Source organism: Plecotus auritus (assembly GCF_963455305.1).
Source record: "Plecotus auritus genome assembly, chromosome: 1".
NCBI lineage: Eukaryota > Metazoa > Chordata > Mammalia > Chiroptera > Vespertilionidae > Plecotus > Plecotus auritus.
The window spans coordinates 149,974,094-150,178,608 of NC_137770.1; the positions used below are offsets into that span (position 1 = coordinate 149,974,094).

A 204,515-nucleotide genomic window follows, 5' to 3' on the forward strand; every position below is an offset into this window, starting at 1 on the left:
TGTCCATTTTGTCTTTTAGTTGTAGTTTTGAAATTGTTGTGCGAGGCATCAGTTTATGTGTTTACCTATGCCGCCATTTTGGTTTCTCTCCGGCCTCATCTCTTTGTTTCTCCAGAGGTTGTCCTCTGTGAGCTGTGTTTCTCACCTTTCAATCCTGCCTCTTCCAATCAAAAGGCACACTGGGTAGCTGGCCCTGTGGGAGCAGCTCACGCTCTACCTGGGACCCAGTGCATTTGTTTATCACAGGGAAGGAGCAGCCAGAAGCCTGCTTGGCCACCGGTGCACACACAGCCATGCCGCTCATATGTGATCCCCACCCTCCTGTGTATATTCTTAATCTCCACTCAGAGGAGAGCATAGTGTCATTAATTGGTTCCTTCAACCTCGTTCGTAGCAATAACTCACAGTTGAAAGCATCATAGACCATATGAACAGAATGTTTTCACAGCAGGTGGAGCATGAAGAAAGAGCTGTAAATTAGTCCCTCAGAAAGATTGTCTTCTGGCAAATTCTTGTGGCTTTCTCTGGTGGGGCCCAGAGAAACTGCTTTATGGTAGCCCAGTCCCTTGCTCCTTTCCTCGTTTTCCCCTCCTCTCCCAGATGCACAGGGAATTTCTTCAAGTTCTGGATGTGATCATTTCTCCCTGGGACATGTGGAAAGGAAAACAAATGTCAGATTTTAAAATGTACTTGTACATTTTTAAAAAATGAAATTTAACCCAACTTTTCTGATCATTGCAAAAAAGGCAAAAATTAAATAGGCCTTTGTTTCTAACATTGGAGATGAACTGGTGGCCAACTGGCCCCTACCTCCAGAATCAGCGTGGAAAATCTTCCAGCTGGAGCCTGGTCACAGGCTTCAATGGCAGGGGAAGGCTCGCTCAGATGGAGCAGGGAGTGCAGGAATTGGATCGACGGAGTGTTACTGGGCTTAGCATCTGTTAAGGGCAGGGAGCAAGGTCCGACAGAGTGTGTGAGTCCACCAGACTCACTTTGTACCCCCCAGCCTTTCAGAAAATGTGGTTGTTGAAGAGAATTTGGACAGAATACATTGAGGTGGTGGCTGGTGTGTATATGCAAAAAATGAAATACATGCAAATGAAGTAGAAAACCTAGGTAAGTTTAGAACCTTAGGGTGACTAAGTTTCTGTACACAAATTCTTATTCTCCTTTGAGAACATAACTCTTCACAAGGGCAATATTGCCTTCAAGGTAGGGGACAGGGATTGGTTCTTGAGGATCTAAAAAATCATACTCCTTTTATGAATAAAGCAGATGTACATAAAGTGCACAAAGAGATATGCAATATATCTGCGGTATTAAAACGTCATGGTGGGGGTCTTTAGGAAAATATGTCTAAAAAGGGTCTTTATGGAATGCTAATGAAAAAAAGATTGAGAAATGCTTTAGAATGACTTCTTAAGTATTATCTTTGTATGCTTTTTAAAAATCATGGAAATGGCATTGTTGCATTTTCTTACTGTAAAAAGAATACATTTCCATTAGAAAAACAAACATGAAACAGGGAAGACTGGCGCTTTCCCTCCCAGGAGTATGCCTATGCCTTCCTTCCCTCTCAGGCATGCATCTCCTAAACGCTAAGGGTCCCCAGGGTACTGCAACCAAGGGAGCAAAGGGCAGTGGCAGCTGGTCCCTGGCTCACCCCCTGAGCCAGTCTCCAAGGCCCCCTTTTTCTGACTTTTCCATGAGCTACAGCAGACTGGCCTTGGTTCATTTCTTTCCTATAGCATTTTTAGAGAACCAAAGCAGCCAAGCCTGGACTCCCCTGTTGCTTCTTCTACTGACCCAGTTTTAAAAAACATGCTCTCAAAATAAACAAATAAATAAACAAATAAATAAAAGTTTGCTAAAAGTTCCACCATCCAGAGATCACTAATACACATTTAGGGTGTGTATATATGTACACATACACACAAACACAATTTTTCTATAGCTATTTTTACACTTACCAAGATGGAATTACACAATATTTACTATTTTATACATTTTTTCTACTTAATATTACAGTTAGCATCCTGTGCAACAAAGATAAATTACAGCATAGTTTTAATGCCTGCATGATATTCCATGATATAGTTATAGCTACACTAATAAAAGAGAAACATGCAAATTGACTGTCCCTCTGGTACGCCCACCAACCAATCAGGAGCGAGTATGCAAATTAACCCAACAAAGATGGTGGTTAATTTGCATACACAGGCACGGAACGAAGACTAAGGACAGCGTAGAAGGAAGCCAACCACTGCAGAAGGGGGCAAAGCAGTGGAGAAGGGAGTGAGGCAGTGGAGATGGGAGGGAGCAAGGCACAGGAGAAGGGAGGGAGCGAGGCAGCAGAGACAGGAGGGAGTGAGGCAGCGGAGAAGGGAGCGAAGCCCGCCTCATCAGGCTTCGCTCCCTTCTCTGCTTCACTCTGGCTGCAGGAAGCCCTATTCTTGCAGGAATCTTCCTGCAACGGGCCTCTAGTCATAATATATTTAATCAGTCTCAGTTGATAGAACTTCATGTTACAGCAATGTTTGTAACAGTAAGCTTTGTACAGTCAACACTGCTGTGCTCAATATCCTGTACTTTTATTATTTTTGAAGATAAATTTCTGAAAGAGGAAGAGTTAAAGTCTATGTACTTTCTTCGAAGCATTGATGCATGTACCAAGCTAAATGTATCTCTTTACATCAATAAATAGTTTTCCACCACCATATTAATGTCTTCATAATATTCCATGGTATTAAATACCATCATTTATTTAACCAACATAATATTTAAATTATTGCCAATTTTTCTTCTTTGCTATTATAAGCAATTCTGAAAATACCATCCTGGACTTGACTGATTATTTTCACAAGAAAAATTCCTGAGAGAACTTAGTGGATCAAGAATAAATTAAGAAACAGACACACACAATTTTTTAACATCCTTGAAATGCTGTTCCAGTTTACCCTCCCTTTGAAGGTAATGAACCATTCACAAGTCACAGCATTTCTGGCCTCCTCACTCGTTATGTCTCTTACAGAATAGGCCTTCGGATCCCCCTGAAGACCACCTAGTTCGTGTTCTGCTTCCTCGTGGATCATTTGGGAAGGCAAAGGTTTCTTACATTGCTGATGCCTGAGGCTTCTGCCATTTCCAGTGTTAGCAACAGGTGTCAAGGGGGAAGCCTGTGGAAGCCTGTAGCTACTCTCCATAAAGACGTGTCAGAAAATAAAGTATGGGCAGTTTTCAAATTGGCTTCCTGGTCTGCTATTACTTTGGTTTATTTGTTTTAATTTTTAGCTTTGGACCTGCCAGGATGTGAATCATGTGTTATACATCACCTATTGACACAGGATTTGGGACATTATCTCTGGCCAAAGTCTTTAATCCTGCTCCCAGAGTGTTCACTTGTTTGCTTTTGCTTTCGTTCAACAGTGAAACCATTAGGGGCAGGGCATCCAAAATATGAGCCTCCAGAGTCTGTAAAAGCCTGGTAAGTCTTCCTATTGTCCAAAATGCAGGAAAAATCACTGCAAGTCACATCATTCTGTTATGGAAACGAATGCTGGATTTTTTTTTTTTTTTATTTTAGACTAGGGGTCCAGTGCATGAATTCGTGCACCTTGAAAGGAACTGTGGGTTGCCAGGCTGGGTTGGGCACAGGGGCAGGTCTCAGCCCATCCTCTGCATCCCCACCTGGCCCCTCCTGCCGCAGCTCCCAGTCCCCTCTCTGCCGACAGCTCCCACGTGCTGATGGCACCGGCCCCGCTTGCACCCACTGATGGTGCGGAGTGATTAGGGCAGGCGCCAGCAGTGGGTGTGAGCAGTGGCTGCTGCCCTGATTGCCCCTCAGGAGCCGGGGGAGGTGGAGAAGCCCTCAGGGAGATTGGGGCCGCAGCTGCTGCTCGCACCTGCTGACAGCGCTGAGTGATCAGGACTAGTGCTGGGCGCCAGCAGCGGGTGCCAGCAGTGCTCTAGTGCCAGCAGTGGATGCAAGCGGGGCCAGCGCTAGCAGCGGGTGTGAGCGCTGGGTGGGACCACGGTACACGGGAGCAAAGAACTTTCAGTAACCACCAGAGGCTTGCCCCAATGACAGCAACCAGCACCCCACCTTGGTCTGGTGCCCCCACTCACCTATTCCACCGTCCCACGGTGGCCGACGCCCACCATGTTCTGTGCTCTCCCGCCTGCTGCTGACACCCACCATGTTCCACGTGCACCCCCTGGTGGTCAGTGCACATGATAGCGACTGGTTGTTTGGTTGTTTGGTTTTTCTGTCGTTTGGCCTATTTGCATATTAAGGTTTTATATATATAGATTTCTACATGTCTTCCCCCCTCTATTTCCTACTCCTCTCACCCAGAGCCAACCTGAGGAATGAGAAGTGAGGCTATTTGCCCTGGGCCAGAGGGTTTGAATGCCTGAGGGTGGTATAAGGAAGCTGGTGACAGAAGCTGTGATGGAGACATCACCTGGGCAAGAAAAACATGAGATTCAGAAACACCTCTGCTTCCAGGCCACCAGACAAGGAGTCAAAATAGTTATATCAGCATTCATTGACTTCAGAATCTCTTCTCCCATCCTCTCAAAATCTCGCCCCAGGTTATCTCATTTTATTAATGAATAAATATAGGAATCAAAGGTGACTCATGGGTTGTTGTTTTTTTCATAATTTTTAAAATGGTGCCAAAATACAAATTACATAAAATTTACCATCTTAGCCATTTTTAAGTGTGCAGATCATCGGCATTAAGCACATTCACTTTCTTGTGCTACCATCACCACCATCCATCCACAGAACTTGATTCATCTTAAAAGACTGATAATCCATGCCTATTGATCAATAACTCCCATTTCCCCTCCCTGTAACTCATGAGTTTTGGCCTGAGCAACTGGAGGGATGGTGGTGCCCTCCCTTCTCCTACACTTATCACAGCCACTCAGCATTTGATGACATCCTCTTTGCTTGACCACACTCTCTTTCAATGCTTATTTTCACCTTATACTACAAATAGTGTAGCTTAGCACCTGGTGGTGTGTGACAGCCACCTAAAGATGGCCCATGGTGATTTTTAGTTTTAGAATTTTCCTGATGCCAACTCCAGGGTGCTGGTGTTTTTAATTCTATCAGTGACCAATGTTTAGGGTCATCTACTGTAAATTGAGCACCTACTCCTTAACTTTACTCTAAAAATCATAACCCCATGGATGTGACTCCATGAGGACAAGGTCAAATTCAAAATATTAAGGAGTTGACTGTCATTATCATCATTTGTTTAGAGCTTTCAGGTTATAAAGTGCTTTGTTTTCATATGCAGTCACATTCATCACCTCCACAACCCTGTAAGGTACTTGTGATTTTCATCTGGTTTTACAGAACTGAGGAAAGTGAGTCTGAAAGAGAAAGTAACTTGGCAAAAGTTATGCAAATAGTCAGGGCGAAGTTCTTTTTTTCTTTTCTTTATTGATTAAGTTATTACATATGTGTCTTTATCCCCCCTTTGACCCCCGCCACTCATGCCATCACCATCCTGGTGTCTGTGTACATTGGTTATGCTTATATGCATGCATACAAGTCCTTTGGTTGATCGCTCCCCCTTACCCCCACCCTCCCATACCTTCCCTCTGAGGTTTGAGCATCTGATTGATGCTTCTCCATCTCTGGATCTGTTTTTGTTCATCAGTTTATGTTGTTTATTATTATTCCACAAATGAGTGAGATCATGTGATATTTATCTTTCTCCAACTGACTTACTTTACTTAGCATAATGCTCTCCAGCTCCATCCATACTGCTGCAAATGGTAGGAGTTACTTCCTTTTTATAGCAGCGTAGTATTCCATTGTGTAGATGTACCACAGTTTTCTAATCCAGTCATCTGCTGATGGGCACTTAGGCTGTTTCCAAATCTTGGCTGTGGTGAATTGTGCTGCTATGAACATAGGGGTGCATATATCCTTTCTGATTGGTGTTTCTAGTTTCTTGGGACATATTCCTAGAAGTGGGGTCACTGGGTCAAATGGCAGTTCCATTTTTAGTTTTTTGAGGAAACTCCATACTGTTCGCAGTGGCTGCACCAGTCTGCATTCCCACCAGCAGTGCACAAGGAAGGGTTCCTTTTTCTCAGGGCGAAGTTCTTGAAGCTGTAGAAAATCCTGAGTGTTGTAATGACTTCATTAAAAAATAATTTCCAATGTACTAACCAGTAAAGCTTTGGCTTCTACTCGGTTTGGTTAGGGGAGGTCTAAACCTAAATTTCTTGTCTCAAGTCTATTTATTTGGAAATTTGAATTACTGCAATCTCAAAAACTTGCTTAAATATTTTTGTTTCTTTTTATTGTTTTCATTCTCTTTCCATAACTCAGTATGCGTTGTCATCTTCATTCCTATGTATAAATGTAACTGCTTTTAGGTCAGCTACAGAAAACTAATGCTCTTCTTCCTCCCAAATGGTCCCAGTGCCACCAGGCCCTCTCCAGTGTACCTGCATCTTTCTGCGTTACTGGCACAGCAATACATTATTAAAGTGGGAAAATCACAGTTTGTCCTTGTTCTTCTTCCACTTTTCCTCCAGCCCCATTCTCTTTATAACCACTCCCCTTGCAGCTCTCAGGACGTCAGCACGCATGGATATTTTAGGGACAAGTTAAATTTACAGGAAATATTTTGTTTTTATGCCTCTTCACTTAATCCGTCTTTTAACATGACCCAGCTCAACATGAAGAAGATTTTTTTCTGGGCTTTACTCCTCCTAACTGGACCTCAGAGTCCTTTGTGGGGCTCTGGCTTTAGCAGCTCCTGATCCATGAGGCCTCCCGTGTCTTTCACAGCACAGATGGTGCACTCAGTGGGGGAGGCACCAAGCAGATGTGAGCAGCTATCTTCAAGTTGTGTGGGAGAGGCGCAGGGCCTGGGCTCCGGGAAAGCAGAAAAGGACCCACTTCCTAATCCCAGCCTCCTCACATCCAGCAAAGGGCAATCTTGTTCTCACAACCAACAGCCGCATTGCAAATGGCATGTGACCGTGTGGGATTCTAGAGAGTGGTGAAAAGAGGTGGCCTCTCCTTGTTCACGCTCAGCTCACCCATCATTACGTTTGGGAGATTCGGTGGTAGGGACAAGAGCCTTGGCTCTTTGGGAAACCCTGTGGAAATCTTCCATCCACTTTCACACTGAATCTTTTTAAGTTAGTACAAGTCTCGTGCTGTTTACATCTGCAGAGAGCAGTGCATTTTGTTTCTTGGTTTCTTAAAGGAGTTGTCTTCAACTCTGTGGCTCAGGCAGGAAGCCTTCTCTTTTTAATGTCCCTCCACCTTCTCCTTCTCTCCCTCGCCTCATCCCCTACTTTCTCCACACAATACCTTTCTCTGAATTTTTTTTCAGTCTCCAGAGTTCTCTGACATATATTATATTGTCACCAAAAGTATTTTAGTACATCTACCTGCAAATCCCACCTGTAACCATAATGTCATGTTATGTGATGAATTCTGTAGGTAACTGATCCCAACAGTTTTTCATCCCCTGCCTGCCAGAGGCCAAAGCATAACAGTATTAGCATAAAAGACACTGGAAGGCCAATGGACCTTGATATTCAGCAGGGCTGCAATCAGCACAAGTTTGCTCCTCCTGTGATTGCGATGGCTCCAGGCGATTTCCTGACCTGATCATCTTTACATTGTATACCAAACTTTACCTTTGATCTGCCTGTATGCATTGCTAAAGGGCAAGTGTGTCTTCACAGTGAATAAAAAGCAGGCGGACCCAGACTCGTGGTGCCGCTTCATGAAAGAGGTTTTCACCTGGCCCCCAATGCCCTCAAAATTCATATTTCTTGTATAGTGTATTCACTGTGTGTCTTGGCCCTCCTGCAAGTTATCCTGAACTCGCAATGTAGGTCGTGGCTCCTGCCCCTCCCCAAAAGCATGAGATGAGAACCACCAGGGATTAAATGTGTGACTTTGCTTTTCTCCAGTGCCAAACACTGAGTCCTTGTATGAGTCTCCATTCTTCTCATGTTCCTGACTCTTTGCTGATTAGCTCTTCCTTCCCCTGTAATAGAAGCTTTGGAGACGGGAAAAGTAGCAGTTTCCTGTTCCGCCTGGACTGTTTATTATGTTTAATTAACTCCTCTATGGTGATTTCTATTTTTGTTGGCCAAGATAAAATTCATATGCAAAAATTTAGTCTCAGCAGTGGTTAAATTCTAAACTATTCACCAAATTAGGTCTGGCCTTTGTGATTCATCCCAGAAAACGACTGCCACACCCTTTCAGCTACCCCCAAGGGTGGTGGGATTGTGAATACTTGCTCACCAAAGACATTTAAGTTTCCACGATGGAAGTGAAAAGGCAGATCTGCCTCCATCAGTGTCTGTGACTAACAAAAAGAGAAAATGATGGGGTAGGCAAAGTAAGTTTCAAAACATAATAAAAATTTAGGGTCCAATGCACAAAGAATTAATAGGATTTTAGGGACTTTCTTTCTTTTTTTTTTTTTTCTTTATTGATTAAGGTATTACATATGTGTCCTTATCCACCCATTGCCCCCCCCCCACCCCCACCCCCGCTCATGCCCACACCCCCCTGGTGTCTGTGTCCATTGGTTATGCTTATATGCATGCATATAAATCTTTTGGTTGATCTCTAGCCCTTACCTCCACCCTCCCCTACCTTCCCTCTGAGGTTTGATGGTCTAATCGATGCTTCTCTGTCTCTGGATCTGTTTTGTTCATCAGTTTGTTGTTCATTATATTCCACAAATGAGTGAGATCATGTGATATTTATCTTTCTCTGACTTATTTCATTTAGCATAATGCTCTCCAGCTCCATCCATGCTGCTGCAAATGGTAAGAATTCCTTCTTTTTTACCGCAGCATAGTATTCCATGGTGTAGATGTACCACAGTTTTCTAATCCACTCATCTGCTGGTGGGCACTTAGGCTGTTTCCAAATCTTAGCTATTGTAACTTGTACTGCTATGAATATAGGGGTGCATATATCCTTTCTGATTGTTGTTTCTAGTTTCTTGGGATATATTCCTAGAAGTGGGATCACTGGGTTAGGGACTTTCTTTACCCGGTATGAAGATTTAAAGAAATGATTGACCGACCAGCATGTCCAGAGTTTCTGGTTTGCTCCTGTGTATCTCTAAGATGCTCAGCCACATGGGAAATATCCTGAAAGTGCCTTTCTGAAAGACGCTAGTGTTCCAGAAGGTTTTCCTTCACTGTGAAAACAGCCACAGTCACAGGCATCGGGAAGTTAGGCAGATGCCACCTCATCCCGCAGGCAGCATCCAGAACCAGCAAATCAGAGCCATCTACTGTCTCAGTTCAGCTGTTTGAGGGAGATTCTTTTGGTTGTAAATTCAGAAAGCCCAATTCAAGATTGCTAAAGGGGAAGAAGAGTTTATTAGCTTAACAGGTGAAAGTTCCAGGGAGAGCTGGCTTCAGTTACTGACTAGATTCAAGGGCTCGTCTCACTCTCTCTATCTCTTAGTTCTACTTTGCTCTGTTTTGACTCCATTCTTAGCTTCTTGCCTCATGGGGGCAAGATGGCTGCCAGAAGTTGGTGGCTTTTATCCTCTCCTCTCATTAGTTCCAGTTGAAAAAGCCACCTATCTCTCAAGAGTTTCAAACTTTTAAAAAGTTCTGGAATTGAATCATGTTTTTAGTGAAGTACTGATTTGGGGGTGAGTGAAGGGAAAGTCTCTAGGAGGTTGTGAGGTTTTTTTAGTCTGTGTGATGTTTATGGGAAGTTTGGGACTGTTACCTTTTATGTTACTGCAGGATGCTTTCCCACCAGGATTCCTGGGAATTAGCTGTCAGTGTGTGCCAAGTTGGGTGACTTTAGGTTGGCCCCTTATTCTGCTATAATTTTCTGCTTTCTTAATTGTGAAACAGAGAGGATGGACCAGTTATTTCAAATTTTTCTGAGTTCTAGCATTCCATTTCTACTAATGCATTTCATATTTTAAAATGCAGAAAAGGTACTGGAACCATTGTGAAGGGGCCACTGACTGTTTTCAGTTATCCTTGAACCTAGATCGGGGGTGATAGCCATGCTCCGTCATCCAATCACTAGGTTCTAGGGCTCTGCAGTGACGTGGTAAACTGGCAGTCGGAATCTATGCCTCCTCCTTCTGGTACACTATGATAAACGCCTGAAGTTGGATTTTTTTAAAATGACATTTCCAGACTTCCCCGCAGCCAGGCTTCTGGATGAATTAGGTTCTGCTAATTAGATGCTCTTGGTAGAGATTTTGGAAGCAAAAGTGAGACAGGGCTGTCTCCCTGTTACTGGCCTGGAAGTTCTGGGCTTTTCCACAGGGACAGCTTCCTTGTGTCTAGGAAGGAGAAGGCAGAAGGGCAGAGAGAAGCCCTGCTGCCTAATCCCTGGACCCAGCAACAGTGCAGGTTCCTGAATGCAGCCTCTGCACTGCAGCTTCCGTCCCTCAGTTTCCTGACTGGGATGGAGGATGCAGCTCCCCGGGCATAGTGCTGCTCTGGAGGCTTGTCCTGGAGGCCCAGCCTGGAGGCCCTCCTCTAGTCCAGCCACAGATATCATGAGCCCCTCATTCCTTGTAGAACATCTGGCCAGAAACCTAGAGAGATTTCTCTTTCCATCATCTGAGCCCTTAGTGGTGGAGCCCCTACCAGCCGTGGGCAAACTACGGCCCGCAGGCCAGATCCAGCCCGTTCGGCTGTTCTATCCGGCCTGCGGAGCCGAAAGAGCGGAGGGTTCTCTTGCTCTCCCCTCCGCTCCTTTACTTTGAATTTATATTAGTTCACACAAACACTCCATCCATGCTTTTGTTCCGGCCCTCCGGTCCAGTTTAAGAACCCATTGTGGCCCTCGAGTCAAAAAGTTTGTCCACCCCTGCTAACCTATGTTCAGATAAAGGGAATGATTATTAAAGTTTTTAATTTATTACATCTTTATTCCAAATCATTAGAAGACCCATAGTTCCTGAGTGTATTATTTTTTTTAACATATATTTTATTGATTTTTCCACATAGAAGAAGGGAGAGGGATAGAGAGTTAGAAACATCGATGAGAGAGAAACATCGATCAGCTGCCTCCTGCACACCTCCTACTGGGGATGTGCCCACAACCAAGGTACATGCCCTTGACCGGAATCGAACCTGGGACCTTTCAGTCCGCAGGCTGACGCTCTATCCACTGAGCCAAACCGGTTTTGGCCTGAGTGTATTATTGAGAGAGAGAAAGAGAGAGAGAGAGAGAGAGAGAGAGAGAGAGAGAGAGAGAGAGATCATGAGGGATTGCCACACAGTTATGCAAGCAAAGATCTGCTGTCTGGAAGCTGGAGTAGCTGGTGATGTAGGTCAGTCCAAACCTGAAGGCCTGAGAACCAGGGACCCAAGGCCCAAGAACCAGCAGCCCTGATTACTGAAGGCAGGGGACGATGGGTGGCCCAGCTCAAGCCAAGAGCAAATTTGCCTTTCCTCTACCATTTTTGTTCTATTTGGGCCCCCAAAGATTTGATGATGCCCACCCACATTGTTGAGGGTCATCTGCTTTACTCAGTTCACCAATACAAATGCTAATCTCTGCCTCCAGAAACACACTCACAGAGATACCCAGAAATAACACATTATCAGCTTTCTGGGCATCCCTTGGCCCAGTCAAGTTGTCATATAAAACTAACCATCACACTAACCTCTCTACATAAAGAATCTCTCTTCCTCTGCCCAACCCATTACTCTTAGGACTAAATATTCCTTTAGCAAAAGTATAAATAGGGCTCAGGCATACTAAAATTGAAACTATTTGCCCTGCATTCAGACACATTACTGGGCAGAGGAGTTAACCAGAATGTATAACATTAAGTGAGTAATGTTATTGACTTACAAATCTACATTTGAGACACAAAATGCATTTGTAAAACCAAGGACTCATATCTATACTAACAAAAGGGTAATATGCTAATTAGACCGGATAGACCAGACGTCTTCCAGACGTCCTTCTGGACAAAGCCACAATGGCTGCGAGGGCTGAGGAGGGCCAGCAGCCCCAGCGGCTGGCAGTGACAGCAGCAATGGGATGATGGGGGTGGTGCCTTCCCCTGATTGGCCCAGTCACCTCCCACAGAGGGAGGCCAGACTGTGGGGGGCAGGCCTAAGCCACCAGTAAGACATCCCCTGAGGACTCCCGGACTGTGAGAGGGGGCAGGCCGGGATGAGGGACCCCCCACATCCCCCGCCCCCGCCAGTGCACGATTTTTCATGCACAGGGCCTCTAGTTTAGACATAAAACCAGATCTTTCAAGGATTACAAAGGAATGATTTTCCCAGCCTCTTCACTTTTTGAAGAAAACCATTGGTTTTTACCCAGGAGTTTGAGCTTATTTTTGTTTGTTGTTGTTTTTGGAGGGGGAAGGGCTGTCGTTTTTTAAATTTATTTTTTGAAGATTTCAGAAGAATACAACTATAAAATATTTGCTAAAATTTTCATGAAACTTTATAGACCAGTGGATTTCCTTTTGTCCACAAAACAGTGAGAAGAGAACCCCAACAGTCTAGGTAAAGACTCTTCAGAGAATTTCAGACACCTGTAGGGCAACACAGTCCATTCAACCCTTTCATTTTATACAGAAAGTGGTCTCCTAAGGCGGTGTGCATTCAAAATGGATGCATCTAAGCCCATTGTACTATTTGCCCAGACAAATCACCTCCTCACCCCCATTTCCAAGTTTATGGAGCTTGTAATGAGGAGGACTATTGGGAGAGACCCTTGTTTAATAATTAAGCAGGATTAAAAGAAATGTCCTGGCAACAGATGGCTTTGGATCAAGTGCCTCAGGAGTAAACAAAGAGGAAATGAATGGAAAGGAAAAGAAAAGAATAAGAAAGTGCCATTCAAAGAGTTAGAGCCTCCAGCACCAGGAAGCTGTTCTACCTTTTCAGGTGCAGAACAGCCACAAAACAAGAGTTTAATTAATGCTCCACTTTCTCTGTGTTTTTTTTTCCTATTTTCTCCCCAACTCTTTAAGTTTTCTCTGAAGAAAAAAAATTAAACATACACACAACAGCAAACAAACCAAACTTTCTATTTTCTGCCTAACTGGATTGATGTTCCCTTTGAACTCTTTGAAGGCAGATTAAGCAGTCACAAATAAACATTTCTTCCTGTTAGAATGTGGAGGTCACTTTCCCATTCTCTTTGAGTTTTCCTTGTCCATGACAATAATTCAATGGCCAGCAAAGAGTTGTGCTAGGAACTTCCCCTTGCTCTAATGGAACAGTCCTAAAATATATCTCTGAGCAACTGGATTCTTGGTGAGCCACTAGCTACTGAGTATTCTTTCCAGCAGCCGGATTTGAGATGTGTCCTGGGTGCCTATAGTCACAGTGGGGCATGCAAAGGAGCATAGCCACACAGGGGATCTGAAATTACACTACCGGAGAGTCACTCTTGTGGCTAATGTACACTTGCAATGTCTCACATGAAGCTGACATCAGACATTCATTCACTCAACTATTTTTTTAAATAAGATACTGCTTGGGGCTGAGAACCTGAATGAGCGAAAGGAGGTTGAAGGGGAAAAAGAAGAAGAAAAAGAAGGATGTCTTTGGAAGAAGGATCCTGTAGGAAAGTCATAGAGATTGACCTATGGGTGCTGAGTCACAAATAAGAGGAGAAAGTGCTGGAGTATCAGGGTTAAAAGAAACACAGCAATTCCTTTTTAATAATTTATTTACCATTTCCTTTTTCTTTTTCAAATGGATGGCAAACGGGTTCCGAAAAAATGCTGAGCCCTTATAATTTCTATCTATGGCTACATTTTATCTAACTTTAGTAAAAGCAGCAGCTAACAGAGTGGGAATGTCAGTGACACTTCCTGATCTGCACAAACCTCATAAAAAGTTTGTTGTTCACAGGCAGCTTTTTAGGGGGGCGGGGGGACAGGAGGAGAGAGGGGTGCAGGAAGGAAAATGCCTCTTGAAATAAATTCAGACAATTAAAATTCCACCACATGGGCACCAACCTCAGGAAAGATTTCAATAGAATAAATAATCTTGAGCTCAGAAACCTTGACGCAGAGCCTGTGAAATCAAGGTCTGGAAAATTCAGACAGGAAAAGTTCTATATATGGCACCACTGCTTTTGGCAGGGAACTTGCAAATTAAAATCAAATGCTGCACAGACAGGCAACTTCTAAGCAATTTCAAATTCATCTCCAGTCAAATTGTGAGATTTTCATAAAAGCAACAGGAAAAGTTCTCGAAGGAAAGAGCACTTCTAACTTCCATTGTTCTGCAGACACTCCCACTCAGGCAGCGATTTCCCCCCACAGTTACTAAGTGGGAGTCTGTTTACGGAACTCGGGAAAAGGTAAGCCATATTCTTTTATCCCTGTAAAGAAGAAGTGTGATTATTTAATTATTATGTAACTCTGGACAGATGATATGAAAGTACACGTGTATGTGTGATTTAGCAGAAGTTGTGCTTTCTTAGCCTCCCATCCAAATAACTGGGAAACAAATGCACATGGGGGTCCCAGCTCTCCTCTTGGCATTGAGACTGGCTTGCAGGTTGAGGACACACCGTGCAAAGTATTCATTTTGTTTCTGTGTCTAAATAGGCATCTGCAAAATAAGGAGGGGGTTTTGAAACTATTTATACAAACCTGGATGTTGCTATAAAGGTACATAAACTTCCCCTAAACTGCTATGTCATCCACAAAAATTTTGTGACACACAATAATAGCAACCATTATACCAGAGTATCTATAGTCAATGACTGTGACCCAAACTTGATCAGACTAATCATTTAATGTTTACTAAGGCTACTCCCACTTCTATAAGTTCTAGAACTTCAGATTAGGTCACAAACACCAGTGTTTTAAGTAAACAGTAAAGCTTATAAAAAGTGGTACAGAGCAGGGTTTTATGTGTTTGTTTTTTTTTTAATTTTGAAATAATTATGAACTCACCAGAGTGAGTTCAAATATAGTAGGAGAGGTCCCTTATACCCTGCACCCAGCTCCTCCCAGTGATAACATTTTATATATTATCAAAGCCAAGAAACTGACATAGGCACAATCCCTTTCACTAGATACTATTAACTAGATCAGACCTTACAGGGATTAGAACAGGTTTAAAACCATTTGAACACAGCTGGAGGTAACTTGAATCATTTGCATGAATTTATCCTTAGGGTAACATGGTATAGAAAATTGAGGTGACTGCATCAGACCTAGATTTTTGGGCAAATTATTTTTTCACTAAGCCTCAGTTTGTTCATCTGTAGGATAGAAATAATAATACAACCCAAGTAAGTTGGATACATTTCCAGTCCAGTGAGAGCGGCATATTTTAGAACCCCCAGCTATAATAGTGTCCTTCGTTCCCTCATGAGATCTTATGCTTCTGTTCTCAGGATTTTGTAGTAGTCCCCAGGTGATCTCAAAATCAACCTGGTTCTTGACCCACACACACACCCCAGCCCCCAGGCCTTCTCAGGCTGCTCCTGTCTCTTGACAAAGGTACATCCTCAAAATATTTGAAGCATGAAGTTTCAACTCCCGTATGCACTTAATGCCTCCTCTCTTAGAAGCAGCTCCCTAGGACAAGAAAGTGACTTGAAAACTTTGGGACCGCCCTTCTCCATGAAGCCATCCTCCACCCAGCCATCTAGCTTGCCAGGACTCTATGCAGTTGGCACCCGAGCTGCAACTGAGGGCTGAGCTGGACTACCATCCCGTTCACTTCCCTCCCCTGGCTCTGACGCTGGAAGTCAGAAGGAGGAGGAATCAGGTAGTTCCTAATTGTGGGTTTTCTTTCCGCCCTTCTGGCTACTTGCTACCATGTGCAGGTGTGCCATTTGCAGTGATTGTAGCATTGGTTATGTTGACAATGAAACCCACATGGCCTTCTCCACCTCCCATTTTTTATTGCGTCTCACAAATTTGTCTATTACAAGTCAACTGGGCAAGTTCCACCCTTCATTCTCTTTTTGGTACAGTGCCTGCCATGTCTTAATGCCTGATTAATAAAATTACCGTACTAACCCTCCTCTGGCCGGCAGCACTGGGCAGAGGGTGGATCTGGTACGGATTTCCTTAGGGCCTTGGTCCCTTGCAGAGGTCCTGGGGTTAATGCAGTGCTGGTTGGAGATGGGGTAGAGAGAGTCAAGGGCATCATGAGGATTGTGAAGGAATGCACAGACAAAAGCAAGTTGAGAGAATGGGAAGTTGGGGGAGGGGGTGAGTGTGCCTCTGCTGAAGGGAAGCCTGAGGTGTTTGTGAAGAGCTTCATCCTTGAGACCAGCCTGTTTTATTTGCACCTTAGCTCTGCCACTGACCAACTGTGTGCTAATGACAAATTCCTTAACCCTCCTTAGATTCTATTTTCTCATCTATAAATGGGGATAACAATACCTACCTCTTAGATCATATTATAGTGAAGTTAAAGTATCTAGGGCCTTAATCAAGGCAAATTTCCTGCCCACTCTAACCTTCCAGAAATATCTAAGCACAATTCAGCCTAGAGATGTTCATCTGTCAACTCAGGCACTGAGGGCCTGAGGACAGTTTATACAGGTTTAGGATTCCCTTCCCGCTGACCTCCAGGTTGGGTGTCAAACCTAGCCTGGGAGCATAGGTGGATTGGGACAAGAATGGCTGCAGGATGGCATTACACTGAGGAAACCGAGGCAGGTCACACCCTGAGACCCTCCGTTAACGAGGTGTGAAGGCCTCAGACTTGAGAGGCAGGTGTGTGTTTTTCCACAGCGGCGGAGAATGGGGGGATGCGGGCTGTATGGGCACCAGCAACAGCTCGGATCGCGGGAGCACGGAGGTGTAAGGGGAGCCCGGCTCTGGGCGCACGATCTTCCCCGCGGCGCGGCAGCCGCCAGGTGGCACCAGGACCCGGGAACTGGCCGCCGCCCGCGGGCGGGGCAGGGCGCGGAGGGGTTAACGGGTGGGCGGGGCCGCGGCGCCGGCGCTGCGGGGAACCCACCGGGGTGCGCGGAGGAGGGAGCGGCCGGGGGCTGCGGAGCCGGGCGCCGCGCCGAGCGGGGGCGCGGCCAATTGGACGGCGTGCCCGGCGCGCGCAGGCAGGCGACATGGAGGCAGGCGCGGCCGCCCGCCGCCCCTGACGCGCCACTCCGTCCCGGTGGTCGGCGAGGCCGAGCCGGCCGGGGCCCCTGGCGCGGAGATGGGCAGGTCGGAGGCGCTCCTGCTCTGCCTGCTGGGCTGCCACGTCTGGAAGGCGGTGACCAAGACGCTGCGGGATCCGGGCGCCGGAGCCCAAGGTGGGTGCGCGGCGGCCGGCGGCGGGCTTTTGTGTGGGCCACGGCCTGCCGCAGAGGCGGCGGCTGGAAGCGCCGCGCCGCATTGTGTCGCGGGCAGGGGAGCCGGGCCTGCAGCCCCCGCGCTGCGCTCCGGAGGGGGCGGCGCCACCCGGGGACGCCTGGGGCCTGGAGCCAGTGCTCCCGAGTGTCCGGGGACAGGTGGTGGTGTGGGTGGCACCAGCTTTGCTGCTTCGGGTGGCGCGTTCGGGTGCATCCGAAGGTCTTTTTCTTTATGCCTTGACACGGACACGCGGCTCCATCTCCTCTTTCGCCCTGGCGGCAGGGGCAGCCTCCGGGGCGCGCCGCCCACTCGCCGCTCCGGGCTCGGGTGCTAGAAACCCGGACGCGAAGGCAGCTGCGCTCGACCCTTTTGTTGTGGTGGCGAGGGGGTGGCCGCTGCCCCGGGGATGTCCCCTGTGATTTGGGACTCGAAGGTCCGAGGCTGCTGCCAGCCACCGGCCTGCCGCAGTTCGGGAAAGTTTTGGGGGTCTCCTCCTCCTCCCTGTCCGACGTCTTCTCCAGGCCTTGAGGGATTTCCTCATCGGCCCAGAAAGCGCTCCCGGAAGGGGAGGAAGAATTGGAACTGGGAGACCCTGAGCACTCTAAAACAACAACAATCATTTCCAGGTCTGTATGTCGCCAGCTCCTGCCTTTTGTCTAATCTTTGGCCTCTGCAAATTTGCTCTCCAGCCCTGGAAGTAATGCGGTCGCCTCTGAGAAAGGCCACGAGCCTGTCTTTTGTCTTTAAAATACGATTTTTTTTTGGCGGGGGGAGCCCCGAAGCCTCCTTTGCACTGTGCTTCTCTGTTGCCGGCCTTCTCAAAAGGGTGAGTGAGGCCGCCGCAGAGGAGCATCTACAGGACGCCGCTGCCGGCCTCCCCGGACCTCTCAGATCTCCCGCAAGGGCGCCCTGCAGCCCGTCCCCCCCCACCCCCCATCCCCCTTCCCCCACGCCCCAGCTCCTTGCCATGTCATTTCCTTGCAGAAAGGTGTGTGAACTGTGAAGTCAGTCCTGCCGACAGGATGAACCAAGATCGCTCCATCCAGTGTCCTCTTGCTCAGACCCTGCCTTACCCCCATCCTCATGCTAACTCTTCCCATATAACAAATATCGGAGCACAGAACCTGGATGGCCATTCACGCCTGGTGTTGTGACAGAGAGGAAGGTTCTACCACAGGCTGCTGGGTTTAGTTTGTTACCTACATGTGGAATTAGAGGTTTTCATATGCATCCCTTGCTGTACCATTTGCCAGTATCTCTTTCATGCATTGCTTTTGCTATAGCTATGGTATAATATGACAATTATGAATTGTGTATAAAATTGTAGTGTATGTTATGGAAGGGGAACATTGATACTGTACAAAAAGACTCATGCCTCTTCATGTAGGAAATGAATGTTTAGGACATTAGATCATTGGTGTTCAGTTGTAGCCTCTTAATAATCTACCTCTCTTTGAATCAGCTATTTTAATGAATGTTATTTGCATTTCAAGGAGGCCATTAATTACAAAGAAGGCGTTGAATTTTGTTTTGCACTTGAAATGTAATATATGGAAACATTAAGTTCATGCACTTGTAAAATAGGGGAAGGCTTGGTTGGCTTCAACTGGGGGGGAAAAAAGAGTCATGATAAAACCTACTAGGTGTATGTTGGAGACCACATTTAACAGAGATCTTATTGCTAAAAATCAGATCATGTAACAACTCTCAGAAATGGAATGTTCTGTGAAGTGGAAGAGAAATGATCAACCTGTGAGGATATTTATGCCATCACGACCCACAGGTTGAGAACCGCTAGCAGGGTCGCCTAAGACCATTGGAAAACACAGATATTTACATTACGATTCATAACAGTAGCAAAATTACAGTTATGAAGTAGCAACGAAAATAATTTTATGGTTGGGGGTCACCACAACATGAGGAACTGTATTAAAGGGTCGCGGCATTAGAAAGGTTGAGAACCACTGGTCTATGGGGTAGTTGAGTTGGATATTTTTCTACCTAGATTACTTCCTTGATTGGATAAGGATGGCTTTTTGAGTTGAGCCCAGGAGCCGTAACCGAAGTTGGGTCTTACTACCTGGCTTCTGGATTTTGAGCTAGTATCATTTTTATGGGAATGGACAATATCTCCTTGGACATTCTAAGGTCTCTTTCATCCCACTGAGTTCTTCAAGCCATCTTGACCCTTACCTTTCAACATAGTTTTTAAATTCATGTTTACTCTTCTGGATCACATACTGGTACTCAACGAAGACAATTGCCACATCTGATTTCACTTTGCATTTCCCACAACAGTTTGTAGATTGTTTTGCACATGGTCAGTGCTGCATTGATGAAGGTTTGAAGACAGCTAGTCTATAAACTGTAGTGCAGCAATTTTCAACCTTTATCATCTCAAGGCACACATAAACTAATTACAAAATTCTGTGGCACAGAATCGCTATTGTAGTGAAAACGGCTGTTGTAGTGCAACATGCAGTCATCATTGTTAACACGCATTTTTAGAAGAAAACTTCAATGTTTACCTTCTCTGAAATCTAATTTGTAGGAGTTTTACTTTCATTGTTGAAACTTACTTGAATCATTGTTGAAACTTTAATATGAGTTGTATACACATAGATATTGTATACCAACAGTACTTGGAAATTACTTGGGAAAATCTTAGAGACCTGGAACACACAGCTCATATACTACAGTATTCTAATTAGATTCTTGGGACTAAATGACACCTTTATTAAGTGAATCTTTACTATGTTATGAGGAAATTAACATCTTGCAAACCTTGTTGGCACAATTTTGCTATTTATGTATTCAAGATAAGATTTAAGGTTTGGCTTCAGATTCTCTCTTCTTCCTGTAGCTGCCTCGAATCAGCAAAGGGATTTCAAAAGCAACCGTTAGTTGTCACAGTAAGGCTTTGCTAATCACAAATTTGAACTAGTTCTAGGATATGATTGCATATTTTTATTGTGTCATCTCATTTGCTCTGAAGTGTTTATAGTATCTGTTTTTAATGTTACAGAAGCTGTTATTCTGACGTATGGGCTAATTTTGCCTTTCTCCATCTCTTACCAACTGCATTGAGGCTGGCTTGATAGAGGGGGCTGTCCCTGAAGAGCAGTGAACTGTGCAGATGGGCTCTTTAGGGACGTATGTTTGAAGGCCAGCAATTTTTGCATAAAAGAGGTCAGAGCTGGGTTAAGGAGTTCAGGCTCAACCTTCTACTCTATGATCTTGACGTTACTGCTCATTATCTAATTTTGCAATGATAGGCTAACTTTTTGTTCATCTCAGAGAAGCTACAATCTATCATAACATTTGAAGTGAATGGTTGGCTGTCTCTCTTCTCTCTCAGAGGTCTGTTCTTTGCTAAACTCAAATTTGAGTTATTGGAGCACAGTGATCAGTTGAAAGACCATGAAGCCACATAAGATATCAGGAGGAACCTATGAATATATTACTTGACATGGCAAAGGTACTTCACCGAGTTGATTAAATTAAGGATCTTGGATAGTCTGGGTTATCAGTTGGACCTAATATAATCACAAGGATCCTCACAAGAGAGAGGCGGAGTCTGAGAGAGACCGAGGGTACTACATTGATGGCTGTGAAGGTGGAGGAGGGGCTGTGAGCCAAGGAATGCAAGCGGCCTCTAAAAGCCAGAAAAGGCAAGGAAACAGATTCTCCCCTGGAGCTTCCAGAGGGAATGCTGCCTTGCCGACATCTTCCCTTTAGCCCAATTATACTGATTTTGGGCTTCTGACCTCTAGAACTGTAAAATAGTAAATCCATGTAGTTTTAAGACACTGAATTGTGGTAATTTGTTATAGGAAACTAATACAAACCCTAATCCTCAAGAATTATGAAAGAGCTGCACCTGTACAGTCAGGGTAATGGTGGAGTGTAGACTACTTCTTGGGTCCAAGCCACTAAATGTAACGGAGAAATGCATGAAGTTTTTGCATCTGTTTAACAAAATTCTGCAAAATTGGAGCCATGTTGGGGATCCTTGAGGATTGCCTCCAGGACCCTTACTACAGCCACCAAAATAACTAATTTTTCCCCTGATGAGATCAGTGAGATGTCACTTTTATTTGTAAGCAAGGTGCATGAGTCCTCTGTTCCTCCCAGAGTTGGGATTGTTCACAGCTGAAGAAAGAACGTGTAGCCACAAGCCACTCTAGTAGAAATCTTGCTTGCTTTTAAGCTTTGCTCTAATTATTATTGAAAGATATCTATTGGTAATAAATGAGGTAAAAGAAAGTTGTGATTTAATGTCACCATAGGCCCCCAATGCCTTCATACAATGAAACAGTAGGGTCCCCCCTCCAACTTGGAATGGCCTCCCCCATGTTGTTTCAGTCTCAGCACAGCCCTTCTGATATTTCTCTGCCTCTCTTAGGCAGATGAGTCCAACCAACTCTGCGCCTGGACCACGTGAACAATTGAGGACACCCTGGTGCAGGCAGAGGGCAGAGGCAGCGTAAACACCTGGATTATCCTTGACACTACACCTGATAGGGAATACAGGAAGTGTGAAACTACTGTACTTCTCTTGTGAATTTTCCATCTCAACTGGGAGCAAAGGAATTAAGTTCAGTGTAGTCCTGAGAAGGAAGACATATGACATTTGGGCAGGTCCCATAGCAGCTGAAGGGGTCACTGGCAACTTAGTGTGGGATTCAAACCTTATGGGCTGGGAAAAGGATAAGGAAAATAAAGTGTCCTGGCTCGAGTCTCTTCCCAAGGAAATGAACTCAAGAATGTAGAGAAGTTTGAATCTTCTTTATTTTAGGGCTTTGGCCAAGAGGTAAGTAAATAGTGGAGAAAGGGAAGGGACCACTCAGTTATTTTAAGGCTGAAGACCTTACTACTTGTTAATATATCATACTTATCTTCCCAACGTATCTCATAAACATTCATTCATTTAGTTTTCTTCATTTTCACTACTTTGCATACCTTCATCCTAGAGGGTCCCTGTTTTAGTCTGTCCTTTCAGTCCAACATCTCTTCCGTGATGTCCCTCTGCAAACACCATTTTAGTCATGTTTCTTTCCTGCAGAAACACTAGTATTTTCATGTTGCCCAAAGTATGTCTAATTACTAAGTCTGGCCTTTACAGTCTTCCTGCTTTTTCCAACCATATCTATTCTTCACCAGTTTGAATGGTCTTCTCCAGCTGGAATGTACCACTCCTTGCCCCCTGGATGGCTGGTGTACATCCTCACTTTCTTTCACCTACAACTATATTCTCTTTTCTGCTCTTGAAATCCTAAGTACAGTATTAAGTATCTGCTGTATGAATAAAGTATGCTACTTATTAGACAAAAAAAGGTGGTGTGGAGGGGGGGCAGTATATTTTTGTGAAAGCTTGATTATTTAGAGGTTTTTACCCTGTGATATTTTACAATCCAATTGGAAAAGAAATGGAAAAATAAATTCATAAAGTAAGGGCATTAAGATACTTTTAATGTAATTAGGCAATAGTTTCCTGAGTAAGATAAAACCAACTAATACTAAATAATGAATAAAAATACAACTATTAGTTGTCTGTAATGTTTATTTTTGCATATTCCAAGAATTTATCCATAGTCAGACACAGGAAGTTTTATTTCCTAGAGTGCTCCTAAAAATTGTAAGAAAACTCCTTTTAATGATCAGATATTTAAGCAGTTGACTGCATATATTGGAAAATATTGGTTCTATAATGGTTTCCAATGTCATATGATGCTCTGAATAAAATAATTACAGAAACAATTGTATAAAGCTCATATTACTTAAATTGCATCAGGAGATAAGATGATCAAATATGGCCCTCACCAGGTGGCTCAGTTGGTTGCAGCATCATCCCATACACCAAAAAGGTTGCAGGTTCAATTCCCAGTCAGGGCACATACCTAGGTTGCGGGTTCCATCCCGGGTTGGGGCATGTATGGAAGGCAACTGATTGATGTTTCCCTCTCTCACATCCATTTCTCTAACTCTCTCTCTAAACATATCTTCAGGTAAGGATTAAAGGGAAAAAAAGATGACCAAATATAGATTTAATATGTTCATCAAATATTTCACATTCTTAATTTTATGTAAAACATATAAACACATATTCAAATATTTTCCTGGCAAATGGCATAGGAATAGCTGGCTTAGGAAAAGAAAGCTTGGGAGTTAGTATTGAGTTTATAAAAGGTTGGTTTGTTTTGTTTTACCCTGTACCCCACAGGGATAGAGAAGCATGACTTTATGAGGAAAGACAACTATTTCCAAGTCAGATGAACATTTTATTTGCTTGAATTTACTTTTTTGAACTCAGAATTTGAGGAGAAAAAGTATTGAATTCACATAGAGGGGGATATTTTTAATGTGATTTTTAATGCAGTTTTGATAGAGCTGAACTAAAGACGTTAAAACTATCCTCAAACAGTAAGGTGAGTCAGATTAGTAAGACTTCTGATTTCAAAACATAATTGGTAGCAGAGTATGAATGGAGGAAGTTCACTCTCTTCCTCTCCATGCTATTGAGATTAGGGTATGGTTGTGGTTTGTTTCCTTTGTACCACTTACAGCTTATATCTCTCCTCTTGGAGAGGTCAGCACAATAAAAGCACTTTCTAATGGAAATTTATTTTAGCAGAAATAATTAAAGCACATGTAACTTGGATCTTAATATTTTGTTAACATTTCATTTCTTCTTAATTTCATTTTGTGATTATTATCAGACTAATAATTTATAGTTTATTAATAGTATTTTATTAATGATTTGGATGAGTACATTTCTGGGAAATTTATTATACTTTCTAATGAAACAAAGGTGAAAAGGGGGGGTGTTTTAGTCCATTCAGGCTGCTGTAACAGAATACCATAGACTGGGTGGCTTATAATCAACAAAAATTTATTTCTCACAGTTTTGAAGGCTGTGGAGTCCAAGATCAAAGCACTGGCAGATTTGGTGTCTGATTAGGGTGGTTAATAGATAGCCATCTTTTTTATATGTTCTCACATAGTAGAAGGAGCAAGGGAGCTTTGTGTCTTCATATGTGGTCACTAATTCCATTCGTATGTTCTCCACCCTCACATAATCACCTCTTAAAGCACCACTTTCAAATATAATAACATTAAGGATTAGGTTTCAACACACAAATTTTGGGGAACACAAGCATTCAATCTGTTGCAAAATTTGGGTTAAAAAAAACCACCTCTGTGGGCAGTTTAGATGGTAAACTCCAAGAATGAGTTAAAGTTAACAAAATTTCAAGATAGAAAGGAAGGGGGAGGGGGGTGCGGGGTAAGAGATCAACCGAAGGACTTGTATGCATGCATATAAGCATAACCAATGGAGGCAAGATACTGGGGGGTAGGTGAGGCCGGGGTAAGGTCAATGGGGAAAAGAAGGAGACATATGTACTATTCTTTGTAATGCTTTAAGCAATAAAACAAAATAACATATGCAAAGGAATAAATCTAATTAAGAAAAATAAACTTGGGCACCAATCAAAAAACATAGGGTAATGGATTCGATAAGAAAACTCGACCCATATATCTGCTGTCTATAAGAAACCCACCTCAGAAAAAAACACACACACAGACTGAGGGTGAAGGGATGGAAAAAGATTTTTCAGGCAAATGGAAATGAAAAAAAAGCTGGGGTAGCAATACTTATATCTGACAAATTAGATCTCAAAGTGAAGGACATAACAAGAGATAAGGAAGGCCACTTCATAATACTAAAGGGAGCAATCCAACAAGAAGAAATAACTCTGGTAAACATATACGCACCCAATACAGGAGCACCCAAATACATAAAAAAACTCCTAGAGGATATCCAGGGAGAGATTGACAGCAATACAATCATAGTAGGGACTTTAATACCCCACTATCACCATTGGACAAATCCTGTAAACAAAAAATCAGCAAAGAAACATCAATCCTAAATGACTCACTAGATCAGATGGAATTAATTGACATCTTCAGAACATTTCACCCCAAAGCCACAGAAGATACATTCTTCTCAAGTGGACATGGGTCATTTTCAAAGATAGACCATATGTTGGGTCATAGGCAAAGTCTCTTCAAATTCAAGAAGATAGAAATCATATCAAGCATCTTCTCAGATCACAATGGCATAAAACTGGAAATCAACTACAATAAAAACAATCCAAAAAAATCAAACACATGGAGACTAAACAGCATGCTATTAAACAATGACTGGGTTACCAGAGAGATCAAGGAAAAAATAAAAAACATCATGGCAAGAAATGACAATGAAAACACAACAATCCGAAATCTATGGGACACAGCGAAAGCAGTCTTGAGAGGGAAGTTCATAGCTCTACAAGCCTACTGCAAAAAACAAGAAACAATGGTAATAAATTACCTAACCCTACAACTCAAAGATATAGAAAGAGAGCTACAAGAAAAGCCCAGTGTAAGCAGAAGGAAGGAAATAACAAAGATCAGAGCAGAGATAAACAACATAGAGACCAAAGAAACAATACAAAAGATCAACAAAACCAAGAGTTGGTTCTTTGAAAGGATAAACAAGATTGATGAACCTCTAGCCAGGCTCACCAAGAAGCAAAGAGAGAGGACCCAAGTAAACAAAATCAGAAATGAAAGGAGAAATAACAAAAGACCCCACAGAAATACAAAGCATTGTTAAAAAATACTACGAACAACTCTATTCCAGCAAACTGGACAACCTGGAGGAAATGGACATATTCCCAGAAAAATACAACCTTCCAAAACTCAATCAGGAAGATTCTAAACATCTCAATAGGCCAATAACTATGGAAGAAATTGAAGCAGTCATCAAAAAGCTTCCAGCAAACAAAAGCCCGGGGCCAGACAGCTTCACAGGGGAGTTTTACCAAGCATTCAAGGAAGAACTAAAACCTATCCTTCTCAGACTATTCCTAAAAATTCAAGAGGAAGGAACACTTCCAAGCTCATTCTATGAAGCCAACATGACCCTAATACCAAAACCAGATAAAGACAACACAATGAAAGAGAATTACAGGCCAATATCCCTCATGAACATAGATGCCAAAATCATCAACAAAATTCTAGCAAATCGGATCCAGCAGTATATCAGAAAGATCATACACCATGACCAAGTAGGATTTATCCCAGGAATGCAAGGATGGTACAATATCCGCAAATCAATAAAAGTGATACATCACATAAACAAATTGAATTGATGCAGAAAAAGCATTTGACAAAATCCAACACCCTTTCTTGATAAAAACTCTCAACAAGGTGAGAATAGAAGGATCATACCTCAACATAATAAAAGCCATATATGATAAACCCACAGCTAACATCATACTCAATGGGCAAAAACTAAAACCATTTTCCCTAAGAACAGGAACAAGACAGGGATGCCCACTCTCACCACTCCCGTTCGACATAGTACTGGAAGTATTAGCCATTGCAGTTAGACAAGAAGAAGAAATAAAAGGCATCCAAATTTGAAAAGAAGAAGTAAAGCTGTCCTTATTTGCAGATGACATGATCCTATTTAATAAAAGAACAATATGCAAATTGACCATCACTCCAGCACACAAGATGGCTGCCCCCATGTGGACACAAGATGGTTGCCACAAGATGGCCAGACAGGAGGGCAGTTGGGACGGACCAGGCCTGCAAGGGAGGGCAGTTGTGGGCAATCAAGCCAGCAGGAGGGCATTTAGAAGTGACCAGGCCGGCAGAGGAGGGAAGTTGGGGGTGACGGGGCCTGCAGGAGAGGGCAGTTAGAGGTGACCATGCCTGCAGGAGAGGGCAGTTAGGGGTGACCAGGCTTTCAGGAGAGGGCAGTTAGGGGTGACCAGGCTGGCAGGGGAGTGGTTAGGGGTGATCAGGCTGGTAGGCAGAAGCGGTTAGGGGCAATCAGGAAGGCTAGCAGGCGAGCAGTTGGGAGCCAGCAGTCCTGGATTGTGAGAGGGATGTCGGACTGCCTGTTTAGGCCCGATCCAAGGGGTCCCAAACTGGAGAGGGTGCAGGCTGGGCTGAGGGACATCCCCCCCCCCATGCATGAATTTTGTGCACTGGGCCTCTCGTACATAAAAACCCGAAAGACTCCATCAAAATCTAATAGACTTAATAAAAGAATTTGGCAATGTAGCAGGATACAAAATTAATGCCAAGAAATCTATGGCATTTCTATACACCAATAGTGAACTTACAGAAAGAGAGACTGAAAAAGCAATCCCATTTACCATCGCACCAAAAAAATTAAGATACCTAGGAATAAACATAACTAAGGAGGTAAAAGACCTATATGCAGAAAACTACAGGACACTGAAAAAAGAGATAGAGGAAGACATAAACAGATGGAAGAAAATACCATGTCCATGGATTGGTAGAATCAACACCATTAAAATGTCCATACTATCCAAAGCAATCTATAGATTCAATGCACTCCCCATTAAAATACCAATGGCATATTTCACAGACCTAGAAAGAACTCTCCAAATATTCATCTGGAATAAAAAAAGACACCAAATAGCCACAGCAATCCTGAGAAAGAAGAACAAAGTAGGTGGGATCTCAATACCAGATTTCAAGCTGTACTACAAAGCCACTGTTCTCAAAACAGCCTGGTACTGGCACAAGAACAGACATATAGACCAATGGAATAGAATAGAGAATCCAGATATCAACCCAAACCACTATGCTCAATTAATATTTGACACAGGAAGCATGAACATACAATGGAGTCAAGACAGTCTCTTCAATAAATGGTGTTGGGAAAATTGGACAGATACATGCAAAAAAATGAAACTAGACCACCAACTTACACTATACACAAAAATTAAATAAAGAAGGATACAGGACTTAAACATTAGTTAGGAAACCATAAAAATACTAGAGGAATCCACAGGCAGAGAAATCTCAGACACATGCTGAAGCAATTTCTTCACCGATACCGCTCTTAGGGCAATGGAAACTAAAGAGAAAATAAACAAATGGGACTACATCAAAATAAAAAGCTTTTGCACAGCAAAAGAAACCATCAACAAAACAACAAGAAAGCCCACTGCATGGGAGAACATATTTGCAAATGTTATCACTGATAAAGGTTTAATCTCCAACATCTATAGGGAACTTATAAAACTTAATAAAAGGAAGATAAATGATCCAATAAAAAATGGGCAACAGACCTAAATAGAATCTTTTCAAAAAAAGACAGAAGGCCAAAAGACATATGAAAACATGCTCAAAGTCACTAATTATCCGAGAGATGCAAATCAAAATGACAATGGGGTTCCATCTCACACCTGTCAGAATGGCAACCATCAACAAATCAGCAAATGACAAGTGCTGTTAAGGATGCGGAGAAAAAGGAACCCCCGTGCACTGCTGGTGGGAATGCAGACTGGTGCAGCCACTGTGGAGAACAGTATGGAGTTTCCTCAAAAAACTAAAAATGGCGCTCCCATTTGACCCAGGAATCCCACTTGTAGGATTATATCCCATGAAACCAGAAACAACAATTAGAAAGGATATATGCACCCCTATGTTCATAGCAGCACAGTTCACCATAGCTAAGATTTGGAAACAGCCTAAATGCCCATCAGCAGATGAGTGGATTAGAAAACGATGGTACATCTACACAATGGAATACTATGCTGTTATAAAAAAGAAGGAATTCTTACCATTTGCAGCAGCATGGATGGACCTGGAGAGCATTCTGTTAAGTGAAATAAGCCAGGCAATGAAAGACAAATACCACATGATCTCACTCATGGAAAATAAAGAACATTATAACCTGATGAATAAAAAAATAGATACAGAGGTGGTAAAGCACCGAACAGACTGTCAAATTACAGCGGGAAGGCTGGAGAGTGTTGGGGAGGGGGGGAAATAGATCAACCAAAGGTCTTGTATGCATGCATATAAGCACACCAATGGACACAAGACACTGCGGGGGTGGGATGAGGGCATGCGACAAGGGTTAGGGGAGGCTGGGGGAAGGTCAATGGGGGGAAAAGGAGATATGTGTACTAATATATGTAATATTTTAAACAATAATAAATACTTAAAAAAAAAAGAAAAAAAGACGGGTCTTGTAGGTGACTACAAGATTAACTAAGTAAAAAGTGAGTAGAGAGTATGACTTGGTTACCAACACTGCCAGAGTGATTTTGGGATGCCCTGGTAAATGCCTAGTTTCTAGAAACCAGATTAGGACATAATTCTGTTGTGTCATGTGCTGGTGGGACCATACCTGAAGGATTGTATTTGGTTCTAGATGCCAGATTTAAGATTGATTGAACCTCCACAGCACATTCAAAGAAGAGCTTGAAATCAGGTCACTTGGCTTTGTCATTATGCATGTCATATGATTGTCCATCCAAGATGTTAGTGAATACTGGGCTGGACCACCAGGCCCCTGTGGTCACACAGCCCTCCGACAGAAGCTGCTCCTCGTTAGCCATCACAGGCTCAGCCCCAGAAGAGCTGAACTAAATTGATTGGTTGGAGGAACTTTAGGCATGTTGTTAAAAGCAAGGCAGATCAAAAAGGTGGCCTCAAAGTCTTATTTAGGAAAGGTGGGCCATCCTAGAGAATGCGGATTTAGAACAAAAAAGATGCAGGGAGACCATTTAGGGATCCTCAAATATTTAAAGGATTATTGCATTAGTTCTCTATTGCTGCCTTCACAGATTATCCGAAATATAACAGCTGGAAACAGCACTCATTACTACCCCACAATTTCCATGGGGTGGGAAGTTTGAGCACAGCACGGCTCAGGTCAGTCTCTGCTTAGGGTCTGTCTCACAAGGCCAAAATCAAAGCATCTGGAGGGCCATGCTCCTTTTTGAAGGCTCTAGGAAGAATTCACTTCCAAACTCATTCAAATTGTCAGAATTCATTTTCTTGTGGAAAAAGGGCCAAGGTCCCTGTTTCGTTGCTGGCTGTGGGAGCCTTTCGCTCCTTAGGGCCACCTGTATACTTCGTCACTTTGCCAAGACAGCAGCATCAGGTCCAGTCCTCACATAGCACATCTCTCGGCTTGTCTCTCTGACCACAACCAGAGAAAGTTCTTTGCATTTGAGGGCACAGGTGATTGGTTTGAGCCTTCTGGACAATCCAGGAAAATCTCCCTCTTACACTCTATGACCTTAGTTAACCTCTGCAGTCCCTTTTGTCATTTAATGTAACACATTGGCAGGTTCCAGAAGTGAGGGTGTGGGTGTCTTTAGGGGACTCATTCTGCCTTAATGTGGAGGGTGGGTCAGTCAAGCTCCAGTGGGTTGAGAGGTGGGCAAAGCAGATCTCCTGCCATAAGGGAGGTTGAGGAGAATAGGGAAGAGGACTGCAGAGGGTCCTTTCAGTGAGTCTGGAGAAGGTTTTGGACGAGTGACTTCAGTGTCCCTTCCTGCCCTGAAACTTTAAATGGTCAACTCCATGAACTAAGTTCTAAATTCAATGGATCCATATGCAAGGAAAACCTGAAGCAGCTTATTTGATACCAAATGCTGTATTTAAAGTGGTCCTGAGTTTTTGTATTTTGACCTGAAAACCTGGAAGTAAGGTTTATTTTGGTAACTAATATACTAAACTAGTGACCCGGTGCATGAAATTCATGCACATTAAAAGGGGATTAATTAGAGGAAATAATTTAATATTGCTATTTGCCCTTTCTCTATAATAGAAGTGTCAGACATGAAAGAAAATTAGTAAAATGTATATGAAAATCTTCCTCTTGTCAGAGTCTGGGGCGCACCACGGGACCCAGAATCAAGTCCCACCCACCCATGTGCACCTCAAAATCACGTGAGACCCAGACCTGGCTGGCCCCCATCAATGGCCTAGATCCAGACCTGGCCAGTCCCACCCTTGTCAAGCCCTGCCAGGCAGGGGGCATAGCCTCAGGTCCCTGGCCCGGCGCCAGGACAGGGGGCGTGGTCTGAGGTCCCCCAGCCCACATCGGGGTGGTGGGCGTGCCTTGAGGTCCCCCATCAAGCCCCGCCAGGTGTGGGGGGGGGGGCGCAGCCTCAGGTCCCCTGGCCCAGCACCAGGAGGGGGGCGCAGCCTCAGGTCCCCCATCAAGCCCCACCTGGTGGGGGGCGCAGCCTCAGGTCCCCCAGCCTGGCGCTGGGGCGGGGGGAGCAGCCTGAGGTCCCCTAGCCCAGCACCAGGACGGGAAGCGCACCTTGAGGTCCCCCTTCAAGCCCCATCAGGCAGGGGGCATGGCCTCAGGTCCCCTGGCCTGGCACTGGGGCTAGGGGGGTGGGGGCGCGGCCTGAGGTCCCCTGTCAAGCCCCATGGGGGTGGGGGAGGGCGTAGCCTCAGGTCCCTGCTGATTGCTCGTTAAGGCTCCTTATGGGAACTTGGCCTCAGCTGTGGGTGCAGCCATCTTTGTGACAGAGTGATGGTCAATTAGCATATTCCCTCTTTATTAGATAGAATTCTTTGAATGGTAAATATTTAGGTATCTATGCTATCCTTAATGTTAAATCAGTGTAATTAATACTGGTGCTGGTCCGGGGGACCTGAGGCTGTGCCCCCCCCACCTGGCAGGGCTTGCTGGGGGACCTCAGGCCATGCTCCCCACCAACAGGCACTCTCAGCTTCATTCACCTAGATACGAAGAAATAATATGATTAGCAAACACGTATAGGGTCTTATTGCATGCGAGGCACAATGCGAAGGACCTGAGTGGGTTCCCTTATTTAATCTTCACATCAATCCTGTGGGTGTAAATATCAGGCTCACATTATAGAAGAGGAATTTGAGGCCCAGAGAAGTTACATCACTTTTTTTTAATGCAGATAGACGAAAGTACCCCGTGTGTGGTCCCTTTTGCCTTTACCATAAACCATGGAAAACAACCTGAACAGTTATTTACTGCACAGCTCCAGAGAGCCAAGTTCTGTGCTTGGTGCGGTGTGGGATTCAGATGCGGAGAAGCGATAAGAAATTCACACAAATAACTCTGATGAGCTCTTGAGTTAGGTCCAGTGGAGCAGGGTGGAATTTAGGGTTACACCCAGCTGAGAGTGGGGGAATCTACTGGGTTGTGTTTCAAGTCTGTTAGCATTTGCTTACATAACAAGAGAAACTTGTTAGAACCCATCACTTGGAGAGGTGGGCTGGGAAAGATGTGGTTATTTGTAAAACAGTCCTTCAGGTGTGTTTGGATTTGTAAAGCCTGATGAGATGCCCTTGTTCTCCTTTGGCATCAAGTGAGGGCTTTATTGACTATGAAGTAAGTGTACATATATTGATTTGGTATTTGAACTTACTTGCAAAACTTTAATCTTTTTCACTCAAAAAGAAGAAAAGCTGTTTAGTTTCTCTTTGCTTATGCAGTGATCTCGAAAATAAAAGTTTAAATGATGCTGTTATAGGACTATAACAGATTACTTTTAACTTATTTTGTGAAAATGATTGGCCATATTGAAAAAAGGGGGGAAAGAATTTTACAGTGAGTACCAATATTCACCACTTACATTATACAACTAACATTTTACTTGCTTCATTTCTTACCTATAATTTGTTCATTCTTTTGTCTAGTCATTAATCCATCTTATTTGTTGATGCATTCTAAAGTACATCTCAGCTGTCAGTGGTCTTTCCTCGAAATACTGCAGCATGCATGTCGTTTGTTAGTGTTTAAGGTATTTATTTATGATTTTCTTCTCACAGGGAAATTTACATACAAGGAAACATACACATCTTGTGTTGACAAATGCATACATCTGTGCAACCCCAAATGCCATCAGGAAACAGAATATTACCATCCTTTCAGAAAGTTCCTTATGTCCCTTCTCAGTAAATCTCTGCTTTATCCCTTAGGGCAGTGGTCGGCAAACTGTGGCTCGCGAGCCACATGCAGCTCGAGAGTCACGGTTTGCCATTGTGTTTACTAATGAGTTTGCCGACCACTGGGTTAGGGGCGTAATCACAAGGAACAACAACAGCCTGTAATTATTGGAATCGAGAGTCTAGGTCAGTGGTCAGCGAACTCATTAGTCAACAGAGCAGCAAACTACGGCTCACGAGCCGCATGTGACTCGCGAGCCGCAGTTTGCCGACCACTGCCTTAGGGGAAACTCTGTTCTGATTTTTCCCACGATAGATTACTTTTATGCCTGTTCTAAAACTTAATATAAATACAGTATGTACTCTGGCTTCTCTTAGTCACTATGTCTTTTGAGATCCATCCATTTGTTGCTTTTATCAAGAGATTGTTTCTTCTTTATTGATTAACTAGAGGCCCGGTGCACGAAATTCGTGCACGGGGGGGGGGTGTCCTTCAGCCCAGCCTGCACCCTCTCCAATCTGGGACCCCTCGAGGGATGTCCGACTGCCCGTTTAAACCCGATCCCGGTGGGCAGTCGGATATCCCTCTCACAATCCAGGACTGCTGGCTCCCAACTGCTCGCCTGCCTGCCTTCCTGATTGCCCCTAACCGCTTCTGCCTGCCAGCCTGATCAACCCCTAACCACTCCCCTGCCAGCCTGATTGATGCCTAACTGCTCCCCTGCCAGCCTGTTTGCCCCTAACTGCCCTCCCCTGCAGGCCTGGTCCCTCCCAACTGCTCTCCCCTGCAGGCTTGATCACCCCCAACTGCCCTCCCTTGCAGGCCTGGTCCCTCCCAACTGCCCTCCCCTGCTGGCCATCTTGTGGTGGCCATCTTGTGTCCACATGGGGCAGGATCTTTGACCACATGGGGGCAGCCATCTTGTGTGTTGGAGTGATGGTCAATCTGCATATTACTCTTTTATTAGATAGGATAGAGGCCTGGTGCATGGGTGGGACCAGCTGCTTTGCCCTGAAGGGTGTCCCGGATCAGGGTGGGGGTTCCCTTGGGGTGTGAGGCGGCCTGGGCGAGGGGCCTGTGGTGGTTTGCAGGCCGGCCACGCCCCCTGGTGACCCAAGCGGAGGCCCTGGTATCTGGGGTTTATTTATCTTCTACAATTGAAACTTTGTAGCCTGGAGCAGAGCCAAGTATTCTGCTTGCTCCGCGGAGGCAGCCATTTTTTGGGGGATTTATGTATCTTCTATAATTGAAACTTTGTAGCCTTAAGTGGAGGCCTGGGCCGGCCAGGGTATGCGGAAAGCTTGGCTTCCTCCATCACCGGGGGCAACCCTAGCCTCCTGCTCTTTCCAGCTCCGTGGCTGCCGCCATTTCTGTTTCGGTTTATGTATCTTCTATCATTGAAACTTTGTAGCCTTGAGTGGAGGCCTAGGCCGGCAAGGGCAGATGGAAAGCTTGGCTTCCTCCATTGCCGGGGAAACCCAAGCCTCCCTCCTGCTCTCTGTGGCTGTAGCCATCTTGGTTGGGTTTATTTGCATATTCGCTCCTGATTGGCTGGTGGGCGTGGCTTGTGGGTGTAGTGGAGTGATGGTTAATTTGCATATTACTCTTTTATTAGATAGGATAGGATTCTTCTGTATGACTGTTCTACAGTTTGTTTATCCATTTTCCTACTGATAGACACAAGTTTCTCTGACTGTTGTAAATGTAGCTGCTATGAACATTTTTATGCAGTTCTGTGGACATATGTTGTCATTGCTCTTGGGAAAATGCAAAGGAGAGGAATTTTGGGGTTATAGAATAGGTGAATGTTTAGTTTTATAAGAAACTGCTAGCCCTTTTTCTAAATTGGTTGTATCTTCCTTTCACACACACACACACACACATGCGCGCACACACACACACAGACACACACGAAATGTGTGAGAATTTCTATTGCTCCACATTCTCACCAACATTTGGTAGTGTTAATTTTTTTAACTTTAGCTGTTTTGGTGGGCAGATAGATAGATAGGTAAACAGACAGATAATATAGCACATACATTTATTTTCCAGCTATAAATGGCTCTAGTGTTTGAAGAGTGTTGGAATACTTATAGAAATTAAAATTAAGATTTTACCATTATGTTTATATTTTAAAATTGTTTTAATGTAGAATTTTAAAATTTTTTGATGTTTTATTAAAATCAATCACATAGCCCAACCAGTGATGCTCAATGGTTGAGCATCGACTTATGAACAAGGTCACGGTTCGGTTCCCAGTCAGGGCATATGCCCTGGTTGGGGGCTCAATCCCCAGTAGGGGTGTGCAGGAGGCAGCCAATCAATGTTTCTCTCTCATCATTGATGTCTCTCTATCTCTCCCTCTCCCTTCCTCTCTGAAGTCAATAAAAATATATTTAAAAAATGAGTCACACCCAAATTTTCTTAGTGAATATCCAAACTGATCAGATAGAACCACTTTATCACATACCTACCAGATAAGCCATGGCGGGTTTGTCCGTGTCCATGCCATGTATATGTGTCTAGGTGGAGAAGGAATGGGAAAGAGAAAATAAAACTTACCCTTCTAGAATTAATATTTGCATATTGCTGATGCACCATTAGAGGTTATAGTAGAACTATTTCCACGCCTGTTCTCCTCCTAAAAGAAACCAAAATGTATATGCCAATTGGAAGGTGCAAGAGTCATGCATTCAAACAAGTGCCAGAATCTCTTAACCATTGGTACGCCATAAGCGTCTATAGACGCAAATGGCAGACCTTTTTTAATTAAATTCAAAATATCGTGGCAGTTAACTGGTTAATGACTAAGCAGCTTCTTCAAGTTACTTGGGACACTTCATCAACCCTTTTGAGTCATTCTGTATTGAGTTAATTCCTCAAAGTATCCTAATAGCCTTTTTTAAAAAGTCAAGATAAAGTTCTAAATATATCAATTACAGAAGTTAGAAAATTCAAATATGCATTGAGTTCTTTGAGATTTACAAAACTTCCCTAAAGACTGGGTATACCATTTAGAAATTTAGACAAGATATATATGATTGTTTCCTAAATTCCTCTGCCTATGCCGTTGAGCTACCAGCTGTTGGTAAGTTTTATCCATAGGTGTGTTATTAGAGCAGTAGGCAGTACCTGGTGTAGAACAAAAGCTGATGACACCAGCGCATTTCTGATTTGTCAGTGGTGCTGTTGCAGCTGGAGCCTGCGCCCGCTCCATTTCTCTATCTGAGGTGCAGGTGGAGAAAGAACTAGTCTATTAACAGCGCTTCCCAGGCCTCTTCGTTGTAGGGAGACAGTTGCCAGGCCCATTGTCTCTGAAGGTCACTGCCCTCTGCTTCTCATGCTGAGCCCCTAGCACTATTTTGGAGTGTGGGGAGGGACTGTGAGCACCGTGGCAGGGGTGTGCCCATGCTGCTGTGTCCTGATTTCAGGAGCCTGGTGGGCGAGGTATGTCCCTGCCGTCAGGGTGGCTCTGTCCGCCTCAGTTCCCCTCTACTGTCCTACTCAGAAGGCACACCCCTGTGCTGCCCCAGAAGTGGCTTTAGGAGGGCAAGGCTGGGTGTTGCTAACTCATTCCTTCTGAGTTGCCATGTGACTATGTTAAAAATAAACATTTGGTATTTCAAATAAATGTGCCTGTCCCTGTGTTCATTTCATGGAACTGAACCACATCTGGGATGGGGGAACAAGTGGGTGTTCCAGTCAGGTCCTCTCTTTTCAGTTCTGTTTCTTCTCTCCTGTGGCCTTTTCAGTTTCCCTTTGGTATATACTGTTGCCCTTTTAGTGTCCTTGCCCTTTTAGTTGAGGTACTTCTTAAAAAATACATATACACATACATATACATACACATATACATACATATCCTATATAATAAAGAGGTAATATGCAAATTGACCATCATACCCTCGCACAAGATGGCTGCCCCCATGTGGTCACAAGATGGCCGTGCCCATGTCATCACAAGATGGCCGGCAGGGGAGGGCAGTTGTGCGCGATCAGGCCAGCAGGGGAGGGCAGTTGGGGGTGACCAGGCTGGCAGGGGAGTAGTTAGGGGATGATCAGGCTGGCAGGCAGGTGAGCAGTTGGGAGCCAGCAGTCCCAGATTGTGAGAGGGATGTCCGACTGCTGGTTTAGGCCTGATCTCACAGGCAGTCGGACATCCCCCGAGGGGTGCCAGATTGGAGAGGGTGCAGGCTGGGCTGAGGGGACCCCCCCCCACCCCCCAGTGCACGAATTTCGTGCACCGGGCCTCTAATACACAAACACACACACACACACACACACACACACACACACACACACACTTGTTGATTTTAGTGAGAGAAAAAGGGAGAGAGAAACATCCATGGGCTGCCTCCTGCACACCCCCTACCAGAGATCAAGCTCGCAAACCTCCCCCCCTCCCCCACCGTGTGCTCTAACTGGGAATTGAACCAGTGACCTCTCCGTGGATGGGATGACGCCCAACCAACTGAGTCACATTGGCCAGGGCTTTTGTGGAGGTGCTCTTCCCAAGCCTTTACCGGCCTTCCTTGGACTTTTATACAGACAGAATTTACAGACAGAATGAGTGGCATATATAGCCCTTCTATTATTTATATTAAAACAGAGATTTTATAAAAGGAGAGGATTTTTTTTTCCAACTTAGAATATTTTATTGTTCGATGCTCATGAGAAATGTTTGTTCAGCCTGATTCCTGAAGGCGGATTCTCAGAGCCCTACATTTATTTGTTGTTTAATGTGATAGAAAGTCATCCTCACCCAACCGCGCAGCTCAGTGGTTGAGCGTCGACCTATGAACCAGGAGGTCACAGTTTGATTCCCGTTTGGGGCACATGCCCAGGTTGTGTGCTCGATCCCCAGTGTGGGTTGTGCAGGAGGCAGCCGATCAGTGATTCTCTCTCATCATTGATGTTTCAATCTCTCTCTCCCTCTCCCTTCCTCTCTGAAATCAATAAAAATATATTTTTTAAAAAAGAAAACCTATTGTTAATTTTAAGCTAGGAAAACAGAATAGCATTAGATAAATGCAAGTCTGTTATTCCAAGTATTGCTATACAGATAGATTCTGCTTCTAAAGGATGACATAAAAGATATTACTTGTGTTTAATGTCATTTCATTATTTAAAATATTTCCATCTAAACAGAGGTTGGAGGTGATTGGTTTTCAGATGCCTCCTCGGGAACATGGGATTCCGCTTTTCGCTTGGCTGATGGCTCTCTCTTTGTTACCTACCATCTGCTGCACATGTATAGATGTGTGAAAAAGCATATGGGAAAGGGATAGAAAAGTTAATGCACTCAACCGGTGAGGGTGGAGGACACGGGTCTGCAGTCTGGTCAAGTTTACAGCCATCTGCTGGAACATAGGGCGCCTTTTAGAAGGGGGCTTCGCTCTCTAGGCTCTGCATGCAGACCCTCTCACTCTTCGCATTGTCCAGATGTTACCATGTTGGCTGCAGCGAAATTAAGTTTCTCCTTCCTACACCACTTCACCGGGCACACAGGGCACATGCTCGGTGCACAGTTGTATGGATCCACTTTTTCTTTTAGTATAAACTTAAAGACTACCTAATGAAATTAAACTCAGAAAGTGTTCCTTTAGCTCACTCACCTCTTGGCAGAGCAAACTGTTAAACTGTTTGAAACAGTTTGTGTGTGTTTTTTCCATTTGAACTTCCTTTTCCTCTTCAAACTTAAAGATAAAGGCATTGCCTGTAATGATGTTTCTTTCAGTGTCTTGATGGAAATCTATGCAATGTCAATTAAATATTGAACTTATGCCTCTACAATAAATACATGTTAAAGTACTACAAAAAGCCAAGTAAACTTGAGAAAGGAGTTACTATCTTTTGGACCAGGGGTGTAGTTTATGTGCACTTGTTAGATTATATATCTCATATCTTCCCATTTCTAAATGTGTAATCCTTCCACAGATGTGTACAGGAGAGCATGGACTGGCAAGATGTGAAGTTAGACACTTCCTAACCTTATCTTCCTGTTAGCTGCTTCATGGCTGCTCCATCCATCCATCCAACAGAGAGTCTGCTTTCCTTACCTTTCACCCCTGAAATATTTATATTATTATCTTAAATTCGTATGATCCATTATAAGTTGTCTAGTGCTTTCAGATCCACTATTTGTTTTGCTCCTCATAATCTTGAGAGGTATTCAGAAGAAATTCCTCTTTATACATGAAAAGAAAGTGGCTTGAAGTCATGTGCTGGTATACCGTGGAGGTGGTAACCCCACACACATCCTTCTCTCCTTTTAGCGTGTCTCTTTCAGTGGCTCTAGGCAGGCAGACTCACCGTCTCAGTCGTGATTTCTGCACAGGGACTCCTATTGGAGCCACCCAGTTCCTGCACAGCAGTCACGCTGCCCACCAGGCATGGCTCACATGTTTATCAGTCACTTCTTCTGGTTCCAAGTTATGGGGATCCAAAGATAATTAAGACCCAGCCCCTGCTTTTCAGGAACCCAAGCTCCTATGGAGGAAGCACAAATAAGCAAAAATCGCTATCAAACATAACGTGTCGGGGTGCAGAGGAGGGAATGACTAACTCGGCAGTGAGGGAAGTTTCACGGAGTGGCTTTCAAGCTCGGGTCTGCAGGCTGAGAATCGTGTGGAAATGGGAAGGAAAGGGCTCTGTGAGCTACACCACCATCCTTAGGAATTATAGCTGTTGGGAGGAACAAGAGCTCTTTGGGGGAGGGGTGGCAGCAACATTATCAGTGGAGTTGCTGAGCTTGCTAATAAACTCAAGTCTCAGACCAGGGACATTAGTAGTGGTGTTATTCTAAGTCTGTGAACCAGTTGCCATGTCTGACCTATCTTCCTCTCCCAAATTACTGTAAATCCTCTTTTCCCATTTATTCTGCTTGGTTGGTTAATCTTCAACCAACAGTTCCAACATCAAAGGATAACCAGCATAACCTTCCTCCACCCCAGCCTCCTCTGCTAATTTCATGTCATTTATTTAGAACACAATTAGTCGTCTTTGTGACTGATCTTTACTGTCTTTCCTCATTCTTGTGCCTGCTTTTTCAGTTGGGCTAATGGGGGTGTCCACATCACAGCTACCGAAAGGGTACAGAAAGTTCAACCTCTGTAAAGTCCATTCAGCAGCAGAAGAAAGAGATGTTAAAAGTAACCACTTATACCCAATTTTGGGATATATATATGGCTGTTGAATACAGTGTTTATCTGTCCAAGTCCTCAAAGTCAGGCAGAAGCAGATACTAATTCATGTAGTGATGGGGAAGAGGCCCCTCCAGTGGTCTTCATGGGAGCCATGGCAGAGATCTCTCGGGTGGGGAGTAACTTCTTGGCAATCAGGAATGGGTTGGAGGTTCCTGCCTTTGCAGGAATTGAAAGGGAAGGGGCAGAGTGTTGTAGCATGAACCTGGGTTTACATGCTACTTATTCACCTATTCATCTATGTTTTTTGATCCCTTCCTACTGTTTGTCAAACAATATAAAATAGATCCATGATCCCCACTCTTCAGAAGTTTACAGTGTAGTGGATGCAGTTATGTACTCAGTTAGCGGGACTGCTGTTCCAGCTGGAAACTCGTGTAACATATGGATGTAAGCCTGCTGTGGAACACCTGTCCATAGCATGGCTATGCATACAGCCTTGTCCTGTGCACTCTGTGGCACCAGCCTTGGCCCCTTCTGTGTGGTTCTGACTACATGTCATTTTTCTAGGTAATGCTTTCAGTGACTTCCTAGCTCACTGTGAAACACTGGTTTGCTACCTAGTCAATTCACAGTGGTCACAAAAAAATAAAAAAATATAATAAGATTAAGATTTATAGATAAAGAAAAGGAAAACAGCTCTGTTACTCTAGAGAAAAGGTAAGTAAAACCAAAAAAGGTTAAAAATGAAATGTAATATAATGAAAGCAGTACCTCTGGTTATGGGGTGACCTTACAGAAGGCCAGCTGATCTTGCTCTCCTAACCACTGCTTCCCAAACTTCAATGTGGATACAAACCACTTTCATATTCTGGTTCAGTGGGTCTGGTGTGGCCTCTAAGATGCTGCAGCTCTTACCATGCTAGTGGTCGGTCGTTGGTCGGTGGGCCATGTTACAAGTCTTTCTATCTCCACCCAAATCAGAGACAGGGAGATTGCCCCAGGGAGCTGTCCATCAGATCGAGCTACTGGCATACACCTTATGCTATGCTGCCACCACTCCTGCCAACAGGTAAAGAGCTGCTACTTTCTCCTTATATTTTTAACTTAAGAAAGCTACCTCAAGAATTTATTCTTACCTTAGCCTAGCTTCAAGAGCGGTGGCTGGATTAGTACATTTATGTGTTGTGTGTAAGGGATATGGCTTGTCTTTTTCTAGGTAAGTGTTCACTTGGTTGCACATTTATATAATGAGAATATTTATTGTGTATATAAAACTCTTCATAGCCCTCAGTGATCCTCATTGTGGACTTTTGGTTCCATTATCTTTAATCTGTCCATAGGCCAGCTCCAATCACACTGTGTATTTCTGACCCAAAAAACTATTTCAGGGAGCAACTGGAATACCAATACTGTCCTGGCTCTAGTTTGCATTTGATATTGAACTACTTTCTTATACTATTTCTTTTTAAATGGAGTATGACTATTATAAACTTTAAAGCGTACATGTTTTTTCAGTTTTATGTTAGTGTGGTTTTTAGTATCGTGCAAATGGTATCTTGAATAAGTAATTTATCGCTTGCTTTATGGGGATTGTTTAAACCAGGGGTGGGGAATGTCTGGCCCACGAGCCGTATAAGGCCTGAGAAATCATTTGGTCTGACCCCACCAAGGCATTAGGGGTGAGTTAATTAAATGTTTGACCAAATATAGCAGGCTAATTTTTAAATTGATAATTTTGTATGGTCCTTGAGTGATGTTCTAAATATCCAAATGGCCCTTGGCAAAAAAAAGGTTCCCCACCTCTGGTTTAAAGAAATAATAATTGACTATTGTTACTCAGAGATGTAGAGTCCCATATTTTTTTAAGGAGGAATGAGTTGCTTTATTCAAAGGGCATGGTTTTTCAAACTCATAGACACAGACAACAGAATAGTGGTTACCAAAGGGGGAGGGAGTGGGAGGAGCAAGAAGAGGGCAAAGGGGGTCAAATATATGGTGATGGAAGGAGACTAGGCTTTGGGTGGTGAGCACATAATGCAACATACAGATGATGTATGATAGAATTGAAGCCTGAAACATATACACTGTTATTAAGCAGTGTTGCCCCAATAAATTTAATTTAAAAATTTTTAAAGGAATAAATATTAACAAATAGAAAAATATTTTTAAAGTGAAGATACACAATCCTTAAGACATTAAAAAACACCAAACCGTAGCTTTGCACCACACCCAGATAACAGCAGCTCTGCCCGGAGCTGCCTTTTCTCCCGTGTCCCTGGGAAGGTGGGCCAGGCACCGCCAAGGCAGCAGAATTCCTGAGTGACTCGTAATTTATCTCCCTGGAGATTCCTGGCTGCCTGCCGAGTCCACAAGACCTTCGAGGAACCAGCAGAATAGTGATCTGTGTGAGTGCGTGTCTTTCTAGTTCATGGCAGTTTCTCTTTTTGTTTTGTGTTTTAAATGAATGAAGTGGCATTGAGTCCCCCAGTCCCTTACCTCTTGAAATGTTCATCTCCTTGAATTTGGAAGCAGCACCACTCACCCACGTAACAGCCAGGGCTCTCAGGAGTGGTCCTGAGACCCAGCTGGGCTGTGGCTTGATCGTACTGTAGGGAATTGGGGTTCGTGGAGGGAATACAAGGGAGAGGAAGTTGAGAAAAGACGTCCCCTACTCCTGGGGCAACTTTTAGTCTGAGATGTGCAGTCAGTGTCTCCCTGCTGTGGCTCCATCTCTCTGTCTTACAGGTCTTAAGGCCTCTCCCACCATAAGGACATACCTGTGAAATGGCACCCCTTTGGCCCCATACCCCCCTCAAACTATTCATTTCTTCCATTCATTACCAGAAAAGCAGCTGTCCACACTCATCTCTCCACTCACTCACCCCCCAGTTCACCCTTTAATGCTCTGCTTTCTCTTCCCTTTGATATCTAGAACATCATTCACGGGCTATACACAATTATCAGCTTAAAAATTAGCCTGTTATATTTGGTCAAACATTTAATGAACTCACCCCTAATGCCGTGGCAGGGTCAGACCAAATGATTTCTCGGGCTTTATACAGCTGGACGTTCCCCACCCCTGATCTAAAGCATCAGGCACCAGCGCCTTTGAGGAGCCATCTCTGGTCCCCCAGTTCCTCCCCAGGTCTGAGTGCATACCTTCGCTGTTTATTCAGCAAATACTGATTGAGTGCTTCCGTGTTCTAGGCACTGCTCTAGCTGCTGGGGTACAGCAGAAAACGTTGTCCAAATACTTCCTCCCTGTGTTGAGAGGTTGTGTGTACCCACCCATAACCCAGCTGTCTCTCCTTGAGACCAGAGCTGCTTCTCACTCTGCTGGTCTTTAGCCAGTGTTTGCTGAGAGCACATCCAGTTATGCCCCTTTTCTTCCTCCTCTCTTCCCCCTTTTCTACTCTGTGTCTTTCCTCCCTCTCTCTCAGGAGCAAAAGCAGGAAATACAACTTCATAATTACTAGATGAGCTGGATACAATTTCATCCCTGTTTTTGGTTTCTACGTAGAGTTTCTTGAAATTTTGGGGGTTGTGATGTAAAGTGTGAGTTGAATGCTTGCTTTGTTTGATGAATTTGCTCAGCTGTGGCTAACTAACAAGGAAGTTCCCCTCTGCTGTGTCCTTTGTTCAGAGCTGAAGAACTCCGTTCTTTGAAAAGTCACTGGAAGAAAGGGACATTCTGCTTTTATCTTATTCTAGGTGGTGCCTGTGTCTATGAATGCCAAAGCATGTTGTTGGGGACAAACACAGGGTTTTCAAATGTTCTTATCTCGGAATGCCACCATCCCTTTCTCCAGAAACAAAACAAACACAAAGCGACAAACCTAGACCATTTATTTGGGGGCTAGTACTGGCAGAGTTGCCAGATGAAATACAGGACACTCAGTGTAGTGACACCTCAGATAATCCATGAATACACTTCCAGTATAAGTATGCCCAGTATTGCACAGGACATATTTACACTTAAACATTGTTTATTGTCCCTCTGAAATTCAAACGTCACTGGCGTCCTGCATTTTTATTTGCTAAGTCTGGCAACCCTTATTTCAGCAGAAGGCAGTTGTTGGGAGGAACCATTTTTAGCTCTTATTTTTGCTCATGGCAATGTGTCAGATGAACACCCCCATAGTTGGTGGAAACTGCTGCCTTTGCCAACTTTAATATCAACCCCACTTTGAGAAGGTTTCTCAACCTAAACTGGAGGAACAGTGAGGAGAAGGCCGCACTCTCTCCTTCATGGCACCTCCTTCAACCCGGAGGTGTGACTCCTGGTGTTACAGTGTTGCATGGTTGGGAAAACGAGATCACAGATGGCAACCCATCTTCCATCCCTGAGGTTCTTCACCTGTTATGGAAGTGGAAGTTGTCTGATTGGGACATACATTCAGTTTAGTTCAGCAATAATTTTTTAAGGATTCCGTTTGTAATGTAGATTGTGGGAAACTGACCGCCTCCCAGTCTTGGGAGAAACAAAAGCATTCCCAGTGGGGCTCAACCCTGGGTGGACATTATTATCAGTTGGGAGAACTTTAAAGCCCTACTGATGCTTAGGACATACCCCAGAGATTCCGATTCAGGGGTCTGGTGGGGCCTGAACATGCCTAACTTTTCCAGAGCTCTCCCTCTGGTTCTGGTATGCAGCTGGAGTTGAGCCTGGTTGAGTGTCAGCATCATGTGTTGTCTTGAAGTATTCTGAGTGCCAGTGCAGAGGAGGAATGGTGAGTGACAGAGTCTTTGCTTATGGAGTAATCATATGCAGGTTTAATTCTGGGCCATGACTCACAGGAGGGGCTTCCAAGCTCTCCCAGGAGTGGCCCACGTGATCAGAAACCCGTGTGTGTGCCGACTGCATTTTCAAAATCATTGATGAGTGAGGGTCAGGCTTGGTATACTGGAATGCCTAAAATTAGGGGTGAAATTTTATGGGAGTGGTATTCATACTTATTTTCCATTTGTCATTAATTCGTCATGCTGTGCGTTTGTTGTTGTGACTTTAGTGGTGTTAACCTGGGAGAGTTAAAATGATGTATGAAACAGAGCATAATTAAATGCAAGAACTGATTGATAAAGCCTGTCACACTGCCACTTGCTAATAGTTGTACAGCAAATGGTAGCATCAGGCTGTGATTAGACCTCTTCCAATCGGTGCCATATCATCAGGTTAGCTAATTTGTCCTGCTGCTAGAAGTCTTGAGGGGTGACCCCCAGAGTAGAGTGGGCTCTTTTGGCATGTAGATCTCTCCTAAGGCGTGTAGCCCCAGTCAGGGTATCTCAAATGGCATCAGAATCTCCTTCCTCTTGCTCTGGAATGCTGCCTACACATGCAGACCCCTGGGTGGTGCCTGGAGCTAGGGAAATGGTTCTCTGGGCAAATGGTTCTCTGGGCGTGGGTCTGTGAATCCAGGAACTAACACCTGGGACTGGATACTGGGGTCCAGGGTTAGTCTGAGCAGCGTTTTAACAATGGCATACTCCGAAGTCTGGACTGGGGTAGAGGCCAATCTTCTTGATTACTATTATTTTATTTTTACGGACCCCCTCTGTTTGGGGCAGTGGTGTCTGACCACTTTGCCTTTGCAGAAGAGTCCCTTTAACCCTGTGAAATACCTAGTCTCTCTTGGGTTATCTCCAGCTCTGCATATGGCTGATGACTTGGGCACAGTTTGTCTTTTTGCTCGAATGCAATGGAATAACCTTCCCCTCTTTGATACTTTCTCCCTATTGCTTTGAAGGCAGATAGGTTGTTTTGTGTGTTTTTTACCTTGGCATATTGGGACAATACTCTAGTCCAGTGGTCGGCAAACTCATTAGTCTACAGAGCCAAATAACAGTACAACGATTGAAATTTCTTTTGAGAGCCAAATTTTTTAACTTAAACTTCTTCTAACGCCACTTCCTCAAGATAGACTCGCCCAGGCCGTGGTATTTTGTGGAAGAGCCACACTAATGGGGCCAAAGAGCCGCATGTGGCTCGCGAGCCGCAGTTTGCCGACCACGGCTAGTCTAACCAATTGAACTACCCAGCCAGGGCTGGGGTTTTTTTAAACTATGAGCAGAGTTTTCCACATTTAACTTGTAAGTAATTCCTGTATCTTATAAATCTTCATTAATGCATAGTCGAGCTAAACACAGAACAGTGGCTATTGCCAGTAATTGAAAAAAAGTAAGGAAACTCTTGAATAATGAATTTTTCAAATGTATCTTGTGAAGCCTCTTGATTTTTTGCTAATTTGGATTTTATAGTGATTTAGAGAATGGCCTCTAAAGTATATCCTTCTGTCACCTGAATAAGGACTTGTTACAGATTAGTGCTGTAAGCTAGCAGTTCTCAAATAGGACTTTTTGTGAGCTAAGCAGAAGTGTTTTGATATAAAACATGGAATATTGGGGATTTTTCCCAATTTGTACTAGAAAATAGAATTTAATTTTTTCCCTTCAATATATTTTCTAGCCCATCCATGCTGCTGTTCTCTATTAGAAATTTTTATAAGATGAATTCTGTCTTACCCCAGGTTGTAAACTTATTTTAAGCTTGACACCTAGACATCAGTGCAATTTCACTATTACTTCCAGGTGTTCTACTACCTGAAAAGTTTGCAACCTACTGGCATAAGCAGAACTGCAGATTTAAGAGTATTGGACTTTATTTTTGAAAGACTTTATTTACACTGAAAATATTGGGATGGCTATGAATTAGACTCCACCCCTTTTCTCCATCACACAGTCTTTCCTTGTTATTCTAGCCCCGTCTCAGCTGCCACCACCTCTGAATGGCAGCCTCTGTGGGCTCACTTAGCACTTGGTACAAACCTCCATTATGTCACCTCCATGTTTAGTAGGTGGGTGCCCCTTGCTGCTCAGTTCTCACTGCTTAGATATATTCACTATCAAAACTTGTGGAAATGTTTATCCTAAATTCACTGTCCAGACTGAAAACCCACTTACTGCCTACATCACCATGCCTCAGTCTATGTGAGAGGCTGTAGAGTGGGCTGCCAGTCCTAGCCATTCTCCTGATAGGATACCAGCCCAGGGTGCTTACATGCGTCACGTGTGGTTTTCTGGTTGCTCAGATGGGGGTTGAGGACAAAGGCAAGGATGGGCACTCACATGGGCAGTGGGCCTTTGGCCCGGTGGGCTCAGTATTTGCAGTTCAGTTGCTCAGACTGAGCCCAACGTTCTGCAACACGTAGGACTTTACATGGTTATTGCAGCAGGAAGTTCAGGGTTGTAAGCATGAGCCTGGTGTGTGAGGGAAACCTTCAGAGTTATGAGTGAGGCCTGTGTCCACATCAATGCCTCTGTCCTCCATAGCCTTTGCACACGCACAGGCAACAACAAAAACCCTTCCTGCCTCTTCCTACAGGTTCACGCTAAGTATCCAGGGGCCCATACTGATGTGAATGAGTGAGTGATTGAATGATTGGAGAGACAGAGACAAATCTACGCAGAAGAATTCCAAATAACTGATGTCGATACTCTGCCCTCCAGGAGAGGGGAGGGAATCCCCAACCCTTTACGTGTGTGCCATGCACAGAGAACTTCCTTTCGAAGAGCACAGTGTGGGAAGGGGGGGAAAGTAACTTTACAGGGAAAGAAACCAGACAAGTAGGCATGTGCCCAAAGTCAACATCAACAGTAATAAGCCATGCCTTTGTTATGATGTGATGAGAATGGCACTTTACCTCTGGTCTTCCTCCCCAAACTCATGACCTAGTCTAACCATGATAAAAATACCAGAAAGTAGCCAAATTGTGGGACATTCTACAAAATACCTGACCGGTACTCCTCAAGAATGTCAAGGTTACCAAGAAGAAGGGAAATCTGAGAAACTGTGACAGCCAGGAGGAGACCACGGAGACATGACAGTGAAATGTGATGTGGTGCCCTGGAGGGGATCCTGGAACAGGAACGGACATTAGGGAACAACTAAGGAAATCTGAATAAAGTATGGGCTTTAGTTAATAGTAATGTATTAATATTGGTTCATTAAAACAAATGGATCATTCTACCGTAAGATACTAATAATAGGGGAAACTGGGTGAGAGGTATGGGGGAACTCTCAATACTATCTTCAGTTTTTCTGTAAATCTAAAACTCTTCTAAAATTAAATGTTTATTAAAAAATAAAATAATCTCAAGAAAGAAGGTAACTGTTGGTGCTGGGAATGGAAGTATTTCAGGAGGTGATACATATTAACTAAAAATACAAGTTTTATAGAAGAAAATATATGCCATATTTGAATCTGGTGCTCTTAATACTGTCAGAATATATTCCTCACAAATGTTATTGGTCTCCTTTATTTGGATTTCAGATAAAATGTATATGAAGTATTGGGTCTATGTTGTGAATTTACTTATAGTCATTAACTAAAGTATACTAAAGGCAAAAGATATCAAAACATTATTTAGTCATGACAACAGAAGAAAAGCAGTATCACAATTAATGACTTTGCTAATTGCTGTTTATTAATTGGCATTCATTTTTTTTTAGTCTGACATACACATTGCAAGTATTGTTTCTTTTTATATCTATTGTGAAGGAATATACAAAATAGTGTCTTTTCTCCTCAACTGTCCTAGGTCTGAATTAAAACAAGATGAAATTCTCTAGTGTTTGGAGAGATACCCATTTTAAGAATACAGAACTATTAACAATTTTCCTGTACTAAGTTTAGTGTTTGAATATGTGAGATCCAGGTGAGCACTTGGTTTCTATAGCTCTGAAATGTTCATGAGTAGATCATACTCCTCTGAACAGACCTCAGGGTTAACTCCAAAGTGAGTATTTCAACAAGGATGTCTAATTGAACTGTTTATGTGGAATGCCTGCTGAAAAGAATGTTTTGTTTTTTAAGAAGAAATTTATTTAAAACCATGATAAGTAAACTATAAAAGCCTTGAAAGAGGGTGTTTTTTTCCCCCCTACTGCTAATGAAAGTGCTTCTCCTCTCCCATTTTCCAGAACCTTTGATATATTTATAGGAAAGATACACTCTGGTACCCTGTTCATTTGAAGCCACCAAAACGAGATCCAGTGTGTTAACTCTCTGTGGTTTAGGAATACAGAAAAGTGTGTGGTTCTAGTATGAAGCTAGAGATAAATGTCATTTGCTCACATTATTCATTTATTTATTTATTGAAAGCGGGGGAGAGAGGGAAACGTTGATTAGTTGTTCCACTTATTTTATGCGTACATTGGTTGTTCCTTATGTATGCCCTGCCGGAGGTTGAACCTGCAACCTTGGTATATTAGGATGACGCTCTAACCCAGTGGTCGGCAAACTCATTAGTCAACAGAGCGGCAAACCACGGCTCGCGAGCCGCATGTGGCTCGCAAGCCGCGGTTTGCCAACCACTGCTCTAACCTGCTGAGCTACCTGGCCAGGGCCCCATTTGCTCACATTTCTTCCTAAGGAGTTCATCCAATTATTTCTACTCTTGACTCCTTGAAACACAGACCTGAATTTTTTTGTATAGAGACGGCATCAAGTAATCTCACCAAAGTAAGTATAGCTTTATCAGATAACTTTGGGTCATGGTAAGAGATGAAAGTTAAGTTTATTACTAGTCAACATTTACTGTGTTAAACATATTACATGTAACTTTTCACTTTAAACACTAATAGAAGTCTATACTGCCCCTCTGTTTGCTCATGGAGCCCTGGTTTTGTTTCTGGGTCAGGGTCGGCAGGCTGAGCCTCAGGGCTAGAGCCGCCTGGGCACAGGGCTCAGTTTGGGAGTGTGAGAGCACATCCCAGCTGCCAGGAGCTTCGGGGAGCTTTCCCTCCCTGACAAGAGGCAGGAGGAGCTGGACTGCCTTCTCCGTCCTTTCTGCTTGGACACTGCTGTGATGACGCGTGCCCCAGCTAGGAGGCTTTTGACTAGGAATGACAAAACCAACACGCTGAGGGTGGTTCGATGAGCCCCTGGAAAGAACCCCATCTTTTGACAACACCACCTTGCACCTGAGCCTGGCCAGCAATGGCTGCCTCCCGACTTCTTGTTCTTTGAGAAATATGAACCCCTCTCTGTTTAAACTACTGCTAGCCAAGTTTTCTGTACTTGCAGCCCAGACCGATTCTGCTGTGTTATCGCAGTTTTACCTGGAAGAAAAGGAAGACTTACAGTTGGCAAGCAACTTTCCCAAGGCTGCCTGACTGACTGGCAGGTCTGGGACTCATGTCGCTCCAGCCCCCAAGCCCTTTGTACTTAACCACTAACAAGTGCCGTTCCTCCAAGATAGGCCTTTGAACCTCTTCAGAGATAGGTGTACTTGGAGCAAACCTGATCATTAGTCTAGCTGTGGTAGATTGCAGGAAATGTATTCTGGAAACTGTACTCTCTCCCATCCCGGGCTGTGGCTTCAACTATCCTAATAATTAATATTCTGCCAGCACACTGAACTAGTCTGCTCCGGCTGCTATAACAAAATCCTGTACACTGAGTGGCTTAGAAAACAGAAATTTACCTCTCACAGCTCTGGAGGCTGAAAGTCCAAGATCAAGGACCTGGCTGAGACTGCTTATAAACAGTCTTCTCTCTGTGTCCTCACATGGTGGAGGCACAGAGAGAGATCTGTGTCTCTCTTCATCTATATATATAAAAGCCCAAGCTACCAGTATGACTGGCCAGTAGCTGATGCACACTGACTGCCAGGGGGAAGAGGCTCAACGCAGGACCTGCCCCCTGGTGGTCAGTGTGCTCCCACAGCCAACCTCCCGCAGCTGGCCAACCTCCTGCGGTCCCTCCCCCAGGCCAGCTGGCCAATCTCCTGCGGTCCCTCCCCCAAGCCAGCTGCCCTGGGGGTGCGACGACCCCAATTGGCCCTGATCGCTGGCCAGGCCAAGGGACACCACCCATGCACGAATTTGGGCACCAGGCCTCTAGTTTTCTTATAAAGCCACCAGTCCTATTGGATAAGGTACTCATCCTTAAGACCCCATTTAATCCTAAGCACCTCTTCAAAGCCCTACCTCCAAATACAGTCACATTGGGTTTAGGGCTTCAACATATAAATCGGGGGGAGGCAAATCAGTCCATCCCACACACCCAAATAATGACCCAGGAGAAACAAAGGCTGCAAGAATTCTAGCCAAGCCCAATGCTGGCAGGTTGTCTCCAAGTTTAACACTTTGAAATCCAGCTGTGGTCCTGGCACTCAGACTCAGACCTACACAGAGCAGCCTGGACACCCCTCTGGGGCACCTCAGATTACTCAGTGCTGACTTGGGAACCCCAAGATTGCAGCTCTCATGGCAGTCTTTATATCTTAAAGAAAAGTCAGAGGGAAGTTTTATTTCCAGCGGTAATTGCCCACCTTACCTGTGGGTACGTACTGGGCGTGGACCTTTAGAGCGGTCAGACTGAGCAGGACCCTGGAGGACACAGTGTGGTCTGTGCCAAGATCCCAACCACAACTATCAAATGCGTTATAGGACTGAGCAAGTAGATGGAATTCTGTCCGTTTCCACCATGTTTAGAAAATTCAGCCTTATACAGTGACCCCCAAATCCTTGAATTTGAGAACCTATTTCTTATGAAAACAGTACTTCCAACGTGTAAAACAAGCCCAGCACTTTGTAGCTACCCCTCTACCCATTGCATACATAGCATCATTGAGTAGGGAAGATAGACTGGTCCTGTGAAGGTTCTAACACCTTACATTTAATTCACATTAGTTGACTAAACCGTATTTCTCTAGAGCTGAAAATAATGGGAGGGCATGGAAAGGAGTTCTTTAACTTTGAGGGACAGTATTTCCTTGATTCTGGTCAGACCCTGCCCACACTGATGCTAAAACATATCCCTGTTTCAGAAATATTAATTAAAATGGAGTAGAAAAAAACACATCCTAAAATCAAAATGCTGCATGTGGCACAGGGTTTTGCAGTGCACAGAGAGTGTCTCTGCATATGGCTTTGCACGCTTGCGGACTCCACAGCCCCCTGTGCTGGCAACCACTCACATTTGAGTATCGGCTCGGATTTTTCTCCCTCTTAGGTGTGGAGGACAAACCTATTGTACTGCTAAAACTGCCCTGTGTGGTCCTCCTCTTCTTTCTCTTTTGGGGGTGTGGTGTGGATCTTTTACAGCCCAGACTTGCCTCAGAGGGGACATACACAAAGCACCAGTGACACCAGTCACCCGTGGGTGGCAGAGGGCCTTCAGATGGTCACCTCACATTCTGGCTTATCCCTGTAGGTTTTTCTCTCTCAGCTGTGTTTTTGAGAGTACCATGCTCTGAAGAACATCTTCATTACCATCCCCTCCTCCCTCACAGTGCTGTGCTGTTGACTTGTGTATAAACCAAAGACCTCACCAGTGTCACCCTTAAGGACCTCTGACACCAGACACTGTATTAAGTTCCCAATTGCTGAGTGTAGATCTGAGGGCAACTGCGAAGATTAAAACAATTTCTCTTCCTCACCAGTTCAGGTAAAGAATGAAAGCTTAAACACATCAGAAACTTGAGTCTCGGTGGAAGATAAAAATGAACCTAACTCTTATTATCAGTCTTAGGAATTTATTCCTACTTCCTCCTATACTTTTTAAACTATCTTAGTTTAAAAGCAATATGATATTTATGCGTATATATACACACTGACCCCATTTTGGTGGAAACAAAAAATATTTGTACACACTGTTTCCTTTTGTTGAGAAGCTCACACACATGTTCTGGAGTCTCCAGCACAAATGAAAAAAGACTGAAAATCCCTTGTCACTTTCAGGCTATGAGTCAAAGAAGAGTAGCATTTTAATTTTTCCAATCTCAATATTGTTGCTATATAGAAGCACACATCTTGTAAATATTTTAATTGCTGCTTAAAATTTAATAATCTCTTTTGTCCCATGTTTTGTTTTCCTTCTGTATGAAAATTCTGATGAGGTACTTTAGGATCATGATTTTTTAAAAATCTATTTATGTTTTAGCAACAAAACCTTTCCATTAAGTGAATAGATTTTTAAAGTAACATTTTCAGTATAAGTTTATTTTTTTTAATATATTTTTATTGACTTCAGAGAGGAAGGGAGAGGGAGAGAGACATAGAAATATTAATGATGAGAGAGAATCACTGATTGGCTGCCTCCTGCACACCCCATACTGTGGATTGAGCCCCTAACCTGGGCATGTGCCCTTACGGGAATCGAACTAAGACCTCCTGGTTCATAGGTTGATGCTAAACCACTGAGCCTCGCTGGCCAGGCAGTGTAAGTTTATTTTTAATGTATTTTTCAAGTTGAGCTATAGTTGACATATAACATTGTATTAGGTTTCTTGGTTTTTTTTAATTGATTTTAGAGAGAGGAAGGGAGGGAGGGGGAGAGAGGAGAGAGAGAGAGAGAGAGAGAGAGAGAGAGAGAGAGAGAGAAAACATCGATTGGCACGCTCCCTACCGGGGATCACACCTGAAATCTGGGCATGTGCCCAGGCCAGGAATTGAACTAGCAACCTTTAATGGAATGGGATGATGCCCAACCAACAGCCACACTGGTCAGGGCATGAGAACTTTTAAGATCTACTCTCTTGGCAACTTTCAAATACAGTGTGGGGCAGAAGTAGGTTCATAGTTGTGGTTATAGGAAGCACAGAGGTTTTTCTTGTATGATTATTTATTATTTCTTATACAAATAACTGTAAGCCTGCTTTTGTCCACCCTGTATACAATACAGTATTATTAGCTATAGTTACCACCCTGTGTATTACATTCCCACAACTTACTTATTTTATAGCTGGGAGTTTGTACCTTCTCACCACCTTCACCCATTTCAGACCCTCTCTCCTTCTCCCCCAGAGACTACCAATTAGGTTTATTGTTAGTTTAAATTTATATCATTTTCTCCTTACAGTATAAATGAGAGCACTATTAATGAGGTACCATGTTTGTTGATTTCTTATCACAGTGTAAGAGGTGACACTTACGTTTTTGCATGTCCTGAATCAGAGTTTACAGAATCCCAGTGCACCTTGCAAGGCACTCTGGGAAGCTGTTTGCTGGGCAGTGGTTCTGAGTCCTGCAGCGTTCTAGGAACAGTTCTGTGGCAGAAAGTGTATTCAGGCATTTTCGGAAGGCAGGCAGCTCATTCAACAGTGTTTCAGAATCACAGATGATATGGTACAAACAGCTTTGGACCTGTGCTAAGACCTGTGTTTCCCGGCTCAAGGTAGGTGCCACCTTCCAGAAAATCACTTTTGTTTACCCAGGCCCCCCAGATGTATTGGTGCACCCCTTTCCTTCAGCCCCAATAGCTGTCCATGTCCTATGAACACAGTTTGGGAAACACCATTTTGAGGACTTGAGATTTTACTTTTGTTTGGCCTCTTTAAATATACCTTGAGTGTTCCTTTAATGCACTGTTGCACTTGGTTAATTTGTTAACTATTCCAGTAGATAATAAAAGTAAGGTTAATAACTTAAGTAGTTAACCACCGAATGTTCATTCGTTGGAATTTTTAAGAATCACTTACTTAAGGTTTACCAAATGCTAGCTCCAGACCGCCTGCTTCCTACCTAAAACAGGGCTGAGGAGGCGTTGACCAGGCAGTAAACATCATGCAAGGAGATGATTGTGTCTCCTTTTTGATCACATAACCAAGTTCTAAAATCCAAGTTAGAGGATATTTTCCATTGTTCTAGAGCTGTATTTCTCATTAAAAAGGGGGAGGGACTATGGAAAAGCCTTACTGCAGTTAAACTGAAACCTTAGTCTTGCTGAGGCCAGAATAATGCAGCTGCGACATTTGGGTGAGTTCTTCCATGTGTCCATTTTCAGGGTTGGGAACCCTGGGAAATTAGGAGCTGCAGATCTAGGAGGAGGGACCTCCCTTAGATGAGGGGCTCCGGAATCTAGGAGGCAGCTTTGAAAACCTTGGCTAGCAGTTCTGGTAAGAAGCTAGTGATGAAACCTGGAGGGTTGACATAGGTTTCCCAGAGAGTGGGGAACAGTGACATGTTAGGCTGAGAAGCTGTATGAAGAGCAGGAGAGAGAGTTTTAAAAGCATGAGCAACCCGCAGATCCCGGACCCCAGGGGTGGGGAGCCCTGGAAGGGAGGTGCTGCCTAGAGTAGACAGAGTTCTCCCGGAGCTGATAGGGGTTCAGGGGCTGTAAAGAGTGCACTGGGGACTCTCGGAGTAGATTTAAATGCTACTTGTCCAGCTTGTCTGACGGGGTGGTTGTGATGGTAAAATGGAAAATGTATAGTGTGTGAGCCCTACGGTCGGTTCTGTGCTGAGGATGTCAGGGAAGGTGACATCAGTTTGCTTGAAACATCCCTTAATAGGTTCTGTCCATTTGTTTTTTTAACCATAAATGCCATAAGATTGTGAAGTGGTTCCAAACTGTTCTTTCCTACCCAGACCCAGACAGATTAGCTGAAATTCATGGCTCCAGACTACCCTTCCTGAGATGAGCTTGGAAGAAACCTTTGTGAAGGGGACCGAGGAGAGGACAGATAGTCAGGTCACAGGGATAGCTGAACAGCAGTGGGAGTGCTCCGGCCACTGCGTGTGGAGCAGCGAGTCCCTGGGCCCTGGTTTGTACTAGGAAGGCTACGTGTATGAGTTACTTAGTGACCTTAGTTCCTTCAGGCTGGTAAGTTCTGTCTAGCATGTGAAGACTTTATATTTGTGTCATCACTTCATGCAATAAGATTGGAAAACCACTTAGATGTCGTACAAAAGAGAGCTTTGTGCGAGCAGCCTCACACCAGAACATGCTCGTCTGTGGAGGGACATAGCCCTGTCCCTACTGGAGCCCCGCCAGCGCCGAGAGCATAAAGCTCTCTGCTTCAAAAGAATGAGAGGGAACCATTTGGCATCACTGAAACTGAGGAAATTCCAAGAAAACCACGTATTTTCTCTCATGTCCTAGAAAGGAAAACACCAATCAGTGTTTGGTTGTACCATCTCTAAGAAGTTGAGCTTAAAATACAAATGCCTCAAAATGCTAGTGCTAGTTTTTAGGTATGCTAGATCATACTTGAGCTCTTGAATTTTAACTGTATTTTTAAAAATATAAAAATTAGTGCTATAATCAGCATTTATTTTACTTTTGAGTGTGTGGTATTCCAGGCACCAACAAGCCTTGTGCCCTGGAACTGGGAATAGGACGAAGGAATATGTTTCTAGAGTTAATTTTTAACACAAGATTTTTTGGTGTCTGTCTACTCGCTGGCATAGGCACGAGATACTTCCAAGCTGTTGAGTTAGAAGACCTGGATCTTGAGGACAGTAGTCAGCTTTTGGAGGCTCAGCGTCTTCATCTTCGACAGGGGCTCCACAATGCCTCCCAGTCAGAGTGTCATCTCTGTGTCCCAGGGAGGCCATGCGTGTGAAACAGGCTGCAGGGCTTTACACAGAGCCACAGGCTGCAGGGGAGAAGGCCAGTGAAATGCCTGCGGCTGGCATTGACCTATGTGCCAGGGGAATGAACTGAAAAGCTTTTGGCTGGTGCACTGCTCTTGTTTTATTATTAGGGTGATCTTATTAATAATGACTGAAAGAAGTTTCTGTGCTAATCTGTGGAATCTGAATATCTGTCCACTCCCTTCCCATAGAAGTTTTTTGCTATTTCTCTTTCACTTCCATTTGCCCATTCCATGGCTTCCAAAGAAATGGCTTTGTGTACCTTTAGAAATATTGGGGAATTGTGATTTTTATAATATAGTAATATAACTCAGTCTGGAATAGAATGAAGCTTACTGTTTATACCAACCATTTCAGGTGAAAAATGTGTACCAAGTGAATTATAGACCATGTTCAGCAAGTTGCAATGCCATCCTATGCAATAGAGAAATTGTTGTCTTAAATGCATCCTTCAACAAAACTCTAGATTGCACGTAAAAAGCAACACAACCCAAGGCTAGTTTAAACAATAAAGGGAGCATTAGTTTATGAAACTAAAAAACCAAAAGGCACACTCTCGGTATGGCTTAGCAATGCCACTAGCGGTCTTGGTTTCTTTCCTCTGTCTGCTTTGCTTTCCATGGCGTCAACTTGATTCTAAGGATCTCCCCTGTGGTCCTAAAATAGCTCCCAGTAGGGCATAGGGCCACATGCACCCCTGTTCCCAGCATCCCCATAAAAAGCTCTGCCATTTGTTCTTCCTGGATCTGCTCAGGTCATGTGCCCAGGACAGAAGTCACAGGGGCCAAAGGGAATGGGCTGTGCTAATTGACTTAACCTAGATCATGGATGCCACTCCTAGGGCCAAGTAGAACCTCCACTGGAAATCGGGGACTCTCAGTCAACTGCAGTCCCCATCCGCTCATTATGGCTGGTTGGTCAGGACTCCTATTATTAAAGTCTTAGTAATTTGAGTATGTATACGTATTTTAAACTCATAAATGAATACTTTAACACACACACACACACACACACACACACACACACACACACACACACACACACACCCCCCCTGTGCTCTGATTTCGAATCACCCTGCTCCCTTGGATTGAGATTCTCAGCCTTCTTTCCCTTCACTGCACTTGAGGCTTCCTTCCACCTGGAACCACAGTGGAGTCTTTGGGTCCCGGTGACTCACTTGGTTTTGCCAAGGCTCCTTGTTGGTGGTGTGACCAGGGGCAGATTACTCAACCTCTGAGCCACGGGTTCTTTGTGTAATTGGCCTTCTTTAAAGGTTGTGTTGACTGTTTACCGAGATGCTGTTACTTGTCGAAAGGAGCAGCTCAGTGATGGACCGGTGGTTTCTCACCTCTACCCTGACAGCAAGGCCCCATCTGATGGTACCCTGGGGATACCTGTAGTTGCTGGATATTAGAACTTGGGGAGGAGGTGCTTGCCAGGGCCTGAGCTCTTTGAAAACCAGGTTGCCAAATCTGGAGGCTAGATAGGGATTACAGACAAAAGTTGGTGAGGAAATTAAGGAAGCTGATGAAAGGAGAGTAATGACCTAAACCAGGTGAAGCAGCCAGACTCCTCTGGGTGGTATGTAGCACAAGGAAGCCAGGCTCCCGCCACTCCTCTGCCGTGACAAGGTACAGTCCGATGAGCAGCAGCTTCAACAGTTTTAGGTCCATCAGTGTTTCTATGCTCGCAGGATTAAACTCCAAGTTACCTGCCTACTTTTGTTCAGAATAGCTCCGTTCCTGATGAAAACCAATAATTTAATATTTAGTTTTTATTTTTAAATATGTTTTTATTGATTTTCTTTTTAAGGAGAGGGAGAGAAAGATAGAAACATCAATGAGAGAGAACATCGGTTGGCTGCTTCCTGCAAGCTCCTCACCAGGGATCAAGCCTGAAACGCAGGCATGTGTCCTGACTGGGAATCGAACCAGTAACCTTGGTGCATGGTCGATACTCAATCAGTAATACTACACAGGACTCCTATTATTAAAGTCTTAGTAATTTGAGAATGTATACATATTTTAAACTCATAAATGAATATTTTAAAACACACACACAACCTGTGCTCTGATTTCGAATTGCCCTGCTCCCTTGGATTGAGATTCTCAGCCTTCTTTCCTGTCACTACACAGGCTGGGCTAATATTTATTTTTTTAAAGATTTTTCTTAAGTGCAAACGTACTGGTAGTTTTAAGCAGTGTACACATAGTTATCCCTATGGAGGCTGTTCTGAGTCCAGTTTCCTTACTGAGAGAGAGGGAAGGGCCACTCAGGTCATGGTTGCTCTCCTCATAGAAATAAAAGTAGTGGCTAGGACCCCATGGGCATGTAGCACATGCCAGGCACTGTCTGAGCACTGTGTGTGCATTGACTTGAGCTCCCCTAACACCTGTGCGGTCGGTGGCCTGGGAAGGACAGGTAGCTTGCCCCATTTATGCTATGCTACTTCCTAGTGATTTTATCTCAGTTAATGTTTTTTTTTTTAAGGGATTGACTGCTTCTTCTGAAACTTAGAGCTTGCATTGACTTTTGGTCGGTACTTCAGAGGGGGAGTAGAGAGAGAGAGAGATGGTTAATCATTTCATACATATTTGTTGCTGCATTTTAGTGGTGAAAAACCACCACATGTGGCTGTGTCCTCCTGACCAAAAAACCAAGAATAGTAGGAAGCACTCACTCCCACCAGAGGCAGTCATTTGAGACTTATTTTTAGTTATGTATTGAGCCTTCTTTAACAAACCAAATGTGAATGAAATGGCGTGTGATGGAGGCAGGGAGAAGATAGGTCGTCCAGTTGATTTGTTCCACTTACTAAATAGAACATAAAGTTGAGGAATCTAAACTTGCCCAACAGATAAATTAGATGGTAATTGGCTGCGTGGAAAATGATATTTTTAACTGAACAGTTCATCATAGATTTCCTAATCCTTAGAGTATCTGTGATGGGACTTGGTCTAGATATGTTTCATCTGTGGTGTAGTTACAAGTAGGAGTCTGGAGTGAAATTGGGAAAAAGTGAGTCTGAGAAGATAGAGCAATGGACTGTCAGAGCAATTCCTCTTTCCTTTCTGGGACTCATCTTCCCTGGGTCAGAGTGAAGCACTTTCACCTACAGCGTGCGCACACAGCATCCGCCCCCTCAGTCACTGCCCGGCCCGGCCACTTGGCGCAGAAGCCAAGCCCTGCCACGGGCGAAAGTGAGCATGTCATTTGGAGACAAAGAAAAGAAATGGTCACACATTCTGGGACGGAGCCAGTCTTGTGGGCTAGTTCTACTCGATGGCTCCCACCAAACACAGTAAGCTTTTGGAAACCTGAGTTCCAGCACAATGTAAAAAACTGTGCCATAGACTCTAGTGTTTGGGGTACACAGTGCTGGGGCAGAAGGGCCTGGGAAGGGGACAGATAGAAAAGGGGGAAACCTGAAATGGAAGAGGAGGGAGGGAAGCTCCCTGAGAGGAGTGGGAGTGAGCTGGCTGGGTGGGAAACTTCGGGGTCTGCCAGCCCGAGGAAGCAGTTTAGACTCCGTGCAGAAGGCCCGTTAGCTGCTGCGGGGTCCTGAGCAGAAAGATGAGCTGGTGAGATCTCTTTAAAAAATGGGCATTTTTTATCTTATAAAGTGGACAGTAACCCTTCGTTTCCCCAGTGGTAGATTTGGATGTTATAAGCATTCCACCCTCGCCAGATCCAGTGTGTGCCCACATGGGACCTGGGGTTGGTGCCCGTGGCTGGCTCGTCACAGCCTGCAGCCCCCAGCTCCCAGCCCATTGTGCAGCGCTGGCCTGGGAGCGCGGGGCTAGTTTAGAGAACTCTGTTCTCAAACTGTTTTCGCCAGTTGAACTCGTTTGTAATTGGTTGTTTTTAATTAAATATTGCATAAACCACATCCGTGTGAAAAGAAAGTTATCTTTTTGTGAGGCTGAGTTGAAGTTTTGGAAAGATTCAGTGAAGGCTTGCCACTGAGCAGAGGTTGGTGTGTAACAACTGTGAACAGGATTGGAAGGGGGCAGTCGTTAAAAGCTGGACGGATTCTGCACCCGATTGCTTTTCAGGTGTCTTTAAAAGTTTTCTCTCCGCTTATAGAGAAACAATGCTCTCTGGGTACGTAAATTTTGCAAGAAAGGTGATGTGGAACTCTGCCGGCCATCAGGAGAGGAGGAAAGGAGTGGAGAGAGCATCTTATTATTTAGCTTTAACCAGTTTATTACTAGTAGTCATTGATCATTCGACAGATGTGTTATGTGATGTGCCTCTAACTTTTCTCAAGTCTTGTCACTTCCATGGCTTTTCCATTTTGGTCCACATCCTTGGATGCAGGGCAAGTGCTGGATGGAGGCATCAGTACAGATGTTTTTACTCAGAGCTAATTAGAAATGTAAAGGTCTGCACTTGGTTCGGGTTGGCCTGCCTGCAATTTAGTGTTACATCCATGACTAAATTGTGGTTCCTATCATGACATCAAGGATATTAATGGGCTGGTTTGGGTTCTTTCTGTTCTGTGTGTGTGTGTGGACTCTTTTTTTTCCTCACCCGTGCCTCTAAGTCTTTAATAGACTCCGGTGGTTAAATAGATTTTAAGATGGTCGATAAGAAACCTCTTAACCATTCCTTGGGTAGATGTGTGTAATGTAAGTAAAACCACCACTGAAAACAAACAGTAAATCTCATCAGGGTGTGCATGGTAGTGGGTTGTGCACGAGCCAGAGGTTGGATGGTTTAATGCCACAGAAATGCTTTAGTGCAGTGCAGAAATTGCTAGTTGCCAGGAGAATATGGTTCAAATCTGTAATAGTGACAATACAGTATATTGTGCTGCAGGAATCCTATACAATAAAACCCTAATATGCAAATCGACCGAATGGCAGAACAACCAGAACGACCAGTCACTATGATGCGCACTGACCACCAGGGGGTAGGTGCTCAATGCAGGAACTGCCCCTGGTGGTCAGTGTGCTCCCACAGGGGGAGCGCCGCTCAGCCAGAAGCCAGGCTCATGGCTGGTGAGCACAGTAGCGGTGGCAGAAACCTCTCCTGCCCCCACTGCAGGTGGGCGGTAAGGAGCAAGGGGTCCCAGACTGCGAGAGGGATGTTTGACTGCCGGCTTAGGCCCAAGGGGATTGGGCCTAAGCCGGCAGGCGGACATTCCCCAAGGGGTTCCAGACTGTGAGAAGGCGAAGGCTAGGCTGAGGGTCCCCACTCCCCCCCCGCCCCCCCACCGCTCCAGTGCACAAATTTCGTGCACCAGGCCTCTAGTAAAATATATTTGATTACAATATGTAGAGAATGTTTCCCCCAAAGAAGAAAGAGGATGGACCTCTTAAAGAATGTGCCATTTGAGGGCTGGAGAAGGATTTACACATCATTGGGGTCTACCATTCATGCCCTGCTTGGGGTGGACTCTGCTAAAATAACTTTGCATGGAAGGAGCAAAGGAAGTTGGGTCTCAGGCATGTGACAATAGATGCCTAGGTGTTAAATTCCCTGTTAATCTGAAGCAGACATTATGTCTGTCAGTCTCAAATCTGACACATCTTGGGGTGAAGATTAACAATCAGATTTATCTTGCTGTCATTCACTTTGCTATTTATTTATGAATTTCAAGAATTCTAGCTTGATAGCACTCTTGCAAAATTGGTTAACCACCACCCTGTGTGTGTTTTAAATGGTTTATGCTCTCTGTGGACTTTTTCAGTGTTATATTTTTAGTAGTACTAGAAGTGGAAGCTTTTTCTGACATGTGCATGATTATTACTTTTAAACTCTTTGCACTAAGTTTAAGGATTTTTTAAATTGTTGAAACTAGACTAGGTTCTGTATCACCCTGGAATCCTACTACCATGTTCTTTGCCCCCAACTGTATTACTTCCCACTTACTTTGAGTAAAATCACAACAGAGGGTAGACCATATCATAGTCTCTTTCACAAGACTGTTCTGATTATGGAGGTGTATGCATTGGGTTAAGTTAGCCCAGTGGTCGGCAAACTGCGGCTCGCGAGCCACATGCGGCTCTTTGGCCCCTTGAGTGTGGCTCTTCCACAAAATACCATGGCCTGGGCGAGTCTATTTTGAAGAAGTGGCATTAGAAGAAGTTTAAGTTTAAAAAATTTGGCTCTCAAAAGAAATTTCAATCGTTGTACTGTTGATATTTGGCTCTGTTGACTAATGAGTTCACTGACCACTGAGTTAGCCTAATGCCATTGTGCATTTGAACCCTATAGGTAGCTCTCCTTTATTTAATTCTATATGTCCCACCAAGTAGATTTCTGCTTATAAGTTGGCTTCTTAGGTTGCTATACTGTCCAGAGAGAGAACATACTGGTTAGACTGCCATCTTAAGGAGAGGTGTATTTTTCATTGCAAATTAAGACTTTGGTGTTTTGTTTTTATGAGTCAGTCTCTATCAGCCTGTTAAAGGCAGCCTCTCTGGGGACAAGATTTCCATCAGGGCTGAAGACCAGCCTCAGACACTGAGCTGAATTGACCAGAATTGGCCCCACTCTGGGAGAACACTTGGTGGACAGTTTACTTGCTACTTCTGGAAGAGCTGTCCCATCCTGGAGCTTTTCATTTGAAACATTAACAGTTACTGTTAAGCACATTTGGTAATAGCGACTAAGTGTGTCAAGTAGAGATCAGTGCATTTGAATGAGTATAGTATCCTAATAGAGCTAACTGAAAAGTAATCAGCCATACCTCCCCCCCTGTGTCCAGCTAAAGTTTAAGTGGAATAGCCTTCACCTTAAGGCTATTGCCTTTAAACACACAGTTTATGTTATCTAACATGGGTGAAGCATGATGGAAAATAGTTAAAATAAGAATTGTCTTTTTTTAATGCACTTAAGATCAATAAGTCTAGTTTGAGTGTTGGAAAGCAATCTGGAAAAGAAAACCCTGGTAGCGAACCAAATAGAAATCTCTTGGCAGCTGAATCTCTCTTCAGCTGTATTCAGTTATTGAACAGCTGTCAAAGAAAGCAAAGCATTATTTGTCCATTTAGAACAATTTCAGAAAGCTGTTTTTAACTTGCAGTGGCATTTTTCTGCAGCCTTCTAACCTCTGCAAGGGTTTTAAAAGATCTAATAACCCATGCTTGTATCAGGCCTGAGGTTGCCGCTGGAGCAGAAAGAGACAGTTTGTGTTCATGTGAAAGGAATTATGATCATTAGAGTTTTATTTCCTGCAAAAATTTGCACCTTGGCACATACATAGCTGTCTTGGCTGATAGTCAGCAACAGTATCTACTCTGTGTTTCTCAATGACACAATAAATAACGCATGATAAAAATCAGAGCTATCTGTGTTCCTTGTTGTAACTACAGAGCTGGAACTATCAGATTGGTTCCAGTCTAAACATTCGTCTTCTGGAGGGCTGGGTCTGTGCACGGTGGTTTTATCGCTCCTGATTGAGATAGTCAACCTGGTCTTCCTTTTTGACTTGAGGCACAAACCATCTTGATTTTTACTAGTAAGCCTCAATTTTCTTCTCTCTGTTTTCATTAATGAGTTTAGGTTTCTGATGGGGAATGCTAGTATTTGAATATACCAACATTTTAGACTCAGAGAAATTAAAAATATTATATTTGGCTTTTGTGTGTGTGGTTTAATGTTTTCAAAAAAAGTTTTTATGTTAATGAAAGCCATACAAAATTGTAAATACACTATTTGTGAAACGAAGTCATAGTTTTAGTGAAAAAAAGAAAGTTAAAACCAGCCTATTTGTGGCTTCTGAGCCTCGAAGCTGAAACTGTGGCTTTCTCATTAATAAGTGTTTGTAAGAATGAATACTGAGAAGTGTCCTTTTAGGAATGTGAGTGAGAGGACAGACAACCACCTGAGAAGAAGAGCTTGTTTCTTAAGACCCCTGGACACAGACCTGTGTGAGTGGTCGCTAAATGATGGCCTGTAGGTTCTGCTGGAGTTTCAGGTCACCCCCATTTTCCTGAGCAGAAAGTGTGCAACCGAGAAACCATAAAAGCCACTTTATCTCTTATTTAAAGCACTTAGCTTTGTATGTTGGATATTTGAGAGAGTATCCATTTTCTGGACTACTTTTCCCAAGTAGCAAACTTGAACATACCAGGACATTCTTTTATATGGTGACCTTCTTGAGTCAGCAGCTACAACATGATCAGAGGTAAATAAACCAATGTGAGTGGCAAGATGCCAGCTTTGAATGCCAAGATCTACACAAAACCTGCCCACATCACTTCACCATTAGACTCTCTTTTCAAATATGTTATCTAGAAGCCATTTGTTTTAGACACATTAAAAGTTGGCTGAATTATCTGTCATTGATAAATTTTCAGTATGTCCACTGCATAATATTACTGTAACTATTTAGGTAGATCTAGGACAGTGGTCGGCAAACTCATTAGTCAACAGAGCCAAATATCAACAGTACAACAATTGAAATTTCTTTGGAGAGCCAAATTTTTTAAACTTAAACTTCTTCTAACGCCACTTCTTCAAAATAGACTCACCCAGGCCGTGGTATTTTGTGGAAGAGCCACACTCAAGGGGCCAAAGAGCCGCATGTGGCTCGCGAGCCACGGTTTGCCGACCACTGATCTAGGAGATGGTCTTTTATGGGCTTCACCGCTGCATGGTCTAAAATGGTCTATATAATAGAAAAAGTTAAAGAATCTTACCTGCTGCTCTTAGTTCTATAATCAGAAGTACTCCAGATGCTGAAGAATGTAATTTAAAAATGTTGTGTATATTCTGTGCCTTCCTTTAGTTCTTGGATTAAGGGATTGTTTTTGCTTTTGTTGGTTTCCTCATTCCCACTTTTGAGAAAGTCCTCCTCATATTTGTTCAAATCCCCAGGTGTGTCTTATGTTTTCACTGGGGGCAGGTGTATCCTCTTTCATTTCTGGTGAATATGGGCTTTCTGCTAGAATGAACAAGTGATAGGAAAGAGGCAGGGATCCGATCACTCGGCTCAGTGCTCAATGTCCCATTGTCAGGCTTAGATCTAGCAGTGAACATGAGTGCTAGGTTCCCAGGAGTGTCTTTGCCATCGTGCCAGACTTGAAGCCCTCCTCCCAGCCCTGCTGGTTTTTCCTTTATATAGAAGTAGGGGTGGGAGTGGACGTCCATGGGTAACTTTGTGGTTCTTCTTATTCTTCTCCCCTTTTTACCCCTCTGCAGCCTTTTATCTTTCTTGGGACCACCGAGAGGTTTCTGAATTTTCCCCTATGACAGTCAAAATCAGGATGTCACTTCTTTCTCAGGGATATTTTGGGGGACTGCCTTATCTTTTGCTTTTTGCAAGAGAGAGTATAAGTGTGATCCCCAAATAGTATGGGTTTCTACAACCCCAGTGAGTGAGTTGGGGTGCTGTGTCCCCACAGTAGACTCCCTTAGACCCTTAGAGAGTTTCAAAGGGATGAAAAGGGAATTAAAATATTACGCACGCTTAGGAAGCATGTGAGAGAAATAAAAGTAAGCACACTCTAACAGAGAAAACATCAGACTGCATACACCACAAAACGTCTACACTAAGAAAAGAGAAATATGCAAATTGACCGTAACTCCGCAATGCCCACCAGCCAACCAGGAGTGAGTATGCAAATTAACCCAACAAAGATGGTTGGTTAATTTGCATATGCAGGCGTGGAGTGGCCAGGCGGGGTGGGATGCCTGCTATGAGGGAGAGGGCAGGGGGCAGAGGGCGCTCCAGCCAGAGCAGAGAAGACTGAAAGCTCTGGCCGGAGCGAACACTGAAGGCTCCGGCTGGAGCAAAGACGGAAGGCAGCGGCCAGAGTGAAGGCCTGGGTTCCGGGTGCCAGAGGAAAACCGGTGCCAGCAGCCTGGGGAAGGAAGGCCTATTTCACGAATCTTCGTGCAATGGGCCTATAGTCTAAAAATAACTGGTCAATTTGACATTCTGAAACCCCTGATAGGAAGCAGTTTTAGCAGTTGACAGGGGAGTTAACTCCTGCCTTTTGCAGAGAAATCCCTTCACCTTCTTCCAAAGGGGGAGTGTCTTTGGTAATAGACAGGTGAATGGATCTCTCTGAGAAATGCTGGAGTTCACTGTTTTTCTGTTTAGACCTTCTACCCACAGATATGCAACCAGCTTCCTGACCCTTCTCTGCTTGCGAGTGGGATTTGGCCAGTGATCTGGGTAGTTGTTCCCATCCCAGATGGGCCACCTGGCACGAGCAGCCCCTGGTTTTTCTTTCTCCAGACTCATTGCTCTGGGAATTAAGGAGGAGACGTCTCGAGCCCCTGTTGGCCTTGCTTACAGCAAATTTAATCATGTCACTTTCCTGCTAAGAAAGTTCCAGTCTCCCCATCACCAAGATCATTGGTCTCTGCACTTGTTTGACTGCATGCCTCTTGCAATAAAATGGAGTATGTGCCCTTAATGTGTATATATTTATTTATAAATTGTCATGTGTAACTATAAAATATTAGTACAGCCGGACTTCTTTTTTACATAGAAATGTATGTAAGCAGATTTTACACTTCACTTTCGTGACACCACAAGCCCACAGGATAAATCCAGACCTGACCTATGGCCTTAAGCTCCTCTGCAGCTACCACAGCCCCACCTCTCTAGACAGACTGTTTTGCTTTGTTCTCCATCACCAGGCTATCCATGCAGCTTCTGTTCTGGCCTTCCCAGTCCTGCCTGTCCTCAAGCCTCCTTGATTCACATGTGTCTTCCTTTCTACACACTCCTAATTTTGTCTGCATAACTTTCCTCTCTCCTGCTTCCTGGAGTCTTGGAGGCCTGGATTTCTTCCCTACACAACAGTCGAGACCTTGTAAGTTTTCTTCAGCTTCCCCCAGAAGACATCTGTTTAGACAACGCTCTTACTAGACCCTGAGTATCTCGAGTGTCCGTGGACTGTTTCCTCCTCGTGCACCGGGTGTGCTTCAGGACCCCTGATGGGCAGAGCACTCTTTCTCTTACGTGGTGTCTGAGAATGCGTGAGTCTGTCTATGGGCTAAATTCCCTAAAAGTCCGATCTGGTCACAGCGTATATATATTTGTGACATTGAGTACCCATTTTGCCAGAATTAGGCCAACATAATATATCATCAAACTTACTGACTTTAGCCCCCCACCCCACAATGAAAATTTCAAGTGAAAAATGGTACCTCACAGATGGAGCTTTTTCTGTGATTCTACTCAGAACCTCCCTCTTACTGAGGGTTGGAAAGAAAGTTATTGGGTCTTGGGAAGTAAAAGGGATCCTTTTGGATGGAGTGTCCATCCATCCTGCCTCAGTCACTAAGTGCCGGGACTCCTAACACGGGGTACCACCTTGTGGGGCTGACCAGCAGCCCCTGAACGACAGATGAATGGATTACCCTGACACAGTGTTTGCTGTGAAAGAGAAGGTAAGGGGCTCCTGGCTCTAGCAGCCAAGAGCAGCCTCGATTGCCTACTTTGTTAGCCTTTTATTGCAGTTTTTATCTTTAGATACAATCAGTGGGGTGAGTAATCTTGGAAGGACACATGTGTTCACATTGTCCTCTAGGCAAGGGCATCCAGGGATTAAGCATAAGGATTCCAGTAAACACCGGGAGTTTGCACATGCACAGGCTTGTTTGGAAAGGTCAAGGAATAATTAGGGGCGCCACCTTCGACACTCCCCTAAGTAGGAATTCCGATAAACAGGGCAGGCGACCTTCCGCACACTTTCCTTTTCTCGGAATGCCCTCCTTACAAACTTTCCAACCAAATCTTGTGTGCTCCCCAATAACTAAGTCAGCATCGAGACAGCCAGTTGTAAAGGCTGCAGTGTCTTCTTAGAGTTAAAGGAGCCAGATGCCTGGGTCACTCAGAGCAGGGTCATAAGAAGCCCTTCACCGAACAAATACCAACTTTGCAGTTTGGAAGGGCACCAAAGCTTATCCTTCCAACACATGGAGAGTTAGTGGCCTGGTGAGGAAGAGAGCCACCCTCTGGGGTGATGTCTGTGCTTTCCAGGGGCAACCCAGATGGTCTAAACAGAAAATACAGCTGCTCAATAAACCCAGAAATGCCTGTCATTCAAAACAGGTAAATTATGCACAGGGTACTGGCATTATTTATAGTCATGAAAACCGCAAACAAGTCCAAAACCGGGACTCATTCTATGACATGCATAAGGCAGAATGTTATGTAATCTTTAGCGCAAGTTTTAGTGACAAGGGAAATATTTATATGCTGATGTACATTTAAAATGCAAAAATATACATGTACTACAAGCTTCTTGCTATGTTGAGAAAAATGGCTAAAAAATAACCTGATTGAAAATACACCAAAATGTTAAATTAATAAATATTACTTCCTCCTTGTCCCCAGTAAAAAGGACATCAGTGTTTCTGAAGGCCTGTGCTTAGGCCTGAGGTGGGGGGGCACCAGGTTAGCCTCTGGGGAACCAGAGATGGTTGCCAGTGTGATCAAGGTCTCAGCGATCTTGATTAGTTAGAATAAGTTCTCACTTGAGAGGAGTGTTTCCTCGGGCCTTTGTGAATAAATCCATATTTGTATATGTACTAAGCCTATTGGAATAATGGGATAATGTGGTATTAAAAGGAGATCTCTCCAGGGCCCTGTCACAGGCCCCTCTGAAGTAAAGGACTTTTTTGGGGGGCATCTGAATTATATATTAATAAAGTTCATTTAAAACAAAAGACCTGAAGGTGACTTATTTTCCTAATCCCAATCGAGTCCTAGAATTTTCCATTGTGATATGAGGAAAGGCAAGTTCAATCCACAGCACACACTGACTCTGAAGAAGAGAGAGATGGGCCTGAGGGAGCAGGTGTGCCTACTCCCTGCTGCTGCTGCTGGCATGGGCGGTGGGGGGGACTGCTCTCAGGGTCACGCTGGCCTGTCTTACCTGCGCTCATTGGAGAGAAGAGAGGATCATTGCACCAGGTGCTCCTGATCTTTTTCCCAGACACGCTAGGAAGGTGGGCCACTGGGGGGCCCTGCTCTGCTCTGTGGCGTTGGGATGAAATTCCTTGATCTGCCCAAGGAATGAAGAAGGCTGCTGGGGTCCCTTGAGTTCTGTTGCCAGAAATCACTTGATACTCACACAGAACTCCCTGCCACGTTTGGGCTGTGGTGTTACGTTGTCGGCCAGATGGGCCCAGTAACCATCTTCCTTATACACGAACATGACTCACTTTCCAGACAAATTACCGTTTTCTCCACAGTGCCAGCCTCAAAGAGACTTGCAAATAGGCAAAACTACAAAAGTTAAAATCTGCACGTTCCCACGTCTGCTGTGTGCATTCAGGCCTATGTTGTTTAGCATTGTATGTGGCCTTCTATTTTGAAATATTTTCCAATCATAGGGTAGCCATTTGTCCTGCCATGTACTGTATGATTACTCTTGGCTTGCCACCCTTCCATCATCAGGTTTTGGCAGTGAAAATGGGCTTATCTGTCTGATCAGGGAAGTACGGTGTCAACAGGAAATATCTGCATGAGACAGAGAAGACTTCAGGAAAGATAACGGGAGGAGAGACCAGATCCCCGTGTGACCTCATGTTGGGCTCTGGGCCCCGAGAAAATAGGAGAGGAGCAGTTCCTACTTGCTCAGAGTGTGGACTCAGCAAAGTTCTGCTCTGTTCCAGCAGGAAAGGAATCACACACTACCCTGCAAATCCTGAAGTGGCTTCCATAAACCCATTGTACTTTATTTTCTCCAAATTAAGGATGCCATGTGAATTGTGAATGGAGTTATTTACCCGGGAAAGCTATATTTTTCGTTACTCTTGGGATGTTTGTTTATGCCTCTTAATTTTCCTTTTAGTTTGGATATCCTTTATTATAAAAGACTTGGAAATATGCACAAACACAGAAGTTAAAATTTACAGGTGCCCAGGTCTCCTGCATTTTCAAAATGGTCAGTTCCGTTATGGTTAATGAAGTTGGCAGTCTGTAGTTTAGATATTGGCATCTCTATGTTCTTGCTAGGCGGGGTCTTTAGGAGGGAGGCTAAGTGTTCATCTTTGACTCTGGAGGCCCCAGGTAGGACAGTGGATAGAGATTGCAGAAGGGAAAAGGAGGGGTTTTCTAATACCCAGCACTGTATAGTCATGGGCTGGGCTGCTGCCAGGGGCAGGGAAGCTAGTGGCAGACGTTAGAGGCATTTCAGCTTGGGTGCTGGGACTCTCCCTCCTGAGGCCGCTGGGATTGCCGTCCCCCAGCTGTTGTGTCCTGCAACACAGAGGAGGTTCCACTGCTGTTCAGAGTAGGAATTCCAAGTGTTTCCACAGAGGAAGAAGAGTTCTTATCATGTGCTGTTTGACTCGGCCCTCCGGAGCTGGGTTCCTGGCAGGCAGAATGAAATCCGGGCTGAACTCAGACTGGTAGTTGATTTACATTCTCCTGCCAATTTTTTTTTTTTTTTTAAGTCACAGTTTAGTTTGCAGAGGGCACTTCTGTGACCCTTGGCCTGACTGGTACAGCTCTCCATGTGTGGTGAGGGTCTCCGGAAAGGGGAGGCCCAGGACACATGCTCGCTCCCTGACCCTCGCCCCACGGCTCCAACCAGAGGCTCCGCCTTTCCTTCAGCAGCTGGGTGGCCCTGAGGGCCTTGGGCTGAGGGGGACATGTCAGCAAGAGCATCGCCACGCCACCGTTGCTGACCCTGCTGCTCTGTTTGCAGTTTGGAGCACAGCCTCTCTGCCATTCCTCAGGCGGCCTCTCAGCAGGGGCTTTCCATCTCCTCTTGTGGTGACCTTCAGGTCTGGTCAGATTGGAAAGGCAGGGCCTGGAGTTGAATGGCAGGAGCCATAGTGGAACGAAGTGCCCCGACCTTGCAGATGCAGCTCAAATCCCAGCTCTGCCTGCACTGGCTGTGCACCTTGGGCAGGCCACCTAACCTTTCCCAGTGTATGTCCTTGTCTGTCACAACGGGGTGCGTATCATGTACCTCACAGTAAAAGGAAGTGATAGGTGTGAGCATGCTGTGTGAGCTGTGGGATACCTTTAGGTGTCCCAGGGGCATCTGTACCCAGCACTGTCTAGGCACCGGTTTTCTTAGATTGAGCTGTTATCAAACCATACTTACCACAAGTGAGAAGCAGTTGGAGGCGACTCCTCTGTCCCATGCACTGGAAAGACTAGGACAGAGGAGAGCTGAGTCTTTCTTATAAACAGACTCCTCTCCACCCTGGGCTTCTGTTCTTCCAGGAGGAGACATGGCACCTCCTTCCTGGGGTCAGGAGAGTGACTGCCTCCCCATCCACCTGGAGGAGGAAGAAATCAAAGCCTGGAATCCAGCCTAAGCCCCCAGAGCAGTGTGTTAGGGCTCATTTAAGGAGAGTCCCAGGATGAATGGAGATGAAGCCGTATTTACTACTCATTTTTAATGGCAGGAGGGAGCCCAGATCTGTCTAAAGGAGGAAACAAAATCACATGCACAGAGAAGGCCAAGGTTACTTCATGGGGACTGGATTCAACATCATTACCTACTTTTGCAGCAAGTGGGTCAAAAATAATTAAAAGGGAATATGGGTTAAAATTTCTGTCTCTTCCCCCCCCCCCCAACTCCCAATTCATTGAAATGTTAAATGCAAATGAAAAAATTTGAAATGATACATTGAGATTATACCTGTGTTGGCAAAAAGCATGTTCAAGTCCCCTGTTGTGCTTATAAAAATGCAAAAGCCTGTTCACTCTGAGTGTAAAAGAAATGGCACTGCTTAGAAAAGAAGGCAGTAATTGTAAACGTGTGTTATTTGGGGATACGGGAAGAGCCTTGAGGGCTATCACTACCTGAAAACAGAGGTGAGGCTCAGAAGGGAAGTATGCCAGGGCAGCCTTCCTCATCCCTCAGGCTCCCAGTGTGCAGTGCAGCCTGGCTCTGCCCTCCTTTATCTCACGCTGGGCGTTAAGGTCCATCCTACCAGATGGAGATGGAGAGGGAGAGAGAAGACCTCTGAGGACTGATGCTTAGATCCAACAGACCTTTACACCGGAAGAACGTTTTGTTGTAAAGACGGGCCCACTGGGGAGAGCTTTCAGAGCAGGATTGTAGCTGAGAAGGGTGGCTGCTGCTTCTCCTCAGAGCTAGCCCAGGCGGGTCCCAGGGCTCTACACTGTTGGGCCACAGGACCAGAGCAATTTGCATCTCAACTCTGCCATTTTTAGGGTCTCTTTAAGCTTTTTGGGCCACACTCCCCTTTACTATAAACCCAGAATAGTATCTGCTCTATGTCATTGGATTCTACTGAGATCAAATAATAGAACCTATGGAATAGTTATTTGGAAGCTATTATCCAGTATGTTTATAAGACGTGTTTGTTTTTTTGTTATTAATTTTGTTACTCTTTCCCACCAGTTTCCTCTCACCAAATTCTTTCAGTCAATCTACCCCCACCCCCATTGCAAGCATTGCAACAGAAATTGGAAACTGGTCATTCTTTTTCACGGTGGATCATTCAATGCTTGAAGGAAACTTTGACTATCAGATGCAGTTGGCTAGTTAAGCTCAGGTCTCTTTTACTGTCAGGCTAGTGGGTCTCAGACCCATAAGACAAATTATATCTGTTGCTTAAGAACTGATCCCAGAGACCTACCAAAATTAGAAAAATAGAGTTTGGGAGTTCAACATTATCTTCTATGTTCTTTTTTCATCCTAATTGAAGACTGACTCATTAAGCAAAAATAATTCAATGATTATTAAATTTTCTACATTAAAATATTCGCAGCATTTTCTGTGTTTTCAATTGATAAACTTTTTCACATTACAGAAAAGAAGTCATAGAAAATGCTGACCTCTTAAGTCCTAAAACAAGCATATAGAAGTGAAGTTCTTCACCTCCAAATATTTTGTTTTCTTTGCAGATTTAAATTCACCTGCTCTTGAGTATCTCCTTTAAAACTTAGGCAGTTATTAGCAGCCAAGACTATGAGTACTGTGGTTTGCTTTTTTTGTTTGTTTTTCTTTTAAATATGTTTTTATTGATTTGAGAGAGAGAGAGAGAGAGAGAGAGAGAGAGAGAGAGAGAGAGAAACATCGAGAAACATCGATCACCTACCTCCTGCACGCCCCCAACGAGGGATCCAGCCCACAATCCAGGCATATGCCCTGCCTGGGAATCGAACCAGTGACCTCTTGGTGTACAGGGTGATGCTCAACCACTGAGCAACACTGGCCAAGCTGTGATTTGCTTTTAAATTGTGAGTTGTGACCACATGTTCAGCTTACTTGAATATTGGTTATTTCAGCAAATACCAGTATGTGCATCAGAAAATGAGATAAACTTGGTTTCTGCTTGCCTCTAATTTGTATTATATTTATGTTTTAGTTATCTCTAACCATTAATTTATTAATTACATAATAACAAATTAGCAAGAAAACAGAATGTTCTAAGTTTAAAGCACAGCCAAGTTTGCAGTAAGGAATAGCTGTTCATGTTAAGATTACTAGTATATTTACTTTTTTAAAGTTGAAAAACTAGAGCAGTTACTTATGGAAATATTGATCAAAATAGACTTTGTTGAGAAAACACATCTGAGCTTTTCCATATCTTTAAAAACTAGTTTTTTGCTTTTAAAAATTAAATGTTAACAGATGTGTGTCTATTTACAAGACTTCCTTTTTATTCCCCTAGCATCTATTAATTTCACAATGAGGTAACAGCTTTGCTTTCTGACTAAATACAGTACACCCCTTCCTAAGCAAATCCGACATACTCTGATTGTATACTTGGGCATGGGGCATATGTATTGCATTTGGATTGTGTGCATAATAGCCAGTGATTTTGAAAGATTAATGCTTGAATATGGTCAGCATGAAAATGACAAAAATGTTTACTCCTTCCTAATCATTAAAAGGGAAAGTTTTATCTCCCCCTCCCTCCCCAATTGCCTCCATGCTCCTAAATAAGCACTAAATATTCACTAGTTGGTTGATTGGAAAGGAAACATTACAGTATTGGAAGAATATATTCACATTTTTGTGATGTGGATGTTACTGTTTTGGGATTTTAAGTCCTTTCCTGTTTTAAGATGAAATCATAACTATAATTCTGTGTGTGTCCCATTAACTCATGGGTTTTAGAATCCCGTTTGTGTTCCACCGAGGTCATGGGTTCATCCCCCATATGGCCTATGTATATGGCATCCAACAGCTCCAGGCAAGTGAGTGGGAAGTTGTAGAATTTATGCTGATGCACAAGTTCCTGAAAAACAAGTCAAAGTATTTGCCCTGTTGGGGGAGTGTGGGTGGTGCAGGGACAGCACATGGAAGTAAGGTTACCCCAGAGACCATCTCAACACTACCCTGGATTTCAGTGTGTGTCTGCACCCACCAAATGTCACAACTCAAAGCCCTGGAAGGGCTCTCCAGGTTCACTTCAGAATTCCATTGGCCTGATGGAAAGTCTTGACTTGGCAGGAATGTAGCCATGATGGATGTTTTGCTGCATTTAGTTCCAATGAGAAGTTAGATGTGACCTAATTGAGTGGGAGAATGGGAATCTGGAAGTAATTGCTGGTTCTCGGAGGGCAGATTGCTGTGTTTAGAATGCAGTTTTCTCCCACTGTCCTCATTTCTATATTGGGGTCATCCTTGAGAGTCTTCACCCCAAATCAGATGGTCTTGACAGTCACCTTTAAAAGAATATCTCATCCTAAAAATGGTAAGTAAATCACTGTCTGAATTTACTGATATTGATGAAAGGATAATTTAAACATTTTTTCCTCTGCACGATAATAATATTTTAATATGACTTTTTCAAAGGAGAACCAAAAATACTCTATCTGTCGTAGCCTTAGTGAAACACTTAAGCGTAGATAACTTAAAATCTTTTTTGAATCAAATAGTTTGGATAAATGTACTTCTGCATGTGACGTTAGGGGTTGGCCCCAGTAAGAAATGGTCAGTCAAGTTGCACACTAAGTGACTCCCACGCTGCATTATCAGGTATAAGCATGGGATGTGCACTGCTTGGGTGGGTCCTCCGCCGTGTTATGTCCATGCCTCAGACTCTTCCCCCGTGATACTATGAAATGTGTCCCACCAAGAGCCTCTGCTTGGGCCTCTCTCCTCACCTGTGTTGACAGGCCGTCGGTTCAAGTGCAAGTTTACCCTTCTTCCTATTTCTGTCCCCACCATCATACACACACGCACATATGCACCAGCAAGCCCCTCGCTGCAATCTTGGGACTGAACTTCAGGGACTGAACTTCAACAGGAACCTCCTCATTATTCCTTCCGCCCACAGTCTCCCTCAGTTGCAGCCCATTCTGCATAGTGTTATAAGATGCATCGCTTCCCTGCTCAAAAATCTTCAGTGATCCTCTGAGTTGAAAGTCTGCAATTTCTCATTCACCGCTCTGATGCATTAGGTCTCACTGCTCTGTTAGGTTCATCAAGTCTGATCTCAGTTCCTATTGTTCTTCTCTGACAAGTCATTTTCTACTCCCACTGCCGAAGTATTTTCTGTGATGTGGAACGTACTGTTTATTCGTGCAGCACAGATTTTTATAAAGTTCTTCCTCAGAGCAAGTGTAGCTCTAGTTCTGTACCAATACTCTGTTCATGACTTACTCTTCAGCCAGGAAAGTCCTGAGTCGTCTGTTTTAAAACATAGATTTTATTATTGTTCAGGTATGGCGAGGCCCACAGATCAGTAGACAACTGTCATTGAAAAGACAGTTTGTTACACTCACAGTTTCCAAGAGTTCAGGCAAGACATGCCATGGGGACCACCTCGGGGAGCACCAGGTCAGTCAGGAGGCAGAGGGAGTGAGGGAAATGGGGGCAAGCGCCTTCATTGTTGTTTTCTTGGAAAGGAATGGGCAAGCAGACTAGGTAGAGTAAGGATTGGTGACTTTGAATAATTTCAGTGGACTCTGGGGCATAGAGGCGATCTCTAATTGTCTGATATCTGGCCCTGAGGTGATTGGGGCAGGGGGATAGTGACCCTGAGTGTCAGTGCTTCATAGAGCAGGTGGTTGGGGTGCTGGCTCTGGATGGGTTACTTTGCATATAAAGGCATGCTCACAGGTGAGCCTTCCAAGACCATAGTTTGCTATCTCTAGGAATTAGCTGATCCTGGGAAGGGCAGTTCCTAGAGTCAGCAAAGCCCCAAGAATTGGAACATAAATTAAAAGACGTGATTAATACACCTACTTGCCCTTACAGCCCCATTTTAGTTAAAGATTAGCTAAGGAAGCTTGAATGAGAACCTGGAGTTCCTCAGTCTGTAAAGTGACGGGTTAAAGATTATAGCACAGCCAAGAGCCCACCGTTTCTTCTTTGTGGAGATGAAGCCTCTGATACTTCCCTTCCCACTACTTTCTCCCCATTCCCAGGATCTTTAGGTTCATGTTCCCAATGCGAGGGTGCACTTTCAGCTCAGGAAGTACCCGCGAGTGCATGTGAGTAGACCAGTGCTCTCTCCCTGGCTAATGAGCAGGGAAGGCCAGCCAGCAGCGGGCCACCCTGGAACTTTAATCTCCTTCATCTGTGGACTTTTCTGCCTACACTTGTATTCCTAACTCCTTCAGCCAGTGGGCTCTCTTTGGAACATAATCATTGGCCCTGCCACTCTAATAGCTTTTGAGTTCTTGGTCTAAGCCAAATAAATGGTTTTTCAGTGTTGAATACATGTCTGTGACCCAATTAACAGGTAACATGTAATAATGCCCTTGTGAAGAAGAGCTAAAAGTAGCATTGACTTTCAAGTATAAGATTGAACATGGCAGACCTTCTATACTGCAAGTTAGAAAAAAAACTCTTATTTTTTTTTTTTGTAGAATTATTTGTTGAGTTGGCAGTAAAGAGGAACGTGGAACTCACTTTTCAAAGCAAAAGCAGAAAATAAAATCTCTTAATTGATATTGATGCAAGTACATGATCTATTACAGATTGGAAGGCAAAATGTGAATCCATTTGGCACAAATTAAGAATTATTCAATAAATTGAAACTGGAAAATATTGTGTGTTGGTGTTCACTATGGAGAAAAAAATCACAAGGACCACTACTTTGTTGTTTAGAGTAGTGAGATTTAGATGAAGCAGGAAGCTGAAATTCTGTTGTGAAAAGTTTTAATTTTCTTAGGAAACCCCTATAAATTGGATTGATAAATATTGGTGTTAATCAGAACATTGTAAGGTTTTGTAACATGTAGGAGTGAGCATAGCTTACAGTCTAATTAATACAGAATTTATTCAAACAGATTTAAAAAGAAGAAATGGCATTTCACTAAACTAATGTATATTTTCAACAGTTAAATGAATAGCACTAATAACCCAATTAGCATATACTTTTAATTCTACTCATCAGGTATTGCTTGTGATGACCTAAATGTGGTTTTTCAACTCTTAAGATTTAAAAGGGAACTAAAATGATCAGTGCTTAAAAACAAGCAAAATGCCCACAAATGCTTGGAGTGGAAAGCCCTCAGTTCTGCTTTTTGCCCCTGTTGTCCTGTGGGGAAGGCTGGACATGTGGAACCTACCAGAATGACTGTATTAAACTGATGGAGCAGAGTGGCTCATAGGTGGGAGTAGGTTTGATAGAAAGGGTAGGAGTGGTTAGAATTTGCCAGGATAAGCTCTCCCTATCAGGAGCATGCCAGTGCCTTTTTGCCCCCCTCTTTTTCTCTCAGGCTCATTACCTTTGCCTTTCCCTCTCCTAAGCTTTAAGGGCCCTTCTTTTGCTTCTATAACTTGTTTTCTGAGCCTACGCAGCCCAGCTGGCTCACTTCTACTTTCATTGTAGCTTCCTAAGTAAGCCTTCTCTTACTAAAACAACAACAAAAACCTTGGTCATCCCTGATAGAGGGTTATTTAAGAATTTGAAAATCCAAAATCTGAATAAGCCGAAAGAGGTTACCCAAAACTTGGGACTGTTTTATCCTTATTTTTTAATTCTCTTACTCTCCTGGCCCTTCTCCAGGGATCCCAGCCCACTTTTTTCCTACCTCGGTGCCTTCATTTCCCTGGGACTTTTAGAGGCTGTCAGGCACAGTGAAGGGCTTGAGATTCTGCCCTACTTGTAAGTTAAGTCAGCCTGCCACAGTTGTATAGATACTGGTAGAAGACACAATACTTGCAGGTCAGAGATTAAGGACTGCTTGTTGCTGGAGTAGCTATAGCCAGAGTATCATCATTCTTATCTTCTTCCCAGAGCCCCATTTCCCATAGGGCAACTCAAAGAGGACCAGATGGCCCTAGCCGGTTTGGCTCGGTGGATAGAGTGTCAGCCTGTGGACTGAAGGGTCCCAGGTTCGATTTCAGTCAGGGGCATATGTCCGGGTTGTGGGCTCCATCTCCAGTAGGGGCCATGCAGGAGGCATCAGTGATTCTCTCTCATCATTGATGTTTCTATCTCTCTCTCCCTCTCCCTTCCTCTCTGAAATCAATAAAAATATATTTTAAAAAAGAGGACCAGATGAAACCTGCACTTGCAATGGGTTATGTAACAGAAGAGAAACCCTGAGCTTTGGGAACCCAAGTCTTTTATAATAGGCAGTAAGCATGCCTGCCTATGATATTGTGATTTATAAGAAGAAATATGTATTTGGTCTTCGTCTTCTAAAACCCTTGGAATTTCAGAGTGATAAAGGTGACTTTTTTATATTAATGAAATAACCTCAGGATGGGGCTGGTCAGCAAAGAAACTACCACTTAATCAAAGGGTTGAAATTTTCCAGGAAGGAAGGGAGGCTGGAGGTTGAATCAGTCCCCAATGGTTAATGATTTATCAATTTTGCCTCTGTGATGAAGCCTCCATAAAACCCCAAAAGAAGGAGGTTTGGGGAGCTTCCAGGTTGATTAAACATATGAAGATTTGGGGAGAATGGCATGCCTGGAGAAAGTGTGGAATCTCCATGCCCCTTCCCCATGCCTGGCCTTACACATCTCTTCCATTTGGATGTTCTGAGTTATAGCCTTTTACTAGAGGCCCGGTGCACGAAATTCGTGCATGGGGGGGGAGGGTCCCTCAGCCCAGCCTGCACCCTCTCCAATCTGGGATCCCTCTCACAATCCAGGACTGTTGGCTCCCAACTGCTCGCCTGCCTGCCTTCCTGATTGCCCTTAACTGCTTCTGCCTGCCAGCCTGATCACCCCCTAACCACTCCCATGCCAGCCTGATTGATGCCTAAGTGCTCCCTTGCCAGCCTGTTTTCCCCTAACTGCCCTCCCCTGCAGGCCTGGTCACCCCTAACTGCTCTCCCCTGCAGGCCTGGGTCCCCCCCCCCAACTGCCCTCCCCTGCAGTCCTGGTCACCCCTAACTGCCCTCCCCTGCAGGCCTGGTCCCCCCCAACTGCTCTCCCCTGCAGGCCTGGGTCCCTCCCAACTGCCTTTCCCTGCAGGCCTGGTCGCCCCCAACTTTTCTCCTCTGCCGGCTTGGTCACCCCTAACTTACCTCCCCTGCAGGCTTGATCGCCCCCAACTGCCCTCCCTTGTAGGCCTGGTCCCTCCTAACTGCCCTCCCTTGCTGGCCATCTTGTGGTGGCCATCTTGTGTCCACATGGGGCAGGATCTTTGACCACATGGGGGAAGCCATCTTGTGTGTTGGAGTGATGGTCAATCTGCATATTACTCTTTTATTAGATAGGATAGAGGCCTGGTGCACAGGTGGGGGCCAGCTGGTTTGCCCTGAAGGGTGTCCGGGATCAGGGTGGGGGTTCCCTTGGGGCGTGGGGCGGCCTGGGTGAGGGGCCTGTGGTGGTTTGCAGGCCGGCCACGCCTCCTGGCGACCCAAGCGGAGGCCCTGGTATCTGGGGTTTATTTATCTTCTGCAATTGAAACTTTGTAGCCTGGAGCGGAGCCAAGCCTTCTGCTTGCTCCATGGCGGCAGCCATTTCTGTTGGGATTTATGTATCTTCTATAATTGAAACTTTGTAGCCTTAAGCGGAGGCCTGGGCCGGCCAGGGTGTGTGGAAAGCTTGGCTTCCTCCATCACCGGGGGCAACCCTAACCTCCTGCTCTCTCCAGCTCCATGGCTGCCGCCATTTCTGTTTGGGTTTATGTATCTTCTATCATTGAAACTTTGTAGCCTTGAGTGGAGGCCTAGGTCAGCAAAGGCAGGCGGAAAACTTGGCTTCCTCTGTTGCCGGGGAAACCCAAGCCTCCCTCCTGCTCTCTGTGGCTGTAGCCATCTTGGTTGGGTTTATTTGCATATTCGCTCCTGATTAGCTGGTGGGCGTGGCTTGTGGACGTAGCGGAGTGATGGTTAATTTGCATATTACTCTTTTATTAGATAGGATAATAAGCTAGGTAAAATGTTTCCTGAGTTCTGTAGGCTGCTTTAGCAACGTAATCAAATCCCAGGAGGGGATTATGGGAACCTCTGATCTATAGCCACTTGGTGGAAGCACAGCTGACAACCTGGATTTGAGATTGGCATTTGAAGTGGGAGGCAGTCTTGTAGGACTGAGTCCTTACACTTTGGGGTCTGGCACTATCTCCCGGTCAGTAGTGTCAGAATTGAGTTGAATTTTAGGACACTCAGCTGGTGTCCAACAGTTTCTTGATGGTGTGAGACTTCCCCCTACACACACACACACACACACACACACACACACACACACACACGAGAATTGTGATCAGGCTTCCTTTTGCTTCAGACAAAGGCACTATCTGTCATACAGGGATCTTCACTAAACAAACATCCTTGAAGAGAGTCCACACCAAAGTAGTCAGTGCGGAAATACCAGAGACCTGTGGAGAAACCTCTCCCAACAATGGCTTCTGCTATTCCTCCAGCTCCCTGTGCTCTCGGGAATTGTCAGTGGTGGATGTGAGTGACAGAAGAATCTTCCCTGAACTGTAGCCAGGTGTGGTCCACTCTTCCCAGGAGCCTTTTCAGGAGACCTTTCGTATACTTTCAAAGACCCTGGGTGATCCTCGTGTGAGTCAAATGTTGGGAAACAATAAGCTAATTATAAAATGGCTAACAGTTATTAAGCCCTCACTGTGCTGTGCTATATGCTGGGCACCTTACACTGATTATCCCATTATAGCTCTCTGAGATGTTTGGGGGGCATCACTCCCATTTTTATGGAGGAGAAACTCTAGTTAAGAGCTTTAAGGAGGAAGTGGAGAGATGAGATTCAAATACAGGTTGTCAGAGCCCTATGCTCTGAACATACTATCTTTCCTTTTTTATTTCTCTTTCATTGAAAATCTTGTCCATTGAGAGGTGCTGGTGGTCTTGATATTTTGTTTCATGGGGAAATTTAGAGGCATGAGAGCCAGGAGGCAAGACCAGGAAGGACCTTTGGCTATCAGACCCCTTACAAACATCATTGCCACTAGCAACAAATGCTACAGTGTTTTCAAAGCAGTTGAAATCCCTATTTTATGGACAAGAAAATGGAGGCTTAAGGAGAGTGGTGGACTTGACTGAAACAACACAACAAAACATGAGGAGCCTGGGAGCCAACTCCAGACTATTTGTCCATGAAACATTCTACAGAATGCTTGGTGTACACACCAAGCATGTCAAACTCACGGTCCGCGGCCCACAGCAAATATTTTTGCAGCCCAGCCAATATAACGGTGTGTAAGAAACGTTTTAATAAAAATTTTGTAACTTAATTTTTACAATATCCTGTTATACATAATTATTAATAACAAACTACAACGTTCGCTAACGACTGATTACTATAACCGTGTTGCATTCGTTTCCCTTACCCGCCTTACGCGCAACACCATTTCTCTTCACTAATACTAGCAGCGAATATGTTAGCAGCCGATTGCCATGTCATTAGTCTTGGACTGACTTGTTTGGTGTGCGCAACAGGAAATATTTCGCCTTCAGAGAACAAGAAAAATAGGTTTATTTGCGTTATGCTTATTAATTTGTGCAGTTATTCAGTGTCTGGTAAGTTAAGGTTCAAGAAAAAGAATATTAATTTTTATTAAACTGTTCTATTATTTTATGTTAACGATTTATTCCAGCCCTCATTTATTTCAGCCCTTTGTATTCAGCATGTCTCTATTGAAATAAACCTACATTTCTCTGAAAAATTGAAGCTTTTGTTTTTTGCGGCCCACATAAACTTAAATCTTGTTTATTTGGCCCATGTTAGCCTTTGAGTTTGACATGCTTGCTTTACACACTCCCTTCCCAGTCATCGTGGGTATCATATCAGAGACCCTAAAGTGCTCTCAGATACTTAAGCTTCTTCTGAAACAAAAAATAAGATGTTAATAATAGGTTCACTGTAGCTTGTTAAATATCTCTCTTTATAAAGATAAGTACATATGTATAATTTAATCACATTGACTAAACTTCAGCTGCTTCAAGGACCTTTATCTTCTTTTATAAAACTTCAAGTGCCGAGAGCCGCACACACTTGAGCCATTCACAGCTTCCTACAAGCCACTGCAGCTGGCCCCCTTTGCCCCTTTCTTTAATTCTAAAAGTAATTAGTGAGCAGCTTTCTCACCACCAGCTCCCCCTTAGCACTTTTTATCTGGTTTCTTCCTAGAGAGAGAAATGACTTGCTAAAAATCAAAACAAAAATATCTGATTAGTTTCTTTTTTCTGAGCTTAGTGGCAAAGCTTTGTATGATGTTTGCTGTAGGTTTTTTTGTAGATAGTCTTTATCCAGTTGAGGTTCCCCTCTATTCCTAATTAATGAGAGCTTTTATCCTAAATAGGTGCTGGGTTTTGTCAAATGCTTTCCTTTTTTTGCATCTATTGATATGATCATGTGATTTTTTTTTAGTCTTTTGATGTGATGGATTACATTAATTGATTTTTAAATGTTGAATCAGGCTTTCATAATAGCACTTGATGTGAAGGTTTCTTTTCTTTATTTGAATCCTCATCCAAGGATATATTTTTTAGAGAGAGGAGTGGGGAGGGTGAGAAACAAACTCTGATGTGAGAGAAACATTAATTGGCTGCCTCCCTTACACACCTTGAATGGGGATCGAACCTGGTTATGTACCCTAACCAGGATTAGAAATAAAACCTTTTGGTGTATGGAATGACACACCAACTGAGCCACCTCGCCAGGGCTGACGGTTGCTTTATTCAAAATAAATGCCATGTAATTTTGCTCTTTACCTAGTCCTCGACAAAAAACTATTAAAAATTCATATTTATAGATATACTAGTAAAGAGATCTGGAAACACACACTAGGATTTTTTCCTCCACCAGGTTCCCTTGGCAACCATTTAACTAGCATCTTCCAATAGATCTTTAAAGCTTGGTGAGGTGTGTATGTTAAATATAGATGTAGTTAATATTACTCATTAACTTCACAGTTCCAAGATTCTTCCTAATTCTCCTAAGGGGTCTTTGTGCCTTTGTGAAAATTTTACACCAGCAACAGATCAGAAGCCTTTTACAATGTTTTCTTACAGCAATCTCCATATAACATTTATGTCCTCCCTCTTGTCACCACAGTGTTGCTGTCATCATAATTCTGTTGTGAAGGATATTATATGAAGCTTATAAATGCATTTACCATATTTGCATTTTAATATTATAGTTATTTTATACTTATCTGACTCAAGTGAGGATATTATTAGGTTTATACATATGAATTGGTTTTTAGGGAAAAGTTCTTGAAAGTTGTAATCACAGCTTTTTCTTTTTTCTTCTTCTTCTTTTTTTTTTTTTAGCTATATTTGGCATCATTTTGGTGTCCAATACCCGCTTCAAATTTTACTTTTTTTGAACAGTTACAGCAATCTTTTATGTTAAACTAGAGGCCCAGTGCACAGATTCATGCACCGGTGGGGTCCCTGGGCCTGGCCTGTATACATCCCCCGAGGGGTCCCGGATTGCGAGAAGTTGCAGGCCAGGCCGAGGGACCCCACCGGTGCACGATCAGAGCTGGGGACAGACCACGGGATGGCTCCAGGGCGTGTCCAGCCCATGTCGCCCAGTCTTTATTGGCTGGACCCTAGCAGCAAGCTAACCTACTGGTCGGAGCATCTGCCCCCTGGTTGTGAGTGCGCGTCATAGCTACTGGTTGAATGGTCCTACAGTCGCTTACGCTTTTTATATATATAGATTGGTTTGCCTTTATTGTTGTTGTTAATCCATCTGAGGATACTTTTTTCCATTGGTTTTTAGAGATATGGAAGGGAGGGAGGAAGGGAGAGGAAGCAGAGAGACAGACAGACACATCGATTGGTTGTCTCCTGCACATGCCCCGATTGGTTGGGGATGGAACTGCAACCCAGATACATGTCCTTGACCAGGAATCAAACCTGTGACCCTTCAGTGCCAGGGCCTACACTCCAACCACTGAGCAACACCAGCCAGGGCTGGTTTAAATTTTTAAGAGACACTTCCCCCAAGATAGTGTCTCACTTGCACTTTAGCTACACCTGAATGATTCCTGCTACCACCACATTGAGAGGATTGGAGTAGGGTCCATTTAGCTTGCTATCAGATAGTTATTTTAGGTGAGATCATAAGAACATTCTGTCATTAATTTTGCTTGATGACACTTGGTTATACTAGTATATGTAAATTGTATAGTTGAATGAAGTAAATCCAACAATAGTTTTCAGATTATCCTGGGACATTTACCTAAATATTCCTTGGTTAGTTGCAAGAATGTAGCCACATTATAATTGCTTTAATAGCATAACCTGCCTATAGAACCAGCTCCTGAAAGCTTCTTCTTATACTGAGTTCAATAACAGAGAACTTTTTTTAAAAAAAAAATTTTTTTTTTATTGATTTCAGAAAGAAGGGGGGAGAGAGAGATAGAACCATCAATGATGAGAGAGAATCACTGATTGGCTGCCTCCTGCACAACCGCCTCCTGCACACCCCCCCCCACCTCCCCACCCAGGGCATGTGCCCTGACCAGGAATCAAAACATGACCACCTGGTTCATAGGTCGACAGTCAACCACCGAGCCACACTGGTGGCTTATGCCATTTAATTAATTGGTAAATGGATAGACTTAACAAGATCCTTAGCCAGAAAGTCAAAGCAGGTTGTTATTCAAGAATCACATTTTCTGTTTTCATGATAGAGTGTTTAAAGTGAGGGGAAGAAGGCATCCTGTCACTTAAAAAATGGAACGTCAGTGTCATACATGCTATACATGTATGCATCATGTATTCTATCTGTATATGTCATAGCTTCTGTAATTGCTGTACTTCTGTGGATGTTTACTGTGTATTGCAGTATTCTTGGCAACTTGGTGATGTTGGTTAGAAAGTATTGTTATAGGGATGACTAGCAGTTTGCTCCTCATACAGATTTCTTATGGGAGAGGGTAGGAATCCACTGATTGATGGCTCGGAGATATCCTGGCACCACTGCCAAGACAGGTTTGCGGCGGGGCGGGGGTGGAGCAGGGTTGAGAGAACGTGTCATGTGCAGAGCTCAGGGAGACAACACTGGGGATAAGCACAAAGCTGCAGAGGGTGGGCCAGCCAGCAGGAGCGCCCATGTGGACAGCACTGGGTGCCCGCACAGACCTCTCCTCCTTATTCCAAACTGCAGTTGTAACTCTCAAGTGGACCACGCAGCCGTCTTTTCGTCTTTCAGGAGATTCAGGGGATGAGTCAGGTGCCAGAGACTGTAGAAACACAAAAGACACAAAATGGGATTCTAACTTCCCAGGGGCTGTGGCAGCAAACTCCTCTCCTACATGCTTTCAAGTGTGGAGGACTTCAAATGGGAGTACTGAGATCCTAATCCTCTGCTGAAAATTAAGGTCACAGTGACAAGGAAAACCCCACATGGTGGGAATTCTTTGTCAGCTCTTGTGACCTCAGATTAATGGAGAGACTCTAGGGCAGACCGTTACAGTCAAGAGCATAGGTGTCTAAGCAGCGAATGGCAGCTGAGGGGACCATTGGTGGAACCAGGAAGGACTAGTGCCAGCACATTTGTCCCTCAGAAGTATGTCTACATTGTTCCTGCTCTTCTTGGTGACAGAACTGAAGTCTCAGTCTTTGCAAAAAACCAAACTGAGTATTACATTTAGAATTAAACTCACACAAGATTGCCAAATGCTTTAGTGCAGCTAAAACCTGGATGCAAGGAAGTCCTGGAAGGTACACGTTGTAGCAGGTTTTTAATAGCCAGTATTATTTTATACTAGAGGCCCATTGCAGGAAGATTCCTGCAAGAATAGGGCTTCCTGCGGCGGTCTCCACCGCCCTGCCTGCTTCTCTCCTATCTCCGCCTCCCCGCCTGCTTCCCTCCCTTCTCTGCCACCCAGCCTGCTTCCCTCCCTTCTCTGCCGCCCCACCTGCTTCCCTCCCATCTCCACTGCCCCTCTTGCTTGCTTCTCCACAGCTTCACTCCCTTCTGCAGTGCTTGGCTTCCTTCTACGCTGTGTTCAGTCTTCGCTCTGCTCTTTGCTCTGCACCTGGGTTTGCAAATTAACTGTCATCTTGGTTGGGTTAATTTGCATACTCGCTCCTGATTGGCTGGTGGGCGTAGCAGAGGTACAGTCAATTTGCTTGTTTCTCTTTTATTAGATAGGGTTAGTTTCTGGTACACAGCAGTGTGGTTAGACAATCAAATACTTTACAAAGTGATCCCCCTGGTATTTCCAGTATCTCCTTGGCACCATACATAATTGTTACGATATTATTGACTATGTTCCCTATGCTGTATATATATCATATATACAGGGTGGAGCAAAAGTAGGTTTACAGTTGTGAGTACACAAAACAATTTATTCTTCTATTATTGTGTTACTTTCCATATGAACTACTGTAAACCTACTTCTGCCCCACCTTGTAATATATATAGGTCTTTTTAAGAAAATATGTAATTTGCTTTAAAGACATGATTTACAAATTTTGAAAGAGAATAAAATTGAACAATGTAAGGTACATATGCACTATGTAATCCTGGAGAAAATAAAGGACAAGACTACTCTGGTGTAACAAAGTGCATTCTAACCTCATCAGAATACAAAATAAAGCAAATCTTTCGTATTTATAAAACAAATAGACAGAAAGCTGCCACTAAACACGTTGGACATCTTAGGACATGCCTGTAATTGCTCTATTAAGACATGGAAATTCAGTGAATATACTGATATTGTAAAATATAGCACCAAGTAAAGGGGCAAAATCTCTTACCACAAAGGTCTGGTAACATTTCAAAAATGACCTCCCATTTGGAAAACGTTTTAAATGAACAAGTAATTTTTTATTATTTTACTTAAGAGACAGAAAGACATGTGACTCCTCTGTATTTGGGTTAAATATAGCTAATCACAGGCAGCCATGGGGTTTCCTTTCTTTCTGCAGGGCCCCAATGGCCACCCAGCAACACTGGGTTCCAAGCTAGGTGGGTTGCTGTGGAAACCAACCGCTCTAAAAACCAAGAGGAAAGAAAACCTAAAATCCCAGAACACAGGCCAACTTGAGGGGATATAAAGGGGATGAAAAACGGTCAGAGAGCCCAAAACTTCTCTCTCTCTCTCTCTCTCTCTCTCTCTCTCTCTCTCTCTCTCTCTCTCACACACACACACACACACACACACACACACCACACACACACACACACACACACACACGTGGGAGTCCACCAACTTCATGTGGCCTTCCAAGATGAAGCCAGAGTTTGTAGGAAATGGAGAAGCACTGGGAGAAATCCTGTGCCCAGTGAAGAGCACCGGGGACTGAGCTTCAGTAGTACCAGTTAGCCCATGGTTACAACAGAGATATGGAGAAGGTTGGTTTTGGAGCCTGGATAAGAAGTTATAAAATAAGTGAATTCTGCCAGTTGTAGAAAAATAACTGAAGGTACAAGTTATTTGAAGAGGAAGAGGAAAAAGGAAAGACAAGGCCTGCCTTCCACATGGCCTGTCCGCGTTTGCAGGCAGTTTTGTTCAGTACCAATGGGGTTCTTCCCGGCTCTGTCATTATGTTTGCTCTCAACTTGCTACTTAGAGGTACCTTCTGTCAAGCCAACAATTAGAAATGGCCTTGTTGCTTTTAGTTCTAAATCTGTGGCAGATAGAAAGGAAATGACTAAAAGATAATGCTGGGCTAAAAGATAATGTTTAGTTCTCTACCCACAAAGCAGATGTTCTTTGTACTTACTTAGAATGGACTAGTTTGTGCCCACAGAGCTAAATGCTTTGTGTTTGCCAAGTGCAAAGGCGCTCTGAATCATGGTTGGGGAAGAATTCCTGAGTGCTTGTTTCTTCCTTCTTGATTCTCCTCCCACTGGCAGTGACTGAATTCTTCATCATGAAATAATGTGCTGAGTAAGAGTGTGTAACGAAAAGAGACCTGGGCACACACTCGTGGATCCATCCACCATGAGAAGGCAGAATTGGAACCCGTGATGGATATTGTTATTGATTGTTCTCCAGAAAAACAGAACCAATAGGATGCATATAGTTATATATAGAAAAAGATTTATTATAGGGAATTGACTCATGTGATTATAGAAGCTGACAAGTCCCAAGATCTGCAGGGTGAGCCTGCAGTGTGGATCTCAGGAGAGCTGGTGGTATAGTTCCAGTACAGACGCTAGCAGGCTTGAGACCCAGGAAGAGCTGAAACTTCAGTTCGATTCTGAAAGCAAGAAGCAGCCAATATCCCAGTTCAAAGGCTGCCATGCAGGAGGAATTCTCTTACTGAGAGGAAGGTCCACCTTTTTATTCTTATACCTTCAACTGATTGGATGAGACCCACCCCCATTAGGGCCAATCTCTTTTACTCAGTCTTCCTTTTTAAATGTTAATCTCATCCAAAAACACCCGCCCAGAAAAGCCCAGAGTCATGTTTGGACAAATATCTGGACACTTCGTGGCCCAGTGATGTTGACACATGAAGTGAACCATCACAGATGCTGAGAAGGAAAGCCAGGGGGTGGAAGGAGAACCAGGTGGGTGCAATTTCAAGGAAATGGTCCTTAGCCATATAGTGCTTTGCCAGGACAGCACAGAACCTGAGGAGCGCAACACGACTACCCCTCATATGTTTATGAAAGCTTGTAGGTAGCTCATAGAACTCGGGGAGGATGAGGCTCACAGGTAGAACGCTGCCTAGGCCATATGGCGAGACTGAGCCAGGGATACTCTGTCACCCTCCTGCACTGAGACAGGGCAGCTTACACTGCTATCCCCAACCAGATGCCTCCTCCGTGGCCCCTTTGGTCAGAAAAAGCAACTGCTTCTTTATGTTGCTGTCTTTCAAATCAGAATCCAGCATGAAGGCATCAGATTAGCAGAACCAAAATCCATTCCTGCTTCCTAGTTACCAGAGAGGCTGGGAAGATAAGTGTCTAGCTTCTGCCTTAGGCCAAATGTGTGATGTGGGAACATACTCAAATCAGAAGATGCTGGATTGTCCACCAAGACTCGTCTTCCCATGCTACCCATCCTTCCAGTCTCAGCTTCCCCCAGTGAACTCAGGAAGCCATAATTAGGGCCCATATCCACACAGTATGGACCTGTATAGCCAGTGGCCATTCCACTTTGGCAGAATGGCTCATGGGTACCCGTTTAAATCTTTTATTATCACCCCTAACCTCTACCTCTAGTATACTTTCAGATATTTTTACTTTGTTTGTATTTGTATTTGTTAATAAACTCCAGACCTCGTTAGTCTCTTCTTAGCTATGTTTTTAAGCTCTGTCTTACCCAGTTTCATCCTTTTTGTTCTCTGGAACATGAGTTGGGCCTAACTACCCCTACTCCCCCCTCCCCCCCAAAAAAACAACAACTTTAAACTCCTTAAAACAGGAGCCATTTTTTTAAAAATATCCTACAGTACCTCCTGTCATACTAACATACAGTAGCTGATCAGTAAAGATTTTTTTATTAATTCTAATTAATTAGTTATCTGAATTGATTATTGCTTTTCAAATAAATTTTGATAGTATCAACTTAAGACAGTAATGAATAAGAAGTGGAACACAACAACAACACAACCCCCAGGGATATTTAGATCATGTACCAAATGATATCCAGAAATGCCTGCTAGTTGTTGTTTTTTGTTTGTTTGTTTTAAATATATTTTATTTTTTTAAATATATTTTATTGATATTTTACAGAGAGAAAGGGAGAGGGATAGAGAGCTAGAAACATTGATGAGAGAGAAACATCGATCAGCTGCCTCCTGCACACCTCCCACTGGGGATGTGCCCGCAACCAAGGTACATGCCCTTGACCGGAATCGAACCCGGGACCCTTGAGTCCGCAGGCCGACGCTCTATCCACTGAGCCAAACCGGTTAGGGCAATGCCTGCTGGTTTTAGTGAATTATTCAACACATACATTGAGTGCCCTACTGTATGCCAGACACTGTTCTGTGTGCTTGAGATTCATAACTAAAGAAGAAAAAAGAGACAAAAGAGCTTTTTCAAAGCTTACATGCTGGTAGTCAGTTAATAAAGACATAAATTACAATCATGCCAGAATTGATGTGTCATGCAGAAAAGAAAAAGTAGAGCAGGATAATATCGGCAGGGTGGGGTTGGATCGACATTTTAGATGGGATGGTCAGAATTGTAAAAATGTGTTTTTAGATAATCAGAGAAAATCGAATGTTTGCTGGGTATGAGATGATATAAAGAGGTTGTTATATGTATTGGGTATGAAATGTCATTTTGGGTATGTTTTTTTTAAGTATCTGTTATAAACTGAAATATTTGTAGGGAAATAATGTGCCTGAATATAATATCTAGGATTTGCTTCAAAATGTTCCAGGAAAAAAAAAGAAAAGGGGGAGGGGAGGAAGTAGGAGGGTCAGAGCAAGGAAAATCGAGTAGGGAGAATAGATTAAGCGAAAAGGGTAGAAAGTTGGTATGTGAAATTTGTTTATCAGTCCAGAGGGTTTCCTTATGCTGTTCACTCTACTTTTAGCTGAGTTCTAAAATTTCCATAGTAAAATTAGTTAGTGGTTAGCGTAGGCCTCATTCAGGAGGTGACATTTAGCAGCAGCTGAAAGAAGTGAGGGAGTGAGCTGCAGGGATAGATGTCCTGTGCCAAACAAGGAAATAGTCATTTTGATTTCCTGGAATGGGGGGGAATAAGAAATGAGGACAGAGAGCTATTTGGTTGGGGGTAGAGATCGCATTAAGTCACTGCAGGGACTTCAAGTGAAGGTCAAATCCTTGAGTACTCAGCATCATGCTCAGATCCTTGCGAGTTCTTTGAACTGTTCTGATCCTCTGGTTTTCCTTTCTCAGATTCTGAGCTGAGACTTAGTAATACATGATCTGAGCGTCCAGTAGGACTTCCTGTGGTGAGGGAAATCTGTCTGTGCTGTCCAATGTGGAGCCACCGCCACATGCGGCTGCTGAGCACTGGAAATGTGCTCCTGTGGCCGAGGAGCTCCACTTCTGATGTCATTTATTTTAGTTAATGTAAACTTAAATTTATGTGGCCAGTGTTTTCCATATTGGACAGTGCAGTATTAGGAGACGGTTATTTTCCCTCCGGCATTCATTAATTTCACACACTTTTATTGATACCTGCTGGCTCTAGGTACCAGGCTAGGCCTTAAAGTCATAAAAATTCATTTTAAAAAATGAGAACCTCTGTTCCTGGGGGACCCACAGAGCACACCAGATACTGTGCAGCAGTGGCCAGTGTGTGGTGTGGACCACCCATCTTCAGGCAGGAGCGCCACCAGGTCATTCTTACCTCAGCATTTGCAGCTCTGCCTGTGCCTCTTTGTCTGGCTGGGTCCTTTGTATCCTTCGGGCCTGAGCTTCAGTGACACCTCCTCACAAGGCCTTCCCTGACCACCCCTCCATCATGCTCTCCTGTTGTCCAATATTCCTGTGAGGCACTTCTCTCATTTTTAAATTACACTTGGTATCCACTTAATATCTAAAACTGAAAGCTTCTCAGGGTCAGGATCTGATCACACTGTCGGCCCACGTAGCCTACAAGGAATGCTGACAGAAATGCAAATAGGGGAGGGACAGTGTCATCATAGACTGCGTGGGGATGGAGAGGAGGGGCCTCTCACCCATTTTGGGGAGGGTTTGGGTCCGGAGCAGTTTCTCAAATAAAACTTAACTAGGACTTTTAAAGGATGAATAGGAATCAGCAACATGAAGGTAAATTTATAGAAAGGCATTTCCTACAGAGATGAGACATGGAAGGGAGGGAAGGGGAAAGTGTGGGACCGTGTCTGGGGCCCTGTGGGCAGTATGGGGGATCAGGTGGGGCCTGATTGTGAATGACCTGGGGTACCTTGAAATGTATCCCCCTTACCCCCACCCCCACCCCAGATAGTATCCCATAGGTCAGAGGATGGCAGATTTTTTTTAAGGGCCAAAAATAAGTAGGTCAGGCTTTGCAGGCCATGTGGTCCCTGTCAAAACTTCTGAATATCACCATTGCAATGCAAAAACAGGCTTAGGCAGTGTTAAATAACTAGGTGTGCGTGTGTTTATTTATAGACACTAAAATTTGAATTCCAGATAATTCTCATGAACTATTACTCCTTTGCTTTTTTAAAAAGTCATCATATATATATGGCTAATATGCAAATTGTCTCCTCGGGAGTTCAACTGGGAGACCGGGAGTTCGATTGCTCACTATGATGTGTGCTGACCACCAGGGGGTGGTGTGGAACATGGTCGGCGACCAGCAGCAAGCTGCGGAGCACCGAGGGAGCAAGGGAAGAAGGAGGCAGGGAGGCCAGGAGGCAGGGAACCTGATTAGCTTTGATTGCCGGCCAGGCTAGAGACCCTACCCGTGTATGAATTTCGTGCACCGGGCCTCTAGTTTAAATATAAAAACCATTTTTACCTCACGGACCTTACAAAAATAGGCACATCTGGCCCTCGGCCACATCTTGTTGGGCACTAAAGGGTTTGAAGCAGGACAGGAAATGGTCAGATCGGTATTTCCTATAGCTCCCTCTGGCTTCAGTGGGATTTCAAGTGTCAGGTCTTAGGACAGTGGCAGTTTTTGTGAAGAGGCTGAGTGTCAGTATGGATGACTGATGGCAAGGGCCTGAAATAAGGCATTGTTAACACAATGGGAGAGGCCTGCTCTGAGACGTATATTTTGGAATTAAAACAGCGGAACTTGGTGATGGATGTGCAGTACAAGAAGTAAAAGAATGATGTTCCAGCTTCAATTTAGTAATCAGGTGCCCCAGCTCACTGGCCAGCAGAGGAACATAGGGCATTTTAATGCATATTTAGGCCAGGGGCCTTTTATAGGATTTCCCTTTTATTTGCAAAATGAGAGTAGTGTTAATAAATAGTGACTCACCCACGTAGTCAAAAGGTTACTTCCATGGTATGAATAATTTTATTTGTTATTGAATGGATAATCTAATTCTAAGTGCTACTCTAATAAAATGATACGCCAATGGGAAATTTCTAAAACTTCTGCTCACTATTGCTGTGAACCTAAAACTCTAAAAAATAAAATATTTCTGAAAAGTGAACTAGATCTAGCACGGTTGATCTGGAGGACTGTTCATGATATGCTATCATATGAATAAGGCAAATGGCAAAACAACAACAAAAGGATACCTCAGTGTCTGTAATAATTCCTAGTTATATTGACATTTTTTTCACGTTATGTCACAACAAAAGAAGAAGCTAAATAATCTCTTTCTGTTGGTGGCAGTGAAAACAACCCCAGGTGTTGGACCAATGGGATCAGATCTTGGTTCAGCAACTTCAGTTCTTGAGTTCTGACTAAGAAAGAATTCAGAGCCAAGGCCCAAACTATAAGCAAAAGTTTATTTAAAAAGTCACAGAGGTAGAAGAAGTGAACTGTAGAAGAAATGGGTTCAGGAAACAACTTACAGAGGCAAAAGAAGGGCTCCTGGAGCTTAGGAGGAAGAGAGGAAGGTAAAGGTAACGCCCTGGGGAGGGGGGAGACCAGAGAAAGAGGGAAAAGGCAGGAGTGTGCTGGGAGGGAGAGAGCATGATGGTTCTTCCATCCTAAGGGTTTTGGTTTTTTTTAATATATTTTATTGACTTTTTACAGAGAGGAAGGGAGGAGAGAGAGAAACATCGATGAGAGAGAAACATCAGTCAGCTGCCTCCTGCACACCCCCTACTGGGGATGTGCCCACAACCAAAGTACATGCCCTTGACCGCCTGATGCTCTATCCACTGAGCCAAACCGGTTAGGGCCATCCTAAGGGTTTTTAAGGGTAGAGATTTTAGGGGAGGTCTCAGGGGAGGATCTCAACAGAATATTCATTAGCTTTCCAGCTGTGTCCTTTCATGGTCATGGTTGATGCCACTGATTGGTCGATGCCAGGGCAGGGGGTCATTAATCAATGCAGCTGGTCCTGCTGTCAGCCATGGTGTCACTTGTCTGGTTTTGCTGTTTTTCTGAGCTTGAAGCTGAAACACAACTGAGACCAAATGTTATCCCTAAGGGTTAATGTGTAAGAGAGTAGTTGTGCATAGGCGTCACATCAGGCCACTCTTCAACCCCTTGTTCCTCCTCTAAGGGGGTCTGCCACATGACTAGCGACATGCCAGGGAAGGAAAGGTCCGGGGAGGGTCGGAACCGCATGACTACCAATATGAAAGGTCAGGGGGTCTTAACCACATGCCCAGCGATATTCTAGGGAAGGAAAGGTTACCCTGGGGGCGAGGTCCTTGCTCTCCCAGTTTTGTCTGTTTCTAGGCCCCTGGGGCTTTCCGCCCTGGTGGCCTTCTGTTCCTGGCCTATCGTCCTTGCTTTGCTCATGTTTGTCTGCCTACCACATTTCAAAGTATACAGTTGCAGAACATAAACTAAGCTTCCTATATTAGAAAAAATTCAAGTGGTAGACTAGAGGACATTTATTTCAGTAGAACTTTTTCTTTCTGTGTTTATTCAGAGTCCTTTAGCTTTTCCCAAAGCTCAGCTGCTTTTGCCATCCCAGCAAACAGTGAAGAGAGGGCAAAAATCTTGTAACCCCAATTGTTAGCAAATGTTGCATTACCATAAAATACATAAATCATCAGTGCAGCCCTACAATAAGCCACCCTCTCACTCGCCCTGTTGTAGAGGACTTTGTGAATATTAATGAAAGCTGAGTTAATATATGTTATAACTTGACATGCCACCTGGAGACAAGGAAGACTGAGTTAAAGAAGAAATCATGTGTAAGATACATCTTGAAAATCTGCATTAAAGCGAAGGTGATAAGATTGGAGGTAATTAACTAAATGGGTTTCATAATCCTTGATTTTCATGATGTTGGTTTTATCACTCTCTTGGCCATTAGTTTTTTCCTTCTATAGTATGAAGAAGCCCAGTTCAGTTTCTATAGCACTAATCTATACAAAGGTTTTGAGACATTTATTTGGTACAGATCTATCGTCCCTAGGTCTAGAGTTCTTTGACTGTTTTTATGGTCATCTAGTCCAGAAATGTATTAAGTCAGTATGTGAAAAATTATTGACTAACTTTGCAGTATTGACAAAATTTGCAGTATTGAAAAGGTTGTTTTAGTATCATAAGATAGTTGGCAAGTTACCAAGGTAGAGGTCCTCAAAGCAAAATAAATTCTTCTCAATGTGGTTGCCCCGGTTGTGGAAGAGCTCTGGATACAAGCACCTAAGAAAAAGAAGTTTACTGGAGCAGGATGCACTTCTCGTTGTTCCGGAATGTAGTCCTTTAATTGAAGAACATTGTGATGCTGGGGTCTGGTCCACTGTCATCTCTTCCTGGGTTATTACAGAGGCTTCTTAACTGGAAGCTCAGTCCTCAGTCTTGTCTCTTCCCTAGTCTGTCATTCACCCAGAGCCAGATGTTTCTATAACATAAGTTTGATTTCCACTTCCATGTCTAAGACCTTTCTGATTTCCCATTGCCCTTTGGATAAAGAATGATCTTTTTTTTTATTTTATGATCTCACTCATTTGTGGAATATAATGAACAACATAAACTAATGAACAAAAACAGATCCAGAGACAGAGAAGCATCAATCACACCGTCAAACCTCAGAGGGAAGGTAGGGGAGGTTGCGGGTAGGGGGAGAGATCAACCAAAGGACTTGTATGCATGCATATGAGCATAACCAATGGACACAGACACAGACAACAGGGGGGTGAGAGCATGGGGCGGGGGGCAAAGGGGGGATAAGGACACATAAGTAATACAGAAAGAAAGAAAGAGAGAAAGAGAGGAGGGAGGGAGGGAAAACTAGTGAGAGACCAAAATTAAAAAAAAAAAAAAAAAAGAATGATCTTTTTAAATCGCTTCTAAAGTCTTGAGTGATTTGGCCCCTACTTGCCTCTCTAATATTGTCTCTCATTGAATCATAGACCCCTCAAACTCTTCATCCAGCTTTCAGACCCTCTTTCTGTTTCTCAGGAAGCAATGCTTTTTCTTGCCTCTGAGTCTTTGCATATGCTGTTCCGTCAGTGGCCCCTTCATTCCTGCACCAAATGTCCCCCAGGCATAGCACTTGCCTGTGTATTCACTTTTCTTCACCACTGTAGTTTGCACAATTACTCACAATTCTAGGCATAGAGTAGCAGCTCAGTAAACATCTCTTGCATGAAAAAATGAAAATACTCCATTCTCTTTTAATATGTTAACATTAATTTGATCTGTCCATTTCCCACATTTATTATTTTTTTCTTGCCTGTATTACTGATTCAACTTCTTTTATCTTTTCAAACATGTACCTCTTTTTTTTTCTTCTAACCATCTTCCTCCCACTCTTGGATTCTCCCTTTTAATGATATTTTAGACTATGTTTGGGTCTAGTCTTCATGATTACCAGCACAGTTATCCTGCTTTGCTTATATCCTTCAGTAGCAGCTTGAGCCTGTTCAGGCTGTGTTTATAGGCAGTGCTGGGGAGGATAAAAGAGTACTGTGTTTGCTGCACAATTTCTTTAAGGGATCGAATTTTTATCTCAATTATTTGTTGGTGTGAGTAGGAAGGAGCGAAGAGAAAGCACTTTGTTATATATATATATATATATATATATATATATATATATATACATACACACACACACACACACACACACACACACAGCCAGTGACCGGAATGCTGTAATGACCAGAACAACTGATCACTATGAGGCTCACTGCGGCCAGCGAACCGGCCAGATCAGGGGGTGGGGCTAGCCGGCCAACCTCCTGCAGCCACTCTCCCCAGCCAGCCCCGCCCCTGATTGCCTCCCCAACCCCGCCCCTGATCGCCTCCCCAACCCCAATAGGGGGCAGGCCCAGCCAGCCACTCTCCTGTAGCCCCTCCCCCCAGACGGCCCCATCCCCCCGATGGGCCCACACCACCCCAGTCGGCCCGCTGCCCCTCCTCCTAGCCAACTCCACCCCCAGTCGGCCCCCCACTCCAATCAGGGAAAGGGCTGGCCAGCCAACCACCCATGGCTCTCTCCCCCAGGCCACTGGCCCCCAATAGGCCCCCCCACCCCATTTGGGGGTGGGATGGCCGGCCCACTGCCTGCAGCCCCTCCCCATGGCTGGCCTCACCCCCAAATGTCCCTCTACCCCAATCGGGGGTGGGGCCCGCCAGCTGTCTCCTCCTCCTGACAGGCCCAGCCTCAATCTGCCGATCCGATCTCCGGGCCAGGCCAGCCAGACCCCACCTGTGCATGAACTTATGCACTGGGTCTCTAGTGTAAAATAAAAAGGGATCTCTAAGAAGGAAATTTTCCATAGTTAAAATTATTTGTATTTTGGAAGAAGATGTTGATTTTCTTATCATATAGCACTTTCCACCTCCTGTCACACTGACAGCAGAATTGCTGTGGAAGTGGCCTAATAAACAGCTCTTGTTCTGTGTTGCTTTTTCTCTTCCAGAGGTTACACTGAAGGTCCACATCAGTGACGCCAGCACCCACCAGCCTGTCCCGGAGGCGCTCATCGAGATTTTCACCAACCAGGTCTCCATCGCCTCTGGCACCTCAGGGACAGATGGAGTGGCCTTCATCAAGTTCCAGTATAAGCTGGGCAGTCAGTTGATCGTCACCGCCACAAAGCATGCCTATGTGCCGAACTCTGCCCCATGGAAGCCAATCCGATTACCCGGTAAGGTGCTCTTAACCTTTCTCTGAAACAGAGTTTGTAGTCAGGCCAGTGATAGAGTCACACACAGAAACGATTTTGAAAGTGGAGGTAAGACAAAAGGGAAAATATTGGCTTAGTCTCTGCTTTACCTTGTGGCCCCCTTATGTGAAGAAAGGGGGGATCTGGTATAAAGGCGGTTGAGGCCCCATCTTTTTATACTCACTATGGAGTCAGAGCCTTAGAGTGTCTGCTCACTTCTGCAGCTCCCCATTCTGTGCCTCATTGATTGTCACCAGCCAGATGCATGGGGCAGTGCTTTAATGGAGCGTCCTTGCTCTGCTTCCTGGGCCTCAGAGCAAAGCTGGCCAAAGATGAGGGGAGTCCTGGCGAGACGGTCTGTCTCTTCCCCTTCCTACCTGCTAAGGGAAAACACTTCTGTGTGTTTCCTCTCCTCAGTACTCTACTTCACCTTGGTCACTTCTGATCCCCAATCATGTGGATTTCTTTCACACATCGAGCAATTCTCAGATTCTCAGATACCAGCTGGATGTCCTACAATTGAACTCAATTCTGACACTACCTACCCACAGGCTAAGTGCTTCACCCCATGAGACTGCCCCCGCCAGTTCAGATGCCAATTTAAAGTCCAGGTCGTCCCCTGTGCTTCTGACTGACGGGCTGTAGGTCAGAGGTTCCCATAACCTCTGGTTTGCTAGAGTAGCTCACAGAACTCAGAGAAACAGTCTACTTACTTGACGACTGGTTTATTATACAGACTATCAAAGAAACTGTGAGCTGTAAGAGGTGCATAGGGCAAGGTGTGTGGAAGGAGCACAGAACGTTCATGCTCTCCAGGTGCAACCCACCCAACACCTCCACGTGTTCACCAACTCCAGAAGCTCTCCAAACCTCTCCTTTTGGGTTTTTTTGGAGGCTTCAGTACATAGACATGATGGATTAAATCTTTGGCTATGGGTGATTGATTCAACCTCCAGCCCCCTGGAGGTCAGGGGGTGGGGCTGAAAGTTCCAACCTTCTCATATGTGTTTGGTTCCCCTGGCAACCAGCTCACATCCTTAGGTTATCTAAGGGGCTTTCCAAAAATCAGTATATTAACATAAACTCCAGCATGGTTGAAAGGGACTTATGAATAACAAAAGACACCTTTATAGCTCTCATCACTTAGGAAATTCTAAGGTTTTTAAAAGCTCTGTACTCAGAATGGAGACCAAGACCAGATACATATTTCTTATTTTAAATCACAATATCACTTTACCATTCGCCACCTCAAAGTAGTCAGTCCACCACAAGGGGCAAGAATGGTACCTGACACAGGTTCAGCTTGGGATGGGGTAGGTGGGGAGCAGCAGTTAGGTCTCTTCTGTCCCTTCCCCTAAGGGTCCATCTAGTGCGTGGACCACATCATACTTCACACCATTAGGTCAGCAACAGGGATGGGCTGAGGGCTGGCAGAGATACTGCCAGGGGCGTGGGGGAGCATGGGTTTTGGACAACAACTGACCTGGGTTCTTGCTCCCAGGCTGTGCTTGAGCCCCTCTAGCTTTGATGAGGTGGTATAACAATGGAGCTAATACCACCTCATAGAGTTGTTCTCATTAAAAAATAGTGAACATATGTAAACTAGATTGCAATGCCTAAAACACCATAGGTGCTCCATGAATATATAGCACGCAGCCCAGTGCCCAGCAAAACACCTGTGTTAGAGCTCATCTCTGTGCCACAGAACCCTGGTCACACTCCATCAAGGTCCCTGCTGCCTCTGGGGACAGGCTGCAGCTAAGTGTGGCTGTTGCTGGCCTCTAAAATTCTGGTGTCTACCCTTACAAAGTTCTTTGTAGTTCATTTTACATTTATTAAGTATACATTTATTAAGTATCTACTATGGGCCGGGCCAGGCACTGCCCTGGGCACTGAGAAGATAGATAGAGACACAGAACCTGCTCCTATGAAGTTTATGATTTAGTTGTGAAGTCAGCCACAGGTGGCATTTCCACCTAAGGAGATAAATGTGGATAGATTGTGTGTATACCAGGTATGTACGTAGGAGTACTGGGGAGGACTGATAACCAGTGTAGGTGAGCGAATTAAACCTCCCAGTGTGATCAAGAGGGGAGCTGAGTCTTAAAGATAAGTAGATAATTAGCACCAGGGGGTGCTTGTAAAAACACAGATGGCAGGACTCAACCATTCAATTGGGGAGGTTATTCAGGAATTTACATTTTAACAAACAACCTCTCCCCTATTTATGGATAAAAGTTTTCACTGAAGTTTGAGACTACTGTTTTGTGAGCTATATAAAGTGAGATAGATACAACTGAGGATATCATTTAGGGAAATTTTAGGAAAAAGGGGGGGAAATCTGAGAAACATTTAGCAGTCAAAATCCAAAAAGCCTTGAGGAATGGATGGGAGAGAGGTAAGCAGAAGGACAAATTAGAATAAGTGTAAGTTGTATCTTGGGTTTCTGGCTGGTGAGAGAGCGGATAGATGGATAATGGGATTGGGAGACTTGCCACACTGTGGTTCCCTGAAGTTAAGTGAATGATGCAGTAGTGAAAAGAAGCCCCCCCTCCTCCTTTCTATGTGCATCCCTCTCCCCAAGCTTGGGACTCAGGCAAGACAGATGGAGGTGGGTAGGGAGGGGAGAAGGGAGGAAAGGATGAGTGTTGGGGTCATAGTTGATGTTGAACTTACGGCAGGTTGGATTTTAGCTGCCTCTGGAATGCCAGATGTGTTCAGAGAAACAGTGAGCTGTTCAAATTACCAGATGGCTGGTAATTTAACCTAGTTTGAAATGAGTTTGGAGCTCAAGGGATTTGGAGATAGAGGTATAGTTTGGGGTCATTAGCAGTCTTGCAGTAAAAACCAACAGCAGGAGCTCACCTGAAGAGTGGAGAGGAGTGGGCCTGGACAGAACCCCGAAAAGGCCAACAAAGTAGGAAGCGTGAGCTTTGTTAGTTATATCTAAAGAAAATGTTTGACCTCCCCCACTTTGTACAGTGGAAACTACTCAGAGAAGTTTAAAGTGTCCAGACACCACACTCCACCTTCGCTGGGAGAGCAGTGGCACAAAGCACAGTGGATTCTCATTACTCACATTGGTCAGGTCTGACAGGTCACCGAGAACACTGTTCCTAGGGAAAATGCAGGGTTAGGCTCCTGCAGGCCTCTGATCACAGCATTTTCATCGACTAATAGCTCTGTCACCTTGTTTTATGTGTGTTTCTGTTTAAAGACACTGCATTTAACATATATTATTGGTTCACTAACAGTGAATTCACAGCCAACAGCACTGAAACTCATACCTGAACAGAGCTTGTCTAGCATGTATTTTCTTCATAAGGACCATCACGGTCTTTCTGCCCTTAGGGACCCTAGATAACATTTCAACACTACACCAGGGGGGCTATTTAAACAGTGAAATCACCAACAAAAAGCATAAGATTGCAAAAAACTTGGCCCTGAATAGATTACAAGAAAGGACACTTTCAGCATGAGAGCTAAAGCAAGAAGGCAGTGTCGCCATGTTTGACCTGGGCTGGGAACGTGCACATCAGGAGACCCAAATCTTTCACCAGTCTGTACATGCACATGTATTGACTTGGGGATTGCAAATAAATTTAAGTGCATTGGCACATTCACAAATATGGGATACACAAATAATGAGGATCAATTGTAATTACATATATTCATTTTGACTTTGTTAACATGATCATTTGAGAAAAAGCAGCCATTTCTCTAACGTCCATTGTTTTAAATGAGTCAAATAAGGCGAACAGCTGAAACCGGTTTGGCTCAGTGGATAGAGTGTCAGCCTGCGGACTGAAAGGTCCCAGGTTCGATTCTGGTCAAGGGCACGTACCTTGGTTGCGGGCACATCCCCAGTAGGAGGTGTGCAGGAGGCAGCTGATCTATGTTTCTCATCGATGTTTCTAACTCTCTATCCCTCTCCCTTCCTCTCTGTAAAATATATTTTAAAAAAATAAGGCGAACACTGTAATTTAATTGAAAGAATTTTAGACTAGGCGTGAAGATACCCAGGTTCTCGCCTGCCCCCCTCCCCAACTGGCCCCCACACATGTGAGCCCATCATGGCTTTCTGAGTCCATGTTTCTCATTTCTAACCTAAATTAATAAGACTGAATAATTCTCACCAGGTCTTTGATTATTTTTCTCTGGTTGCCTTGTCAACATAGGAAAGATAATCTTAACTAGACTCTAACAGGAAACATGGCTAAAATTTAGACTGGTCTATTGTGAGAAACAGAGCAAACTGTTATTATCATGCATAGTTTTGAAGGCCAACACTAATACTTTTGGTATTCCAGATAATTAGGCAAGGAACAGAGAAGAGTTGGGAGCCTCTTCTAAAATACAGGGGTGGGAAAAAATAGGTTAAATTACCAGCCATCATTTAAAAGATAAGTCATAAGGATACTAAGTACTAACAATAATAAGAAGAAAAAATACAAATAAATAATGCAAGAATTAATAAATTAATAATACAAGAATAAATTCTATTTTGTATACTCACAATTGTAAACCTACTTGTGCCCTCCCATATGTTTGAAAATTTGAAACAGAAAAATGCTTTCTTTACTACTCGTGCACACGTGGTTTAGTTTGAATACGCATACTTACGAGAGTTTGGAATGGATTTCTTTCTGCATCCTTGACTAGTTCCTGGGAGATGTTTTTCAGTCTTCTCTTTCAAGGAAGTAGGTATAAACTGGGGAGGGGGAATCCAGCTTGGCAAACAGTAAAACAAATTTAGCCATATAAAATGTAACCCATCAATTAAGGATTGTAAACCATCACCACTATCTAATCCCAGAATATTTTCTTCACCCTCAAAAATACCCATACCCATTAGCATTGGCTTGCTTCTTCTTACTCCCTCCAGCCCCTGGCAACCACTAATCTCTCTGTCACTATGGACATTGCAGATAACTGGAATCCTATTGTGGAATACGTGGCCTTTTGTGTCCGGCTTCATTCACTTAGCATAATGTTTTCAAGGTCCATTCATGTTATAGCCTGAATCAGTACTTACTTTATTTCTTTTTATGGGTGAATAATATTCCATTGTGTATATAGACCACATTTTGTTTTTCTTTTCATTGGTTAATGGATATTGGGTTGTTTCCACTTTTCTGGCTATTATGACTAATGCTGCTGTGGGCATTTACATACAGGTTTTTGTGGGAACATATATTCTCTGTTCTCTTGAGAGAGAGAGAGAGAGTGTGTGTGTGTGTGTGTGTGTGTGTGTGTGTGTGTGTGTGTGTGTGTGTGTATAATATGTATATATACACACACTAGAGGCCCGGTGCACGAAATTCGTGCACAGGTAGGGTCCCTAGGCCTGGCCGGCAATCAGGGCCGATCGGAGCCTTCTGGCTGCCAGCCAGGGCCTGCCTTCTGGCTGCCAGCCAGGGCCTTCCTTCCCCCACTGCCAGCTGCCAGCTGGGGCCTCCCTTCCCCCACTGCCAGCTGCCAGCCGACGCCTTCCTTCATTCCATGCTGCCCCCTGGTAGTCAGCGCAAATCATAGCAAGCGATCGAACTCCCGGTCTCCTGGTCAAACTCCCAAGGGGACACTTTGCATATTAGCCTTTTATATATATAGATAAAATGGAATTGCTGGTAACTCTGTGTTTAATATTTTGAGGAGCAGCTAGGCAGTTCTTCACACACCTTGGTATCTTAGCTTCCTCACGGCACTGGCCACATTCTACATATCATGCAGCTATTTTATGTGTCCTGGCCCGCTTCTCATGTGGAGCCCTTGAGGGCACACACTGCCTCCAGCGTTGACCTGCTCCACACGGATAGCATTAGGCCTGGTACACAGTGGCAGCTAAATAAATGGACTCTGTAGGGGGTCACATCCAAGCCAGCTGACTGGTTCCCTCTGGCACTACTAAGAGCCATTTATGCTAAGTAGTCAATATTCTTAGCACATAATGTTTCTGATTCCTAACGTCTGATGTGTTAGGAAGGGTTCAGTAATGTAATGATGATGATTATTGTATAACTAGAGGCCTGCTGCACGAATTCATGCACGGGGGGCGGGGGTGGGAAGGGACCGTGGGAGGTTAGCCAGCCGGAGGGGGGAGGGACCGCAAGAGGTTGGCTGCTGGCTCCAAGGAGGGAGCTGGCCCTCGGCCCCCTGGGAAAGGGTCCGAGTCCGCCGCCACACACCCCCAGTTCCCCATCCCAGCCCAAGGCCCGAAGGCCCTGGCGGGGTTGGGAAAGAAGGCAATGATCGCCAAGCTGGGCGCAGAAAGAACAGACGCTGATGCTGTCCTGCCACCATGCAGTTCCCCACCTCCCTCCCTCCTCCTTCCCTCACCGTGCTGCCATTGCAGCGAGTGGGGGCCCCCAGGGAAGGGAGAGGACGGGAGCGAGACAAACGCTGTGTCAAGGGCTGACTTTCACTAGATCGCAGCGAGGAACCTTCTCTGCTACATACGAAACTCTGACCCAGAAGCAGGTTGTCTATGAATGGTTTAACACCAGGAGCCGATGGGGGCCAGCCGGCCGGGGGGAGGGACTGTGGGTGGTTGGTTGGCCACAGGAGGTTGGCTGTGGGAGTGCACTAACCACCAGGGGGTAGCTCCTGCATTGAGTGTCTTCCTTCTGGTGGTCAGTGCATGTCATAGTGACTGGTCAACGGATCGTTCCAGTCATTCTGGTCGTTCAGTCATAACAGTCGCTTAGGCTTTTATATATATAGACTAGAGGCCTGTTGCAGGAAGATTCCTGCAAGAATAGGGCTTCCTCGGGCCTATTCCTGCAAGAATAGGGCTTCCTGTGGCCGTCTCCACCACACCACCTGCTTCCCTCCCTTCTCTGCCACGCTGCCTGCTTCCCTCCCTTCTCCGCCGCCCCGCTTGCTTCTCCGCAGCTTCGCTCCCTTCTGCAGCGCTTGGCTTCCTTCTACGCTGTCTTCAGTCTTCGCTCTGCGCCTGGATATGCAAATTAGCTTACACCTTTGTTGGGTTAATTTGCATAGCCACTCCTGATTGGCTTGTGGGTGTGGCTTGTGGGCATAGCGGAGGTACGGTCAATTTGTATGTTTCTCTTTTATTAGTGTAGATATATTTATTTGTATTCTCGTAAATTCATGTTTTACTCAAAAACTTGTAGGCTTTGTGAATCTTTTATTGGAAGTACCAGTAGGTACTTAATTTTAAACTAGCGTTAAGTTCATCTTCTTAGTTCCCAGAATAGGGCATGATACCCTTTTACCACCAGGCACACATTAACCTAAGCATATATTTTTGAAGGCTTTCCTAATGTTAATATCTGATGTTACATATTTTATATTTGTATAGTGCATGCATTATAACTTTTTATATATTTCTATATGAAGTTCAGATGATTTACTAAAACATTTTAATGAACAAGAAATAGTTGACTATTGTAGGGTAAACTGTTGTTGTACAAGTGATGGTAGTACTCCTGTGACATGGCGGAAGTCTTGCCAATCATACTTAAAGGAAAAACTGCTTCCTTTCTCTCACACTTCTGACACCAAATGAATGGTGTTTTTTCTCAAACCAATCAATTCTTCAACTCTCTGGACACTGATGGGATGTCCTGCAATTCCATTCAGTCTGACATTAACTACCCAGAGTTAGCACACACCTCACAGGTTAAGAGCTCAGTCCCATGAGACCACCCCCACTTCAGACAGAAGTCCCAGGTTGTCTCCTGCACTTCTGACTGACCGGCTAAAACCAGGGGTTTCAGTTACCACCCCCTCAGGTCCAATAATCTGCTATAATGGCTCACAGAACTCAGGGAAACATTTAATTTACCTTTGCCAGTTTATTATAAAGGATATTGTAAAGAAAGGGGCTGAAAATTCCAAGTTTCTAACCATAGCTTGATCTTTCTGGTGACCAATCCAGGAGCCCGCCCCAAGTCACCTCATTAGAACAAAAGGCGCTCCCACCGCCCCCAGCATTCAGGAAATGACAAGGGATTTAGGAGCTCTATGTTAGGAACCAGGGGCAGAGACTAAACAAATCTTTATGTCACAGTGAGAAAAATCAATATTGTTGATTGATTTGAAATCAGAGAATACAAAAATTAGAGTGGGCATTTTGATGTAAATGAATTCCCTTACATCCATTTTTGTTTCTGCAGTGTTTTCTTCGCTGAGCCTCGGCCTGCTTCCAGAACGATCCGCTACTCTAATGGTTTATGAAGATGTTGTCCAAATAGTCTCAGGATTCCAAGGTATGTTGAATATTTAAAAAGAGAACTGACAGTAACTTTTGGGCTGACTACTCAAATCTTATGAGGGACAGCTTATCAGGTGGTGATAGCAGTGAATTTATCCAAAGCTGAGACACAACAGCCATTGTCTCTGTCAGTGCACAACACATTTGAATTTTGGTTAAACTGTCCATTGGCTGTGATCTTGTTTCTAGTAGGCTCAGCTGCTAGATGTTGAGAGAAAAGAAGGGGCTCCACCACTCTGTCCAGACCACACCTCTCTCATCCCCACAGGACAGAGTATTCACCTCGTGAGGTCAGAGCCAGGACCCTCCCTGACCAGTAGGCAGGGTCACTCTTAAAAGGATTGTAAGCATTCAGATGTACAGAGTTTCAGTTTTGTAAGATGAAAAGGTTGTAGAGATCTGTTGCAGAAAAATATAAATATGCTTAACACTACTGAACTGTACACTTAAAAATGGTTAGGATGGTAAATTCAGTGTTCTAGATTTTTACCACAATAAAGACAACCCAACAAAAATAGGAAAACAGTTCATGAACACTGGAGTGTGGCTCTTCCCTCTCTAGTTTAGTCCATGCCACGGGCAGCGATGTGTGCAAGCATGACCTCACCCCTGGAACTTCTCTTGCAAAGACTTGTACTTCCCCTTGGGTTGGAGTTGGGGTTGGGCATAACACTTGTGTCAAACGTATTTCTGAGATGAGGTTCCACCTAAACTGTGGGCCTTGAGAATGCTATTTCCTGGATTTTAATGCTTTACCAAATTAGTTTTTTATTTATGTCTGTATTTTAATACCATTTTATACTAATAATTCTTCATCTAACCACATTCATGTGCCATCTGCAAACGAGCCTAACTCATTCATTCTTTATCATTAAGTCGCTATGAGAACACACAGAGGTGAATGTGTAGCCTCTGCTCTTAGAAGATGGGTTTGAAGAGAAGATACGTATGTCCAGCAGCATATGTAACTCGAGTTTGGGAGAGAAAACAGTGAAAGCCAGGAGTGATCATCTTTTTCTCCCCCTCAGTGAGCAGACAGAGGCCTTAGTCCTCAGCTTCCAGCACATTAGAACCACACCGTGGCCACAGCCCACTGGCCTTGGTACCTCCAATTTTCCTTTGATTAGCTTTGCTACTATTATTTCACAGCTAAAAAACTAACGGTTTTCCTTTTTTCCCAGTTTCATTACAATGTAATTGACCTTCAACCTTGTATTAGTTTTAGGTGTACAGTATAATGATTTGATACAAGTCTATGCTGTGAAATGATCACTACAGTATGTCTCATTAGCAACTTTCATATGTACAACACAGTTTTATTAACTATCGTCACCATGCTGTGTGTTATATCCCCAGGACTTATTTTATAACTGGAAGTTTGTACCTTTTAACCCCCTTCATCCATTTTACCCACACATCACCCCCTGCTTCTGGCAACCACCAGTCTGTTCAGGGAGATTTGCAAATATACAAATAAACATAACACAGAGCACAGAAAGCTCAGTGCTGTATGAGAGATACAAGTAGAGTTTAGAGCATGGGGTGGGGTCAAGAAAGGCTACACCGAAGAGGTGGCATTTGAGATGGGTCTTGGGTGAGGTATAGGACATGCAGATGGAGGATGGGAGAAGCTGCAGACACGGAGAAGAGCATGGGCACGTGTGTAGAAGCAGAGAGCTGTGCGGTCCCACTTGGCCAGAGCATCTCTTCTGATGTAGGCTTGGTGTACTAGGGAGGGATATGGAGGTGAGAATGAAAAGAATTCAGTTCTGCCTCCTATAAACAGAATGACTTTGAGCAAGTCACTTAACTTCTTTGAGCCTCAGTTTTCTCACCCATAAAGAGAGGAGAGTTCCTTCTTCCCAAGATTGTTGTAAATATTAAATAAAATAATATGTATGCAATAACTTTTTAAATTCTTAAAGCACTGAACTGTAGCTCTCACGGGACAGGTCGAGTAGTAGTTTGGGTCTAGTTGGTCTCTAAATTGTCGCTGCCATTGTTAATTTGGTAAATGGTGTAGATCCATTGAAGGTTTCTGGGCAGGGAAAGGATTTAATCAGAGTGCCATTTTAGAAAAGTCAGTGTGTGAGTAGATGAAAAGGAATAAGTCTGAAGCAAGGGGCCAGTGAAGAGACTTATGCAATAGTTAAGGCAAGGAGTAACATAGGGTTTTGTAGGGTGGAGGCAGAAAGGGAAGAAAAGATGATGCTAGAAATGTTGCTAAGGGGAGATTGGCCAGGCCTGGCATTTGAGCAAATGTGCAGAATAACAGAAAAGGAAAATGATGGTGACAACCTGGAATCAAACCTGAGGTTGGGGAAAATGGGGTGTTGTTACATGGGAGAGAGGATGAGGGTGATTTTCGAGTGCTTAATGGGCATCCAGGTTGCAGTGTCTAGAAGGCAGAGGAAATGCAGACATGGAAGTTGGCAGAGAGGCCCGGGCTGGAGAGGAGGGTAATAGCTGAGGTTGTGGCAGCGGAGGGGAGTCGGCACCACAGAGCCCAGAAACAGCAGAGGTGACTGTGGCAGGAACTGTTTCATCGGAGGTAGGAGGAGGAAGAGAGTATTTGCAGAAGGAAAAGCGGGCTGACTCTGGAGAGGCCAGAGTTCAGGACCATGAATGCCAAGAAGGCGGGGGTGGTGAACAGTGTCGACCATTGTGAAGAGGTCAGCAGGGATGAAGGCTGAGAAGCGGTCCCAGGGTTTGCACATTATGTAGTCACCAGTTGACATTACCAAGGGCAGCGAGTGCTGGGGGTAGAAACCACATCACTGGGGTTGGGTGGAAGGAGAGAAGCCATTTGCTTATGGGAATAACAGTTAAAGTCATGTTTTGTTATTTTTCTAGATGAGGAAGAAATGTGTATATGCGTTGGTTGGGGAGGAAAAGCCTGTAGAGCAGATTTTTGACGAAGGCAAAAAATAGTTGGTTGAGCCACGTCATGCAATAAAACAAGCAAAAGTTACGATACTTGGGTTGACCTTGGAAGAGAGCAGGGAGAGAGAGAAGACGGAAGAAAGATTTTAAAGTGCAGAGAGAGGATGCGATGGCCCCAGTATTTTCCATAGAGGAGAGTCTGAGCATTTTGGGAATGGTGGTTGGAGCCCGAAGTTTGAAACAGTTGCTGTGCGGAAGGTGGGAGAGAGGCATCCAGAGAAGACAGACAGACTGTCCACTGTCCATCTCCCATCCCCACCCAATTACCTCCCTTCCCGAACGGTGGGGAACTTAGCAGCCCTAATACATGAAGATAGGCTTAAGGACATAACGCTCCCTCAACCCCACCCATACCCACTGTAAAGTTTACTTACACCGTGGCTTAGAATAGCCTGGAGCCTTACACTCTTCAGATGTTTCCTTGGTCATTCACCAGGAACAGGTCTTGCCTGTGCTTCGTGGGGTGCATGTTTGGTCCCTCAGCAGACAGGTATCCAGGTCTTGCTGGTCATAGCGTGTGTCAAATCAGCCGGGCCACATCCCCTTGTAGTACACCAGCCCCAGCATGGCCCCTCTGTGGCCCCCACCCCAGCCACAGCAGATAGACCCAAATGTTGGGCCAAGGACCAACTTCTCCTGAACAGGAAGGGAAGGGAGGCAGCAGAGGGAGAGAGGGAACAGGGATGGGGAAGGGAGAAATATATCTCCCACTAAAATTCATAACATGTTAGAGAATAAGAGAAGGTATGAGGGAGACAGGCAGGCAGGCAGGCAGGCAGGCACAGAATTGGGACGAGATCCCAGGGGCCCCTGAGAGCTGGGAGCAGCCTTGGTTGTGGTTCCAGGTCCTAGACCATCCCTGTCAGGCCTGGCTGGGGTGTTATTCTTGGGTTCAGTGTGATTCCCTTGTCCCTGGTCTAGTGTAAGTAGGTTTCTGTTCCTTACATCCAGGGGACCTCATGAAGATCTCATCCCACCCATCTCACAGGGGCTAGTCCTAGACCTGGAAGGGTGCACATATCCTGCCCTGCTCTGGGGTGACCAGCCTGTCACACGTTAGACACATCACTCTTTATCTTAGTGAGTCCTTTGTCTCCCTACTGCATGAAACCCAGGCTTCAGCACCATTTTTAGACTGAAGAACAATAGAGAAAGGGAAATTAAGTCTCAAAAAGTTCACTATCATTGAAAAAAGTATTGGAAGCAATGACTGTTATATGGTTGGGGGTGAGGAGGTGAAAAAGAAAGGGTTGACTTCGACTTTTCATCTGTGAGGGCAGCAGGGAGGAGGTCCGAGGAGGCAAGCAGCACATGTGGGGAGTGGAGGGAGGGGAGCAGGAAAAGCTAGCAGCTCCCAGCCGGGGAAGCAGGTTGATGTGGCATTGGAACTATGCAGACTGAGGCGATGGCAGCAGGAAGACAGCACTGTTCTGTGAAATCAGAGAAAAAGAAGACCAGACTAAGAAGAAATTAAAGTGGAAAGATATACAAATCAACAATTCAAGGCACGTGGATGCTCCTACGTGACCGAAGGCTTGTTTTCGGGATGAGAAAGGGCACCGATGGTCTGCAACAGGACTGGTGCATGTGCCCCTCAGTTCCAGTGTGACCGGACTTAGATGGGGCTCTCATGACTTTGGGCACCTGGCCCTCTTGGGCCCTAAGGCTGGTCTGTTCTATGGAGTGGAGAACCAGCCATTTAAGAAATCTAATCAGTGGTTTTTAGGAATTTGGGGAGCATTGTGACTACCTTCGCCTACCCCACACGTCTATGTGGGCAGTCAATCCATTGGCTTCCATGGCCTCGCCTGTAGGAAGAGAGACGTAGGCTAGTTGATCCTTCGAGCTCTAAAACTCCCTTATTCTAGAACACTTCTAGATAGGTGTAACCCCTTAAAAGTTTGTGATCTGGAGGCAAAAGGAACCCTGGAGTAAGCATTAGACCATTAACTCTGGGCAGGGCTATTGGGCCAGACCACCATGGTGGGGAGAGGGCGCCCCCAGCCAACCACATGGTCCACCTCAAGCTGGGGTAGGATATATGATGACCAGAATGTCAGGACAGAATATTGTCTTTAAGGAACCACTTTATTTTAATGAGGAGAAATGTTGGTAAGTGCTACAACTCCCATTTCTTTCACTTTTGTCTTGAAGTTTTTGCTGGGTTTGTGCAAAATGACTTCACACCTTTACATCTTGTGACTGCCGCCTCAGCATTAGGTAAAAACAGATTCAGGTTTATAGTCAACACATCTAGAGCCAAGTCAATCAGCGGATGATGTCACAAGGCAACTGTCTGAAGGGCCTGTCACCTCAACCGTCATTCTGCACAGAAGAGTTGGCGTTGGTAAGGGGAGCATCACCTTACTCCAAGAGCCTCGTCATAAAATCCGCAACATAATCAGTCACAAATAGGATGCACCCCACCAGCCAGGCTGCGTGCCAGGTCGCAGCTCCCCAGAAGGAAACTGGCTCCTTACTCTTGGGCTCTTGTTTGCAGTTCTTGTCCAGGCAGGCTGCACATTCAATTCCTGCCTCTGCTTTCATTGGGTCTGTGGCGTTCAACCAGATTTTACCAGTCAGAGAAGGATGCGTTTGCAGCAAAATCAAAGGGTATCGCTTGCCTTGTTCGTGTAAAGATTGTCATCTACTTGTTTCACTTACACGGACTTTGTTTCCCAAGATGTTACCCCATCCATAGGCAAATGCTGCGCAGTGCAAAGACTGCTCACAGATAGCACTTGGAAAGCTTTTTGTTGGAAAACATCCTGTGTCAAAACAAATGCGACAATGGGCTATTATTTCTCTCCCCATAATAGCGCGTTGTCACATCTCAGTGTCCTGCGTGAAGTGAATGGGGTGGAGGAGATGTGGGGAGAGCTGAGGGCAGGGGAAGCCTGCTGGAACCTTACCGAAGCACTTCCTCGTTTTGCATGGTCTAAAAGCAGAAATTGCTCCCTCGGGATGTAACTCAGAGGTGAATTCCCGCAGGTGCCCGGCCGCAGCCTCGCGTTCATTTCCAGAGGAGAGCGCTGCGGCTGCCGGAGAACACCAGCTACAGCGACCTGACCGCTTTCCTGACGGCCGCTGGCTCCCCCTCCGAGGCCGACAGTTTTCCATACTTGCGAGGATTAGATGGAAACAGAACAGGTAATTTGAGTCTCTTCTTCGTGCATCCTGGCTTCCGTGTTTGAATCTTTGCATGTGGCTTGAAGTGTTGGTACTAAGTGTGAGAACTGAAGTTGCAGAGGGGAGGGTGCTTTCTCCAAGTCCAAGTGTGTTCAGAGCTGTTCCCTAAGGAATTTCGTCTGCACCACTGCACAGTTTCAGCGACTGTCTCCTTGAGCCTTTCTCCTGGTCGCAGCTGCCTTCAGCACCTTCTCTGAGCTCTCCTTTGGTGGAATGAATATATTTAATTCAGAGAAGTTTTTTAAATTGAAAAAAAATTTTTAAGTATAAAATCAGAGCTAGAAGTTTTCTGCCCCTCTGTCCTCGGCCTTGTCCCACTTGCCCTCAGACCGTGTGTGGTGGGGCAGCCTGTCTGCCTCGCTGGCCTTGCAGAGATGCACAGCCCCATCTGCCAAACCCCGTGTCACAGCGGGGGGTGGGGGGTTGTGGGGGGGGGAGGTGGTTACCGGGGCTGCTCTGAGATGAGCAAACCAGTGCCCCCCACCCCCAATAGATCAGAGAAAGTAAAAGCCACTTTCCAGAACATTTGTAATAAATCCTTATCAGTAAAGACCGGAAACGTGTGCCTTCCACCCCTGCTCACGGCAAGCAGCATAATTCGTCAGGTGCTTGGTGCTGCCGTGGTCCCTCGTCCTTCTGGTGACTGGGGTGGGGGTGGAGGGGTTCTGAAGTCCTGAATCGTTTTCTTGTCTCCCCTCTTCTTTTCCTGGACACTTTAGTCACAACATAAACTCAGAAAAACAGAGGCTGTTCTGGGTTAAATCCTGCTTGGTTAATAAGTTACTGCATCTCCCAGGGACACTTTCATTGAGTATCACCTCATAATGATTATATAACTGATGGTTCTGAAAAAGCTTCTAAACCTGCAACATCTAATCCATTTTGTAGAATATTAATAAATTACTGGTTACAGATCACGGTGACTTGGTGATTGGTCATTTGTTTTCCTTCCCTCTGCAGCACTTGTTTTCAGAAATCTTTCTTTTTCCTTTAATTTTTATGTGATGATAATGCAATTAATAGTCAGTAACCGGAAAAATGCATGGTAGCCATTTTACATAAACATTATTGGGGTAAGCGTTAACTTTCACTTTAAGTGTACAGCCCTAGGAGAAAACTCATATTTCGTGGAGAACATGATAAAGTGCAATCTGAGACCATCGTGAAATCTCCACCCAGTCTCCCTGACAAAATGGTGCGCAATCATAAACCCCAACTTGGAGAAATGACCTCTCTTGAATAAATTATGAAAACCAAGATGAAGGGGGAAGAACACAAAGACATAGACTATTTGAGTAGGTTGTTTTATTTAAAAATCACTGTTGTTTTAGAGGAAAGAGAGGTCTTTGAAAGGTTACATTCAGCTTCTTTTCCACTGAAATAGCTAAGTTGACTCAGGGAAAATTCTTTGAGTGTGTTCACTAGCACCTGTGAGGGTGTGGGAGCATGGACTTGGTGAGGTGCCCCAACAGCTCATCAGCTGGGCATCATTTCCAGGGGGTGCACACAGTGGCTCCTCTGCCCCAGAGTTGTTTGCCTCCTGTTTTATAAACCATGTCTAAGAGATTCAGCTTAGCGTGAGAGCCTGGACCACATGTACCTGTGTGAGATGACAGGTCCTAACTAGAGTTCAGTGAAGGTGAACGGACGCCACAGATGTGATGAGAACGTGCTCTGAAGGCTGGTTTCCTTGGAGCATCCAAAGGGGAGTTGTGTCCAGTTTAGAAGAAGCTTCTGGAATTGTAAATAGAGAAACGCAGCAACGTGGAGACTTCGGCCATGTCCTCGATTGCTCATCCCCTCCCATCTGCTCCCTTAGTGTCCTGACATCACATAGAACCACAGACCATGCCGGCACAGCACTATTCTGTCACGTCCCCAAGGGGCTTTCTAGAAACTACTTGTGCTAGTAACTCCCAGAAGACAGAGGGGAATCAGTAAAACGACTAATGGGTGAAATTGTTCTGTAGTCAGAAAAGCTGGTAATGGGTGCAAAGCCAAACAGAAGCTTAGGTGCTATATGAGCAAAGCCCCTCCTATTCCAAGGGGCGAATCAGGCTCTGAGAGTGGGTAGTGGTGCAGCCCTGGCCCTGCCGCTCGACCTGACACCTCTCTCTTGGGACATGACAGGAGCCAGGTTCCATCAAAACAGAACAGAAAGGGAAGAACCTCTCATACACAGAACTCAGTATTTCATATAGAGTTAAAGTTTCATAACAAGGACTGGAGGAGGAACAATTTAGCCTTTCAAAGTATGAATCTTTCCAGAATAAAGCAAGTGGGAGGGCAGAGGGAGGACCAAAGGAGGACCCTTTGAAAGGCATTTAGTGAGGCCCTGAGAAAGGAGGCCTCAGCAAGCAGATGGAATTGCCTGCAGTGTCTTCAAACAGAGAACTTTCTGTTGTTAATCCTCACCTGAGGATATTTTTCCCATTGATTGTATTTTGGTTTTTGGGTTGGTTTTTTTTTTTTTTTTATAGAGCATGAAAGGGAGGGATGGAGGGAGGCGAAGAGAGAAACAGAAATATTGATGTGAGAGAGAGAGAGAGACACACACACACACCAATTGGTTGCTTCCCAACACACCCCAACCAGGTGCTGGGGATTGAACCAGCAACCCCGGTATGTACCCTTGTCTAGGAATTGGACACTCTAACCATTGAGCAACACTGCTAGGGCAAGCAGGACTTTTAAAAGAACATCGAATCACATGAACTTTATGTGTATTGCATTAAATTAATGTGCCCTTTTCTGTAGTGCTGTACTTACTTCTGAATGTTTATAGCCGAATCTGTTTCTTTCCATAGACTCACAGGAAATCATCTAGCCCAGTGGTCGGCAAACCGCAGCTTGCGAGCCGCGGTTTGCCGCTCTGTTGACAAATGAGTTTGCCGACCACTGAGCTAGCCCAACCTCCTAGTTGTTTTTTCTTTTTCAGATATGTTTTTATTGATTTTTTAGAGGGAGAAGAAGGGAGAGAGAAACATCAGTGAGAGAGGAACATCATCGATCAGCTGCCTCCTGCACACCCCCACGGGGGATCAAACCCACAACCCGGGCATGTGCCCTGACCTGGAATTGAACCAGGTACCTCTTAGCCCGCAACCCAGGGATGCGCCCTGACCAGAATCGAACCAGTGACCTCTTGGTTCCTGGGTCGATGCTCAGTGAGCCACACCAGCTGGGCCCAACCGCCTTAGTTTTGCAGATAAGTAAAACAAACCCGAGGAGTGAAGTCACTTGCCTGAGGCCACATAACCAGTTGCTACCGGAATCCTGCTTCCTATGCCTGAAATGTGCAAGATACTGGGAAGGGAAAATCCAAAGGGCACGGTTGCCATATCTGGGAACCGAGGCTGAGTGGAGCGGGGAGGAAAGGAAGGATGATGCTGTCTGGAGTGCCGTCTGACACTACCTACCGCTTCCCTCTTCAGACTTCCTGCCCCAGGTTTGATGAAGGGGGCAGCACTACCTAACTGAAAACGTTATCTCTGAGTTGTTTAATACAGCGGATAGTAAGTTACTGAATTTCTCTTTCAGTTTTATCTCATCAGAGAATCTAACAGAACCTAGTGGAGAGGTGCACATTGTACACCTGGCTTTGCTTCTGTGTTACCTGTGGGCAATGCCCACCACATTTAGGCCTCTGTCCACAAGCTGTTTTGACCAGAAATCTGGCAAATTCTGGGTTTTGGTTTTCTTATCCTAAAATGAAATGGCCAGACTAAAAGATTTCAAAACCTGAATATATGACTCCAAGATGGACCTTCGATCAAGTCCCCATTTCCATGCTTTCCCTACATTGAAAAACAGATTCGGGTATACATTATAAAGGGTACTGCTGTCAGTAGCTGTATAGAAATTGCTCCATAAAGGGTTTAGCTGTGGTTTGTTGAAACTCTAAAATTCACTAAGAAACATCCAAATTTTTATGAGTTTACTTGAGCCAAACAGATGACATTTGCCAGGAAACAAAATCTCAACAGATTGAGAAAATGCTCCAGAGAATGGCAGCTTTGTGGTTCATTTTATACATTACAGTCAAAGGAGGAGGCGTAGGGGAGGTTACATGAAATTCATTGGTGGCAGACTAGGGAGGTGGGAGAAAGCAAAGCGGGGAAGTCTCTGAGATGGTATAAAGAGTAAAATGAAGCGACAAATACTCCTTTTATATTGGGGCATATAGAATAGTTAACAGTTTACATTAGTAGCACATAGAGATGGTGTGCAGGGGAACAAGATAACAATGAGGAGTTTCATTGCCCTCTGGTGGGAGATTTTGCCCTGAGGGGTCTGGAAAAAGGAAGCTTACTCAGACATTCCAAAGGTATGTTATTTTAAATGCAAAAGACAATGGACAGGCTCAGTTACGGTAAAGATCGACTTTTGTCTAGGAATGACTACCTACCATGACTCACTTTTAGTTAAGTCAAGCATGTCAAGCTCAAAGGCTAACATGGGCCAAATAAACAAGGTTTAAGTTTATGTGGGCCACAAAAAAAAAAACAAAAGCTTCAATTTTCACAGAAACAGGTTTATTTCGATAGAGACATGCTGAATACAAAGGGCTGAAATTAAATGAGTAATCGTTAACATAAAATAATAGACCATTTTAATAAGAATTAATATTTTTTCTTGAACATTAACTTATCAGACAATGAATAACTGCACAAATTAATAAGCATAATGGAAATGAACCTATTTTTCTTGTTCTCCGAAAGCAAAATATTTCCTGTTGCGCACACCAAAAAAGTCAGTCCAAGACTAATGACATGGCAATCGGCTGCTAACATATTCACTACTAGTATTAGTGGAGAGAAATGGTGCACCTGCATGTAAAGGCGTGTAAGGGAAATGAATGCAACATGATTATAGTAATCAGTCATTAGTGAATGTTGTAGTTCTTTATTAATAATTATGTATAACAGAATATTGTAAAAATTAAGTTACGAAGTTTTTATTAAAATGTTTCTTACATACCGTTATATTGACTGGGCCACAAAAACACTCGTTGTGGGCCGCATTCGGCCTGTGGCCGTGAGTTTGACATGCTTGAGTTAAGTAGTTTTACTTTCAGACCACTCTATGTGGTTACTTTGGGTCTCTGAGTTTGTAAAGCCTGCCTTGCAGGCCTCCCCTGAGCTTGTCAAGTTTAGTAAGCTTTAAATATTTAAATTTAGTCCTAATTGGAAGTTTGAATTTGCTCAGATAATTGATGGGTATGTAAATATATAAATAGCTTAATAAGAAATCCTATAGATTGTGTTCTGATGTAACTTAAAATTGTTTTACCATTGGGTTTTTGTCATTGTGTTTAATGAAAGATTTAAAGTTATGACAGAATATGTTTTATGTGATATCATATTTCACTTGAGAAAAGGTTTTCTAAAACAGATTGCTTACGTGTATAAATATAATGCCACTCTACAAGCATTGCCTAATTTATTTGTAAAGTAGATAGTCATTAAAGCATTGGCTTGGATAAAAGGCCTCTAATACAGAATAACTGGTATTTTAAATGCCTTTTAAACAGATCAAAATAGCAATGGCAACTAAAATAACTCATAAATATTTCAAGCCCAAGTTTTCAATAGTGTACTTTTAGTGGAAGTGAATTAATATTTTGAAGAACTCCTTGAAGAAATTTACCTTTTTTTTTTTTTTAAGTGGTCTCTAATTGAAAATACTGATTTCCTTTTGGTGATCTGCCAAGTAATTAACGTGTGCACAGGGCTGTCTTTGTGACTGAGTCGGTTTCGGGGATTTCCACACACACCTCCCTGTCACATTACAGACAAAAAGTCCTTCCCTTTGGAGGTCTTTTTTTAAAGCAAAGCGCAGTAATTAGATTGGGCATCCCGAGTTTAGAGCCCAGCCTTACCACCCACTGTTCTATGCCCTTAGGCCAGCTCCCAGTAGGACCCTCTCTGAGTCTCAGTTTCTCTATGTGTAAAATGGGGATTTTTCCTACCTTAGAAAGTCGAGGTGAGGATTATGTGTGCAAAGTGCTTAGTGCAGTCCCTGGCAGATAGGAGGCATGGTACTTGGTAATTGGTAGCGATTACTATTTTTTTGGAAACCGTTTCCACAGCCCCACGAAGGTCTCTGTGTGCATGTGATGGAGAATGCCTCTTGCTTCCAGGAAACGGCACCAGGTACGACCTGAGCCCAGTCACAGCTGTCAGCGTGCACTTGCTCAGCAGTGATGGAACGCCGGTGCTGGTGGATGGCCCCATTTATGTCACCGTGCCCCTGGCCACACAGAGCAGTCTGAGGCACAATGCCTATGTCGCAGCATGGCGGTTTGACCAGAAGCTGGGTAAGCAAGACATCTGTGCTGATGACCTGCTAACAGATGACTTCATCATGACTGTTTGGTTTTCCCTTTAGGAGGCTTGTGCGAGTCTCCTCTCCGTGCAGGTGTTGCGTGCTGCTGCTCACGGTGTGTTGCGTGGTTTCTGATGGGTAGCACCTACTCCACCGTGATGTTCAGGCGTGTTCTTTGGAGTATTTTTTTCCTTTTTCTTTCCTTTTTTGCACATTTATGCTAATTTACGTGAAAAGAATCTTTAAGAATCTTTAAAAGTTATTAGAGCTAAAATTGTCTTTCTTAATCTTTATGCTTTGATTCTTTAGAAGGTCATATGATCTTTCTTGGTCATATGTGACTTTCTTTTCCTGTTTTCTGAAAAAGGGAAAACGTTGCCAACAAAGAGAAAATAAAAACTACTATTCCACCACCTAGAGAGAACCACTACTAGTATTTTGGATTCTATTCTTTCGGTCATTTCACTATGCACATAGGTATTAGTTAACTATTGCCATGTAACAAATTGCCCCAAAACCAGCAGCTGTAGACTACAGCAAACACCTGTCACCTCACAGTTTTGGAGGTTCAGGAACACAGGTACCACCTACCTGGTGGTTCTGGCTCAGGGTCCGGCAAGGTTGCAAGCAGGCTGTCAGGCAGGCTCCGCTCATCGCAAGGCTCAGTTGGGCCAGCCAGCCAGCACCTTCCAATCCCACTCACAGGCTGTTGGGCAGGAGCTTCAGTTCTTTCTCAGGGGCGACTCCCTAGGGCTTCTCCCAGCACAGCAGCTTGCTTCTGCCAGACCAAGTGATCCAAGAGAAAAAAATAATAAAGATAAAAAAGCACATGTGGGCAAAATGGAAGTCACAGTCTTTTATAATCTAACTAGATTCATGCAATAGGCCTTCCTTCCCCTGGCTGCCGGCACCGGTTTTCCTCCGGCACCCGGGACCCAGGCCTTCGCTCCGGCCGCCGCCTTCCATCTTCTCTCTGGCCGGAGCCTTCAGTCTTCTCTGCTCTGGCTGGAGTGCCGCTCCTGTAGCTCCCTCTGCCCCTGCCCTCCCCCTCATAGCAGGTGTCCTGCCCCACCCGGCCGCTCCACACCTGCATTTGCAAATTAACCGCCATCTTTGTTGGGTTAATTTGCATACTCACTCCTGATTGGCTGGTGGGCGTCATGGAGGTACAGTCAATTTGCATATTTCTCTTTTATTAGTGTAGATGTCAAAGTGGTATGCCATCACTTATTTCTCTATGCTTTTGGTCACAGAGCCCAACACTGGTGCAGTGTGGGGTGGACTGCACAGGCGGGTGAATACTGAGTGGAAGCCTTATTGGGGCCCTCTTAAGAGGCTGCCTTCCACATGATATATATTTAACAGAAATGAGGTTTTGTGTCATGTGCTGTTCTATATGTGCTTTTAAAAATTATTTGTATGTCAGAAACATCTTTCCATAGCATTAGCTATTATGATGCAGGGTAAATATTAGTGAATGCATAGTTTTCCATCAAATGGAAATGTCATAATTTGGTTGCTCAATCCCATACAATCCAGAAATACATTACTATTCTCACCAATGCTGTGATATATGTATCTTTATAGAAAAATCTTTATGCACAGTCATGATTATTTCCTTAGGATAAAGTTTTAGAAGAAGCAGAACTGCTAGGTTAAAATGTACAAATTCTAAAGCTTTAATACGTATTTCCAAATTTTTCTTCAGGAAGTTTTATAACTGACACTCATAATAATGAGGTGGGAGTAGGTGCTTGTGCTTGAGGTTCTGATGGCACGTTGGTTCCTATACCCCTGTGGTTCCCAAGTCAAGCTTGAAAAGACTAGTTTTCAAATAACCCAATTCAGATAATTGGGAGATTTTTTTATATCGAATTTATTTTCAAAGACACCTAATTCCTTGAGTAGTTACTTCATAGAAATGTATATTTGGAACCAAATGCCCATTGGGCTTCCTGGGTTTTGGGGGGAGGGGTTTTGTTTTGTTTTACTTTCCAAATAATTGCTAACAGACTCCATAATTATTCATGTGAGATGCACCGTTTTACTAGATATACTGAACTTGACATTGTTAGATGGTTTATTGGGCTGCACTCAGTGAGAAGAGCACTTTGTCACTGGCTGGCGTGTGTTATCTACAGCTTAGTGGTTATTTGAGGCATGTGGTCACGGTCAGAACATAGAGATTCCTGGGCCTCCAGGAGAAAGCAGCGTGAGGGGAATGTGACTGAGAGAGTCTCTGAAGAGCAGGGGAATCCTGGCCGGAGGAAAGGAACTGGATAGAAGAATGGAGTGAAAGTAGGGAGGAGAAAGGGGAAAGCTGCCTGTTGTAACCTGAAAACCTGGGTTCTACTACTTGAACCACTATGGGTCCTACTTTGGGCAGATCCCTTGTGCCTGTTTTTTCATTTGTACAAGACTGCATTTGTAGATTCTCACTCCTTGTACGATCTGCCTCTCTCCACTGGCCTTCCCAGTGGGCCCCAGCACCACTGGGTCAGTGCTCTGGACAGCAGCACAGCAGGTGGTTAAGAGCAGGGACCCTGGGGGCACACTGTGTTGGAATCCAGCTCTGCTACCTGCTTGCTGTATTGCCCTGGCCAAGTTACTTAACCTGTCTCTGCCATAGTTTCCTCAACTGTAAAATGGGGATTATGATAGTACCTAATGCTGTTACAAAGAATGCATTAGTCAGAATTCCCCACAGAAACAGTAGTGTGTGTGTGCGTGCGTGTGTGTGTGTGTGTGTGTGTGTGTGTGTGTGTGTGAAGAGAGAGAGAGAGAGGGAGAGAGAAAGAAATTATAAGGAATTGGCTAATGCAGTTGTAGAAGCTGCCAAGTCCAAAATCTGCAGGGTGGGCCAGCAGGCTGAGGATTCAGAGAACAAATGGTGTTGCAGTTTGAGCCCAAAGGTAGTCTGCTGGCAAAATTTCCTCCTCCCTGTGGAAGGTCAAGTCTTTTTTTTTTAAGGCCTTCAACTGATTAGATGAGGCCCACCAGCATTATGAAGAGTTACATGGTTTACCCAGTGTACTGATTTATTTGTTATGTTTTAAGGTGTGGGTGTTTTTTTAAGTTCATTAGAAAACAATCCAAGCATTTTCAGTGTTTTGTTTTGTTTTCAATCTTCACCCAAGGACATGCTTAGAGGGAAGGCGGGAGGAAGAGGGGGTGAGAAGACATCAATCAGCTGCCTTTCATTTGGTCCTCCACTAGGTTCAAACCTGCAACCCAGGTATGTACCCTGACTGGGAATTGAACCAGCAACCCTTTGGTGCATGGACGGTGCTCAACCAACTGAGCCACTCTGGCTGGGCCCCAAGTCTACTGATTTAAAAGTTATTCTCATTTTAAATACCTTCACAGCAACATGCAGACATATTTGAACAGATATCTGGGAACTGGCCTAGCCAAGTTGACACATAAAATCAACCATGCCAAGGAGTAAACAAGTTAATATTTGTAAGAAGCTTAGTATAGTGCCTGGTGTACATAACATGTATGCTGTAAGAGTTTATTAAGTAAACAAAGGTCTCCTCGAGCCTTTCCTATACCGTGCCATCCACACTGCTTTCCCGGATTACCCTGGGCCCAGGTTTCTCCAGGATTGCTCCCCATGTGCTGCCTCCATTTCTCTACACACTTCAGTCCTGCTTCCACTGTCCCGTTCTCCTAAAACAATGTCACTGAGTTCACCAGCAGCTTCGTGATTGGGACATCAGGTGACCTCCTCCCCCTCGCGGATGTCTCCGCAGCATTGGATGGTTTTCCGTCCCCGCAGAGGGCCCTCCTCCCTTGGCTTTCTGTCTCAAATCCCCCTGGATCCTCCTCATCTGCCAGTCCCTGGGCTCTGCCCTGCACCCAGCTCCTAACTTACTTTCTCTGCAGTTGCTGGGGCATCGGACCGCTTCTCACACTCCCACAGCTACCCGTGCACCCACGTCTGATTCTCTGCTCTGGGTGTCTCACTGTCTGTTAGACATCTCTTTCTGGATGTCCTAGAGCAGTGGTCAGCAAACGCATTAGTCAACAGAGTGGCAAACCGCGGCTCGCGAGTTTGCCGACCACTGTCCTAGAGGAAACGCAAATTCTACATGTCTAAAACCGAGACTCGTCAACTCCCCGCACTCCAGCCTCTCATTCTGTTCATCTCTCTTGGTTAAGCGTAACAGAAACCTTGGGCCATCCCCAGAGTGTTCTTTTGCTTCACTTCCCCACAGAGTCACATTGAGGTCGGATCAGTGTTTCTCCCAGTTACCCTCCCCTCCCCTCCTCTCCCCTCCACTCCCCTCCTCTCCTCTGTCCCAGTTCAGATGCTCCCCTCTTTTCTGGCCAATTCCAGCAGTTATCTGACTGCCTTCTGCTTCTCCTTAACTCTATAGGTCTTCTGCGTTGCTGCTTGAGCTGTCTTTCAAAACCACAGACCACTTTCCCACATGAGAATGTCTTAGAGCAACTCTTTGTGAGGCAGTCCTCACTCCCTCGCACGGCACCTAGCTCTTCAGAGCCGGCCCTGCCTGAGTCTCCACCTTATTTCCAGCCACTGTCTTCTACACACCCCCTGTTGCTGCCACACCAGTACCCTTCCCGGGGATGCTAAGGTCTCCCTCATAGCTTGTCACTTTGTGTGAGCAGGATCTCTCCTCTCAAATCCCTTTCTCCATCCCTTGAATAGTAATTTAGGCACATTGTACATATTGTGGTGATACTGGAAGCATATAAGCCTTGCAGTTTCTTAGGTAATATCTTTGCCCTCACTGAGTCTTATCTTTGAACCCTTATAATCAAAAACTATTCCTAGCACATACTAGGTACCCAACTAAAATGCTGAATGATTGAATCAGATGAGGATCATTTAGATGTTTTTAAAGTCAGGATAGTTTAAGATATGACACTGTAACATTTATGTAACGTGTGTGTGTGTGTGTGTGTGTGTGTGTGTGTGTGTGTACTTAAATAACTATATTGATAAAATTTATCTTTACTTGTTTATGTGCGTATATGTTTAACAAAAGGATGATACTTTGAGCTCTTATTTAGAGAGTGTTATTCTGTTTCTTCCTACCACCATAATCCTTTTTTGAAGGACTATGTTTGAATATGGATGAGTAGGACTGGGAGTATAAAAGGTTATGTGCCTAATACAGTTGGCCTTTCAACAACATGGGTTTGAACTGCATGGGTCCACTTATACCCTGATTTTTCCCCCGTAAATATACCATTGGCCCACCACATATTCAACCAGCCACAGGTCGAAAACAGTATTTTCAGTCTATGGTTGGGAATCTACGAATGCAGAGGGCTCCTGTAGGCATTGTTCTGCACCATTTTATATAAGGGACTTGAGTTCTGAGGACTTTTGTAACCATGGGGGCATCCTGGAACCAATCCCCCTGCAGACCCAAAGGACAACTAACTTGCAGGAGAGATGAAAGTTATACAAGTGCCCTGGTTGGTGTGGCTCAGTTGGTTGAGCATTGTCCCGTGCACCAAAAGGGTGCTGGTTTGATTCCCGGTCGGAGCACATGACCAGGTTGCGGGTTCAGTTCCCAGTTGGGATGCATATGGGAGGCAGCCTATGGATGTCTCTCTCACATCGATGATATCTCTATCTCTTTCTCCCACCCCTTCCTCTCTCTTTAAAAAAATCAAAGCATATTTTTAAAAGTTATACAAGCATTTTTTTATTGCACAGGGGATCAGGGTCCCTTACCCCTGCATTGTTCCAGGGTCAACTATACAATGAAGTTTTCTCTAGAGATTTATACACATACATGTCATAAAAATATGGCACAGGTCTATAGAAGCACCATCCTTGCTCACATTAGTTTTGTATACAGCTCACAAATAACACAAGTTTATTTTTAAAAAATGTTATATGTGTGGCAGGCTGAATAATGGCCTCTCCGATATCTCTGCATCGTCGTCCTTGGGACCCTGTGAACATTACATTGAGAAGGGACTGTGCAGTGTGATTAAGTGATTAAGGCTTGGGGTGAGGACATTCTCCTGGATTATGCAGGTGGGCCCACTGTGATCACAGTGGTCCTTCTGATGGACGCGGGGGGGTGGAGGGTCAGAATCAGGGGAGATGGCATTGTGATGTGACGATAAAATGGCAGTGACGCAGAAACTGGAGTGGTGCACTTTGAAAATGGAGAAAGTGGCCACAATTTCAGGGAATAGGCAGCCACGACACGCTGAAAAAGGCAAGGAACCAGGTTCTCGCTCACAGCCTCTGGAAGGAGCTGGACTTCTGACCTCGGATTTATAAGAGAATTAATTTGTGGTAATTTATTACAGCAACAATAGAAAACTAACACCAAGTAAAAATCAGCGAAGCCTCTGAAGTGACCTGAGTTAGCATTTCCTCTCTGGAAGTAATCCCCATGGCATTGAGCCTTTTTTCATTGGGAATCTTCATTGTGTAGTTGATCTGTTTCCATTTAAATGGTCTTTTTGACTTAGCATCTACTTCAAAAATTATAACTGCCAAATTTCTGGCTATAACAGATGGTATGGAAAGAAAAAGCCAATGTTTGGATAGTCATTCAAAAATAATCAAATGCTTTAAAATGTGTTTTCTGAAAACTTTAAGATTGGATGGACATTTCAAAGAAACCATATGTTCATTAACTTACTAAATTCAATAGAAGCCTACATATTTCATAAGGCTTTTTTTTTAACTATTATTACATTTAATCAATGATATTATTTAAGTATAATAATTAAATTATTTCAGTTAAATAAAAAGTTCCAAGGTGATATTATCAGATTAGGAAAAAAATAGGAATACATCTTCTGCATATAACACTAATGATTAGCTGCTACTTATGATTCATTCAAGTATGCTAATCACTTCAAACCAATTTAACACTTTAAATTATCTACTTTTGAGGTAAGTGTAAGTCATTACAATTCCAAAGTGCTTAACAGCCAGATATAGCAATTTGTGAATCCATTAAAATGTTTTCAGCTAAATAAGTATCAGCGCCTAGCTGGTTTGGCTCAGTGGATAGAGCATCAGCCGGTAGACTGAAGGGTCCCAGGTTCGATTCCGGCCAAGGGCACATGCCCGGGGTTGCCACCTCTATCCCCAGTAGGGGGCATGCAGAAGGCAGCCAGTCAATGATTCTCTTTCGTCATTGATGTTTATATCTCTCCCCTCTCCCTTCCTCTCTGAACTCAATAAAAATATATTTTTTTAAAAAAATAAGTATCAGCAAACTGTGGCCCAAGAGCTAAGAGTGGTTTTTACATTTTTAAATGGTGGAAGAAAGAATCCAAAGAAAAATAGTATCTCATGACACATGAAAATTATATAAAATTCAAATGTAAGCTTACCTAAATAAAGTTTTATTGGGTGCTATGAACTGAATTTTGTATCCCCCCCCCAAAAAAAAAAATTCATATGTTGAAACCTAACTCCCAATGTGGGACCTTTGGGGGTGATTAAGTCGTGAGGTTACGGCTGCCATGAATGGGATTAGTGCCCTCATAAAAGGGACCCCAGAGAGATGATTCCTGGCTCCTTTCGCCATGAGGACGCAGGGAGAAGGTTTCTATCTTTCATCCATGAACCAAGGAGTAGGTCCTCGCCAGACAAGAAATCTGATAGCACCTTGACCTTAGACTTCCAGCCTCCAGAACTGTGAGAAATGAATTTCTGTTGTTTATAAGCCAGTCGATAGTACTTTTTAATAGCAGCCTGAGCAGACTAAGACCTTGGAACACAACCATGCCCATTCGTTTGTGTATGGGCTATATGAGTGCTTTCTCACTACATCCATGGAGTTGAGCGGTTGTGACAGACTATATGTCCCCACAAACTGAAAATACTTACTATCTGGCCTATTACAGAAAATTTTGTGATCCCTGATCTAAAATACATTCAACAGGGAAACTCTTACCATTCTAGTATACAAATGCAAATATACTCTGCACTCTGTAGGGCTAAACTGGGTCCCTGATTCAGTCATAGTTCCTACTTTATTATCCAGGTAACCCTCCAGCATTTTGCTGGGAGTGATTAATGATGCTCAGAGTGATAACACCTTCTTTATAGGGCAAGATTTCAAACTCTATAAAGATGAAATTCGTTTTTAGTTCCCTGGGACTTCTGTTTGAAAAATAAATTCATATTTAAACACTAACTCAAATACTTCAATTCATGATTGCTAGATAAATGAACATTTACTCTTTTTTTTTTTTTAAATCCTCACTTGATATTTTTTCCATTGCTTTTTAGAAAGAGTGGAAAGGAGGGGGAGAGAGAGAGAGAAAAAAAAAAAAAAAAAACATCAATGTGAAAAACGCACATTGATTGGCTGCCTCCCTCACAAGCCCTTCCAGGGCCAGGGATCAAACCTGGAACCCAGGTACATGCCCTTGACTGGGAATCAAACCTGAGACCCTTTGTTTTGTTTGGTGCTTAGGGCGACGCTGTAACCACTGAGAAACACCAGCCGGACTGAACATTTACTCTTAGAAGAGAGGCTTAGGGGTGCTCCGTTCCAGACACCCTTTAGCATAGAGTCAATATTTGACATTACCGTTGATGTGGTTGTCTTTTTTTTTTTTTTTTAATGGCTACAGTTGTCTTTTAATTTTTTCTTTTGCAAAAAGCAGAGAATTTCCCATTATAAAATTTAGCATCTCCATATTTCAACCCCCATGTTTATTGGAGGGTGACCTATTAGATTAACACTATCTTAGAACATAAAGCTGGGTTCTGTCTAGTATAGTACAACAATATGAATTAGCTAATTGTTATGTGTACCGCTAGGAAAAATGATTTTTTTAAGCGCAACTTGCTTACACTAGAATTGAAACTTTGGCTGCATTTACATGCAGTACTGAAACAATCGTGTTAAAATGGCACTTGATTTATAGTGCAAGGTTCTAAGTCAGCTGTGGGCAAACTACAGCCCGCGGGCTGGATCCGGCTGTTCTATCCGGTTCTCTTGCTCTCCCCTCCGCTCCTTTACTTTGAATTTATATTAGTTCACGCAAACACTCCATCCATGCTTTTGTTCCGGCCCTCCAGTCCAGTTTAAGAACCCATTGTGGCCCTCGAGTCAAAAAGTTTGCCCACCCCTGGTCTAAGTCTTTTCCTTTGAGGCATTAGCCGATGTCTTTAATTTATCATCTTCTACTGGTAGTCTCTCCTTTGGAAAGTGGTACAATGCCAGTGCCTGTGTCCATGGTTTCAAGATGTGTCTGAGGGGCTGGGACATACACACCTTCTAACCAATACTATGCAGAGGACCAGATTGGCCCAAATGAAGTTCTGTTGGTCATGGTGAACGCATCATAGCTGAGGCGTTCTGGGCAGTAAGAGGTGATGTTTCAGCTTGCTTTCCTAAGCATTTACTCTCTCGCCTGCAACTGGGACAGCAGATGGCTGTCCGAGTTGTCACACTGTGATCTGACTTGTTGCCCTGGGGAATGGTCCCTTATGTACAAGCAAATCAGGTCAGTGGTTCGAATTTAAAGTGACCAGCAGACATTGAGTGGCAGAGAAATCAAGAATTACAATTATTTATGTGACAAGTTTCTGCCATTTAACGCTAATGTATTTGAATACTCTAATTCTAATGAGATGACAGAAATCAAAGCGTGTTCTAAGTGAAGTTGCACTGTAGAAACCAGTTTTAACTGCCTTCCTGAAACACAGCCTGCAGAGTGTGTGTGGGTTGCTATAGAAATGGTGGTTACTGAACCAGCGTCTTATCACATATGGCGCATATGTATCAGGCACTAGGGATACCCACTCATAATTGGCCTGTCGTGGATTTGTCTCTGCTTCAGATGGTGGATATTACTGCTGATGCTGGGCTCATTGAACTAGTCCTTTTAGGTAAGTATTGGCCAGCCTGCCCTTGGAGGTGGAGCTTGAGTTAAACTATATATCTAAGATTTTGTTCCACTTTATTGTTTTTTTGTGGGGAGGAAGGGGTAGAAGTTCTTAAAGCACTAAATTATGTTTTTAACTTTAAGAAAATTATTGCTGGCTTATCTTTTTCTCTATATATCATGAGCCATGTGTCCAGATGGAAGGGGACAGACACACTACAATACTGAGATGCAGTGATTGAGTGACAAGGATGAACTGTGTTATATTGGGTGGGCAAAAGTTAGAACAAAAGAAGGGAGTTCATTTCTGTAATATTAAGTATGTATTTACATGTGTGATATTAATTTTAGAACCAGATGCATCATCTTTAATTTTTTCAAAAAGAAGAGACTTGACAGGTAAGGGTATTAACAAAGAAGGAAGCAGACTTGCCTAAGTATAATGTAATGTCAATGCAGCCGTAAGAAGGATGGTCTGAAGTAGGTCTTCTTGCAGTGAAGGCTATGTCTTAGAAACAAAGAAATCACTCGCATGAAAAGTCTCTACTTTTTCCCAGATATGAAAATTGCCCATAAAAGCGAATCAGGCTCCTAATAGATATGTAGGAGGGGAAAAGGTAATTGACATGCAGAGAAAACTGATTGAAGTGATATAACAGAAAAGAACACAGAAGGCATAGGACTTAATTGGGGTGTAAATGATGACAATCCAGTGAAAACATCAGCTTGCCTGAGATCTTGGCTGTCAGGTGGCCACAAATTGTGATTTATTTTTGAGACACAGATTGTATCTTTTTGCCACAACAATGGACCATTAGCATCACAGTTGCGGCGTTCCACCCCTGTTGTCCAAGAAGAGTGGAGGGAGGTGGGGAACACACGAGCTGCCCGTGGGAAGGATGAATGCAGAATGATCTCAGAACATGGACATTTGTTTTTCGATGTTGCTTAGCAACTCAGAAAATAATCTTGTAATGTCAGTCCATTCCTAAGAATTGTCAAGCCTTTCGTGTTTGTAGCTGCACCCCATCACCACCACCACATGAGAATTTATAGAGAATAAACCATCACATTTGCTATATTATAGTTGTGGTTCAGGGCCCTTTTTGTTTTGAAACCCTGTTTGACATATAGCACTGTGTAATTTCAGGGTGTACAGCACAATGATTGGACTTAATGTATTGTGAAATGATTAACACAGTGGCTTTACTTAACATCCATCATCTCATATAGATACAAAAAAAAAGAAGAAGAAAAAAATTTTTCTTGTGATAAAAACACTTAGGACCTTCTCTTTTTTCTTCTTCTTTATTTATATTGTTGACACTATTACAAATACCCCATTTCCCCCCCTTTGCCCACCTCCACCCAGTCCCCCCCCTTCCCTCTGGACATCACCACACTGTTGTCTGTGTCTAGGGGCTATGCATATGTGTTCTTTGGCTAAGGACTTAACAATGTTCATATACCGTGCAGCTGTGTTAACTAGAGTCATCATGCTGTACATTACATCCTAGTACTTACTTACCTTAAAACTGGAAGTTTGTTTCTTTTGACCACTTTGCTCCATTCCCATTCCCCCCACCCTCTCAATACAGAATTTAAAACCATCAGATACTTGTGTTGCCTTATTTGCACTTATGAATAGACTATTTGATGGAATTAGGACTAATGAGAACTGAACAGAGATAGGTCATACATGAAGGACAGAGCCCCACCATATTAACAAAAAACAAAAAGTACGTTAAAAGAGGAAAATGTCATGGTAAGTTCACCTATAGAAAAGTGGTAAGAAAATGGAATCATGGGTACACCAAGCTCAAAAGAAACCTCACCTGGCCATCCATGTCCATGTTTATGTTACAGGCGACAAGTTCCCTTCAGTAACATGTCATCAGGTACTACAGTATATGGATGTTTCTAATTTGAATTTTATTTTGCAACTTTACAGCCTGTTTCTGTTTTTTTACAAGTTTGTTTTGGTTTTATACTTTTATATGAACTATAAGCTCTTTTATATTAGGACATATTTAACACATTATGATTTTTTTAATATTTTTTATTGATTTCAGAGAGGGAGAGATGATAGAAGCTCTCTTTCATGCCCCTGACTAGAGATTGAACTGTGACCTCCTGGTTCATAGGTCAGCGTTCAACCACTGAGCCACGCCAGCCCTGGCACATTACGGTTTTTTAAATAAGGTCAACACATTGTATGGCAATATTTTTTTTCTTTTAAAACTAGTCTTGTATGTTAATCAGGTCTAGAAATCATTGGTATGAAAGATAGTCCTGGCCTGATACCTCCTTTAGGTCACGTTTCATCAACACTTAAGATTTAATCTTGCAAAAATATACATCACAGAAGTATTTTGGAATAAAATTTTACCTCTTAGTAGCTCTGCTATCTGGACAGGAACAAGGGGACGCCCATCTAAGCCCCCCACTTTAGAGGGCCTCGTGCTGGTCCTCATCTAGCTGCACCCTTTCCCCGTGGGATAAAATGTCCACTGAGCCGAAGGGATGTGGCCGCCTGGAAGCTGAGCTTCCCCTTTCAGAGCATCCTCCTGGTACCCAAGACACCAGAATTCCCTGGCTTCCAGGCTCTCTCCCAGGTCCATCTTCCAAGGGCAGGCTTGTCTGCTCATATACACATGCCGTGTGCACACCCCAGGCCAGAGACATTGGGAAGGGGTGGCTGTTGGCTGGGAAGTTAGCTTGGACATGTGAGAAGGGGATAGGTCACAAGCTAACTCCCCTTTCACATGCACTCGAGGAATCTAAGAATTCTACACTGGACCCTGCCCTTTAAGTTACTGTAAGTTTATGGTGGGAGGAGGAGACACATTTACTTAGCAGTGTGATCCCTTGGTTTATAAGTTAAATATGTTTATATTGTATGTGGCCCTTCGTGTGTACTCTTGTCTTGAGTTCCGCCAATATGAGGGGAGGGTCTATCCTTGGGCAAATCAGTGACTTCTCTGCCCCTCATGTTTCTAGCCTCAGAAACAAGACATAGAATACCTACCTTTCAAGGATGTGTAAGACTGCACTCAGCACATTGCCAGGCATGTTTAAGTTCTTAATATCTTGCTTCTTTCTGCCTCCTCCCTTGAATCACCCCTTCCCATGGATCACACACAGGCACATGTATGCACAGAGCACACACATTACACACCCACCCTGCACAGAGAGCTTCATGCTAGGTTTCCGCACAAGCATCCTTGCTTGCTCTGTAATACATCACATGGATATGTAGTATGTGGTGACCCAGCCATTTCAAATGTGCAGTTTGAAGTGTGTCTGAATTGAAGGGAATGTGGATGGAGTCATTGGGCGGGGGAAACCATTTTTTTTCCCAACTCATTCGCAGCTGAGCTTATCCATTAGCAAAACAGGTATTACTATCAAACAACAGTTCTCATCACTGTTTGCAACACAGCCTGGGAAGCAGGGGACACGGTCTTTGTGAATGAGAAAGACGCTGAAGCTCAGCCCAGTGAGGTGCTTGCTTGCACACACGGATCAGAATGCAGGGAGTGAAGAAGGGGAGGCGCAAACCAGGTTTTTCCTTCAGAATTCAACTCCCCTTCCTTCTCTAGTAGGTCAGGTGTTTGTGCATTCCTGCCTCTGTGCCAAGACTTAAGGTGACTTACTAGAATAATGGACTAAATCTGGGAGCACTAAACAACAACCCATTCCCAGATGTGTTCCATTTGGCCCACGTGGTTGATTTGGGCACATTTTTGTTTGTTGTATTTTAATTTCCTGCCAACATTTAGAAGTTGAAAGATTTGCCATGGACTACTATTCAGCAAATATTTCCTGAATATCCTCTCTGTGTCCAACATGTCTCTGTTCTAGGCTCTTGGGATAAAGCAGTGATAAAATGAGTCAGGGAAGGTCCCTGTAATTATGAAGCTTTTGTTCTAAATGGAGACAGGGGAACAGTTTACTTTAGATGCATGAATACCGTGAGGCAATGAAGCAGAGTGATGTCAGAGGGAACGCCTGGATGGGCAGACCCTTGGGAGAGGTGACTGGAGCTGAGATCCTAAAGTAGGAGCCTAACACAGAAATGTCTTGGGGGCAGAATGTTCTCGGAGGGGGGGGGCGGGGGGCGGGGAACATGTCAACACAAAGGTGTTAAGGTTAGAACCAGTCTGGCCACACACCACACAGCCAGTTCACTAAGCAGCCCTGCCCCTTAGGGCACAACAGCATCTGGAGGTGCAGTAAGTCCTCACTTAACATCGTCCTCAGTAGGTTCTTGGAAACTGTAACTTTAAGCGAATGGACGGATAGCAACCAATTGTACCATCGGCCTGTTGACATGAACAAGAGTTAAGTTCTCAACACATCTATCTCATCATCAACAAAATGACATCATTGGAGGACCTGCTATATCTGGTTTGCCAACTCCTGGCCTGTTGTCTGACAAGTGACTAGATTATTTCTTAAATATATTAGAAATATTTCTGAAGTTGCTTCAAGCACTGGTTGCCCAGTTGATACACCAGGGCAACATGGTGAGAAATGTCCTTAGGGTTTTCTGAAAGAATCACCACACCCACAAAAGTGCAAATAAATGAAAGCGTTGCTGCTCGAAGTGTGGTCTGCTGATGGGGAGTCACTTAGAACTGCAGAATCTCCTGCTCTACTCCAGACCCCCTGAATGCTTTCTTTTTCTTTTTTTGGTGTTTTTTTTTAATTGTTGTTGGTTTGTTTTTGTTTTTTTAGAGAGAGAAAGTGGGACAGAGAGAGGGGGAAGGACGGAGGGAGGGAGAAAGAGAGAAACATCAATTAGTTGCCTCCCATGTGCACCGTGACCAGGGATCGAATGGCAACCTAGGTATGTGCCCTGAACCCGCAATTAAACCCCAAACCTTTTGGTGTACTGGACGACACTCCCAACCAACTGATCCACACCGGCCAGAGTGACAATCTGCATTTTAACCAGATTGCCGTTGTAACCAAAGCACTGGTTTAGAGCATCTTATCACATTTGTTCAGATGTCTGTAATTTCTCTTTTGCACTGGCCCTGTTTCCTTTTTCAATCCTCACCTGGAGATATTTTTTCAATTGATTTTTTTAGAGAGAGTGGAAGGGGGGGGGATAGAGAGAGAGAGAGAGAATCGTCGATGTGAGAAAGACACATGAATTGGTTGCCTCCTGCACACACCTGATGGGGGTGGGGATCAAGTCTGCAACTGAGATACCTGCCCTTGACATGGAATCGAACCAGCAACCTTTGGTCCAAGGGCCGACGCTCTAACTATGGAGCAACCAGCTAGAGCACACTCTCCCTCATTTTGAGCAAGTTTTTAAATGCTGGGGATCAGTGGCTGTGCCTCCTGGAATCCTGTTCTGCTAACACCAGTGGTCGGCAAACTCATTAGTCAACAGAGCCAAATATCAACAGTACAACAATTGAATTTTCTTGTGAGAGCCAAATTTTTTAAACTTCTTCTAACACCACTTCTTCAAAATAGACTTGCCCAGGCCGTGGTATTTTGTGGAAGAGCCACACTCAAGGGGCCAAAGAGCCGCATGTGGCTCGTGAGCCGCAGTTTGCCGACCACAGTGCTAACCCATTTGATACTTTCTGAGGTTGAATTACAAGATGAATATTGGATTTACTGGGTAATGAACAAAATTTCTCTCCATATGGGCCTATTAGCCCTGTAGTCTGATGAACTACTTTCTTGAATATTTATATATACCTACTATAAATTCAGAATGCTCTCACTAAATTTTATTAATGCTATTATGTATTCTACTACTTCTGGCTACCTATTTAAGGCACAAGCTTTCTATAACTCTGCCAGAATCTTTATGGTTTCTCATTACTGCTCTCTCCTAAAACTTGTTTCAGTAAGTCTTCTGATAACTCAGCTAAAGCTTAAGGGGGGGTGGGGGGGAGGGAAGATTTAGTTGCTTATTACATTTATTTTGTAAGAATCTGTTTTTAAAAATTATCCTAAAAATACCAGGGAACATGTTGTAGCTGAATACAGATTCCTTTCTTGTTTTAATGTCTTAAGAATTCAACGTATCTGTGATTTTTATGCTTTGAACAGAAGGATGTTGGTTATATAGCAAGTTGCCCTTAGTGTTATTCTTGTTTAAACCAGTCCTAAAATGTACCTGCCCGAAGCTATAAGAATCCAGCTATCTGTATATAACTTTTACTCTTCAGTTTGATTGCTTTCAACAAGAAAGATTAGATAATTGACCACCAGGTAAATGCTTTGCTATGTAATTAACAAGGAATGTTTCTTCCTCACAGATTTCATGGGAAAATAATTCTAAAGAAGGAAATATAGCCACTCAAAAACATAGACTTTAATTTGGAAAAAAAGAAGGCTACTCCACAATATCATAAATGTAGAAAGTGACACCATTTCTGCTACGCTGATGAAGGGGATGGATTCTTATATTCTGATTTTAGTGAGAGATCTTGTCCCAGTTTTGTTAAGGCAACATAAAATAGACTTAGACCTTGCTATTCTATATGTACATCTGGTAGAAAAATATGATAGAGGTTATAGCTTAAGATAATACAGATGAAAGCCAGAAAAGTAAGGCATCTGGTTTCTAGAGGAATTCTGCATATTCAGGGATCTGGAGCAGCCCTGTTACTAAAATTAGCAATAATGATAATAATAATAATAATAATAATAATAATAAAAGGGCAATATGCTAATTAGATCGGATGTCCTTCCGGACAAAGTCACGGTGGCAGGGGCTGAGGCAGAGGTGGTTAGGGGCGATCAGGCCAACAGAGGAGAGCAGTTAGGGGCGATCAGGCAGGCAGGCAGGTGAGCAGTTAGGAGCTAGTGGTCCCAGATTATAAGAGGGATCCCAGATTGGAGAGGGTGCAGGCAGGTTGAGGGACCCCCCCCCCCACGCCTGTGCATGAATTTCATGCACCAGCCTCTCTAGTCCTATATAATAAATGGCTAATATGCAAATAGTCCCCTTGACCAGGAGTTCAACTGGGAGTTCAACCAGGAGGGAGGGCCAGCTGGCCAACCGCCCACAGCCCCTGGCCCTGGCTGTCCCCACCCTTGATCGGCCCCTCACCCAAATCGGGGTGGGCCAGCCAGCCAACTGCCCGCGGCCCCTTCCTCCAGCTGACCAATCAGCCCCCACCCACGCACGAATTTGTGCCCCGGACCTCTAGTAACAATAAAATATGGATGAGAGGTGCATACCTCTTAAGAGTATTCCTCAAACCAGCTAATGCCCACGTCATGCTGATTACTCAGCAGTAGTCACCACAGCCCAAGGGTTACTGGCCATCATCAGCAGCTGAGAGGCAAGGCAACCATAGGTTCTACTGTCAGAGTTCATGCCTGTGTCACGCATGTATGTCTCACCTCTCTCCATAAATGTTGCCAAATAGTTCGCAGTGATATTTACATGAAGGAGTAAAAATGGCTATATTTCAGTGTGAATATTCACCTTTTGATCCATGTAACTTCTTTGAGATGGGTTTTCTGAGTGGGTGTGGAATTTCTTCATGTGTCCCAGCTTACAGATCTAGTAGAACTCACTGCAGCCTCTTTGAGGAAAAGCATATCAGCTGGAGATTGTTAGCTGCAGGAAGTAGAACACCCAGCTGCAGCGCTTAGACCATGAGCATGTTCATTTTCTGCCTGGCAAAAGAGATGTGAAGCCAAAGGCGCTAGGACCGCTCCCTTCCCTCACGACATCACCAAGGACCTTCAGTTCCTCTGCTGTGCCATCCTGGGCAGCTCCTCAGTTCACACAGCCAGAAAATGGCAAAGTTGGAATTCACATGCAGGATTATCTTATGTTGGGGAAGTCAGCCATGTGGCCAGTTTTATGCTGGACTATTTTTTTTTTACCTTCCAAGAGTTCTGAGGTCCCACATGGTAACAAATCTCAATGTAAGCAGTAACTTGGTCCCTGTGCATTGGCTATTGTGCAAGGTGCCAACTTCCATTGTGACGTGGTAAAGTGTGGATTTGCACTTACAGTTTCCTTTTCATAGTCGCTCCTGCTCCTAATGTCAGGTGTCTCTGCTTGTTACCAAGCACTGAGATGAGGTAGCCTGGCTTTATGCTAGCAGGGCTTCCAGACAGGGAAAGCCAGGGAATCAGAGCCCTATCAGTGGTATTCACATTAGACATTGCATTTGGGGCCCTTTTTCATATTTTAGAGTTCTTTTCCCTTTTGATGGCCATTTTGAATTCATTTTTCTTTATATTTTGCAAATAAAAACTGATTTTATTATTGCTTGGGAACCAAGCAAGACAGCAGCACCCTGGAGATGGCTCCTCAGGTCTTATAGACCAGCAAATGCTGTATTTTTTCTGCCTGTTAATTATTGTGTGCAGTAATCATTGTAGTTCAATGTAACTTCCAAGTTAAGAACTCATGGTGTTTTATACACAATGATCTTTGCCAAATACGTACATACCTAACTCAATTTCAAAAGATGGGGACAATTTTTCAACCAAGTATTTATTCTCGAAAATATCTCTAAATCTTTCCGTTGTGTAAGGTTTCACTCTAGAGAATGATAACACCAAACTTGGATTCAGAATACCACTTTTCCATATCTGGTTTTGTCCCCCAGTCCCACACACACACACTGCCTGCGGACATTCTTCTAGAGGTGGTTTAATGAGGTGCTTTACTGCTAGTTCCCAGTAGCAGACCGCGCTGGGTGGGACTCCGGGTTGTCGGTGATGAGGGAGCAGAGCTGATAATAGACACACTGGTGACAGCACAGAGGGGGAGGGAAGAAGAAAGGGAAAAAGGAGTGGGGGGGAAACAAACGTGGGCATGGGTGGGGGTATTAAGTGTAGAAGCAAACAAGTCTATGTTCCTCAGTAGGGACCTGAGGACAGCAATATTTTAGAGCCTAGCATTGTAGTTCATCATAATCATGACCCTGAGTTATCATGAAAAATCAAAATTATATTCTATCCTATAAGGCAGGGGTGAATGATACGTTCTAGAATTATATAAAACTGCTTTTTCAAATTTTGGCAAATAAGACCCAAGTTGTACAGAAGAATAACACTCCAGTCACGCTCAGGGGGTGTCTCCACCTTCATGCAGAGAAGCTTATCTTTGGTCTGTTTGATATAAATCTCTGCTAGCCCTATCCAGCTTGGCTCAGTGGATAGAGCAACAGCCTGCAGACTGAAGGGTCCCCAATTCTATTCCGGTAAAGGGCACATGCCTGGTTGCAGGCTCAATCCCCAGTAGGGGACATGAAGGAGGCAGCCAATCAATGATTCTCTCTCATCATTGATGTTTCCATCTCTCCCTCTCCCTTCCTCTCTGAAATCAATAAAAATATATTTCAGGGGGGAAATTTTCTGCTTAGGGACACACTAAAAAGCAGCAGCATTAGAAAGTTCAGATGCTTTTTAAACTATTTGAAAGCCACCATCCTAGAAATTTCTGTAATGCAGAGTTTCATTCCTTGATGATGCCAAGAGATTGCTATATAACCTTCACACATGCAGTTCCAGTAATAGACATGCCAACAGCCTTGCACAGAGCAGAGAGGCACTTGTTGTGGCCACCAGCCTGCTCCCAACTGACCCACTGAACAGTTGACCACCCCTGCTCTGCAGGAGCAGCTGTGCATGAAGAAGGTGGCAGCCAGGCCGGGCATGAGGAGGCACAGGGTTCTGCCTGCACATCTTCACCAGGTGACCCGCCTGGACACTCAACTTGTGCCCAGGAAGAGGACCCTGGCTGAGTCAGTAGCGAGCCCTCAGAAGGGAGTGGTGGGAAGAGGCTGGGAGGGACTAGCTCGGAGCAGGGAGGAGAAGCACAGGAGCGAAGTGAACGGAGGAAGCAGCTGCTGGGCTGTTGTGTCTGGACCACAGAGGAGACACTCACTCAGGACAGCCCTTGGGCAGTTGTTCGGACCAAGGAGCATCCCGTGGCTGCCCCATCCAGCCGACGGGGCGGGCAAACAAGGAGAACAGAGGAGGCCTCGCAGCTGGAGCTTTCCTTGGTCCCTCTCCTGCTCTGAACTGTGCCTGAGGCCCCCAAGGGGATGAGAGGGTTCTCACTTAGCACCCTGGCCAAAGGTCCAGCAGTCACATAACGTCATCGAACCAAAGAGACTGTGTGGAGGCCTGTGCCCTGCTGCCCATAGCAGCAGGGAAGGTTCTAGCAGGAGTCCCCAGCCTGAGTACAGGGAGCTCCTCTGATGCAGGGAAAGCGTCCTCTTCCTGCAGCGTCAGGAAAAGCGTGTTTCTAGTTCGCAATTCATTCGCTCATTTCCCTGTAGCTTATCTCTCCCTACAAACAGAACACTTGGAAATGGCTTTTGCCAATAAAGCATGATCGTTGAATCCCAAAACAGTGTTTGTTACCCTCTATTTCCTGGATATGGGTACATTTTACAGAAAACGTGGGCCCGGAGCAATGCCTTTTTCTCAGCTGACTCTGCTCCCTTTCGTTGGAAAGGGCAGTGTCTCGACCTGAACCTCAATTTCGTCAGGAGGTCTTTTCTGCTGGCCACCCCCAGCTTTTCTAAGAAGGTCTCCTGGTGTTACTGTGAGGTTGCAAGGCTGGCTTCCGCTCTCTGTTAAGTACTGCTGAGCTCCTACACCAAGGGCATGTCTGTGTGCTGAGGAGAAGACCCGCCCACTCTTGCAGAGTGGACAGTGGGTGACATGTTTCTGGAAAATCAGTGGTGCTGGGACACATGCCCTAGGAGTGCCCAGATGTGGGAGTTCTTGAGTGCTGGAGAACTTGGGGAAAAACTCATGGCATGACTTGAGTCTTGAAAGATAGGTAGGTTTTTGGGAGAGAGACTCTGAGGTTGAAGCAACAGTTGTTTGCCAAGTCACAGACTTGGCATGATGAGGAGGGACCTGGAAGAACTAAGGGGATTTAGGAGGGGCGGTGGGGGTGGGTGGGTAAGAAAAGCTGTGACCAGCCCTGGCCACTTTGGCTCAGTGGATAGAGCGTCGGCCTGTGGACTTAAGGGTCCCAGGTTCGATTCCGGTCAGAGGCGTGTGCCTTGGTTGCAGGCACATCCCCAATGGGGGATGTGCGGGAGGCAGCTGATAGATGTTTCTCTCTCATCAATGAATGTTTCTAGCTCTCTCTCCCTCTCACTTCCTCTCTGTAAAAAAAATCAATAAAATATCAAAAAAAATTTTAAAAAAAAGAAGAAGAAGAAAAGCTGTGACCAGCTGGGCTTCCACTTACAGGTCCCAGTGACCTTCTGTTGCTGATGGCATTGGAAGCCCTGCCCAGCCATTGGCAGGCAGGCACTAACCTCTTTTCCAGCCACTGTCCGACAGCCCCCTCCCTCCCACCCATCCTGCAGCTCCATCCCACCCCATCTTGCAAGCCCTATTGCATGCAACCCCCTCCTCTTTCTCTCTGCCCACACCAGGTGGCATTCTTTCCTTCTTGTGCTCCCAAAGCAGCTGTGTGTCCTCAGTCACTGGCCTTTCTGGCTCCCACAAGCATCACCATCCGCACCACTGGACAGAGGCCCTCCAGGGTGCATGTGGGGACCTTTTAGCTGGGTAGAGTGTGGGCATCCACCTGCTTGGCTTGCCCCCAGTGTAACTGGGAGGTATTTTTAAGTGTTTCCAGTTTCTGCATTGTGTTTACTAGTAGAAGGCAGAGGCAATTTAGTGATCCAGTTAGGTGGTTTGCCCTTGAGCGAACAGGAGTTAGGATTCTGATCTTCCAGCTCTTTCCCTCTGGGTCCTTTAGCCTATCCCAACATCCGCTCCCTTTGAAAAGCAGTGACTCAAGACTCTAATCTGAGGAAAACTGTAAACCAAAGAATGTGCAGCCACTTCCTGCTGATACAGAGATCCTGGCAGGCTTGCTATTGTGGGAGAGTGTGTGGGAGAGGGGTGAGGTATGTGTCATGAGCTAAACAGTATGAGGTCCTGGGGGAACACTGGAAGCAGTTGCAAGCAATCTCTTACCTACCTTCAGGGAAACGTTTGTACCAAACATAGAAACCCTTTTGCTTCCTGTGTCAAATGTTCTCTCTGTTTCCTTAGTAGTCCTGGAGAAGTAAGTGATGCTGCCCTGGCTGGTTTGGCTCAGTGGATAGAGTGTCGGCCTGTGGAAAGGTTCCGGGTTCGATTCTGGTCAAGGGCACATGCCTGGGTTGTGGGCTCGATCCCCGCAGTGGGGGGCGTGCAGGAGGCAGCCAGTCAGTGATTCTCTCTCATCACTGATGTTTCCATCTCTCTCTTCCTCTCCCTTCCTCCCTGAAATCAATAATATATTTTTTTAAAAAAAGAAGTAAGTGATGCTGTGTGTGGCGTAATCATCTCTCGGTTGATGTTGTTTAGCAAATGCATTGGAATTAGGCATCCTTGTTCTCATAATCATTTTAGAAACCTTCCAGCTTGTATTTTCTCTGGAGCCATGATTCAGCCTGTTGCATGGGCGGGTCAGAAGGTGCAGGCTGTAGGTGCTTGCTGATGCTTGATGCCTGGCCTCTCCAGCCTTCTTTGTTCAGCTGCAGTCAGCAGAGGAGGTGTGCTAGCTGGGAGGCATTACCAAGGCACCTTTCCGCCTGCTGCATTTGAATGTTGCTATGGCAACTGATAAGCCCTAGAAGCAGCCCCAACTATTGTTTCTTTCTTCAAGGGGAAGAAAACATCCCCGATTGCTACCTCAGTGATATGTGTACCCAGACAAGGCAAGGATTTGGAGCCCAGAGGGTAGAATATTTGGTGCACAGTTGGTGTGTGTAGTTCTCGAGTGGACAGGGCTATGCGTGTGGCCATTTGAGGTGGTGGCTGATTGCAGGAGTGAGCTGAGCTGGGTAGGAGCTCTGAAGCAAAGCAGGAGCCCTGCGTAAGTGATAAGTGACCTCGTCTTTGCTGATGGGTGGGGTGAGTGTTCACGTGCCCTTGGGGGCCTGGCCGGCACACTCCCTTGCCCCTGCTGCCAGCTTCCATCATGGTCCTCAAAGCAAGGCTCTGCAGGCGAGACAGGTGACAGCCAAATGACCTTGGGCAGCCGAAACCGGTTTGGCTCAGTGGATAGAGCGTCGGCCTGCGGACTGAAGGGGTCCCGGGTTTGATTCCGGTCAAGGGCATGTACCATGGTTGCGGGCACATCCCCAGTGGGAGGTGTGCAGGAGGCAGCTGATCGATGTTTCTCTCTCATCGATGTTTCTATCTCTCTATCTCTCTCCCTTCCTCTCTGTAAAATATCAATAAAATATATTTTTTTTAAAAAATGACCTTGGGCAATGAGTCTGCTGCTAGAAACCCTACAAAGTGAAAAAGTCATCAAATTTGGGGAAGGTTTACGGGAGATGGCAGCACAGGAGAGCAGGAGAAAGAGCACTGGCCTTGGATGGACAGACCGACCTAGGTGCCCCTGCTCTGCTCCCGACCCTGGGAGTCCTCGAAGCCTTATATAGCTCACCTGTCTTCAGTGTCCTCATTCAAAAAGGAAAATAAGTCCAACTTGGTAGGGTTGTCGTGAGAATTATAGATAATGTGCTGTCAGCCCTTCGTCTCCATGGGTTTTGTGTCTGCGGATTCAACCAACCACCGATCGAAAACAGTATACGTATTTTCATTTCACGGTTGGGAGTCTGCAGATGCGGAGGGCCAACCATATGCATTGTTCTATGACATTTTATAGAAGAGACTTGTGCATCCTCGGATTTTGGTATCTGTGGGGGTCCTGGAACCAGTCCCCTGTGTATACTGAGGGATGACTGTATATAAAGCACATCTGCTATAACTAGCCAGTACATAGTAGGAGCTCGTTAATGTTAAATACCGGTCAGAGTAACAACTGGAAGACAGAACATGTTTCCCGGCATTAGGGCCAACTGGAAGTTTTCAGAAATAACTACCTCAGACTTTCTGGGTCAGTATTTGCAAAGATGGGACCAAGGAATCTATATATTAAAAAACGAAACAAAAAACTTCCCAGGGTCATTTCGATGGAGCCAGCCCGTGACTCCAGGTAGGAAATTCACTTACTTGTTTGAGGGTAGAGTGTAGCACTGCTGGATTTCTCCTGCTTCCCACTCCTGCCAACCCTCTCACGCTGCTTTTATTCTCCTAAACTCCAATGGCTTCTGCTAAAATCACCTGTGTTTGGAAGCAGGGATGTTTGGTGAAGTGGCTGGAGGGAATTTAATAAGGAAGGCAAAGAAAAACTAAAGTGAAGCGAATTGAAAAGCGTCTCCAGGAAAGCTGTGTGCAGCCCCTAGCTGCCCATTTTGGCTCCCTAATGGTTATAAACGTGACATTTAAGGTGACTTGTACCAGATGCCAGAGCCTTAAATAGGAGTTTAGCATGCCTAGAGCTGAAGTTGTTTTCTGCACCCACAGGAACGTGGCTGAAGAGTGGCCTTGGCCTCGTGCACCAGGAGGGCAGCCAGCTGACGTGGACGTACATTGCCCCTCAGCTGGGGTACTGGGTGGCAGCCATGTCCCCCCCCAACCCAGGTAACACAAAGGCAGCGCCCACAGGCATGGGGAATGATGTCCTGAGGGGTCAGGTTGAGTACACTTTTGAAAATAACTTCAACAGGGACATCACATCTTAAAAATGGTTGAGTCTGAAAAATCAAATGATGAAACAAAGGTACTTCATGGGATGGGGAGTTCTAGTTGGAACTCTCCCATCTAGGATAAGAATAATGCATGGAAAATCATCTTGTCTCGTGTCTCTGTTTCTCATAGACAGCTGCCATAGGAAATTCTTAATCTAAAGCCTGCAGAGGCAGCTCAGACCTCCTCCCTAATTCCTGAAACAGCTGTGGCCGGTGTGAGAGAACATGTAGGGAGAAGCATTTAACGGAGGGACTCACAGAAAGTCATCATGGGTGACTTCTTGGGGCAGAAAGCTCAATACAGCATTTCCAAAAGGTTTTCAAAGCCAAACTAGTGGCTTTGTACCCAGAAGAATATTCATTTCCATTTAGGAAATGTGAATGAACTTGTATTTTTTTAAAGTGTGACTAAAAGTTTATTTTTTTTAACCTATGTGCCCCAATTTATCCCAGTGAGTATTCCAGACTTTTTTTCAAAATAGTCACGTTAGGAGAATTATTTCCAAGCACCTTTTGAATGTGTCGCGTGGACTGCCTCCATTAGTGATATGCTTCCTGGCGGCAGATCTTGATGCTCAGAGGTACAGCTGAAAGCCGTGCACGTCCCAGTCTGGTGAGTACAGTAGACTGAGCCTAGGTCAGAGGCGCTGTGATTGAAGAGTGTCTCTTGTAAATTAGCCATGAAGGCAGTTCCAAAACGGGAGTCCACAGTGTTTCGGCAGTGTAATTATCCCTGGAAGGAACACTGAGACTCCCAAAGTAACTAATTTATTGGGACCGTTCCAAGATGGGTTTAGTCTGTCACCATTTACTTTATATTTCCATCCTCAAAAAATGTGCACACTTCACATCTGTGTTTGCAGAGGATGTGTTTCCCTTTATGATACTGCTCTTGTAGCAATATAGGCGTGAACCAGTCAGTCTCCAGGTCTGACATATCTAGGAGATGATGAAGAGTAAGGAAAGAAAGGAAAGAAATTCCTTAGGTACCAAAGCAGAGGCCACAAATCCCAGGCGTTAAAGTTGACTTTCATTTTAGACCTGTTTCAAACAACCTTGGCTATCAGTTTTCCCATCGTGAACAGATTAATAGGTACTTCTGTAAAGAGGGGAGAAAGAACTGCTGATGTAGGTCCTCTGAAGCTCCCCAGTAGTAAAGGAAGAGGAAAAACAGCTACAAAAAGCATAGCACAGTCCTGGTGGCATTTAATGTAGACACATGTGTTGGTAACCTCACAGCCATCACTGTTATTAAAACAAATTGCTGCGATGCTGTGTCTTCCTGAGCCCAAAACCAACAATAAAATAATTAGGGTTTTCCTCTTTAATTCGCTGGTTAAGAAGGAAATGAAGTATGCCTGTGAATTTTATAAAGGTTTACATTGGCAGAAGTTAAAGTAATAACATTTTAAGTACTTAAAGGAATTGAACTTCGGTTACTTGGAAATGACTTCTCTGTACACCCAATATGTTGGTGACGCCTGCCAAGGCACTGCCGTGCCGCGGTGCCTGGGGAGGCTATCTTTGTGTAAAAAAAAATTGTTTCTCTGAATGATTAAGGCAGGATATGGTTGTCAGATATTTTTCCAACTTTTGTAAATATTAACTCCACCCCATTGAAGGGAATAATGTTGTCTTTTGAACGTAAGTAATGTCACTATTTTCAAAAGCTATTAAAACTCCTCGGGCTTATCAAGCTCTGAAGAGATTTGTCTCCTTCAAAAGGTTTTTTAATAAATCTATCCCTTAGAATATAAAAAATCAGTAGGTAAATCGGTGAAACAACATAAAACCACATTTCTTCCTTCCCACCTTTGCTGCAATGCCAGGATACCTGGACAAAGATCGTAATTTGGGGAGGTTTTTGTTGTTGCTGACCACCTGTTGTCAGTGACATCAAGATACATTCTTATAGATGCTGAGTATGAGGAGTCTAAGTTAAGTACTTCTTGAGATTCTTTACAATGTAAACGAGAGTCTGTTTACCTCTGATGACCTGGTCTATGAGTTCTGGAGGGGACTGTGGCCACATCAGGTTAATCATTTTGAAAAGTTATTGTAGAGGAACATTTAATTTTTAAAGAATGGAAGGAATTTTAGAAACACTTGATACCCTATATGGATGGGGGTTTTTTCTTTCTTTATTGATTAAGGTATTACATATGTGTCCTTATCCCCCAGTTGTCCCCCAACCCCCTATATGGATGTTTTTTAAGTCATAGTACATTTCTTTCATACATCTCAACTAATTTATTTAGGCAAAGGGCTCTTCACACAGTCACAATGGCTGCCAAGTGGAAGTGAGAATAAAATCTTGTGATTTTTTTCTCCTGCAGTATAAAATCTCCTGATATTCAGGCCATCTCTCTGAGCGTAAGAGTCCCACCCATTGTATTATCATGCATCCATTTGCTTTTATTAAAAATCATGTGTTTAGAATGCTGAACACATGTGGCTCTCAGCTAAGGAGGGACCCCTACGCACTGCATGTATATGCATGTATGTGCATATTCAGAGCTGCTGGCCACAGCTGCTTCAGTAATGGGGCTGGTCATCCCTCCTCATTGATGACATCCTGGTATAAGCTGAAGGGTGTTTGCATCTGCCCTGCTCCGGGCCCCAGCCAGTAAGAGTAATAAAAACATGACATTTGCTCTAGCAGCCGGTTTGGCTCAGTAGATAGAGCATCAGCCCTCAGATTGAAGGGTCCCAGGTTCGATTCTGGTCAAGGGCATGTACCTGGGTTGTAGACTCGATCCGCCAGCCCCATTGGGGTGTGTGCAGAAGGCAACCAATCGATGTGTCTCTCTCACATCGATGTTTCTCTCTTCCTGTTTCTCCCCCTTCCTTCCACTCTAAAAATCATTGGAAAAATAGCGTTGGGTGACGATTACCAAAATCAAAAAACACATGACATTTGTGTTCTTTATTCCTCTGTGTATTTAAAGGTTTCCACAAATCTAAAGTGTCCTTTTCTGACCTTCTAGGTCCCGTTGTCACACAGGACATTACCACGTATCACACGGTGTTTCTTTTGGCCATTTTAGGAGGAATGGCTTTCATACTTTTGGTTTTGCTGTGTCTCCTTTTATATTATTGCAGGTAATGTTTTACCATTTTGGCAATATCTTTTCTTCATTTGGAATGGCTTGTGCAAGCATGATATGGAGGTCTTTTTTTTTTTTCCTTCTGAATTGAGGTCTCTTTTTTTATAGGTAGAAAAAATACCTACACACTGAATATTTGTCATCTGACTTGCAAACGAATGAAGGACATAAGAGGCACACTGTGTATAATATATAACATTACTTAGAAGGGCAGTTTTATAGAACCCTTTTACTGTTGTCCTATGCTTAGTTTAGAATATTCCTAAACGCTGATTAAGGTGTGATATTCTCAAGGACAAAGCAGAACTATTTTTATTGCGATGCCTCGTCTGTTCTGTTTGCGAGAATGCTGATTGTCGATTCTTGGGGTAACCGCTTTTGAATGAATGACTCAGATGCACTTATAAAAGCCTGCGGGTGAAATGTGTGGACTATGCTGCTCTGAATCAAAATAAGGCTGAGGGTGCGTGTGTGGTAAGCAGGCTTCTGGCTTGTTTCTTTCTGTGGAAATTGCGAGTTAGGATTTTACTTGAAACGCAACCATGATGAGAATCTTTAATCTTTGGGTTTGGATTGTTGTCTCTTGATCGTAGGCGGAAGTGCTTGAAACCTCGTCAGCACCATAGGAAACTGCAGCTCCCTGCCGCCCTGGAGAGTTCCAAAAGAGATCAGTCCACCTCCATGTCTCACATCAACCTGCTGTTTGCCCATCGGGAGTCGGAATTCCCAGGCCCACTCTCTGTCACCAGCCACAGCCGCCCGGACGCCCCGGGCACCAAGGAGCTGATGAGTGGGGTCCGTTTAGAAATGATGTCTTCCAGCGGAGAAGTGGACCTGCACACCCCCATGCTGAAGCTGTCCTACAGCACCTCCCAAGAATTCAGCTCTCGGGAGGAACTCCTGTCTCATAAGGAAGAGGATAAAAGCCAAATCTCCTTTGATAACCTAACACCGAGTGGGACGTTGGGAAAGGACTACCATAAATCCGTGGAGATTTTCCCCTTAAAGTCCAGAAAGTCTATGGAGAGAGAAGGCTACGAGTCCCCTGGCCGCAGTGATTACAGGAGGAGTTACAATGCCATGCTGTCACAGCCTTTATTTGAGAAGCAAGACCGAGACAGTCAGGCCTCCATCAACCATATTGCCACAGGAAGTAAGCTCACCATTCAGGAACACATGTACCCCGCGCCTTCCTCTCCCGAAAAAGAGCAGCTGCTTGACCGCAGACCGACTGAATGTATGATGTCACGATCCGTAGACCACCTGGAAAGACCCACGTCTTTCTCGCGGCCCGGCCAGTTGATCTGCTGCAGCTCCGTGGACCAGGTCAATGACAGCATTTACAGGAAAGTGCTGCCTGCCTTGGTCATCCCCGCTCACTATATGAAACTGCCTGGGGACCACTCCTACGTGGGCCAGCCGCTGGTCGTTCCAACGGACCAGCAGCTTGAGATCGAAAGACTGCAGGCCGAGCTCTCCAGCCCCCATGCGGGGATCTTCCCACACCCCTCCTCTCAGATCCAGGCCCAGCCCTTGTCGTGCCAGGCCATCTCTCAGCAGCACTTGCAGGATACAGGCAGCCGGGAGTGGAGCCCGCAGAACGCGTCCATGTCGGAGTCTCTGTCCATCCCAGCATCCCTGAACGACGCGGCCTTGGCCCAGATGAACAGCGAGGTCCAGCTCCTGACCGAAAAGGCTCTGATGGAACTTGGCGGCGGGAAGCCACTCCCGCACCCCCGGGCCTGGTTCGTCTCCCTGGATGGCAGGTCCAACGCACACGTTAGACATTCTTACATCGATCTCCAAAGAGCTGGGAGGAACGGAAGTAATGATGCCAGTCTGGACTCTGGCGTGGATATGAATGAACCAAAATCTGCCCGGAAGGGAAGAGGAGACCCTTTGTCTCTCCCACAGAACCACCCACCTGTCCAGGAGCACCCTCAGAAGGAGCCGAGGGTGGCGGACAGCACCGCCTACACGCAGCTTGTGTACCTGGATGACATGGACCAAAGCGGCAGCGAGTGTGGCACCACCGTCTGCACCCCCGACGACAGTGCCCTGCGGTGCTTGCTGGACGGCTCCAGCCGGAGAAGCGGCAGCCAGCTGCCCAGCCTGCAGGAGGAGACGACCAAACGGACTGCGGACGTCTCCCCCGAGCCCCTGGCCAGCCCCGATCAGAGAGGGTCTGCTCACGAGGACGATGAAGAAGACGACGAGGATGACCAAGGAGAGGACAAGAAGAGCCCTTGGCAGAAGCGGGAAGAGAGACCCCTGATGGCGTTTAACATTAAATGAGCGGCTGCAGAGTCACCCAATCTAACAGAATTGCCAAAAATTCTTACTTGTGGAAGTGCTTACACGTTTGTGGAGGAAGCTGAACAATGGCAACCGTGGCCTGGGGACATTTCCATTTCCGGTTGTGTAAATGTTTGGAAGGAGTTACAGTGATGACTCAGAAGAAAGGAGGGCGGTAAGGGATGCCGCGCCGCCAGGGAGGTGGCCGAACGTCGCGTCTGAGTGTCCTTCCACGTGCTTGCCGTGTCCCCCGAGGACATTGAGAAACCACAGTGATGTTGCTGGTTCTGATGATAACCTCAGTTCTCCCTCAGATTCCGGGAACAGATGAAGCTCTTTTTTTACATCGCCTGAGTCAGTTTTGTCACGATAATGCTCCTGTGAAGTTATGATTGAGAAATTAGCTTGGCACTTAGTGTCTCGAGGTATTCATCACCTCAGAGGAAAGCTATGCATTGCTGCTTCATGCTCTTACTTGGCCTAGGTTTTTGCTTTGCGTGGGTTTTGTTTCGGGTTTGCTTTTTTTTTTATAAGCCCAGTTGGGTTGTCAAGATTTTATTCCTTCACTTTGATCTGTTCTGGTTCTTGGTGGTTTATTTCCATGTCTCCATTCAGGAACTCTTGTCATCTCTTAACATCCAAGCCTTTTAATGAAATCGTACTGAAATTTTTTATCGGCTGAGAATCCTTCAATTCTGGTCCCATTAACTCCAAGTGCCTTTTTTACAGTGACAACAGACAGTCCTTCACTCACCCTCTTTGTTTTTCTTGACTCCTGTAATGGAACTGCCTGGATTTTATAAAGTTATTAAACGATACCCCTTTACTTTGGACTGCATGCTGCCAAGTGCCCGTTTGTGCACAGAATTCTGATTTCCGCGCAGTGTACTCTCCAGTTCTCCTGTGATGTGGATTCTGTTTAGCTAAGATAAACTAGAGGACACCCTAAAGTCTCCCCCCACCCCCACCCGCCACTCCATCCCTTTGGCCACTAGCCACCATTATGGTTTTATTGGCTGTTTGTATATATGGTTACATATTAGCGCTGGAATTCTATGGGCTGATCTTGCTCTCCCAACATCAGTATGGACTGAGCAAGTGAACTGAATGTGACTATTAAAAAAAAAAAATCTTATGTGCTATCCAAAAGTGCCAGAATGACTCTTCTGTGCATTCTCCTTAAAGAGCTGCTTGGTTATCCAAAAATGAAAATTCAAAATAAACTCTGAAGGAAAAAATAAAAAACTATCTTATAGTCATTTTCATTCATTCTGAGCCATTATTTGTTTCAAAGTCATTATGAAGAAATTGCGGTTCATTTCTTGGCAGTCTAAATGCCAGTTTGTTGGACTTATATTCAAAGACCACCATGAATTTAGATTATAGTTAAAGTCCTTAAAATCCACCTTTGCGTTTGGTTTCATCCAAGAATACAAAGTAACATTGTGTGGTGTTTCATATGGGGAGAGAGATCTTTCCAAGAACCTGAGGTTTTATGTTCAATATTGATTCACTTCACTTCCAAAAGACCTTATTAAAATGACCAGAACCATCCCAGATGTGTAAGACTGTTCCTCAGAATCATTAATGGAAACATTGGAATATAGAAGAGATTGGCAGAAGTAAATTAAGCTAACTGTGTTTATAGGAACAGCTTCCTTACAAAATCTTTATTGGTGAATTCCAGGCAGGCAGAAAACTAATCGGGCTGATTTTTATTATTTTAATTTTAAAGAGTAAATGTTTAGTATTTTGCTTTTAAGAGGGAAACCTGTTGAGAGATTCTCCACAGTGAAGGGCATCTAAGTGGGAGTCTGTGGTGTAACAAGTGAGCGGACCTTTGGGAGTGAACATTCTCACCAATAGGTGGCAGGTGAGTCCTTGCAGACTTCACTGACACTCCAGGGAGAAGCCCTTTGTCAACTACCCTCCAGAGAAAAGGTAAGTGGCCTCTCCCAAGAATTCCTAGGGTGCCCTGGCCAGTGTGGTTCAGTTGGTTGAGCGTTGTCCCGTGCCTTGTATACCAAAAGGTCGCTAGTTTGATTCCCAGTCAGGGTATTACCCAGGTTTTGGGTTCGATCCCTGGTTGGGGGTGCTTGCTGGAGGCAACTGGTTGATGTCTCTCTCATATCCATGTTCTCTCTCTCTCTCTCTCTCTCTCTCTCTCTCTCTCTCTCTCTCTCTCTCTCTCTCAAAATAACAATACCACTGTTGCCCGGGCTGATTTGGCTCAGTGGATTAAGCATCAGCCTGTGGACCAAAGAATCCAGGTTTCGATTTCGGTCAGGGGCACGTACCTCTGTTGCGGGCTCGATCTGTGTCTCTCACATCGATGCTTCTCTGTCTCTCCCCCTTCCCTTCCACTCTCCTTAAAATCAATGGAAAAATACCCTCGAGTGAGGATTAACCAAACACACACACACACTAAAAAATCAATTAAGCCCTAGCTGGTTTGGCTCAGTTGATAGAGCATCGGCCTGCGGACTGAAGGGTTCCTGGTTCGATTCCGGTCAAGGGCATGTACCTTGGTTGTGGGCACATCCCCAGTGGGAGGTGTGCAGGAGGTAGCTGATCGATGTTTCTCTCTCATGGATGTTTCTAACTCTCTATCCCTCTCTCTTCCTCACTGTAAAAAAATCAATAAAATATATATATATTTTTAAATCAATTAAAAAAACACATTAAAACAAAAATACCCAGGGTCAGAACTAGGTGACTGGGGGAATCCTGGGAGATCCCAGCCCTTTGTAGCTCTTCCTAATGTTGCTGCCAGGGCAGTCACCTTAAAGCATTGGTTTTCAGAAGAATATTATGGGAGATCTGGCAGGAAGACTGGGGGCACGGGCGGGGGGGGGGGGGGTGAGGGAGGGGCGGGGCGGGTTTCTGACTTCGCATTAGGCCAGACATAACCTGGGTCTGCCGTGAGTATAGAAAGTGTGGAGCAGCCAGCAGTGGTGAGAAGACACTGTTTGCCAAAGATGGAGCTTAACTAATCTTCACTTACAAGTTAACATTTTTGCTCAGGGTGTCAACACCGGTCACCAGACTCATTGTCTGCACAGAGCACTGTGACTGCGAACTGTAAACATTTATCTTTTCTAGCCTGTTAGGGTAAAATGTCAGTGTTCCCAACCAATTATATTGCCTGAAGGACCAAACCCATCAAAGGCATCATGCTTATGCCACCTAGTGGTGAGTGTTCACCGGCCTATTAATTAAGGAGACTTCAATCTGAATAAATGGGTCCAGGGCCCGCTCTGGGGAGACAAGGGTGGGTGTGCCCAGGGGTGATTTGGACCTGCTTCTGTGCTCCAGGTAATGAGTTGGGACTGACATCTGTTCAGTCTCTGACTTGGAAACGATATGCTGAGAACAATAATGCATTCTATTCTAACAATAATGTATTCCATTCTCAAAACTATATTAGGAAGATATTTTTATCCGTTTTACACCTAACTAAATTGAGGCTTGGGGTTAAGTAATTGAGGCCACTTGTCTAGAAGCTGTGTAACAACCAGCTCTCTGGAAACAAATGCATTTAGGTTATACATGTTTCTGATTAAAGGATGTGTAGGACAAATCCTAGCAAAATACATAATTGTAAATTCCATTTGACAGGTACTCTCACAGAATACTTTCATCGATTTTTGTCACATCTATTGTGGCAATTGACAAAAGAATATAGCTCTGACATGAACATTAACGGATTTTTTTACATGAGTGATTAAGATGAAACTGAAACAACAAAGACACATGTCAGAACGTCCCTCATTTATCCAGCATAGCATGTCTTATTAGCTGAGTCAGGTAATGGTTGCTGAATACTGGAAGAATATTTGGTTTTTTAATACTGGAAGACTATTTCCTCAACTTCCTGTGCTAGTCGCAATGTAATGGGTCTAGACATGATACCGTTTTTGTTTGTTTTTTTAAAAATATATTTTTATTGATTTCAGAGAGGAAAGGAGAGGGGGAGAGAGAGAGAAACATCAATGATGAGAGAGAATCATTGACCGGCTGCCTCCTGAATGTCCCATACTGGGGATCAAGCCTGCAACCCGGGCATATGCCCTGACCAGGAATCAAACCATGACCTCCTGGTTCATAGATCAATGCTTAATCACTGAGCCATGTCAGCTGGGCTAGATATAATACAGTTTTAAGTTTAATCTGCATTATTAACATTTTCTTCATCGCTTTCTTAAATCTAGACAGTCAACAAATCAAGCATTGATTTGTGGCATTGCCGATTTCCATGGTATAAATATTCCCATGTGGCCAGTACTAGTGACATCACTACACTCAAAAGTTGGGAAGAGATGTCCTGTAGCACACAGTTATATTTCCACCAAATACAGTAGAGGTAAATAACCCCAAGAGCATAGTCAGATATATAGTTGATCCTCATTGTTTGCAGATTCCATTGTTTATGAATCTGTCTAATTGCTAAAATTTATTTGTAACCCCAAGATCAATCATTGCCATTTTTTCAGTCATTCATGGATGTGTGCAGAGCAATGAAAAATGTGAGCTGCCCCATGCCCATTTTCCCAGCTAAGGTTAACCAGCAATGCTCCGCCTTCTTGTTATAGCTCTCACTGTGAACAAATGTCCCTTTTTTGAAGTCTGTTTATTGCCGCATTTTCTGCATTTTTATGCTTTTGTTGGTGATTTCACTGCTTAAAGTACTCCTAAGGTCAAGAGGGCTTGTGATGCACCTGGTGGAGAAAATACATGTGTTAGATAAGCTTCATTCAGGCATGAGTTATAGTGCCATTGGCCATGAGTTCAGCATTACGGCATCAACACACAAAATAAGATTATATATTGATCAGTTAATTAAAATATGAACAGAGGCTTGCCAACTCCTAACCCTATATTTCCCCCAGGAACAGTGATTTTAGCATTGTATTCCCTAATTCAGTATTCATAGCAATTTATAGAACACTAGGGGCCCAGTGCACAAAATTTGTGAACTGGGGGAGGGGGCGGGGGCCTCAGCCCACCCTGCCCCTTCTCACAGTCCTGGAGCCCTCAGGGGATGTCCTACTGATGGCTTAGGCCCGCTCCCTGCAGATCTAAACCATCAGTAGGCCTCCCTCTGCAGGAGGCAATCTGGCTGATCAGGAGAAGGCGCCGCCCCCATCACCCCGTTGCTGCTGCCACTGCTGGCCACCGCAGCCACCAAGGTGTTTTCATCAACACAGACTCCAGTCCCTTCACGAAAAAATGACAACTTTCTTTAGACATTTTCAGGATGTCTCTTTCATAGGATATGACATTTCTTTTTTTTTTATCCTCACCTGAGGATATGTTTCCATTGATTTTTAGAGAGCATGGAAGAGAGAGGGAAAGACAGAGAGAAACATCAATGTGAGAGGGACACTTTGATTGGTTGCCTCCTGCATGAGCCCTGACCCTGGCCCCGGCCAGGGAGGAGCCTGCAACCTAGGTACATGCCCTTGATCAGAATTGAACCCGGACCCTGCAGTCAGCAGGCCGAGGCTCTATCCGCTGAGCCAAACTGGCTAGGGAAGGATATAACATTTCTTAGCCCCTCCAGCAGTGGACCTTCATTTTTTCCTACAGGAGTGAGGTGGAAAAACCCTAGATCACATTCTTGGATTCTTATTAGGCAAGTTACCAACAACACTGCAAGTAGCCAATGATCAGTCAGAAAAGGTGTTTCCTCTGCAGCTCACACGCAGAGGCGGGACTGCTGGCAAGTGCCTACCCTCAGCCATGAGCAGGCCCTCTCCTTCTCCTTCTCCTCCTTCTCCCTCTCCCTCTCCCTCCAGTCCATTCTCTCTAAAAAGCAGTGAAAAAATATCCTCTGGTGCATATTAAAAAACAAAACAAAACACAGAATAACAGGCCTCCTCCTTGAAGATGCTGAATATGTAGGCCTCAAAGAGAGAATTCTTGGCTCTGTGAAGATCCCTACATGAATTTTATTAACAATATTTGGAAAATTAGCCTAAGCCACACCAATGATTCAAGTTTGTGCTTTTCTGTGTTCCAGGGAAGAATCAAATGATCTTTTGTTTTATTGTATCAAAACAAAATTTTGCCTGTGTTAAATACATAATTCTTATTCAAATACATAATAGCAGATGCAAAAGTTCTGTTTAACTCAGTGAAGGGACTGGCAGGATGATAGTGCTGTTCAAAGAGATTGCCAAAGATGAAAGCCTGAAGTAAAACTGCTAAATTAGATACAATCTGGCTAATGTCCTATAGGACAATAAAACCATCACTTTTTGAATTGGTGTGTCTTCTAGACAGAAATTAGTTACATCTTTAAAAGCCTAAAAATTCTTTTCATCGTCTCACTTGGCTGATCATTATATGTAACTTTCCAGGGCTGTAAAATGTCAAACTATATGGAACTTATTTAATTGTAAATAGTGTGTCAGAGTTATGTGTTTCATAGAAAAGGAAATGATCATTCTGTGGGCCTCTAATGCCCCGATTATACTGAAAGGACTTGCTGTCAAGGTTTTACTCCGGGCCTGCAATCGGCCCAGGAGGCTGTGGGCAGGCCCACCCTTGCCTCTCGGGGCCTGCTATCAGCTACAGAGGCTGCAAGTGGGCTCGCCCTCTCCTCTCCCAGCCTGCACTCGGCCGCAGAGGCTGTAGGCCAGGCCCCCTGTCCCTGTCCATGTCCGCTCAGGGCCTCACCTGTGCGCGCAACCACCTCCTGTCCAGTCGTGACCCATTATGGCGTCCCAGCCTAATTTGCATATTACCTCTCTCTATATATAATCTCCAACATAAATAAGAAGAATCAGTTATAGTAACTAATTAGGAACTGATGAGTTTTAAGCAATAATTGCCTTTGTTTTTAATGTAATTATTTGGTCGTAAGCTTGTAAAATTTAATTTTTATAACCTCTTTTTTTAACAACTGGCTTGCACAATTCCTGACATTCCAGCCATCTTTCCTAAGTCTGCTCCGGCACACCACTAGCAACAAGGTAGCAGCATGTGAGCAAAGGTCTGGCTGACTCCAAAGCCTGGTCTCTTGTTTTCTGAAGCTACACATGGAAACACCTAATTAAAACAGAAAAGTCTAGGAGAAATTGCTCACCAGGCATTAGTGTAGCTCAGGGTGCAAGTTGGCACCATTCATGGGGAAAAGAACCACCTACCTTCTTGTGGTTCTGGTCTGGCTACAGGATTGGGAAGAACTTATGCGAGAGTGTGCTATAAACCACGATAGGAGGTAGGCAATGTCGTTTAGATGATAAAGACCTTGTGTTTTGGGGATTTTACTTACTATAAAGTAACAAAGTCAATGCTAAAACAGTGAAGCAAAGCACTCAAGAAAATGAGACCAAAACCAAAAAGGAAATAGACCATGAAAGCTAAATACAATCAGGCCACAAGTATGATAAATTCCATGTGCTTTCTGTGTTCATCCTTTTTAGATTTTACTTTTTGCAGACCTCTGTAATTGGAGGACAGGCAGATAAAAATGAGTGCAGTGACAGAAATGCATGGGAATTTTTCAGCCATCTTGTATTCCATGACTTCTTGTTTGCTATTTTGACACCATAATTAAAGCAAGTTGCAGTTATGTTTTGGGACCTTTGTGACAGCCTTCAACATCGTGGAGCCTGTTGACATGGGCACGATGTGGTCATGTTCATGGAGTAAGAGAAGGCAGGCAATGGAGAAGAACGTGACAGGTGTGGGAGAGCTCCAATAGGCTGGTTAGGGGAAGTAGAAATTGCAAGCCTTTCCCCCACCAAACACACACACACACACACACACACACACACACACACACACTGTATTTTCAAATTTGTGGATATAAATACACACCAAAGTCTCTGGTAAGCTTTGTGTTATTTGTCACAGTGACTGTGGCCCGTGCCATGCTGGTTTCTGGTGCCTGTGAAGCGGCTCATCATCCAGCAGAACCGTTAATCCGAGAGCCTGAGAACCTGGAACATGAAAGAGCCTGATCTCACACCGGAGGGTCCTGAAGTCCAAGGTGTTGAGATGACCTCCCCGAAACCCGGCCATGTGCCCTTGACTGGAATCAAAGCCAGAACCCTTCAGTCCACACGCCGATGCTCTGTCCACTGAGCCAAACTGGCTAGGGCCTCTTAATCATCCTTGGGTCTTGTAGTTCCCTAATCCTGTTGCCACAGTGTAACAACGATCATCTTTCGTTATACCAGCTGCTTCTCAGCAGCTTCTTTGGAAAATGGTAGACAAAACACCAGGATCTCTATTTCCCATGCTTATTTCCTTCTACCAGTTTCTCTTCCTTTGTGCAGGCAGGATGTTTGCCAAGAGTAGAGCATTAAGCAGGGGGGCTCTGGGAAGGTGCAGCCTTATATACTGGTCTAGAAACCTGTATAAGGACACCGCTTACAAAAGCTGTAACATTAGGGCAGGAGCCCAGTACTCATAATCTACTTGCTACTAACCACAAAGATAAATATGTTTGTAAAACACAGCAGTGGCCTCTTCATTGCTTATTGAGTTGCTCTTGGAGGAAGATCACGATGACAGGCTTGTACCTTTAGAACCTCGGTGCTCAGCCCCAGATGCACATTAGCATTGTCTGGGGAACTCCAAAAATACCCAACTCATTGGGCACCCCCACAGACCCATCAGATTCCGAATCTTTGCAAGTGGAACCTGCTGTCACTGGGAATTTTTTAAGAAACACTCCCCAGCTGATGGTGGATTTCCCCTTTGTTTCCAGGGTGGGTTGCACTGCCCTAGATTTGCAGTTGGGGAGAGCATGAGTGTTCAGTAGCATTCCCCCCAAGCCGGGCAGCATATGCTTGACAGATGTGGCCAGGGCTCTCCTCTGCTCTGTTCACACCACCTGTTAAGCATGCTGTCCTGTGCTCTGAACGTGCCACGCATCACACCCACAGCCTGTGAAGGACTCTAGGGCTGTGTCTGCAGCCCAGATCTGCTGCTGAAATTCAGACTCATGTGTCCAGCTGCTGACTGCATCTCCACCCACATAACCATCTAGTACCTCTGACTCAGTTTGTCCCACGATGGAGTCGTCATACATCATCCTGTGGACCTCCCGGCCCCTCCAAGCCCAATTTCTCCCACATCTGCTACCCTAGTAAATAGCCTCACCATACACAAGTTCCCTCTGCACATTTTCCCTGGCCAGGAGCCTCAGGTCACCCTACAAACCAATGTCAACCTCACCACCAAGTCCTACCAGTCCCACCTGCTGTCAGGAAACACGGTGAATGTTTCCTGTGTCTGGCTGGCCAGGGCTATCTGAGCAAAATTTACTGGCAGCCTACGTTTAAGGATGAGTTCATGGGAGCCATTTCTTGAAAGACAGATAGTGACTACTCCAGGGAGATTAGCAGGTTTACCTGCCCTGGAGCCGTTCACTTGCCATTCCTTTATCCTTATTTACAGTCATTGTAATGAACAGGAACCACCATCCCGTGTTCTCAACCTTCCTAATGCCGCGACCCTTTAATACGGTTCCTCATGCTGTGGTGACCCCCAACCATAAAATTATTTTCGTTGCTACTTCATAACTGTAATTTTGCTACTGTTAATGAATCGTAATGTAAATATCTGTGTTTTCCAATGGTCTTAGGCGACCCACAGGTTGAGAACCGCTAGCAGGGTCACCTAAGACCAGCGGAAAACACAGATATTTACATTACGATTATAACAGTAGCAAAATTACAGTTATGAAGTAGCAACGAAAATAATTTTATGGTTGGGGGTCACCACAGCATGAGGAACCGTATTAAAGGGTCGCGGCATTAGGAAGGCTGAGAACCACTACCTAGAGCATTTGTTTCCTTTAGAAAGTTAGTTTCTCTCCCTCAGCTTGGGAGGGACAGCTGTGCAGTAGATCCTATGCTGGCTCCAAGTTTCATAAAGTGGGGTTTCCTGTCCTGTAGTGAGTATGCCCATTATATGTGCGAAATAACATCTACCTTCATTACATTACCTTGTATTTGCAAGGGGCGAAGTGGGGTTGGGACAATAGTGTAAAGACAGTTTGTAAGTAAATATCAGTCTGCTTCTGATCTAGAAACTTATGTTTGCTGTAGGGTAAAATAAATACTCAAAAGCCCGGTGGGGTGGCTCAGTGGTTGAGTGTCGGTTTATGAACCAGGAACTCACGGTTCGATTCCTGGTCAGGGCACATGCCTGGATTGTGGGCTCGGTTCCCAGTGTGGGGTGCTCAGGAGGCAGCCGATCAATGATGCTCTCTCATCGTTTGATGTTTCTATCTATCTATCTATCCTTCTCCTTTCCTCTCGGAAATATAAAAAAATATATTAAATAAGTACTCACATAAAGAGTTACCAAATGCTAACTACCTCCTGGATCTGTTCCTCCTGTCCCCACCCCGTTTCTAAGAGGCACTACTGTAATAGCCCCTCACTGTCTCCCACCTCAGTCTCATCATCCAAACCCACGCACAAGTATGATGTTCCAACCAATCATATCACTATTTGCATTTGACAATGTTCTTATGGTTGCAAATGACAGAAACCAAACTCGAACTAGCATGAATTAAAAGAGGGACTTAATCATTAAGGGAGATTTGGGAGGCGGGTGAAACAAGATGTGATATTGTGATTTATAATAAGAAATATATTTGGTCTTCACCCCTGTTCCTGGTTACAGAGCTCCTAAGCCCTTGGAATTTCCTAAGTGATGATGTTACAGAATTTACCAGGTGACCGAAAAATACACAGGAGTACCCAGAGATACAGGAAAAACCCATTTATTTCCAGATGTACTAGTACCGTGACACAGGGGAACCTGTTTCCAAATCCTGAGCAAACCAATACAGAAAAAGCTTTCTCTTTATACCTTTTGGTTTCTTTGTCCCCCAAATAAGGATCAGACTTCCAGACCTTTCGCGGGTTTTGCAAAAAGCCCCATGTGTTGGGATGAGGGCCGTGAGACCACACCTAAAGGTCTGTCCTGACACCAGCACTGATAACCCCCTCTGGGGGTTGTGTATGGTTCATGATTTATAGTCTCTGTAAAATGTGAGTATTTAGGTAAACAGGTCTTGCAAGACCAGATGATTAAGGAAGGGGCAGTGACTAGACTATAGGCTAACAGGAATGTGCATTAGGAATATTGATAAACTAGGTACAGAGTCAGGCTGCTGGTCTCTGCCTCTTCACACACCCCCCCCTCCCCCCGCCCCCCCAAAAAAAAAGTCTTATTTTCCTCATCAATGAGGGAGCGTGATTAAGGTCTCTTGATATTCCCAACAAACCCCTTTAAGCCACACCAGAGTTTATGTTAATGAGGTGACTTTTGGAAAGCAACTGAGGATGGGGCTGGTTGCCAGGGGAGCCAACCATGAGATTGGAGGGTTGGAACTTTCAATTCCACTCCTCTGACCTCAGGAGACAGCCGAGGTAATGGAGGTTGAATCGGTGGCCATTGGCCAATGATTTAATCATATCTATGAATGAAGGCTCCATAAAAACCCAAAAGGATGGGGTTCGGATAACTTCTGGGTTGATGAGCACGTGGAGATTTGGGGAGAGTTGTGTTCTGGGGCAAGCACAGAGGTCCCTCACCCTTTTCCCTGTGCCATGCCCTCCCACTCTTTTCCATCTGGCTGTTTTTGAGTTATATCCTTTTCTAATAAACCAGTGATCTAGTAAGTGAAATGTTCCTCTGAGCTCAGTGAGCCATTTAGCAAATTAATGGAACCCAAGGAGGTGGTATAAAGCCTCAGATTTATAGCCAGTTGGTCAGAAGCACAGGTAACAACCTGGACTTGCGATTGGCATCTGAAGTGGGGGCAGTCTTGTGGAACCCAGCCCTTAACCTGTGAGATCTGATACTATTTCCAGGTAGGTAGTGTTGGAATTGAGTTAAGCCATAGGTCCCAGCTGGTGTTGGAGAATTGCTTGGTGGTATTGGAAAACCCACAGCTCATGTGTTGGGTAAGAACTGGGTAAGAGAACAGAACTGCAAAAGACAGAGTGTAATAATAACCCCACGAAGGGTTTTGTTTACAGACTTTTCGTATGTGTTATGTTATTTTGAGTCTCACAACTTCTCTGTCATATACTAAAGCAGGTGCTGTTATTCTACTTTTGCATCCAAAGACACTAAAATTGAGTGTATTTGCCCAAACAGTGCTAAAGACCCAGATTTAAACAAAAACCCAGATGCTTTGCCCAGAAGTTTGGTATTGTCCCCACTGTACCCTGCCTCACAGAGATTATTTCCAGTCAGGATAACAACAGCTAGCAGTGAGCACTTCCGATGGATTTCTAGCAGGTTTCTAAGCATTTCCCATGGATCAGCTCATTTAATTCTCACCATAACCTGCGAGATCAGTCCTTCTGTCATTTCACAGACAAGGAAACTAGAGGCAGTGTAATTTTCCTATGCTGTCTGCCACTCTGAAATCCATATGAAATAGTGGTATTTTCATATGGACAGCTAAAACTGTGTTTCCCAGAATGCTAACAATTTGATAAATAGTATAACAAAATTATAAATTCCTTCAAGAAAACTGGAGATAGTAACTGAGGTCCTAAGTGATCCTGTGAGCCTTAGACAGATAACTCGATACCTACTCCCCAAGGTGGGATATTTTCAAGTCCTATGATGTTAGTCAGACTTTAAGGGCCAGGGAAGGCAGGAAAGTAGGTTAATGTGAGCTCAAATGTCCAGTAGTGGAAATTTTCACATTTGATATCAGGGGACACACAAAAGGGGAATAAATGATGAATATAAAAGAACTACTTGGAAGCAGAGAATAGCTCAAATTGCATTGAAGATCAACTACATTTTACATTGAAAGAGGCCAGAAGGACAGGTTTTCATTTTCTTGTGTGAGAGAAGAGGAAAAGTATTTTTTTAAATATATTTTATTGATTTTTTTACAGAGAGGAAGGGAGAGGGATAGAGAGTTAGAAACATCAATGACAGAGAAACATCCATCAGCTGCCTCCTGCACACCCCCTACTGGGGATGTGCCCACAACCAAGGTACATGCCCTTGACCGGAATCGAACCTGGGACCCTTCAGGCCAACGCTCTATCCACTGAGCCAAGCCGGTTAGGGCCACATAATGACTTTTTTTTTTTTAATAAATCTTTATTGTTCAGATTATTACAGGTGTTCCTCTTCCTCCCCCCCCCCCCATAGCTCCCCTCCACCTGATTCCCCACCCCACCCCATGCCCTTACCCCCCACCACTGTCTTCATCCATAGGTGTAAGATTTTTGTCCAATCTCAGGGAGGAGGTTTGCCTTTTTCTGGATGGAGAGTAAAAGAAAGCTGGAGAGCAGTATCTTCAGAAAGGGAACAACACAGCAGAAATGATTCATGGCCATGTAACACTTAGACAGGCTCATATGAAAGATTGTTGTTTTTTAAAAGATTATCCTATATAATAAAAGCATAATATGCTACATGTCCAGTCAGCCAGTCAGCCATTCAACCAATCAAAGCATAATATGCTAATGATATGTTAAGGCTGCTCAGCCACTCGCTATGACGTGTACTGACCACCAGGGGGCAGACGCTCCAACCTGTAGGTTAGCTTGCTGCTGGGGTCCAGCAGATCGGGACTGAACTAGATGGGCTGGACATGCCCTGGATCACTCCCACAGTCCCTCCCCAGCTGGCCAACCTCCCTCATCTCCCCCTGGCCCCAATCATGCACCAGTGGGGTCCCACAGGCCTGGCCTGTGCCCTCTCCCAATCCGGAACTCCTTGGGGGATGTCGGAGAGCTGGTTTCGGCCTGATCCCGCAGGCCAGGCTGAGGGACCCCACTGGTGCATGAATTCATGCACTGGGCCTCTAGTTATTCTATAAAACCAAAGCTTGCTCCTCTCAAGTCATTACTGGAGTGAGACAGAATATCTGGGTAAATAGTATAAAATTTGGACCTTCAGGATAATCTTATGGTTGGAAAAGGCATGTTTATTTCCAGAGACTTCTTTAGTGAATTAGTGACATGAGCTATTCAACTAAAATTGTAGTGCAGGGAAAGTGAAAATCAAGAGGGAAAGAGGGAATTTAATTGCTTCTGTTAACGTAAGAAACATTCAAACTTGTAAAGAATTTTTGTGAGTTTATTTGAGCCAAGCTGTCAACAATTGCTAGGAAGCAGAATCTCAGGAGATTGAGATAATGCTCTGGAGAATGGTAGTTTTTCACCTTGTTTTATACATTGCAGGCAAAAGAAGAGACATAAGCCCTGACCGGTTTGGCTCAGTGGATAGAGCATTGGCCTGTGGACTGAAGGGTCCCAGGTTTAATTCCAGTCAAGGGCATGTACCTTGGTTTCGGGCACATCCCCAGCAGTGGGTGTGCAGGAGGCAGCTGATCGATGTTTCTCTCTCATCAGTGTTTCTGACTATCCCTCTCCCTTCCTCTCTGTAAAAAAATCAAATATATATATATATATATATATATATATATATATATATATATATAGAGAGAGAGAGAGAGAGAGAGAGAGAGAGAGGAGACATAAGTGGATTACACAAAATCCATTGGTGATAGATTAGGGAGGCAGGAGAAAACAAAGTGGGGGCGGGGGGAGACACCTCTGGGATTGGATAAAAAGTTAAATGATAGACACATGCTTCTTTAATTTTTTAAAAATCTTTCTTGTTAAGAGTGTTACAGATGTCCTCCCTCTCCCCCTCATTGCTCCCCTCCACCCTGTTTCCACCCTGCCCCTTCACAACCCTACTGTCTGTGTACATAAGGAAGATCTTTGCTTAATCTCTTCCTGACCCACCCTCACCCCCTTTCCTCTAAGATTTGTCAGTCTGTTCTATGCTTTCATGCCTCTGATTCTATTTTACTCACCAGTTTATTTTGTTCATTAGATTTCTTGTTCATTTATTTTGATTTTTAGATTCAATTGTTGATAGATATGTATTTGTTGCCACTTTATTATTCATATTTTTTAATTCTCCTCCTTCTTCTCTCCTCCTCCTCCTCCTCCTCCTCCAATACCCTTCAACATTTCATGTAATACTAGTTTGGTGGTGATGAACTACTTTAACTTTTGCTTGTCTGGGAAGCTCTTTATTTGACCTTCAATTCTAAATGACAGCTTTGCTGGATAAAGTAATCTTGGTTGTAGGTCCTTACTATTCATCACTTTGAATATTTCTCGCCACTCCTTTCTGGCCTGCAAAGTTTCTGTTGAGAAATCAGCTGACAGTCATATGGGTGCTCCTTTGTAGTACTAACTGCTTTTCTTGTGTTGCTTTTAAGATTCTCTCTTTGTCTAACCCTTGGCGTTTTAATTATTATGTGTCTTGGTGTGAGCCTCTTTGGGTTCCTCTTCTTTAGGACTCTCTGGGCTTCCTGGACTTGTAAATCTATTTCTTTCTCCAGGTAGAAGAAGTTTTCTGTCACTATTTCTTCAAATAGGTTTTTAATATCTTGCTCCCTCTCTCCTCCTTCTGGCACCCCTATAATGCAAATGTTGGTATGCTTGAAGTTGTCCCAGAGGGTCCTTACACTGTCTTCATGTTTTTGCTCTTTTTGCTCTTTTGATTGAGTGTTGTGTGTGTTTTTTGGGGGGTGGGGGTGGGGGTGGGGAGAGTGGGGGAGTTGTTTTCTCATATTCCAAATTGTTGATTTGATTCTCGGAATCCTCTACTCTACTGTTGAATCCCTGTAAATTATTCTTTATTTCAGTTAATGTATGCTTATTTTCTAACTGGTCTTTTTCCATGTCCCAGTCCTGTAACTTCCTGCTGGTTTTTACAGCCCGAAGTTACAGGACTGGGACCTCTTGCTCCTCACTTGAAGCAGCGGAGATATTGATGGGTAACATAAGACATATTTTTGGAGGGTAGCAATCTGAATCTGTGCCAGTAACCTGCCTTCTAACGCATATGCTTGCTAGCCAATAATTAACTCCATTTGTGAAAGACTGTAGGAGGCTAGCAGCCTGACTCTGTGCCTAGTTAATCCGTATCCCCAATGCACATTCCTGTTAGCCCATAAACAAGTCACTGCCCTTCCTTAATTATCTGATCTTGCAAGACCTATTTACCTAAATACTCCCAATCTACAAGGGGCCAAAAATCACGGATGTAACAGCTTAACTAGAGGGAGGTCACTGGTGCCATCCAGTATAGACATTAGATACAATCTAAATTAACCATTCTAACTGACTCAAGAGGGGCTGTGAAAGTCCAGCACAGAAGCTTGGTAGTTAGGAAACAAAGAAACTCAGAAATATATAAGGAGAAAAATCTCATTGTCTAAGTTGTTCAGGATCTGGATCTTTGAGTCCCCTGAAACAGCAACACTGCTTTGAATAAAGGCTTCCTTCCCTAAAGCTCCGAGTGTTTAACTGTCTCTTCTACTGTGCCAATTCCATAACAATATCCCTTCAGATTGAAAAACACCCCACATGTGGGTATCAGACCAGCCTGTTCTGTGCCTCTGCCCCTCCTACCAGTCTCGATGTACTTTCTTCTGTACTTCTCTAGTTGAAGGACTTCCATTCAGCCAGATTTCAGATGGTCTGAATGATGGTTGTTCTGTATTTTAGTTGTAATTTTGATGTAGTTATGGGAGGTGGCGTGTACTGGTGTTTACCTACGTGGCCATCTTGGTTCTGACACATGCTTCTTTTACATAGGTGGGTACAGGATAGTTAACAGTCAACAATTAACACGCTAACAATAACAATGAGGAAATTTGTGCTCTCCTCCCTGGTGCATTTGTTGTGCCCTGAGGGGTCCAGAAAAAGGGAAATTACAAGTTACCCTGACATTCCACAGGTCTGTTATCATAGATGCAAAAAGACTATAGGCTCAGGTAAGCTCAAAGTTTATCTTTGTCAGGGAAGATACCCACCTAAGACATGACTACACACAATAAACTGCTTTTAGTTAAAGTTTTAATTTCAGACTATCCTTTGTGGTTACTTTAGGTCTCTGCTGCCACACAGGCTTGTTAGGTTTGCATGTGTTACAGGAAACCGGAATAAATCAAGCAATGCTCAGAGAGTTTGGAGTCACATTTTATTCACTGGTGGGCTCAGAGAAAATGAATTCAAATTCTAAGCAAAGCTATAAGCAGAACTTCCCTTTTTATTAAAGATCCAGCCCTTTGTGTGCTTAGTGGTTATCTCGCTGCTGGCCTTGAAAACAACACAGTTCTATCCAATTAAAAAATACACCTGGCATGGCATTGAGAGTATGAGCGTATCTAATCTCTGGCCTACAAGGTCAGACAGCTAAGTTTATCTTCCTTATTATTCAAGCAAGCTAAAGCAGGCTGGAAAGCAAGGTTATTATTTTTTTAGAATAAGAGGCCATCTAAAAATAGCAGAGAGTTCCAAACAGTAGTTTTACAAAATAGGGGTTAACCTTCTCACATGTGGTTCCTTTTTGTCCATAGTTTGAAGAACAGAAATCTCGCCCTTTTTTTTAAATTCTCACCCGAGGATATTTTTCCATTGATTTTTTTGGGAGAGGGGAAGAAAGAGGGAAAGACAGAAACATCAATGTGAGAGAAACACATCAATTAATTGCCTCCTGCATGAGTCCCTACCAGGGCCCAGGCCAGGGAGGAGCCTACAACCAAGTACATAACCTTAACTGGAATCAAACCCAGGACCCCTGATCCACAGACTGACGCTTTATCCACTGAATCAAACTGTCTAGGGCTCGCCTTTCATTTATATCCTGAGACTTGCAGAGTGGTGTGTGTGTGTGTGTGTGTGTGTGTGTGTATAAAGGGGAAGAGAGAGGTTGTAAGAACCAAAAATAAATAAATAAATAAATAAATGGCTGGTAAATGAATTTACTAAGAAGTTATAAAAATAGCCCTGACTGGTTTGGCTCAGTGGATAGAGCGTCGGCCTGCGGACTGAAGGGTCCCAGGTTCGATTCCGGTCAAGGGCATGTACCTTGGTTGCGGGCACATCCCCAGTGGGAGGTGTGCAGGAGGCAGCTGATCGATGTTTCTAACTCTCTATCCCTCTCCCTTCCTCTCTCTGTAAAAAAAAGAAGTTATAAAAACAAAGTTAGTGAACCATGTAGTGATTTTTGGTGTTTCCTCTATTTATAAAATAAGTATTTTGGCAGATGAGAAGCTATTTGCCTAATGTTCTCAATAATCCTTCTTCCTTTACAATTTTAGATACAGTACCAAAATGACATTTCTTCTCATGTGTTCAAAGACACATACCTCTTTCTGGCTAATAATTCCTTCTTCTCTAGGGATGATGCCCAATAGCCAGGGTGGGGTCCTTTGGCCAGGTCTCTGCTATGGGAGCAGAGTGATTGGTCCACATCCACAGTGATTGATCCAGATAGGGGCCAATCAGAGTTGTTGTTTTTATTCTTTAAATAGAACTGGGAAAGATAGGGCTAAATGTAACAATATATGAAACTCGAATGTTGTTATTATTAGTCACATTCCTTTGATTATTTGAACCACTCCAGCAACTTTTCACTGACGTTTCCATTTGCCTAAGGTCATTAGGCCACAATAAGAAAAAATAAACTAACATACAGAGAAGAGCTGAGACGAGAGTACTGGAGAGGTTCAAGACTCAAGTTCTGATTGATTCCAAAGCTCAACTGTATCACTGTCATTCCCATCATTTTATTATTCAGCCCCTTCCTTCCATTATTTAGAATGTCCCAAACCCTTCTAAAATATTCCCCTTTGTTTTCAGGTAGTTCAAGCTTCTCTGTCACTAGTATTTATAGAACCTAGAAATAAAACATCCTACGGGCCAGAAGTAGTCCAACAAACTGAGAAGTCCTCCTCCTAGTGAAACAGGAATTTTTAGGGGTGAAAAAGACAGATTTAGGAAATTTTAGAAATTTTGGAAATTAGGGGGACCATGGAGGAAGCACAGGGCTGCAGAGCAGCAGAAAGTATATTTCCATAGAATAGGGGAGCTGAAAAGCTACAACAGGTACATTTCCATAGAATGAGAGAACTGGGAACAGCCAAAGGTCTATATTTACAAAATAAAGGGAAGGAAGCCCTTCATCCAGAAGGAGAAGAAAGCCCAAAGGGAATAGGAAAACAATAAGGAAGGAATTGGTGGGAGAACTTCACATGTCCCATGTGAGGTTCGACCTTTGAGCTCAGAAGTTACTATAGTAACCAGTCCAAGGAAATAGTGACCAATCAGAGGGGTTATCAAGGCACCAGGATCTGCAGCCTTTACAAGCCATAGGGAAAAGGAACTCAATGGGACTCTTTCCCCCTCCCCACGTGGGAGTCTGTGCTGTGAGAATCTTTCCCTTTCCCCATGTGGGAGTCTGTACTTGTTCTTCAATAAAATTTCCACCTTTGCTATTCCATCTGCCTTCCATGGATTCATTCTTTGATTCCCACAGACAAAGAGCCCGGGAACCAGTCTGCCCAGGGGAATACCACGTGTTCCAGTCCAAAAATTCCGTTTCACTAGTTAAAAACCACTGTGTGATTTGTCAGGTCCAACCATAGGCAATTTACAAAGCTTTCCCCATCAGGCCTCACCTCATGGGGGCAGCTGCTTTCCCCACCCCAGACTTGGTGCCCTGCCCTGCCCTGTGCCCCTGGGCCCATGAAATGGCAGGACCCTCTGTAGTTAGATCATCCCCATGTCAGTGCTGACAGCTCAACTTTCTCCTCATGCCATTCCACGGGGAAAATGGAACACGGGGAGCTGGCATTTTCCCTGTCCAGTCTCTTGCTTATACTATTGCAGTATGTGATTAAAGACTTGACTTATTTTCAGTTTGGCTTGTGGTCTTAATTGAGTGCCTCTATACCTGGCAGCTCAGCTCTTCCTAGTCAGTGAAAATGGGATGTCTGTTTGCATTAAATTAGGCAAATGCATCACATCGTACACATTTGAAGGTATGCTTGTGCTTAAGGTAAATACACTGGAATATATACTTTTAGAAGTTTTTAACTTGACTTCTATGGAAGTATATGGAAATTCTCATCATAAAATTCTAAATCACTCATGCTACCCAATGATTACACTCATAAGTCACCATAATAGCAATCAGTCACCACCACAGAACAACAGTTCTCATTTTACTGGATTGTAGATGCTCCCCATTCTATAAATGAGAACTAAAGAGCATTCTTGACTTCCTCTGCCTTGGAATTATAGTATTTTCCCATGATGGATACATAATTTTGTGAGTGGTAATCAAAATCATTCTCTTATTTGCTTCACAAAAACATAGTCTCTGCTCTTGATGTTAAGAAGGGAAGGAGCGAGAACAAAGATTTCCATCAAAGCTAAGACACATAAATTATCTGATTAACAGATAAGTGAGTTTTTAAATTAATTTTCTTGTCTTTTAAATCTCATGTTTTTATTGATTTACTAGTAACTAGAGGCCCAGTGCACGAAATCCATGGGGGGGGGCAGTGTTCCTCAGCCCAGCCTGTGCCTTCGGGGGATGTTCGACTGCTGGTTTAAACTGGCAGTTGGACATCAGTCTCACAATCTGGGACGCTGCATGCACCAGTGACCATACTTTTCATACAGGTGAAAGGCATCTTGCTGTTGTATGGGCAGCTACATTTTTTTGCCCTGATTATAAAAAGTAGTACATAACATGATCATTCTGAGGCAGTAGTACCATTCTCCCCATCTTATGGGTGGAAAAACTGAAGCAGAGAGAAGTTAAGTAATTGGCTTTGTCACACAGTTATAAGTGTCAGAATCAGGGCTGACCACAAAATGTGCAAGCCAGAGTTCATGCATGTCATCGCTGCATCATCCTGTTTTTTCAGTGTTAGATAGTCTTGTCAGGTTTTAATTTTTATATCTAAGAGACTGTTCCCAATATATAAGGTAGGATCTCTAGGCCTGACAGGTGATCAGGGCCTATCTGGGTGACTAGCAGGCAGAGCGATCAGGGAGGGGGGGGCGCGTTTACCCACTGGCACCCACCTTGGCTGGTGGCCTGGTGCCACCCACTGGCTGGCCCCGCTCCCCGATTGCTGCCGCTGGTTGCCTCCCTTTTGGGGGACAGACACTCAACAAAAGAGCTGCCCCCTGCATTGAGCGTCTGCCCCCTGATCAGTGCGCATCATAGCAACCGGTTGTTCCGCTGTTCAGTCGATTTGCATATTAGGGTTTTATTATATAGGATTGTCTATTAATATCAATTTTTTTCTCTTCCCTCCCCCTGCCTTTTTTTTTTTTTTTTTAACTCAGCTTCTTTGTTTCTTTTAAGCCCTACATTAAACCTTCTATGTGCCCTAGCTGGTTTGGCTCAGTGGATAGAGTGTCAGCCTGCAGATTGAAGGGTCCCTGGTTTGATTCCGGTCAAGGGCACATGCCTGGGTTGTGGGCTTGATCCCCAGTAAGGGTCGTGCAGGAAGCAGCCAATCAGTGATTCTCTCTCATCATTGATGTTTCTATCTCTCCCTCTCCCTTCCTCTCTGAAAGCAATAAAAATATACATATTTTAAAAACTTTCTATGCACCTTGCCAGGTACATCCATAAACTTGCCTGGGGCTAAATCCATTTGTAACTGGTTTTATGATTGCATGTTGCCTTAACATGCACCATATAAATAAGCCCAAAGGACAGAAAATAAACATACGATCAATATACTTGACCCAAACTTCTATGTCAATGTCAATCACAGCTGTCATTTTAAGAATAGAGAAAGGCAAAATAGATAAGGGCTAAGGTGATAAGGAGAGCCTGAGATGTTCCAGGAGAACAGAGGAAAGGAAGATAGGAACCAAGGCGAGGATGAGGTTGGCTTTCAATCTATTTGCCAGGTCTTAGCTTCAATTCCCAAATTGCATTTCTTTTGTTAGGGGCAAAAATAGAATATTGGGGACTAGTTATGATTATGGGAAATAGTAGTCATGCTCTGTTAACCGTGATTGCCTTATTCTGGTTAAAGAAAGGACATTCTATCCTGGCTGGGAGTTGTATGCCCCCCAACCCCCAACCTGGGAGTCAGCCTTGGAATGGGGTCCATTCTCATTTAAGAACTGCCTATTATCATGGAAAGATTAACAGCCTTGTTGCCAAACAATGGAGTCCCACCCCAGCCTGCATTGCCTACTTCCCATGCCTGTAATCCCTACTTCCCCATGGAATCTTTGTCCTACCCTATATAAGCAGGTGGTTTATGGGGGGTTGCAGAGCAGATTTTTGTGGATGACCTGCTGCTCTCATACTGCCAGCATTATTGGAATAAAAACTCATATATGAGTCAACCCTGTCTCTGCTTAATTGGCTCAAGTAGTGACAGGCAGCCCCGACCCCTTAGTTGTCCAATTACACTTTGGGTATTTTTCCTTCATGCCTAAGACTCTAGATAGAGTTTGGAAGATGTAGAGCTGAACTGACTACCACATAACATTTAGAATTTTTCAACTGTACCTTATTTATTTTAAATGAATAAAAACATAAATCCTTATATTTATGATAACACAAATGGACCTTGAGGGTATTATGCTAAGTGAAGTAAGCCAGACAAAGACAAATACTTCATGGTATCACTTATATGTGGAATCTATATGAAAAACAAAACCAAACCACAAACTCGTAGAAACAAAAGTAGTTGCCAGTGGCTGGGGAATAGAGAGAAGTTAGTAAAAAGTATAAACTTTTTAGCTGTATGATGAATAAGGTCTGAGGAACTAATGTATAGCATGGTGACTATAGTTGATAATACTGTATTATGTAATTGAAATTTCCTAAGAGAGTGGAACTTACCTGTTCTCACCAAAAAGAAAAAAGAAAAAAGGTAATGTGATGGATGTGTTAATTAAGTAAATGGTAGGAATCCTTTCACCAAAAAGAGTACTAAATTTGTTCTTGGAGACATTAACTGTTGGACAATGCATCTGTGGAGAGTTGGGACCTCTTGGTTTTCAGGAACACCATAGTAACTATATTTTTTTCATTTGAGAATAACTGGGATAATTAGAAAAATGCCTCAGTATGACTTAATATTTTTCCCCCCTGTCCGCTGAGGCCTGTAACATTGACCTTCCCTAGGAATTCAGGATTCCAGAAACCCTTGGTGGATTAGGTCACCACATTCTCAATGAGATTACTCAGAGCATGATTATTCGTTATCAGTTTCCTTTGACAGAGTCACTCCTGATTGCTTCAGTGTGTGGATCTGCAGATGAAAATCCTGCCAGTGCACTCTGTCATCTCTTCAGATGCTCCTGCGCTCATGACTGAGATGGTAACAGATTGCTGACTCCATCTGGCTCCCCTGGTCCAAGCATAATCAGCCCCAAGCTAGTGTTTAAGTTGTTTAAATGATTATGAATAGGAAATTCACATTCTTAATTCAGGCTGAGTAGTCCAAGGTCCCCCAAATCCTGTAGCCACAGCATTTGATTCTGGGGAAGGTGCGCCAACCACTTTACCCATAAAACTGCTGTGACCTCCAGAAGGCAGAGCTCTCATCCTCCGTTCTCCTAATAATTTACAAGTTTGCTGAGGACACAAATGTACATATTTGAAATATTAACAGTGCAAGTAGACAGGATGTATGACTTTGATGTCTACATATGAAACTGTCCCACACTGAAGGGTGACTGAATTTAGGTTAATTCCCATGGAAAAACTAAAGGGAAAGAGCAGTATAGGTTTCACTTAGGATGGAAGCCCTGGACCCCTGGAAGATTGTGGGTGCCCCGGCCCTCGGGGCAACAATGAGGGCACACAGGAACCACCTAAGAGAATGAAACAAACAAGGAACGCGAAGAACGGAGGCAAGACAGGGTTCTGATCAAGCCTCGTTTTTTATTCGAGCGTTGAGGTATATAAGCACTCAGGAGGGGAGGGGTAGGATAAGGAGTTGCCATGGGATGATTGGTTGGGGACTGGGTATCTGTCCTAGCTGATTGGTTATTCTGATGTGGGAGGTTCTTCTGGCCCTTGGCGCGCGCGCGCGGGCTTTCTTTGTTCTTGTTCAATCAGGAAGTAGGGCTGACCAGGAAGTGAGACCGAACTCTGCCTTTATGGCTCCCGGCATCTCCTCCCTTTCTGTTTTTAAGCAGGAGTGGGCTTGAACCGAGCGAGGGAGTAGTGACCCAGCTCCTCCCGTGGGTTTCCCAAGCCCACAGCTAACGGCTCTCGGTATCTTTTGGGGAGGAGAGGTAGAGCCTGGAATTAAGGCCAGAGAGCCTTCCCTGTGGTGGCTGCGCCTGTCTTAGGTCGGGAGACTCGGGATACCTGGTTTAACACCTGCATTACCTGTCATCGGCCTAACTGAATCGCTCTGATCCAGTGCCTGTCTTAGGTTGCAGGTAGGGCCTATAGAAGAGCCCCTCAGCGTATGCCGTCTCCTCTTACCTGTCATTGGCTGCCAGCCAAGCTCACCAGGGCTTGCTTCATTAGACAGCATCCGAGTAGGATGCGGTATGGGCATCTCTGTTGGCCATCTAAGAGGAAAAAAAAATTTGATAGATACCAACCTCTATGTAAGCCAGGTATACTCTCAGGGAAAACCAGAGGGGGTCGAAAGATTATGGGACCTTCCCTTGCAGTGCTTTGCTCTGCACTCAGCTCGGTGCCCATACCTTTCTCCTGGAGGGGAGTAGGTAAGCATTCCTCTGGTCATCATGCTGTCCCCGTAGGGAGGGAGCGCTGGTAGAGGTCATAGTCCTGTTCACGGTCAGCCTCAGCTAAGCGGTGATAATGTACTTGTATGGGTTTGGCTATGAGGGAATCTATTTGCTGTTTGATAAAATGTGTGAGCCTTCTAAAGGCCCACAGTCCAAAAGCAAGGAGTAGGAGTAGACTGACTAGAGGGCCTACGATAGAGGGTAATAGGGTTGAAAGCCGGGGGGGGGGGGGGGGGTGGGTGTTAAACCATCGTTCTATCCAATCTTGATTTTGTTCTCTTAGCTTTCGCCTTTTCTCTAATCTATCTCTAACTTTTGTCAGTGAGTCTTTAATAACCCCAGAATGGTTAACATAAAAGCAGCATTGTTCCTCTAAGGCGGCGCAGAGGCCTCCCTGTTGTAGAAGAAGTAGATCCAGGCCTTGTCGGTTTTGGAGTACCACCTCGGCTAGAGACGTCATGGATTCTTGTAGATGAGAAATGGCACCTTCTAGACTTTTGATGTCCTCATCGATAGCTTCTTGTAATTGGTTGTAATATTGATTGGAAAGAACAAGAGAGGTTATTCCGACCCCTGTACCCATGGCGCCGAGGCCTAAGAGGATGGCCACCGTGAGGGTTGTAATAAGTTCCCTTTTCTGTCTGAGGGAAGGATCAGGGGAAGCATTGTCGGGGAATAACGAGTGGGAAAATTGTTCATCACTAAAATAGGATACTTTAGGAACTAAGGAAACTTGTACACAAAAGGAGTTACTGAGGAGGGGGGCATAGATGCACGGTGTCAGGCCATCACTGCAGGCCCACCATGTGTTATTGTTAGGAATTAAATATTCTTGATTATTCTGAGGGGTAATTATTTGATTACAGAGGTGCCGATGTGAAGTAGGCACGGGCCCTAGGCAGAGTCCTGATCCAGAGACAGCCTGGAGTGTTATTTTTCCCTGTCCACTGTGTTGCCAATGGCATTGAGTGATGTTCTGAACAATGGAGTAATTGTTGGACGTTGCTATGCCTTCATAGAAGGGAGGGATGGTGGAGAGACACAACCAACAGGACTGGGTGATATCGGGGTTAGATTGGTTTAGGGTGTGGAAGGTAGCAGAGAGTAAGGATAACATAGAGTCCTTGGTGGATGGAGGTCTAATGGGAGGCAGTATGGGAGCCGGAGTCATGGGGGGAGTATTGGAGTTCGTTTTGGTAGGTAGTGGTTTTAGAGAAGACTTATTCTTGTCAGCTAGGGGGATAGCTAAGTTAGGGCCGATACTGACCGGGGGTGTGGAAGGTGTGGCTCGTAGTTTAATAGTGAGGACACCTCCATAGTCTGTCCCGGAAAGATATTGTCTAATTCCAAAATCTACTCCAGAAGTCCAGCCTGAATAAGTTTTGCCTTTATCTGTGAAAGAAATGAGTCTGTTGCAGGGTTTTTGTGGCGTCTTTGGATTATGACCTCTAAGTGGATAATTATCACAATTATTTAGGGTCAGGGGATCTCTGGAGAAAATTACAAGGGCATCAGGCCTTGGGTTTAACCAAGGTGCCTGTGATTCGCATCCCCAAGCGGCACAAAAGTGGGATTCAGTGCCTCCACATTGTCTAGTCCTTGCTCTATTACCTCAGGTGCTGGGGCAGATGTAAAAATCTACCTTGCCTTGACTACAGGGGTTCCTGGCAGGCCCTGGTTCCATAATATCCATGAGATCGAAGTTGAGAGTGGGGAAGAAGGTGTTCAATGGGGCAATGCGTGTGGTGGAATATAGTACTTTACCATCGATATATGAGGTGACAGACCATGTTTGGTTGAAGGGTTGATGACGACTGCAGCTGACAGAGACGATCGTTAGGAGGATGGTGAGGGATGTAGCCATTGATGTAGCCATTGGGTGATAAATCTACTGTCTTTCTGGATCCCAGCAGGGGCAGAAAAGGTTGCCTCCTGGAACAAGCCTTGGGTCTTGGCGGCACTCGTAGAGGGCAGTGATAGAGATGATAAGCAGGAGAAGAATGATGATGACCCAGACGTACCAAAGCATTTCCAGCGGTCACTTCCCAGTCTGGCTAGGCGTTGTATTTTTCTGTGTCTGTGGATAAAGAAGGGTTTATCTCAGGGATTTCTTTCCCTGGAGGAGATTTGGTTATTTCTCGGGGGAAGGGGGGTCTATGGGTTTTATAAGTCGTTCCGGTAGCCATCGGGGTCCTTCTCCTTGCGTGTCATAAACACATGCGGAGCCTCGTCCCCAGATGAGGACTGGATCTGGACCATGCCATTTTGAGGTTAAAGGATCTTTCCACATGACTTTTGCATATTGATTTTTTGTTTCCTGGTGCCAGAACCGGTCGGCAGCCGAGTTTCCTTCTTTGTCTAGTTGTAAGAAATTTAATGTAAATAGCACATGATTTAAAAGGTTACGGGGGGAGCCTCTGGTGGGATATATATCATTTGTTTTTAGCTTATTTATGGTGTTTTTTAGGGTTTGATGAGCTCGTTCTACTATTCCTTGTCCTTGGGGGTTATAAGGAATGCCAGTGGTGTGTTTAATGTGGAATTGATGGCAGAAATTTTGGAATGCCTGAGAGGTATATCCAGGCCCATTGTCAGTTTTGATTTTTTGAGGCTTCCCCATAACGGTAAGGCATTGGAGGACATGAGCTATGATATTTTTAGAGGCTTCTTCGCTATGGAGGGTGGCGAAGATAAACCCACTGTAGGTGTCAATGGTGACATGGACATATTTAAGGTTGCCAAATTCAGGGATGTGGGTAACGTCCATCTGCCAGATCTCATTGGGGAGTATACCTCTAGGGTTGACTCCCAGGTGAGGGAGGGGTAAGAGAGTGACACATCCAGGGCAGCTTTTAACGATGTGTCGGGCTTGTTCTCTAGCAATTTTGAACAGAAGGCGGAGGGTGTTAGCGTTGAGGTGGTGGATATTGTGAGCCTGTTGGGCCTGGGAAAGGGGATCTAAGGAAAGGGAGTATATAAGTCGGGTGTTTCGGTCTACCACGGTATTGCCTTGAGAAAGGGGGCCGGGAAGGTCTGAGTGGGCCCTTAGGTGTCCAATGAAGAAGGGGGCTAGTCTATTTGTAATTAGCGTTTGTAATTGCTGAAAAAGGGGGACTGCATTGGTGGTGGGTTTAATGTGAGGGACAGTTTCCAGTAGAGGAATGGAGGACGCTAGATAGGAGCTATCAGTATAAAGGTTAAAAGGGGTGGTGGGCAATTTGGAGAAGACTTGTAGAACAGCAAATAGTTCAACAAGCTGTGCAGATTTGAAAGGGGATTTAATAGTGAATTCTTGACTATCAATGGTGTATACTGCCATGCCAGTGGAGGATCCATCTGTGAATACTAGGGATGCTTGCTTAAGGGGGCTCTTAGATGTGATCTTTGGAAATATAAAAGGGTGTATTTGCGCAAATTGGAGTAATTTATTAGGAGGGTAATGATTATCTATTATTCCCTGGAACGCGGAGAGGGAAATAACCCAATCATCATCCTGTTGGAGGAGCCAATTAATTTGTTCTTTTGTATAGGGAAGTATAACATGATCGGGGTCTCGACCAAAATATTGACGGCTCCGTTCCCTGCCTAATCGGAGGATTTTGGTTATCAATGATGGATATGGAATAAGAACTCGGGAGGGGGATGAGGGTAAGTGGATCCAGAGTAAGGGGTTGTCCTGCCATAAAACTCCTGTAGGTGTGTGGGTAGTAGCACAGATGATAAGCGAAAAAGGTTTATCATAGGATAGGAAGGTAATTTGTTGCTGCTGAATGGCAATTTCAATCTTGGAGAGGGAAGATTTAGCCTCTGAAGAGATTTTTCGGGGGGGAAGGGGATCAGGGTCTCCTTGTAGGATATCAAAGAGGGGTTTTAAATCTCCCGTCGTTAGTCTTAAGTAGGGTCTAAGCCAGTTGATATCTCCTAAGAATTTCTGGAAATCATTGAGGGTTTGTAATTGATCAGTTCTTAATTGAATTTTTCGAGTGGTAATGCTGTTTTGATTTAGCTCGAAACCAAGATAGTAATAGGGGTCTTTAAGCTGTATTTTGTTAGGAGCTATTCGAAGCCCCAAAGAGGAAAGACGGGCAGCCAGTTCTTGGCTGCATTTGAGGACTTCAGAGCATGAAGCTCCTGCTAGGAGAATGTCATCCATGTAATGTATAATGTAGATGGAAGGCCAGCAAGGTCTGAGAGGATCTATAGCTTGGGCCACAAATTTCTGGCATAGGGTGGGGCTATTTGCCATGCCTTGAGGGAGTACTTTGCATTGGTACCGGGGCATAGGTCCTTTAAAATTAGTAACAGGGAGACTGAACGCAAAACGTTCTCTGTCTTGGGGGTGCAGGGGGATGGTGAAAAAACAATCCTTGAGGTTAATAATAATTTTGTAATAGTTGGCGGGAATGGCAATAGGGGAGGGAAGGCCTGGTTGGAGGGCTCCCATCGTGAACATGGTTTTGTTGATTTCCCTGAGGTCTTGGAGAAGTCTCCACGTTCCTGTTTTCTTCTTAATTATGAATATGGGAGTATTCCAAGGAGAGGTGGTGGGTTCTAAATGTCCAGCAGCCAATTGCTCCTGTACTAACTTAGTGGCAGCTGTAAGTTTTTCATTATTTAGAGGCCATTGATCTACCCAAACGGGGGAATCAGATTTCCATTTTATCTTGTCCGAGTGGGGTACAGGAAAGTCAATGGCTGCTAAGGAAAATGTTCACTCCCTAGGCCTGAACGATTGTTCCTTGGTGTTATGGATAATGGGGCCTTTATTCCCTGTTTGTTTCTCCCCAGTCCTTGCCCTGGTAAAAACCCTCGGTTGAGCATCTGTTGAGTAATAACTTCGTTGGGGCTACACATGATGAGCTTTAATTGGGATAAGATATCCTGCCCCCAAAGGTTGACAGGAAGGCCCGGAACAATGTAGGGCTGTACCTGTCCGGAATTACCCTCGCTGTCTTTCCAAGTTAATATTTTTGAGCTTTGTTTTGGGTTGGTGGACTGACCAATTCCCTTAAGGTGAGACAGGGAGACCTCGCAAGGCCAGCTTGGTGGCCAGTGTTGGTCTGAAATTACTGTGGCATCGGCCCCTGTGTCGACTAGGCCTTTAAAGGTCTTTCCATCTAATTGTAGGGTTAATAACGGTCTCTCTGGAGTAATTTGCTGTACCCAGTAGGTATCAGATGACCCGAGGGCGGATTCTTGTCTGGGGCGTTGGGAGTGACTTTTATTAGTAGGTTTTAGGGGGAGTAAGATAAGTTGGGCTATTCTCTTTCCCTTGGGAATAGATATAGGCCCGGATGGGGCTGAGGCTAGGAGGGTGGTTTGGCCTGTATAATCATTGTCGATGACCCCAGGGGTAATGTGGAGGCCAGCTAGTGTGGAGCTTCCTCGGCCTAATACTAAACCAAAGGTCTCAGGAGGTAAGGGTCCAAACGTCTCTGTAGGGAGGAGTTGAATGCCTTGATCGGGAATTAATATTGAGTCGGCGGCGGCACAGAGGTCCAATCCTGCACTGCCGGGGGTGGCCCGGAGGATGGAACTGACTCCTGAGTGTGAAGGATCTGTTGAGGGGGTAGCGTCTGTGGGACGAATCGGATAGCCCCCTGATTCAGTCCCTGGTTTGGGGCCGAGGGCTGGCCCCTCTGGAAGTTTCCCTGTTTTGGTGGTAAAGGCTTGCCCTCTATATCCGTTTTAGAGTAGCATTCCTTAGCCCAGTGCAGGCCGCGCCAGCAGCGTGGGCAGGGGGTTCTAGGGGGTTTTCAATCTGATGAGTTGTTAGAGGGGGGTTTCTGGAGGGTTGGCGTCTGAGGATCCTTTGTAGGACAATCACGAGCAAAATGCCCAGGTTGTTTACAGTTATAACAGGCTCTTTGTTTTTCTGGGCCGAAGTTCTTTAAAGCTGCCCCTATAGCTAGGCCAAGAGAGTGGGAAGTACCAATCCCTGAACATAACTTGATATAATCAGAAAGGCTCCCACACCGGTACGGTCTTAAGGTTTCCTGACATATCAGGTTGGCGTTCTCATAGGCAAGATGTTTAATAAATGTGCTCTCATTCTCGCCCTCGCCTATCAGCCATTCCGCGGCATCAGTGAGGCGACTGATGAAATCGCTATAAGGCTCATCAGGGCCCTGTCGGACCTTGGCCAAGGAGGTTGTGGCTGAGCCCTTTGGGGGGAGTCGGCGCCAGGCCTTAAGGCCTGCGTTTTGAATTTGAGCTAATAACCCAGGGGGGAAGGCCGCCTGTGCCTCATTGGAGTCATAGGGACTCCGGCCGAGTAACTTATCTCTCGTCCAAGAGCGCGAAGTTTTGCTTTCACTATTGCGCTGGGCGGTTTCTCGGCAGTTTTCAACAAAATCTGTTCTCCAGAGGACATATTCACCCCCTGAGAGTGTCGCTCAGGCTAGAGAGATCCAATCATTAGGAGTTAGCCAGCGATCACTCAGGCTTTCGAGTATAGCTACTGTATAAGGAGCCGTGGGCCCGTAATTAGTAACCGCCGCCTTTAAATCTTTTATGTGTTTAAGGTTTAGGCGACGGTATTTCTGATTCTTGTGTTGGGGCTCGGGGTCTGGGTCCTCTGTTTCAGAGTCATTATCTGTAGGGTCTTGATCAGGATTTTGGGAGTCTGGGGGAGTATCATCTTCATCAGGGGAGTTTTCTTCCTCTTCCCCTATATCTTTTGAGGGGGTTTTAGGGCCGCGACTGCGGGTGACCAGGAAGGCAAGGAGAGGGGGTTTGTTTTTAGCCGATAGGGCCTGGGGCGGGGCTTTAGTTTTAGTTTTTCGTCTGTTGGGGGGTGATTTTGTTGAGGGAGGAGTATTCTGTTGGGTAGGACTTAGGGTGGAAAGCTCAGCCTCGAGGGCTTGAATTTCTTTAATAAGTTGGACATGCTCTCGTTTCTGCTGTAAAATTTCCTTTAAAGAAGAAACTTCTCGAGCAAGGGTTATTTTAGCTTGTCTGATGGGGTCAGATGGACGGGAGTTAAAATCTGGAAGAGGAGAAGGATGAACTAGGGAATTGGGATTATAGGGGGAGTCTATGAAGCGCCGGGGCAGTTAGGCGCCAAGGGTCATCATGATAGCGAGCTGCCTCCTCATCTAAGGTTTCTTGTTCTTCGGGGGTTAGGTGATCCGAGTAATCTTTTTTAAAGGTAAGCGAGGGGTAGATATTGGGGATTTTTTCTTGTGGCTTTTCTGGTTCTTTTTTAATATTTAAAGGTTCTTGGTCTTTAGGGGTCTCTGGGGGTTCTCCTGGGAGATCTATAACGACTGAAGGGCATGTTGAGGGGGGACAGGAGTTTTCCTTAAGAATCTCCTCTCCTGTTTTGATGACCTCTTTAACATCAGGGTCCTGAGAATGGATTTTTAGAATGTCATGAATTAGGTTCCAATAAGAAAAGGCAGTAACGGGAATCTTCTCAGGGCCAAAGGCCCGATAAAAATTCTGTAGGGCATCTCCTAACCGTTCCCAGCATTTTTGATTAATAGTTCCTTCTAGGGGGAACCAAGGGCAGGTATCATGAACAAACTCAAAGAACTGCCTAAGGTCTTTTCTTTTAACCCTTATTCCTCGCGCTCTGAGGGACATCTTGAGACCGTCAAAGAACATTTCATGGGTACTCAAAGAATTCCCCATTATTGGTCGACTGGATGGCTCTCCGAGTGACTTCCTCCCCCACGTAAGCCTCCGGGACGTATAATCCCCGTCCAGGTCAGCCTGAATTTTCCCGTCAACCCAGGGATTCAGGCGGAATTACTCTCTTTTCGACTCTACCCTTTACTCCCTTGCTTGCGTGAAACAGTCGGTAGGTATAATCCGCCTACACGGATCCGCACAGACGGGAAGACCCCTTTTGCCCTCGTCAGGCGAGTAGGAATTCCCTTTGTTGAGTCTGTGAGGTGAACGACCTTTGTTCAAAGCAAGCTCAAGGTTTTAAGAGTAGATCTAATTGGAGAGAATTCGTGACAAGAAGGCCGGGCGACGATACTAATTCAAGTGAATCAGAGTTCTCACAGCCGGAGATGGGTACCCTTCACTCTTCCCCAAATCGACAAGTGAGGGCTTATTAGTGGGCAGGAAGGAATCGACCAAGAGAGCCAATAATAGCAGTCGAGCAAAAAGGGGTGAAATGTTCTGAAATCTTGTTTGAAAAATCGTCTACCTACCTTACTCCGATCTGTCTCACGGCGGGTGGGACCATGGCGATCTAGTGCTGAGCCTTCATTCGCGGGTCCTCGTGGTGACTCTGGGGGGGTGCCTGGCCAGGGCTTCTCCGGTAGACGTTCTCGTCGGGGGTCCCCAGGGTGCCCCACGTTGGGCGCCAATTTGCCCCAGCCCACGGGGCAACAATGAGGGCACACAGGAACCACCTAAGAGAATGAAACAAACAAGGAACGCGAAGAACGGAGGCAAGACAGGGTTCTGATCAAGCCTCGTTTTTTATTCGAGCGTTGCGGTATATAAGCACTCAGGAGGGGAGGGGTAGGATAAGGAGTTGCCATGGGATGATTGGTTGGGGACTGGGTATCTGTCCTAGCTGATTGGTTATTCTGATGTGGGAGGTTCTTCTGGCCCTTGGCGCGCGGGGGCTTCTTTGGCGCGCCCGGGCTTTCTTGGCGCACGCGGGCTTTCTTTGTTCTTGCTCAATCAGGAAGTAGGGCTGACCAGGAAGTGAGACCGAACTCTGCCTTTATGGCTCCCGGCATGTGGGAGTGCTTCTTTTTTAGAGCTGTCCAAGAGCTTACAGTTGTGCATCTTACAAAATGAGCATCTTTGAAAGACAAATTCTGACTGTTAGAGAAAATGATGTCATGGGATTACTTAACCTAGAATGCCATCTGTTTGTGTGTGGAAGGGACAGAGGAGGGACACCTCTTGCAAAATAATGCTGCAGCCATATGGGGCAGAGCCCAGAGATGTCGGGAAGGTCAGGCACAGATTAATCCAAGGGCCTGGGTCTCAGAGTCACATCTAGGTGCCTTTGAAAATAAAGAAATGGATGTCCTTTCTATAACTCTGTAAGCTGAGATCCATACCCATCTAGGAAATCTTAAGACTTGATGGGCAATCAAAGAAATGATCAAGAGGCAGGCAACAGACTGAGATATTCACCAAATTATGATTTTTAAATACCAAGATTTCATTTTTTGTGCTATTTAAAAATTATTTCCCCCCCAGAACATTGTGTTGACAATCATGGTATTTTAAGATGTCCTTTACTGGTAGATGAAGCAGGAGAATGTGTGTTTCTCTTGGTGTCCTGGACACCCCTGGGGTTGCCTGCCTGGCCAACCTCTTGGAAATTGCTCTCCCATATCACCATATCGAAAGGTCAAGGGAGTGGGCTACTGGAAGCCACATATGTAGAACACAGCACTATCCCCTGCAGGTGATTAGTCCACAGATTCTCTAAGGGGTAGGTGTACATGATTGGTGGATTTCCTGCTTCCATTCTTCCCAGCCCCATCACGTAGCAGCTGTGAAGCTCGGGTAGGATTGACTGGAGATGTGGATCCTGATTTGGCCAAGGATAATAAACATACGTTCACCTTTCTTGCCCAGTGATTAGTTGAGGAATGCGCATGTGGTCTAAGGTGGTCTAATCAGAAGGAAATTAAACACTTTTTTGTTCAAAAGTAATTCAAGTTAAGGAAACACAGAGAGTCCCAATGAAGATGAACCCAAAAAAAACTCACACCTAGGCACATAATAATTAAAATGGCAAACATTAAAGACAAAGAAAGAATCTTAAAGGCTGCAAGAGAGAGACAGAAAGTTACCTACAAGGAAGCTTCCATTAGACTGTCAGTTGACTTCTCAATAGAAACACTCAGGCCAGAAGGGAATGGCATATAGTATGCAAAGTAATGAAAACCAAAGGACTGAACCCAAGACTATATCCAGCAAGGCTATCATTCAAAATTGAAGGTGAAATAAAGAGCTTCACACACACACCAAAAAAAAAAAAAAGGATAAAAGAGTTTATCCAAACCAGCACTGCAAGAAAAGATAAAGGGACTGCTGGAAGAAGAAGAAGAAGAAATAGAGAGAAAGAGAAGAACAGTTTCATAAAGAATAAGAATGGCAATAAGTACCTATCAATAATAACCATAAATATAAATAGCTTAAATGCTCCAATCAAAAGAAAAGGGTAGCTGAATGGGGAAGAAAACATGACCCATATATATGCTGTTTATAAGAGAACCACCCCAGAACAAAAGACTCACACAGAATGAAAGTGAAGAGATAGAAAAAATTTGTAAAGGCAAATGGAAATTAAAAAAAAAAAAAGCTGGAGTAGCAATACTCATATTTAACAAAATAGACTTCAAAATGAAGGCCATAACAAAAGATGATGGGAATAGAGGGATCATACCTCAATATAATAAAGGCCATATATCACAAAACTATAGCCCACATCATACTCAATGGGCAAAAACAAAACCATTTCCCCTAAGAACAGGAATAAGACAGGGATGTCTGCTTTCACCACTCTTGTTCAACATAGTACTGGAAGTCCTACCCATAGTGATCAGACAAGAAGAAAAAATAAAGAATCCAAATTGGAAAGGAGGAAGAAAAACTGTCATTATTCTCAGATGACATGCTATTGTATCTAGGAAACCCTAAAGATCCCATCAAAAAACTAGATTTAATAAATGAATTCAGCAACATAGCAGGTTACAAAATTAACATCTAGAAATCTATGACATTTTTACCCACCAGTAATGAACTCTCAGAAAGAGAAATGAAAACAAAACAAAACACCAATCCTATTTACTATTACAACAAAAAATTCAGATACTTAGGAATAAACTTAACCTAGGAGGTAAAAATAACCTGTACTCAGAAAACTACAAGATGTTGTAAAAAGAGATAGAGGAAGATATAAACAAGTGGAAGAATATACCATGTTCATGGATTGGTAGAATCAACGTCATTAAAATGTCCATACTACCCAAAGCAATCTATAGATTCATTACAATCTCTATTAAAATACCAATGGCATATTTTACAGACCTAGAACAAACACTCCAAAAATTGGAACCAAAAAAGACCTCGAATTGCTGTAGCAATCTTTAGAAAGAAGAACAAAGTTGAAGGAATCACAATACCAGACATGAAGTTATATTACAAAGCCACTGTACTCAAAACTGCTGGGTACTGGCACAAGAACAGGCATATAGATCAATGGAACAGAACAGAGAACCCAGAAATCTACCCAAGCCATTATGTTTAATTAATATTTGACAAAGGAGGCAATAGCATATAATGGAGTCAAGACAGCCTCTTCAATAAATGGTGTTGGGAAAATTGGACAGGTATATGAAAAAAAAAAAAGAAAGAAAGAAAGAACGAAAGAAAAAGAAACTAGACCACTAACTTACAACAGACACAAGAATAAACTCAATATAGATAAAAGACTCAAATGTAAGTTGTAAAACCATAAAAATCTTAGAAGAAACCATAGGCAGCAAAATCTCAGATATCTCTTGTAGCCATATATTTGCAGATACATCTTCTAAGGCAAAGGAAACTAAGGAGAAAATAAACAAATGGGACTACATAAAAATGAAAAGCTCTGCCTAGCAAAAGAAACCATCAACAAAATGAAAAGAGAGCCCACTGCATGGGAGAACATCTTTGCCAATGATACATCTGATAGGGGGTTAATTTCCAAAATATATAAGGAACTCATACAACTTAACAAAAGGGAGACAAACAATCCTATTAAAAAATGGACAAATGGCCTAAATAAACACTTCTCCAAAGTGGACATAAGACCAAAAAACATATGAAAAAATGCTCAGTCACTAAAAATGGAGACATGCAAATTCAAACGACAATGAAGTATCACCTCACATCTATCAGAATAGCCATCATCAGCAAATCAACAAATGACAGGTGTGGTGAGGAGGTGAAGAAAGGGAATCTTAGTACATTGCTGACGGGAATGCAGACTCATGCAGCCATTATGGAAAACAGTATGGTGTTTCCTAAAAAATTAAAAATGGAACTCCCATTTGACCAGTGATCCCATTTCTATGAATATATCCTAAGAAATCAGAAACACCAATCAGAAAGAATGTATGCACCCTATGTAATAGCAGCACAATTTACAATAGCTAAGATTTGGAAACAGCCTAAGTGCCCATTAACAGATGAGTGGATAATAAAGCTGTGGTACATTTACACAACAGAATACTACACAGCTGTAAAAAGAAAGAACTCTTACCATTTGACCATGGAGTGGGATGCCCCCAAATCTCAGGACCTCAGCAAGATCCTGGTGGATATCCAGGCCCTCTATAAGGAACTGGCTCTGAAGAACTGAGAGGATCTAGACAAGTACTGGTCCCAGTAGATCAAGGAAAGCACCACAGGGGTCATCACACAGACTGCTGAAATAGAAGCTGCTGAGATGATACTCACAGAGCTGAGACATACCGTCCAGTCCTTGGAGATTGACCTGGACTTGATGAGAAATCTGAAGGCCAATTTGTAAAACAGCCTGAGGGAGGTAGAGATGTGCAAGAAATCTATAGATTGCCATGCAGATGGAACAGCTCAGTGAGAGCCTGCTACAGCTGGAGTCAGAGCTGGCCCAGATCTGGGCAGAAGGGCAGCTCCAGACCCTGCTGAACATCAAGGTCAAGCTGGAGGCTGAGATTGCCTCCTACCTCCACCTGTTAGAAGAAGGGGAGGACTTCTATCTTGGTGCCGCCCTGGACAAGAACCACTCCATACAATCCTTCCAAAAGACCACCACCCGCGAGATGGTGAACAGCAAAATGGTGTCTGAGGTCAATGACACCAAAGTTCTGAGGCGTTAAAGGCAGCAGACATGGGGCACCCTTCTGCAGGGCAGGAGGCCAATAAAATTGTCAGAGGTCATTGAACATCAAAAAATATATATCTGAGAGTATCAAAATCTGGGATCTGATATGGTTGGAAAAGCCAAACTTTTACTTCAGATCAGCAGAGGAAACTTCGTGGGAGAGATAGGCAGGATTTGAGGGAGGCATGATTCTCCTGCTAAACGCAGAGATAGTGGGTCTGTTTGCAGGAATGGTGGAGCAAGGGACAGAGCACCTGGCCTTCCCATCCCAAGTCATTATTTTGAATTCCCCTGTGGCAGAAGCCTAGATGGAAACATGACCATTAACTTAGATCTAGGAATAGATAAAGTAAGCTAGCTGAAAGAAAGTTCCAGATTGAAAGACTGTGCTAGACATTTTCTCTGGCTTTGGTTACAAGCCCATGACATTGACTCTATTCTTGTTACGCTTCAGTAGAGTTTGTTTCTTTAACTTCAACCTCATGCTGTGCTTTTGGACATTTCCTGTTCATCATTCTTTTAAGTTGGATCTAGTTCTATATGACTCACAGTTTTTGGCTTCTACTCCTTTTTTGTTCTTTATTTGGTTGACCCAGGTCATGATGCTTCCATAAATATAAATGGGTAAATGAAAGAACTCAAAGAAAACTCTCTTAAAAGTAGTCCTAAATCAGTCTTATTTCCTTTACCATACATTTGTAAGAGTTAAGGGATCAAGAAGAGTTTCTTCCCTGATGCTTAATTTTTCCATCATTTCTGTTTCTTCAGTATCCTAAGCAATTGGTGTTAAAATTATTCCAAAGTGTTCTGGGGTTCTGTGAGATAGGAAGCCAGGACAGGATCTTACAATCCTTACTGATTTATATAGGGACCTTGTGTGATGGCTTTTTCTAAAATTACTTCATTTTTTAAAAAATGTTTGAAGACAGTTGTCCTAGGCAGCAGTAATAGGATTTCTTCGTAGCTAGCGGTTGTACTGTTACGCTTTTTAAAAAAGCATCAGAAGGAGAGAACTGGTGTGGCTCAGTTGGTTGGGTGTCATTCGTGCACTGAGAGGTTGCCTGTTTGATTCCCCATCAGGGCACATGCCGAGGTTGTGGGCTAGATCCCCATGAGGGGGCATGCAGGAGGCAGCGATCTATGCTTTAGTCTCACATTGATGTTTCTCTCTCTCTCCCTCTCCCCTCTCCCCTCCTCTATCTCTAAAAATCAATTGAATTTTTTTTTTAAAAAAAGGAGAGAACTGGGTAGAAAGGGCAAATGGAGGATGACTGTAGAGGAGGGTATTTTGCTGCACGTAGAATGGGGCTCACATCCAGAACGAGAAAAGATGTGGGGAGCCTGCATCCACTCACTGTCTTCTGGGGTAGCAGCAAGATCTGCATATTGGCTCCCAGGTAAGGATTAGGGAGAGCAGGAGTTACTAAAATTGAGACACTTAAGGGATTTTAAAAATTAACCTCAGCAACTGCCCTCAAAGCTGTGACTGAGAAATGGGGAAAAAACATGCAAAGAAAGACACACACAAGCACACACACACACACACACACACACACACACACACACACACAGCTGTCATGTCTAGTCTGATGGTTTCATGTCATCATGGAACAATGACATCACCTGGTCCAACTTCCTCAGTTGCAGATTTAATGAAAGGTTAGACAGAGTCTGGTTTCGCTTTCCATAGATACAGCTGTGAACAACAGTAGTGGGCAACCAGCCCAAGTTCGAGCCCTTTAAAAAGAGATATTCTACTCTAAAGATAGAATTATTTGAGGACCTTCAAAAATAATACATCAGGAACTTGAGATAGCTGGTGAAATCTTTCCCATGCTATTTGCCCCACATATGGATTCTCTGTCATAATCTGTCCAAAGCATTCAATACCGAATGTATTTGGGGAGCTGTGAGCACTGATAAAATACGTATATCTATGTTGCTATTTTTAATTTGAATTTGCATTAACTAGTCCCTATTCTCTTCTTCATTGGAGAAGGTGGATGAATTCTGCTAAGCAATAATTTTCTGTTGGATAAGAGTTAGATTTGATCCATCTTTATCTTTCCAGTTTTTAAAATATTTTTTATTGATTTTTCAAGAGAGAGAGAGGAAGGGAGTCGGGGAGAGAAAGAGAAACATCAATGCAAAGCAGAACATGGATTGGTTGCCTCTTGCATGCCTCCCACTGGGGATTGAGTCTGAAACCCAGACATGTGCCCCAACTGGGGAATCAAACCGTCAACCTTTTGGTCCAACCAACTGAGCCACACCGGCCCGGGCTCTTTCCAGTTTCTCTAATGATTTCTCTTGCACATATCTATATCCTTAAAGGCTGAAGTACTAGAGAATAAATTCTTAATAACAGTGTATGTTGTTTTAGTTCATGCAGTGTCATTCAATATTTAGAATTTATTTCTCAAGTTCCAATTATGTGATAAGTACTAAACAAAGTCCTGGGAATCAGAGACAAATGTGACAGGTTTCTGTCTACAAAGCTCACACATGCAAGCAGTCATAGCATCAAGTGTAAGGGATGCTTCTCAAGTTCTGTCTGTGATTCTCTCACCTTGTTAGAACCATGAAAGGGAAAGCAGTGTTCCTGTGTGTGGGCTGTTGATGTTGTAAGTTGGTATGGCCACACTGATGTTCATGGTTCATCTGGAAAGGTTTCAAGACACTCCGTGGAACATAGTGGTTAGCACAAGGTGTACAGAGATGTATTGAGGTCTGGTATTAATAGGTATTGTACCTCTATGTAAAAATAAATGGGATGACAAAGGACAAGCTATTCCCATGCGCTGTAATTGCCTTAGGGAAGAAGGGCCAGTAGGATGCTCTGAAGATCCCAAGCTGGGAGAAGAGATCTATGAGAGGGCTGAGCCCATGTAGGGGTTGTTGCAGCAACATCTTGCTTATTCAGATGATATCTTGAGAGCCTACTTGGCCCTTCCCAACCTTCCATAAGAACAGAAAAAGTATGAGGGAGTGGAAGCCAAGGGCGGCCAAATCTGGCATAAGAAAGTCATTGCCATTATTGCATTCTTCTTCCACCAAATCCTTCACGAGGAGAATCTGAGAACCTTCACCTATGGAGCCAGGGTTATGCTTTTCTTTCTTTCTTTCTTTCTTTCTTTCTTTCTTTCTTTTTTTTTTTTTTGTTGTTTTTATTTTTTTTAATTGTTTGAAGTATTACAAATAGTAGTACATATGTCTCCTTTTTTATTTTCCCCATTGACCTCCCCCCGGCCTCCCCTTCCCCCCAGTACATGCCTTTACCTGCCCCCCCCTCAGTGTCTTGTATCCATTGGTTATGCTTATATGCATGCGTACAAGTCCTTCAGTTGATCTCTTACAGCCCCCCCCCCCCCCCGTCCCAACCTCCCCTGCCTTCCCGCTGTAGTTTAACAGTCTGTTCAATGCTTCTTTGCCTCTGTATCTATTTTTCCCCCATTTCTTTCCTTTAAAAAATCTTGCCTCTGCAGACTAGAAATAAACATATAATAACAAAAAATATTTGAGTCCCAATTTCAATGTCCAACGGTTCTGAGTCCCCGTTTCAATGTCAAACAGTTCCTTATGTGTACATGTCAGCAATGATATCTGGATGGTGGGCACATGGTGGCAATGCAGGTCCGACCCTCTCTGGTTTGGTCCTAGGCAACCTGCTGCGTCACACAGCTGCTGACTGCTAGCGTGGCAAGGCGTCGTCAGCGTCTTCCATCTCTGGACTGTTTCTCCTCTTGTCTTCCTGGTTGGAGCAGACCTGTCAATTCCTCTCTGTTGCAGGAATCCACATGGTCTTGGAGTTGTTTTCTGAAAATATACAAACATATTCTCGACCAAAAGTTAATAAAGGAATCTTTTCTATATAATTGATTTGGGATCCTTTTTATTTTTGCCCAAACAATTTTCCTTTGTCTTATTTAGACACCATGTGTGTTTTTCATGGGTTTCTTGCTGTTAGCATTACAAATGAAAATTAATTTTGTAAAGTAAAAATTTTCTATATGTATTTTACTTATAGGATATTTTTCCTTACATGATATTACCCTACTATCCCCCCTTTTTTGATTAATGGAGGCTTTTGTAAATTTTATAATGCAATCTTGATAACTTTAAATTTTAATTTTTTGCACAAAAATATGACTGCTTTAGTTTCATTGCATGTTCAGGAATTTTACCATGAGATGAACTACCAATAGAAATTTTAGTCACCACTTTAGGAAGAGCTTTTTGTCCAGTACAATTAAATTTTCTTGAATATTCACTTATTTCAATTAGCCTATTTAAATTAATCTGAAAACTTGATTATTATTTTACTGTCAAATTTAATACTCTACCAACAATCTTAGTTAACCCTGTAAATATTAGTGGAAAGGATTATTTGCACTCTTGAGTAGGCCCTGAGCATTCCTGGTGCTAGCCTGGATTTAGATATAGGGCAGCTGCTGTCGGCCAAGTCTCTGTCTGTTACCTGGGTCCCAATCTGAGCTGGGCCAAAGGGTTATGCTTTTCATTTGCAATACTTTTATTTTCCTTTTGTTCACATCCTCATAATAGGTTTTTATTTTCCTAGAGCTTGGTGTTAAAGAATACTGCATTTGAGTCAGCCACTTGGTGTAGAAGTGAAGTGGGGAAGTGAAGTGGAATGTCTGTGGATTGTTCACACAAGCCCCCAGAAGTCACCTCTAATGCATTACAATTCTGCGGAATGCCACAATAGAGGAGTGCAGAATGTGCTATGTGATAGCTCGCGCTGTCACAGTTATTTAAAAAGAAGCAAAGTGTGATTGGAGCTATCAGTACAACAGGTAATTTAGAATATTTGATGAAAGTAAACCTTCTTTCCTCATCTCTAATTACACACCACACAAAGGATTTACTGTACTCACAAGCAGACATAGAGAACACTCTCTACCTTGTAAAAGAGAAAGGAATCAAAAATAAGACAGGCATATATGTCTCATGGATGCTGGAGGTAAGACTCTGATATCCTTTCCTTTCAGCAGAAAGAAAGTTATTATACCCACATTTTTATACAGGCAGATGCTGCTATTTAAATTTCCTACTTCCTCACAATGACTAGAGGAAGAGACCTGGCTAGACCTTTTTAATTCTTGGAAGTATCATTCAAGTTGTATAAAGGTAAGGCAAGTAGCAGCCACTGGCCTGGGAGGAAGGTCTAGTAGGACCTTTTGTCTTTGTCTTGGCAAAATTGTCTTCCTGGGGAGTGGCCCTACCTACTGAAGGTGCTTAGCGACATTTGGCTGACTCATAACTTCCCTTTTCCGCAGAAGTTCAAGTTAGGGAGACCTGTGGAGGGGGCTGGGGTTTATGGGAGGAAAGACCCCACAAAGCAATGAAAGTCTGAAAGATCTCTGAATAAAATGACCATGAGAATTGAAAGAAATGAGACCAGTGAGTAGGCCACTGCTCTGGGTCAGAAGGGGAAATCAAGGCAGGAGTGGTTCTGTCCATGAAGTGGCAGAACCTTTCCTGGGGGCAGGCTGACACCCCAGGGAATGTGCTTAGCGACATTTATGTAGACCATTCTTGTCAATACCAGGGATGGAGAACAGAATTCCCTCAATGCACCTGTGGGAGCAGAGAGGACTGTTCTGAAGTAACCACCTTCTAGTTGATGTTGAAACCTTCTCCAGCTCCATGTCTGAACACCCTTTCAGCAAGATGGGGTGGGGCTGGCGAGTCTGGGGCCCGAGATTCCTAGCCATAGTGGGGAACAGAAGGGCTTAGAGAGAGGGACATGTTAGACCTTTTCCTGCTCATCATGTCATGTTGGGGTGGACACGGAGCATGGGGACACTCTGGCATTATTTTGTAAAGCTGAGTTGAAATAAAAGTCTTAGGGGACGGGACTCTAGAAACTTAGGGGGTGGGATGGCATGCTGTCTTGATGGAATTCAAAGATGAAAATTCAAATGCCAGGAGTAGGAAGGGGCCAGTGCAGGCTCAAGCCGTCCCTTCTTCGTTTGCGCAAGCCTAAGGCCAGGGACCCTGCTTGGGGTGCCATTGTTTACAGCTCCCAACCATAATCTGGAAGCAGAAAGGTGGCCTTCACAGCTGATGCCACCAGGCTCGCGGCAGGCATTCTGGTAAGTTCACTTTTTCCATGACACTGTCTGTCTGACCAGGATTTTGCCAATAATGTTGGCCCTTCGAATCCCCACCAAGGGCTCATTTGAGACCTTGTACAGCTGGGACCAACTGCAGCTACTTGTGGGGTGACTAGACTGAAGGATCTGAGGAGACTGGAGCCGAAGAGCTAAAATGCATCTGCATGGTTGTGTCCAATGGCCGATTGCACAGTGAGCCAAGGACCCACATGCTCACCAAAGACCTGGTTATGATTCCCAGTCCCGTCCTGTCAGAAACCAAGGTTGAGAATCCAGAACAGCAGGGAAATAAATCTAGGCTAGAAGATCAGCAGGAAGGAAGCAGTATCAGGTTCTGAAATCCAGGAACAAAGCCAGCAGTAAGACGCCAGACAAGGGTAAGCTAAGAAGCAGGCAGTTCAGAGCCAGGATTAAATGACCCTGACTGAACAATCCAAATTCAAGGTGTCAAGTCAGAGCCAGGGCCTGGTTAGGAACTGTGGATGCTCAGGCGGGAGACAGGTGGTAAGTGGGAGCCAGCATTTTAAAGAAATATATCTTTATTGATTTCAGAGAGGAAGGGAGAGGGAGAGAGATAGAAACATCAATGATAAGAGAGAATCATCGATTGGTTATCTCCTACTGCATGCCCCCCACTGGTGAACAAGCCTGCAACTTGGGCATGTGCCCCTGACCAGAATGGAACCCCGGATCCTTTAGTCCGCTGGCCAATGCTCTATCCACTGAGCCAAACCAGTGAGGGCGGAAACCAGCATTTTTGTCTACCCCAAGCTTCTCAGTGTCCTTACTTATACTTATCCAAGAATGAAGGATGGCTCACCAGAAGTTTGAAAGAGAACTGGAAATTCAGCTTCCCCGAAACCCACACACGCTCTCTTTGTCCCTTCCTTCAGGCTGATCTGGGTTGAAGGCACCAGAAGGACTTGTCAGTACCAGGCTGTTCTTCCTCTGCTAAAGCTGCAGCAATCAAAGGCTCTGGGCTACAGTAGAAGGTCCCATAGGATAGCCAAACAAAAGCCGGAGCTTCACATAGTCAACTTGACCTTCACTCTCTAGTATACTGTATGATAGGTAGGTCTGGGTCCTGAAGAATTCCAAAAAGTAGAATGACACCTGTCATCATTTCTTTTTACATTATTCAAAGGGAGAGAAAGAAGGGAGAAGGCTATGAGCAGAAACTGGCAGGGCAACTACATGCTGATTTGAATGAGGAAAAAGTGAAAGTAAGAAAGGGCTTTATGTGAAATAATGGGGTGTAGACCATTTGATCCAAAATTGATTGTAAAGCTTAACACTGAGGGAGCATTTAGCTTGATTCTTATAGCCCCAATAGCTATTATCCTAAGCCCCAAATATGCACAAGGGTAGGGTAATGGTATGCATTCAGATGTTGAAAGAATAAGTAAAACCAATGTACCAACTAAATATAGAAAGTTGTGTGACATCATCAAAAAAGATCCTCTCTTAAAGCAATGTAAGAATTAAAATGCTATGCCATTAAGAGTCACAGACATACACATACCTACACAGGAAGGAGCTCTCTTAAACACCTACACTTCCTAAAAGCTTCTAACTTACTTAAATTTGTATTAAAAACTCAAAATATCTCACAATAATTTTCAAACATCTCTGGCTCTATGGACAGATCCTTGGTGGGTGTTGGGGGACGATATGATGACACACCGTAGTCAGCAAAGAGTGGAAGTGGAGTGCCCTTCAAGCTTTGAATTTCTTCACATTTAGCGAGCAGTTTATTTTATCACTCTATCTGAATGTTTCCCCAAGATGAGGTGTGGTGGGTTTCAATAGTTTTCCTAAGGAATTGTGTGTAGCTAAACACGCAGTCTTTCATGTTATTCTCTTTTGGAAAACATAATGTTCTTAGAGTTTTCTCCTGAAATATATATATATGAAAATTCTGGAGCCAGGCTTGCTCTCTGAAATACACTTTTGTGAGTTCACTTTTTCCAAATAATAAATAATTTTACACGAACAAAAAAGTTCCTGGCCGGCATGGCTCAGTGGTTGAGCGACGACCTATGAACCAGGAGGTCATGGTTCGATTCTTGGTCAGGGCACATGCCTGGGTTGCAGGCTCGATCCGCAGTGTGGGATGTGCAGGAGGCAGCCGATCAATGATTCTCTCTTATCATTTATGTTTATATCTCTCTCTACCTTTTCTCCCTTCTTCTCTGAAATAAATAAAAATATATTTCTTAAAAAAAGAATAAAAATCAAGTTACAGCATAAGGCATGACATGAGTATTATACAATCCAGTATACCAGTTGAAAAATATGTGTGTAAAGTTACCCTTAGTTGTATAAAGAATTTACTTAAAATTTCATCATGAATATTGAATGCACTTATAACTTGAAAATCATAGCACTAATGCCCTAGCAGGAGTGGATCAGTTGGTTGGAGCATCATCCCATGTACTGCAAGGTCCAGGTTCGATTCCTGATCAGGGTACATACCTAGTTGCAGGTTTGATCCCTGGTCAGGGCACAGACAAAGGCAACCGATCGATGTGTCTCTCTCACATTGATGTTTCTCTTTCTCACCCTTCCTCCCTCTCTAAAATTAAAACAATAACAACAAAAAACCATAGCACCTTCTGCACTACCACATCAATAATCCATATGATTAAAAAATCTTTCCTAAGCTATTCACCATTGATTATCATAGCCATGAAATAATTCCTTTTACTGAAAAAAGGACTACACTTTCAAGCAACTTTTAAATGGTTGGTTAAAATGTCAGAACTATTGGTCTCACTGAAAAGGTTACTTTAGACTTTAAGATGTCATCTTCACATTCAGAATCTTCCAAAACACTCTAGATCTTTGACCTGTTGTCTGGTCCTGCCTCCATTATTATTATTATTTTAATTTTTTATTTATTTACCGAGAGAGAGAGAGAGAGAGAGAGAGAGAGAGAGAGAGAGAGAGAGAGAGAGAGAGAGAGAAAATGAGAGATGTTGTTCCACTTATTCATGCATTCATTGGTTGATTCTTGTATGTGCCCTGACTGGGGATCCAACTGGTAACCTTGGCATATCGGGAGGATACTCCAGCCAGGGCTACCCCGTTTATTCTTGAACTCTCACCCCATGTTGCACTGCTGTCCAGCCCAGCTGGTCTCTTCACTGCATCTGGGACCACATGTTAAATCTCAGACCTCCATCTCAGATCTCAAATCCCAAGGCTTTCTGGCTCGATTGCCCTTCCTTTTCCTCCCCAAAGTCCCAAAGCAAACCAGTCTCTTAGGGCCAGCTCCTGTCCTACCCCTTCCAGAACTTCCTTCTGTGCTTCCCAATGGGCCTGCCCACCATGGCATGATACTTTGTAACATAATATATCTCAATTATTTGGCCTGTCACCATAATAAGATTAAGCTCCCAGAGGACAAACCATGTTTTATTCTTTCTGTAACTCCAGCATTTGACTTGGTTGGAAGACCTGAGTTAAAATCCCACCTCTGTCATTTCATTCATGACTTCCCTGAACTAGAATTTACTGGGTACTGATGTATGTCAGGACTATGCTCTGATGGGAGGCTAAAAGATGAATCAGGTATGGCTACCACTTTCAAGGCACTACAGACTGAATCGTATCCCCCATCAATTTATATATTGAAGCCCTAACATCCAATATGACTGTGTTTGGAGATGGTGGCTCTAAGAAAGAAATTAAAGTTACATGAGATCATAAAGGTGGGACCCTGATCCAGCAGAGACACAGGGGCTCACTCATGCTCCTGCCCACCGAAGAAAGGCCATGTGAGGTCGAAGAAAGGCCAGGTGAGGTCAAAGAAAGGCCAGGTGAGGTCGAAGCAAGAAGGGGATCACCTACAAGTCAGGAAAAGAGCTCTCAGCAGAAACTACTGACTCTTTAGTAGTTTGATGGCACTTTGATCTTGGATCACATACACACACTCACACACACACACACACACACACACACACACACACACACACACTGTGGCACTTTGATCTTGGATTTCCAGCCTCCACAACCATGGAAAAATAAATTTCAGTTGTTTAAGCCACTTCTCCTGTTATGGCAGCCCAAGCAGACTAATATATAAGGAGATCGGGGTTTAGTAGAAAGTGAAGACGAGTTGTTAGGCAGGCTGTTTGTGTGCAGGACGCATCCCAGCCTACATCAGGTTGGTGGGCTTCCCTTATAGCTCCTGGTGACAGAGAAGCAAGAAGCCAGAAAGAATAGGCCTTACCTCCAGGCCTCACAGAGACAGCTGAGGAACTGGGCCACTGTTCTGGGTCCTGGACCCTGGTAGCATCTGTGTACAGGTTGAGGGGCTGATTGGGATGATGAATGACATGGAAGTGTGAAGCTTATTAACAATGTGCTGCTCTTGCCCTGACTGGTTTGGCTCGGTGGATAGAGCGTCGGCCTGCAGACTGAAGGGTCCCAGGTTCGATTTCAGACAAGGGCATGTACTTTGGTTGTGGGCACATCCCCAGTAGGAGGTGTGCAGGAGGCAGCTGATTGATGTTTCTCTCTCATCGATGTTTCTAACTCTCTATCCCTCTCCCTTCCTCTCTGTAAAAAAAAAAAAAATTATATATATATATATATATATATATATATATATATATATATATATATATATGTAAATAAATAAAATATATTTAAAAAAAGAAAAAATAGAATGTGTTGGTCTGTTTAGAGATTTGGCAAGGAAACACAAGGTGCTGATGGTGGAGAGGAAGACCTAGGAGTCCCTGACCTGGGGGAGTACTGTCCTTAACATCACAGAACATGGAGTGAACAGGGGTAACTGGCCCACTGTGATCCCTCCCCGCTGGTTATCCGTCCTCCCCTGAGCGTCAGGGGTTTAGGACTGGTATTCACTGGAGTGGACTGCTCTGCCTTGACATGATTCAGCTTTTCGCTTAGCCTCTGTTTTTTATTTTTCTTTTGTTTTTATTACTCCCTCCTCCGCTGAGTGAACAACCATCTCCTTATATCTTCAATTCAAATTCCCCCAAAAGAGAACCTAATTTGGCCTTCAACCTTCTTTTGGGAGATGCTTTCATGCAGGGTGGCTTGATGGCCCTGCAGCTGTAGGCAGACTGCCCTTGGTCTCCCTGGCAGTGACTCCTGCCTCCAAGCTGGTGGTGAGAATTCAGGCTCCCAGGCAAGCCTCCCTGCCTCTGTGGGTGGAATGCTCTCAGCTGCAAGTAAGACAGTATCCAAACACAAGGAACCAAAACACTAGGAGATTCTCTTTCTCCCACAAAAGAAGTCAATAGGTGGCAGTTCTACAGCTCAGAGGCTCTCTGACCCCTGAGGACCAGGCTGTTCACATATTTCCCCTCTGCCAGGTGTCTGGACTGTATTGCCCCAGGTCAATGAAGAACATCTTAAAATTCCCCTGACTGCCCCCAGGGGGCACCTTTAGTGTCACTAACAAAACAGGATCTAAAAAAAAACCCAAAAAACTGAATCTAAGTGTCACCTCAGAGTGGGAAAGAATTGACAAGAGTGAGTAGCTGGCATTTGCCATGTCCACAGGGGCCAGTGGATTCTGATGCAGGTGGCACATTGCGTAGGCAAGTGTCTGCTCTAACAAGAAAGCAGGCAACTGCCACGTTGTGCTGCAGTGCTGCAAGAATTTGCTAAGACACTATTTTGGATAAATTACATAACCTCTTTGAGGCTCAGATTCCAAAATGGAAAATAAGAATAATACCTACATCACAGAGCTGCTTAATATGAGATTAATATGAAATAATGTATTTAGAAGTCTCTACTTTGATACCTGCCATACACATTTGTTTCTTCCCCATCACCTACAGAGAAAATACATACTTGTTAATAAAATAGTGCTTACCTTGAACACATCCTCTTGAATTTTATTATAAATGTATTTTTAAAAATCCATTTGACATGGAAAATAAAAGTAAACATTAAAAACTGAAAGGCTGGCATGCTAGGAATTAGCTTAAAATGCAATCATGCCTTATTGTATTGACAAGAAAGCTCAGTAACTATGTTTACCCATCCAACACATGTCCCCAGATCATCTGATTAACCATTATCACTCTCCCTCAGGCACAGAACCTCTGAATATTTCCCATTCCTTCCTCTAAACTGGCTCATTGCTAAAAGTTAAGGGGTTTTTGTTGTTTTTAAAATGTGTGTGTGTGTGTGTGTGTGTGTGTGTGTGTGTCTTGTTTTTTTCCTCCACTGTTAAGTCTCTGGGACAGCCTGAAGCCATTTTTCACATGAAATAGATTACACTAAATGGCAGTTTTGCATCCAGACTGTTTCTTATGAGAGGTTCAAACACTGTAGTTAAATTCATTTCTCCCACCTGCATTCTTGACAACATAATCGGTGGGTACTTCTTCAGTGGATCCAATTTCTTCACATTTGATTTTGAGACTCTTTATCAAATTATCCTCATTACATCCCCTCCCGGTTGCACTCATGGATCTGTTCCCTGCCAATTATGCAAGAGACATTAGGTTTCCTTCTTTCTCCTCTGACATGCCATCAGAGACACCTGCTCTCTCACCCAGGATCCAAGAAGTCTTTCTCTTATTTCAAATTCATCTCAAAGCCCGCCTCCTCCAGGAAACTCATACCAGCAATGCTGTTACATCATATCTGTCCCACTAAACAAGACCACTTGAACATTTAGTCCTCAACAGGGTTAAAAAACAAAACAAAACAAAAAAACCAATGGACTGTGACAAAGCGACAGTCTGACTGGAAGACAAGCGCTGCCATGCTAGATATCATTCCTAGCCTGTGTTGTCTACACATCTGTGTTGTGCTTGACAATCTCTGAAGTGCTTCTTTGGCACCACTTCCCGTATGAGCTCGGCAGCCTTATACCAACCACATGGTATGGGTAGGGTAGCTAATATTGTCCCATTTTATAGCTAAGGTAACTGACGCTACATAGTTAACCCTTGCAAAGGCCACATAGCTAGTAGGGGCTGAGTCTTGAATGCCTTTGACTTCCCACTGGGCGTGAGTAGCACTCCCAAATACTTACTGTCCTCCTCTTCTGTCTCTCTAATCTCCCTCTGCTTCACGCTTAGAAGGACCTGTCATTGGATTTACGGCTCACCTGAGTAATCCAGGATGATCTCATCTTGAGATTCTGAAGTTAATTGCATCTGCAGAGATTTTTTTTTTCCAAATAAGGGCACATTTACAGGGGGATAGAACATAGACATATCTTTTGGAGACTACTATCAACTCCCCTCAGATGTGAATTATGGAAATGGTACGACATGGTTGCTGGCTTCAAGAAGATTGTGATGGGGTTGAGGAGATAAGGCATACTGTTCAGAGACAATTCTACAGGGGTCACTTACATTTCTCCATGTCTTGAAAGCAAGGCACTGACTATTCTTTGTTATCTTTACAAGGATAATTATATAGCCAACAGCCTTGGAAGAGAGAGATGGTGTCCCTCTTCAGACACATTTACTTCCCGTTATTAAAAATTTGGTTCACCCCCACCTTGAGCACTGTTGATGGGAATGTAAATGGTGCAGCTGCTATGGAAAACATTATGGCAGTTCCTAAAAGTATTAAAAATATAATTACCACATGACCAGCAATGCCACTTCTGTGTATATACCCAAAATAATTGAAAGCAGGCTTACAGACAGGTATTTATACAACTATGTTCATGGCAGAATCCTATATAATAAATGCGTAATATGCAAATAGTCGTTACGCCATGAAGTGTAACGATGGACCACATAACAACTGGATCACGGATCAGCAGGAGGGTGGGGCAGTGAGCTACAAGCAGGTGGCAGAGAGCTACAGGAGGGGGCAGGGCATCAAGCTATGAGGTGGGAGCGGGGAGGAGGGAGGAGGGGCAGCAGGCTGAGAGCTACTGGAGGGTGGCAGCAAGCTACTGATGAGCTACTGGCGCACAATTCGTGTGCAGGGCTACTAGTTATTCATAATTGCCAAGAGGTGGAAGCAACCCAAGTGTCCATTGATGGATGAATGGATAAACAAAATGCAGTATTTACATACAATAGAATCATATTATTCAGACTTAAAAAGGAAGAAAATTCTGCCACATGCTACAACATATATGAACCTTGAAGACACTCTGCTAGGTGAAATAAGCCAGTCACAGAAGGACAAATACTATATGATTAAATTTATATAAAGTACTTAGAGTAGTCAAAATTAATAGGGACAGAAAGTAGAATGGTGGTTTCCTGGGACTGGGGGGAAGGGAAAATAAGAGTTGTTTATCCGTATAGTTTCAGTTTTTCTATTTTTTTAAATCTTTTTATTTTTAAATATATTTTTATTTATTTCAGAGTGGAAGGGGGAGGGAGAGAGAGATAGAAACATCAATGATGAGAGAGAATCACTGATTGGCCACCTCCTGCACACCCCACATCGGGGATCGAGCCTGCAACCCAGGCATGTGCCCTTGACCGGAATCGAACCTGGGACCCTTCAGTCCGCAGGCTGAAGCTCTATCCCCTGAGCCATGCTAGCTGGGCTAGTTTCAGTTTTTCAAGATGAAAAAACTGTAAAGATTGGTTACATGACAACGTGAATACACTTAACACTACTGAATTACAGACTCAGAAATGGGTAAGATGGTAAATTTTATGTGTATTTTACCGTCACTTTTTAGAAAGCAAAAATGATAATAGTCTAAATAAAACAAGATCAATTATACAACTATAGTCCTATATCTGTAACAGCAGATGAGTCAGGCAGATAAGAAATTCCCAAGGGGCTCTCTTTTAGCACACTGATAGCCACTCTACAGTACTCTCTTTCCCTAAATAAATCTTGGATCTAAGAGTCTGGAAGATGCCACTTGGTTCCAATCCCCCAAACTTTGGAAGTAAACCAGGCAAAGAAACAAATATTTTAGAAGCATAGTGAGTTTCTATACATGACAATAGGATTTAGGGTTATCTCCAGGTCACCTGCAAACTTTGTCCTCCTTCAAACTATTAATTATGACAAACATTTACTAGTATATTATACTAGAGGCCTGGTGCACAAATTCGTGCATGGGTGGGACCAGGCCAGCCCACCCTGATCAGGGCTGATTGGAGCTGGCAGGGGGGATGGGACGCGGGAAGTTGGCCAGCCAGGGGGAGGGGCTGTGGGCGGTTGGCTGGCTGGCCCTGCCCCTGATCGGGCTGGTTGGCCGGCTACAGTGCACGTCATAGCAATGGGTTATTCTAGTCATTCCGGTTGTTCTGGTTGCTTGACTTTCACATATATAGACTAGAGGCCCGGTGCACATATTCATGCACCAATGGGGTCCCTTGGCCTGGCCTGCAGCTTCTCGTAATCCGGGACCTCTTGGGGGATGTCAGATAGCCGGTTTTGGCCCGATCCCCACAGGCCTGATCCAGACAGGAGGGAGCCCGATCCTGTCCCCTGGTGGTCAGTGCGCATCAAAGCGACCAGTCAACTGATCATTCAGTCATTTGGTCGGTCGGTTGCTTAGGCTTTTATACTAGAGGCCCGGTGCATGAAATTCATGCATGGGGGTGTGTGTCCCTCAGCCCAGCCTGCATCCTCTCCAATCTGGGACATCCTTCTCACAATCCAGGACTGCTGGCTCCCAACCGCTCACCTGCCTGCCTTCCTGCTTGCCCCTAACCACTTCTGCCTGCCAGCCTGATCACCCCCTAACCACTCCCCTGCCAGCCTGATTGATGCCTAACTGCTCCCCTGCCAGCATAATTGCCCCTAACTGCCCTCCCCTGCCAGCCTGGTCACACCTAACTGCCCTCCCCTGCAGGCCTGGTCACCCCTAACTGTCCTCCCCTGCAGGCCTGGTCCCCCCCAGCTGCTCTCCCCTGTAGGCTTGATCACCCCCAACTGCCCTCCCTTGCTGGCCTGGTCCCTCCCAACTGCCCTCCCCTGCTGGCCATCTTGTGGTGGCCATCTTGTGTCCACATGGGGGCAGCCATCTTTGACCACATGGGGCAGCCATCTTGTGTGTTGGAGTGATGGTCAATCTGCATATTACTCTTTTATTATATAGGACTAGAAGCCTGTTGCACGAAGAGATTTGTGCAATAGGCCTTCCTTCCCTTGGCTTCCAGCACCGGTTTTCCTCTGGCACCTGGGACCCAGGCCTTCGCTCCAGCCGGAGTCTGCCACCTTTTCTGCAGACTCCAGCCAGAGTATGCCATCTTCGTCTTTGCTGCAGACTCTGGAGTCTGAAGTTTTCGTCTTCACTGTGGTTGGAGTGCTGCTCCTGTAGATCCCTTTGCCCCCCGCCCTCCCTCTCATAGCAGACATCCTGCCCCACCTGGCCACTCTGAACCTGGAGCAGCTGGGCGGCCGCCATCTTTCTCCTTCTAATTTGCATATTCCCTCCTTATTGGCTGGTGGGCGTAGCAGAGTGATGGTTAATTTGCATGTTTCTCTTTTATTAGTGTAGATAATACCTCAATCCAGTATTGAACAGACATCTGGACCAACTCTTTTCCATTCCAGGGAACAGATGTCCTCTCTCATTTTCTAGTGTTTAATTGGTTTTTGATGCTCTCATTTTATTTCTCTGAGATTATTTTTCTTATTGTTTTTGAGATATCCTTAGTCAAAGTTTCTTAAAAATTCAAATAAATATGTGTCTGCTATGTTTCCTTTGCTTTGTATTTTAGAAATCTTTTATTTTAAAAATATTTTTATTTATATTTAGAGAGAGAGGAAGAGGAAGAGAGAAAGAAAAGTATTGATGTTAGCAAAACACCTATCTACTACCTCCTGCACTCCCCTACTGGGAATTGAGCCTGAAACCCAGGCATGTGCCCTGACCAGAAATCGAATGGGCAACCTTGGGTGCACAGGACAATGCCCAACCAACTGAGCCACACCAGCCAGGGTTGCATTTTAGATATCTTTTAGAGACCCCTTCAGGTAGGCTATAGTGACTGATCTAATAGACTCAGTCAGGACCCTACTGGTTACTCAGCCAGGTTACCGTTAACCCAACTCTTCATTTTTATAGGAATAAGCTGCAGGAAATTCAGGGATCTATATTTGCCTTTATCCTAAATTTTGAAGCCAGAGACCACATGCAACTTTCTACCTCAGAAATAGTTGCGATTGTGAAAAGCAGTATTGTATTCCTTCAGGTTTTGGCCCCATTTTGCACTTCTTATGTTCAGAATCTCAACTGGCTTAACATCAGTCAGTCATAAAAGGCTGATGGACTTTGAAATCGCTCTGTAATTTTTGTCTTTAGCTACTTCTATTGCATTGCATTTTAAGGGCATAGCCTCCCTTGTCGGAAGGTAATGTTCCTAATACCTTCTGCAAAAAAATGTCAAGTGGTTTCCCTCATGGAGTAGTTCCTGATAATTATCTTTCCATTGCCTTTGTAAAACATTTGGTGGCCTGGCGAGACCTTGAACACCACTCAGTAAGTACAGGAAAGCAAAGGAAGGGCTGCTGTGTACAGATGGCAACAACAAATAGGAATCTGAACTTCACTTGCCTCTTATGTGGCAATCCATGGAGCACCTGTTTTCCCTCCTCCATTTACGGGAAGAGATTGTTTTAACCTAAAATGCCACCGACTTTTGCTTGGAGGTCTAGGTCATGACCTTCACTTGGGGAAGCCCCAGTGGTCTGCTTGAAACTGCCCAATCCCCTAGCATAACTCCCCAGCGTCTGGACAATATCCCCATTTCCCCCAACAGGATTGATGTGGTCTGAGCCAACTGTTTGCGTCCAGGGAAAACAGGGGCCGCTCCAGAGTTTTTCTGTCAAGAGTTTAGGGGTTTCGAGACTGATTGGAACAGGTGGAAAGGCTGGAAGCCCTGTTTTGACTTTGACTTTGATTTGCTACTGTATTGGAAATTTAGCCATAGATATATGGAATTTTTAAAAAGTGTGCATGGTGGGTGGTGCGGGGAATGTTTCTGGAAATCTCTTGG

At 44.2% G+C, this 204,515-nt stretch overlaps 1 protein-coding gene across 5 annotated transcripts; it reads left to right on the top strand.

The window, feature by feature from the left end:
• Positions 1 to 16,958: 16,958 nt before the first annotated feature.
• Positions 16,959 to 150,284, top strand: FAM171A1 (family with sequence similarity 171 member A1). Of its 5 annotated transcripts, none has more exons than XM_080650353.1 (8): positions 16,959 to 17,269; positions 98,259 to 98,486; positions 106,643 to 106,735; positions 112,675 to 112,833; positions 119,015 to 119,191; positions 143,401 to 143,517; positions 146,612 to 146,726; positions 147,325 to 150,284. In XM_080650353.1, the coding sequence occupies exons 1-8, from the start codon at positions 17,173 to 17,175 to the stop codon at positions 149,024 to 149,026; spliced, it is 2,688 nt and encodes an 895-aa protein (XP_080506479.1). In that variant the 5' UTR covers positions 16,959 to 17,172; the 3' UTR covers positions 149,027 to 150,284. The 5 variants fall into 5 exon arrangements, with proteins under 5 accessions (XP_080506479.1, XP_080506481.1, XP_080506480.1 ...); XM_080650355.1 differs by having other exon boundaries at positions 16,978 to 17,269; positions 118,964 to 119,191; positions 147,325 to 150,258; XM_080650356.1 differs by lacking the exon at positions 16,959 to 17,269 and adding an exon at positions 17,737 to 17,935 and having other exon boundaries at positions 118,964 to 119,191; positions 147,325 to 150,258.
• Positions 150,285 to 204,515: the final 54,231 nt, after the last annotated feature.

What these genes read in the sequence shown, in the direction of transcription:
- FAM171A1 (XM_080650355.1), top strand. Translation starts at nt 17,173, where the DNA reads ATGGGCAGGTCGGAGGCGCTCCTGCTCTGCCTGCTGGGCTGCCACGTC. An exon ending in TCCGGGCGCCGGAGCCCAAG is followed by an intron (nt 17,270 to 98,258) that starts GTGGGTGCGCGG and finishes TTTCTCTTCCAG; the next exon opens with AGGTTACACTGAAGGTCCAC. An exon ending in CATGTCCCCCCCCAACCCAG is followed by an intron (nt 143,518 to 146,611) that starts GTAACACAAAGG and finishes CTGACCTTCTAG; the next exon opens with GTCCCGTTGTCACACAGGAC.